This window comes from Marmota monax, unplaced genomic scaffold (assembly GCF_021218885.2).
Source record: "Marmota monax isolate L192 unplaced genomic scaffold, Marmota_monax_Labrador192_F-V1.1 WCK01_AAM20220418_F8-fsc00244, whole genome shotgun sequence".
NCBI lineage: Eukaryota > Metazoa > Chordata > Mammalia > Rodentia > Sciuridae > Marmota > Marmota monax.
In genome coordinates, this window is record NW_026692962.1 from 5809 (window position 1) to 216853 (window position 211045).

Consider the following 211045-nt stretch of genomic DNA (forward strand, 5'->3'; position numbering starts at 1 on the left):
GGAGTTTAAATTAAAGACACAGACTCTAATTACCTTTAAACCAGCTCCAGGAGGGCTTCTCATACTTTCAGCCTCCAGCTACCTATTAAAGTAGCAAGGTTTACTGAAGAGGAGAGAGAGAGAGAGAGAGAGAGAGAGAGAGGAAAGAAGAAGAAGAAGAAGAGGAGGAGGAGGAGGAGGAGGAGGAGGAGGAGAGGGGAAGAGAGGGGAGGGGAGAGGGAGAGGGAGAGGGAGAGGGAAGGAGAGGAGAGGAGAGGGAGAACACGCCAGGGAGTAAACTTTTATTGGGGAACAAAAAATTCTGGGGAAAATCCCATCCAATGAAGATTAAGGGGGGCAGTGTCCCAAGGTCAGGTGAGACGATTGGATCTTCAGGGGCTGTGGCATTTTATCTGGATTGCACCCTGAATGGTTCCTTTTGAGCCATCAGCCCAGTGTTTGGTTTGCAACTTTCAGGCATGGTCTGACTAGGAGTTGCTGGGAAGTCTCTCCCACCATGGACAAGCCCTGGGACCCAAGAAGGGTGGGGAAAGCTCTTAACACAAAGAAGTGTCTGAGCGCCTCTTACCCAGCCAGTGAGGTAACTCAATCACGTGCAAGGATGGCCTCCCACAGTCTGGGGCCCTGGGCCTGGTCCAGCTCTGGGGAGAGTCACAGGAGCCTTGGATCAAGTCAACATACCTGTCCCCTGGATCCCATGCAGACCTCCTCATGCTGAAGTAACTTCCAACCACACACCAATGTTCCCCAGAGCGGGCTGAACTTCCCCATGGTGAGCTGTGGCCCTGGAGAGACTTCCCAACAACTCCTAATCAGACCATGCCTGAAAGCTGCAAACCAAACACTGGGCTAATGGCTCAAAAGGAACTGTGCAGAGTGCAATCCAGATAAAACGCTGCAGGGTACATTCCATATAAAATTGCTGCAGGACTCAGGACACATTTTCCTGGCCAGAGAGATGCAGACTTGCTTGGCTCTTAGGGTTGCCCGCCCACTTTCAGTTGCATTGCCCTCACAAATAGGTTCTTTCCCCTGAAGAACCAACCAGAATGATCCAGATTGGACTAATTTGGTGTCTTAAAACAAGGAACTGGTTTTTCCTGCTCTTGAGCTGTAATATTAACTCAATACTTTTAATAACTATAATGTATATGAACAAAATCTGTGATAAAGCGATTCCTGGAGACCTGAAGCCTAATTCTGTAAGCATTGAATTTTTTTTGTTGTTGTTGTTGTTGTATTTTAACCATTTTGGACAGAAATCCTCTAAAAATGTATATTACCGGGCTGGGATTGTGGCTCAGTGGTAAAGCGCTTGCCTAGCACGGGCGGGACCCAGGTTCGATTCTCAACACCACATAAAAATAAAGGCATTGTGTTGTGTCCATCTACAGCTAAAAATATAATAAATGTTTAAAAAAATGTATATTACCATAGTCCTTTGTTTTCTTTTTTTTTTCCTTTTTCTTTTTTTTAACCTCTGACTTTAAGCCATTGAAGTCCATAAACTCCAGCCTTATCTCTGCCCAAAGATATTGAGACTTTGTGTGCATAATGCTTGCAGTGTCACATGTATTAGATATGATTTGAGCTGGTCCTAGGCAGTATCGAGGCACGGTGGCGCATACCTGTAATTCCAGCGGTATGGGCCTAAGCAACTCAGTGAGACTCTGTCTAATTAAATACAAAATAGGGCTGGGGATGTGGCTCAGTGGCCAAGTGCTCCTGAGTTCAATCCCCAGTATACACACACCCCCACTCCCCCAAAAAAGCAAGCTGTGCCCTGATCTGAGTCACATCACAGAGTGACTCAGATCAATGAATAAAAGTTGTTTAGGGTGCAGTTTTCAGGCTGATCCTGACCCCAAGTTACTCCCTTGATAAAGCAGTAGTTTCTCCAATTTGAGTATAAGTGCTGAGATAAAATGATTGCACCTTGTTTGTACAAGTCAGCAACCACCATCTGAACAGTACAAACTGATAAATAAATTAACCATGCTAATAAAAATAATCACCTGTAAATTTACTGAATTAAATAACTAGTACATGGATGCATGGACATATCAAACTTCTATCAGAAAAACCAGGCCCACTGAAAGAAGCAAACCCTTCACCTGAACCATAAAAGTAGAAGCCTAGGAAAATCGCCAGAACAATGAACCTCTGATCCTCTGTTCCTGGACTTTAGCTCAGCAGTTTCTCCCGCCCATAAAGACTACACATGGCTCACTCCAAGCTGGCATTCTGAAATTGCCATCAGTCTGGATCCTAGCCTAGAATAAGTTTCTTGCCCTGACAGCTCTGCACCCTAAATCACTTTTATTCATTGGTTCTGGTTCACAATCTTATCTGACCAACTGCTTTCTGGGCTCTCTGCCTTCCTTCCCAGTTCAGCCTCCTGAACCCTGTGGCTACCTTAATCCTTTTTTTTTTTTAAGGTGGTGCTGGAAATTGAACCCAGGGCCCTTGTGCAAACACTCTACCAACTGAGCTATATCCCTAGCTCTCTGCTTCCTTTTGAAACCAGAGTTTCAGAAGAAACTTAATTCTGCAGGTGGGTGGGGCCTGCATAAACTGCAGGCCACTGCAGTTGAGAAAGCCCGTTTTTATTGTTGCAGCTAATCAAAGCGAGGGATGCCTGAGGTGTTAGCTCCAAGGGTCCCAGCTGGCAAAGCCAGATTCTTCTCCATTCCTATGAAGTGAAGCAAGAGGGGACATGACAGGGGTTGTCACTTAAATGTACTAGTCTAGGATCTTATATAGCTTCTGGGTAGGGCACTGATCAACACCTTTGCTAATCAAGTATTAGAAAAGTACTAACTTAGCAAGACCCTGAACTACTTAGCAAGACCCTGTCTCAAAAGAACAAAATAAAAAGGCTGGGTATATAACGCAGTTGTAAAGTACCCTGTATGCAATCCCCAGTATCAAAAAACAAACAGCTTGGTGCAGTGACATATGCCTAAAATCCCAGGGGTTGGGGAGGCTGAGTCACTAAGAGAGCGATTCAAAGCCAGCCTCAGCAATTTAGCGAGGTACAAGTTCTCAGGGAGAACTTGTCTCTAAATAAAATATTTTAAAAGGGCTGGGATGTTGCTCAGTGGTTGAATCCCCCTTGGGTTCAATCCCCAGTACCAAAAACAAAACAAAACAAAAAAATAAAAAACTTTGTACTAAATAAGTCAAAGCGATTCTTTGGTCCAGTATCCCAAGTAGTCAACACTGTCCCTCACCTATATTTCTTACGGTTATTGTTACTTTTTTTGGCTTCTGCCAACTTTTCTGAATACTGTACTCATTTCTTGTTTGTCCCCTGTGACAGTGTTTTAAAAATGGGCTTTAAGGGACTGAGGTGTAACTCAGTCAGTGGTAGAGCACTTGCCTACTTTGTACAAAGCCCTCGGATTGATCCCCAGCGTGACAAAGCAAAAAAAAAAAAAAAAGGTATGGACTTTAGACAAGGGTTTGAACCCTAGCTTATCCTTCTGTATTCTGTATTTATGTGTAGTTAAGTAAATTTCTTCATGTTTATAAACCTCAATTTCTTCTGTAAAATACAGGTATTATTGCTTACTTCATACTGCTACTGTGGGAGTTAATAGAAGTGTTATTATCAAAATAGCTTCAGGCCTTGGATACTTTCTTAAGCTATTGCATGTTCAGACTTGCATTTCAGGCTCCCTTAACATTCTTGCCCTGGTGAGCTTTTGTAGTGCCTGGCTTATCTTTGACATCCTTATTAACTAGTTCAGTTCAGTTCAGGAAATATGCATAATGAGTTTCTATGTGTTAGACACTGAATGTGAATAATATCCAAAACTTATTAGGATAGTACTGACCACAAGTAAAGTGTTGGTTTAAGAGGACTATAAACAGAATTGTGATTCTGTTACAGTGAAGTAAGTAAAATTATCTAGATATTCACAGGATGCCTCAACTTGCTATGGGACCAAAGAGAAGTGATTTGGACTTCTCTTTGGAGGAAGGGGGCAAGAAAATGCTTCAAACTGGATACAGTGGCACATTCCTATAATCCAGTTACTTAAGGGGCCAAGATAGGAAAATCACAAGTTCAAGGCCAGCCTTGAACTTAGTTAGAACTTAGTGAGACCCTCAAACTGAGTTGGTGTAACTCAGTGGTAGAACACCCCTGGGTTTAGTCTCCAGGACAAAAACAAAACAAAAAGCAAACAAACTAAACACAAGAGAAAGAAGAAAATGCTTCAAGTTTGGGATGATGATACAATCAACAGTTGAGTGGAACCCATATAAAAACTATGAAATAGCAGAAAAATACTCTACATTTAGTTAAAAGCTTGAGGAAAGGAAAAGGAATAGGTATTATGAATGGTGTATACAGGGAAACATAATAGTTCCACATTAATAGAACACAAATTGTAAACCTAGGGAGTTTATTATGACATGCTTGCTTTTGGTCATCAACTTTAGGACTCATTGTGTGTGTGTCTGTATGTATGTGATGCTGGCAATTGAACACAGGTCCTTGCTCATTCTAGGCAACTGCTTTACCACCACCCCTCATCCCTCTTTTTTTGAGATGGGGTCTTGCTCTGTTGCCAGGATTTCCTGACTTAGAATTGCTGGGCTCAAGTAATCCTCCTGCCTTAGTCTCCGGAGGAGCTGTGACTATAGGTATGCTTCCTATACCAGACAGGACTCATTTCTTTACTTTCTATTCTATTTTCATGGTTGCTTTTGTCTGTATAGATGTTTTTTTATACTGCACTTGATTTATTCATCCATTATTAAAATAATATGCTTTTTCTTGAATATGTTTTGATCACATTTTTTTGTATTATTACATTCTGCTTCTTAAAAAATAGAAAAGTTAATTGAAAAGGAACACTAATGAGCTATCAGGTACTTGCATTTAAATGCTTTTTCTTCTTCTTCTTAGCTTTATCTAAAATAGGCTCAGTGGGAGCACTGAGGCATTTAGTGTAAGTAGCCTACTAGGCACAGCAGGCCTGAACATCTCTTAGATTTCAAAAGATTAACCATAGGGAAATTGAAATGTATAATAGGCTCTGGCAGTGTTCAACAATCCAGTTAAAAGGATATTCTATATTTGATACCATAGATCACAAGACTTTGGTGAATAAAAATTTGCCCACTTACATTTCATTGTCTGTTAGGAAAATGGGTGATGATGGAAAACATGCCATGCTAATGTTTTACTTTGTTACAAATCATTTAACTGGTTTCAGAACCAAATCAGCCATTTCATTTTCTTTACTTGAAGTCAATTTTTTAAAAATATATTTTTAGTTGTTGACAGACCTTTTATTTTTTTATTTATATACAGTGCTAAGAATTGAACCTAGTGTCTCAAACATGCTGGGCAAGTGCTCTACCACTGAGCCACAACCCAGCCCCTTGAGGTTAATTTTTAAAATTTTGAGATATATTAATTACATAGAAATGTAGTGCTCAAACAATAATTCATTACATGGTTAGAAACTCAAATTTAAATTTTAAAGCTGCAGGTTGTTTTTGGACAATGTCAATTTATTTTTTTATGGGCATGTGGGATTCAGCTTTTATTCAGATGCTATTAATTTTTGAGTTATATTATTTAGATTTTGTATCTTGTTAATTTGGTTTAACTTTTTAATGTGTGAACCAGATTTGTTTATTTACTTATTTATTCTTTGTAGTTACACATGATGATAGAGTTTATTATGACATATTTATATAAACATGGCATATATCTTATTCTAATTAGGATCCCAGTCTTGTGTTGTCTGTATAGATTTTTCATCATTTTCACTTTCATGCCTATTCAAGGTGGCAAAGTGTATGTTACTATTTCATGATTACAAGTGTTTCCACTTCTCATTTTTATCATGTTAAAGCTTTCTGAACAAACTGGAACAATACTAAAGAATGTATTTACATTATAAAGCATCTTTTTCTTGCAGGTTTATATTTAAAATATTTTAATATTTCTTTCCCCCTACATCCACACATATTTATTGTGTACCTATTATTTTCTGAATGAATATCTGTATATGTGTACAGAGATAGAGATAGAATAGTGCCTAGCTATTATTATATACCAAGCACATCATAGTTTCAAAAAAATCGGTTGGGGGTATAGCTCAGTGGCAGAGTGCCTGTCTAGCATGCAGAAGGCCATAGGTTGGATTCCAAGCACGGCAAAAAAAAAAAAAAAGAAAGAAAGAAAGAAAGAAAGAAAAATACACATACACACACACATACTTTAAAAAAATTGTAGCAAGGAATGGTGGCCATGTCTGTAATCCCAAAGGCTGGGAAGGCTGAGGCCTTCCTCAAAAATGTAAGTTTGTGGTAAGCTTGGGTGATTTAGTGAGACCCTGTCTCCAAATAAAAAATTAAAATGGATATAGTTCAGCAGTAGAGCATTTCTGGGTCCAATCTGTAGTAGCACAAAAAAAAAAAAAAAGGGATATTCCACCATCTAGAAATTTTCTCAAGATCATATTACACAAAAATTTAAGGTCAATCATTCTACTCTTACAGTTACTTTATTTTTCTGCTCTCCTTCCAACCGTAAGCATAGTTTAAATTATTTACAATATAAGAGGCATAGCTTAATTTATACCAGCATTGTGTTAACTAGAAAGGCATAATATTAATTTCAGCCTGTCCATCACCAGAATAGGCTGCTGTGGAACTCCGGAAAATGAGGCAGTGGGATCACAAGTTCGAGGCAGCCTGAGGAATTTAGTGAGACACTGTCTCAATAATAAATAGATAGATAAATAAACAAATAAATAGATGGGCTTGGATGTAGCATTCCCTCCACCCCAACCCCAAAGTAATGTGTATGAGATCATTGCAGCCAGGAAGTGGTAAATCCCTCATAACTGAGTTCTTCCAGTCCAAGTTCCCCACTTCCCCGCTTTCCCCCCATCTCCTGGTTAATGTCACTAAGGTTCATTGGTTGCACCGTTTTGGGCTCCTCTCAGCCTTAAGGTCTCAGAGTGGAAGCAGGGGTCATTTCCAACTGAACAAGTTTTTTTCCAGAGTACTGGTTGATAAATGACGCCAGTGCTAATAATATTTTCATGTCATCGACATTTTTAGGAGCGGGTTCGCAGCTTCCGAGATCCTTCTCCCCACTCTCTCTCAAGGTCCTTTGCCCTAAAGGACTTTGCCCTTTCTCTAGCAGATTGTCACTGTGGCATTCTCTGCAGCTGGTCAGTCCCGCAGAGGTCTACGGGGAGAAATCATCCCGTTTGACTCGAACCCCCAGGAGGTGTCTAAAAAGAGCCAGTGCTCCCAGCAGTCAAGTGACGGGAAACCGGCACCGGCGTTTCCCAGCAGAGGAGCCCAGGCACGATCTCCTTAGGCGCGAAGCTGACAAGTGCAGAGCTGGAGCCGCCAAAGCCGAGCCGGGAACGGCGTTTGCCCGGGCCGAGGCGGAAGCCGGAGCATTTGGAGGACGGGACCGCGGGAACCCGGAAACGCCTAGGCTGCACCGAGGTGGCACCGACGAAGGCGGTGGGAGCTGGCGGCGCTGCGGGTCAGCAGTCGCGACGGACCCCTAGAGCTCGGCGGCCTTGGGCGCCCGGCGTTGCTGAGCCGCAGGCCCCAGTGCGTGCCGCTGGCAGAGCTGCGCGGGAGGTGAGGCCTGAGCTTTCCTGGGGAGGGGCGGGTCCCGGGAGGACTGCGGCTGCGGGGCGGCTGGGCAGCTCAGAAGCTGTGGGGTCTGTCTGGGTGAAGTGGAAGGTGTCGAGGACCTGAAGTACTAGTTAAGCAGGAGTGGGACCAGATGAAGTGACACGTTGCAATTCCGACCGTCGACGTGTGGAATGTACTGGGTGGAGGAGGAAAAAGATCCTTAGAAGAGGGGTGTGTCAAGCGAATGAAAACGGCCGTGTGCTGTAAGCCTGAGGTGTGCAGAGAAGTGACTAGTCGGCCAGGCTGGCGGTCACTCATTCCCTCAGTGAATGTCCCCTGAGCTCCCGCTCAGTGTGTAACCCTGTGATAGGCACGGATGCAGTAGACCAGGATTTTGCGCTCAAGAAGCCACAGGGACTTCAAGAAATGGAAAGGTTACCATTGGTAAGGTTAATGTGTGGACAAGGAGTGTCTGAGGCTGTGTAAAATTACCCTCAGAACAAGGGTGTGTGTGTGTGTGTTCTGAGTATTGAGGAACAGGATTTTCAGTAACATTGTAATTTAACCAACAAAAAGGACTCTCAATTCAGGAAGATCTAGTTCAAATGAATTGAAGAATAATATTAAATGTAGTGATGGGCCTTGCTTTATAGTAAACCATTTAAATGTCACTATTTTATAATAGAAGCCTGAATCTTTTATTATATTCTATTAAATGCAAAAATGGAACCAGAGTTAAGTCTTTATCAGTATTGGGCTTTGGTAGATAAAGATTAAATTTGATACAGTTTCTTACTTGGTAGGCTTATTCACTGTTTCCTTTAAGGGGATAATAACTTCTAAAAGTTTAGAATTTCTAATTCTGATTTTCCTCCCTAACTCTTCCCTGTTTCATTCCCACTATCGCTGTGCTAAGTGGGCTCCTCTTTGCTCTTTTATTTCCACACTAAACCAATAGGTTCTAAACTGTACTTGCTGATTTCAGCCTGTTCCCCTTCCAGTCACTTTTCCATCATTGCCCTTTGGTTTGTTGGTGGTGCTGGGAATGGAACCCCAAGGTCTTGCACATGCTAGACAAGTGCTCTACCACTGAATTATACCCCCAACTCTCCTCAATTGCTTTTTAAATCCAAAGGTCTTATGCCATTCTTTGGTCATTCTTCTCTTAGGTACTCAGTGACTCTATGTTGGCTCCAGAATGAAGTTTCTTTCTTTTTTTCTTTTTTTCCCCCTGTGGTGCTGTGGATAGAACCCAGTGTCTTATACATGCTAGGCAAATGCTGTACCACTGACCTATACCCCTATCTCCATTATAAATTGTTTATTTAGGGAGGTTCAAAGTCCTTTAAAATTTAAGTCTTTCCAAGACTCAATATGACCCTTTCATTATTTTTTAAAAATACTTTATCCCATTTAATCTATTTTTTAGTCATACTACAGTTAGTTAATTGAATTGGATTTTCTGAACACACTGTATGCCTACCTGCCTTGGTCTTTGCTTATATAACGTCTTTTCCTACAAGGAAGGTCTTTGTAAAAATTCTATTCTTTAATGCCTTATATGCCACCTCTTCCTTATGAAGCTTTCTGAAATCAACCATGTGTCTGAAATATTCTTTTTCTCTTTGTGCTGGGCTTTATAACCCTTATAATGCTTGCTAAATTTATACTGTATTGTGGCTCTTTGAGAATTTTATTATCCCTACTAGAATGTAAGTTCTTTAAGGAAAGTAATTGTACCTTTTAAGTTTTTTAGCACTTTGGTACTTGAGCACAGTATCATGATATTTTATACTCTTAGTAAGGTTTTGTTATGTCTAATAATATATTTAATGAAACAAACTTTTATATTCTGGAGATAAGGATAACTTGTTTTGTGGTATAACCTTATGTCAGAGTTTCATTACTAATCAAATATTCTTATAAGAGATTGCCTTTTTGTTTCACATTTTAGTACCTCATTTGACCCTAGTAGTAAATTGTTGAGGTAGGACAATTTTTAATAGTCCCCATTCTTATTTATAAAAAATGAATATTGAAGGTCAGGTCAGATAATTTGCCCCAGGTCTTATATACACTCCTTAGGCTACTTCAGTTATATTTGAAATGAATATAATTTGTATCCTCAAAGGTGCCTTTTACTTAGTAGGAACTTAGTAAGTTGAATGAAGGAATCCATTCCTTCATTCAACATACTAAGTTCCTACTAAGTAGAATCAATAGAAATAATCTCTCAGTTGAAAGCTCAATCTTATCATTCAGTAGCTAAGAAGTATGACTTTTGAGTTTCTTTTCTCTTTCCTGATTTTTTTTTTTTTTTTTTGTACCAGAGATTGAACTCAGGGGCATTTGACTGCTGAACTACTTCCCCAGACCTATTTTGTATTTTATTTAGAGATAGAGTCTCACTGAGTTGTTTAGGGCTTCCCTAAATTGTTGAGGCTGGCTTTGAACTCAAGGTCCTCCTGCCTCAGTCTCCAGAGCCGCTGGAATATAGGCAGATACAGTGGTGCATGGCTTTTTCTGAAATTTTTAGAGAGGAGTTTCTATTTTAATTTTAATCAACTGTGGGATTTTTTTTCATTTGTGTATGTGTGTGTGAAATTATAGAATTGTCTATAATAGAAATAACTTGAACATCAAACTGGTAGTTAATAACATTCTTGGAAATGAGTTTATTATTAAAGTGCAGATCAATATGAATTGGTAGCTTAACAAAAGCAGATGTATAGTAAGTGTCTTCATCTTAATTCTCCTCATTAATGGAAGAGTGTAGTGCTGTGGTTATTTATTTATTTAGAGATGGGTGGTTTCACTGTGTTTCATAGGCTGGTCTCAAACTCATACCTTAAGTGTTCCTCCCTTCCTTAGTCTCCCTAGTAGCTGAAACTACAGATACAGCACCGTGCCTCGCTTATTATGTATTTTTAGTTATTTTTTTAAAAAATGTGTTTTGGTACTAAATTTGAGAGTATTTGATGTGTAAATGTGAGAATATCTTAGAAGATAGAATGTTACTCAACTTTTCTATGCAGATTATCTGCCCAGAACTCTGTTTACCATCCATATTGGAGATACCTTATCAAATGAAATAAAAAATCAGTTTAAGAGAAATTGCTGTATATTTAGTTATACAAATTTTGATTGAAAAGGAATGGTATGTCAGGCAACATAGTAGAAGTTAGAATTAAGCTGAAACTTTTAGGTTACTTCAGATAAAGTGCTAAGAAATACTTCATTCCACAAAGAAAGCATCTATTTATGATTTTATACCTACTCTGAGTTGGGTTTTTTTTTCTGTAAAAGTTATATAAGAAATTTTTTCCTAAATTCATATGTGCTATAAAAACCAATTTCAAACATTACTAGTAGCATTCATGAGTAGATCTTATAAAGGTATTGAATGAATATTTGTAAAGCATGATAGTATATAATAACCACTTTATCTAATTTATATTCTTTAATCTTTATAGCTACTCTGTGAGGTACATACTGTTATTTAATGTGCTATAGTTATTAAATGGTGGAGTCAGACTGAACTCAGGCAGTTTGAGTCCAGAGGCATACATCTTCATGTATAGTGGTGAGTTATCTGCCAATCCTTAGACATGATTAAACCACAGGCCTTACTGCACAGACCCTGTGCTTTGTTAATAGAGTCCTAAGCCAGAGGCCTGACTGGGGGGATTCCAGCAAATCAGGTCTGGTCACTCACCCCAAAAACCAAATAGAAAAGGTTATAGTAAAAAGCAGGAAAAGAACCTTAGTCAATATGGTTGTATTAGGAAGGAAAGTGAGATTATATGTCCCAGCCTTGTCTTTGGAGTGCTTATATAAGCTTTTGGTTTAAGTAGAGGAAAAATTGGGGAAGGGTGAGATTGCTGAGTCTTGGTCAAATTGTGGTATAGTCAATCATTTTTTCATTTCTGGTTCTGTGAAGTGGTTTTGAAGAATTCTTTATCACTTGAGGGGGTAATTTCTGTTTATTGCTCAGGATGCTTATTCAGATCTGTAATCCTGGAAAGGAGCAATTTAGTTCCCGGGAGATATTTGCTTCTGGTTAGGGAGGCAGTTTCATCCTGGGGTGACTCCTCTGGGTAGGGCAATGACTAGTGACTTCTAAGTGTTACTCCAGGGGTCTGAAACAGGATGCTGCAAATCTTGCCTCAGTCTTGAAGGGAGGGCAAGATAGGTTGGATAGATTTAGGGCTAATAAACCTTGTATTACCAGAATTAGATGAACATTCCATAAATGATTAACAAGTTTACGTGCAGAGTTGAACAGGGACCTGACCCAGTGTTTCAGGTAATAAAGGAGACAGACAAAAGGAAGGCAGAGGGCTGGGGTTGTGGCTCAGTAGTAGAGCGCTTACCCAGCATGTGTGACTGGGTTTGATTCTCAGCACCACATATAAATAAATAAAATAAAGATTCATTGACAACTAAAAAATGTTTTTTGTTTTTTTTTTTTTAAAAAAAAGGCACACAGACATGCCAAGCTTTATCCTGCTTTCAGTTACCTATGGGCATCTGCAGGTCTATGCAAAGAGTCTGCTTTTGGCAAAGGCAGCCTTTCTATACTTTGAGGGAAATCTTGGGTTTATATTTGAGGTCAGACATGTTATATTATGTAAGGCAAATGGTAATCTTAATATCTTAGAACCATACTTTCTTAATCTGTAAAAGAAATAATTCATCCTTTAACATGTTAAATGTTCTTTAAATGAGATAATGCTTGTAAAGCATCTAGCAAGATATCTGACGTATAGTAGATATTCCCGGCTCTTTTATTAATTTAATTTCTCTTATGAAGTATAGTTATTAGAAAACATTTCATGAGAACCAGTTTCAGCCAGCATCTGAATCTTTTATGTGTAAAAAAAAAATATTTAATTCACAAAGAGATCATTCTTTTCTTCTGAAGATTTACATAACAGAGTCAATGCCTAATGTGTGACAGGTGCTGGTAAGGAAATATAGGAAATACAATAATGTCAACAAATTAGTTTGATAAAATTTTGAGTGTTATTATAAAAGATGTACACAGTGGCATGGGAATATATTAGGAAAAGGATTCAGTCTGCTTGGGAAGATTTAGGAAACTTCACTCAGAGACCTATATTAGCTCTATAAGATATATAGAAATTCTGCTAGTAGAAAAAGCAGAGTCATAGTTTTTGCATTGCTGGGTCTCACAATGATAAGCAGGTATTCTACTATTGACCTACACCTTCAACCCTGGAAAGATTTGTTTTGTCACGTTCCCCCCGCCCCCACCCCCAACTACCAGGGATTGAACCCAGGGCCTTGCACATGCTAGGCTATCCTTCTACAGCTGAGCTAGTCCCCACCCCTCTGGAAAGAGTTTTTTTTTTTTTTTTTTTTTTTTTAAGACAAATATTTGCTCAGAAAATGCATGAAGAATACAGGTAATAGTTTATGGCAGGAAATTTAGGCTGGGACCAGATTACAAGGAGCTATTCTATTTGAAGGAGTTTGGACTGTGTCATCCATTTGGTAAGGAGTTGGTTAAACTTTATACACAGGGAAGGAACATAATCAAGCTTACATTTCATTAAGATATCTTCTGTATAGAGGATGGATTAGAGTTGAGTCTGAAGCCTGCCCCATCCATTAGCAAGCAGAGTGACGTGAGACTTGAACAGTAAATACTGAATAAGCGTAATTAATGTACTTCATGTTCTATATGATTTAAGTTCATAAGCCTGTAATATATATAACTATCTAAGAATGTGGATTTACCTGGGAGGGGTTGCAGTTTCATATTTAGAAAAAAATGGTGGTTGAGAAAAAAAGAAACTACACAGCATTTGAATTCTAGTATTGGAATCTTATTTTTAGGGGAGGTGGTAATCTTCCATTAATTATCCAAATATGATTACCAGTTAGGATAAAATCCGGCTCATTCTATATATTCTATTAAGTTTCAGTTAAATTTTTTTACCAAGCACATTTTCCTAAAATTTATTTATTTAATTTTATTCTAATTTCTTATGTATGGCAGCAGAATGCATTACAATTCATATTACACATGTAGAGAACAATTTTTCATATCTCTGGTTGTATACAAAGTATATTCACACCATTCGTGTCTTCATACATGTACTTAGGGTTATGATGTCCATTTCATTCCATACTAAAATTTATTTTTTTTAAAATATTTTTTATTTGTAGATGGACACAGTACCTTTACTTATTTATTTTTATGTGGTGCTAAAGATCGAACCCAGTGCCTCACCTGTGCTGAACAAGTGCTCTACCTCTGAGCCACAACCCCAGCCCTCCTAAAATTTATTATTTATTTATTTATTTATTTATGTATGTATGTACCACGATTGAACTCAGGGCTCTTGGCCACTGAGCTACATCCTCAGCCCTATTTTGTGTTTTATTTGAAGACAGGGTCTCACTGAGTTGCTTAGTACCTTGCTGTTGCTAAGGCTGGCTTTTAACTTGCGAACCACCTGTCTCAGACTCGCAAGCTGCTGGGATTACAGATGTGTTCTACCACACCAGCTTATTGTTTTTGAGTGGTATGAAGAAAATCATTTTAAGGACCCTCACCTTTCAGGCTTATTCTCAGACTCAATTAAATAGATAACATTCTTTTCCATCTCCCTTTCCCACTCCCCGCCCCTCTTTGTGCTAGGGATTGAACCCAGGTTCTTGCTTATGCTAATCATATATTGTACTACTGAGCTATAATCAGAGCCCCCTTTTTCTTTATTACCCTCCTATACTTTAATTCTAAATATGTGAAAAATCTTTGAAAAGTGTTAGAATTTTGTTATTAATGTTAATGCTTAGGGAGCAACATTATCTTATAGAATAATTGTTAAGTTTGGCTTTCTGGATAGAGATAGTTATGTTTCATATCACATTGTTTTGACATAAGTAACATATTCAAAACTGGACAATAAATTAATATTTAAAGGAGTCAACTTGAATACTGTAGTACAGACAGAAAACTTACAATTGGCATTTTTTCTAGTTTATAAACTTTATATCTGATTATATGCTATTAATATTTCAGGTTATAAAAACAAAGATGGTAATAAAAATAGTGACAACCTGGCTCAGTGAAAAAATTTTAAACAGTCTTCCTCCAAAACATTAAATGCTTTCTACCTGAATATACACACAAAATAGAGGACAATTAATTTAAAAAAATACAGACAGGTCCTTGTACTAATTTTTGTGCCTTCTGTAACAAATTTCCACAAATATGGTGGATTAAAACAGCAGCAATTTATTTTCTTTCAGATCTGGAGACCAGAAATCCAAAATCAGTATCACTGGGCTAAAATCAAAATGGCAGCAGGAATTTACTCCTCCAGTGGCTCTAGGGATCCATTTCTTTCCTCTTCTAGCTTCTGAAAACTGCCAATATTCCTTGGCTTGTATCTGCATCATTCCAATTTTCAAGGCCAGCATCTTTAAGTCTCTCTCTGCCCCTTCTTTTTATTGCCTTCTCTTGTGTATCTGTATTCTCTTCTTTAAAAAACCTTTTTTCCTGGTCTGGGAATGTAGCTCAGTGATAGAAGGCTTGCCTGACATGCTCAAGACCCTGAGTTTAGTCCCTAATATCTGACTCCCCCCCCCCCACCACCGCTCTCTCTTTCACACACACACACTTCCCAGATTTACTGAGGTATAATTGACAAGTAAAATTTTTATATCTATATGAAGTGCACAATGCAGTGATTTGATATACCTATACCTTTTGAAACAGTTACTTCAATCAAATTAATTTATATATGGATCACTGTATACCATTTGTGTGTGGAGGGGTGAGAACACTTAAATATACTTCCTCAAGTAAACCATACAGTATCATTCACTGTACATTAGATTTTCATATATTCTCTCTTGTACATCTCTCAATCATTTTTGATGGTATTTAGTGTCTACCCATTTAATTCCTAGAAAATCTTCCCATCATCCCAAGACTCTTTATCTCATTTGCAAAATCCCCTTTTCCAAGGAAGGTAACGTTTTACAGTTTCCAAAGATCAAGACCTGATACTTCTGGGAGCCATTATTGAGCCTACCATAATCCTCAAACATTTCTGTGTGCTAAGATATAGAGATTATAAAAATACATAGAATGTGGGATCATGAGATTCTATCAAATTATAAACTCAAATTGCCTTTTATTTCAGACTACATAAGGATCAGATTTTGGATTTGCTTTTCAGAAATGTCGAGCTTGCTGCTAAATGAGGTGTAATTTTGTTTTAGGGCCATTGTAAGCTTTCTTATTGGTTCTTGGTCTGTGATTTTTAGGGCCTCACATTCATTCTTTTCTTTCTCCAAGAATTCTAGTTAATGTAGAAGCCATCAGTAAAAATATTTATTCTTCTATTTCTAATTAAATATCTGTGTCAGCAACTTTTTATTACCCAAAATCTTATTCTGATTGCAGATATTTATGCACAAGTGAAAGTTGAAGTAACTCTTCTACCTGATGAACTACCAGTGTCTCCTTTACCATTAATCTAGTCAGATTTGAAAATTGATTCCAGATTCCTATCACCTTATGGTTCTATTATCCTGGAACCACATTTGGTACCATAACTATCAGTTAGGGTTCAGTCAGGAAAACAATCCTTCAGTATTATGGGATTAGGGATTTATAATAGGAACAAGACTTTTCACAATTGTGGGGGAGGCAGGGGAAGTAAAGTCAAAAAAGAGGGTATTGGAGGATTACTGTAAAGTCACTAAGCAGCCCTCCTAAACACTGGTGTGGGTAGACAAGTCAGAGCTTCCAGAGGAATACAGGAATCCATCTGTGTCTTGCTGACAGAATAGGACCATAAAATGAAACTGGTGGAAGGGTTTATAGAAAGCTGTCACTTCTGTGTAGCTGTCTTTCTGTGTCCACAGAGTCTGGTGGAGGGCTGTGGCCTTTTGTTGCTCAGCGGGTCAGCAGTTGGAAGGAAGAGCTAATGTAGGGCAAGGCAGAGAAGGAATAAACTGAAACTTATTAGCATCTGTTTTCTCAAACCACATTTAACCCTGACAGTCTTTAGAGAGTGATGGGTCTTGCTTCATTTCTTCTTTCCAACTCTTATGCATATATTGTGTTTAATCAACTAGAATTCAGCACCATGCAGAGAATGGGTTGGGGGCAATGTTGTTGGAGCTTAACCAAGTTGACATAAAACAAGATTATAATTTTCTTGTAATATTTTGTTTTGTGCCTGTTATAGAAATTACACGCAGTATTTTTTTTAATTGTTTGAATAATGTGCCTTCATGCTAGAGAGTAAGCCTCATGAAGAAAGTTTGTCTTGTTCATGATTGCATGCACTCATCATACTAAGTATGTCTTAAATATTTGATGGCTTATTGCCATCTAGAGAATTGTTTGTTATCTCCTTTTTGTTGTTGTTTTTGTTTTTTACTTCTGCTCCTTCTCTTTTAAGTCTTGAACTTTTAGTAATGAGTGGTCTATTCATCTTTTATATTAGTCTCTGTTATCTGTAGAATATCTTTAACTCCTGCCTTTTGTGGGAAATGACCACAGAAGAAAATGGTATAGCAGGATAGCACATAGGTGGGGAAATGGGAGGGAGGGAAGGAGTACATTGTTACTTGGCACACACATTCTGAAGGGGATCTTAGACCTCTGTTTACTAGGTCATTTTGTTTTCAAATCACTGACTTTATTTAAATAGTACAAGAATACAGAATAATTTTTATCTAAAAATTGGAAGACAGATTTTAAATTTGTATAATTGAAGAAATATTTGTATATTGATTTTAATTATATGTAGGTAATGGAAACTCTGCAGTCAGTGAAATAAGTTAAAAATTGACAGCAATGTAATTTACATACAGGTGATATTTGTCTTATATAAACAGACACATGACACCATGAGGAAGAAAGGAAAGGAGAAACAATGAAACATTGTTTAACTTAGTATGTAATAGGAACCTGTAAATGATAAAGAGTTGGTTAAGCTGGGCTAGGGATGTGGCTCAATTACTTTTCTTCATTTCTTTCATTTACACAAAAAAGAAGGTTTTGGATTTTTCCACAATGGATTTCGAGTACAGAATATTATTGCTTTTTTTTTTTTTTTTTTTTTTTTTTTAGTATTATATCTGTAAGCAAAGATAACCCAAATGGTTTCAGCACCATTATGGAAGCACAAATAACTGAGATGGATGCAGACCTCAAATGGATCATCAGGCTTTCCTTTATTCCACAGTGGAGTCAATCAATCAGGCACTGAAGGGCCTTGTTTTCTGGGTAGGAAAATGGCTACCAGTTACAGAGGGGTTTGAATTTTATAGTTAAACCACAATGAGGGTGGTTTAATTATTGGAGACTGAAGCAGAATGAGCTGGTTTGGACAGTCAGGAAAGAAGTTGTAAAAAGCCCATAACTCATTGTCAGTGGGAAAAGCTCTGAACTCAGTTTTCCTCGCTTATCTTCCTCTTCTGGAATGCATTGTTACCCAGAGCTTCACTGTTTGCTTTTCTCCGTTCAGGACTCATTGGCAATGGGAAAGGACCAGCATTTCAGTATACACCTTTCCCCTTTTCAGGACCAATTGTGGTTGGGAAGGGATGCTGGGAATGAAAGCTTGCTTTTTTCCCTCAGGGCCTATCTTTACTGGGAAAGGACTTATGATTGCCTTCTCCCTCCCTCTTCCTCCAGACAATTTGGGGGGGGGGGGTTGTCATTTTCTATATCCTTCAATATCTACTTCTAAGGTAGTTAGAAAAAAATATAAATATTAGTATCAGAAATAAAATCAATCATGATGAATTTTGTCATTATTTAGTGTCCAGCTAGTTTTTAGATTTTAAAGTTTTGGCATCATGGAAGATAATGGACCAAAAAAATGCAAAAAAAAAAAAAAAAAATCTCTGTGTGTTTACTTTTCTGTTCATTTACTTGGAAAAATGTTAAAAGGTTTGTTTTTTACACCAGTCGTTGTTTCTGACTAGTGAAGAATGCAGCCATACTTGGATAACACTTATAACATGTATTTTTATAAATACTGTTATGTCCTTAACCTCTGGTATATTATTATACTATACTAAGGGAGTATATTTCACAATTAGTATTTAGTAAATGTAGTTCACTCTTACAATCAAAACTTAGAAATTTAACCTTTTATTTTTACAATAGAAAGAAAATTGATTTATAAACATATCTTATTATATGCAATAGTCTTAAAAATGTGTGTTTTATTGCAGTTTTAAAACATTGACTAAACATTTAGGGTTTTTTTAATTGTTAATGGCTGGACACAGGTATCAGCAAAATATAGATATTGTCTCAGTAAAATGATAGGCTGCATACACAGACCTAAATATTTTTATTGGCTGTATATTGGTAAGCTACAGGAAGTAAGTTCATAACCATACTGATTTTCAGATTTGTCTAAACAGGATCTATTTTTTTTTTTTTTTTTTAAAGAGAGAGAGAATTTTAGTATTTATTTTTTAGTTTTCGGCGGACATAACATCTTTGTTTGTATGTGGTGCTGAGGATTGAACCCGGGCCGCACGCATGCCAGGCGAGCCACATCCCCAGCCCCTAAACAGGATCTATTTTAACTTTGAAAAGATGAAGAGAAAGTCCATTGTGGTAGTGCATTCCTGTAATCCCAGCTATTTGGGAGGCTGAGGCAGGAGGATCACAAGTTCTAAGGCCAGCCAGTGCAATTTAGCAAAGTTCTGTCTCAAAAATAAAATAAAAAGGACTGAGGTTGTGGGCTGGGGACATAGCTTAATTGGTAGAATGCTTGCCTCATATGCACAAAGCCCTAGGTTCAATCCCCAGCACCATAAAAAAAAAAAAAAGAAAGAAAAGAAAGAAAAAGAAAAAGGACGTAAAAAGGGCTGAGGTTGTACCTTAGTGGTAGAGTGTTTGGCATTTGATATGTGTGAAGCCCTATGTTCAATTTCTAGTATTGCCCCCCCCCCCCGAAAAATAGAAATTATTAATTTATATGTTTTGAAAATTTCAGAAACTTAATATCTGTAATGCTATTAATGGTATATACAACTGATTTCTCAGTAATCCTGATTAATTAAGGGGGAAGGTGGTAGAAATAGTATACATTAATAATATATATATTATGTAATATAATATGTTGCCATTTGTATATTTGTGGTGCTAGGGATTGAAACTCAGGCCTTAATGTATGTTAGGCAAGCATTCTACTACAGAGCTACACCCAGTCCTGAAGTGTGTGTGTGTGTGTGTGTGTGTAATATTTAAAGCAACTCAGAATTGGGTGACTGAACTTTATAAAGCAAGGCTCTTTAGGAGCTACTTTAATTCCTTCTAGTATGTTTGAAAAACCTTTCTTCTCCTCCTTGCCCTCCCCCTTCTATTTTTTTCATTGTTGGGGATGAAACCCAGGTTTTCACACATGCTAGGCAAGTGTTCTGCCACTTGGTTATGTTCCAGAAGCCCCCACACACACACTTTTCAATTAAGACTGTTTAATAATTAGTGAGAATGTCTTTGACCTTGAAATAAGCTTACTAATTTTTTTTGTACAAAATGCAAAAGAACTTTCTAGTGAAGTCATTATCAAACTCAACAAATCCAAATGAATGGAGCTTAGTGAAAGAAATTTTGTACATTTCCTCCCCATGTGTGAATTTTAAAATTACAAGGCTCAGCTTTATGAATAGCAAATTTATCCAATTTCAAATGAAAAGTAGCAATTAGTAAGCAAGGGCAGGATTCATTAGGAAGGACCGGGAATATCGCTTAGTGGTTTGAGCCCTTTCTTAGTTTGTGTGAGGCCCTGGGTGCCATCCTCAGCACCAGGAAAAAGAAAAAGAAAAATATTTATTAGACTAAGATTTATTAGATTTATTAGACTAAAGATTTATTAGATTAAACAAACCTAGAAATATTCTTGTGAGTAAGGAATGGACTTCAGAAGTACTGGAAGGACTTTTGGGACTACTAGCAGTGTAAATCCAGTGTGGTGATGCATGCAGTACATGCCTGTAATCCCAGTGACTCCGGAGGCAAAGGCAGGAGGATCTCAACTTTGAGGCCAGCCAGGGCAACTTAGCTAGACCCTGCCTCAAAAAAAAAAAAACCAAACAACAACAACAATAAAAAAAAAAAAACTGGGAATATAGCTCAGTGGAAGAAGGTTCTGGGTTCAGTCCTCAGTACGGTGGGCAGGGGGAAGGTACTAGCAGTATAATTGCTATATCAATTATATATCAGATCAGTCTAATTTGGGGTTAAGGGTGTAGTAGTGGTAGATCCTGCCCAGAACCTGCAGTTCCCTAAGTTGTAAATTATATAGTAGTTAATTCAAACAAACAAACAAACAAACCTGGGGATCCAACCAAAGGCCTCATGCATTCTAGAAAAGTGCTATACCACTGAACTGTATCCCATTCTGTTGACTGGTGGGTGTTTTGTTTTGTTTGCTTTGTTTGCATACTTGTTTTGTTTTGTTGGTACCAAGGCTTGAACCCAGGGGCACTTTAACTGTTTTTTAACAGCAAATCTTAAAAACATAAAATGGTTGGTCCCCCTCCGCACTTTTGGTACTGTGAGGATTAAATCCAGGGGCATTGTACCATTGAGCTATACCTTATACCTTCAGCCTTTTTTTTTTTTATTTTGAGACATGGTCTTGCCAAATTGCCTAAGTTGGTCTTGAATTTGTAATCCTCCTGCCTCAGCCTCCCAAGTAGCTAGAATCACAGGTGTGTGCCACTGTACCTAACAAAACAAGATTTTTGACAGTAAATCACATGAAGCTATGTATATGAAAGAATCTAGTACTGTTTCTTCTTGATTATTGGTAAGTTTCTTATAGGAAATTTTAATGAAAAAATAATATCCAACAAGCAAACAAATCTAAATATCCCCAAACAAACAAATTCTCTGGAAGCAAGAGGATTAAGAACATCTGGAAGGATAAAAGGGGAATTTGGGGTAAGGGAAAAAAATGTAAAAAGGACTAAAATTAAATCCTAAATGTGAAATTGTTTAAAATTTTCAGTTTTGAAGTGTATGTAGTTTAGATATTCAAATGAAAAAATAATATTCATTTTATAAATCATAGAAATCTTTGTTTTGGCCAGTTTATATTAGTGGTTTGTTATGTATTTGCTTAGTTTTACATATATTGTATTCCCAAACCAAACTATGTTATTTGTATAATCCTATAAATATGACTATTTTGATTATTTTCATTTTGAGTTTATTCTTCCCTTTGGTAGAATGGTAAGTTAAATTGTAATTTTTATAGGGATTCTGATACAAATGATTACTTATTTGCATATGTTCTACTTTCAACTTGTTAAAAAAAATGCTTTATAGCCTGAGCATGGCAGCACATGCCTGTAATCCCAGCTACTCAGGAGGCTGAAGCAGAAGGATCACAAGTTCAAAGCCAGCCTCTGCAATTCAGCAAGGCCCTAAGCAACATAGTGCAACCCTTTCTCAAAAAATAAAAAGGGATGGGGATGTGGCTCAGTGTTAAGCACTCTTGGGTTCAATTCCTGGTACCAAAACAAAACAAAACAAGTACATCATAAGAGATACTGTATTATGATTATGAATATTTATATTGATAATGTGTATGTTTGGAAATGAAAAACAAAATTTAGAAATTATACTCTAGCTTAGAAACTAACCTCTCAAAATTCTATTTGCATAGGAGTTAGGGAATTACTGTTAAAACCAGTACATAATATTATCTTGGTAGCATAGACTAAATAAAAGACTTCCTTGAACAGATTTGAAATCATTGTTTCCAGGAGAATTAGATGCCTTTGCCAAATATAGGTTGCTGGCAACTTACTCTTTCCATTCAGAGATAAAGGAACCAGGATGTCCCTAGAATTTTACAGTTGAATGTAGTGTGAACCAGGGAAGCTAATATTTAACTATATAAGCTGATATTTCTAATCACTTGAACAAGTCTTCTAACTTCACTATTTACTATTTTCTTCCTTTTTAAAATGATGAGATTATATTAAATAATTTCTAAAGCATCTTCCACCTATAAACTGCTATAATTTTATTTCATATTAGATCCTTTGCTATTGCATGTTTACAAAAGTGAGATAAATGTTTGATGAATAAGTCTATGTATTCTTTCCTCTTAACTTTGTCTTTTGTGTAACAAAAAGGTATATTATATAATTTTTGTCTCTGAAATTAAAATCAATATATTTTTTCCAATAATTATGTATGTATATTTAATGGTGAACATATATTTCAACATTAAAAATTTATCCTTATATTCATGGGTGTGACATTGTGATTGAGGCATATGTAGGAGCTGTCAAATTTAGTAGCTAGACTTTATTCCTTTGATAATAGGTTTCTCAGTAGAACAGAGATAATTAAGTGATATAAAGGAAGGGGATGGTGAGCAAGGGAGGAGGGATATGAGAAGGAAAGAAGGAAAGATGGTGGAATGAAACTGACCAAATTTGTACATATATAATATGCCATAGTGAACTTTAATCTTTGTTTTGGTTTTAGAGATTGAATCCAAGGTGCTTAACCACTGATTCACATTCCCAGCACTATTTATTTATTTGTTTATTTATTTAATTATTTATTTTGGTGCTAGGGATTGAACTCAGGGCACTCGATCGACCCCTGAGCCACATCCCCAGCCCTATTTTGTAGATCAACCCCTGAACCACATCCTCAGCCCAATTTTGTATTTTATTTAGAGACAGGGTCTCACTGAGTTGCTTAGTACCTTGCTGTTGCTGAGGCTGCCTTTGAACCTGCAATCCTCCTATCTCAGCCTCCCAAACCGCTGGGATTGCAGGCGTGTGCCACCACACCCGGCTTATTTTTTATTTTGAAAGAGGGTCTCACTAAGTTGCTTTGGGGCTCCCTAAGGGCTGAGGCTAGTCTTGAACTTGTGATCCTCCTGCCTCAATCTCCCAAGTCCCTGGGATTATAGTCATGCACTACTGCACCTGGTAAATTTTACCTTTATGTATATGTATAATGAATTAATTTTTAAAAACTATAAGTAAATAGAACAAAGACCAGTACAGTAGAGGAAAGGGAACAGAGGGAGGGATAAGGAGAGGGAAAAATGACGTACTAGGGACTAATTTGGAGCAAATTATATTCTAGGCATGTATAATTGTCAGAATTAAATCCAATATTATATAAAACTTTAATGCACTAATACAAAAAATTTAAGAATATGTTTCTCTGCAATCATAAGTAGCCTAAAATAATAAAGAAACTAAATGATAATTGTTAAATCTGTTTGAGTATATTATATGCTATTGCAATGTTTAGTAGTTAGGGGAAAAAATGATCATATATCTAGAGCCGTTAATGTGGCTTGATTCTGAGAACTTGGAGATATACACTATTAACAAAGATTGTATTCAAAGAATTTGATGTGGAAGATGGAATCATGGAAAAGATAGTTAGCTGAGGTGAAGAACAGAATGATAGAATGAACCAAAGTTTAGAGGAAAGCATAGTGAGGAATGCTATTATTTATCGTCCTCAATCTTTAGTTTTTTACTCTTTATCATTATTTTTTGACAGTATGGGGAATGAAACCCTGGAGCAGTATACCATTGAGCTTTATCTCCAGCCCTATTATTTTGAGACAGGGTTTCGCTAAGTTGGCCAGGCTGACTTTGAACTTTAAGATCATCCTACATCAGCCTCCTAATATAGCTGGAATTTATAGGTCTCCATACCTGGTTCAATCTTTAATTACTAAAATCACCTTTATTGAGTTTCAATTTATACAGTCAAATGTACCCACTTAAATGTATAATTCAGTGAGTTCTGATAAATTTTAAAAAAGATTTTTAGTTGTAAATGGACACAATACCTTTACTGTATTTATTTAAAATTTTTTTGTAGTTGTAGATGGACAGAATGCCTTTATTTATTTATTTATTTTATTATTATTTTTTTTAATGTGGTGGTGAGGATTGAACCAGTGCCTCATGCATGGTAGGCAAACGCTTTGCCACTGAGCTATAGCTCCAGCCCTTATTTGTTTTTATGTGGTGCTGCAGATCAAACCCAGTGCCCCATGTGTGCCTATGAGCTATACCCCCGATTTCTGATAAATTGATACAGTATATAACTACTATACAGAAAATTTCCATCACCAACAAAAATTTCTTGCTCTCCCTTTGCAGTCAACCATCAACTCCAACCATTGGCTGCAGGTAACCATATGTTTGTATGTATCACTTCATATAAGTTTTACCTTTTGTTTTCTGAAATTTTATTAAAATGAAGTTGTGTAGTATATACAGTTTCATTTGAATTTTTTTAGTATATGTTTGATATTTTTGATACTTTTTATTTTTTTATATTAGTGTGTTGTATTTTCTCCTTTCTTATTGCTGAGTAGTTTATCTTTGTAGAACTATAGCACAGTAAGTTTAATAATTCATCAGCTGGTGGACACTTATTTAATTTCTGGTTATTATAAGCTTCTATCAAGGGGCTGGGGATGTGGCTCAAGCGGTAGCGTGCTCGCCTGGCATGCATGCGGCCCGGGTTCGATCCTCAGCACCACATACAAACAAAGATGTGTCCGCCGAAAACTAAAAAATAAATATTAAAAAAATTCTCTCTCTCTCTCTCTCTCTCTCTCTCTCTCTCTCTCTTTTTAAAAAAAATAAGCTTCTATCAACATTCATGTACAGGTATTTGTGAGGACATATATTTTCAGATTTCTGCATTATTTTTCATCATCATGATTCTAAAATTATTTCAAGATTGTTCATAATTGCTTCTTGCTGAATTTTTATGATAGCATCTTTGAATTCTTTTTTTTGGGGGGGGTACTGGTGATTGAAGCCAGTGCTCTACCACCAAGCTACATCCAGTCCTTCTTTTTTTATTTTACACAGGGTAACTTTTTTTTTTGGTACTGGGGGTTGAACTCGGGGGCACGCAACCATTGAGCCACATCCCCAGTCCTATTTTGTATTTTATTTAGAGGGTCTCTCTGAGTTGCTTAGTGCCTCACCATTGCTGAGGCTGGCTTTGAACTCAGGATCCACCTCCCTCAGCTATCTGAGTAGGTGGGATTACAGATGTGCATCACTGTGCCCAACCTTCTTTGAAATTCTTTTCTGATAATTTCAACGTCTAGGCCACCTCTGCATTATTGTCTATTGATTATCTTTCCTCATTCAAGTTGAGGTTTTTCCTTGTTTGGGGAATGAGTATACTCATTTTGGATTGCATCTTGGACATTTTGAGTATTATGAGACTCTGGTTCCTTCTTCAATCTGTATTAGTAGTAGGACACTGGGCACTGCCTCTTTGCTTATATTCAACTTGTTTATGGTAGAAATGGTTAATAGGGCTCTACTCCATAGTGTCTATGGTTGCAGATTCTTTGGTGGGTAGGAAAGGGTACTACCTCTGCTCCCATTGATCTGAGTGGTGATGATCAACATAGCCTGTGCCAGTTGAACGGGTTTTGTTGTGTTGTCTTAGGACTGTGTTAGATCTGCTGTGTTAGTCTTTTGGTTAGAGGAACTGGGTTTTTCTTGTTACTACTTTGTTGTTATTGTTCTATTCCTGTTAGTAATTCCAGGTTGTGAGTTATTGTGGCACCCAGAGTAGAAAATATAGATGGCAAAAAGTCTCCTAGGAATTTGTTGCTGGGTTATTCCTTGAAATCTTATGTCTTCAGCCAATTTACTTTATTTTCTTCACCTTTCAGAGCCTTCTGATAGTAGTTCCTTTTTGTCTTTAGGTTAAGAAGGAAGAATAGTTGCTTACTTCATCTTGTCTGGAATCAGAAGTCTCATGTTGGATATTTGTTTCTGTATTTTGTAATTTTATTTACTTGCCCTGTCTATTTTGTTTTTCAGGCAAATGAAGATAAAACTATGTCTGCCAACCTAAAATACCTTTCCCTGGGAATTTTGGTCTTTCAGACTACCAGTTTGGTTCTAACCATGCGTTATTCTAGGACTTTAAAAGAGGAAGGACCTCGTTATCTATCTTCTACAGCAGTGGTGGTTGCTGAACTTTTGAAGATAATGGCCTGCCTTTTATTAGTCTACAAAGACAGTAGTAGGTATCTAGGTTTTTTGTTTTTACTTAGTGTAACTAATTTAATTTACGTATAGATGTAAACATATAGGTAACTACATATTTGAACCCTTGCATTGTCTGATTGTCCTAGTATTTAGTTGGGAATAAAGGCATTTTATCCTAATCTATATCATGGTTCATGTCTTCTGATTAACACTATAAATATGAATCATCTTTTCTTACAATTATGGTATAATAATTTGGAAAAAGTAAATTCTATAATTCTGTGACTGTTAGAACTTTTTACTGAAGATTTTTTATTTTATTTGCTGTATTGATTAGTTGGGCATGACTAACTTGATTCAGTTTTCCCTTTATTTATTTGTGGTGTTAGGAATTGAACCCAGGATCTCGTGCATGCTAGGCAAACACTTTACCACAGAGCTACATCCTCAGCCCTTGATACAGGGGTTTTTTTTTTAAGTATATTTTAAGTTTAAATGGACACAATACCTTTATTTTATTTATTTTATTTTTGTGTGGTGCCAGAGATTGAACCCAGTGCCTCATGTGTGGTATGCAAGCACTCTACCACTGAGCCACAACCCTGCCCTTGATTCAGTTTTTAAAAACAGTTTCATTGAGATATAATTCATGAACCATTCAATTCACCCGTTTTTTGTTTGTTTTGTTTTGTTGTTGTTTGCAGTACTAGGGATTGAATCCAGGGGTGGTCTAACACTGAGCTACATTCCCAACTCTTCTTATTTTTATTTTTATTTTGTGACAGGGTGCTGCTAAATTTCTCAGGTTGGCCTTGAACTTGTGCCTCAGTGGGATTACAGGCATGTTTTGTTTTGTTCTTTTTGGAGCTGGGGATTGAACCTGGGGTCTCAAGCATGCTAAGCATATTCTGTATCACTGAGCTACACTCCAGCCCCAAGTCACCTTTTTTTTTGTGTGTACATTATTGAGGATTGAACCCAGGTCCTGGTGCATGTATTCATCAATTTTAAATGTACCATTTGATGGTTTTTGGAGTACTTTGTTATCAATTGTAATAAATGTATGTAACTTAGAATTTGCCATTGTAATGATTTTTTAATGCATAAATCATTGGCATTAACCGCATTTATAGTGTTGTACAAACATGGCCAATTTTCAAAGCTTTTTCATCATCTGAAACAGAAACTCTTGGGTAAAATTCCCCATTGGCCTTTATCGCCATTCCCCAATAATCTCTAATTTACTCTCTCTTTTTCTTGATTCGGGGGATAGAACCCTGAGCCCCAATTATGCTAGGCTAGGCAAGCACTCTACCACTGAGCTACATCCCAGCCCTCTAATTTACTTTCTGTCTGTATGAAATACCTAGTCCAGATATTTCATATAAGTTGAATCATAACGTTTATAATGTTTTCAAGATTTATCTATGTAGTAACATGTATCAGAATTTTATTTATTTAGTTAGTTAGTTCGTTAGTTGTAGATGGACAAATACCTTTATTTATTTTTATGTGGTACTGAGGATTGAACCCAGTGCCTCACATGTGTGAGGCAAGTGCTCTACTGCTCTAAATAAGAACTTTATTTCTTTTTATGGTTGAAAAATATTTCATTGTATATATATACCATGTTTTATTTACTTATTCATATGTTGATGGACACTTGGGTTGTTTCCACCTTTTGGTTATTGTAAATAATGCTGGAATGAACAATGAGAAATGCTGCAGTAGATGTACAAATGTCTGGTTGAGTCCCTTTTATTTCTTTTGAGTGTATATTTATAAGTGCTTCTCAGCCATTTGTATATCTTCTTTTGAACTATATTTGACATGACTTGATAATAGAGTGAAAGCCAGGAAAAGGGAGGAGTCCAGTTTGGATAATGATTTTAGGTTTTTAGATTAAATTCCTGGGTGCTAAAGATTGATATCTAAAAGATTTGGAGGAAATGTAAGGCTTCTCTTTGGGCCATATTAAGTTTGAGACACATATAAAGCATTCAAATTGGTATGTGAAATAGTAGAGTATATGAATATGAAGCTCAGGGATTTGTCAGCTTATAGATTGTTTTAATAAAAGTCAATTGTGGTAAAAAGGAAATTTTTTTTAAGTCAAGGATTGGATAAGATAAGCTATCATATGTACTAGAAGAAAGAAGGGCCAAAGTCTGAACTTTGTTAGCATTCCCAATATTTAGAGGTCTAATTCAGAAGGCAGGATCAGTAAGAGAAGGACTGTAAAGGAGCCATCAGCAAGACATAAAAACATAATAGAAAGGCTGAGAAATGAGTGTTTTTGCTAAGGTCTAGGTGAATACAAGTATACACTACATTTAACATTGTAGAGCCAAAGATATCTTTAGCATAAATGGTTACATTGTGGAGAGATGATAAAACCAAATTTCAGTGAACTAAAGCATGAATAAGCACACTGTGCACAAAAATAAATTCCAAGTGGACAAAATATTGACATTTTAATATAAAACTATTTTAAAAATATTTTTTAGTTGTCAATGGACTTTTATTTTATTTATTGATACTTGATGCTAAGAATCAAACACAGTACCTCACACATGCTAGGCAAGCGCTCTGCCACTGAGCCACAACCCCAGCCCTTAAAAACAAAACTTTATGATCATGGTCTATGAATGATTTAAAACAAGATACAAAACAAAAATAAGCCATAAAGGGAAAAAATAGATAATTTGGGGGTAGATATATTAAAATGAAAAATCCTGTATGTCAAACCAAGTGAGGAGGCTAATCATAGTTTGAGAAAATATATTTTTATTACATGTAACCACCAAAAATTAATAATCAGAATTACAAAGAACTCTGACAATTCAGTAAGAAAAGACAACAGCTCAGTAAAAAAGGGGTCAAAGGATATAAATAGGCAGTTCACAAAGAGGAAACCTGACTGGCCAGTAAATACATAAAAGAGGTCCAGGGCTGAGGGTATAGCTCAGTGGCAGAGTGTCTGCACAGCATGAGCAAGGCTCTGAGTTTGGTCCCTAGTGCTGGAAAAACAAACAAATAAAAACCTGCAATCAGGGAAATTAAAACCAAGAGACATAATGTTATTGCCCTCACGTTGACAAAAATAAAAAGTAACAATACCAGAAATTGGCAGGAATGTGGAGGACAGCCTCCCCTAAAGTACTTGTGAGAAAAGTATATGATAGCATCAATTCTTTAAATTTTTACATTCAGAACGTAAGCTGACATTTTAGATTTTTTCTGATAAAGGAAAAAAATAGTTCAGTTTTTATTTTTGTTAATTTTACTATTTTGGGTTGAGAAAAGGGCAGGTAACAGCAATCTTTAAAATTCTTTCATTTCAAAAAATTTTCATATTAAAGTTTTCCTATTTTATATTAGAGAGAAAATCATTAAAATAAAGCATTAGAGTTCCTTAGAATTTCTCCTTTCTGGAGAGATTCATATGTCAAAGTTCTTTGGACTGTGTGTGTGCATGTGTGTGTGTGTCTGTGTGTGCGTGATTAATACTGTAGGTTGGTTAGCTCAAAGTCTATTTCCAATTCCTTTCTCTGTTTTCTTTTTGTCTTTAATGTGTATAAAATAAAGGAAAAGATGTGATTTCCCAGCTTCCTTATAGCTAGGGGTAGGTAATATAACATATTCCAGAAATGAGAGTAAGATACCTACAAGGCTTTTGTTGTCTCTTCCTTCTTGTTGCATGAAACAAGAACCAGAGGTTCATTAGTCATTTGGTGAACCTGTTGGATATCATGCAGAGACAACTGAAAGTGAAAACTGTGAAAGTATAAAAAGCCAATATATTTATATATTGAGAAGCCTGGTTCACTGAGCTGCTGTAGAATCATTAGATTTGGACTCATGCTATGTAAGTCAAATTGAGCTACTTTTATTTGGGTTTTCCATCCAAACCTACCCCTTTTCATGATTGAAGTTTTCATAATTATTAATTGCACAAATGGCTGATGATAAATGAAATGCACAAAATAAAATTTTTATAATGTTATATAGTAAAGCAAGGATAGTTGGTTAACATGTTAATACTTTGTTGAGCCTTTAGTTATCATAAATGTTTGTGTATGTATGTGTGAATATATGAGCAAATTGGTTACACATCAGAAAGAATGTAAGAATAATGCTCTTCTTAATATGCTACCTGTTAATAATTAACACTTGAAAAATTAGCATCATAAAAGTATATTTTAGACCTGAAAACATCCTAACATGTAGCTGAGTTTTGTTTTTTACAAATGAGGAAATTTAAGGTCTTGAGAGAATGAATGTACAACTTACTTAGAGTTACCTAAATATTGATTTTTCCCATTTCACTTGTTTATTCTAGAATGTAGTCTAAGAGCACTGAATCGAGTACTGCACGATGAAATTCTTAATAAACCTATGGAAACACTTAAACTTGCTATTCCATCAGGGATATATACTCTTCAGAATAATTTACTATATGTGGCACTATCAAATCTAGATGCAGCTACTTATCAGGTACTTGAAATTAATTTGAATTGTCCTTTTAAGTAAGAAACAAACAAGCATTAATAATATTGCTATTTTCTTTTTCAGGTCACATATCAGTTGAAAATTCTTACAACAGCATTATTTTCTGTGTCTATGCTCAGTAAAAAATTGGGTGTATACCAATGGCTCTCCCTAATAATTTTGATGACAGGAGTTGCTTTTGTACAGGTAACTATTCAAGATAAGTATAACTTTCATTTTTACCAGTCTTGAAACCTTATTTAGTTTGCTTGGAGAGCATGGTTCTTTTATTTTTTAAGGCAAATAAATGCTGACATATTTTTTGAGGGCTTCGTTCATGCAAAATGCTACATTGAGATCATCAGTGATTCAAAAAAATAAATAAAAATAAAATTACCTACTTAAAGAAATGAATAATCACAGCTCCTCAGGAGACTCCAAGTTCAAGGTCAACTTGGGCAACTTAGTGAGACCACGTCTCAAAATACAATAAAAAGGACTGGCGATATAAGTCAGTGGCAGAGTACTTGCCTAGCACATATGAGGCTCTGGGTTCAGTCCCCAGCACTACAAAAAAAGGAAAAAGAAGAAATGAATAATTTGGTTAGGGAAATAAGACACTATATAAAAACAGACCTAATTTTTACTGGATATATAGAGTAGTTGAGATTATTAGCTACCTCCTTAATGTCTCTTGGCTTCACTGATATTTTCTTCTCTGATTCTCATCTCTTTGTAATGATTCCTTATTCGTTTCTTTCATGGAGTTCTCTTCTTGATACTCACTTTAGATAATGGGGTGTTTATAGGCTTGTTTTTCTCCTGGGTTATATCCTTATTTGTAGAGATTTCATCTATTCTGCAGATTTTGTGTGTGTGTATGTGTGTGTGCTTTAACACCGATATGCTCATGTCTCCTCAGTTTGTGTCATCAGCTCTGGTTATATAACATCTATAGTTTCAGATTTATATACTGAAAGATCAATTGAGTATCTTCACTTGGTTGCTCAATAGACCACATAAACTCAGCATATCTAAAATTAAACTTTACCTGTTTCCTCACCAACCCTGCTTTTATTTTTATTTTTTCCAATCATTACTCAAGCTACGAACTGTCCTAAATTCTTTCTTCTGCCTGAACATCCAATCACTAAGACCTTATTAATTCTGCTTTCTAAATATTCTTGATTACATCCTTGTTTCCTTTTATCATTTGCCTAGTTTCATACTTTCTCACATGGACTTTACCTAATGCTTTTGTTGTTGTTGTTTGTTTCTTTTTTAACTTCAGTCTAACCCATCTCTCTAAATCCAGCCTCTACTTAGTCACCACTATGATCTGCTTAAAAACAAGTCAAATTGTATCAATTTCCTGCCACCCAGAGGATCCCTATCACTTTCCCCAGAGTGTAATATGTTTATCTTGAATAAAGATCTTCAATAACTTATTTTAAATGGGTATTGTAAAAACTGTATCAAACCCATATTTTTATAGATTTTGCTTAATATAAGCTAAGTAGTTATTGTTTTAAAAAGTGTTTAAAATATCAAGTAATTAATGATTCAAGTGGAAGATGGATGTGGCAGAAACTATGATGATAGGCAAATAACAGAAGTTTCAGGAACACTGACTTACAGGTTAATGTCCAGAATGGTTAGCATGACAAAATAGACCTTCCCTATAACACCTTCCAGTCTAAGCTCATTTCTGCTTCTCCCCATTTCAGACTTAACTTCTACAACTGTTGTGCTTTTTTGTGTATCTGTGCATTGATCCATTCTCTATTGTGCAGTCAATGATTTCCCTCCTTTCTTTGCCTGGCTAACACCTACACGTTTGTTTTTTGCTGGGGATTGAACACATATTAGACAGGCACTATACTACTGAGCTATATCCTCAACACCTTCTGTTCATTTAAAAAGACTCAGTTGAGGTAATAACATCTACCAGAACACCTTCCTAACGTACTAAACTGAGTTTTGTCTCTTTTTGTCTGCTGCATAGTACTTTGTACATATCTTTTTCCTAGTACTTCATATACACTTATGTACATGTGTCTTTACCATTACAACTTAAGTTCCTAGGAAGCAGGAGTTGTGTTTCACTTTCCTTCCATTTCCAGAGCCTAGTTAGCAAGATTTAAATATAGTTTAAGATCAGGGAAAAACTGACATTTGTTTTTACATGATAAGTTTTCAAATGATTTTTATACACTGTAAGTACATACTACTTCTGGGAAAACTTCAGAGATAAAGTTGGATTTAAATTAGATTTTGAAAGATAATTGTTATATTGAAATACATATATTGAATATTTACATGCCAGGCACCTTACTTGATGCTTCCTCTATGTTATGTAATATCTGCTTAAGGTGAATATTCTTTCCAAATTGAGGAAGAAGAGTTGAAGCTCCCAGGGGTTGTTAACTAACTTGCTCAGAATCACCAAACCAGTAGTGGCAAGAACCAGTTTCAGTAGGTCTGAAGCACCAGAAAAGTCATTACAGAAAAAAGGATTTTTTTAAAAAAAGTACAGATAGATAGCTGTGGATAAGCGCAAGATAGGTTAAATAATGGCAATAAACTTACTTGCTTGGAACAAAGGGTTACATAAGATGAGATTACAAAATGCAGATTGGTACCAAATTATATGTGGTCTTTAATATCAGGCTAGGAACTTAGATTTGACCATTTTAGGCTGTTAAGGCTTCACTGGGGATTTGAAAGGGAAATCCTGTAGTCTGCAGGACACATTGGTGGAGAGAAAGTTTGAAGGAATGGAATTGGAATGTCCTATAGCAGAGATGGAAGAGGTATTACGAGGAGCCAAGTGTGGTGGTGCACACCTGTAATCCCAGTGACTCTGGAAGCTAAGACAGGAGGATTGCAAGTTCAAGGCTAGCCTCGGCAACTTAGTGAGGCCCCAAGCAACTTAATGAAACTTTGTCTCAAAATAAAAAATAAAATAGGCTGGGACTGTAGCATAGTGATAAAGCACCCTTGGGTTTAATTTCAGTTTAAAAAAAAAAAAAGAAAAAATTTGTTGTGAGATAAGAATCTGTATGAATTTGAGACTAATAAATATCAGAGGAAATGGAGTTCAAAGAGAGTAAAAGACAGGTTTGAATGGTGGCATTTTTAATAGAAATAAAGTCATCAAAATGTGTTTGTTTTGGAGAAAGAAAGTAAATTGAATTTTAGTCACATTGGCTTTAAGGAGATAACAAGTTTCTGAATAGCAGCAACTGAAATCTTGAACCTGAGGTCAGAAGCGATGTCAGTGCTTCTGTGAATCAATTCTCCAGCTAGGGGAGGTGAGTATAAGCTGTGCTGTATAGCTGTTCTGTCAATATGGTATCAATAAGCCCCACATGGCTATTTAAATTTAATACTTATAACAAAATAAAATTAAAATTTCAGTTCCTCCATCACACTCCCATATACCAAGTACTTAATAGCCACATGTGTATAAAGTTACCCTAATATACAGAAAAGATATAAGAACATTTCCATTCTCACAGGAAGTCTATTGAGTAATGTAGATATAAAGATTGGGAAGAGAGGACCAAGAAAAAAAGCAGGCAGTTTCAAGAGGAAAGGGATTAGTAATCGATATTGTCAGTGCTGCAGTGAAGGCAAGATGATGAACAGTTTTATTATTACAAGTTATATAACATATTGAGAAATCTCTAGTAGCCAAGAAAATAAACGGTGCTGGGGAAACTGAAAATTTATATATGGTAGAATGAAATTTAACCCCTATCTCTCACCCTGCACAAAACTCAAAAGTGGATCTAGGATATAGGCATCAGACCAGAAACCCCGTACCTACTGGAAGAAAATGTTGTCTCCATCATGTTGGCTTAAGAACCAACTTCCTCAACAAGACTCTGAAAGTGCAAGAAGTGAGATCAAGAATCAATAAATGGGAAGATATCACACTAAAAAACTGCTTCACAGCAAAGGAAACGAGAATGTGAAAACAGCCTACATAATGGGAGAAAATCTTTCCCACCTGCACCTCAGATTAATCTCCAGGATACACAAAGAACTCAAAAAACTTAACACCAAAAACAACAACAACAAAAACCCAATCAATAAGTGGGCAAAGGAACTCAACAGATACTTCACAGAAGAAATAACCATCAGTCAACAAATATATGAAAAAATGTTCAGCATCTCTAGCAATTTGAGAAATGCAAATTAAAACTACGCTGAGATTCCATCTTATTCCAGTCAAAATGGCAATTAGCAAGAATACAAGTAACAATAAATGTTGATGAAGATGTAGGGGAAAATGTACACTCGTACATTGCTGGTGGGACTACAAATTGGTGCAACCACTCTGGGAAGCAGTATGGAGATTACTCAAAAAACCTGGAATGGAACCACCATTTGATCTAATTATCCCACTCCTCAGTATATATCCAAAGTACTTAAAATCAGCATACTATAGTGATGCAGCCACATCAATGTTTATAGAGCAGCTCAATTCACAATAGCTAAGTTATGGAACCAGCATAGAAGCCCTTAAACAGATGAATGGATAAAGAAAATGTGGTAGACATACACAATGGAATATTAGCCATAAAGAAGAATGAAATTATGGATTTGCCAGTAAATGAAACTGAAGACTGAATGTTCGTCTGATATGTGAATGCTAACACACAATAAGGCAGGAAGAATAGGAGGGAAGAATAGAAGTACATTGGATTAGACAAAGGGGAATGAAGGGAAGGTAGGTGGGTAGAAATAGAAAGACAGTAGTAATGAATTGGACATAACTTTCCTATGTTCATACATGAATACGTGATCACTGAAACTCCACATCATGTACAACCACAAAAATGGGATCCTAATTAGAATAAATTATTCTCTGTATATGTATAATATGTCAAAATACACTCTACTGTCGTGTATATCTAAAAAGAACAAATTATCCCCATCCCCACAAAAAAGTTAAGTTATAGAAGAATCAGAGGAGTGAAGAAATAGATGTAAGACAAAATTTAACAATAGTTACAAGGTGTCAAATGGTTAGGTTGGGGTCAGAAACATCCAAGCCATAGAGTACCATACCTGATTTATGACATTGGAGTTCCTGTGTTGAAACACATTTCCTTTCTAGTAAACCCAAGTTTTCCTTCATTTTCTGATGGCCCATATTCCCCTGACTGTGTTTGGGGTTCCCCTCCCAACAGCTTCCTGTTATTAAACTTGATTTAGTACATCTCTTTCCAGTTATCTATGCTTTTGCTTTGGTAACAGAGGGCATGTAGGAATCTTATACTTTCATCTACCTATATTTGCAAGGTAGTCTATAAAAAATTAAAGATTTTTGGAGGTGTAGAATACTAGGGATTGAGCCCAGTGCTCTACTACTGAGCTACATCCCAATCTTGTTTACCTTTTATTTGAGGCTGGGTCTTGCTAAATTGCCTTAGTTGGCCTTGAACTTTCAATCTTCCTGCCTCAACTGAGTAGCTGATATTACAAGTATGCACCACTGTGCCCAGGTTAATTTTTTTTTTTAATAAGTGGTGCTGGGGATTGAACCCAGGGTCTTGTGCATGCCAGGCAAGTGCTCTACCACTGAGCTACACCACTCCCCAGCATAAAAAAATTAAATTTTAACAGATTATCTTAAAGTAATAGGTTGGTCTCTATAAAAGATGAAATATAAATACTTGTTTTCCATTAGGGTATTCTTTTGAAATTATAACTTGAAATAGTGATATATTGTTAATGTGGGGGGAAAATCAAATGATTCTAAGAGTGGGCTCTTAATATGTACTTTATAAAGTATTAAAGTACTATAAGAATTAAACTTCAATTTTGTTTTTATTCAGTGGCCCTCAGATTCTCAAGAGATTGATTCTAAGGAACTTTCAGCTGGCTCTCAATTTGTAGGCCTCATGGCAGTTCTAACAGCATGTTTTTCAAGTGGCTTTGCTGGAGTTTATTTTGAGAAAATCTTAAAAGAAACAAAACAATCAGTGTGGATAAGAAACATTCAGCTTGGTAAGTTTTAAGTCTTTTCTAATTTTTTTTTTTCCCTTTGCGGTGCTGGAGATTGAACCCAAGGCCTTGTGAATGTTAGCAAATACTCTATGACTAAGCCATACCTTCATCCCCTTTAGTATTTTAAAAAGTGATTATCTTGTTGGGTGTAATGGTACACACCTGTAATCCCAGTGGCTTGGGATGCTGAGACAGGAGAATCATGAGTTCAAAGCCAGGCTCAGCAACTGTGAGGCCCTAAGCAACTCAGTGAGACCCTGTCTCTAGATAAAATACAAAATAGGCCTTGGGATGTGGCTCAGTGGTTGAGTACCCCTGAGTTCAATCCCTGGTACCCCCCAAAATAAAAAAAAGTTATTATATTGTTTTATTTACAAATTTCTGTACATCTTTTTAAATAAGTTACATAAAATATGCTTTTTATGCAAATATCTGGCAATGTTTTTCCTTTTAGAAAAAATGTATTTTAGGGGCTGGGGTTATGGCTCAGTGGTAGAGCGCTCGCCTCACACGTGCAAGGCTCTGGGTTCAATCCTCAGCACCACATATAAATAAATAAATAAAATAAAGGTATTGTGTACAACTACAAAAAAAATGAATATTTTTTTAAAATTTTAAAAATTAAAGAAATGTATTTTAAAGCTGGGTGTGGTTGGCACATGCCTATAATACCAATGACTCAAGAGGATGAGACAGGATTGCAAGTTTAAGGCTAGCCTTAGCAAATTAGCAGAGGTCCTAAGCAACGTGGTGAGACCCTGTCTCAAAAAAAAAAAAAGTATTTAAATGAATGCCTTTTATTCAAGAATATGGAATTGTAGGTTTGTAACATAACATATAATCTATTCCTGTTCTTATCATTTGTAGCATTAGTAACTTTACCCTTAGTTTTCACTTCTTTCATTTCAAGTGTTGCAAATAACTGTTTTACTCCTGAAAAGGTGGATTTAAGATACTTAAGTGGGGTTGAGGTTGTGGCTCAGTGTAGAGTGCTCACCTAGCATATGCGAGGCCCTGGGTTCGATCCTCAGCATCACATAAAAATAAATAAATAAAATAAAGGTATTGTGTCTAACTACAACTAAAAAATAAATATTAAAAAAAGATACTTAAGTGGAGGAAGTTAGAAATGATGAACTTTTGGTTTTCTAAATATTAACATGCTTTTTTATTTCAAAGTGTTATGTTTTAGCTCTTAAATAATATAGCATTTTTCTAACGGAAGGTAAGTAGCTTAAAAGAAAAAGAATCCCTATGGATTGCCTTTGAGCAAAGATTTAAACTACTTATAGTATTATTATGATTAAATCCTCATACAAGGATTCCAAAAATTAGTATTATTGGCTTATATTCATTTTGGATAGTGCTACTTAGAAAACTGCCATGTGAGAAGCAGCTGCTTTGCAAGTGAACACATTCTATTTTAAGTTTTTGTCCCTGAGAATTTGGGGCTTATTTTTGAAATCACTGTTTTTTTTCCCCAATCCACATCAATTTAATAGATATACATTTCTCTCTTCATCAGCAGTCATATAGGCCTCTTCTGTTTCCTACACAGCAAATTGTTTATACTCCTAATGGCCCATATTGTAAGTCAAACTTCCCAAATTTGATTAGTCATCCTTTCATCTGTTTTCCAATAATGTGGTAACAAAAAACTGAATCTTTATGTTATCAAATAGGATTTATTTATGTTTCTCTGCAAAATGTGTAGAAATGTATCATTTTTTCCCTTTCAGGGTAAATATTTTTAAAGCAAAATTTAATTAGCTTCTTTTTGTTCAGTTTGTTTAGAATATAGTTTCACGGATTTAAAAGCAGTAATCAGTTTAATTTACCATTTCAGAAAAAGTATATCTGTAGCAGAGTGCTTAAGAACACTTAGTTTTAAAGTCATACTCCTCAAATCCTGATTTTATCACTTACTGACTCTGTGACATTTCAGAAGTTATTTTAACATATCTGTGATTCACTTTCATCTATAAAATGTAGTAACTAATTGCTGGCTGTGGTGGTGCATGCCTTTAATTTCAGCTATTTGGGAGGCTGAAGCAGAAGGATCTCAAGTGTGAAGCCAGCCTGGACAACTTAGACTGTCTCAAGATAAAAAAGACTAGCAGGCAGGAAACCCAGGGTTCAGTCCCCAGTACTGTAAAAAAGAAAAAAACAAGAAAGAAAAGTGTACCTAATTACAGTACCCACTCATATACTGCTATGAGTATTAAATGAGATAATACATGTGAAGTATTTAGGAAAAAGTGTCTTGCATATCCATGTAATAAGCACTAAAGTCGTCTATTTATATAAATATGCAAATAGACAAGAAAAAACAAGATATTAAAGAGATCAGCATCCCAATGACCTAAGACCTCCTGGTAGGTCTCACCTCTTTATTTTATTTTATTTTATTTTAATACCAGGAATTGAACCCAGCAGCACTTAACCACCAAACCACATCCTCAGCCCTTTATTATATTTTATTTAGAGACAGGTATTTTGAGTAGCTTAGGGCCTCACTAAGTTACTGAGGCTGGCTTTGAACTCGTGATCCTCCTGCCTCAGTCTCCCAAGCCATTGGGATTACAGGCATACACTACCTTGCCCATCCTCTAGGACCCACCTCTTGAAAGTTCTATCACTTCCCAATAATGCCACAAGCTGGGGACCAAGCCTTTAACACTTGGGCCTTTGGGGGACATTTTAGCTCCAAACTATAGTATATACTATATATGTTTTTAGTTAATTAAAAAGTATTACTTTTATAAATTAAATTTTTAAAATTTTGCTACTTTCAGGAATTTTTGGAATTATATGCTAGCATTAATTTCATGTTCAAAATTAAGGAGAAAGCTGGCATTAAATGAAATTTTAAAGAGTTTTTCATATCCCCTTTAATTCCTTTTGTTATGGAAAGCTGCCTAGTTCTAGCTTTACAAAAAAAAAAAAAAATCATATCCCTGCTACCTCTTTGACTGCATATATTCCAAAGATTGTCCATAGAGGTGGTTCCTATAGACATCCATAGCCTACCAGTGATCCTGGAAATTGCTTAAATCCAGTAGTCATATGATAGGCTCTATTGTTAAGGTGAGGAACTCTGTAATGAATAAGGTATAATTTCTATTTTCACTGAGCTGACTTTCCCCAAAATTGAGATTTCAGCAATACATATAGATTCTAATATTTTTTACCCCTCATTTTTAGTTATTAATTATTATACTTTCAAAACATGAAAAAAGGCTGTTATATGTGCAAGCTTTTATATATGCATGTATTATGTAAAGATATCAAAATTTAGACATAGCAAAAGGAAGATACAAGATATGACATATACTGAAAGCAGGAGATTTTGTAAATATTTGAATGGGGCAGCCATATAATCATATAATTTCTGCAGTTATATTATTTTAGCACTCATTTGATAATCTCTGTTCTTTTTAATATTCCCCATCTTTGACTTTGTCTGTAGTCATGATATAATACTGTGTGTTACTTTGTTAAGTTTATATAAACCAAGTAAAAAATTTAAAAGTAGTCAAATTTCATTTAAAAAAAAAAGTAACTATAAAACTTTTTGGGATATCAACAGAAACATTCTCTCTTCAGAAAAACTAAATGACATGATACAGACTTCTCTCTCTTTTTTTTAGGTTTTTTTGGGAGCATATTTGGATTAATGGGTGTTTACATTTATGATGGAGAATTGGTATCAAAGAATGGTTTTTTTCAGGGATATAACCGACTGACCTGGATAGTAGTAGTTCTTCAGGTAAAGCATGTAAAGTCTTTTATTTAATGCTAAAGAGAATCAAAGTTGCTATGGATATTGGCGGGGAAGACGATGGTGGGGGGGATCCCTCCTGTTAGTTCTTTCATTGTGTCTAATTTATTCAGGGAAGTTAAAAATAGAACTGGTCTTAATGCTCTAATGAAAAACTCACTTTAAAAAGGGTCCTGAGTAAACACTGTGGTATTTAAGTTTAATCATGAAATGCAAGTTTAATAATAAAGCGGCTGAAGCTAAGGACAAATAAAACTTTTGATTTTTCTATAGCTCATATTGTACAGAAAGTGTGTGGTCAGCTCCTGAAGATCAAAGAAACAGATTTAGATATTTCATTCTAGTTTTTTAACTTCATTTTTTAGTTAACATATTGAAACATTCCTGTCAAATTAGGTCAGTTTGTATTTAATTTGAATTTATTCAAGAGTCAAGTAATTAATTTCGTTTTCAAAAAATACTTATTGAGGACTTGGGATATACCTCAGTTGGTAGAGAGCTTGCCTCACATGAACAAAGCCCTGGGTTCAATCCCTAGCACCACCAAAAAACAAAAACAAAAAACTTATTGAGTACTCTACTCTGGAGGACATAAAAATAAAGATACAAGTCACTGCTCTTAGAGCCTTCTATTCTTCTAGAAGTATTTGAAGTTATAAGGAGAAAAGTCCTGGAAGGCTAGTGAAGATGTCAGAGAATAGTTTGGTTTTGACAGCAGGAAGGATATTTCTGTTTTTAAGATACTGAAAGAAAGGAGACACGATGAGAGAAAATTTGAAGTGCAATTAGGGTAAGTCAAGAGAATTTATGTGTGATATAATTTATCCTAGCAAAAAAAGGAAGTCATCTTCCCTTAACTAGGGGCTCAAGACATGAGCAAAATTAAAAAGATCTGGTATAACTGACTGATCTTAGGAATACATAGAAGAATGACAGTGTTGCCTAGAAATAATGGAACTCAAACATTAATTTGTAGTAAACTCAATTGGAATAATTTGTGACTTTCTCTAAATAAAGCTACTATCATTAAAGGTGGAGGGAAAGTTGTTAAGGTGAGTAGTCCAGATTTGGAAACTGATATGAAGTACAGGTTGCATATCCCTTATCCAAAATACTTGAGATCAAAAGTGTTTCAGATTTTTCATTTTGGGGAATGGACTCACACACATGCACATGTGCGTGCATGCACGCACATACACAAACATACACACACCTTTTACTCATAACATATAATATTTTTAATGTACTTGTATTATGACTACCCATTACATGAGGTCAGGTGTGGCATTTTCTGCTTGTGGCATCATGTCAGTGCTCAAATGAAGTTAGGATTTTGGAATACTTTGGATTAGGGATGATCAACCTATACAGTAAAATCACTCTCTTTCCGTTTTTTGGGTTGGGGGATCTCCTTGGTGATTGAACCCAGGACCTTGCATTTGCTAGGTGAGCACTGTAACACTGAGCCACCACCCACCCACAACAACCTCATTTTAAAAATAGCCCCATCTGGAATTTGAGAGATTGGGTAGAAAGTTCTTCATGAATTATTTATTTATTTATTTTTTTAATAGATGGACACAACACAATGCCTTTATTTTTTTTTTTATGTGGTGCTGAGAATCGAACCCAGGTAGAGCACAAAGCTAGTGGGTGGCTTAATGGTAGAGCACTTACCTACCATGTGTGAGACCCTGGATTCAATTTCCAGCACAGCAGAAAGAAAGCTGGGAGGGGAGGGAGTAAGGAGAGAGAGGAAACAAAGGAAGAGAAAGAGATGATTAAAACTAATTTAGCAAGAGTAATCTGATGACAGTGAGTGGTAGATTAGGATGGAGAGAACCTAGAAGAAGAAAGCAAAGTTAGGAGGTTGCTGAAAGGTTAGTGAAAAAAATCTTTTTAATTATTTCATTTTTACTCAAAGATAAAAATATAACACTGTTCACAGTGACCTGTCTTCCCACATTTGTCCAAACAAATGATGTTTAATTAATAATTAGGTGAGGATAGATGTCTTTTCATAATGTGATCATACTCTATTACAGTAAGACTCAGATAATTTTGGTAGTTACTCTAAGAGTTACCTTTTGAAATATGCAGACTAGTGAACAAAACCTGTGAGTGTATTGTTTATGAGATGTTTAATATAAATTGTTTACTATAATGGGATTCGATTCGTAGGACAAAAGCCTAAATCTTCATTGAATAATGAAATTCTCTGCAAAGTAATTCTGTTTTTAAAAATAATCTCTTAAAACTTTTGTAGGCACTTGGAGGCCTTGTAATAGCTGCTGTTATTAAGTATGCAGATAATATTTTAAAAGGATTTGCAACCTCTTTATCCATAATATTATCAACACTGATATCCTATTTTTGGCTACAAGATTTTGTGCCAACCAGGTAATTTATTATTTTCTATTTCTTTAAATCCTTAAAATATATATAAAATTAAGAATTCTTAAAGTAATTTGATATTTTATCCTATTATAACTTTTGAAAAAATATTGAAATATAATTTAAAAATCCATTAATCTATTTTTTAAGAAGATTTCAAACTACTTGAAAGGAAATCTTCCATTGAAAAACTTTTACACACACACACGTGTGTGTGTGTGTGTGTGTGTGTTATAAAGTGATAAACTAAGTCAAATATTGGTGGTATTGGGGATCAAACCCAGAGCTTCATACATGCTAGGCAACTGTTCTACCACTGAGCTACCACCCAGCCCTTTTTATTTTATTTTGAGACAGGTCTCTCCTGCCTACCACCATGTCTAGCTCATAACATTTTTAATGCATAATTTTGGTAGCCAACACCAGGAGAGTTTATGAAATTCTTGAAGAAGTTTATATGGATAAAATGGCTCATCAGAAAACTCAGTTAAGTGGTTATAGGAAGAAGAATTAATTATATTTTTCCTTTATTAGAGCAATGTTTTCGTTTTGTTTTTAGAGCAGGAGAATGACTTTGAACTGTTAATAGAAACTTTAAAAGCAACACTAGTCAAGTTTATATAAAAACTTTTTTAAAATGTACATATAAAAAGTTAAGTTTCATTGTCTAGTTTCCATCCAGTTTGTTCATTACCAAAATAAGGTAGATTATATCTATGTATAAGTAGAATAAAGAGAAAATTAAGAACTTCCTGCATTTAAGCTAATTTATTTTTGTAAATCAGGCCTGAATTTTGGTTATTGTTACCTTGCATTTTAAGCAAAACTTACCTTGGTTTAATATAAAAAATGAATTTTCCTTTTATCTGGTCAAATATTTAAAGAATTGAGACCTTACATTATTGAATGTATTGCGTGCAAAATGCATATTTAGGTAAAATACAGCTAAACATCTTGCTTTGGGAGACACTGTGCAAGAGGTGAGAGTACCAGGTTCAGGAGTCAGAAAAATCTGGACTTGAATCCTGTCTTGTGCTTAAGGTTGTGGGACTTCAGGCAAGTTATTTAAACTTTTAAAACCTATTTCCTCAGGTAAAAAACGAAGATAGTACTCTGATTTCTTAATAGGTTGTTCTGAGAACTAAGTGAGATAAACGTATGTAAAGCATTTAGCCAAATACCTTATGGAAAGTACTCAGTATTTGTTAGCCATGTTATGGCAACATTTTCTTCCCAAATTATAATTGGGTTTATGGTAAAGATATAAAAAGATTTTGTTTTGCTTATAATCTGATTTTCTTTTTTTCATTTTTCCTTCTTGTCATTTAGTGTCTTTTTCCTTGGAGCCATCCTTGTAATAGCAGCTACTTTCTTATATGGTTATGATCCCAAACCTGCAGGAAATCCCATTAAAGCATAGTCATAAACTTTGTTTAACTGGTTTCTCATGATGGTGCACTAGGAATCTCAACGTTAATCTTGCACAGAGGACTTCTACTGATTCTGTGAAGATATCATCATGCTGAATCTGATCATATTGTTCAGGTGGTTTGAAAATATACAGGCTTAAAGATAAAATGTTTGTACTGTATATGTAGCAAAACACATTATGCCTAGAAATCAAAACTTTAAAGTATTTCCAGGGTTTAAAATTAGAGAGAATATTGGAGGAAACTTGAAATCTAATTTTAAAGAGTTTACCTTTTTGATTGCTGCAGAAATGTCCTATGCACTCTTTGCAAGAGCACACAAATATCAATTTTTGCAAATTAGATCTACTTACTCTTATTAGATGTTTTTTACCTTATTCTTTCTGTACAGAAATATCAAATCACATGGAATAGTTGAAGTTTGAAAATTATAATTACCTATTAAAGCTGTGAAAAATAGAAATATTTGAAAAAATTTTTTCACATATCTGAGATTTTTATATTTGTATAAAGATTACTAAACAAAGGATTGCCAAATATTATTTGTTCACTTACAAAAATTTGATAAGGTAATATTCTCAGTCTGATTTGTCAGAAAATAAAATTCATATTTAAATGTAGTGTAAAGAAACATCTATTTCTCCATATACATCCTAAGATTTTTTTTAGTGCTTTGAGACAGCTGAAAGCAATCCAGTTGTTCCTGTGCTAGACTTTACTCTAATGGAGTTTTACCCTTGATCTCTTAATTGACTATCTTTTCTGTAAATCAGATAAATTCTTAATATTACTTTAAATTAAATTTTTGTGTTGTTACTGAAAATTTTAAATGTAATTTAAAGGAATTAAATACCGATTTAATAATTTAAAATAATTATTGTCTAATAGCTCCATTTGGAGAATTTTGAACTATCAAGTTATACTGTATACAAATAGAAAGATTTTAAATTAATATTTTACTTATCTGTAGAAATTTCCTTTAATCAACAACTGTTGACAAAAACAACAACCAAAAATATTAGTTGTATAGGTATCAGTGGACCAAGACCAAAATGACTTTTCTTGGAGACATTCCTGTTGCCATATTACACTATTTTAGATGGCGCCAGAACTTTAAATTCAAGACTGGTCAGAAGAAATGTTTTAGACTTCTCATAAGCCCATTTTCCCCAGGAGTACTGTGATCACATGACTGGGAGATGTAGTTGAATTCAGAGTTCCCTTTCTATGTTCCATGAAAGCTGCTGGGAAGGAGTCACCATTTTGCTTTTAAAATAAAGGGTTTTCTTCCCTATTCAACACTGGAGTTGAGGATGTGAATTTATATGTTATTTAATAAACTGGTTCAAAGGAGAGAGAATATATTAGAAATAGTAAGATGAATTGGTGGGCAAAAATACATTCTATAAGTGATATAGGTTTAATTTAATTATTGACTATATGCAGATTATCTATTAAGTATAAGAAGTATTTTGCTTTATTTTTTCATTTATACTGTATATATTTTTAAAAGTCTGTTCTGATATAAAAACTGTAAAAGAATATTTTTATATAGTCCTAGTGGATTTTGTTAAATAGAATTTGGCTGGAGAATAATGTTATTCCAAACCATTGGATACTCTTGGATAATTTGGACTGGCTGTGCTACCTTGCTAATGCAGTGATCTAATTTGGACTGCAGTGACCATCTTTTAGAGTATTTTGTTTGATAACCACATTTTGTTTTAAGACTGCAACAACATTCAGACTTATATCCTATTACTACTAAGAGAAATCTAAATCTTGCAAACACACAGATTTTAAGACTGAAAATAAAAATATATGTTCAGTTTACAGTGTTGTTTGGGCAATTATGTATTAATGCATTGTGCATTCAACAATTTTTTGTTAACTTAGTTTAGTCTGCCCCTATTCTAACACTTAAGCAATTACACAAGTAAATTATTAGATAATATAGGTATGTTTAATAACATTTTCAGGTGTCCATAATAATATATTTTTGGAGATTTCCAACAAAGATTATAAAATGTAATTAGGAATTGTGAAAATGGAAAATAGTCTAAAGTATATTTTTAAAGCAAACTTTCATTAGCCATAATTTATACTTTGCTTTTCTAATAGGTTTGAAAATGTTATGGAGCTATGTAGTTTTTAATTTTTAATTCAAAGGAAGCAATCATATTGAAGAAGATGGATTTGGGTCCTAGATCATGTCATATATACAGATAATGCTATTTTATGTATTTGTTTTGTGTTTTAATGACCTTCAGAGGTCCTTATTGTATTAAGCTTTTATAAAGATGACACCTGGATAATTTAAATTTCTGTACTTTTTAAAAAAGTGTATTTGTTGTCTCTCATCTAAGTTGTTCCATGTAAGAATGTATTACTTCTTAGGAGAAAAGTGCCAGTTGATAATTAAACTAAAAATTAAGAATGTAGTTATTGTGAGTTAAAGTTTAAAATGCAACAGGTAGGGGTTTCAATATAGCAGTATTACCAATTCTTTAATAAGTGATTTTAGAGAAGTCCTAAGCTACTTTTACGGTAGAATATATAGTACTTAAATATTTACATCTAATGTCACCAAATTTCATAGAAAAGAAAGGCAGTTTGCTATTTAAACTAGATTCTTATAACATGGACTCTAAAAGGAAACTAATTGACATTCTGCTCTGTGCATTTAGTGTAATAATGACTGTTCTTACATATCAAATCATTGGCCTTTAAATGTCATTGTATAGTCATTCAACTTAGTTTTTTTTAAGGATTTAGCATTCCTTATTTTATTTAAACATGCACAGAAAATATTTAATTACTATGGGTATACACTTTACATCAGTTGTTTATGCTCTATTGAAAGTAATCTTAAGAATTTCCAGGATAATTTAATTACAGGGCCAAGGGAAAAGCACCTTTATCAAAATCTGGTCCTATGTGCCTTGCCTTACCAAATACCTGACTTTTCTGAAGAATATTTCTGTAATTTGCAACTTTAGACACATAGGCAAAATTAGAATTTTCCAAGAATAACTATAATTCTGTTTTTGGTTATTTCAGCATTTGCTCTTTAAACCCATTGTCTAATAAAACTGAAATAGATATAACTATAAAAAGCATAGTTAACAGTTCTCATTTAGATAAATTGTGGTACCATTGTATCATCATCATTCAGCTTTTGGGAACTTAACAGTTGTATATAACTGTCATTTTGTTGTCTCATTTCTTATAAGATTTAATTTACTGTAAATTTAAAAAATATTTTTAAATGGTTTGTATCCTGAATTTTTCAATGCCTATATTTTATTTGTTTAGAAAGATTCTTTTGGACTTGGGGATGTGATTTGTATATTTAAATTTTTATGGACAAAAGTTAAAAGGAATATGTAAATTGATCTTTTGTTAAATGATTTTTAATTGGAAAATTTCTCTTGTCATTGATTGGTATCCATTATTATCTATTTAATAGATTGTTGAAATAGATTATTTTCATAAATAACTCTAGATTTTCCTATATTTCCTTATTCATCTCTGTCTGTGGCTGAACCTATGAATTAGTCTCATCATATAAATCAGAAATGAATTGCTGATGTTTACTTTTCTAGTTGACTTTTTATCACATGTGATTGCCCTTCCTTTTTTCTATCCTGTGCTCTAACATAAAAGAATGGGTTTTATTTAAACTAGTTAGAATACATCTGCCTAAAATTATTTTTTTGTAAATAAAATGTCTTTGCTAGCCTTAAGGTTAATTAAGTAATTTGGTACTTACTTTCTCCACAATTTGAATATAATTGCTTCTTTTGTGACTATCAGTTGAAAGCATAGAGATTAAATGTAATAAGCAACATAGAATTTTATTTCCATCTCTAGTACTGAAATAACTTTACACAAATGCTTTAAAAGATCACTAAAAAATAGTCCAGATAATGAAGAAGAATTAACTCATGAGCATGTTAGGAAAATTTTTATTTCTTGCTAAGTTTATAAGAAATATTGACATAAATGAAAAGAACATAAATGTCAGGAAATGCCTTATAATGAGGACTTGATGGAAAACTCAATAAAAATGTCAATTTAAACAGTATTTATAAAATTAATCACAAACGATCTTGAAATGCCATTACCTATGATTTCAAGTTTGACCGTTATTCTAAAAATGTTCTTGATTTTGTCAATAATGAGTTTATGAAGTTGGAAGAAAGTTGTAAACGATCAAAAATGGGTAGGTAGCTTAAAAAGATTCATGACAGGGAACTGTGATTGAAAGTAATGCTGATAAATGGAAGCAGAATGACAACAAGAAAAAGCCAGGTTGATACTTTTCTTATTCCTGACATGGAACTTTTCTTGAGCCAGGTTACCAGGTTAAAAATCAACAATGAGCTAGTCAGACCCGAAAAGAAGCCAACCAAAACATTTTGAAATTACCGAGAGGACTACTTGAACTATGTATTCACATTCACTATGGTTCAGAATAAGCCTTGTCCTAAGTATTTATTGTTATTTTGAGATATTAGCCAATGGCAGTAGCATTGTGTATAATTCATAAATAAATAATTATACACATAAAAACATCACTAAAATAAGAATATCAACATTTAAAAAGATACTTTGGTAACTGCTCATGAATAGCACTAACTGAAAATCTTTAATGTTATTTTTTATTAGAATGCTTCTTTTGTTCAAAATATATCAAAATCTCAAATCTAAGTGCTATGCAAACATATCTCAGAATCATCAATACTACTGCCTTTCAACAGAGTCAGATAGTAACCAGCTAGTCTTTCTTACTGTTCTTACAAAGATAATTCCTTCAAGGCAGGACACTAAGATTACATACTCTAGAAAATATCAAGGAAAACCCAAAAAAATTGCCTTCAATTACCAAAGATTTGAGATTTTTCTAAAGTTGGAGACTATGTCTAGGTGATTGCAAATTCAGGGTTTCCCAAATCCATCCACTGGTTTGATGATTTGCTAGAAAGAACTAACAAAGCTATTATACCCACACTCACATCTATTACAGGGAAAGGAAATATAAATTACAACCAGACAAAGGGAGAGACACATAAGGCAAAGTCTAGGAGGAGTTCAAACTTGGAACTTCCAGTGTCCTCTCCCTGTAGAGTCATGGACAACATTATCTACTTCTGGCCACTATGTGTGACAGTATGCAAAAGGAAGCTCACCCCAGCTGAGCTGTCCAGATTTTTATTTAGTCAGTATGGTTGATTCTTTTGTCTATATGAATAAATTCTCTACAGCCCTAACCTCACCCTGGAGATCTTTCTGACATCAGGCTCCAAGGGCTCACCATAGGTCATGTTTTTAATATAAACTGTCAGTCGTGGTCTGAGGAGCCCAATATGAATAATAAAGACATTCCTATAACTGGGACCTCCCAAAAACTTGGGCCAGAATTTTGTTGAGGCCAAACTCTTTACTACACAGTGACTGAACATCTGTAAATAAAATGCCCCTGAATTGATGGGGATGATAAAGCAGTAACAATTCTTGTTTATAGAGTCTTAATGTATGCACTGCTACTTATAATTTTAGAAATTTTGTGAAATGTTTCTAAACATTTCTAGGGTTGGAAAAATATGTATAATCAGGGGCTGGGGTTTGTGGCTCAGTGGTAGAGTGCTTGCCTAGCATGTGTGAGGCACTGGGTTCTATCCTCGGCACCACATAAAAATAAATAAATAAAATAAAAGTATTGTGTCCAACTACTAAAATATAAATATTAAAAATGTATAATCAGATACTATACTAACTAGCACATATGTATGTATATATATTATAAAGCATACTATTCTCATTTACTTTTCAGTTCTGATGTTTAATGATAGCTTTATTAAATGCTGAAATATTTTAAAAGGCAAATTTGAAATTTGGCTTATAAGGGCCAGACATGGTGAAATGTTTATAGTCCCAACTACTTGGCAGGATGAGGTAGGAGAATCATTTGAGCCCAGAAGTTCAAGTCTAGCAGGATTCACCATAACCAGACACCTCCTCAAAAAAAATTTTTGTTTAGGTTTTATCTAAACTAAATTAATACACAATTATGAACTTATTTTAAATTAGTCACCAGTATAAGGAAAAGCTAATAGACCAGTTACTTTGGTTCACCATTAGGCTTCACTGTTGTTAGGTTTACATTTCCAGTCACTAGGGTTAAGTATCAGCCTTACATTGGACCTAAAGATCAGTTGTTTTTTTTCACTACACATTTATTTTCACTTATTAATTTAGAATTTCTAAAATGCTAAAATGCCTTTTAAAATAATAACATGGTATTCCTTTAGAAATAGAGTTGACCCTAAATGTACACTTTCTTTTAAAGTAGAACTCATTTGGGATAATCTAAAAATGCACTCAAGTGTACTTTAAACATGTAAGAAATTTTAGTTCAATGCTTAAATAAGGTATTTTTAACAAAATTTCTGAGTATGTTTGCTTTTAAAAGACATTGCATACATAAAAGTTACCTATAATTGAGGAGTTATTAATTTTTTTCTTTATGCCAATGATAATGTTTTATCCTACTTGGATTAGTAGATTCAATTTAATGTTATGATGCTAAATGCTTTTCCTAATATAAGCATGCAGCTCAAATAGATCTTTTTGTTTGTTTACTGTTGGTACCAGGGATTGAATCCAGGGATACTTTACCACTGAACCACATTCCAGCCCCTTTTTATATTTTATTTAGAGACAGGGTCTCACTGAGTTGCTTAGGACCCCGTTAAATTGCTGAGGCTGGATTTGGACTTGGAATCCTCCTGCCTCAACCTCCCAAGTTGCTGGGATTACAGGCATGCACCACTGCCAGGCCTCATATAGATCTTAATATAGCAAAGGTATGGTAATATTTTCTGGGAGGCTCATAGGATTACAGAAAATCATGAACCATATGAGCCCCTGTTTTATTTTGTCACTGTTCCAATAGTATTGCTATAAGTTCTAGAATTTTTAAAACTGAAGCATTATTTTTGTATAATATACATAATGCTTCAAATTTTTCATTTCTTTACATTATTTGTATCCATGTTTAGTTTGGTTTTTGTTTTTATATTGTTGCTTTGTTTGGTGTGTGTGTGTGTGTGTGTGTGTGTGTGTGTGGTCATGAGGACTGAACCAGGGCCTTGTACACCCTAGGCAAGTGCCCAACAGGTGCTCTACCACTGAGCAACGTCCTTGGCTCTTGTTATTTTATTTTGAGACAGGGTCTCCCTAAATTACCCAGGCTGGCTTGGAACTTGTGGTTCTTCTGCCTCACCCTCCCAAATAGCTAGGAGTACAGGGGTTTGCCACATTGCCTAGACAACTATTGCCATTTTGATTAATTAGGCTATGTCAAATTAAGCCAGGTGAGCTTTAAAAAATTCATAGTTTATCTCCTCAGTGCACAAAGATGTGATTGTTAAGGAACTTTTTTTCAATTTAAATTTTATCCAGCTTTTTATTTTGAAATATACATAAAAGTTAAGAGAATAGCATATCACCTAAATTCAACAGTTATTAACATTTTGAGAGTTTTGTCTCTATTAGGATATTTGCCCGTAAATACTTAAGCATTCATGTTCTAAAAATGAAGATATCTTCTTACTTAACCTCAATACCATTATCACACAATTCAAATTCTAATTGCATCATCTAAGTTAATTCAAATATTTCCAACTGTCTCAAAAATTACATTTTACAGATTTTTGTTTTTGAATCAGAATACAATTGATGTTTGTGTTTTATATTTGTTTATTTTAGTCTAGAAGACCTCTCTCCTTGCACCCCCATTGTTTTTCCTCAGGATAAAACTTTTGAAGAAAAAGTCACTGGGCTGCTATTTTGGATCTGTCCTTTGTTTGGCTTGTATTTCCTTTGAACTAGAAATCAAGTATATAGATTTAATTAGCTTCAGTTGAACATTTTTAGCAAGAGTATTTCACAAGTTATATAGATTTTATATAACATTCTATTAAAGGGTACATAATTTTAGTACTCTTATTAATTTTGGTAATTATTTGGTTAAAGTGACAACTACTTCATCTCTTCACTGGAAAGTTCATTTATTTCCCCCTTCGTAAACTTTGGAGTAATGTTTTGGCACTGAGAGAATATTGTTTCCCAACAGCTTTTGTTCAGTGGCTATAGCACCAATTAATGATTCTTTTTGTTTGATTGTTTGGAGACAGCATTTGCCATGTTGCTCAGGCGGGCCTTGAACACCTAGGCTCAAACGATCATCATTCTTCTGTCTACCCAGTAGCTGGGACTACAGGCATGCACCACAGTGCCTGGTTCAATTAATGATTCTCAATTGAGTCATTTATTACATTGGAGGGCCAAATGGTGATTTAAAATACTTTTCAAAAAGTTCTCTAATTTTATTCTGCCTTTCTTAGTTTATCTTCTATTATTTATTTATTTACTTATTTATTTTTTGGTACCAGGGATTGAACCCAGGGGTTCTTAACCACTGAACCACATCCCCACCCTTTTTGTTTTATTTTGAGACAGGGTATCGCTAAGTTGCTTATTGCCTCACTGTGTTGCTGAGACTAGCTTTGAGCTCACATCCTCCTGCCTCAGCCTCCCAAGCTGCTGGGATTACAAGCCTGTGCCACCACACCAGGCTTATTATCTTTTTTTTTTTAAATAATATTTTCCTTCCTTTTCCTCCAGTGCCTCTTTTTTCAAATATCACTATGTCTTCATGAATTTTTTAAAAAATTACTCAATGTATTATATTATAGTCAATTAGTTCTTTATATATATGTGTGTGTGTATATATATGTGTGTATATATATGTATATATGTATATATATTTAGTTGTAGATGGATACAATACCTTTATTTTATTTATTTTTATGCAGTGCCTCACACATGCCAGGCAAGCGCTCTACCACTGAGCTACAACCCTAACCCTCAATTAGTTCGGTTTTTGGCAGTGCTGGGGATTGAATGCATGTGAGGCAAGCACTCTACCAACTGAGCTATATCCCCAGCCCTCAATTACTTCTTTTTGATAACACTTTATACTGCAAATGTCACTACAAGCTAGTGACAAATGTCATATTAGCAAGTTCTGCATAGCTTCAGACACAAGGTGTCCCAGGCTTACCTTGTACTTTTGTTATTTCAAACGTGATTATCAGCTCCTTCTCCCAGAAACCCTATTCCTTTAAAGGGGAATGGAATTTGGAATCCATTGTTAGTTACTAAGGTGTCGTGCATCTAGGTCATTTTTGCGCACAAAGCTAGGAAGTATATTTTTAAAACAACATGAATTCCAAATCAGTATTTATGAATTTTAACTTGATACAGTTGTTAATTTTGTATTTTGCTTGTTTTAATAGTGAAAATCTTGGTTCTTGCCAACATTAATAGGCTTACTGATGTCTTATTTTATAGTATATATTTTAAAATTACAATACCAATGTTATAACTTGTGGTAAACATACTGAGTAAAATTTAAGAGTTTTTTTTTTTTTTTTTTACATTTTTATATATCCTTAGAATACAGCCCCCCAAAGAGGTATAGTGGGAGTATATGTTCAAAAGTTAATGGAAGTGGTTCTCTGTGTAGTTACCAGTGTGATTAAAATTAAGTTCATTAGTTTTTACTTACATTCAATTTTGGAAATTACTTTTAATATCATTCTACTATTGAAAATGTGAATCATTTACATGGTTCAAAGGTTAAAACTGAATGTTATACTTAGAAACATCTCATTAGCTCTCATGCCTGTCCTTTCTTTCCATTCATAATCACCTTTATAGGTAACTATTTTTATTAGTTTTTAGTTTGACCTTCCTGTTTCTTTTTTGAAAAGTAAACACCTGTATTGTTATATTTACTGTGTACCTGTGCTTCACTACATGGAGTATGTTCTTTGCTTTGTAAATTTTGATATTTAGAAAGGTTTGTATGTCCATTCTGTTGCTCAACTTTATACTGATAACATTTTACAGTACTTTTGGGGCTCACTTTTTGCTTGTTTGACCTTCTATTTGATTTCCCAATATTTATTATTTATTTTTGGTGGTACTGAGGATTGAACCCAAAGCCTTGAACATGCTAGGCAAGTGCTCTACCACTGAGTTACATCTCTAGTCCTCTTTAAATTTCATTTTGAGACAGAGTCTGACTAAGTTGCCCAGTCAATTGCTGGCTTGAATTTTCAATCTTCTTGCCTTAGTCTTCAAGTAAGTGGGATTACAGTTGTACAACACTGCAGCCATTGATTTGCCAGCTGTTGATTCTTCACATGATTGTCTATGTGACAGTCAATGAAGCTTTTTTAAATAATTTTTTTAATTGTTGATAGACCTTTATTTATTTTTTTATATGTAGTGCTGAGAATCAAACCCAGTGCCTCACACATGCTAGGCAAGCACTCTACCACTGAGCCACAACCCTAGCCCATCAACAAAAGTTTTTTTTTTTAAAATCTTTATTTTTATTTACTTATTTTTATGTTGTGCTGAGGATTAAACCCAGTGCCTCACATGTGCTAGGCCAAGTGTTCTACCACTGAGCCACAAACCCAGCTTCTCAACGAAACTTTTATCCTTTCTCTCCTCTCAGATTTTTAGTTGTCTTACTTCTGTTTCATTAGAACATATAAATAGATTATTTGCACCCTGGTCCCTGCCTTTGTTGTAAAATTATACATTTTAAAAATGTATTTAATACTCTATAGTTTGCTTGAAGTCTCCCCCAGTCTACTCTTTTTAAAAATATTTTTGTTATAGATGGACACAATGCCTTTCTCTTATTTATTGTTATGTGGTGCTGAGAATTAAACCCAGTGCCTCACACATTCTAGGCAAGTGCTCTACCACTGAGCCACAAACCCAGCCTACTCTTGACTGGATAAAGTTCTAATAGAGGGCTTGTAAGTACAAGAGTCTCTGAGTTGTGGCATGATGAAGATTTTCTAGAGCCTTGATACATACAGCTATGCTACATACAAAATCCTACACTGGCATTTATTTGCCTTGAATTCTTTTTAAAAATGATGTGCCATCATTATGTTGTTTGGTTTTTTTCAAGAAGTCTGGTACCACTTGATTTTTTTTCAGTTTTTGGAATTGACATTAATTTTGTTTATGCCCAGAGGCCTAAGTTTGTAGATCTTTGCCTGGAGGGTTAGATTATTTTCTCACTGATCCTTATTATTGCTTTTGTTTTGTTTTGTTTTACTTATTTATGTAGTCCTGAGGATCGAACCCAGTGCCTCACATATGCTAGGCAAAGCCCTCTACCACTGAGCCACAATTCTAATCCCTTATTAACGCTTTTTTTTTTTTTTGTAATGGGGATTGAACTCAGAGCCTTGACCACTAGGCAACATCCCCAGCCCTATTTTGTATTTTAGAGTCTCCTTATTTGCTTAGCACCTCACCTTTGCTGAGGCTAGCTTTGAAATCATGATCCTCCTGCCTCAGCCTCACGACCTGCTGGGATTACAGGTGTGTGCCACTGCACCGGCTTATTATTGCTTTTTTTTTTTTCATTCTTGTAGCTGTTGTAATCTTTTTTCTTAATTTTCGTATCTATTTGTATCTATTCTCTCATGTACCCTGTTAATTTTAGTGTCATTTTTAAAATGATTTTATATTTTCAGTATATTGCCTGACTTTGAATAACTGTCATTCTATATTCTTCCTATTGTTTTAAATTTTTTATTTTTTGTATTCTTTCATTGTCTGAATTGCTTATTAATGATATTTAATTGTTGGAGTATTGTAGTTTTCTTTTGCTTTGTATTTTCTGGAGGGTAGTATTTTCTATTAATTCAGAATCTTACCCCTTCACTCCCACCCCTGCTCCTAGGGCCTCAGGCATGCTAGGCAATGTGTTCTACCACTGAACAAAGTGTGTGGGTTTTTTTGAGATAGGGTCTCAATAATTGTTTAACCTGTTTTCAAACTCTGGGGTTCCAGCAATCCTCCTACTTTCAGCTTCCCAAGCAGCTGGAATACTGGCCTTCTATTGATTAAAAAGCCTCCTTTTTTTTTTTTGGTAGTTATGTATGGACAGAATGCCTTTATTTTGTTTGAACCCAAGGCCTCACACTTGCCAGGCAAGCACTCTGCCACTGCGCCCCAGCCCTCCTACTTTCTTTTTACAGAAACCTTGTATGGATTTTTAGTGGCCTTTCTGTTCATAATAAAATGTGGTATTTTCTTGTATCAACATAATAGGTGATTCTATGAAATAGAGGGAGGAGTAGGGATTTAGGTGACTTACTCAGTTTTGCAGTTAGAGGACTCCTTCTGTTACCATAGTGAAGTGCAGTTTCTTTAGTAAATGGTATATCTGGGGCAAAGGTGGGCTTTGGGTTCTATGATATAGTTTTAATACTTTAGGAATTGTTAGCTTTCAGGACAATTTTTAGGAATTGTTTCCCTTCTTCCAAGGAATCCTTACTTTCCAGTGTTGCCTCGTGAACTGTCCTATGAGTATTCCATACCATGGTTTCTGCCTGTTTTTAAGCCTGATTCTTAGCTTTATTAATTCTGGAAATGCACTAATATCCTTCCAGATCCCTTTTACTTAAGTAAGCCAGTACTAGTTCCTGTTGTTGACTGTTAACCAAAGAACCCTAACTTACAAGTCAACTTTGTTGTTGTTGTTTTGTACCCAGGATTGAACTCAGGCGCACTTAACCACTGAGCCACATCCCTAACCCTTTTTTGTATTTTATTTAGAGATGGGGTCTCACTGAGTTCTTATGGCCTTGCTAAATTGCTGAGGCTAGCTTCAAACTCCCAATCCTCCTGCCTCACCCTCCTGAGCTGCTGAGATTACAGGTATACACTACTGTGTCCAGGTGTATGTCAACTTCTTAACATAAAGCTCATTTGTGGATATTCACAACCCAAATCACATACAGAGTCTTAAGTATATACAGACTACATTGGTTAGAACAGGTCTGATCTTTTTTGTTTACCATTGCAGCCCTTCAAGCCAAAGCAGGTGGTATGTGCTAAATTTCTCTTATTACTATTAACAACTGCACTTACTTCATTTTTCAATTATCTTTTGTTTGTTTTGTAACTCTGCCCCCCCACTAGAATGTAAGCTCCATGCAGATATGCTTAAAACATAGTATCAACCACATATAGGTATTCAATATTTTTGAATGACTGACTAGTAACCATTTCTTAAGAATAAAATTGGTGCTACAGGATGAAGTATGATTTTGAGAAAAGTCAGAGTAACCACAAAAAATTATCTTACCAGCCCTCTACATCTAAAACAAGTTCCTGGGGATTTAATTATAAAATCTATTTCCAGAGCTTCAAATATGACTTCATCTGAAAAGTTTCTATATGAGATTTTTTAAAAACAAAAGCATTATGAGTTTACGTATGTATATAAGATTTTTAAAAATAAGTATTATGAGTTGACTTACTGGGAAGTATATATCAGGCTCAAATGCCTTTCTTCTTCCTTCCAGGGAAATTCATTTCTAGTAAGTATGGAAATAGGAGGTTCAGAAAATTCAGTCAAATTTATTTCTTAACATTTTATTTTGAAATAATTGCAAACTTAGAGAAAAGTTGCAATAACAAGAACTCAAATTTTTACCCTGTACTTTTCCCTTTATCTTGTATTTTAGCTATTTATAGCCACATAACAAATTACCCCAAAAGCCTAGTGACTTAAGACAAATAGTTTTATCTTACACAGTTTCTGAGAATCAGAAATCCCAGAGTGGATAAGCAGGATGGTTCTAGTTCTGAGTCTCTCTTGAAGTTGTGACCAGGATGTTGGTAGAAATTGCCTTCAGCTAAAAGCATAACCAGGATAGACAGATGATTCGCATGGCTTTTGGCAAGACTCAGCTGTAGACAACTGGATGTCTCCATAGCTGCTTGGATATCTTCATGACACAGCATCTCCCAGACTTTGGGGTTCAGAGTCATCCAAAAACAGAGCTAGCAAGAAGTTGCAGTGCCTTTTATGACCTAGCCTTTGAAGTCAGTGCTGTTACTTCTGCTTTAATCTGGGCATCACCAAGTCCAACCAACAGGTGGGAAAAGGGAATTAGACTCTGCGTCTTCTAGAGATATATACCAAATTTGTGAACATATATTAATAAGACCCACCATTACCCAGGTTGACTGGGCTTTTAACATTTTGCCCTTGTACTGTCACTCTTTCCTCCACCTCCTAACCATCTTAAAAATAAAGGGTATATTTAAAGAAAAGATACTCTCATACTATTACTAATACAATAGTTACCAAATCAAAATATTAACAGTGGAAATGCTTTATAGTTCACATTCCTTTTTTTGTCAACTGTTTTTTTTTTAAATCCCCCATCTTATCCCCTGCAAATTGATTTTTAAATAATAAAAAGGTAGTGTGACATAAGTCATGTAAGGTTCACTGGCAGGGAATAAAGAAAAGGTCTTGGGACAAGGGAGCTACTGTAAAAAAAAAAAAAAAAAAAACTCGAGCCAATTGCCTTTTGGTGGGAGCCCCGGAACACCAGAACAACAAAAGACTATTTACCAAAAGTCCATCTTACTTTACCTCTTCGGTTACCCAGCATTTGTAGAAAATGAGTATTTTTTTCACTATTCTCTTCAGTTCCGACTTGGTTAGAACAGCTGGAGATCGAACTAATAGTGTAGGAAGTCTGGTTACAATTCCAGAGCAACCACTTATCAGCTATGAATGGTAACAACCTTTTGAAACTTAAAATTTCTTCATCTATGAAGAGGGTACAGTAATGGCCCCTACTGCCCAGAACTGCTGAGGGAATTAAGCGAGGGGTAAGAAGTAGCACAGAGCTTAGCGGCTCTCAGGAGTCTGCGGATTCCCTCCAGGCCGCCCTCCCTGTGCCGCGCCTGCGAGCGCGCGAGCGGGCTGGCCGGCGTCACGGGGACGGGGCGGGGCGGGGCATGCTCGTCGGCCGATCGCACTTTGTGACGCGCCGCCGGAGGCAGGCCGGGCCCTCAAGATGGCGGCTGGCGCCCCGAGTGGCTCGGCCCGGCAGTAGTGGCGGGACGGCACTCGCCGCTGGGGCTGGCCGCCCCGGGAGTGGCTGCAGCAACGCCAGGAATCGAGGATGGTAAAATGACCCAGGGAAAGAAGAAGAAACGGGCCGCAAACCGCAGTATCATGCTGGCCAAGAAGATCATCATTAAGGACGGAGGCACGGTAAGCCAGGGTTCCGCGCCGGCGAGCGTCCCTGGGGCCCCGGTCTGATCTCTTTCTGCCCCTTCGCTTCCTTTTACAATCGCCCCGAACGCTTCTGGCTTCCCTTTCCCTGTCCACGGGCGCTGGGGTCTGGGCGCCGGACACCCTGCGGCTGTCGCTGGAGTTGCTCTCCCCCGCTCCGGCCTGCGGCCTCCCAGGCCTGTACTGGGAGGAGACCGTCGCCTCCTCTGCACCAGCCGCCCCCAGCTCCTGTCGCCTTTTGAGGCCCTGCGGCCCCGAGCCCCACGTGCGCCTCCGCTGGGAGGAACGTGCCGGCTTCCTGGCTACCCGAGCAGGCCACCGCGCCCTTGCTGCCGCAGCCGCACCTCCGCCGCCAGGCCCCAGCTGCGGTGAAGCCTGCCAAGGGCCCGGGAGCAGTCCCTGCCCTCCCATATGCTGTCAAAGGTGGCATCTGGCGCGGCGTCCGTACTCGGGCCCCTCGTGCGTTCGCTTTCCCCTTCTTGATCGCGGTGGGTCGGAGCTTCAGCTTTTACCTGCTCGCTGCACGGTGAGCCCTCTCAGGGAGTGGGCTTTCCTCTTTTCCTCTCGGAGTCGGAAGCCTGACAGTAGACACCTGGGGTTTATATTTCATTCGGCTAATTTTCCGACAAGTCATCATTCTGTGCCATAAAATAAAAAATACTACGTAGAGCTGATCATGGCCTAGGGATTAGAAGTCTCTTTAAAAGTAAGACAGATTGAGGGCAAGAAAAAAATTTTGCTTTTTGGAAACATTTGTTAACCACAATAAACTTTATGCAGTGTGCCATAATTTACCAGCAGGGGACGCAGGATTTTTAATTGAAGGGGGAACTCACCTATACTTTTTTGTACTGAGATTTCCCTTTTGCTACACTCTCCGATCTTTATTGCATCCTTTGGTATCGCGTTCTGAAATAGAATGGAAAGGTGAAATGTGTTTGTTTACCGAGAAGTGTGCAGACTTGGTTCCTTTAATTCTCTTCCTGTTTGTATTTTAATGGGGAGGCTTGCTCAACCCCTGGTACAGTCCTAAATGTGTAAGTAGGCCACCATGAGGGTTTGCTGAATTCAACTTAAGTAAATGACAAATTTATTTCGACATTTTAGAACATGACCTGGTCTAAATATGCCAAAATTTAGAAAGCTTGAGACATAGGGAATGGTTTCAGAATGTTTTTACTTAACTGTCAAATTTATTAGATGTTGACATTTTTTGAAAAAAGAAAGTTTGAAATTTCTCAGATTCTTTTTACTGTCCATTTTTAATTAAAAATATTACTTTGATCAAATCAATTAAGAGTAGACCTAGCTTGGGCTGCGGGTATAGCTCAGTTGTAAAGTGGTTGCCTCGCGAGCACAGGGCCCTGTGTTCAATCCCCAGCGGCGCCCCCCCCCCCCAAAAAAAAATAATAATAATCCTAGTTCTTTTGACCAAGTCAGTAATAACTATTTGGGGAGAAAAATTCTGTTGCTTTTGTCAACCATAGAAAGAGACCAGATATTAAAATTACTCATAAAAGTCTTCAAAATAGAGACAATGGTGGCAAAGTCTTCAAAATAAATGATATTGAGAATCAGTAATATTTATCTTGCAAAAGGTAAGAATGAAACTAACTCATCAAGAAACACAACTTCCTTTTCCCTATAAAGTTTAGTTTTGTTTTCTCTATGTTTTGGATTTTCGCTTGATTTGCTCTATAGCAGATTCTTTCCAAATCCTGTGAGTTTTTGGAGGAGATTTTAAAAAATCCTTCCTGTTATTTATTATAGTGAATTCATAGCTTGTTTTAGGACACAAAATATGATTTTTATACCACAAAATATGTTTCAAGAGGACACACAGAGTAACTTTCATTGAGGGTTTTGGGCATTAGGGTATTATCATTTCTCATCTTATTGGACTTAATGTTTCACTTTCCATTCTAAGAGCACTGGATACTCCTTTAGAATAGAGACTTTGTTTGCATCTTTGAATCCCATAGCTGGGATAATTTTTAAAATAAAAATACTTTTATTTTTGTATTCGCACACTCTTAAATGAATTTTGTTATACTTTTGTTTATTCCAATGCATCATCAGAAGAATATTTCAATAAATGTCATGAATTTTTTTGCAGGATAGTATTTGCATTTTAAGATGGCATATGCTTTTCTGCCTCTGTGCTTGATTGGAATACTGTTATGATCTTTTGTTGTTGTTGTATTTTTTGCATGGCTGGGGATTTAACCCAGGACTTCACACATGCTAGACAAGTGCTTTATCACTGAGCTATACTATACTCTCAGCATTAGAGCTTTTAAAAAGTTCCATCAATGGGTAGATTCATTCAGACACAGTTCCTTGAGGTTAATATATGCAAGGCTCTGAATATGATTTCATATTCCTGGTCAATGGTACTGATATGATTTGATTTGTACGTAGGGTTTACTAATGTTAATAAAAGTGTTTGCTTTGTCTTTCTGTTGACACATCATTATAAGCCTATTAAACCAATTTTAATATTTATAAAACAAAACTAGTATTATTAATGCCTTATCAAAAAATTAGAGCAGACTTATAGTTTTGAGGAAGTGAGCCTTTCTATGTGAACCAGGTTAATCATACTAATTTCTTTCTTTCTTTCTTTCTTTTTCTTTTTTTGATCTGGGAATCCAACCCAGGGCTTTGCATGTGCTAGACAAGTGTTCTACCACTGAACTATATCTCCAGCCCCTTACTACTAAATTTTCTTTTTCCTTGAATTTGTATTTCAGTCCACTCTAAGGCCAGGATAATATTCTGTCATTTGAATAGTGAACAATTAAGGTCAGTTACAATAAGTTGTGTGAATTTCAGGAGGTCTTAACCTTTGTTTACCTTGAGGCTGTTTTGTAAAAAAAAATTTGAAGAGCAGTTCTGATTGAACAGAGTATAAGTAGCTATAGAGTAAGTGGCATAGTTTAACTTAAGTGTTTAATCATCTACTATATACCATTTCACTGGTGAAAATAATCCTGATACTGGTGAATTTGCTTTTGAAGCATCCTCTGTAGAAATACAGTTTTCAGTTATAAGTTTTAATGTATGTGTATGTAACACTTTGATGTATCTCATTTATTTTAGACCATTTAATTTAAGATAACTGAATTAAATACACATTTTAACATTTTAGAATACTTAGTTTGTTGTTAAAATTATTATCATGTATTGCTAGATTCATTCATGTTAGAGGCTTTGAGCTAAACAGTTATTCACATGAGTTATGTATATTTTTGAAAATTGAAGGATCTTCTGATTTTTAAGTTTGCTTATTTTTTATATGATCTTTATTATTTTGTAAATACAGTTATAGGATTACATCTATGACAAAGTAGAAAATGTGCAGTTCTTTTACAAGTGAAACAGTAAAGTAACTAAACATTCCATAAAAACTAGTTTTACATCAATTATGTTGTTGAAAATACTTTTAAAAGTATAATTAATATATCATTTGCAATAATATGAAATATGCCAGATCTTCCCCCCTGATTTTTTTAAATGTTTATTTTTTAGTTGTACTTGGCTACATTATTATTTTAGTTATCTATTTATTGTGCTGAGGATTGAACCCAGGCCCTCACACGTGCTAGGCAAGCACTTGTTCTGCTGAGCCACAACTCCTGCCCTTCCCCCCTGATTTTCATGAGAATAAATAGAAGTCAGAAAGCTAGACCCAATTTCAGATGTTTTGCATTCATTACCTAGAAGGATGGCTCAAGTAGTTTCAGGAAAGCTTCAAAGAGTATAGGGTCTTTGTAGACCTAAAGAGCTGTTCTGTAGTCTTAGCATGTGTATATATAGTCATCCCTCACTGTCCTCAGAGGTTTCAGGAGTCCCCTTCGCTACCAAAAAATGTGAATGCTTCAGGTCTCTTATATAAAATGGCATATTATTTGCAAATAACCAGTGCAATTCTATATACTTTGAGTATTGTGGAGATTACTTATAATAATACATAATACAGTGTAAATTCTGTTTAATGGTTGTTATATTGTTTAGGAAATAATGACAAGAAGAAAGCCTGTACATGTTCAATAGGGACATTTTTTTTTTTTTCTTGAACTTTTTTTTTTTTTTTTTTTGGTGCTGGCGATTGAACCAGGGCCTTGTGCATGAGAGGTAAGCACTCTACAACTGAGCTGTATCCCCAGCCCCTCCTGAACATTTTTGACGGGCTCCTTGGATACAGAACCTACAGATACTGGAGGGCAGACTTCACTGATTTGGCAAGTTTGTGGCAGGTAGCACCAGGGATAACTTAATTTATTCTCTCTGTCGTTCGTTTGGTTTAGGTTAGTGTGTCTGGACATAAATTAGTAAGCAGTTTTCCCAAATTATGGGGCCAGTTCGTCCTGATTAGTTAGAAGGCCAATTTAGTCATCTCCATAGATATTCTCCTATAGTTTTAGTGTTACTTGTTTGTAGCTACAAAAATTGAAGTTTAAGTTAAAAGAATAACTTTTTTCCTAAGTAATATTCTGAGAAGTATTCATGATTTAAAATTTTCAGTTGTTTAAAAGTGCAAGTTGTCTTTTAGCGTTATTTTGAAATGAAAGTGTCAGTTAAAATAAAAATTGATAGTTTCAGCATTAAACATCAAGAACCCTCAGATTTTGTTTCTTTGATGGCAAGTGTAGTATCTTAATCTTCATAATGTGTTCACTTTCTCAATATATAAAAAGAGTTATAAATTCTACCATGTGTAATATTGTCTTGTTTTAGAACAAGGAGTGATCAGTAATGTTTTCTCATTTAGCTATAGAAACAGAGTATATTGAGAGAACACACTAAGATTAATCCTGAGTTTAGACTATATCCTAGAAATTGATAACAGTTTGATTTTTTTTAAGTAGGGCTTTTTAAATTTTTAGTTTTGTTTTGCTTTTTTTTTTTATTGTTGGTTGTTCTAAACATTACATAGTTCTTTATATATCATCTTTCACACTTTGCTTCAAGTGGGTTATGAACTCCCATTTTTAGCCCATATACAGATTGCAGAATCACATCAATTACACATCCATTGATTTACATATTGCCATACTAGTGACTGTCCTGTTCTGCTACCTTTCCTATCCTCTACTATCCCCCCTCCCCTCCCCTCCCCTCCCCTCTTCTCTCTCTACCCCCTCTACTGACCTTCATTTCTCCCCCTTGTATTATTTTTCCCTTTCCCCTCATTTCCTCTTGTATGTTCTTTTATATAACCCTGAGGGTCTCCTTCCATTTCCATGCAATTTCCCTTTTCTCTCCCTTTCCCTCCCACCTCTCATCTCTGTTTAATGTTAATCTTCTTCTCATGCTCTTCGTCCCTACTCTGTTCTTAGTTACTCTCCTTATATCAAAGAAGACATTTGGCATTTGTTTTTTAGGGATTGGCTAGCTTCACTTAGCATAATCTGCTCTAGTGCCATCCATTTCCCTGCAAATTCTATGATTTTGTCATTTTTTAATGGAGAGTAATACTCCATTGTGTATAAATGCCACATTTTTTTAATCCATTCGTCTATTGAAGGGCGTCTGGGTTGGTTCCACAGTCTTGCAATTGTGAATTGAGCTGCTATGAACATCGATGTAGCAGTGTCCCTGTAGCATGCTCTTTTTAGGTCTTTAGGGAATAGACCGAGAAGGGGAATAGCTGGGTCAAATGGTGGCTCCATTCCCAGCTTTCCAAGAAATCTCCATACTGCTTTCCAGATTGGCTGCACCAATTTGCAGTCCCACCAGCAATGTACAAGTGTACCCTTTTCCCCACATCCTTGCCAGCACTTGTTGTTGTTTGACTTCGTAATGGCTGCCAATCTTACTGGAGTGAGGTGGTATCTTAGGGTGGTTTTGATTTGCATTTCTCTGACTGCTAGAGATGGTGAGCATTTTTTCATGTACTTGTTGATTGATTGTATGTCCTCCTCTGAGAAGTGTCTGTTCAGGCCCTTGGCCCATTTGTTGATTGGGTTGTTTGTTATCTTATTGTCTAATTTTTTGAGTTCTTTGTATACTCTGGATATTAGGGCTCTATCTGAATTGTGAGGAGTAAAGATTTGTTCCCAGGATGTAGGCTCTCTATTTACCTCTCTTATTGTTTCTTTAGCTGAGAAAAAACTTTTTAGTTTGAGTAAGTCCCATTTGTTGATTCTAGTTATTAACTTTTGTGCTATGGGTGTCCTATTGAGGAATTTGGAGCCCGACCCCACAGTATGTAGATCGTAGCCAACTTTTTCTTCTATCAGACGGCGTGTCTCTGATTTGATATCAAGCTCCTTGATCCATTTTGAATTAACTTTTGTGCATGGCGAGAGAAAGGGATTCAGTTTCATTTTGTTGCATATGGATTTCCAGTTTTCCCAGCACCATTTGTTGAAGATGCTATCCTTCCTCCATTGCATGCTTTTAGCCCCTTTATCAAATATAAGATAGTTGTAGTTTTGTGGATTGGTTTCTGTGTCCTCTATTCTGTACCATTGGTCCACCCGCCTGTTTTGGTACCAGTACCATGCTGTTTTTGTTACTATTGCTCTGTAGTATAGTTTGAAGTCTGGTATCGCTATACCGCCTGATTCACACTTCCTGTTTAGCATTGTTTTTGCTATTCTGGGTCTTTTATTTTTCCATATGAATTTCATGATTGCTTTCTCTATTTCTACAAGAAATGCCGTTGGGATTTTGATTGGCATTGCATTAAACCTATAGAGAACTTTTGGTAATATCGCCATTTTGATGATGTTAGTTCTGCCTATCCATGAACAGGGTATATTTTTCCATCTTCTAAGATCTTCTTCTATTTCTCTCTTTAGGGTTCTGTAGTTTTCATTGTATAAGTCTTTCACCTCTTTTGTTAGGTTGATTCCCAAGTATTTTATTTTTTTTGAAGATATTGTGAATGGAGTGGTTGTCCTCATTTCCATTTCAGAGGATTTGTCGCTGATATACAGGAATGCCTTTGATTTATGCGTGTTGATTTTATATCCTGCCACTTTGCTGAATTCATTTATTAGCTCTAATAATTTCTTTGTAGAGCCTTTTGGGTCTGCTAGGTATAGAATCATATCATCTGCAAATAGTGATAATTTAAGTTCTTCTTTTCCTATTTTTATGCCTTTAATTTCTTTCATCTGTCTAATTGCTCTGGCCAGTGTTTCGAGAACTATGTTGAACAGAAGTGGAGAGAGAGGGCATCCCTGTCTTGTTCCAGATTTTAGAGGGAATGCCTTCAATTTTTCTCCATTCAGAATGATGCTAGCCTGAGGCTTAGCATAGATTGCTTTTACAATATTGAGGTATGTTTCTGTTATCCCTAGTTTTTCTAGAGTTTTGAACATAAAGGGATGCTGCACTTTGTCGAATGCTTTTTCCGCATCTATCGAGATGATCATATGGTTCTTATTTTTAAGTCTATTGATGTGGTGAATAACATTTATTGATTTCCGTATATTGAACCAGCCTTGCATCCCAGGGATGAATCCTACTTGATCATGGTGTACAATTTTTTTGATATGTTTTTGTATCCGATTCGCCAGAATTTTATTGAGGATTTTTGCATCTAGGTTCATTAGAGATATTGGTCTGAAGTTTTCTTTCTTTGAAGTGTCTTTGTCTGGTTTAGGTATCAGGGTGATGTTGGCCTCGTAGAATGAATTTGGAAGTTCTCCCTCTTTTTCTATTTCCTGAAGTAGCTTGAAAAGTATTGGTATTAGTTCCTCTTTAAAGGTTTTGTAAAATTCTGCTGTATACCCATCCGGTCCTGGGCTTTTCTTAGTTGGTAGTCTTTTGATGGTTTCTTCTATTTCCTCGATTGATATTGGTCTGTTTAGGTTGTCTATATCCTCCTGACTCAATCTGGGCAGATCATATGACTTCAGAAATTTATTGATGCCTTCACTATCTTCTAATTTATTGGAGTATAAGAATTCAAAATAATTTTAGATTATCTTCTGTTTTTCTGAAGTGTCTGTTGTGATATTGCCTTTTTCATCCCGTATGCTAGTAATTTGAGTTCTCTCTCTTCTTCTCTTCACTAGCATGGCTAAGGGTCTGTCGATTTTGTTTATTTTTTCAAAGAACCAACTTTTAGTTTTGTCAATTTTTTCAATTGTTTCTTTTGTTTCGATTTCATTAATTTCAGCTCTGATTTTAATTATTTCTTGCCTTCTACTTCTTTTGCTGTTGTTTTGCTCTTCTTTTTCTAGGATTTTGAGATGAAGTATGAGATCATTTATTTGTTGTTTTTTTCTTTTTTTAAGGAATGAACTCCATGCAATGAATTTTCCTCTTAGAACTGCTTTCAATGTGTCCCATAGATTCCGATATGTTGTGTCTGTGTTTTAATTAATCTCTAAGAATTTTTTAATTTCCTCCTTGATGTCTTCTATAACCCATTGATCATTCAGTAACCTATTGTTCATTCTCCAAGTGATGTATGCTTTTTCCTTCCTTCTTTTATCGTTGATTTTCAGTTTCATTCCATTATGATCAGATAAGATGCATGGTATTATCTCTACTCCTTTATATTGTCTAAGAGTTGCCCTGTGACATAATATATGATCTATTTTTGAGAAGGATCCATGTGCTGCTGAGAAAAAAGTGTAACTGCTTGATGTTGGGTGGTATATTCTATATATGTCAATTAAGTCTAGGTTATTAATTGTGTTATTGAGTTCTATAGTTTCCTTATTCAACTTTTGTTTGGAAGATCTGTCCAGTGGCGAGAGAGGTGTGTTGAAGTCTCCCATGATTATTGTATGGTGGTCTATTAGACTCTTGAACTTGTGAAGAGTTTGTTTGATGAACATAGCTGCACCATTGTTTGGGGCATATATATTTATGATTGTTATGTCTTGTTGGTGTATGGTTCCCTTAAGCAGTATGTAGTGTCCCTCTTTATCCCTTTTGATTAACTTTGGCTTGAAATCTATTTTATTTGATATGAGTATGGACACTCCTGCTTGTTTCCGAAGTCCATAAGAGTGATATGATTTTTCCCAACCTTTCACCTTCAGCCTATGTATGTCTTTTCCTATCAAATGCGTCTCCTGTAGGCAGCATATTGTTGGGTCTTGTTTTGTGATCCATTCTACTAGCCTGTGTCTCTTAATTGGTGAGTTTAAGCCATTAACATTTAGGGTTATTATTGAGATATGGGTTGTTGTTCCAGCCATATTTGTTTATTTATGTTACTAAACATGGTTTGTTTTCCTCTATGATTATTCCCCCCCCCCTTTACTGTCCTACCTCCCACTGTTGGTTTTCATTGTTATTTTCCATTTCCTCTTCCTGTAATGTTTTGCCAAGGATGTTTTGAAGAGATGGTTTTCTAGCTGCATATTCTTTTAACTTTTGTTTGTCGTGGAAGGTTTTAATTTCATCTTCCATCCTGAAGCTTAATTTCGCTGGATACACAATTCTTGGTTGGAACCCATTTTCTTTCAGTGTTTGAAATATGTTATTCCAGGATCTTCTAGCTTTCAGAGTCTGTGTTGAAGGATCAGCTGTTATCCTGATTGGCTTGCCCCTAAATGTAATCTGCTTCCTTTCTCTTGTAGCTTTTAAAATTCTCTCCTTATTCTGTATGTTGGGCATCTTCATTATAATGTGTCTAGTTGTGGATCTCTTATGATTTTGCACATTCGGCGTCCTGTAGGCTTCTAGAATTTGGGATTCTGTCTCATTCTTCAAGTCTGGGAAGTTTTCTTGTATTATTTCATTGAATAAATTGCTCATTCCTTTGGTATGGAGTTCTATACCTTCCTGTATCCCAATGACTCTTAAGTTTGGTCTCTTAATGTTATCCCATATTTCTTGGATGTTCTGCTCATGGTTTCTTAACAGTCTTGCTGAGCTGTCTATGTTCTTTTCCAGTTGAAATACTTTGTCTTCATTGTCTGATGTTCTATCTTCTAAGTGTTCTACTCTGCTGGTAGTATTCTCCATTGAGTTTTTAAGTTGGTTTATTGCTTCCTGCATTTCTAGGATTTCTGTTTGTTTGTTTTTTATAACCTCTATCTCCCTGTATAGTTGATCCTTTGCTTCCTGGATTTGTTTGTGTAATTCCTTGTCGAAGTGATCTTTCATTGTCTGATTTTGCTGTCTAATGTCTTCCTTGATACTCCAGATCATCTGAAGCATATATATCCTGAATTCTTTATCTGACATTCCATCTGCTGCAGCTGTTACCTCTTCTAAAGTTGAGTTGACCTGCATTGCTTGTAGTCCTTTCTTTCCTTGTCTTTTCATACTGCTTGCGTTTCTTTCTTCTTAGTGAAACTGTTGTGTTTTTGAAATTTTTCCCCCCCTATATATTTATATTGCTCTTGTATAGTTGAAAAGTCTCCCTTGCAGGTGCGGGCGGGGGCTCTGCTCTGCCCCTCTTCCAATTGGTGTGAGGTGTCTACCACGCCCGCGGACCCCTGGGCCTGATCCGCCATTCTGTCGCAGGTCTGCCTACCTTGCAGGTGGGGGCGAAGGCTCTGCCCTGCCCCTCCTACCATGCCCGGGGACCGCTAGGCCTGATCTGCAGGTTGGTCGCCGGTCTGCCCACCTTGCGGGCACGGGTGTCAGTTCCGCTCCGCCCCCACTCCAATTGGGGTCACTTGACCACCACACAGGCGGGCCGCTGGGCCTGATCTGGGCGCGGGCGAAGGCTCTGCTCTGCCCCTACTCCAGTTGGGGTGAAGTGTGTACCACGCTGGCAGGCTGCTGGGCCTGATCCGCCGGTCTGTCGCAGGTCTGCTTACCTTGTCGGCACGGGCAGCGGCTCTGCCCTGCCCCTCCTACCACGCCTGCAGACCGCTGGGCCTGATCTGCAGGTTGGTCGCAGGTCTGCCTACCTTGCGGGCGCGGGCGGTGGCCCCGCTCCTCCCCTCTGGCTCGACGACAAAGCGAGAGAGACTCGGGTATCTGTGACTCACCCTCCCTACCAGGGGACCAACTGTTTCCGTCGCCGCTGGCACCGATGAAGTTCTCTCCTCGGCCGCTCTCCGATGACATCAGATCTCTGCCATGCTGGCATCCCCTGTTCTATGGCTGAATCCCATTTTCTTCTCTTCCAATAGGCGGAGCTGTGCCCTCTGAGCCGAGCTTCTGCCCTCTATGTGCTGACAGAAATCCCTGTAAGGTGGCTCCTGGGAGTCTCTCAATCCTGTTAGTCCAGAGCCCTTTCACTTATCCGGCCCCTCCCCCTGTTCCTCCTCCCAGCCAGCCAGCCAGGTCCTGTTCACCAGAGGCGGTTCCCCAAGGATCTGATTACACTTGCAGCCCCACTGCGTGTCCTATATCCCGAACGATGAACACCCTCTCTGTCATTCATCTAAGCCCCAGTGCTGTGGTGGGGTGATCTGGGAACCAACAGTTTAATTTTTCCGGACCCCTTTGGTGGGCACGCCCCCAGAAACTGGAGGCTAAGATCTTGGGTGTCGCCGCTGGTGTTAAGGGGAGGTGGGGATCTGGAATCCCCTCTGCTTCCCTACAGACACGCCCCCGGAGAGATTCCCGAGGTTTCCTGGCTGCTTGTATCTGGAGGGGGTGGGAGTCATACACCTGCTAACGTGGATTCCGCTGGGAAGGAATTCTGTCGGCGGAACTTTGGTGATGTCACCTCTCTGCTATGGCGGGCGCCAGGCTCCTTGCCGGAGTGTCCGAAGGGAGGGGTGGGACTGGTCTGTCTCTGGTTGGTTTCAGCTCCCGGTTCGCTATTTCATGAAGGCTTGGCGAGAGACCTCTTCCTAGAGTCCCTGCACCGCTCCTGCTGCGCTGCGCCTAGGAGGCTATCCGCCCTGACGCGGGGGCCGGTGCAGGCAGCCTACAGTCGCCGAGTCGCGCGGGCAGCGGCTGGCGGGTCTGGACCTCTGCACTGCGTGGCGGAGATTCACTTGTCTAGTGCAAACTGTCACCTCCAAAAATCCTACCGATTCCCGGCCGGTCTCTCTTTAGTGGAACTTTGCTAGGAGTTTCTCAGCAGGTCGAATCTAAGCGTATCCATGCGTCTCTCTGACCCCGTTGTTGAGGAGGTACTGAAAGCGCTGCCTCCCCTCTCGCCGCCATGTTGGATCCCCGTGTTTTGCTTTTTTAGTAAGTTCAATTTGTAGTCATTTGAACAGTGTGAAAATGATGACTTAACTTGTTTTAACAGTCACATCTTTTCCTAAGAATAGAAAAGGATATATAAGATTGCCACATTTCTTATCTCTTCAAAACTTACCACAAAGCAACGTAATCTTAAGCTGTAGGTCTTTTGTTTTTTAAGAGTAAAACTTGATTCACTAAATTCTTGTTGAGTTTTTCTTTTCTTTTTTTTTTTTTTTGTGGCAGTGGTAGGATTCACATCCTTTTTTTTTTTTTTTGAGTGTTTTAAGGAAGTATTCCATTCTTTTTTTTTTTTAAAGAGTATATTCTTTTTTAATATACATTTTTATTTTTCAATTTATTTTTATGTGGTGCTGAGGATCAAACCCAGGGCCTCGCATGTGCGAGGCAAGCACTCTACCACTGAGCCCCAGCCCCAGCCCCAGTATTCCATTCTTTTTAGGAGCAAGTTAACCATACCTCCTTACTCTGTGAATACACACACACACACACACACACACACACCCCTTTAAAATTGACCCATAACTTGTTTGTAGAATAATTTTTTAAGTCTCACTGCAAATTAAGCCAAAGTGACTCAGTAAGTATAATGGTGGCACTAAGTGTTTTTGGTGATTCATACTTTCAGGAAACTGAGGATCAGTTTTCTTTTTCCTTTGCATATATAGTATGCCTTGCCCTGCTTGATTAAAGTCAGAGAAAACAACAAAAATGCCATGATGCCAGATCCTAGTAGTAAAAGCCTTATGTTTCCTTCAGTTATCACAATGGGTCAGGATCCCATTAAAACTGATTTGTGGTTAATAGTGTTTTCTACAAGAACCTCTTGTTGTTCCCCCATAAAATAGTACACTTATTCCACGCATACATCTAAATTTATTTATGTTTTTTCTTTGTAAAACTTTCTTAGTAAATTTTAATCACCTTAGGCATGTATTGTGTAGGAAAATGCAGTGTTTAAAGATCTTTAAACTCATTCTGGATTGATAACTCGTTAGAGAATTAAATTCTACATTCAAAATTATTTTTCCTTCTACCTTTTTTATTGTTTTTTTTGTCATTTCTTTATTTCCCTAATTTTTATTTTAAATTTTTTACAACAATAGAAAAATTGAAAGACTAACACAATGAATACTCATTTATCCATCACATAGAGTCAGGATTCACTAGTTGTTAATATTTTGCCATATTTGCTATTTCATATATATATATATATATATATATATTACACATACACACACACATATTTACATTTTTTGTTTTTCCTGAACCATTTGAAGAGTCAGTTTTAGACAACATGACATTTGTTTGTAAAATATTTTAGGAGGGGCTGGGGCTGGGGCTCAGCGGTAGCGCATTTCCCTGGCATGTGTGAAGCACTAGGTTCAATTCTCAGCCCTACATATAAATAAATAAAATAAAGGTCTATCAACAACTAAAAAAATATTTTAAAAAATATTTTAGGATATTACACCTAAGAATACAAATATTTTCCTCATAACCTTAATGCAGTCAATACAATTTTTTAAATTAGCATTAATAGAATACTGTTGTACAATAAAGAGTTCATAGTCACATTTTCCCAATTGTCCTAAAAACATACTGCATGTGGATACAGAATTTAATTACTATGTTTAGCTGCCATGTTTCTTCATTTTCTTTTTGCTTACAGAAATTTTTTATCATTTTTTTAAAAAAATTTTTTACATTTAGGTGGACATAATATCTTTATTTTTATGTGGTACCTCATGCATGCTAGGCAAGCACTCTACCATCAGGCCACAATGCCAGTCCTTTGTTGTTTTTATGATCTTGGTATTCTTCTTCTTGTTTTGTTTTTTGTTTGTTTGTTTTTTAATTCCAGGGATAAAACCCAAGGCCTCACACTTGCTCTACCACTGAGCTATATCTCCAGCATTAGCATGTTTTTTATTAATTTATTTTGGTTTTGATTTGTTTTGCCATGCTGGGGTTGAACCCAGGGCCTCACACATGCTAGGCAAGTACTCTACCATTGAATTACATTCACAGCCCCTTGACCTTGAAGAGTCTAAGCCAGTTTTCCAGGATGATCCTCAGTTTGGTTTATACTCACTGTTTCCTTATATAAGATGGTGTGCTATTTAGTAAGTAGAATTACAGTGCATTATAATGGTGGAATGAGTTCTGTTTTCTGTGCAATAATCTATAACTCCCTGGTTCACTGGTAGGAATATAACAGAAGTTATTAAAGTCAATATTTCCTCCATAATAACTGCTGGATTCATAAACATTGATTTGGGCAATCATAGGTTCAGAATTTGAGAGTTAGATGTGGATTTTTTTCTCTTTTTTTAAATATTTTTATTAGTTATTGATGGACTTTTATTTTTTTTAAATTTATATGTGGTGCTGAGACTCGAACCCATGCCTCACACATACTAGCCAAGCACTCTTCCACTGATCCACAATCCCAGCCCCAAGATGTGGATTTAGATAAGATTAATACAGATGTTTCTCAATTTATAATGGGGTTGTACCCCAATAAACCCATTGTAAATTGAAAAATTTGTAAGTTGGAAATTCATTTGTTATGCCTACCAAACATAGCTATGGTATATAGTGCTGCTAAGCTATGTTTGGTAGGCATAACAAATGAATTTTCAACTTACAAAATTTTCAAAGCAGCACTATATACCATAGAGTATTGGTTGTTTCTCCCTTGTGATTGTGTGGCTGAGAGCTGTGGCTTGCTGCCACTGCCCAGCATCACAAAAGAGTATCACACTGCATATCACTAGCACTAGAAAGTTTCTACTGAATGCATGTTGCTTTTGTACTATTGTAAAATAGAAAAATTGTGTGTTGGGAACTATTTGTAGGCTACCCCTTCCTACTCAGGGATAAGTAAGTGGCTTACTTAAGTCACCTAGCACCTCAGTAACTGTCATGATTAGAGCTATAGAATCAGTCCATTGGTAATAAACACCCATTATACATAAAACATGTAGTTTGCCATAGGATACTAAAATGAATGAGACTTGATCCCTGTTTCTAAGAAAGTAATATTCTATGACAGGGAATACAATAGTTAAGATTTGGTCTCTAGAGTTGCTCTGATTGACTCCATTCCATATCTTATTTTGCTCTGTTGGATTATAAAATGAAAGTAATAACCGTATCTAACTTCAGAAGTTATTGGAAAGTGTAAGATTATAAATGTAAATCATTGTAAGTTTTAAGAGACAAGGTCTTGCTATGTTGCCCAACCTGGCCTGAAACTCCAGTCAACTTTCTGTTATTGTAATAAATACCCAAGATAAATCACCTTAAAAACGGAAAGACTTATTTTGACACACAGTTATAGAAGTTTCAGTCCATGATCAATTGGCCCTCTGGCTTTGAATCTGTAGCAACACAGTATATCATGGTGGAGGCGACCTGTTCACTTCATGGATAGGTGCAGTAGAAGGAAGGCACTGGGTTCCCAATATCTTTTCAAGGTCATGAAAGTTAAATCCCAATGATTTAACTTCCTTCTACTGAACCTCACTTCTTAAATGTTCTGCCACATCACAATGAGCTGGGGACAAAGCCTTCAATATGTGGGTCTTTGGGGGCCTTTAAGATCCAAATTATAATATTGTTTAGTCCACATTCAAATTTTCCCAGTTGTCCTGATAATATCTTCATAGCTATTCATTTTTTAAATCCCAGATACAATAAAAAATTATACATTACATACAGTTGGTTTATTAAGTTTAATTTGGAGGAGTTCTCCTGCCTTGTGTGTTTGTGTGTATAGATCTTTCCTGCTACCCTGCTTTTCTATGTATCATTCTAAGCCATTTGTCTTGTAGAAAGTTGCTCAAACAGAATTTACCATTAGTACCTCCTAATTAGACAAAGAGCTAAATATAATTGTTAAGAAAACTATATAAGTAAAGTGACCTTCTTAGGGTGTTATATTCAGAGGTATATGATGCCAGTTAGTCCCAGTTGTTGTTTTTTCCAGTCCTGGGGATCAAACATAGGCTTCATACATGTTAAGCAAATACTATATCACTAAGCTAGACCTCAAACTCCTGACTTAAGAAAAAAAATTTTAAATTATTGTTTTAACTGATAATATAAAAATTAAAACATTGTCAGTTTTAGGGAATATTCATTGGATCTAGGAGTACTATACCCACTGAGTCACTATTCCTTTTTATTTTATGCTTTTGAGTCAGAGTTCCTCAGGTTGGCCTCAGACATGATCTATCTGACTGTGGTGCCACACCCAGCAAGGAATATTCTTTATTATTTTATTTTAATCTAGGCTGTATAATAAATCCATGTAATAAATGATACTATAGTGTATACAATAGAACATCAGGGTATAGAGAAGGGTTCGAATAGGGAATGTGATAAGTTTAGTGAATATATTACATCTTTAACAGTGTCTAATAACTACTGAATACTATAGCGATAGGTAGAAGAAACTTAGGGAGTACAAATATCCTTGGGATAGAGTTATCTTCTGATTAAAGCCATTATAAATCTAAAATATCATAACTTGAAATGCATTTAATATACCTGACTTATTGCATATCATAGTGTAAGCAGCACAGTATACAGTAGAATATTGGCTACTTACCCTTGTGATTGTGTGGCTGACTGGGACCTCCGAGTCTCAGAGAATACTAAGTGTATCTCACTAGCCCTAGAAAAGATCAAAATTTGAAGTACTTTTTCTACTGAAAGCATATCATTTTCATACTACCATAAAGTTGAAAAATTCTAAGTCAAACCATTGCAAATTGGGGACTGTGTAGTTCATTTCATTTACACACATCTTTTCTATGCATTTATCAAGATGATTCAGATCATAGAATAATAAAGCACAGGACTTGCTTCAGGGATCATGATCTTGAAAAAGTTTAGGCCAAATAAAATTAAATAAGTATCTTACATAGCTATATATAACTGTAGAAGTTGCCCAGAGTGACAGGGTAAAAGAATAAATAAGTAGATTTAAAACAAACAATTAAATCCAGACAGAAACCTGCGAGATGTAACTGTGGTCTGTATGAATGTGAGATTCATGAAAATGTATGATTCAATGAAAAGTATGATTTGGGAATTTGGGGATTAAAGGGGGTAGTGTAGAGTTGAGGGTTCAAGGAGATTATTTCTAACTTCTGGTGGAACCATCTCTCATGTCCCCATAAGAGAAGTTATTAAGTTGAGTAACTTTTGGTATAACAATTATGCTTTCTGGTGGCATATCTGGCATTTGGGGTTGAAATATGTATTATTTTCACATTTGTATCCTTCCAGATTTTTCACTGTCTTTTGCAGTTCTCTCTTTTTTTGAAAAAGAAGAAGATTTTTTTTAAAGAGAGAGAGAGAGAGAATTTTTTAATATTTATTTTTTAGTATTTGGCGGACACAACATCTTTGTTTGTATGTGGTGCTGAGGATCGAACCCGGGCGGCACGCATGCCAGGCGAGCGCTACCGCTTGAGCCACATCTCCAGCCCCATTTTACAGTTCTCTTGAACACATCTGCAAATGTCATCTGTTGATAAGATCTCTTTGTGATCTGAACTTTCTAGTCTTGATATTGCGAACTATTATCTAGTCAAATATTTTATTTTCCTTACTTCTTGTCTATCACCTGTCTGGTATTCTACCCAATCCATGATACTTGCTTTCTTTCTGAAATTATCAAAAAATTTTGCTTCTGGATAGGTATTCCATTAAAACCACCAGTAAAACATCCTACCTAGAAACTATTTTTTTTTTTTTTTTAGTTGTAGATGGATACAATACCTTTATTTATTTATTTGTATGTGGTGCTGAGGATTGAACCCTGTACCTTACACTTGCAAGGCAAGTGCTCTACCACTGAGCCACAATCCCAGCCCCCTACCTAGAAATTTTTAAAATTCCAAGTTAGTAAACGATTTTTTATATTAGTTCATTTTATTAAGATATTATGTTGCTTTTGCGTTCATTTAAAATTTTTAAAAAGTGAATATAGTTATACAGGTTGAGTATCCCTTATCTGAAATGCTTGGGACCAAAAATGTTCAGATTTTGGAGTGTGTTGGATTATGACACGTTTGCATAGACTTCTCTGGTTGAGCATCCTAATCTGAAAATCTACTCAAAAAGTTTTGCATTTTGGGTTTGGATTTTCAGATTAAGGATGCTTAATCTATAATACAGCTCTCAAAATAACCAGAAATTTAGAACAAGTAAATATCCCTCCTTCCCCCACATATCCCCATGCCAGTGTTCTAACCCTAATAGTGGACAACACTCCACCACTAAGCTATGTCCCCTTTTCTACACCTTTTTTAAAATGAAAAATAATATATTTTTTCTTACCATTCTGGGAAATATAGAGAGAATGTTCAGGAGGAACGGATGCTATGTGCTGCTTTTTAATTTTTTCCATTTTCATTTTACATAGTTTGTTTGTTTATTTATTTAGTAGTAGATGGACACAATACCTTTATTTTATCTATTTATTTTTATGTGGTGCTGAAGATCGAACCCAGTGCCTTGAACATGCTAGGCAAGTGCTCTACCACTGAGCTACAACCCCAGCCCCACATAGTTTGTTTCTTACATAAGCAAAATGTTTTCCTCTTAAAGTACAAGCATACTTACTAGAAAAGATTTACAAAATTCCAAACAACTCAGTAAATAATATTATACCACTTAAATCATTATTTAAGTATCAATATAACACTATTGATTTTTTTGTCTTTTGTGGTCAAAATTACCCTAAACAATTTTATACCCTACTTTAATTTTTTTAAAGTTTAATATTATCATAAGTAAGCATTTTTACATGTGATTAAAAATTGTCCATAAACAGTTTTTAGCTGTGTATTATTCTGTCTGATTTGCAGGCTATGATTTGAGTACAAGCTGTGTAACAAAGGTTGAATATTTAACTTTTTGTTGTTCTTACTGTAAGTGCTGCTGATGCCATGAACATCTTTGTAGTAGAGCTTTGTCTGAATGCTTGATGATTTACATGGCATAAAATGTCTCTAGATATTTTTTTTAAATATTAGTGTATTCCTTTGTATCTTTTATCACATTTAATGTTTGTTTAGTTTTTTTTTAGTGAATGAATGCTTCATTAGTTAAGATATGAATCTTTTATAATTTCTTAGATAATCTTCTTCATTTTGTTTACTACTTCTTTTATGGTGCTGGGGATCAAACCCAGGGTGCCTTATATGCTAAAGAAATGCTCTACTGCTCCTGGCCCTTGTTCACTTTTTAAATTCATCTAAATTATACATGTTTTCCTCAAATCAGTGGGCCTAAAGTGGAATTAATCTTTTATGCTTTCTCCTTTCCTCATTGTCTAGCTGACTAAGAAACTGAAATCTCTTCATCTTTAGTCTTCCCTTACTCTGCACATCAAGTCAATCTCTGAGTTCTATTGATTGTATCTTCTAAGTGGTTTTTATGTCAGTTCACTTTGCTTTATCCTACTCCCACTGTCTTATTCAGGTTACTGTTACTTCTTTATTTTTTTTAGCTGTAAATGGACTCAGTACCTTTATTTTTATATGGTGCTGAGGGTTGAACCCATTGCCTCACAGTTGCTAGGCACGTACTCTACCACTGAGCTACAACCCCAGTCCCAAGTTACTATTAATTCTTAAACTTGGGTTTCTACAATAACCTGGCTGGTTGTCCTGACTCCTTTCAACCTATTTGCCATATTGCATTGGAAGTTAGTATTCTGTAATTTTATGCTATTCTTTAGCTTAAAATATTATAGTTTTCCTTCAACATTCAGGAAAATGCCTTAATGTGACTATAAGGTCTTTTTTAAATCACATTTCCAGCTTCAACTCTGTTCCCCTCTCAACCTTGACTTTGGTACCACTTTCCTTCTTATGTCACATACTGAAATAAGTTGTGGTGTTTCGTGTCTTCTGGCCTTTGCATATCCTGTTCCCTTTCCCTCAGATACTCTTCCATCATTTTGCCTACCTTTCCTCAGTGTGCTCCAGACAATACTGATTCTTTCCCATTGGATTTTTGAGGTATCAGATCTTACCTACCTCCTGAAAGCCTTCTCTGATATTCCTTGCAACTGATTATGTGGTCTTCATGTGAGAGCCACTTTTAACACATTATTTCCTTCTTCCCCCCTTTGGATGGGTCTCACTAAATTGCCCAGGCTGACCTCAAAGCTGCAATCTTCCTGCCTCAGCCTCTGGGGTAGTTGGGATTACTGGTTCACACTACTTCACCTGGCTCTAACAGTTTTTTCTGCTATTCTTTTGCTCTGCATTTATTTGTATAAAGTTTTACATATTTTGTATGTGAGTGATGCTGGGGAATGAATCCAGGACCTCAAACATACTAAGCATATGCACTACCACTGAGCTACAGCCCTAATATTTTTGTACTTTTTTTTTTTTTTTGGTGGTGTTAGGGTTTGAACCCAGGGCCTTGCGCATGCAAAGCAAGCACTCTGCCAACTGAGGTATATCCCCAGTGGCCCCCTAATATTTTTATCAGCATTTCCCAAAGTCTTTTTCTAAGGAATTCAGGTGTCTATGTGGTATTAAAGACCTTGAGAATTTTACCGGGCTTTCTACTAGTTGCTGAGTATATGTGGTGGTGAACAAAACAGGTTTGGAGCTAATCAAATCCTACGGACATTTTTTACCTTATGTTACTATACTTGCTCTATTTGGTACTGATTTTCACTCTTTCCTGCTCCTTAGTCATCTGTGACATTGTATTCTCTTGATTCTCCTGTTATTTCTTTCATTGTTCCTTTCCTAAAAAATCTTCTTCATGGGTTCCTTTTCTTCTGCTATACTACTTAAATGTTGGTGCTCCTTGGGGTTCTGTTTTAGCCCACTGTTCATTTCATAATTTATATCTTGGGTGATTTGGGTGATTTCACACATCACATTTGCTGTTTACTAATTTTTTTTTTAATTGAGGCTCTGGACAATAGAAAGGTTTCGAGTAAAGGGGGCAATCTCTTAAATAGAACCTAAGATAAATTTGAGGCTCCTTGGGGAGAAAAGTGCTGGGATATTGCCAACTTCTTCTACTAGATAACCACCCTAACATTTGGAAGTCATTCTTAAATCTCCCTCTCACTATTAAAGTTCTGCCAATTTCAGATTTTGAATACTTAAACCCATTCTCTCCCCTCCAGCATCCATACTGCTCCACTGTCTTGGGTCTTTATCATTTCTTGTTTGAACTGATTCAGATAGCCTTCTTTTGCACGTAGTTAGCTCTTTGATTTCATCCTTTAAAAAATCACCAGAATGTTGCATTGGAAAAATGCAGGCCTGATTAGTTCTCTTGCTTGAAACTGTTCAGTGGCTTCCTATATGTGAGATGAGAAACTCTTTAAACAAGTTTGAAGCTACTTCTCCTCCCTCCCTCTTTACTCCAGGACTAGACGTTTATTCCCCAGGAGCTTTAAACTGTCATTGTTCTTGTCTACTTCATTATCGTTTTTTTCCATTGTTATTATGTACCCCACCCTTTTTTTTTTTTTTTTGGTCATACTTCTCCTTGCTTACTAACCTGTGCGTGTCTCTTTATTGTATTTACACATAAGAGATGATGATGATAAGACTTATTCCTATGTAGGCTATGATCTTTATGATCAGGATTTGTGTCTTGTTTTTGTAATCCTAGAACCTCTGGTACATGGCAGGTATTCTGGAATATTTACTGAATGAATGATATCTTGTACAAATTCATGCCCAGCCGCGGTCCTTCAATCACTAACCCCTCCACTCCAACTCCTCAATTGCAGGTTCTACCAAAGTGTTTTCAGGTACCTTAATTCTGTATGTTTGGAGACTCATCTATTATTTTAAATTATAATGATGCATTATGACAATGTTAAAAGTGATGCATCATCATTTCAACATGTAGAGAAACCCAAACATGTACTGGGGATTTACCTCAGTGGTAAAACGCTTGCCTCAAATACATGAGGTGTGGGTTTGATTCTCAGTACCACCAAAAAACAGAACGAAACAAAAAAGAAAATTGGAGGAGAACCCAAACACTATTAATATTCCCACATAAGGCTAATGAATATTTTAAAGCTATAACATTATAATGTTTATTTATTTGCATGTAAATCCTGAACTCAAATTTTAAGTTTACTGAAAAGGCCAAATATATCCCTGTTGCTAAGCAATGCGTAACTGTATGTTCTTGGTAAATATTTACTGATTCTTGTCATCATTGTTGGTGATTCTAGTATACCCTTTTAACTTAAAAAAAAAAAATTTTTTTTTTTGGTAGCCTCAAGGAATAGGTTCTCCTAGTGTTTATCATGCGGTTATCGTCATCTTTTTGGAGTTTTTTGCCTGGGGACTATTGACGGCACCAACCTTGGTGGTAAGTAATTTTCATTTATTTACCACTGATTCTAAAATCTCTTTTTCTGTAGTTTTGGAGGAAAAGATGGCCTTTTTCCTTTCCATGGTTACTCAAACCAGTATTGTCAATTCTGAGGAGTATTCACCTGTGTTTACTGCTTTAGTTGTGTTTTTCAACCTTTATCTTCCTTTCCTTACTTTGAGGGGGCTGGTGGTAGAAATATGTGAATTTGGACATATTCAAGCAGGGGCTCAGTCACCACTCTGTTTGGATGAGGCAAAGGGTTTCTTATGCTGAGTTTAGGAAAGATGATGTCTGTGACCTGCATTTAGTTGGTATGAGAGATTCATTCATAAAATTGCATTTTCCAAATTTCAGAGTTTAGTTTGGTTTTGTCTTTTATTTTTTCCCTTTCATTTTGGACTAAGGATCTAGAAAGACTAAACCTGATTTTTTACCTATACTTCCCTAGGTTTGGAAAGACCCTATCAGACCACTCAGATGAGAACTAGTTGTTTCCTATCAGGGTAGATAGGGGAGTGGAATGAAGGAAGGCATTATCTATGTTAGAAATCTGTAATATCTTGAAAGGAGTAGTTTAAATGTACAGCTTACCAAATCCTAGAAGAACAGAATTCCAAAGCAGTATACTTGCTTGTATGTACATGAGCTTGATCATTATTAAACAAAAAACTTTTTATAAAAAGGTTGTTTATAGAAAAATTGATTAAGTAGAGTGAACTAGTCTAGGAATAATTGCAATTCGTATTTCTTGGCATATTTTTGACTATATAATCATTACTATTTGTACATAAAATAGGGTTTTTTGGTTTTGGGTTTTTTTTTTTTTGCACTGGGGTTGGAATCCAGGCGTGCTTAGACTGAGCCACACCCCCAGCCCTTTTTTTTTGTATTTTATTTAGAGACAGGTTGTAATCCTCACAACCACCTTGATTTACAGAAAAAACTTGATTGCTACTGTGATAGTAAACTATAGTGTTTATTTGAACATAGGCTTGCTTGATTCTGGTGCTCAGTCTTTTGGGGAATGCTGGTAGTAAGTGATTCATACCCATGATTTAGGTAATTGAGGTTATTGGGCAGTCCAACTACTAGCTAGTAAGTTAAGAGGGATTAAAATTTGTTTAAGCTTTTAGCAAGCTGTCACAAAAGCTTTTTGTGATGTTTCCTTATTTGTTATCAGAATTTGAAGTGTATATAGCTACTTAAATTTTGCTTCTGATTTTTATATATATATATATATTAGGTATGTCAACTTTTTGTGTAACTTAGTATAGTTGTTTTTTCTAGTTGGACAAAGGAGATTATTTAAAAACAAGTTATTTAAGCATAAAGGCTTGTTTATTCATTTACATAGGGAAACTAACTTTGTGCTTAGTATATTCTTAATTTTATTTTTGTTAACTAAAATAGTATGGATAGTATCTTTAAGGTTTCTTTTTCTTTTCTTTTTTTCTTTTTTTGATTGGCATTATGGGCTATTGAACCCAAGGGCTTTGCACATGCTAGGCAAGCACTCTCCAACTGAGGTACACCCCCAACCCCTCAGAATGTATTTTCTACTACTTCAGTGACTTATACCTAGAGGTGAATGACAGATTTTGAGGGAGATTAAACCTGTCTTATTAAAACAAGAATCTCAAGGGTGAAACCTAGGCATTTATGTTTTTTAGAAGTGATTGATACATCACTATTTAAGAACAATATATTAACTCAGTGTGAGCTTTTGAAAAGGTTTTGCTTATTTTGAGTCTTTTTTTGCTTATAAATTTTGGGGTGTTTGTTGCCAGTATTTATTATTTTATACTCCTTTTTCCTGCCCGCATGTTGAAGTATGGAGGAAGGTGGGTTTTGGAATAGAAGAAGGCACCAGGTGATAGTGGTACATTTCTGATAATATTTATTTATTTGTTTATTGTGGTACTGGAGATTTAAACCAGGGGTGCTCTACCACTGCTACAACCCAGGGCTTATTTTTATTTTGAGACAGGGTCTCCCTGAGTTCCTAAGGCTGGCCTCAATTTTGTGACCCTCCTGCCTTAGCTCACCTAAGTTGTTGGGATTATAGATGTGTACCACTGTACCCAACCAGTAGTTTGTTTACTTCTAAATATTTCATTTCTGTTTTATGTGTTTTGAAAGTGATTATAAAGGATATCAGTAGAGAGTCAAAATTCTTAACTTTCATTTAAAAAGGGAAAATGAAGATATAATTGAGTTTATTGTTATTTTAAGTCAATATCTTTCTCTTCCTATATGTAGCTTTCAAAAATTACATTATAGTTTGTTTCAGCAATTCATTTTCAATGATATTAATTAATTCAATTGATAACCAATTTTATACTTGTTAATTTTAATAAATGTTTAGTTTTAGATTTATTATAACCTTAATTTCTTATTTTTAAAAAATGACATGATTTTTTTTTTCCATTTCATGTGGTTGAGATTACATCTTTGAGATATAAGTTCATACAGAATAGCCATGACCACATGTATTCTATGTGGTCAGCCTGCCTAGGGGAAGAGATGAAGCCTCCACCATCAAGGGAATTTAAGTTAACTACAAAAAGAATTCTGTACTGACAGATATTTTTAAGGGCTGAAGTTTAACACTTTTGAGAGGTTATGAATATATGGTTAGTTTATAGTGGATGTTAAATGATCAATGATTAAATAAATACTAACTTGATAAAGAGAATTGGTGACAGTAGGTGTAAGAAAATATAATGTGCTATGAATGGCTTTACTCCTTTGACAGACCAATGATTCTAGAAATACTAGGCCAACATTTGGTGGTTCAAACTGCTGAGATGCATAGTACATATTATTAAACCCTCACATCCATCACCATCTCTTCTACCTAATTGATTTCTCATCCTTTGCTTACAGAGAATAGTACTTAGGCATTTAATATGTTAAAGACTACTTTCAAAATCTTTAAAGATCTTAAAAATTTTAAAGACATTAAAATTTCTTGAAACGTATGTATTTTTTTCCTATTCAACTCTAAAGACCAGTGCTAAAGGATCATGACAAATCAAAAATCTTACATTTCATACTTCTTTTTTTTTTTCCTGTTAAAATTTTGTTCAAAATTATATGGCCTTAAAGGAGAAATTGCTTTAGAGAGGAAAATTGTATACAGAGGAACAGTTTGGAAGGTTTAAGGGCTGCCTTTATTTTATTTTTACCAACAACTAGTAAATTTTTGTTAAGTTTGTACCTATTGGCAGAAGAGTAACTGAAGAAAACGAAGCAATCCTAATCCTTGTAAAGGTTCTTGCAAGATGTAAAAAGGTACACTCAGCATAGTGTTTCTTCCTAAAAGGATGACTTGCCCACCTTTCTTCTTAACCCTCACATTGCCATTCTCTCTTTTTTCTTTTACTCCGAGAACATTGCTTTAATAGTAGAAGCATTGTCTTTTAAGTCAAGTAAGAACTCAGTTGTCATATCTGTAAAGTGTTAATGCAAACTAATTCACAATGTTGATAGGATTAAATAAAAGTGTATAAAGTCCCAACACATAGGCTATAAAATCACTAGCTGCCATTTTTTAACTTTTATTTTTCCAGTTTCCTTTCCCTCCAATTGTCTTTTCAGCTAATGAATTCTCAATGGTTCACCCATTGCTCACTAATGATATTGATGCCTTGTGGTTTGAGAATACATCTTGGAAAGTATAGAATATCTTGTTATACATTTTAATAGATTGAGATTTTGTTTTCTTGCTTTAATTTTTCTTAATTTGTGGCAATTAAAAATTCCCTATTTTCCCAGTTTTCTACTCTAGATTATATATACCCATCTGAAAGAGAATACAAGTCAGTTTTATGTGGGAACCAGGATAGTACATAATGTTCAAGTCTGACCCCTCCTGGGTTCAGTTTCAGCTTTCACACTTACTGTGATTTTGAACAAGACATTAAACTTCCATGTATCTGTTATTGATAGATAGGGTTGTTATGAGGAATCAAATGAGATAATATAGAGAGAGCTCTCAATTTAATGTCCTATAATATTGTGAATGCCATATAAATATTTGGTGGCATTAGTATCTACCCATATGCATGCATAGTGTCATACAAATCTGAAAATTTATATGAAATTAGTTTGTATTATGAAGGGATATTTGAAAATGTAAGGTAGAAATTTTATGGATTACAAGGTAGCATGTGATTTTTATTTTGTTTTTTATTCTTCAGGTGTTACATGAAACCTTCCCTAAACATACATTTCTAATGAATGGCCTAATTCAAGGAGTAAAGGTAAGATCAATCCTATATCTATATATAGATATCTATATGCAAGCACATACATGCATATTTATGTACATATAATCTGTCAGTTCTTTGTTAATTGTGTGAACAAACTGCAATTTTTATAACTAGAATATAATTTGGAGCATTATTTAATGCTTTTAGACTAACTGGATTTTAAATATGATTTGACTCAAATATAGCCTCCTGTGCATTATAAATTATACTGTATTTCCTATTTTTTGTTAGCATTTATGTTCCAAAGGTCTCAGTGCTTTTATAAACTAAAAATAATAATATAGTTTGGAGAGGAAAAAAACTATGCCAGAAACCTCACAAATACAAAATTATATTGGTATGATAAAGTATTGGTTATTATGGAGATTCTTTACTCTAGATTCAGTTTGACCAACAGATTTTATAAATAGATTCTTAGCCTACCAATATAAAACCAGGTAATTAGCATGTGATATTCTTTCCAGAATTGGTAATGTAAGTTATTCTGATTGAGAATTCATTAGAGCAATTATATTTAATAGTCAGAGCCCTGCAGATGATTCTAGCATATCTGAGGAAATTTTTAAATTATATATAGATAAGAAATAAGTTAATTTTTATCTAAAGTTTAGCAATTTGTTCATTTAGAAACAAGATTGTTTAAAATCCATTTGTGGTAATAAAATCTATTTTGGGCTCATGGATATACAGGATAATTTTTTTTTAATTTAAGGAAACAAAGTTGTTCAAAATTCTTCTATAGTAGTAAAATTATTTTTGCTCATGGATAGGTAGCATAAATTTTCTTTAAAATTTTTTTTAGGGTTTGTTGTCATTCCTCAGTGCCCCACTTATTGGTGCTCTTTCTGATGTTTGGGGCCGAAAATCCTTCTTGCTGCTAACAGTATTTTTCACATGTGCCCCAATTCCTTTAATGAAGATCAGCCCATGGTAAGTGCATATTCAGATTATTGCAACTAAATATCATTTTCTGTTATTGCTTTCTTAATGTTTTTTTCTTGCCAACTTATCTATGTAGATTTTCATTGTTTTTCTTCTAATATCATTATTCTTTGACACATATAAGAAGGGTTGTGGCTCAGTGGTAGACCGCTTGCCTAGCATGCGTGAGACACTGGGTTCGATCCCGGGAATCACATAGAAATAAGCAAGATACAGGTATTGTGTCCATCTACAACTACAAAAATATTTTTTAGAAAAGAAAAAGCCCCCTCAAAATATAGTACCTAGGTAATAGTTCATAAATAAAGGTTTTAGAAATCAATACTACTATTGGAAAGAGATACTAGTATCTATTTTGGAAATAGATACTACACTATTGGCAAACTTGCTTTTGGATGTCGCAATCCAAACTTCAAAACAGTATTTTAGGGACTGGATAGAGTTGTTAACACTTTATTTTCTTAAGTAGAATATTAAAAACATATTACAAAATTTCTTATTATTGGTACTCATTAGGAATAAGTTATACTATATATCAATAAAGTCCAAAATGGTAGTTGTTTAATATGAAGGAAGGTTATTTCTCTCAATGTAAAAAAAGACTCTGGAGAGATGCTATTGTAATTCCAGTGAACCATCCTTTTTCTGTCTTGCTGCTCTGCCATCCTCAGCTATTACCTCACTGTACAAAATAACTACTCATGAACCAGCTATCAGATCATACTTCAGGCAGCACAAGGGAAGGTATGGCTAAGAAAAGCACATCACTGTCTTTTAAGGAAACTTTATTTAGAGTATTTCCATCCAACCTCTGCTTACATTTCTGTGGTCAGGTATTAGGTATATGATGCTGTTATAAGATGCTGGACTCATAGCAACCCCATTAAAATTAGGATTTTTTTCATTAAAAGGAAATGAGGGAAAACTCACAAAAAAGAAAATGAATGTCCCAAAGTAATAGAGTAGTTGTAGATTTATTCTCTGATGTTCTTACTACACTGAATTTTAATATTGGTTATTTAATTATAGTTAATTAATGAATGGGGTATATTTTCATTGTGTGTCTAGAAGGTCCTAGGGGATAAACAGAGCAGGATTTTTTCTCATATGTTAGATAGAACTCTAAAATCCAAGCCCTTGATAAATGCTCATCATGCAAATTAAATCTTACTGAGGCAATCTAGGGAATAATCATTTTGTTTGGAAAGCAGTGTGTTAGAAAAATTTTAGTAGTTATAATGTCCTGGTGGAATGATGTCTTGAAAGTTTATTATGGTTACACAGGATTTTAAAAAACTACCTCTTTACAATAGAAATTTCCTATTTCTGGCTAGATATTTTGGAATCATCCATAGTAAAATATAGTTTGCATTTCAAGATACTGTTTGTTTCCATTATTAGGAGTTCTAGGCAAGTGTTCTACCACTGAACGGCATCCCTATTGCTTTTTTTTTTTTTTTTTTTTGAGAATGGGTCTCATTAAATTGCTCAGACTGACTTGAACTGACTTGGATTTCCTATCCTTCTGCCTGAGCCTCCTTTTAGATGGGATTACGTGCATGGGCCCCCATGTCCGCTTCTTTGATTCATGCTTTAATAGTTAACTGTTCTGAAACCTGAACACTGCTGTTCAAGTTTCCTCTGTGAAGACTGACTTTGTTATTCTTAACATTTGAAAAGCCATAGATAACTTTTGAAAGACATCTAGTTTCTCTAAATGGCTCAAAGTAAATGTGGAGTAGGTTTTTGTTTTAATGAATTTTGGGGTTTTTTTGTAGTACTATGGTGAAAAACAGTAATGAATGAAATATAGTAATAATAGTGAATGAACTTTAGTTTGTTGCTATAGAAGCAACAAACAAAGGCATAATTCAACAATTGGGTTAAAGATTTACCTGAATATGTTCTCATTTTTAAGTGCTGAATTCCTGCTTAGTAACAATGTTACTATTAAGGAGCCATTTCTAGCCCTTTGTTTTCATAATATCTGCGTCTTAGGATTTAAAGACCTGTTAATTCCTGAACTGCTCTAGAAAGCTGTTGACTAAAATTAGCTAATAGAAATGAAGGAAAGTTCAAGTGATGGTAATTGTTCCAACTATTTCTTGTCAATTATCTTTCATCCTTAGGTGGTACTTTGCTGTTATCTCTGTTTCTGGAGTTTTTGCAGTGACTTTCTCTGTGGTATTTGCATACGTGGCAGATATAACCCAGGAACATGAAAGAAGTATGGCTTATGGATTGGTATGTGTTTTTATCTTATACTTTGCGTCTGCTAAAAAATACCTTGTTAAACTATCCCTTATTATAAGGAATGTAAACCTTTTCATTAAAATATTTTATTTTTTGCAAAAATACATTTCAGAAAAGTTACCCATTAGACTACATTTTAATTTGTTTTCAGTACAAAGCCATGTAAGTTTTCATATTTAACATTCAGGAAATATTTATAGGTCTCATATCAGAATTGCGATTACGGTGTTTCTGCCTTGTGGAATCTTTTTTATAATTTTTATTGGTGCATTGTAATTATATATAATGGATTTGTTGTTCTATATTTGTACATACACACACTGTGATAATATAATTTGGTCAATATCTTTCCCCAGTATTTCTCCTTTCCCCGCCCCTTCTCCCGCCTGCTGGTCCCTTTCTACTACTATAATGGTTTTCCTTTGATTTTCATGAGGATCCCACACACACAAATATTTCCTTTAGCTTTCACATATGAGTGAAAACTTATTTCAGTTAACGTAATGCTCTCAACTTCCATTCATTTTTCTGTATGAGATAATTTATTCTTCTTTATGCCTGAATAAAAATTTTTTGTGGAGTTCTTTTTAACAGAATCCTAAAAATAAGGAAATATTTAACATGTCATGGGTTAAAAAAATTACTCATGGGCTGGGGGTGTGGTTGCGTGGTAGAATGCATTCCCCAGCATCACAAAAAGATAAAAATAAACTAAAGGGAACAAGTTAAATTTAAAAAAAAAAAATTACTTATCCTTTTTGCACAATGGCAGTGCAGTCTGTTTCCATCAAATCTAGGAGTAGAATGGCTCCCATATGCATAATAATGCAGGTCATTATTTAGGTATGCAGAAGTAGGATAGTAATGAGTTTCAACAAATATGTGACAAACATTTTGATAAATAAGGACCAAATATTGTATCATACTGAATCTTAGTTTTGTAAGAGTTTGTGATCTCTTATTTAAAGGTCCCAAAAATAATGAATAATGGAATTAAGATATTGGGGGGGGGGGGAATACCTGTAGGGAGAAGCTTATAAAAAGAACTAATGTTTTCAGTTGTAGGCTTAGAACATCAAATGATATGAAATTGATTGGTAGAATTTACCCCCACCTTTTCAATTTAATTTAATTTTTTGCAATGGGGTCTTGCTATATTTCCCAGGCTGGCCTCTGGAACTCCTGGGCTCAAACAGTGCTCCCACCTCTGTCTCCTGAGTAATTGCAATTATAGGTGTGTGCCATTACACTGGGCTGGATTTTTTAAACCAACTATATTGAGATATAGTTTATATATCAAGAATTCATTTATTTTATGTGTATTGTTCAGTGAATTTTAATAAATTTATAGTTTTGGGGAGTTAGGGTTTTTTAAATTTGTTATATATGACAACAAAATGCATTACAATTCATATTAAACATATAGAGCACAATTTTTCATATCTCTGGTTGTACTTAGAGTCACATCCTTCATGTCTTCATACATGTACAAAGAGTAATGATGACTATCGCATTCCAACCCCTATGCCCCTTCCCTTCCCTCCCCTTTTCCCCTTTACCCTATCTAGAGTTCATTTAATTCCCCCCACCCTACCCTTTCCACTCCCCTTCCCCAGCATATTATGGATTAGCATCTTTAAATCAGAGAAATCATTCGACAGACTGCTTTCTGACTTTGTGGGGTTTTTTGGGGATTGCCTAATTTCTCCAGCTCCAGCCACTTACCTGCAAATGCCATGATTTTATTCTCTTTTATTGCTGAGTAATATTCCATTGTGTATAAATGCCACATTTTTTTTATCCATTCATCTACTGAAGGCATCTAGGTTGGTTCCACAGTTTAGCTATTGTGAATTGTGCTGCTATAAACATTGATGTGGCTGTGTCCCTGTAGTAGGCTGTTTTTAAGTCCTTTGGACATAGACCGAGGAGTGGGATAGCTGGGTCAAATGGTGGTTCCATTCCCAGTTTTTCAAGGATTCTCCATAGTGCTTTCCAGATTGGTTGCACCACTTTGGAGTCCTACCAGCAGTTATGAGTGTGCCTTTTAATTAACACTTTTCAACCCAGAGGCTTTATGTATTAAAAGCATATTCTAGCAAACAGCCACTTAAATCTAGAAATAATGTGGATATAGACAGAGGAGGAAGTGATCTTTGTACCCTGTTTCTGTCTGACCAGAAAGAGAGTGCCTCAAGGTAGAGATAGTTGAGAAGAGGAGAAATGACAAGAAAGCCTGTGATTGGACCTGTGCTTACTACTTTGTACATGTGGTCTCTGAGTGCCCTCAGAAAGCTGACTGTCGCTCACAATGCAAGCTATTGTCTTTTCCCCCACACAAGTACAGAACTCTGCTTAGACTCAGCAATGCTCTTTAAGACCACAACAAGGCACTCATAACAAAATACCACCACAGTCTGGTTTTTAGAACATTCTGACAGCCAAAAGAATATCCTCAGTCCTATTTATTGTCCTTCCTCTGACCATAGGCAATTAACAGACTGCTTTCTGTCTTTGTGGTTTACCTGTTCTTTTTGTACTGGGGATTTGAATCCAGGCCCTCAAGCATGCTGGGCAAGTGCTCCTCCACTGATCTACATCCCTAGCCCTTTTTAATTTTATTTTGAGACAGCATCTCACTTAAGTTTCTCAGGCTAGCCTCAAATTTGTGATCCTCCTGCCTTAGCCTTCTGAGTAACTAGGGTTATAGGTATGTGCCATAATTCCTGGCTTAGATATTTAAAATTATTAGAATTTTATGTATTTGTTCAATTAATTGACCTTCAAAAATTGAAATGCTTGTCTTGAGTAGTTATTAATAAACAGTTACAAAAAAAACACTTTTGTGAAGTTTAAATCCTTGGTCCAAAAGTCACAAATGGTATAGAAACAGAATAAAGTTTAAATGTTAATTCTACTTATCCTGAATAGCATGGTTTTTATTAGGTGTTATTATCTACTTTCACATTTACTGCTGATTTGAAGGCCTTTGGTCCAGTAGGGTGTTAACAGGTTTTCTCTACATATGCTCTTCGTACTTTAATATTTTATCTTTATCAGACATGTCTATACTTCCTCAGAGCTTTAGAGTTCTCAGAGCCTGCTGTAATTTTATTCTTCCTAATTCTGTCACCCCCCAAAAATGACCAGCTTCAGTTCTTTACCAAGGCTTAATGTTTTGTTTTGAGACAACATCTTGCTATGTTGCCCAGGCTAACCTTGAATTCTTTTTCTGTTTTTTTTTTTTTTTTTTTTAAATGTGTTTTACCTTTGACCTTGCCAGTAGGATTTCTTTGTACAAAGGGCTTAAAGACTAAAAGAAAGTTTGAAGCCACTTTCCTGAGAGCCTGTTATGTTTTTTGTGGGGAGGGTACTGGGGATTGAACTCCGGGCACTCAACCACTGAGCCACATCCCTAACCTTATTTTGTATTCTGTTTAGAGACAGAATCTCACTGAGTTGCTCAACTCCTCGCTTTTGCTGAGGCTGGCTTTAAACTCATAATCCTCCTGCCTCAGCCTCTGGAGCTGGAGCCACTGGGATTTCAGGCATGCACCACCACGCCTGGCCTATTGTGTATTTTTTATAGAAGAACTATAATCCTTTTATCTTCCTGCAAAATAGAGAACAAGTGGTGCAGATAGGAGGAGAATGGGAAAGTGTAAAAGCAGCTCTGACATAAAGCAGAATTAAGGGGATGATATGTGGTAAAGTAAAGGAGTCAGGTAATCCTGACTAATCTCTTCTCTGTCCTCATGGTTTCAGGTTTCAGCAACATTTGCTGCAAGTTTAGTCACCAGCCCTGCAATTGGAGCTTACCTTGGACGAGTGTATGGAGACAGCTTAGTGGTGGTTCTAGCTACAGCAATAGCTTTGCTAGATATTTGTTTTATCCTTGTTGCTGTACCAGAGTCATTGCCTGAGAAGATGCGGCCAGCATCATGGGGAGCACCCATTTCCTGGGAACAGGCCGACCCCTTTGCAGTAAGTTTATATTTCTTCCTTCTCTTTGGCAAAAAAGTGGATGCACAATTCAATACATTAACATATATGGCTGTGGATGTTTTTTTGCGGAAAACATCTTAAAGGGTGTGTGTTTGTTTTTTGAAATATTTTTTAGAATAGTAAATTTTATCATCCTTTCTTCAAGTCTTTTCAGTGTGTGTTCAGTGCCAAAAGGAATCTCTTCATATTCTTAAAAATCATCTGTTGTTTTTGATGTGAAATCTTACTTTAGTCTTTCTTTTTCTTGTTTTAGTCCTTAAAAAAAGTGGGCCAAGATTCCATAGTGCTGCTAATCTGCATTACGGTGTTTCTCTCCTACCTACCAGAAGCAGGCCAATATTCCAGCTTTTTTTTATACCTCAGACAGGTATTTAAGTGAACTTTTCTTTCATTGTGTAATGCCATAAGAAAAATGTTAAATCTTGAAAGTGCTAAAATCAGCTGAGAAATTTAAAATGAATACCAATTTTATAAATCAGTTAACTAGACTTAACCTTGTTTTGTGTGTCTGATGTTCCTTATGCATTTCTAAAGAAAGCACTTTGTATAGTGAGATTTGGGGCTTAGGCAACAAGATTGTGTTCCCTTGTCAAGATAGGTAGTCTGAGTTTGCTGTTTTTAGAAGTATGGGATGCTTTAACCATTCACTTCCTCCAGTTTCTTTTTGATGTAGAGCATATGAAAGGAGAGCAGCTAGCCACAATGAGAGCACAGACAAGTTTTTCCTCCTTAAATACCAGTCTTGCTAGACAGAAATCAAACCTTTATCAACACCTGTACAAAGCATAAAACACTGTAATATTCATTTATAAAATATTCTAAATGCTTAATAGTCTACAATTTATTATATCCAAATTAAGGGACCTTTACCATGTATAAATAAGTATTTTTAGTATGTTAAGACTTTTTGGATTTCCTCTGAAGAATTCTTTGCTTATAAATGAATTAAATTTTGAATTAAATATGAGTTATATGTGAATTAAATTGTTTTGTTTATAATTTTTTTGGCCCATTTAATGTTAATGTATAAGTAACTGTGTTAGTGTAGTATTTTTATGCTTTTTTTATTCATCAATTTTACTTGTTCTGGAAACCTTCTAGATAATGAAATTTTCACCAGAAAGTGTCGCAGCATTTATAGCAGTCCTTGGCATTCTTTCCATTATTGCACAGGTGAGTTTCTTTTTTGTTAGAGTGATATCATAGAGGGTTACCCTGGCTGGCTATCCAGATGAGGCCTTAGAGTGATGGCATCTTGATGGAGTCACCAAAGTTAGGAGTGCAAGGTTTTGTAGGTTTAGGAATTCGGTTGTTAGTGTAGCTAGTTTTGATCACATTTTTGAAACTGAGATATGTTAATATGTGATTTAGAAACTAGGTTTTTAAAATATGTATTAGGGAATATAACTGTTGCCCTATTAGTCAAGAAATTTTATATCTGTTAGTCCTTGTTCTATTATTGATTGCCTCATTCAACAAATGTTTATAAATACCTACCATGTATCAGGCTGTAAGGAATGTAGCAATAAAGTTATGCTGTTATAGAATTTACATTATAGTAGGGTAAGACAGAAAATAAGTATGTCCATGGAAGCTCATTAAGTATAATGAGAATAACAGAGAATAGGGGGAAGGAACATACAAAGTGAGACTGGGGGAAAGATGTTATTTTATAACCGGCGATCTAGGAGAAGGTTGGGAAGTCCTTGCCAATGCAAGCAGACATTGGACCAGAATCAGAAGGATGAGGAATGAGCCGTAGGAATATCTGGAGGAAAACTAAGCAGTGGGAACAGAAATAAAAACTTGAGGGGAGACTGTTTTTACATGTATAAGTAAGAGAGCAAGGGGGCCAGTGTGGCTTTAGTGGCATGAACACAGGAAAGAGCACTAGGAAATAAAGTCTAAGAGCTAATGAGGAATCAGCTCCTGTGGAGCCTTGTAGGCTGTGATAAGACTGAAAACCTTTGAATGTTTTGAGCAGAGGAGTGACATGAAAGTACATATCTCGGAAGCCCGGTTGATAAATGATGTTTTTTTGATGAACAAGATATTAATCAACACGGGAATTTGGATTTTCTTAGAAGATATTTTATTCCTGGCCTCCAAACTATCTCTGCTCTACAATAAAATACTGTTCCTCTCTGGTGACCATAATTCCCTCACATAGTTTTTCTTCGTTCTGTGAAAAATATCCACCCCTTTCATGCTATTGGCTTTGCTTTTTCCGGACTCTATATTATCACTTACCCTAATGTAATGCTTTTTCCCTTCATAGATTCAATCTACTAGCTTGCAACTTCTTTGTTTTATTCTATTTTTAAGAAAATGGCAGATAGGATCCTTAATTGGTCTCTTGGAAGGTTCACCTTGTTAGGATTGCTCTCACAGATCTCATCATTGATGAATTTTTGGTGGGTTCAGTGATATAAATTTAAATCCTACAATATATGTATGTCCCTAATGCCTCCACACACAAACATGACATTGAAGAATAATATTAATACTATATCTAACTTTTTTGTTTCATCCAAAAACCTCTTGATCAGGAAAAAGATTGCATTTAAATATTCATGTTGGTTTTGAAAAAGTGCTCTTCAACTTTGGAGGAAAACATATTGTAGCTTATATATAAAAACAGCTTTAAACATTCACACTTAAATTTTTGAAACAGAGTTTTTGAAGCATAGAAGGTAGAGTTTGTTGAATTATAAAAAATTAACCTTGTAATCCTGGGATAAATCCACCCTGTTCATGATTATCTTTTTCATATATTGCTGAATTAGATTTGCTAATATTTTGTTTAAGATTTAGATCAAGACTGGTATGGTGGTGCATGCCTGTAATTGGGAGGTTGAGGTGAAAAGATCACAGTTTCAAGGCCAGCATGGACAACGAAGTAGATGATATCTCAAAAAATAAAAAGGGCTGGAGATGTAGTTCAGTCCCCTGGATTCAATCCCACATTGCAGAAAAAGGAAAAAAGAAAAAAAAAAAGAACAGGCTAATATTTACTATAATGATAATTAAGAGATTGACAGCTGTAAGGTCTTAAGTTATACTTAACTGATCATGGTGGCGGCTATGGCACCTAATAAATTAAGGCAGTAGCACTGTAGGCTCAACGATGAATTGAACCAGATATTTTACAGGAAATTTGTCCTCTGTTCAGCAGATGACACCTGGCATCTGGGATACAAGATAAAAATAGCCTCTGGGAGCTCAGAATCTGGGGGCAGACATGTAAATAAATAAAGGAGAAGAGTATGGTTGGTTTTGTATTATGTAGATTACTGCAACAGCAGTCCTGAAGACAGTAAGGTTAGAAAAGAACCAGCCAACATACAGGCAACCACAGGAATAAGGTCTTTAAATGCCCATTTAGCTTTTCTTGCTTACATGAACACACAGTTTAGGGGATGAAAAATCACATTAAAAGCAGAATCACATTAGCAGTCTTCAGAAACAGGTAAATAAGAATATATGCACTACACTCTGCATATGACTACAATAATAACATTTTTATGTCATGTGGTTTATTGTATTACATACAACCCCAAAGGTAGAAGCATGGTCTTATATTCCCATTTACACAAAGTTATAGTATTGACTTGTTCACTACTGAACTCTCAAATTAGTGTTTTTTTCCCTCCTTTCCACCAGCATGGAGCTGCTTATAGATCCTCCTCTAAGCTTCTTGTTTGTTTAGTTTATTTCTTACCTGTGTGCCTTTGTTTCTCCTATACTTTTCTGCCTTCCTTTCTTTGTGTTCCCACACTAATTTGGGCATATCTCTATCACTGCACAGACATTACATAGTATAGCTTTTACTTGTGTATTTCTGATCATTTTTGCCTTAGTAATTTGTAAGCTCTAATAGAGGTCTGTGTAGATTATGAGGTTAGTGTTGTGTATTTCTGTCACCCAAGTATCCTGCACTGCCTTCAACCCAGCAGGGGCTAAATTGAAGGTCATTGGTTTTTTGCAGTGTTTCAAAAACTTTAAAAATTACTAGTAAGAATTTTTCAAATGCTAGATGTTATAGGTGAAATTATATGTACCTCCTTCCCCAAATTTATTCCATCTGCTAACTGGACAGATCCACCTTCCCACAGGAGTCAAGTAATTGCTATCACCATTGGGGCCTTTTCTCTCTGGTTTGCTTTAGGCCCTATCACTTCTGTGGCACTAGGCATGTGAGTTCCTAACTCACATGCACTAAATAAATGTTTATATAAGGGCACAGTATAGGTGGTTCTACATATTTCTTTTTCTTTGTTCATTCCTATCTAGTTCTCTATTTGTGGTGACTCCTGAATTTATATCTGCAGACCAATTGTCAGTCTCCTATTTGACAAATCTGCTGAGCATCTCAACTTTAACACAGCCAAAGGTGAAATCTGGATTTCTTCCCAGCACCAGTGTTCCTCAAGCTCCTTCAGTGACACCATCACCTCTTGGTTTTTTTTTTGTGTGTGTGTGTGTGCCAGAAACCTTGGCATCATCATTGATTTCTTCTTTTCTCTTTATCCCATATCCAGTCTATCAGATACTTCCTTTCAGCTCCTAAATAGGTCCTGGATAGAAGCATTTCTTATATTCTTCATTACTAGGATCTAGTCTGACCCTTGGCAATGACCTCTTTTTGGTGTCTCTGCTTCCATTCTTGCCTCTTTACTGCTCATTCTCCACTTGGCAGAGTACTTTCTAAAATGAAAATTTATTTTTATCTCTTATGTTAAAGTAAGTCTGAAACTTACTTTCTATCACAACCGGAAACTCATTTTTCGTCTTCACAGTTGAGTATATTTCAATTTAGGGCCTTTGCGTTTGCTGTCACCCCCCTTGGAGTGCCCTTTCCCCTCAGAACTTCCCATAATGATCTTCTTACTCAGCTCTAACCTTAAACATCACCCCCAAAGACCTTCCCTGTCCATCCTAATTCAAGCAGCATGCCCATCACACTGTTTTTGTTTTCTCATAGCAATGACAACCTAGAATTTTCTTATTTGTAAAATAAGTGTGCTCATCTCCCATCTTTCCACCAGTAGACAGAAATCTGCATGCTGACTGATAGTAGTGGTGGATACAGGATATCCATTCACTAAGTAGCCTAGAGGAAGATTTGACATAGTAGGAAATTAGCAAATACTTCTTATTTTCTGACCAAAACTGATTTCAGAGTTAACTGTTAAGCAGCTGTGTCATCTTGGTTAAGTCATTTAAGCTTTGAAACTCAGTTCTCTCATCTTCAAAATGAGTTATATTAAATTAAGGAAACCAATTTTTTTATTCCAACACACTGTATTAATTTGTTCCATTGTTAATCACACATGCTTTCCTTAAGAACTTATAAATGAGAAAAGTCCCTGCTCCTGAGAAGAAAATTGATGTCCCTAGTTAGAATGTCATGAGATAAGTATCAATGTCTTTTTAGGTCTTTGGGTCACAGAGGATGTAGGTAAAGGGGATGAGAGGTGGTTCTTCCAGTAGGGGATCTTCTGCAGTATCTCTGTATGAAGGATGTTAGCCTCACAAAATGGGCACTGACATATCTGAATTTTATTTCCAGTGTTAATGAATCATCCCATGACCTTAATATTTACCTTTTTACTTCAGTGATCATGTCTGTAAAATGGAAATGAGGCTAATAATTGCACTCAGCATTTTTTTTTTTTAATTGGGATTTGGGAATAGCTGCCTACAGAGCTAGCTGGGTTGAATGAAGAACTATGAGATGACTTCATTTTAGAAGAAGTTTTTGGTGGTATTCATGATCTATGCTTGAAAGTTGCCACCTTCTTTAGACCACATTCCTGAAAGAATGCATGCTCCAGAGTATGCATCTGGCCAGTTCAGTCTGTTCCAGAGCTTAGGCTGGCTGGTCTTCCATTTTTACGGCCCCATTTCCAGGCTTAAGAAGCAGCTATTTCATCATTGGTGAATCTCTGTTTTTCAACAGCATGTCCTCTAGGGTTGCATTTAACAATGACAAGAACGATTATTTTATGCCCTCTGAGTTCCTAGAGCCATAAAAAACGAATCATAGCTATTTAGAGGAAAGTGCTGTCTTTGGGATATTCTTGTGGAAAGTTATCAACTTTGCATAATTCCTGTCCCTTCCAGTCATATTGATGCCCTGGAGCTTTGGCTGTATTCAGTTTTATTTTTCACAATTAAAGCCAATATCTGATATAGTCTTTAAATAAAATTTTAAAAAAATACTTGTAACCTAATTATTTTTTAAAAATATTTATTTTGTTTTAGTTGTAGTTAGACATAATACCTTTATTTCACTTATTTATTTTTATGTGGTGCCGAGGATCAAACCCAGGGTCTCACATGTGCAATGCGAGCGCTCTACCGCTTAGCCACAACCCCAGCCCCAACCTAATTATTTCTAATCCTTTTTAGTTTTTGGTTTTTTTTTTTCTAATGTTGGCAAGTATGTTTTTTACTACTTTGAAGGGGAAGTAACAAGTATACCAGTTGTATTTGATTAGAGGAATAAGAGTTAAAAATATTTGCCCACTCATCAGACTGGAAATACTAGTTTTAGAGTGAAAAGGTAACCAAATGTTTCTTTTAGTTGATATCAAATTTTTCTTGGCTAACTCCAGGCTCTGAGTGAGTTCCCTTTAGTGGACTATGGTTGCAAAAGAATATAATCCTACAAGGTAGCCAAACCATGTACATCTCAATCTACACTTTGATTTTCATTGAAAGTCTCAGAGAAGAAAGTATGAGTCCTGATTGTTCAAAAATCCTTAAAAGTATTATTATTTGCTTTTTACTGGCATATTTGTGACCATGTCTAATTAAACTATTAAACGATTATCTCAGTTTAAATTTTTGACATATTTTGTGAGCTTTAGAGTGTCAGCCAGTAATTTCCCGAATTCTTACCTCTTCTAGTTATTCACTTAAACTGTTGTTTAGTAAATGCTTGTTATGTATCAGGCACAAACTAGCATTTTATGTAAATATATCTCATTTCATTCATATAACCAAGTTCTGAAATACATGCTGTTATCCTAATCTTACAACAGACAAAACCTGAGGTTCAGAGTGGTAACTTGCCCAGGGCCATTCATTAAAGACCTTTTGAACTTCTGATTTAATCAGTCAGTCCTCAGTAGAAAATGTACTGAATAAAAAGTTTAACCTTTCACTTTTCTAACTCTGAATTTGGATCTGTATGAACATAGAGACTTTTCATCTGCTTATGAAACCTGAAATAGTAATCTCAGATATATTCAGGGCAATAGTTGCTAAAAAAAAAAAAAAATTGTAGAAAAGTTGTAATGGTCCTATTATATTACAGAGTAGAAGATATCAGCAAATATTCTTTTTCTTTTTTTCCTCTTTTTCTCTCCAGACTATAGTCTTGAGTTTACTTATGAGGTCAATTGGAAATAAGAACACCATTTTATTGGGTCTAGGATTTCAAATATTACAGCTGGCATGGTATGGCTTTGGTTCAGAACCTTGGTATGTATAAATATTTTAGTGTTTGTTTTCTTAATTTTGGTGTTTATCTTTGTTTCCCTTTATTTGCTTTTCAACTAAGGCATAGATTTTAATCTGTCTCTTGCTGTACTTTTCATTCTAAACATAGTTCAGTCTCCCTCTTGTGTACTCAAATACTCTCCTGGAGTGACTTGAAGATACAAAGAGGACATTTCATAATTAAATGGCTGGCTGAATTTTTGCATGAGATTATTGAGCTTTTGAATATCTAAAGAGCATTTAATTAAGATCAGAGATCAGTTTGTCACTAGGGAAAAGCACACAATTCCATAGCAATAAAGCCCTGAAAGTTAGCATAATTTACCTTTTTTTGTTTTTCTGGTAGGAAAAAAAAAAGTGCTGTGTAAAACCAGAGGTAGTCCCTGATGGCACAGGGGAAGTGAACAAAGTCCAGTTGCTTTGATCCTGGTTTCATGTTGTCTCAGCTTTTCCTGCAGTCAGTTTCCTGCAGGAAGCTGATGATGATTTGCACAACTAGCCACCTCATCTCTAGACTTGGGTAGAATTTGTTCTGATGGGCAATTTCTTTTCCAGTCTAGCTTTTACAAAGAGGTGCTAACAACTGATCTGAGACATTGCTTTTAAATATCAAGCCAGAAGCATCCAGGCTACTTTCTTTACAAGTTAAGAATTAGATAAAATCAGTGATGTCTTTATACTGAGTAACAAGTCCATGGGAACTCTGATGAAGACTTGCTCACTTCACACATTTAGAAGCATCTGATGATATTTATTTATCTGTATTATACATTGTCCTCAACATAACTTCTCAAATTCCTGCAGAAATAATGTCTGACACACTTTAGTTTGGAACATGATATCCCAATTTTATTTTAAAACCTTACACTATTTTTGTAAGAGACTATTCTTTTTTTTAGTTGTAGATGGACACAATACCTTTATTTTGATTATTTTTCTTATGTGGTGCTGGGATCGAACCCAGTGCTTCATACATGCTCAGCAAGCGTTCTACCACTGAGTCACAACCCCGGCCCGAGAGATTGTTCTTTTTTGAGACTATATAAACAGGGTTAGACTTTTAAGAGATTTTCTCAGTCACTTAGGAAGGAATAGGATCATTCTTTTCCCTGTACTGACTTGATTTTTAAGTATGTATTTTAATTTTGACAGGTACAGTGGAAAAGACTCACTTTTGTTTTACTGCTTTAATTACAGGATGATGTGGGCTGCTGGAGCAGTAGCAGCCATGTCTAGCATTACATTTCCAGCTGTTAGTGCACTTGTTTCACGAACTGCTGATGCTGATCAACAGGGTGAGTTAATAGGAACCAATGAAAATTATTTAAAAGCAAAGAATATTCTGATCCTGTTTTCTCCCTCACAAAAGTACTGAAACATGAATGTATTTTTTAAGGTACAGAATTTTTACATTGCTATCAGTGGTAAATAGGAAAAGCAGATTCTAGAATATTACCTTGATGAGGATATATATAATCTCTTATCTTTTGCCTTTGAATATATAGCCCTGTCTGTTCTCTTGCTAGAAAATTTAATAAAGAAGTTCACTAAACATTTGTTGTTTGCTATGTTGTGCTAGACACGTTAGGATATGTTCATAGCCCTTTTATCCAATCTTATGGTTTCAGTTACCAAACTATAAACATGAAAGGCTCATGATTTTGTGGTGGGAGCATTTAATTTTGGGACTCCCAAGAGATGAAGGAATAATTCTTTTAAAAGAGTATGTTTTATCTGGTCATAAGAAAAAAAAAATCAAAACAGTGATGTGGCAAAAGAATGGCAGTGGTTACTTGGTGAAATGAGGAAATGTCTGTGGCCAAAGAAAGCTGCAGTTTAAACTGAATAGATTTTAGTAAAATACATATATCTATCTATAAAGGGGTCTTGAATAGCTGCTTGGATACCAAGTTTTAACAGTCTCACTTCTGAACTCATGCATGACTGGTTTTTAACCAAGGATATTTGGAAGGCTATATTCTAGGGAAATAAAGTCGTTTTGCCTAGTTGTTTCTATGTTCATTCTATGTATGGATGCATCTGAGCCCATGTTTGCATAGGATAGCACACCAAATGTACTTTGGCTTCCAAGTTTTTAATGCCATTGCAGTAATTGCTAGTGTTTATTAAATGCCTTGATTTCAGATTGATTTCATATTTGTACTGGTTTTTACAGGAGGAAAAAAATGGGTGGCATACTAAATGATTTCTTTAAACAATGTAGGTGTTGTTCAAGGAATGATAACAGGAATTCGAGGATTGTGCAATGGTCTGGGACCAGCCCTTTATGGATTTATTTTCTACATCTTCCACGTGGAACTTAAAGAACTGCCAATAACAGGAACAGATTTGGGGACAAACACAAGTCCTCAGCACCACTTTGAACAGGTAATTTCTTCTTTCACATATTTATTTGGCCAGAAAAGATTGTATTTTTTGATCATAAAAGCTTTTGAGGGGCTGGAGTCGTGGCTCAGTGGTAGAGTCCTCTCCTAGCATATATGAGGCACCACATTAAAAAATAAATAAAGATATTGTGTCCGTCTACAACTTAAAAAAAAAAAACTTTTGAGATTCTTATAACTTTTGACATTTAAAACTCAAGTCTAAAAGACTGTGTTCTCTTTGTGAAATTATGCAAACCTTCAACTTTTCCTTTGCTTACATTTCTTTTATTGTTTATTACATCACTTCAAATTAATCTTAAATTTTCACTTAAAAAGTTGTAATCAATAATGCATGATACAGTTTTTACATGTGAAAGAGTCACTCTTTACTTTTCCAGGAAAAAAATAACTTAATGCCCACATTTTTTTCTCCTTTGAATTTCCAAGCTTAGTACCTTTTCATGACAAAATTCTTTTTATTGACAGAGTCTATTCAAATATCATTACACGCTTCAGGCCATGATATAAAAATATATCACAACTGCCATTCTCTGTGCATACCTTTTTCAAGAATGAAAAATTATCCTGGTTTGCCAAATCTACATCTAATGGCACATGTTAGTCATTTCTCTACAATGCTGCTATGTTTCCTGAGTCCTCTGTGATATCCCAGTTCCCTGTATTCAGCAGCCTTCTGAACAGAAAGTCAGTTACATGGGTCTTTGTTCATTTGTTTGAGTTTCCTTCCTTACACCTAAAAAACGTGAGAGCCAAGCATCATTGATCATTCTAGCCAATAGAAACGGCTCCCTGGCTTCCTCACAGCATTAACCTTAAAACCAGCCAAGCCTACTTTTTTCTTGTGGGCCACATAAAAGTACAATCAGCAGTGTAAGTTTTTGCTAAGAATAAATGTAATTTGGGGATAATTTAAAATTCTGTTTCTTTTCATGGTAATAGCATTACCTGTGTTTTTCTAACTTTCAGTCATTTGAGCATATAATTACTTTTCTAAAACGAAGAAAATGGTAACTGATTCTACCACTGTAGTTATTAATATTATATGCTACCTAATTGTACTTTTGAGATAATGGTTTTCCAGGACTAACAAATTAAGTGAGGACTCTGGAACCTGTTTCATATTTTGTACTAAAAATTATGGCATTTTTGTATAGGCTTTTTTGCCAGTTGTTATTCCCAGAATCTTATAGTGAGAGTTTAAGTGCCACTTTTCTCTGGAAAACAGAATGCATTTTATAACTGTGGCTTTCATGAAGAATTGAGTCATTGGCTTGTAACTGATAGCAGTTATTACTTAAAAAAAAAAAAAAAAAAAAGCAATTTCTGAAGAACAAGAGTATTTGTACAAAAATCCTAATTGTTCTTTTCTTCCTCAGAATTCCATAATCCCTGGCCCCCCCTTTCTCTTTGGAGCCTGTTCGGTACTGCTGGCTCTGCTTGTTGCCTTGTTTATTCCAGAACATACCAATTTAAGCTTACGGTCCAGCAGTTGGAGAAAGCACTGTGGCAGTCACAGCCATCCTCATAGTACACAAGCGCCAGGAGAGGCCAAAGAACCTTTACTCCAGGACACAAATGTGTGATGACTGAAATCAGGAAGATTTTTCTATCAGCACCCAGGTCTTAGTTTTCACCTGTAGTCCTGGATGTACATTCCATCTCCATCTGCAGTGTACTTTAAGATTGTCTTAAGAAATTATCTGCATGAACTCCATGGGAACTAAAGAAGGAACCGGACAGTTTTCCAAAGATGTTACAATTTCTTTTGAAAAGAAACCTTTTGTTTATTAGCACCAATTTCTTGCCACTAAACTGTTTTATTATACATCCTTTAATTAAAAACTATATATGTAACTTCTTAGATATTAGCATATGTCTCTGCTACCATTTCCTTAAGGTGTTGAGCTTTAACTCTATTTATGCTGACTCTCAGAGTAGATAGTATGGTTGTGGACCTGTTCATTTTAACATTGTAAAATCGAGTCAGATTTTAATATTGTAAAATCTTGGGTCAAATAATTCAAAGCCTTAATGCAGATGCACTAAAATAAAGAAATGATAAATGAACTGTTTGCATTTAAAAAAAAAAACTTAAAATTGTACTAAAATCTGAATCATGTTTCAAGCTTGTTTGCAATAATTTTATTTTAAGCATATTCACTACTGTTTTTGAAGTGAAAAAATATCAGCCATTTAGAATTTAAATTGGGGTGGTTAGAGCCTGTAATTCTAAAAATGCTGGCTCAGATTTGTTCCCCAGCTTCTTCTTATACCACTATTCTTTTAATGTTTGCATAATCATAAAAACCTCAACACTTGAATACATAATCTAAAATTATATAGCAAAGCTGGTAGCCTTGAAAATGTCAATGTGATATCTATATGTAGATAAATATATATAGTGGCCTTTCAGGACTGTCACAGTAACACTTTATTTACAGAGCTAATGTTTGTCCTAAATTTTCAGGACCCTAGAAGAGAGCTTTATACAATTACTGATGTGAATTTCTCTAAAGTGTATATTTTTGTGTCCAGTTATATTATTTAAAAAAGTGTTACTTTGTAAAAATTGTACATAAAGTATTGTATAGTTTACACTGTTTTCATCTTGTGTGTGGTTATTGCCTAATGCTTTTTAAACCTGGAACATTCACTATGGTTAAATAAGGTCTTAAAAATGTAAATATTCTGTTAATAAAATTAAATATTTTAATGATTTTTTTTAAAAAAGTCTTGATCTGTGATACAGCCGGTTTTAGCTTTGTTACCATGATCACTTTTATACTAACAAGTCAAAGATTTAACCTTTCTCTGAATCATTCCTTTTCATTCACTATACAATGCAAGTGTACTTTGATTTTCCAAACAGATCAAATTCTGTTTCTTTTTCTACATGCCTTTTACATATCATACTCCCAAAGTAATTTTATTTTATTATTTTATTTTTACGTAATGCTGAGGATCGAACCCAGTGCCTCACACATGCTAGGCGAGCACTCTACCACTAAGCCACAGTCTCAGCCCTCCCAAAGTAATTTTAATACTTTATTAACAAAGCTCAGTTTTATAGAAATAACATTAAATGTAACCTTTGGATTATTAACACATGTACAATTTTATACTGGAAAAAAATTTCAAATAAAAGAGGTAGAACAAAAAATTAGCACTCAGAAGTCTACATATATACATTTAATACAAACAAGTCTTTAGTAAGTTAATGTCAGAATGATCTCTATCCTATCTTAGAAATTCAATTTCAATTTATGTATATGGAAAAAGACATATTAAAAAACAAACGCTACCTGTGGGTCATATATTCCATCCAAACCCTGTCACAGTGGTTTTTTATATATATTACATAGTATTTACAACAAAGCAGATTCCTATGTTACCAAAAGACTTCTTTCCAGAATAATAAGTGCTTTCAAGTTATTGTAACTTGAGTATTCTTACTAATATAGTATATCTAATAGAGGGAGAAAAAAGTTGCTACCTAATACTAGTTACTCAATATTCTGTTTAGATCCCTGACTTAAAGACAATTGCCAGCAATTTCAAAGTATACGTATTTTTAAAATATTTAGCAACAATACTTATGAACCCAGTGATATAGGTATGTCATTATTTTAAAATGTCTCTTTGCTCAGTTGTGTAAAAAAGAACTTGAAAATAATTTTTAAACTATCACAAGCAATGAGTTTCAAAATTTGCAAACAAATTTAGATTATTTTTGAGAATGTACTCTGTATTGGATGGTTGTCAACAAGAAGATAATGGGCCCTATGATCCTGGGTGAATTTTTTTTAATCACCTAATTTTTTTCCATAGGAATTGTTCTTAACCTGAAACTTTTAGTAATGGGGAAGAGAAGAAAGTTTTAACAGTTTTGTCTACTTTGTCAAGTAAACATTAAAAGGAACCCATGTTTTGGTATTTTAGAAACAAGGACAATGAATATCCATGATGCACTTCTAGTAAAGATTTTGTATGGAGCTATTGAAACCAAATCCCACTGATACAGATTTAACTGCATAACAATAAAACTCCCAATTAAGGAGAAGAATAGGATGGGTATAAACTTACAGAAAACACTAAAATCCTATAAATGTTTCAGCTCCAGCATAAAGCACCATATACTAATTTGGTCATGTAAAAATATTATCCAAATTATTTATTTTTCTAATGTGCTGGGGATTAAACCCAGAGCCTTATGCATAGGCAAGCCTTTTGCCACCAAGCTACTTCCTAGCCCTTTTATTTTTTTTTTGACACAGGGTCTCACCAAATTGCCCATGCTGGCCTCGAACTTGTGATCTTCCTGCCTCAGCCTCCGGAGTAGCTGGGAATGCAGGCATGTGCCACCACACCTGGCCTAATAAGCACATCAAAAGTTATTTAACAGACTTAACTGCTAACTTAAATGTTACAAGAAAAAATACTCATATTTGCTTGCTATGAAGGTTTAATTCATTTCACTCACTCAAGGTAGCTTTAGGACTTTTCCCTTAATGTCAATATCAATAATAGAGATAATCTTAAGAGAAAATCATTTTTCCTCATAATCCTCAGGTGGCAAACTTAAAACATTTTATCAATGAAAACAATAAACTGAATTATTAGCATTCTTTGGTTTCTTTCATAGTATTATTTTCTTGTGCAGGCTGCAATTTACTCAGACCTTCTAAATGATTAGAATATCCTCTATAAGGATCATCTCTCCCCTTAGAACTGAAATCTAATAATTAGTTTAAAATTCATCCTGTTATTTTGTAAAACAACATGTTTACAGACCAAAATATCTTTTACTCAGCATCTTTACCAATCCCTGAATACAAATTTATTTCTTTTTTAACTGTGTGCTGTAAATCCAGTAGTAGAATTAAGGATCTAAATAGTCTAATGGTAGATAGCTCAAGTAAAATCTGAAACTTGCCTGGTTAGGATTTGACTTCTGCCTGTTAGGATATTTTTAAAACACCTGAGTTTCTGAAATGTCAATAGAAAGTAAAAAGACAATGCTAGAATTAACTGTTTGGTAACTGCCCAGGAAAATAGGCTGAAGATGTAGAGGGGAGCACTGCAGGTTTGGAAGATGTCTGCATCACTCCTAGACTGCCATCTTTCTGATGATCTGCAAATGAAACAACAAAGATTATCACTTTAGTCTTTATGTATACACACTACAAAAAATTCAGTCCAGAAATGTCTTTTCTCACCTGAATTACTAAACAGATTCTGGCTTAGTCCACGTAAAGGAATGCTATCTTCTCTTTTCTTCAAGTATTTAGATTCCAATCCTAAATTTTCACCACTTAAAAAAAACATATATTATTTTTTCAAAGTCTGATTTTTTTCTTTATTAGTTAATTTTTAAGGTTTGCCTAATGTATCTACACAAACAAGTTTAGCATCCCTAATCCAAAACTCTGAAGAGTTTCAAAATTTGAAAATTTTTGAGCACTGACATGATGTTACCAATGAAAAATTCTAACTTCCTGTGATGAGTCACAGTCAAAACAGACTAAAAATGCCACATAGAATTACCTTCAGGCCATTATAAATTAAGAAACAATGAATTCTGTATTTACATTGGGTCCTATCCCCAAGATACCTCATTGTGTATAGAAAATATTTCAAAACCCCCAAAATACTGAAATTAGAAAACTTCAGTTTCCAAGCATTTTGGATACTTAGCCTGTACTATATATAACTGGGCTGGGGTTATAGCTCAGTGGTAGAGACTTGCTAGCCTGTGGAAAACCCTGGATTTAATATCTAGCATCACACACACACAAAATGTGTAACTGAGTTGTAATTTATGGCTATGGTTCAAAATACATTCTTTACTGTTTCTTAAAAAATATAATTTGTCTGTATATAATCAAAGTATCCCTGTTCCTAATGAGTAAATTATAATAAACTAAGAGCTGGAATAAGAACTGTGAGCAAAATAAAAATAATCCTAAGAGCACCATAAAATTTTGTAAAAGCACACAAGTGACAGACATTAGAAATAAAATAAATATGTACATGCCTTGAGAATCATTTAATTACTTACTATCTCATGCTATTTAAAATAAATTAAGATTGTGTTTTCCTTTAACCAAAAGCACTTCAAGGCCAGTGGTAGAGAAATTTAAAAAAAAAAAGGGGGGGGGGGGGGTATTTTGGTATTTTGCCCCTTTCTACCATGCATTCCTTCTAAAATTTTGATAGTATTAACAATTGCCCCAGTAGTATACTTTTAGTCAGAATTTAAAGGATCTTACAAAATAATGAATCCTTAAAATTAAATGATGGTCTTTTCCCAATGTGTAGAAAATAAAGTTTTCTAGGTTTATTTTTTCAATTTTAACTTAATTTTTTTCTTTAATACTCATTGCCACTTTTTGTTAGCTGACAACAAATAAAACAACAAACCACTTCTAAACAAAAAAATGAAAATCACTGAAGAGTCTCAATTTTATTGTCAGATGATATTTGATATTGTGAATGACTGTCATGTTTTCTGCTAGTAAAGTTGCTCTCAGTGTAAATGATGAATTAAATATACAAACATTATGGTTTTCTACCATTAATATGAATTCCAGGTGCTCTGCCTTATGAGCAAGTGTAAAATTAGATATAATAAATACATACATTATCAGAAACTCACACAATTCTGATCTTCATTAACTATTTTAATATTCATCCTGGTGACAACTGGGATAAGATCCCTTAGTGAGGTTTGGCGCTATGGCTCAGCGGTAGTGCACTTTGCCTGCCATGTGTGAGGCACTGGATTTGAGTCTCAGCACCACATATAAATAAATAAAATAGAGGTCTATCAACAACTAAAAAAAAATATATTAAAAAAAAAAAGAACCCTTAGTGAACTATGTTAGTAACTGAGTTTGCAATATATTAGAATAGTGGATAGCTCATAGCAGGTTTTACAAACACTAAATCTGAAGTAAATAAAGAACCATAATTATTTTGTTTTAAAAAACAACAAACATGAAGACTATCTAGAGAAAAAAGTATGCATGGAGAGTTGATTAATTAAGCCACACGTCACTGATTCAAAAATGTACTGTGTGAAACCTAAAAAATAAGGAAGGAATCTCTGAGCAGGCAAAACACAAACCACAAACTGGTGCTCAATTTTTTTAGGTAACCTATTGGTCAATCTTACAAACTTTTTTACTTTTATTCACCATGTAATTCTAGTAGATTAACCAGTTAGTTTCTTAGATTATACTAGAAGCAATAAATCAGAACAATGAAGAGCACCCAGGACAAACAAAGCCACACAAGAAAAACAAAAACAACTGACTTTAGAGGAATTAAAGATTCCTGTGTACATGCCCAAGAATACATATGAAAGCAATCTTCCTTTGTGTAAGAAAATCTCTTTTATGTCTATTATATGCCTATCCCACAGCTTGCAAATACATATGAGAAAGCACTTGTCATAGTTCAAAGTGACTCAAGCATCTTAAAAGGCCTCAGATAAAATAGGGGGCATCATTGATTAAAAATTCATTCAAAACTACAAACAATAAATTTTATGTCAATAAATACTTACTTTTCCTTATCAGTTGAGCAAGGCACATTAACAGTTGCTCCTGACTGAACATCTCCTAGTGATATATTTGGTTTTGTAAACTGCAAGTTAAACTGAACCTGTAAAGAGGAAAAACATCTCATATAACTGATTTAGTAAAAACTGAAACAAGGAAGATGGCCGCTGGGTACGGGGGTTGCTGAAGTGCTGAGCGTGGTGCTCAGAGCAGCGGCTTTAATCGAGATTTCGCGCAGCTTGTTAGAGCTCCTTTCACCGTTAATCTGTAGCGGACCACTTGCCAAGCAGCAGGAAGAACAAAGACATCGAAAAAGAGACACTTGGCTGCTCAGAGCCGCGGGCGCTTTGCTCCCATCTGCTTCCTCTTTCACTTCGCTCCGGGCAGAGAAGCTGAATGTGCAATCAGCAGTGGATTGTAAGTACCTGAGGCAAAGAAAGCTCAGTGCGCCCCGCCCTTTTTTTTTTTTTTTTTAATATTTTTTATACAGGGAGAGTTTGTGGATTGGGATTGTTGGCTGGGCTGTGGTTTCTGTGCCGAAAATCCACTACGCGGGAGCCGCCATTTGCTTTCTGCTGGCTGTCTTGATGGCTCTGTCTACATTGTCCGGCAGCCGCATCTAGAGGTTGGAGCTGGGCTGCGTGCCGAGCCCTGTCCTCCGAAGGCTGGACCGCGGCCTCGAGCGCCTTGGTCGCCTGTTCGCCGCTGCACCTTCGGGCAGAGCCAGCTCTGGGGTCGTTCTGCATCCCCCTGCGAAGGGACCCGTGCTCTGGAGGAGGGGGCCGGAGAGCCATGGCGGCAGCCGCTTGGGCCCCAGGGGCCGGGCACCGGGCTGAGGAGCGGTGGAGGCCGCAGCGGCTCCGCTATGGTCGCAGACGAGCGTGGCGCCCGTGAGCGCGGCCCAGAGGCAGAGGCGACGGCGGCAGGGTTTCATTTCTAGAAATCTGGACTGGAAACAGAAGCTGCAGTTTGTATAATCCCAAGAACTTGCTTATGCCAGGAAGCTGTAAGGGTAACATGAATATCATTGAGGAGATCTAACATGGTGGCGGGCGAGGAGAGATCAAGTTTCTGACATCTTCAACTGCGCGGGCATAGGGAGCCATAAACTGTCTAAATGCTGTTTGCTCAGGATCACTAGGCAATGCTGAGCTGACGTGGATCTGGGGCGTACAGTCTGGGCCCCTCAGAACACACACACCGAGCCCGGATCGGCTGCATTCAAGCTCCGGTTCACCTGCTTCTCATGACTCAGCACTAACGATCCCGCTGAAATAACTGGTCGGCCCTTATGAACTTACAGAGGTAAAAGACAACCGAGCCTTCATAGGCAGTGGCCACAGGATTGAAACGGGGATTGGGAGAGACAGTCAGGACCCATCCGTTGCATTGGTCACCGGGCAAAGGGAACGAACGGTCACCATTTGCATGGGATACCACCTTGGCAGAGAACTGACATAACGGGCGGAGGAGATAACTGCATTGAAACCAGCGCGACAGGTGTGTAATCCCCTAGCCATCTCTCTCCACACAGCGGGGAAACCTTAAGGGCCCCTCCCAGCTCTCCTGTGAGCGCAATAGCCAGACCCAGGGAATCAGGAGTGGTGCGGGACTCGCGACGCGCAATTCCCGGCTACCGCTCCAACCAGTGCTGACAACTGAGGTCTCTTGCACCAGCTACCGGGGGCGTGGCTACCGGAGGGCAAGCAAATTCGCTGGGGGTTCTCAGCCCCAAGCTCTGTGTGTAGCCAGTATTGTGGTGAGCGTCACAGGTGAGCGCGGCCTGGCTTCAGGAAACACAAGAGACGGCCCTAGACACTCAGGTTTGGAGACCCGCCCAGTCTGGGAGAAAGAGCTGCTGCACAGTGAATGGTTCCCACCTATTGAGAGGAGAAGCTTGGCCCAGTGGGCACAGCTCCACCTACTGGAAGAGAAGTTAATCGAACTCTAGGACTGCATTTATTATTATTATTATTATTATTATTATTATTATTATCATTTTTTTCTTTTTCTTTTTTTTTTCTTCTTTTTCTTTCATTTTCAATTTTTATTTGTTGTTGTTCTTTAACTTTTTTTTCAATGTTTTTAATTTTTTTTAATTTTTTTATTTTATTATTTTTTTTTAAATTTTAATTTTCATTTTTTATTATCATTATTTTTGTAAAAAAAATTTTTCTTTTCCTTCTTTCTTTATTTTCTAATTTTTTTTTGTTTTTGTCTCTTTTGTCTTTTCATTTCTTTTCAATTTTCTTATTCCCCCTTCCTTGAATTCTACCTGCCTACTCTCATTCTCTTTAGTGACTTCTTCCCTTCCCTTCTAATATCTTTCCTCCCAAGCATCAAATAAATTTATAAGAGTAAACAGTAACTCAGCAGTCAAACAGAACAAGAAGTAACATGAGCAGCATAAAAAAGCAAGGAAGAAAAGGAGTACAAACAATGAAGGACAGCCTAAATATTCAGGAGGACCTAGAGTCAGCAGAAAAATGGTCATATAAAGAACTCAAGGAATACCTTAGACAGATGGAATGGAACCTTAAAGAGGATACGAGACAGCAAATCCAAACAGTGAAAGAACACTTTGAAAATGTGTTCTTAAGCATCTTTATCAGGAGATAGAGATTATAAAAAAAAATCAAACAATAATTCTAGAAATGAAGGAAACGATAAACCAAATTAAAAACTCAATTGAGAGTATCACTAACAGAGTGCAGCAAGTAGAAGCAAGAACGTCAGATAATGAAGACAAAATATATCATCTTGAAAAGAGCCTAGCCAACTCAGAAAGGCTGGTTAAAAATCACGAGAAACACATCCAAGAGATATGGGATAACATAAAAAAACCAAACCTACGAGTCATCGGGATAGAAGAAGGTACAGAGATTCAAACCAAGGGAATGAGTAACCTCCTGAATGAAATAATTACAGAAAACTTTCCAGAAATAAAAAAGGAAATGGATATACAAATTGTAAATGCTTACCGGACACCGAGCACACAAAATCACAGTAGACCAACGCCAAGACACATTGTTATGAAGATATCCAATATACAGAACAAAGAGAAAATATTAAAAGCTACAAGAGAAAGGAGGCAGATTACATTCAGGGGGTAAACCAATAAGGTTAACAACGGATTTTTCATCACAGACGCTGAAAGCGAGAAGATCCTGGAACAACGTATTTCAAACACTGAAAGACAATGGATGCCAACCAAGAATTCTGTATCCAGCAAAATTAAGCTTCAGGTATGACAATGAAATAAAAATCTTTCATGATAAACAAAAGATAAAAGAATTTGCAGCCAGAAAACCAGCATTGCAAAGCATCTTGAGCAAAACACTACACGAGAAAGAAATGAAAAACAATAACCAAAACCATCAGTGGGAAGTGCCTCTATAAAGACCGAGGGCAGGGGGAAAGCTAACCATGGAGAAACAAACTAAATTAAAAAAAAAAAAAGAACATAAATAATCAAACACGGCTGGAAGTACAAACCATATATCAATAGTAACTCTAAACATTAATGGCTTAAACTCTCCAATAAAGCGACATAGACTGGTAACATGGATTAAAAAAACAAATCCAACAATATGCTGCCTCCAGGAGACACATCTGATTGGAAAAGACATACACAGGCTTAAGGTGAAAGGTTGGGAAAAAATATACCACGCACACGGTCCTCGTAAGCAAGCAGGGGTGGCCATCCTCATATCGAATAAAATTGACTTCAAGACTAAGTTAATAAAAAGGGATAAGGAAGGACATTATATACTGTTAAAAGGAACCATTCACCAACAAGACATAACAATTATCAATATTTATGCACCAAATAATGGTGCTGCAACGTTCATAAAACAAATTCTCCTCAAGTTCAAGAATCAAATAGACCACAACACAATAATTATGGGTGACTTAAACACACCTCTCTCACCATTGGACAGATCCTCCAAACAAAAGTTGAATAAAGAAATGATAGAACTCAATATCACAATCAACAACCTAGACTTAACTGACATATATAGAATATATCAACCATCATCAAGTGGATATACTTTTTTCTCAGCAGCACATGGATCTTTCTCAAAAATAGACCATATATTATGCCATAGGGCAACCCTCAGTAAATATACAGGGGTGGAGATAATACCATGCATTTTATCTGATCATAATGGAATGAAACTGGAAATCAATGATAAAAGAAGGAAGGAAAAATCCTACATCACATGGAAAATGAACAATATGTTACTGAATGATCAATGGGTTACAGAAGACATAAAGGAGGAAATCAAAACATTCTTAGAGATAAATGAAAATACAGACACAACATATCGGAATCTATGGGACACAATGAAAGCAGTTTTAAGAGGGAAATTCATCGCCTGGAGGTCATTCCTCAAAAAAAGGAAAAACCAACAAATAAATGAGCTCACACTTCATCTCAAAGCCCTAGAAAAGGAAGAGCAAAACAACAGCAAATGTAGCAGAAGGCAAGAAATAATTAAAATCAGAGCGGAAATCAACGAAATTGAAACAAAAGAAACTATTGAAAAAATTAACAAAACTAAAAGTTGGTTCTTTGAAAAAATAAATAAGATCGACAGACCCTTAGCCATGCTAAAGAAGAGAAGAAGAGAGAGAACTCAAATTACTAGCATACGGGATGAAAAAGGTAATATCACAACAGACGCTACAGAAATACAGAAGACAATTAGAAATTATTTTGAAAACCAATATTCCAATAAAATAGAAGATAGTGAAGACATCGATAAATTCCTTAAGTCATATGATTTGCCCAGACTGAGTCAGGAGGATACTCACAACTTAAACAGACCAATATCAATAGATGAAATAGAAGAAGCAATCAAAAGACTTCCAACCAAGAAAAGCCCAGGACCAGATGGGTATACAGCGGAGTTTTACAAAACCTTTAAGGAAGAATTAATACCAATACTTTTCAAGTTATTTCAGGAAATAGAAAAAGAGGGAGGTCTGCCAAATTCATTCTGTGAGGCCAACATCACCCTGATTCCGAAACCAGACAAAGATACCTCAAAGAAAGAAAACTACAGACCAATATCTCTGATGAACCTAGATGCAAAAATTCTCAATAAAATTCTGGCGAATCGGATACAAAGGCACATCAAAAAAATTGTGCACCATGATCAAGTAGGATTCATCCCTGGGATGCAAGGATGGTTCAATATACGGAAATCAATAAATGTTATTCACCACATCAATAGACTTAAAGAACCATATGATCATCTCAATAGACGCAGAAAAAGCATTCGACAAAGTACAGCATCCCTTTATGTTCAAAACATTAGAAAAACTAGGGATAACAGGAACTTACCTCAACATTGTAAAAGCTATCTATGCTAAGCCTCAGGCTAGCATCATTCTGAATGGAGAAAAATTGAAGGCATTCCTCCTAAAATCTGGAACAAGACAGGGATGCCCTCTTTCACCACTTCTATTCAATATAGTTCTCGAAACACTGGCCAGAGCAATTAGACAGACGAAAGAAATTAAAGGCATAAAAATAGGAAAGGAAGAACTTAAATTATCACTATTTGCAGATGACATGATTCTATACCTAGAAGACCCAAAAGGGTCTACAAAAAAACTACTAGAACTAATAAATGAATTCAGCAAAGTGGCAGGATATAAAATCAACACGCATAAATCAAAGGCATTTCTGTATAACAGCGACAAAACTTCTGAAACGGAAATGAGGAAAAACACTCCATTCACAATATCCTCAAAAAAAAAAAAAAAAATACTTGGGAATCAACCTAACAAAAGAAGTGAAAGATTTATACAATGAAAACTACAAAACCCTAAAAAGAGAAGTAGAAGAAGATCTTAGAAGATGGAAAAATATACCCTGTTCATGGATAGGCAGAACTAACATCATCAAAATGGCGATATTACCAAAAGTTCTCTATAGGTTTAATGCAATGCCAATCAAAATCCCAACAGCATTTCTTGTAGAAATAGATAAAGCAATCATGCAATTCATATGGAAAAATAAAAGACCCAGAATAGCAAAAGCAATTCTAAGCAAGAAGAATGAATCAGGCGGTATAGCGATACCAGATTTAAAACTATATTACAGAGCAATAGTAACAAAAACAGCATGGTACTGGTACCAAAACAGGCGGGTGGACCAATGGTACAGAATAGAGGACACAGAGACTAATCCACAAAGCTACAACTATCTTATATTTGATAAAGGAGCTAAAAGCATGCAATGGAGGAAGGATAGCATCTTCAACAAATGGTGTTGGGAAAACTGGAAATCCATATGCAACAAAATGAAACTGAATCCCCTCCTCTCGCCATGCACAAAAGTTAACTCAAAGTGGATCAAGGAGCTAGATATCAAATCAGAGACTCTGCGTCTGATAGAAGAAAAAGTTGGCTCCGATCTACATATTGTGGGGTCGGGCTCCAAATTCCTTAATAGGACACCCATAGCACAAAAGTTAATAACAAGAATCAACAAATGGGACTTACTTAAACTGAAAAGTTTTCTCTCAGCAAGAGAAACAATAAGAGAGGTAAATAGGGAGCCTACATCCTGGGAACAAATTTTTAATCCTCACACTTCAGATAGAGCCCTAATATCCAGAGTATACAAAGAACTCAAAAAATTAAACAATAAGAAAACAAATAACCCAATCAACAAATGGGCCAAAGACCTGAACAGACACTTCTCAGAGGAGGACATACAATCAATCAACAAGTACATGAAAAAATGCTCACCATCTCTAGCAGTCAGAGAAATGCAAATCAAAACCACCCTAAGATACCATCTCACTCCAGTAAGATTGGCAGCCATTATGAAGTCAAACAACAAGTGCTGGCGAGGATGTGGGGAAAAGGGTACTCTTGTACATTGCTGGTGGGACTGCAAAGTGGTGCGGCCAATTTGGAAAGCAGTATGGAGATTCCTGGGAAAGCTGGGAATGGAACCACCATTTGACCCAGCTATTGCCCTTCTTGGACTATTCCCTGAAGACCTTAAAAGAGCGTACTACAGGGATACTGCCACATCGATGTTCATAGCAGCACAATTCACAATTGCTAGACTGTGGAACCAACCCAGATGCCCTTCAATAGATGAATGGATAAAAAAAAATGTGGCATTTATACACCATGGAGTATTATGCAGCACTAAAAAATGACAAAATCATGGAATTTGCAGGGAAATGGATGGCACTAGAGCAGATTATGCTTAGTGAAGCTAGCCAATCCCTAAAAAACAAATACCAAATGTCTTCTTTGATATAATGAGAGCAACTAAGAACAGAGCAGGGAAGAAGAGCAGGAAGAAAAGATTAACATTAAACAGATACAGGAGGTGGGAGGGAAAGGGAGAGAAAAGGGAAATTGCATGGTAATGGAGGGAGACCCTCATTGTTATACAAAATTACATATAAGAGGGGAATGGGAAAATAAACAAGGAGAGAAATGAATTACAGTAGATGGGGTAGATAGAGAAGATGGGAGGGGAGGGGAGGGGGGATAGTAGATGATAGGAAAGGTAGGAGAATACAACAGTTACTAATAGGGCATTATGTAAAAATGTGGATGTGTAACCGATGTGATTCTGCAATCTGTATTTGGGGTAAAATTGGGAGTTCATAACCAACTTGAATCTAATTATGAAATATGATATGTCAAGAGCTTTGTAATGTTTTGAACAACCAATAAAAAAAAAACTGAAACAAGTTCTATACAGAGATGAGTGATTATACTTTTTCCCTGATAAATCTAGACCATAAAAATACAAGCATTTGTTGTTGTTGTTGTTGTTGTTGTTGTTGTTGTGGCTATCAGCATTCAGAAAAAGATAATCAGTTTTTCCTACATTAATCCACACTTAACAGCATTACAAAAAGACAGGATTTTTTTTAAAAAGACAGATTCTAACATTTCCTATAGAACAATAAATATGTAATAAGAGGGAAAGGATTAAAAAAGGGAACCCAATAGTAATAGATCACACAGCTTCTAGCCACCAACCATAAACTAAAGAACTTAACAAAATAGATGAAAAGAATATTTTCTCATAGACAAACAGTGCTGTGATCTCTGAGTAAAGAATGATCCCTAAAATTGACCCAGCTTTTTAACTTTCCTGGTACAAATGGAGAAGAAGAATAACTGCTAAACTCCGGAGACCAATATCATGAGTTTAGTCGGCTACACAGCTGGAGGTTACAAGACAGAATTCTACTGAAAAGAGCTATACCTAGAATGAGCTCTGGGAATCTGCCAGGGGTTTGCTTGAATCTGCTGAGGATAAGGCTCATGCACAGGGTAAAATTCCACAAGGCTGCCTGCTATGGTTTGAATCTTAATGTTTATTTTTTTAGTTTTCGGCAGACACAACATCTTTGTTTTTGTACGTGATGCTGAGGATTGAACCCGGGCCGCATGCATGCCAGGCGAGCGCGCTACCGCTTGAGCCACATCCCCATCCCTGAATATTTGTATTTGTATTTCTGTTCCTCACTTTTAAAATTTAGCATGATGTCCTCCAGTTCTAACAATTTTCTGCAGATAACTGAATTTGTTGTTGTTTTTTTTGGTGCCGGGGATTAAATGCAGGGGCACTTGACCACTGAGCCACATCCCCAGCCCTATTTTGTATTTTATGGGAGACAGGGTCTCAATGAGTTGCTTAGGCCCTCACTTTTGCTGAGGCTGGCCTTGAACTCGAGATTCTCCTGTCTCAGCCTCCCAAGCCTCTGGGATTACAGGTGTGCACCACTGTGCCTGGCTGATTTCATTCTTCTTGATAGCACTTGCAAAAGAAAAGATTAGTAAACTTTAGGACACAATTATTAGAAGCTATAAAATTAAGCAAATAAAAATGAAATTAAGGGGCAATTTCAATGGGATATCATGTGATCAACCATGTATAACCACAGTACCAAAACAAGAGAGAACAGGAAAAAATAAATAAAAAAGGAATAATGACTAGAATTCCCTAAACTTATAAAAATTATAAACCTACCAACTGAAAAACTTCAAAATATTCTAGGTGAATAATAACATATATGGGCTGGGTGTACCCAGCCACGGAGGCAGCTACCTTCAGGTGCTCCAAACCCACCCTTCAAGCCACTTCAGCTATGCAAGTGGACAGAAGTGAGCTGTTCCCCAAGCCTTGGTGACTGATTCTGGTCACCAGCGCTTGGGTCAGGAGCGAAGCACCGTGTGCGTGCACACCTGTGAGCAGCAGGATGTGCGGTGGCCTTGCTGGGTGAAGCCCTGGCAGAAGCACAGGTCTTTTTCCCAAGGCAAGTCATAGCCTGTGGCCATTCCTAGCCTGGGCAAGCCTGGCCTGCAGACCCCTCGTCACCTGTCACCACAGAGCCCCTAGACTCTTGGATTAGAAGAGACCCAAGGGTCTCGGCACCAGGGTCTCACCTACTTGCAGTTTGGGGCTCCTTGCTGTTCCCCAGGCAGTGTTTGGCCCTGGTTCAGCTCCTCTGCAGCGGAGATCCTCATCACACAACATGACCACAGATCCTGACCAATGTGGTAGCCACTGACCCAGGGTGGCCCTTGGGAACAGCATGTAAGGAGTCCTGGGCCATATACCATTGGATGGGGTCACAAATAGACCCTTTACAGCCTCCCTCCCCCGCCCCCATGGATCTATGATCCGCACACTGGCACCTCAGCCCTGCAGAGCAGCTGCCTGCAGCCCAGGGTAACGACACAAGTGCAGTTGGGTGCAGCTCCACTGTTGCTGAACTTTAAGGCGTCTTAAGTTAGTACACCAAGAAGTAGGTAGGCAGCAATAAAGACCCACAAGGTACAAAGAAGGGACAAATGGTTTTAAAAATCAAGGTTGACAGATCAAGAACAGCTCTTGGTTTCCTGGCAGCCAAGTTAGAAAGGGAAATGTGAAGAAGACCTCACTGTCTGTGGAAACCGGTGTTGGGCCCACTCTTGACTTCAACACCAACATTCCCCTGTCACCTGCTGGAGAAGGGCTCTTTTCTTTCTAAGCCTGTGATCACAGAGTACCAATCTCCACACCACCTCTGGCAGAATGTGCAGAGGGAGATGATCAAGAGATCAGCTGGGACCAAGAAGCTTCCTTGATGCTACTCACAGGTGGCACTCTCTGATGAGACTCCAGGAGGGACCGGTGTGAGTGTCAAGATTGAGCTGTGATGGGCTGGTGCTGTAGCTCAATGGTAGAGCACTTGCCTCGCACATGTGAGGCACTGGGTTCAATCCTCAGCACCACATAAAAATATTTTTAAAAATTTAAAAATAAAAATAATAATAATAATAGGTTCAATCCCCAGCACCACACACACACAAACACACACACAAAAAAATAATAATATACATGTACTACACCAAGACACATCATAATTGTTAAAAATCAATTAAAAAATCTTAAAAGCATTTAGAGACAAAAAAAAATATTCTTTATAGAAAAATGTGATAAAGATGACTCCTGGCACCTTGCCAGGAGTTTTCCACCCAAGCAACAATGGAATAACCTATTTAAAATGCAGAAAAGAAAAAAGAAACTTTTTTCCGAACTAGTATTCAATATTCTGAGAAAATGAAGCAAAAAAAAAGATATTCTGAGACAAAAATAGGAAGAATTAATTACCCGCAGACCTGCACTGTAAGAAATATTAAAGATCAAAGCCTACACTATAGAGCATCCTCAGCAAAATATTCCAGGAGGAGGAAATGAAAAACAACAATGAAAATCAGCAAAAGGGAGGAACTACACTAAAGGAAAAGCCAATCAAAGGAGAAACCAAGTCAAGTTTAAAACCAAAAATAAACCAAAATGTCCGGAAATACAAATCATATTTCAATAATAACCCTGAATGTGAATAGCCTAAACTCATCAATCAAAAAACAGACTGACAGATTGGATTAAAAAAATAAAAAGACCCAACAATATGTTGCCTTCAAGAGAATCATTTCACAGGAAGACATCCACACACTGAAGGTGAAAGGATGGGAAAAAAATATACCACTCACATGGACCATATAAACAAGCAGGGGTTTCCATCCTCATATCAGATAAAGTGGACTTCAAACCAAAGCTAGTGAAAACGGATAAAGAAGGACATTTCATACTGCTTAAGGGAACATACATCAACAATACATAACAATCATAAATATCTATGCCCCACACAATGGGGCATCTATGTATGCCAAACAAACTCTTCTCAAATACAAGAACAAAAAAGACACAACACAATAATACTGGGTGACTTCAATATACCTCTCTCATCACTGGATAGATCTTCCAAACAAAAACTAAACAAAGAAACTATAAAACTCAATAATACAATCAATAACTTGGACATAACCAACATGTATAGATTATTCCATCCATCAAAGAGTGAATAATATACTTTCTTCTCAGCAGCACACATGGATCCTTCTCCAAAATATATCATATGTTATGCCACAAAGCAAGCCTTAGCTAATAGAAAAAAATAGAGATACTACCCTACATTCTAACGGACCATATGGAATAAAATTAGAAATCAATGATAAAAATAAAGAGAGAGGTTACTCCAGTACCTGAAGACTAAACTGTTAGGTGCAGAACAGGCTGAACTATGTTATCTGCAGGGCAGGCTGAACAAATGTTAGCTGCAGGATGGCCCACACACACAAACCCCCCTCTGTCTGGTCCTTTATCACCTGTTTGCATCAAAGGTGAACGTTCAACTCCCACTCAAGGCTGAACACTCAACCCCCCCCTTGTGCCAACAAGGCAGCTTGCAGACTCAGAGACCCCCGTTAGATTTGAGCTATAAAAACTCCCTCCTGCTGGGCCCCTCTCTCTCTTGCTCTCTTGTTCTCTTGCTCTGTCTCTCTCTCTTGATTTCTCTGTCTCCCTTGCACGCATGCTCTTCTCTCTCTCTCTCTCTCTCTCTCTCTCTCTCTCTCTCTCTCTCTCTCTCCTCCTCTGTTGCACTGCTGCAAAAAGATCTCTTGGTCGCTCTGAGTATTGTAGTCACTTTCCTTTCATAAACAATATGCTATTGAACGAACAATGGATTGTAAAAGACATCAAAAAGGAGATTAAAAAATACTTAGAGGTAAACCATAACTCCAATACAACTTATCAAAATCTCTGGAACACTATGAAAGCAGTGCTAAGAGGAAAGTTCATTGCATTAAGCTCATTCATTAAAAAAAGAAAAAAAATCAACAAATAAGCAACCTGACATTACATCTCAAAGCTCTATAAAAAGAACAAACCAACCCCAAAAGTAGTAGAAGACAGGAAATAATTAAAATCAGGGTGGAAATCAATGAAATTGAAACAAAAGATACAATTCAAAAAATTGACAAAACAAAAAGCTGGTTCTTTGAAAAAAATAAATAAAATTGACAAACTCTTAGTCATCCCGACAAAAAGGAGAGAGAAAACTCAAATTTGTGATGAAAACTAAAATTGTGAAGAAAAGGAAATATCACAACAAACACTACTAAAATACAGAAGATAATTAGAAACTGTTTTGAAAATCTATACTCTGGTAAAAGAGAAAACCTCGAAGATACTAGCAAATTTCTAGAGGCATATGATCAACCCAGACTGAATCAAGAGGACATACACAATTTAAACAGATCGATTTCAAGCAAGGAAATAGAAGACACCATCAAAAGTCTACCAAGAAAAGCCTGGGACTAGATGGATTCACAGCTGAGTTCGATAAAACCTGCAAAGAATTAATACCAATACTCCTCAAATTATTTCATGAAATAGAAAAGATAGGAACCCTTCCAAATTCATCCTACGAAGCTAGTATCATCCTGATACCAAAACAAGGCAGAGATACATGAGGGAAAGAAAGTTTCAGACCAATATTCCTGTTGAACATTGATGCAAAAATTCTCAATAAAATTCTGGCAAATCACAAACAAAAACATATTTTAAAAAATAGTGCACCATGACCAAATGGGGTTCATTCCAGTGATGCAAGGTTGGTTCAACATACAGAAATCAATAAATATAATTCTTAACATCAATAGACTTAAGATAGGATTATATCGATTGATGCAGAGAAAGCATTTGACAAAATATAGCATCCTTTCATGTTCAAAACACTAGAAAAACTAGGGATAGTAGGAACATACCTCAACATTGTAAAAGCTTTCTATGCTAAACCCAAGGCCAACATCATTCTAAATGGAGAAAAATTGGAAGCATTCCCTCTAAAAACTGAAAGACAGGGATGCCCTCTTTCACCACTTCTATTCAACAAAGTCCTTGAAATTCTAGCCACAGCAATTAGACGAAAGAAATTAAAGGGATACAAATAGGAAAAGAAGGCCTCAAATTATCATTATTTGCTGACGACATGAGTCTATCTTTAGAGGATCCAAAGAACTCCACCAGAAAACTTCTAGAATTAATGAATTCAGCAAAGTAACAGGATATAAAATCAATACCCATAATCAATTGCATTTCTATACATTGAGTGATGAATCCTTTGAAAGAGAAATTAGAAAATCTACCCCACTTGCAATAGCCTCATAAAATACTTGGGAATTAACAAGACGTGAAAAACCTCTACAATGAAAACTACAGAACACTAAAGAAAGAAACTGAAGAATACTTTAGAAGATGGAAAGATCTCCCATACTCTTGGATAGGCAAAATTAATATTGCCAAAATGGCTATACTATCCAAAGAGCTATACAAATTCAGTGTGATTCCAATTAAAATCCCATCATCATTCCTTATAGAAATAGAATAAATAATCATGAAAGTCATTAGGAAAACCAAGAGACCCAAAATAGCCAAAGCAATCCTTAGCAAGAAGAGTGAAGCAGGAGGAATCATAATACCAGATCTTAAACTATTCTAAAAAGCTACAGTAACAAAATTAGCATGGTATTGGCACCAAAATAGACATGTAGATCAATGGTACATAAAAGAAGACACAGAGACAAACCCACATAAATACAGTTACCTCATACTAGACAAAGGCGCCAAAAACATACATTGGAGAAAGGATAGCATCTTCAACAAAAGACACTGGGAGAACTGGAAATCCAAATGCAGTAAAATGAAAATAAATCCCTATCTCTCACCATGCACAAAACTCAACTCAAAGTGGATCAAGGACCTAGAAATTAGACCAGAGACCCTGCGCCTAATAGAGGAAAAAGTAGGCCCAAATCTTCCTCACATCGAATTAGGCCCCGACTTCCTTAACAAGACTCTTAAAATACAAGAAATAAAATCAAGAATTAATGAGTGGGATGGTTTCAAACTAAAAAGCTTCTTCTCAGCAAAAGAAACAATCTGTGAGGTGAAGAGAGAGCCTACATCCTGGGAGCAAATTTTTGCCACAGGCAGGTCAGATAGAGCACTAATCTTCAGAATATATAAAGAACTTAGAACACTTAACACCAAAAAAACAAACAACCCAATCAATAAATGGGCTAAGTTGCTGAACAGACACTTCTCAGAAGAAGATATACTTTCGATCAACAAATATATGAAAAAATGTTCAACATCTCTAGTAATTAAAGAAATGCAAATCAAAACTACTCTAAGATTTCATCTCATGCCAAAGTGGCAGTTCTTAAGAATACAGACAACAATAAATATTTGCCAGGATGTAGGGGGAAAGGGCATACATGGAATCACACACATTGCTGGTGGGACTGCAAATTGATACAACCAACCTGGAAAGCACTATCGAGATTCCTTAGAAAACTTGGAATGGAACTACCATTTGACCTAGCTATCCCACTCTCAAACGACTTAAAAAACAGCATACTTCAGGGACACAGCCACATCAATGTTTATAGTAGCAAAATTCACAATAGCTAAACTGTGGAACCAACCTAGATGCCCTTCAATAGGTTAACAGATAAAGATTCTGTGGTATATATACAATGGAATATTACTCAGCATTAAAAGAGAATAAAATTATGGCATTTTCAAGTAAAAGATAGAGTTGGAGAATATCATACTAAGTAAAGTAAGCCAATCCCAAAAAACCAAATGCCAAATGTTTTCTCTTAGAAGTAGATGGTGATCCATAATGTGTGTGTTGGGGGGCGGGGGGGGGGGGACACAAGAGAAAAATGGAGGAGCTTTGATGAGGCAAAGGAGAAGGAGGGATGAGAAGGGGGCATGGGGGCAGGAAAGTTGGTGAAATGAGATGCACATAATTACCCTAGGTACATATATGACTGCACATAATGTGTAACGCTATATGATATACAACCAGAGAAATGAAAAGTTGTAGTGTAATTGTGTACAATGAATCAAAATGCATTCTGTTATATATACCTAATTAAAATGAATAAATTAATTAAATAACGAAAGGAATGTTAAAGATCTATAACATAAGAGATCTTTGAGTATTGAAGAGAAAAGAAAATAAAAGCAAATGAAAACGCAGAGCTACATAAAAACTCTATACAAAGACTGTATAAGTGGAGGGGACAGAGCTTAGTGGTAGAGTACTTACCTAACATGAATTAGGTCCTAGGTTCAATCTCTAGTACAAGGGGGAAAAAAGGTCATATGGGTAACATATGTACAAGTAAACCAAGAAGACTTTTCTTCATTGGTTTAATTTCTTTGAAAGAAATTGAGCTGGGTGCTGTGGTGCATGCCTGTAATTCAAGTTACTCGGGAGGCTGAAGGAGCAGTGAAAGTTTGAGGCCAGCCTTGATATTCAATAAGACCCTGTCTCAAAATAAAAAATAAAAAGGGTGGGGGATGTCAGTCAGTGGTAATCACCCCCAGATTAAAGAAAAGAGAAAGCAAAAACAAAATTGAGATTCACAACAAATGGAGAAGTAAAATTTTAGGACAACAGCATAAGCAGAAGGTTGGAAAAGAGAAAATGCAATTACTGTAAAGTTCTTGTTTTATATGGCAAATAGTATATTATTTAAAGGTAGATTATGGTAAGTTAAAAATGTATGTTGAAAACTAAGCAAACAGAAAGAAAATAAAACAAGGTCAACAGTAGATAGAAAATGAAAAAAAATAAAATGCAAATTGGAAAGAGGGCAGCAAAAGTAGGAAAGGGAAACAAGAAATATATGGGACATGTAGAAAACAAATAGCAACATGACAAGACATCATTATATAAAGTAAAATTTAAATTGTCTAAGAATCAGAATGGATAAAAATATAGGAGGCAATTATTGATTATCTAAAAGAAATCCAACTTAAATATAAAGACCCAAACTGGTAAAAGTACACAAAATGTTACTTCATCTAGATAATAACCTTTAGAAAGAGTACACTATTACTATCAAGGTAGATTCTTCTTTCCACTCTGAGTCACGAAAAAGAGACCTCCTAAGGGTCAAGGACAGTGAGGAAAATCTCATTCTTTTCTGTTTTCTCTTGCCCCAGTCGGAAGCAAAAACAACGTAGGTAACGGAAACAGTAGCAGAGTCTGGGCAGACACCTGAAACTCTGAAGGAGGGGAAATCTGATCAAAGGTGTTGAGGTAGCTAGCATACACCTGTAATCCCAGCAACCTGGGAGGCTGAGGCAAGAGGATCACCAAGTTCAAAGCCAATCTCAGAACTTGGTGAGACCCTGTCTCAAAATTAAAACATAAAAAGGGCTAGGGATGTGGCTCAGTGGTTAAGTGCCTCTAGGTTCAATGTTCAATCCCCGTACCAAAATAAAAAGGTACTGTGGTTTCATGAGCTTAAAATAAATCCTCTTACTTTTTTTCTGCTTTTACTTTCAACTGCCTGGAATTAGACATAGATACAAATGCAGAAATGAATGACAGAGGTCAGTCATAGAAACTTAGAGAGACCCTGTCTCAAAATAAAAATTGGAAAAGAAAGGGGATATAGCTCGGTGGTAAAGCACTCCTAGGTTCAATCCCCAGGAAAGACAAGAAAAAGAAAAGCAAGAAGAAAAATGAAAAGGGAAGCCACAGACCAAGAGAAAATACTTACAAATAATACACCTGATAAAGAACATGTGTCCAGAATATATAAAGAAGGTGTAACTAAATAAAAAGGCAAACACGCTTGTTTAAAAATGGACAGGAGATTCTAAAGAAATTTCTCCAAAATAGTTACTCAAATCAAATGAACACATGAAAGGATATTCAATTTCATTAACTTTTAGGCAAATAAAAATTAAAGTCACAATGATATATTTCTATGCAACTACTAGAATGACTAAAATTAAACAACTGAGCATACCAAATATGGGAAGGATACAAAAAAAATCCTGAACTCTCAGATTGTTGGTAGTAAGAGTAAAATCACTTTGGAAAAGTTTGGTAGCTTCTTAAAAATCAAACATACAGGGGCTGGCGTCGTGGCTTAGTGACAGAGCACTTGCTTTGCTCATGTGAGGCACTGGGTTTGATCCTCAGCACCATATAAAAATAAATAAACAAACAACAACAAAAAAAACTTCACATACCATAAGCCATGCCATTGCTGGGTTTTTCTTTCTTTCTTTCTTTCTTTCTTTCTTTCTTTTTTTTTTTAAAGAGAGACAGAGAGAGAGAATTTTTTAATGTTTATTTTTTTAGTTTTCGGCGGACACAACATCTTTGTTTGTATGTGGTGCTGAGGATCAAACCCGGGCCGCATGCATGCATGCCAGGCGAGAGCACTACCGCTTGAGCCACATCCCCAGCCCCCTGGGTTTTTATTTCTAACAAACATAAAAGACTATAAACAAGTGTTCATGGCAGCTTCATTTATAATCCCAAAACTGAAAACACCACAAACATCCATCCATCAACTGATGAATGGATAAACTGTGGTATATCCATATCAAGGAATACCACCTGGCAATTAAACAAAATGAAGTACATTCATAAACTCTGAAACCTGGATGACTCTCAAACATATTACACTAATTGAAAGAGACACTAAAAACCAAATACAAAAAAACAAAAACCCTACAAATTATAAGATTCTATTCACATGGGGAAAAAAAGGCAATTTTTTAGAAATAGAAAGCATATTAGTAGATGCCCAGAGCTGGGGGTGAAAGTGTGGATTAATTGCAAACAGACCCAAAGTAACCCTCTAGGATAATGTCAATGTTCTAAAACAGTACTGAATTGTTTCATAATTCTATAAACAGACTTACATTACTGAACTGCATCTTACATGAGAAACCTACATGGTATGTAAACTATACCTTTAAAAAAGCTTTTTTAAAAATGAAGCATATGAAGAAAATAAACAGACAAACCAAAAATTGGGAAATAGTTAATACATAAAAGCAAGAACAGACTAGTTTCCAGAATATGTAAAGACTACCTACAAAGTCAATTTATAAATGTTAAACATCCCAAGTGGAAAATGAACAAAAGAAATGAACCAGAATTTTATAGAGTAGGAAACAACCCATAAACATGTAAAAACAACTTCCTCACTTTAATAATCAGGGAAATGTTAATATCACAATAAGATTTTATTTGTTACCATAGAGGCAAATATGCTTTCAACCCAGTTACTTCTAAGAATCAATCCTACAAATCTGTTTGTGCAAGGCCACAAATACATATGTACAAAGACAGTACTGGAGAGTAATATATGAATATATAGACTGAAACAGCAGCTCAGGAGGCTGAGGCAGGAGGATCATGAGTTCAAAGACAGTATCAGCAACTTAGTGAGGTCATAAGCAACTCAGTGAGACTGTGTATCTACATAAAACACACACAAAAAAAAGGTTGGGGATGTGGCTCGACATCCAACTAGGCAACTGTCTATTTTCATTTGAAAATATTTTCCTGGAAAGTTGTTTAAAATTTTAAAAAATAAAATAAAAGTCAACTGTGAACTCAATCATAATTCTCAAGTAAAAATAATCCCAAGATGCAACCACACTTGAATACACTGATATTTATTATAGAAACGGCAGTATTCCTTAGAATACACATATCTACATATCTAATTCACCTTAAAAAGCAATGCAAGAAGAGCCAATTATCTAAATACATAATAGTAGTCTAAGCATAAAAACTCAGGTTTAATTCCTATTTCATAGAGAATTCTTAATAGCTCCAAATGATAACCAATAAAGCTATGGCTAAGAAGACATAAAAGCCTAAACAACAGTCAACTTTTTAGAGCAACCCAGGTAATTTGATAGAATCTATAATATCAGTTTGAATATTCTAAACGTATTTTTTTTATACTGGGAATTGAGTCCAGAGCCTTACAAATGCTAGGCAAGCACTGAGCTGTATCTCCAACCCTTTTTAATTTTATTTTGACATAGTCTCATCAAGTTGTCCAGGCTGTTCTACAACTTGCAATCCCCCTGCATTAGCCTCTAGAGTAGTTGGGATTATAGGTGTGTACTACCTCTCTGGGCTCGACTCCTAAGTTCTACAAAATATTCCTGTCATATATGATTTAGGAAAAAAATTAATTTGGACCTGAAGTTAGAAATGAAAATAAAATAAGTGACTAATCTGGTCAGATTAAATTATCATGAAAATAAAATAAAATAATATATATGAAAACAATATATAAATCTAAGACATTAGTTAATCATGTCGTATGACATCCTAAAACAAAGATAAAGAACTACTCAAGTTGGCAGAAAAAAGCTTTAGCAAATAAATAAAGGGTTGGAAGGATTGCTCATCATATACTATTTGAGATAATTTTGCTAGACTACAGAATTTGCTATAAGCCTGCCCTATGAACTCTTAAATTCTAGCAATAGAATCCAGAAATCTTACCACATCCAACATACCAGTAGTATGAGGTCAATAATCCTACTTAGGCTTATAAATTTAAGTAGAAAAATGAATAAAAATAGAAAGATTGAGTAGGTAGTAAGTTTCAGCAGAATTTAACAGATTGATGTAATTTAAAGAGCCAAATTACAGTGGGTTCAAAAAATATACAATGCATTCCTAAGTACATGTATGAAGACACAAATGGTGTGACTCTACTTTGTGTACAACCAGAGGTATAAAAAATTGTGCTCTATATGTGTAATATGAATTGAAATGCATTCTGCTGTCATATATAACAAATTAAAATTAAAAAATAAAAAAACCCATATATATATATATTTCTGGTAATAATACATATTAGTTATTTAGTAATATATTCATCTAATACATTACTTAATTCGCAAATAACCAAACAGTAAGTGAACTTTTAAAAAGGTGAAAGAATTATATGCAAATAAGTTCCTGTTATTTTTGTAAAAAAAAAAAAAAGTAAAGTATTAGTTAATTTGGCTACCTTTGGTCCTGAAACTGGGTGGATGGTATTTTTGGTAGATAACAGATGAGGAAAAGTATTCTGGAATGCAAATGCAGAGGAGACAGGATAAGGAATCCCACAGCTTGGGTAAGTCAGCCTACTATCAACCTAAAAATAAAAACAAGAAAATGATTAAAGATAACAAATAATTCCAAATAGTTTCTCTTATCCAGGAGGCATTACTGTCTGCTAATTAATAGTTAAGAGTACTGTCTTGGGCTGGGGTTGTAGCTCAGTTGGTAGAGCGTTTGCCTTACATGTGTGAGGCACTGGGTTCAATCCTTAGCACCACATAAAAACAAATAAATAAAATAAAGGTATGTCTGTCTACAACTAAAAAAATATTAAAAAAAAAAAAAGAGTGCTATCTCTGAGGCCAATTTTTTTATGACACCATAAAACTCTGCTTCAAACTAAATTAAAACAAAAATCCTACTGGCCAGGCACAGTTGCACATGCCTAAAAATCTCAGCAACTGGAAAGACTAAGGAGGATTGCACGTTTGGGGCCAGCCTCAGCAACTTAGTGAGACCCTCAGCAACTTAATGGACCATCCGGGGATATAGCCCAGTGGTAAAGCGTCCCTGAGTTAAATACCCAGTATCCCCATCATTAAATCCCCACCCCCATCATTCCCCCACAAAAAATAAACCACTGAGTTGAACTATCTTGGATCACTCCAGGTTTCCTGACATGGAAGGTATTAAGAAGGACAGTGAGTCATAAATCAATAGCCCCAATCAGGGATAAAATAATAATTTGCTTCCAAACTGAGTAAAAACAAGATTAATATCCTTAAATAGGGTTAACTGAGGCAATTACTTACTTTCCATTAATCTTCTATATGGTAGCATCACCATTAAACAACAGACACGAGAAAAAAGCTAATTTTTTAAAAGGTCACTTGAAACACAAATCTTGAGAAGCAACTGTGTAGCTCTGTGGGAGAGCATTAACTTAGCATGCTTGAGGCCCTGGGTTCAATTCCATGCAACACACAATAAAAATACTAATCAAAAAGCAACTGTGTACACCAGTGGCTGTACAACATAAACATCCTTCTCACAGTTATTTATCTTCAGTCATTCAGGTTAAGCCTATGAATTTTTTTCAAGTTTGTAATTCAGGTCCAGGTACTTCCTTATGCGCCATTTCCCAATTTAACAGCAATCCTTTTTCTGTTTTAGACGCTAAGTACAATTTATCAGAGTAGATTAAAAATTCAAATAGGTGCCAGGTACAGTGGTACACGCTTGTAATCCCAGCAGCTTGGGAGGCTGAGTCACAAGGATTGGGAAAATGCCAGCCTCAGCAAAAGCGAGACACTAAACAACCCTGTCCCTAAATAAAATACAAAATAGGGCTGTGGTTGTGGCTCAGTGGTACCAAACAATAATAATAATAAATAAAATTCAAATGCTTATTTGAATTTTATGTTTTATGTTTTCTGCCAATGCCCTCCAGTCAGAGAGCACCAGAAAAACACCCAAAGGTATAAAAACTATATTTATAAATTAACTCCTTGAAACGAAGGAAACTGCAGACCTTTAGGAACCATAGGGAGTTTTAGTAACAGTGTGCTAAAAAGGATTTATTTATTGGATCCAGGCACATTGGGCAATTTAAGTGAAAGTTTAGGAAAGTGGAAATTTGCTATGGATTCAATGCTATTAGGAAGTAAGGAAAAATGTATGACTGGATACCTAAATAAATCCCACCTAATAAAGGAGGGGGAATGCGTGATGGCTAAAGCTATAACTGGTTCAAAAAGTAACAGTCATCCATGTTAGCCAGGACTCAACGATGCTTGACCATCTTTGTGGTTTAGCAATGTAGACATTTTAATCTATGTAGACATGATTTACAAAGTATTCTCATTTTGTCTTGATTCATTATGTGTATAGAGTGACCTTGTCTGATGTTGATATTCTGTGAAATTGTGTTCAACAGGAGAGCCTAAGGATTACTTATGAGTATTAGGCAAGTTTCTAGTAGCACCAAGACCTAGCCACATGATAATACTGAGACACCTTTTGTATATAAAGAGCTGCTTTTCTTATTCTCCCCTCTTATTCCTTGCCCAGAAAAAGCAAATGACCCAATTCTGGAAACTAGAAAGCTTATATCTCAAGAGTTTATTCTAGCCTCTAGAGCTGATAACAGAACCTTCTTTTCTCATCCCTGCCCCCACTTTTTTCTTTTGCAGCTAGAATTCAGTTGAGTTTTTTTTCATTGTAGTTGCACACTTGAGCCCAAACCCTGAATTTTTTTCTTCTTAAAGTCATCTAAATGTTTTGAGGGTGTGTCCATGTATACATGTTTTAAAGTTTTTAGCATATCTGGCATTACTTTGGTATGTTCAAAAGTGATTGCTATACCCAGTGAAATCTTACAAAGAAGTGTGCCCTTGAAATACAGCCTCTTTGTTAAGAGCAAGTATGCCTATGTCCCACTTCCAAGGGCAGCTTATGCTGTTCTTCAAGTAGGACTTCAGACTGTATTAGTACCAGTATCTTAAGTCACAGAGACTTCCTAACAAACTGGGAATACTTCTGTTCAGGAAAGTCACTAATACCTTACCACATTCAGGTTAGGAGAAATTCCACTTCTGATTGTGTTGTTGCTGGAATGTGCAGGAGGAGTGGTAGAAGGTCCCAACACATCTTGCTTTCTTACTAGCTGATTTTCATTTAGTTCTTTATTTAACCATGTGATTACTTAGAAAACAAAAAAGTAAAAAAAACTTTTGACAGTTTTTAGTTTTCTAATCATTTTAAATGTTTAAATACCTTAAGCTTTTTAAGTTTTTACAACTGACATCACAGTTGAACAACACTGGTTCATCTAAACTTTTACAATTAGATTCTTATTTTATTCTCTTACTCTAAGAAGCACATATTTCTGCTCCTCTATATTAAGAGGTTTTGCTTCTAAAATGGTATCTTACAGTTTTATTAAAGTTCACAATTTTATGTATGATATCCGGTTCTACCAACTGAGAAAATGCTAATGAAAAAAAAATCTTATAATTCAAATAATTCATGTTACCACTATTAGGTTAACAGCAATTTTTTAAAAAAAAGTAGTGAGGAATCTAAACAATAAATTACAGGCAATATTTTCAACACCATTAGTTTTGGGTCACTGACACATAATACAGTTTTTGTTTTAACAATAATTGTTTTATAGGCACCAGAGAACATAATTTACTACAGCAAAGACATAAGCTTTATTTAAAGTAGAAATTTTCATATAAAGCAAAATCTGAATTTACCTATATTTTAATAAATTCAAATAAAATTTCTAGCTTAAGAATAAAACAAAACTCATTTACATAAAAATATAATATACTTACACTTTTCATTATTTTTTAAAAGCTGTTTGCTTTCCTCAAGTTTTTGAACTGTAGCCTCTAATTGTTCTTGTAATTTGCATACCTGAAACGCCAATCCTCATAGTAAGTCAAACAAAATAAAGGTTAAAATAAAAATTGAAGAAACTATTACTAAACTAAGTGATTACTACTAGTACTATTAAATGAGAATAAAGGAATTAGCTCAACTATGTGATCAAATATTTAGGTGTATGTGTGTATATACATAAACTCACACACATAATGACAACTACCCATATATTCTGATCATAAATGAGCAATTAAGATATCTGAGTTATGATAACTAACTTTTCAAACTGAAATAGGTTATTAACATCTGTTGAATGTAGATGTGTTTTTATGTTTAAGAAAAATAAATGAAATAAGGCCAAAGCCCATTCTCTACTATAACAAAACAGAAATTTTAAAAATAGTATCTGAAGAAGTTTACTATACTTTGTAAACAAAATAGTAACAAAAAAATATTAATTACCTCTTGCTCCTTAACTCGAAGAGACTGTCCAACATCTTGTAGTTCCTTTTGTTCCTTTTGTAATTTTTCCTCCTTCTCAGCCAAGAGTTTTTCTTGCTGAACAGTAACTGTATTCTTCAGTTTCAATTTGCCCATTAGGGTTTTCAAATCCCCCTGTAACTTCTTGATAATTTCATTTGCCTGTAAAAGAGCTCCATATGTAAATCTCTACAATCCAATAAACTATCAACATTCTATTATTTTTTAAAACAAACCTTCAGAAGTTCTGCTGATAATGATTTTATCGTAGTTTCAAGTTTTCCCAGTTGTACCTGATTCTTCTCACCACTTTCTTCTAAAGCCACCTGATTTTTTTTTAAAGACATGAATAATTAGGGCATTTATGTTTCTTGATAAAGCATCACTCTAAATGTGCTCATCAATTTCTTTAGAAAAAAATTTAAAGACCTTTTGTTCCTGGATTGTATCAAATGCTTCTTTTGTTCTTAAAACAAGTTGATCTTTATCCTTGATTTCTTGTTCTAAAACTGCCACTTTTGTTTGTAGCTGATTAATATGCTTTTCTTTCTCATGGCATTCAGCATCTAATGTAGAATTCTCTCTTTGCAAAGAGAGGACTTCTTGCTTAGTTCGTTGCAGCTCCTTAGGGTAGAAAAACAGAAATTACACATTATGACAAAAAGGAAACTGGCTAGTCTGGTAATAATTATGTTTTAATTAAGACATTGAAAATATCAAAAATGTACTTAATAATTTTAAAATTCTAATAGATATTTTCTTTAAAAGACATAAAAATCTCCAATGGTATGTATGAATTATATGATTATAATAAAATACATGAGTAATTCTATAATATCAAAGTAAAAAAAAAATCCCAATTTATAAATAAATTACTACAACTTTTAAAAACATTTAACAAGAGTATTGTGATATCTTCCCAACTCGTTTTAAAAGTAGCCACAGGTGACAGCTATGAGTTAGTATTTTTCTCTGTTGCTTATGGTGCTTTTTCCCCCCCTCCTCAAAAAAACGAAAAAAGCTCATACTGCTCAGTAGTTTTTCTGGTGCCAGGGATTGAATCCAGGGCTTCATGGATGTAAGGCAAGCGCTCTACTATCCAGTCACATCCCCTACTCAGTTTTATGATCTACCTTCTCCCCATATTACAAATATCTTTTCACCTCAATAAATAATGTTTCTGGACTTTCTGTTTGTTCACACTCTAAAACAAAAATAGGCAAATGATAATCATTAGAAATAGATTTTTTTAAAAATCTACAGGCCACTTCTCAATCAGCTAATATCAACCCGATTGTAGCTAGTACACAAAAATCTACTATGTAGTATTCTTAGTTACAGTTTCTAACAAAAATTTTAAAGACTTTTTGTGTGTGTGTGTGTGTGATGCTGTGGATAGAGCACAGGTCTTTGCACATGCCAGGCAAGCACTCTACCGCTGGGCTACACCCCCAGTCCTAAAAGATAATTTTATAGTATTATACTATGATGGTTTTAGGAGCACAAACTTTGACATCAAATCAATTTGAACTCAAACTGGGGATTCCCTATAGTGTGATCTTGGGAATAACTTAACCACCCTAAGTCTCCATTTTCTCATTTATAAAACAGAAATTATAAACAAATGCTTCATAAATTATTTCATTTAATCTTCACAAGAATCCTTATATAAACTGCCTAACATTGACTGGCACAAAGTAGATACTCAGATAGTAGTAATTATTAGTTAAGGGTATTAATATCTAAAAATGTAATTTTAAATAATTAGGTAACTGAATACTCAGAGATTAAAAAAAAAAGTTCCCAAGCCTCATAATTTGTAAGCATTTTGCAAATCTTGGAAGAAATACTTTGTTTGGATCATATTTTAAAAAACAACATAATGAAGACTATTAATATACTATCCAGTTTCAGGACTGAGATAGAAAAAATTATATAGCATTATAATGAAGCAATTAGACTCCCAGTGCACCGTGCATGAAGTATGAAATGTTTTACTAACTAGCATAAAAGGTCGAAGGGTGTAGGTGAAAATAATTGGACATCTATTGTCAAGGCAGAACTCTTATGAGGATCTGATCATAAAATCAGTAAATCTTTAGAGCTTCTTGGCATAACTGACTACTGAAATTAAGTCTGGTTCTCTTTGCTGTTAAATACAATAAACTAAAGATATCTACAAGCCAGGGGCTAGAGATATAGCTCAGTCGGTAGAGTGCTTGCCTTGCATGCACAAGGCCCTGGGTTCAATCCCCAGCACCATATTAAAAAGAAAGAAAAAAAAAGAAATAAGAGGTATCAAAAATATCTACAAGCCAAGCATAGTAGTGTATACCTCAAGCCCTAGCTATTTGGGAAGCTGAGGCCAAAGGATCATTTGAGATAAGACGCTGAAGACCAGCCTGGGAAACATAGTGAGAACCTATCTCAAAAACAACAACAACAACAAAAAAAAAAAAAAAAACCCAAAAAACAACTACATATACTTTCTGATAACTCATGTGATAATAATGTATAATAATGCTAGGTAAGAAACTATCTTCCTTAGGTAAGTTACTTAACCCCTCTGTAACTTATAAAACAGGGATAATAACAGCACCAAAAGAATTTTAAGAATTGAGTGAAGGTACACAAAGCACTCAAGTAGTAACCATCACATATTAAATACTTGGTAAACATTAGCTATTATTACCTTTACCATTATCACTACTATTACGGAACACTAAGCCTCATATAATTGTCTGATATATTATGTAGGCTGAAGGAAAGAATTAGCCCTGTCACACTGAATACCCCATGAGATAACGACACTACTATTAAAAATATACTGAAAAATTGGGGCCGGGGCTGTGGCTCAGTGGTAGAGTACTTGCCTAGCATATATGAAGCACTGGGTTCGATCCCTGGCACCACATAAAAATAAACACAAATAAAATAAAGGTATTTTGTCCATCAACAACTAAAAAAATCTTTTTTAAAAAATATATACTGAAAAATCAGAAAGATGTGCCAAAGAACTAATCCTCTAGTTCCTAACTAAAGATATCCAAGCCTACCTCAATTCTGTCTGAGTTAGCTCTTTTTATCAAATTTCAGTCATTTTGCATTTATCTGAAATGATTATCCTAACACCATAAAAGATCTTTGTGGTACATCCAGAGAACCCCATCCACATAAGTAATATAAGTAACCAAATTAAAATGAAGTGACCAAATTAAAACACTCTTTTAAATTAGGATGCAGGGGTAGAAGCCAACATACCTCTTCAACACCAGAAAGTTTTGCTTTAAGTTCTCTAATATTGGAGTCTCCTTTATATTTCCTTTCAGTTAGGTCTTTATTAAGTGCCTCTAACTCTGACAATCTGTTCTGTAGCTGGTGGATATTTCGTTGATGGAGGATTTCTAAATCTTTTTTCTGTTGTTCATGCTGCTGTTGATATTGAACCTGTACCTATTATTGAATAAAAATAAATGAAAAAAAATCACAAATATATGCAAAGATTTGAAGAAAAATAACCCCAATTTCTTCTTTAAAGTTATTAGGTTTCCTGTTTTTAAAAAGGTCTATTTTCAATTATGGTTTTCCAGAAGGAGAAAGTATACCAATAAAAGCAAATCTACCATTGTGATCTTGTTCATAATCTCTACTTCTCTTAAACTCACATGTTTGGAAGTAATGATCATTAAGTTAAGGGAAGAATGATATATGATTAAGTAAAAAAAGAAAACAAAAAAATGTACATCTAGTATGAACATATTTGCACTAAAGAAAAACTATTGCTTAAAGCACCACAGTATTGTTTCAGTTCTTAACAATCAGTATATATATATATATATATATATATATATATGTTTTATAATGGAAAAATATCTGTAACTGTAAAAATGGCCAGTTTTAATCACTGGTCTAATCTCATAGTCAGTAGTTATATTTTATCAACAATAAAATGTGAACATAGTTGTAATGATGCAATCTCTGATGCCTGTTCCAATCATACCACACTATCTATTAATGAACACTATCAAATTCAAAAATCTTTTTAAAAAGAAAGCATATTTTTTTGATTTTGAAAGATATATACATTCTTAAAGGCACAATGGGTATTACAGATAACATATAATCCTATACAAGGAGTCACTCTTAAATATTTTGGAATATTCCTTTCTTGTCATTTATATATTCATATTAACATCCCACATTTATGCACAATACACATATTCAAATTTATAAAACAAAATCAAGATATGTACACAATTTAACCATGTTTTTTATTCCTGTACAATTTACATGTTCTCCCTTTGTAAATATTTCATGCCATGGCTACTGATAATTCACCTAACCCCTGCTCCAATATAGACATTTTAGTTTCCAGTTTTTCACAATTAGAAGTAAAACTGTATTAATCATAGATCTGAAATCCAAAATCAAAATTAGTTTCTCATAATCAAATTACTGATTGGAGAATATAAACAACAACAAAAAAAAAACCTAATAAAGTTACAAGACTGGCCAGGTGTGGAGGCTCACGAATGTAATCCCCGAGATGCAGGAGGTTAGCAAGTTCAAGGGTAGCCTCAGCAATTTGGCAAGGTCCTAAGCAACTTAGTAACACCTGTCTCAAAAAAATAAAAAGGGCTGAAGATGGAGCTCACTGGTAAAGCACCCATGGGTTCAATCTCGAGTACCAAAATAAAAATAAAAATATTAAAAAATAACATTCCAGAAAACTTGTTCCCATTCAAATTCTTATCAGTAGTGTAGGAGAACTCCTCTTTCATAAAATATTCTGAGACTCTTACAGTTACTACTTTAGGGAGTCCCTCATTTTTGGAGAGAAAGGGCAAATGACATAAAAACCAGAAAGGAGCCCATATAAAAATGAAAATACCATCATGTAAAATACTGAACAAGTAATCATGAAGAAAAAACTAGAATAAGCCTATGAAGACATTAAAGACAATCAATAGAGGACAAGTGCAGTACAAATAATGATTTTATTGCAGTCCTTTTCTAAAGAAAGAAAAAGAATGAGTGATAGGATTACAAAGTATATATATGTTTACTTCTGAATCATTTGAACTTTTTAGAAAAAAAAAAATAAGAAAAATCATTTCCATTCTGGAAGATTAATCTTTGGCAGGATAGCTTCAGGAAAACAATAAAACCCAATGAAAAAGGGATAATTTGTACAGGTAGAAGCATATTTGTCAAAAGAATATCCTATGGGGGGTGAGTAGGGAACAATGGAGTAACTTTGGATTGGACAGAGGGGAGGGAGGGAAGGAAAGCGGGTGGGAAAGATGGTGGAATGAAATGGACATTATTACCCTATATACATGTATGATTACACAACCAGTGTGATTCTGCACCTTGCACAGCCAGAGGAATGAGAAGTTGTGCTCCATTTGTGTACAATGTGTCAAAATGTATTCTGTCATGTATAACTAATTAGAACAAATTAAAAGACTATCCTATATAGTCTTAGGGCACACAGTAGTTTTAGGAGAACATCAGATGCAGAAAAATATTTGCGGGATGGATTTATAAGAATTGAAAAACAAACATTAATAGAAAATTCTATGAAAAAGAAAAGTAAATAAGTAGGATCAAGAAAATAATACAGGACTGGGGCTGTGGCTCAGTGGGTTCAATCCTTAATACCACGTAAAAATAAATAAACAAAATAAAAATATTGTGTCTATGTATAACTAAAAAAATTTTTTTTAAATAATAATAATACATAAAAGAAGGGTGATTCTACTTGTTGCTAGGACTTTCCTCACAGAAAATCTACTATTAATATAAAGAAATTATTGTACAAATAATTAAGACAACTCATATATTGCTTTCTTTTAAATATTTTTTTAGTTGTAGATGGACACAATACCTTTATTTATTTATTTTTATGTGGTGCTGAGGATCAAACCCAATGCCTCACGCATGCCAAACGAATGCACTATCACTGGGCCACAAACCCAACCCAGTATATATTGTTTTTTAAAAGCATGAGAAATAAGTATGAACAGGCAAAACTAACCAATAATGACAGAAGTCAGATAAGTGATGACCTTCTACAAGAGTATTATATAAGTCAGGAAAGCACACAGGGGAACCTAGACGGGTAGTACAATTTTCCAAATCTTAATTTTGGTGAAAGTTACACATAAAAAAAATCATCTGTACCCTCAAGTGCAAACATCTGGTAAAGTGAATAAAAAATTTTAGTATTAAAAAAGCTATAAAACAGGGGCTGGGGATGTGGCTCAAGCAGTAGCGCCTGGCATGCGTGCGGCCCGGGTTCGGTCCTCAGCACCACATACAAACAAAGATGTTGTGTCCGCCGAAAAACTATATTAAAAAAAATTCTCTCTCTCTCTTCTCTCTCTCTTTAAAATAAAATAAAATAAATAAAAAAGCTATAAAACAGAAGAAAGAAGTCACACTACACAGCAATAGAAAATGATAATTACACAACAAAAGGGAACAAAAGATATTAAAAGGTAATCCTCAAAATAAAAATCATCAAAAGTCATGTTAAAGGTTGCTTATATTCCCTCTAAATCTAAGAAATGTAAATCAAAACAAAGTACTACCGTGATACCTATCAGGTTTCAAATAATAAGGTTAATAATAATAATAATAATAATAAGGAAATAATTATCTTAGGGATTATATTTAGTATAACTTTTTTGAGTGGCAAATTTACAGTATCCCTCAATATTTTATATAGCTATATTGCAATCTCAACAAAGAATGTCCACTGCACTATTGTTCGTAATAGCCAAAATATCAAAGCAGTTATATATCCTCCAGTAAGTAGATAACATTATATTCGATGAATACTATGCAGCCACTAAAAAGTAATATCTGAACTGATAGAATTATCTCAGGCAAAGTGAAAAAGGCTATAATCTATATATCTAATAAGACTTCAATAATACAGAACAAAATTAAACTCACCATGTGTGCACATATATCTATAATTATAATTTGCATTAGTATAAATAAACAAATATTTACAAGTCACATATTATTTACACATGCAGAGAAAAGTTCAGAAAAGTCACATCAAAATGTTTATAAATTATCTTTTAGTTTAAGTTTGAAAGATAAACTTTCAATTTTTATATACTTCATAATGCTTGAACAATTTAAAGCAAGCATTTATTACTTTTATAATTAACAAAATCAACAGCAATAAAAATTTATTTTTCCAGTTACTTCTAATATTCTTACCTGTAAAGCCTTTTCCTTCTCATTCGTCAGTTCTTGAGAATGCTTATTTGTCAATGATGCTGTGTGTGATTCCCATTCATTCCGTAACTTTTCTAATTCTTGTATTTTTTCTGATAATGTCTATATTAGAATTTGGTACAAAATATTAAGATAATCTCCCGAATATTTTACACTTCTGAATAACACACGGCAATACTTAAAAGGGTATTAAAGAAAGTGAAATTTCAACTTGTCAAGACATACTCAAACCTTTTTTATATTTTTATATTTGATGTTTTATATTTAAGGGAATCAAGATTAGAATAAAAGGAATTTTAGAGCTCAAATGGCCCAAAATTGAGCTTAATTATCTTTAATTAAACTTTTAATTATATCTAGCACTTAGCCTGGAATGGTGGCACATTCCTGTAAACTCAGCTACTGGGAAAACTTGAAAGAGAAAGACTAAAAGTTCCAGGCCAGACTGGGCAACTTAGCAAACCCTGTCTTAAAATAAAAAGGGCTGGAAATGTAGTTCAGTGGTAGAGTGCCCTTGGGTTTAATCTCCAGAAGCATTCTGGTAAGGCAGCAGAACACAACAGACACTAGTATGGCAATATGTAAATCAATGGATGTGTAACTGATGTGATTCTGCAATCTGTATATGGGGTAAAAATGGGAGCTCATAACCCACTTGAATCAAAGTGTGAAATATGATATATCAAGAACTATGTAATGTTTTGAACAGCCAACAATAAAAATTAAAAAAAAAAAAAAAGAAGTAAAGCAACCTAGGTGGAACACTCAACTCATAAAGAGGAGTTAATTTCTTATACATACAATGCAGTAACATGATCCCCAGTATTTTCTGCCTGAAGCCATGCAGCTTATCAGGTAATTTGGGGAAAATGTGTCAATTTAAAGGACCAATGGCAAAAATGCAGTACCTACAACTGAAATGAGATGAAGCCCAGCAGAGGAATTAATTCTAACCACAAGGGAAGAAAGGTTTAGAACATAGGAACTGAAAAGCCATTTTAAGTCAAAGAAATGAGGTGAATAAAAGGAGAGAAGAGAACTAATATATGATAGAAACTAAATATCTTATTTCATGAAGAATTACAGAAAGCATGTCATATTGGAGATGATAGAAGGTTTTAGTGGAATTAAATAAAGGAGAAAGCATGACATTAAGGAAATTAGTAGGTGAAAGGTAGCAAAAAGCAGGGGAAATTCAATGGTAAAATACTTTGAAAGAAAATACAAAGCATGGACTTAATTCAAGAAGCAATTAAGAATCAATATCTGACTGACTTACAAAGACAAAATGAAATATGAATTACCTTTTGTGTCAAGTTCAGTTGTCTAGTAACATCATCTAGTGATTGTGTCAATGATAATATTTCTTCCTATTTATAAAAATAAAATAGTGCAGTTTATAATTTAATTCAATCATCTGTAGCCTTGCTACTCAAAGTATAGTAAAATAAGCACTGGCATCATCCTAAGAGCTTGTTAGATACACAAAATCTCTGATTTTCTAAATCAGAATCTGCATTTTAACAAGATCCCCATATGATCTATATGCACCATTTACAGTGGAAATGCACTGATGTATAACATTTAACGTAAAAAAATTTCTAAAAACTCTCAAGTGGCAACACTATGATTATTCTTGTGCCATATATCTTATTACACTTTTTAATATTTAAGACACTTTCATATATATAAAATCTCATTAGAGTAGATATTCTCATAGATATATACTAGCTGATGGAATCATGACACAAGTGTTTTAAGTAGCCTGCCTAAGGTTATAGAACACTAGTAAAAATCCTGGGACCTAAGTTTCTCAATTTCTGGTCTAGTTCTATACTTGCTGTACCTCAACTAAATGAAAAACAACAAACTAAGTTCATTACATGCAACAAACCTTTATTCAGAAAACAAAAAATAAGGGCAATCAATGCAGCTCTTTAGTGATTTATCAAAATACTTTGAAAACTAGTTTAAAAGAAAAACTTACCTTACTACATTTCAAACAACCTGCTAGGAATTTCTTTATTTCCACATCATTTCCAGGTAAGAGTTTTAGTGAGAGATGTGTAAGATGCTTAAAAGGATTTGTCTCTATCACATTTAAAAATGCAGGTGAATTATCCAAAATAGCTGCTGGAGAAATTAACTGTAGCAAAAACCTTTAAAAAGAAAATGTCACATTATAACAAACTAATGAAATAATGAAGCTCCTCTTCTTAGAAAGACCAGAAAAGAGAGCACACTGAAATCATAGGGGCTAATGTAAAAGGACTCCCACTGGTAAAAGATAAGTTGGGGTGTTGGGGTGAGAAAGGTTGACAAAACACAGTAAATATATAAAAGTCCTTGAGTTCATAGTGAGAAGGCAGAAAGCAAAACCTAAAACCAAAAATTCATTGAATGCCACAGGAGTAAACAGTTTACGAGTTCCTAACTATGAAAGCTAACAATTTAAAAGTATGAATCAAGCATTTATGTTTTCCTATATGAACTTGCAAAGTCATCAAATAGCCCTGCTTGATAAGGCAAAGTTGATAGAAGAATTATACCAACGTAGAAAGAATGATAGATTTAGAAAAGCATCATTTTGTAGTTCCTATAGAAATAAATGACTGAAAAAAATCATCAATTCATGAAACCAATATAAGGTTGATGGCAAATGGCTTAGGCATTAGCACCCCAGATATGAACATGTACATACAAAATCTTATATTTCTTGTTTTCCAAGATCAGTAAAAAAGCAAATACTTGATGCTATATTTTAGATAACTTCAGTGGTTTTGTCAAAACATGAGAATTAATAGTTAAATATTTCTGATTTTAATCAAGACTCCTTAAAGTTTGAAATTTAGTGGATCCCTACTCCAGTTTTAAAACAAATAGGGTTACTTAGAATTCATGGGAAATATTTTGCCATCAGCTCGTCTTTCAAAGGCGTCTATCTTGTTTAATAATGTAGTATTCTCATGCAACTTACCTTGGAATTTCTTTAACATGTTCTTGAGTACACTGTTGAAGGAGATCTATAAATTTTTGTGGGAAAGCTAAGAAGTCTACCAGAAGACCTTGCTGGAATTTTAAACTATATAAGAAACAGGAAAAGAATTTTTTTAAAAATTTAATTACTATCTTTTATATAATTAATACCCAAAAAGATTTTTTCTTTACTAAACACCTATTATAATCAAGAACTAAGCCAGTGAATTTATATTTTATAGAATTTACTTAATGAGAGAAAAAAGTACAGAAATTTAGTCAAAGCTAGAAATTTCTGAGCTGTTATATGTAGACTTCTGATATTCTATGAATATTTATTTTCAAAGACATTGTTAATCAAGTGTGGGAGGCCGACATAGCATGTAATCAGCATTTGCTTCCCCTCCTGGTCAGCTGAGGCACTGTAGGTCACCCTGTGATCTGGTTGCTTTTAAGTAACTGAAGACGGTAGCCAGATCTTGAAGGTAAAGAAAACACAAATGTGTCTCCCTGCATGGGTGTGCCTTCCTACAGCCCCATGGGTTGAGCTATGCTCACTTGTTCCTTTGTGATATTACCCCTTGCCCTGTTTGGGATAAAATGTTCCTTGGAAACGCCCTTTGTGTGTCCCCTGCCTTTGGGTGTGGCCTTCCTAGATGTCAGTCAGCCTGCTGACAGCAGACATCATGAAGCTAGACTCAGCCCCTTAAAACCTGACCCTTTGCCTCATTTGAATGTCTTCTCCTCAATAAAAGGGGTCAGCACTTGCTTTCTCTCTCTCTCTCCTTCTGCAGACCCTTGAGGTCAAAGGAGCCATCACAGCATCCCCAAAGAAAAAGGTATTTCTGTCTCTTGTGTGGTTATTTCGTGCAGCCCAGTTCCCCTGGAGTGACCCCTGAGTGTTTTAGTGACGTGCAACACAGCAATCAAGTGTACAACAAACAATCCAGTATTCCCAGAATAACTAAAAGTTCTAAATAGGTATGTTTCAAAGAGAATAGTACAAATACATTCATATAACTGAGAAACTTATTCCTAGTTTTAAATATAAGAACAGAAAAAAAATTACTTACCTTTGAAAATCTTCCTCAGATATAATAAGATTATACAGAAAAAATGGATCTGTATCATCAGTCAGACGAATAACCAAATCCTAAAAAGAAGATTTTAAAAAAAAAAAAAAATGTTTTCAGAAAATCTTCCCTCTTGAAAGGAAAATTATCCAGTAAGATCAACATATTACCATGATTACTTCAGTTAACTTTGTTTCCTGGTGCTGTTTATTTTTTATTGTTCTTTAGAGACTTAGAATCTTAAACAGGAGTAGATATTCTGCTACTTGAAAGCCTTAGAGAGGTCTGTAAAAGTAAATTAAATACTAGGAATTGAAAGTTTAGGGATATAATCCTATCAGAGGCATAGGGAAATTTAGATGAGTCTTTGCTGCACTATAGCATAATGGCAAAAATATTCTTTACCACTGAACATACTGCATTCAATTATATTTTGTTTCCCTTAAATTAACTAACCTGGTATTTCATAAGCAATAAGTGTATCAACAGGAGAGGAATAATCATCCATCCAAGAGAAGGAAGGAGCTTCTGGGGCTCAGGTAAAAGATAAGTATCGGGTGACGTACTGCCAGGTATTCTTATTAAGCGTCTATTCTCTCCTACTCCAGCTGGCTAACCCATCTGTCTTCATTTTTCTAACAAAGTGTGTTCCTTTCATAAAGACTACTTCCCAGGTTATCAAATTTACAGTGTGGCAGAGCATTATAGCAGCCAATGCTGACAGAAACAGACATCAAAATTATGTATGCAAGGAAAATATGGTGTAACTACAAGATGAGCAGGGACTAATAAAGCACTAAGCATTCAGGTTATGAATAAGTTTGAAGTAAAATCTACTCATGACTACCAAGGAACTGCTAGGGCCCTAGAAAAATCTAAGCCATTAATAAGTAGAGCTAGGAAAATGAAGAGGTTCAGCAGGTACAAGGAATAATACCAAAAATGCAATCAATAATCTCCACCCTGGAAAATTAATCACTCAGGTATTTGCTCTGCCTTATAATGCCCCATTGTTAAGCAGCTTCCACTGAAGTACTTCTTGAAATTCACTCCAAGATATTATTAAACAAAACAAAAACAAAAGCTACTACTTAGGTCCTTAAATATGTTCAGGGAAACCTATAACAGAGAAAGCAAATGCTGTATTTCTTAGCCCTCTGGTCTATTTCCTTAGCTCTGTTAATGACTCTTACTTTTGAAGATAAGATGGAACCAATGTTCCAAGTGCCTCTCTTCAAAAGGTAAAGATTCAAGAACATCTCTTTAGTACTTCAATTTATTCTGTTCGCACATTTATAGCATGAAATGCCAATTTTTTAAAGCAGCAGAACATATCCTTGCAACTTTTAAATGTTCTGGGCAAACCTAAGGAGATTGTTACCACAACCCCTAATTCTTCTTGTATGATTTAAAAATATATGATATAATTATATTCTAGTTGTCTCAGTAGATTTCACCATCTTAGACTGAAAGTTACAAAGTGGCCCAAAATTAAAAAGCAAGATCTAAAACTGAAGACCTCCCGTTCTTGAAAAAACAAAATAATTATCTATAATATTCAGAAATTATCACATTTTGAAAAACAGTACTAACCTTTCTATGAACTGGATTAGAAACTGATTGCAGTTCAATGCTTACTCTAACATTTATTCTCCTACATGAAAAGACAATGCCAACAGTTAGAAATATTCAGATGAAACAAGTTATCACCATCATAACTACTTTTAAGTCTTAAAAGCCACAAGACTTTTCACAAGACTTTCTACTTATTTTGCTGTGCTGGGGATTAAACCCATTACCTTGCCTTGAGCATGCCAAGCAAGAACTCTACATCCACATCCCCAGCCCAATGAAGAGACTTTCAGAAAGCACACTGGATTTGAAGTTTGTTATTGTTGTTCTTCTACTAGGTAACCTAGTAGCTTTTAAAGCTAAATTTTTCTCACCTATAACCTGGGGGACAGGATAAATGGGATAACAAATACGCCTGGTACCACTCTGGTATATAAACATACTGCCCTGATTCTAAAATACCATCTACTGAAAGACAAACCATCAATTTAGTAAAAACTTTTTTCATTAAGAAAAAAAATAGGATTTCAAGTGATCGAACTGACTTATGACACATTACATTTTAAAAACTTAAAATGTAGCTGGACCGGGTAGTACACACCTATAATCTCAGAGACTCCAAAGGCTGAGGCAGGAGGATCACAAGTAAAAGGCCAAGGCCATCCTCAGCAACTTCGTGACCCTGTCTCTCAAAAAAATAAAGAAAGAACTGGGGACATGGCTCAGTGGTTAAAAAAAAAAAACCCTGGATTAAATCCCCAGTACTGAAAATAAAAAACTTGAAATATGAATATTAGAATGAAGAATATAACATTCTCCCTACTCTTCTGCACACATACATGTTTTTTAGATATACAAACTAAGACTTTTCCACATTCTACTACTTATCTACTACAGAAAAAAAAAGTATAAATATTGAATCGAGTATTAATGGGAAAACTTGGAAACGATTCTCTAAAATTCAACTGCTTAGATATTTTATCCTCTAATTGGTAACTGTATATTCCTTTAAAATGTGTCATTCTTGTTAAGTTTTTTACTGAACATATGAGTAAATGCTAAATATTAGTTTATATGAGGAAGTTAAATGTTACCACACTTAACTGTTATCTGAAAAGTAATAGCAGCACTGATCTTCTACACCACAAAGACAGAAAGAATTACTTTTAAAATGAGAATATGGTATTTCTATTTATCTAGTATTGTAGAGCAATGTATGTGAAACACATCAGAATACCACTTCAATTTCACTTAAATTAAGCTTTCTTGGGAGGAAAAAAACTTCCTAATTTGTAAGACAAGCAAATTCAATCAGATGGTTTGTGAGGATTTTTTTAGTTCTACAATGTCATTATGTCATGTTTGGTTTTCATCTTTCTAAGTTTATTCAAGAACATACTCCCATAGTGATATGAACTGTGACAACTTTTTATGCTTTACAGCTTCAGTTTTAGAATCAATGTCAGACTTCATAATTTATAGGGAAAAAAATTCAAGAAACATCTATTTAATAAAATGTCCTTTATATGATAATTTACCAATCATATAATTATATTCTTGCATATATTCAAAATGCCTATATGTATTAGATGTTGGAAGGAAATGGAGGCAAGATCCATAAATTAAACATTCTCCATGTTTACTTTGATAACACCATAGAAATATCTTGTAGAGAAGACACCAGGGTGCATGCCGGTAATCCCAGCAACTCGAGTGGCTAAGGCAGGAGGATAGTAAGTTAGGGTCTCACTCAGCAACTCAGTGAGACTCTAAGCAGCAGACCCTGTCTCAAAATAAAAGATTAAAAAAAAAAAAGAGGTGTGGCTGTGGTTCAGTAGTAAAGTGCCTCTAGGTTCAATCCCCAATACAAAAAAAAAAAAAAGTAGGAAAATCTGAGCTTTCAGAAATACCTATCTGAAATCACAAATCTTATTTTCTCTATATAATGGTTAATGACAAAAGACCTATATAAAACAAATAAATAAATCTCAATAGAAGGTATTTCTCATCTCAGTATGTGTCCCACTCTGAATACTATGAATCTACATAACATCCTCCAGGTAGTAGATTTGAACAGGTGTTCTTTTATTTAAAAAAGCATTTTAAACTTCAGACACTAGATAAACTGGATTCTTGCCCACTGCTGTCACCCAGTAGCTGTGATCTTAACCTCTCAATTCAAACAAATGAAAGCTACTCTAGCCAGCTACTATGCCTGGTGCTAGGGATACAAACAGAAACAAACATGGTCCATGTTTTCAAATTGAGGTCAGATTAAATCACTTTTCCACAGATTTGCTTCTGATTATATTTTATGAATTCATGAAAAGGGAAAGGTTACCAATACTAACTGAGTACCTGGTGGACAATTTACATATCTTATTTAACAACAATAATCTTATCTACTTTAACAAATAGTTTAAATCATTCTAAAAAAATTTTTATGGAAGAACACAAGACACATTGCAAAGACTAAATTAGAACTCAGATGTCTCACGTATACCATGCTAATAAATGAATAATTACTTTCAACTTGGGCAACTTTAAAAGATCCTTATAATGAAAAAATTTAACATACACCTTGGAGATTATGAAAGAAAAAGCATTGAGGCAGACAAAATAGCAGGAATAAAGTATGGTATAGAGAGAGTATGAGATACATTCAGAAAATAACAATAATTCTTTCATAACTAACATACCAGAGTGGATTTTTTTTTTTTTTTTTTGAGGAAAGAAAACTGGAAAAGCAGGTTGGTAACAAATCATGGACTTCAAAACTTGACATCATTTTCCTCCAGAGTTCCCTGATCATTAATTACCTCTATTCTTAACTGAATTTCTTTCTTCTCTGTGACTTTAATAATCACACTATATCAATAGCTAAAGTTTAATGAATGTTTATTATACTCTAGGCACTATTCTAAGCACCTTAAATGTATTAACTCATTTCATCCTCATAATAATCCCATGAGATAGGTACTATTATCATGAATTTAAAAATGCAACACAGAGAAGTTAAATAAATTGTATGAGATCAGGGCTAGGGGTGTAGTACAATGGTGGAACACAGGCCTAGCATATGTAAGGCCCTAGGTTCACACCCTCAGTACACATACACACAAACGCAAAATATCATAAAAAAGCTTCAAAAAAAATTGTACAAGATCAAACAGTGAATAGTGGCAAAACTAGAATTTAAACCAAGGCAATCTGGCTCCAGAGCCCATACTTGTGCTGTGCTGCCTTTCTAAAGGAAATCTTTTGATTTCCCCAATTGAACTCTTGAGTTTCTTGAGGGCCACAACAATCATTGTTTTTTTGTTTGTTTGTTGAGTGAGTGAAGTAAAAGGGAGCATTTCTATCCTTAGCACCTAGGACAGTTTCTGGTACATAGTAGCCATTTGCATCTATTGGTTGAGTTGACTGGCCTTGAATAATTAAAGAAATCTAAGAGGTTGTTCTTCTATAGGTTAGGATTAGTAAATTATTCTTTTTTTTTTTTTATAAAGAGAGAGAGAGAGAGAGTTTTATTAATATTTATTTTTCAGTTTTCAGGGAACACAACATCTTTGTTTGTATGTGGTGCTGAGGACTGAACCCGGGCCACACGCATGCCAGGCGAGCGCGCTACCACTTGAGCCACATCCCCAGCCCAGTAAATTATTCTGTAAAGTGCCAGAGAGTAAATATTTTAGGCTTTTCAGGTTACAGGGTTTCTGTCTCAATTACACATTTCTTTCTTTCCTTCCCTGCAGTTCCTCCCAGAGCCCCACAAATGCTAGGCAACTGCTCTGCCACTGAGAAATATCTCCAATCATCCCCCTGCAAAAAAAAGACACCATAGTACAATTACTCATTTCTACCCTTGTGCAAAAATCAGCCAGAGACAATTTGTAAGCAAATAAACATGGCTATGTTCAAATAAAGTTTTATTTACAGTGGCCCATCTGTCTCACTATTTAGTTTGCTGAATTTTGCTACAGATCCTAAGACTATATGAAAGATTACTAATAAGAAGAATGAAAAAGCTGAAATTATGTTTTAAGATGATAAACTGAGATAACAATGTACAGAAGGAGAAGAGCTAAGAGTTTCAATGTTGGAATCAGAAATGATGATCCCTTTTTCTTTGTATAATCATTGTAGAACAGTGTTGCCCTATTAGATCTGTGACAATGCAGGTCACAAATATGAGCAATGTATGTAATAATTTAAATTTTCTAGAAACCACATTTTTAAAAAGCTTTAAAAAGCAGGTAAACTAATTTTAAGAAAGCATTTTATCTGGCCAAATATATCTCAAATATTGCCATTTTATCAAAATGAAAACTGAGAAAGTTTACATTCTTTTTTCCCCACACAACATGTTTTCAAAATCCAGTGTGCATTTCACACAGCACATCAGTTTGGATGTGGCTAGTGGATACCATACTAGCAGAACAAAAGAATAAAAAAAAATAGGGGGTGGTGGTGGTTGTTGTCATATAGCTCAATGGTAAAGCATGTGCTTAACATGAGCAAGAGCCCCGGTTCCATTCTCAAAACCAAAAAAGAAGAGGACAAAGAATGACCAAGCCAAATAACAGATCTCCCATATGCACCTTTGGTTTTGGTACCATCTCCTGTCTGGCTTGCCAACTCATTTTAGATTCAATTCTTAATTACATACTACAGTTTAACATTACTGGCAATTCAATAAATCAATGTCATTTTATGCTACACTCTATGCCATTTAGTTTTTTACATACATTTTCCACTTGATCCTCATTAACAACTATGTGGGTAGTATGCTCTATCAATTTCACAGATGAGGAAGCAATGTTCACAGAAGCTAAGAGAGAGTCCATGGGTGAAACGAAGAAAAAAAATTAGATCTCCTGACTTCTAGTCCAGCCTATTTAGGTTCTAGCGGCACCACTACCTTAGTGAACGTTGCAATTTTGCACTTAGTTGAGAGGCTGGCCTGTATTTCCTCTACTGGGCTGTAAACTACACTAAGACCAATGCATGCCCCGTTCTCTGCCAGGTGTTTACAAGGAGGCAACATTTCTTGAGTGAGTTCGCTGAGTTTCCGATTTTCTCATTGTTTTTGATCAATTAAAAGTAATTTTATGAGTAATGTGAATAAGACCACTGAAATTATTTCTTTTTAGTTGAAGTTGAAAAATGTATTCCCAGTATGCTTCAAAGGAGAATGAAAAAAATGGCTGGAGGCTAAAAGGCCCGAGTTCTCATGCTGACCCAGCCACGAGCTCACCGTGAGAGCTGGTGTCAATTAATTTCTCTGGGCCAGAGCTCTTACCTGCCAAAAATAAACATCATCTGCACGGTGCCATTCGGAAGTTAGGATTTTTGACATACTCAAAGTGAGTCGGTTTCCCATTTCCTCATCCCTTTCCTTTCGTCCCCTCTGCAACAGCCGACTCGGGGAAAGACGAAACTAGGAGGTCCCGGCTGAGTGCTAAGTTTCCTAGGGGCCAGCCCGACACCCAACCGCAGGCCGGCGCCCACCGGCCGAAGCCGCCATTTTCCCCATTGGCCCGACCCCAACCGCCACCCGCCGACACTGGGTGACGCGGACCTAACCTTTCCTCGCAGTCTTTGCATTTCATCTGCAGCGGAACTAGTTGCTGGAACAGAACTTGGCTCATGTTGGATCCCTGCCCCGGCCGCTGTACGGAAAAGCCAAACAGGCCGGTCCTCGGTAGTAGCCTGAAAGACGTGCGGGTCCTGACAGAGTTTTGAGTTTGGCGCTCGGCTCCCGCGGAGGAGGCGGGGAGAAACAGAGGGAAAACGAAGGAGGTTTGGACCTCACCAGACACCATCAGTCTCTTCCGGTTTTGCTACGGAAGGGATGAGGGCGGGGTACTGTTTCCGAGGATTACCTGTGTGGCCGGACCCGAGGACGCCATGCTTGTTAAGGGAAAACGACCCAAAGGAAACTGACAACTTTTGCTCTGGGCGCCGGATGCTGGCTACCGAAGCTCACCCAGAATTATGGCGGATTCGGCGCGGACACCGCATGCTACTGGCTTTCCAGCAGAGGGTAGATGCAGTTACTATGTGGAAAAGAAGAAGCGATTCTGTAGAATGGTGGTGGCCGCCGGGAAAAGGTTCTGTGGTGAACACGCTGGAGCCGCGGAGGTCTGGTATCGCCCTAACCTTCTGAGAGTCGACAATAAGTTTACCGGAGCGGTCGGTGCTGGAACCCGACCCCTCCCCTCTTTGACAGGTTTCTGCTTCTGTCCCCTGGATTCTCCAGCTTTTACTTTAATAAACGAAGTTCTGACCTACTTGTGGAGCGATGATGAGCCCTAGTGATGAGCATTGTTTTCTTTTACTAAGTGAAACGCGAGCTGTGACACGTTCATCTTGATCCTAACTCGGGAATGCTAGACTTTAGTTTTGCCCCAAACTGCTGCTCCTTAACTCCGTCCACCCTCCAACTTCCTGATGGGAAGTAGTAGTTTAGAAAAAGTAGCGATTGAAGTTCCCAGAGTTCACTGGTTGTGTTCTTATTGTTGTATCATGAACGATAACCACTTCTTGTAAATGCTCTAAGAGAAACTTCTAAAATTTTTATTTAGGCTTACAATCTCTAGACAGCAACTTACAACTACTTGGCTGGAATGGGGAGGGAATAATTTAAAAATATATAAAAATTGACCTTTTAAAGCTGAAAGTAGAAAGTGTGCAATCTTGTTCGATAATATAATATTCATATAAATATACTATCAACCAATGTATATTTTCTTGTATGCATTATATAAGCATATATATGATATATAAGAATATATAATATATAAGTAATATATAAAATAAGAATATAATATGTAGTATATACTATATATGACATATGTAAGTATATAATATAGAGCATATACTATATATGACATATAAAGTATAAGTATATAATATATATAATAGGAAAATAAAAATAAGAACAAGAGGAGCTGAATCCTGATAGAAAAAGAACATATTCAATAGGATTAGAAAGAACAAACCAAATAGACTAGCATCTGGCTTCATGCCTTCTAAAAGTCCAGTATTATTTGCATTATATTTTTTTTAATATTTTTTTTAAAGATGGATACAATATCTTTGTTTTATTTATTTATTTTTTATGTGGTGCTGAGGATCAACCCAGTACCTCACAAGTGCCGGCCAAGCACTCTACTACTGAGGTATAACCCCAGCCCCTGCCATTATTTTATTTTTGACATTTTATCCTTCTAGTCAAAAATACAGTGCAGATGAGTCCGTTTGTGTAAGACTACATTTCATAGCCACAGCCTACTTCCTGTTTTGGGTTGGTAACATTTACCTAAAGGGAAGCATACTGAAACAAGAACTTTCTTGTTTTGGAATATGGGAAATGTGACTTATTGTGGAAACTACTTGTGAAGTCCTCCTGTAATTTTATTGGCTGATTTTAGGGGGCCGGCAAACACCCTTGGTTGAAGAATGAAATTTATCAGAGCACAAAGATTTTGTTCCCACTCTGTATCCAGACATCTGTAAAGTAATGAAGATGGTAATAGTATTAGAATGTGGCTAAATCTACAAGGTGATTGCTATTCTTAGAAAGGAACTACATGTAGTTATTAGTTCCTTGGAGAAAGACTGCAAAATACCAGGGGAAACACTTTCCAAACACTGGGTTTTGAATTGTTAACCATTCTCCTGAATCTGTAGTTCATGATGTAATTGGAATATTATGTTTTCCTCTTCATCTTTTTTTAAAAGTGACATTGATGACATTACTTAAACCCATTTTTAGCCAGTGATTCTCAACTGGGGATGATTTTGTTCCCCAGAAGACACTTGGCAATGACAGAAAACATTTTGGTTGTCACAACTGGGAAGTATAACTGGCATCTAATGGGTAGAGTCCAGAGACACTGCTAAACCTACAAATCACTAGAAAGCCCCCTTCCAAAAAACAAATTATCCAAGCCAAAATGTCAATAGTGCTGAGGTTCGAGAAACCCCGTTTCTAAATCCAAACAACAAGTTTTAAAAGGTGCTTTTATTCTTCACTCTATGATTGGACTTTGGAAGTTAGAATAGAGGCTTTTCCTACATGGAAGTTAAGTTTTGTTGTTTCTTTTGTTTTTTTGACAGGGATCTTAATTAACCAGGCTGGTCTCAAACTGGTCTTAATGATTTTCCCACCTTACCCTTCCAAGTTGTGGGGACTGTAGACAAGCCCATGGAGGAAATTAAGTTTTAAGTTAACAAATAAGGAATAAAAGTATTTTCAAAAATTTTTCCCATAAAGTTCAGTGTGCATAGTTTTCATGAACATGCTAAGAGGCACATCAGAACTAAAATAAATTGAGAAAAAAAGTCCACAAGAATGAACACTAGCCAGGCTGAAGCAGGAGGATCCCAAATTCAAGACCCATCTGGGCAACTTAGTGACACTCAAAATTTAAATCTAACTGGGAATGTAGCTCAGTGTTAAGGCCTAATATATTCAAGTCCTTGAGCAGAATCCTCAGTACCACACACACAAAAAAAGAGTAAGCCCTTGGTCAGCGTTTATTCTATGGCTAGCACTATGCTAAGCAGCTTTATCCCTTTTGTTAAAATACAAAAAACTAATAGCTCACTAATTTTCACCAACCTTAGTAGGTAAGATATTATTGTTTTGTATGAGGAAATAAGCCTACTTAGGTTATGTAGCTGGTAGCTGATAGAACTGGAAATATATCTCAGTAGTCCTGAACTGGTCTGTGGTTTAACTACTGTTTATGCTGTTCATACAGATTCATATGGAATGTGGAGTAGAATTGCCAAGATTATTAATTTTCCATTTTTCACAGTGCATATAGTTAAATCTGTGTAACTTAAAGTGAAAGGATATAACTGCTATACTGAAAAGTTGAAGTCAGTAGAATATGGCACATACCTAATTGTTAAAATACTGTGTTTCATTGTTTCTAAAATAATTATTTTCAGATTTTTACAACTTAGAGATCAAAACGGTTCTTAAAATCAGTGATATGTCATAATTTAAATGGGTAGTATTTTCCACAGGAATGATAAATGAGATAATACATATGTTAATTAGTTCAATTTACCCATTCCGCAAGGTAAACATATTTCAGTGCATCATGTTGTATATGATAAACATAAAATTTTTGTCAGTTTTTAGTTAAATGGTTAACATTTTTTTCTTTCTTGGTGGTACATAAAATAATAGTGCATATTATAGTAGATGTTATCTTGGATTCAAATTTCTGTGCATATATAGGCCTTTATTATAACCTATTTGAAGCCATAGACACTTGTTTGTCCAAAGCAGTTTTTATTCATATATAGATGTTAGCTACATTGGATATTTTGTTTTTGTTAAACCCTATGACCTGATTTTGCCAATTTTTCGTTATGTCCTTTTAAACTTTTCTTACCTTTTTTTTGACAGTGCAGATACACAAAAGTTATATCTAGTATCTATAAGTAGTAAAACTGATATTTTACTTAACTAAATATATCCCTTTTAACACATTAGGAAGAAAATGCTCGGAAAAGAATCCTGTGTCCTTTAGATCCAAAACAGTAAGTATGGATCAAATAAGGGGTTTTCTCTGGTAGAAACAATAATTGTCAGAAGTCTCATTTTATATTTTCTTTTCAAATTTAGCACAGTATATGAAGATCAACTAGCAAAACATTTGAAAAAATGTAATTCAAGGGAGAAGCCAAAACCTGTAAGTGTTTGCTCAGTAAAACTGAATGGTAAAATGTGTACTATGTTATATACAGTACTTAATATATTACTAATGTGAATATTTAACAAGACTGTTGCCTTGGTCAGTGTCTTTTAAGTTTATATGTATAACATATGAGATTATAAATTCATTCATGGTCTTAATTCAGAGAACAGAATTTTATGGAACCTGAATGTTGTTCAGAGAATAAGTTCACTATTTAAAAACATTTACTTAGTGCCTACTAAAATTATTTCAGTAAAATATTATCTCAGTCTTCAAGGAGCTTGAGACTGGAAAGTAAACTTGTAAATAAAGAATATTGTTCAGTAAGGTCAAATGAAAGGAGCAAGCATAGTATGATGAGAACACATCCTGGCATCAAAATTAAGAACAAATATAAAGGGTTGAGAAAGGTTTCTCAGAGGGAGTAATAGTGGAATTGAGTCTTGATGTGGAAAAGAAAAGGAAGAAGGGTCCTTTTCAGCACAAAGGACAACATGTGCAAAGGCATGGAGCTGAGAAATCACATGATACTTTCAAGAAACTGGAACTTTATTCTGAAAGATATGGAAAACCACTGAAAGATTTTAAGCTTGGGAATGGCATGGCCAAATTTTCCTGTTAAAAAACCTTCTTGGCACTGGGGTTATAGCTCAGTGACAGCACTTGCTTAGCATGTGTGAGGCACTGGGTTCGATTCTCAGCACCACATATAAATAAAATAAAGGTCCACTGACAATTAAAAGAATTTAAAAAACAAAAAATAAAACTTTCTTTAATAGTAATGTGGTAAGACAGCTTGGACTCAGTAGGACTAATTAGAAAGCTATTGTTGACATCCAATTGGGATGTGGTAAGAGACTGATAATTAAAGAATATGGGAAGGGTATAATAGTTATTTAGGTAGCAGAATCAATAAAACTTGGTGTCGGTAAATTCGAGTTGGGTATATGACTGAAATTCAGTAGAGAGCTTGGACAAATAATCAAAAATTGGAAGTCAAATACATACAGGTTATAGGTAAAACTTTGGATTTTTAAGGTACCCAAGGATAAGTGATTTAGGAAAAAGAAAGGGATTTATTTTTCAATAGATATTAAGTGAGCACATATGCCAAATATTGTACCAAGCACCTTGCCTAGAAGAACATAACAATGTAGTGAGGGACATAGAAAATGCAATATTATGTGCTAAACGTGATTAAGTACAGGATGCTAAGGGAGAATAAAGAAGGAGGGCCTAACCCTTTTTTGGAGAATATAGGGCATGAGAGAAATGGGGGAATGAATCATGGAGACATCTCTGAAGGAAGTATCATAAAAGATGAGAGCTAAATGTCAAGGGAGAATCAGCCCTCTGAGGAGGAAAATATATGCAAAGGCTGTGAGAATAAATTCCTTTCTCAGGGACTGAAAATCTCACATAACTAGAATATAAAATAAAAGGAGAGCAAAATAAAAGATGAGACCTGAGAGTAGCCAGGAGTAAATCATGAGATCAAGGACAGAACTCTAGGCAACATTGACATTGAAGGGTGAGCTGCTAAAAAGAACCATAGAAAAAAATTGAGACTGGTGGCTGGAAAGGGAGGAAAAAGAAAAACTGGAAGAGCATGATGTATCAGGAGCCCCAGAAAGACAAACCTCAAAAAGAAAAGAGTGATCAAGAGTTTCTTTTTTTAAAATTTATTCTTAATTTTTAGGTGGACACACAATATCTTTATTTTACATTTATGTGGTGCTGAGGATTGAACCCAATGCCTTGTGCATGCTAGGCGAGCACTCTACCACTGAGCTACAACCCTAGCCTGTGATCAGGAGTTTTTATCATCACAGAGGAATCAAATAAGGATGGAGAAGAAAACATTAGATTGACAATAAAGTGATTGTTAATGATCAGCAAAATTCGTATTAAATAGTGTGGGGAGAGAAAAAATCAGACTAGATATGTGAATAAAAGACAGATAAAGCAGTAAAAACCACAAGCAACAAACTTGGCTTTGAGTGGAACTTGAAAGTCAGAATGGCTCTTAAAATGGGGGAAATTTTATTTATTTATAAGCTCAGAGTGAAGAGCCAGTAGAAAGGAAGAAATAGAAACCAGAAGAGAGCATAATTAATGGTAGAATGTTTCTCAGAAAGCATTGAGGGATAGAAGACAAAATAGAAGTAGAAGGCATCAATAGGGGGAAGAATAATGCTTCCAGTGAAATAGATAGGAAGTAGTAGATGAATATTATTAGTTCAGGCAAATTTAACCAAAAAAGGAATATTAATTGAGAAAGTTCTTTTTGATAGCTGCACTTTTGCTAATCTCTACAATTAAGAGACAAGGTGATTAAAGGGTATGATGCTTATGAAGAATAATTGCTGGGTGTCTTTGGGAATCAGACTGAGTGTAGAGATAATGAATTTGAACTGGCACCTATACAAATGCTTAGGTGGTTTTACTTCAGCAGTATTCAGCAGACCATATTTTGGGATTAAAAGTCACATTAACTTATGATCACACTTATTTATAACTAAGGAGTACATAATACCATAATAACAATTTATCACTCAACAAGGGCTAAAAATTCAGTTCTCTGTTCAGTAACACAATAGGGAAAAAAGTAGCTATATGAGATGACAAGTATGAATTTGCTTCAATATAGTAAGCACTTTACTCTCTGTATGTATTTCAAAACATCATGTTATATACAAAACTCATATACAGAATAAAATTTATTTTTAAAAAGAATAGAATAGAAAAATATATTCACAAAAGTGGAATGTTGAATACATAGTAATGATTTGACAGTCAACCATCAAGACCATCAGCAAACTATAGGTATACATATGTATGTATGTATGTATATATATATACATATATATATGTGTGTGTGTATATATATATGTATATGTGTGTGTGTGTGTGTGTGTGTGTGTATATGGTATGGGGATGTAATTCAGTAGTAGAGTGCCCCTGGAGTCAACCCCTAGTACCACAAAAGAAAAGAAAAAGTCAATAAAGGTATTTAAAAGTGAGATAATATGATTAGGAACAAAAGAATCACTGTGCTTTTTACTAGCATATTACAGAATTGTGGTCAGTTGAAGATTTTAGAAGTTATATGGTTCATAGCAATGACAGTCTAGAGGTCCTTGGAAGTACTTTATTGACATGTACTTTTTGCTTGACTTTGTGAAACTTCATCAGTTTGTAAATATTTTGCATAGTAAATGAAAGTAGGTTGATGGTAAATTTCTCCAACATAAATAATTTTACCTGAATTTGGAGTTCTATTGGACAATATTTATCTAAATATTTACCTAAAAAGTTAAAGCAGAACCGTTCCATTGGGTGACTTTAAAGAATCATTTTGGCTGGATTTTGAAATATAAAATACAATTTGTTTTCAAAATCCTAGTAGATGTCAGACAATGACCTACAGATGAATAGTTGACAACCTCAGGAGATTCAGACAATGATTTAAGAGACTGGTATTTCTCACTGGGCCCTTTGGTAATTTTGATGAGACAGTCATAGCATGTGCATTTCAAAGTATTCCTGTACTTCCCAAAGTACCCATCGTAGCTCCTGAGCAGCAAATGGCAAGTACTGAGAAGGTTCTGAAATTTCATTATATTTCATCATATTTTCAAACTAACTAACAAACTAACCACAGATTTGTGGATGCTGGTAGAAGATAAGTGTTTCCTGGATCAGAGACCAAGTACTTTTTTTTTTTTTTTTTTTGATGCTGGAGTGCATGCTAACCATGTACCCTACCACTGATTTTTACACACATTATTCATTCCTCACAGGAAGCAACAGGAGCTTGTTATTTACATGAATTCTTCTTGTTTCCCAAAGCCTATGGACTCACCACAGAGGGGCCTAGATGAATTCTGCAAATAAAGTGGACTTGGATCATAATTGAAGAACTCCAAATTCAGGAACTATAAATCCTTTTAAACTGGGCAATAAGCAAAGCTGCCTAAACTGTGTCTCATAAGTAGACATTTTTCTGATTTATACTGTATAATAATTAAGCCTACTATGTGACCTAGAAGACACCATTTCTATTTTCCAAGGATATTTGGTATAAAGCATCTTTGAAAAGATAGTCTGAAATAAATTTAGTCAGTGACTGCTTGGAAGACTTATAGAAGATTGAAAGACCCATAGGAAAATTATCTTCTGATAGCACTTGTTCTCAGTCATTTTGACAACAAAATATCCTCATACATTGCCAAATGCCTCCCAGTAGAGAACTACTAGGCTAGATGCTATAAGCTTAGAAGAAAATATTTTAACATTAAGGTACTATAGAAGAAAAATGATGACCATCCACCTCCCCCTTATCTTTTAGCCACTTTAGTAAAAAGAGAAAATAAGGTTTTACTTGGAAATTTCTTCCTTGCCTAATGCCAGGTTTCCATTAAAGCAAGCAAATGCAATGTGTGTTCTGTGAAAAGTTTGAGAGAATGTATGAATTTATTTAAAATGGAATACTTTGGGATGGGTTTCATGCATACCATGGCAAGGAAAGGGAAGAACACAATGGGATGATGAGATGGGGGGAAAAAATACCAAGCAATCTTTATCTGGTACACTATAATATGAAACTTGGAAACTAGGTAGATTCATATCACTGTTTTGCTTGACTTTGTGAAACTTCATCAGTTTGTAAACATTTTGCATAGTAAATGAAAGTAGGTTGGTGGTAAATTTCTCCAACATAAATAATTTTCACATATGAAAGTCTAATCCACAATACAATTTACCTAGAACATTCATTGCAACCATTTTAAAAAATTTAGGAGTATATCAAATTATAATAGGTATAGCTAATTTTCTATTATAGTTTTGTCAATCATCCAACAAACCTTTGTACATGCAGTTTTCACCCATTCCACTCAATTACAGGTTTTCATTTTTAAACATATAAGAAAAGCAAGCAGCACATACTCAGGACGTTAGCCTTCTGCCATCTGTGTAACAGAAGTCTACTACTATGTATAATGAATTGTCTCTGGGAGTTGTTTTCACTTTTAAAGAAAGGATTTGTAGAAACACTATTATTTCATTCATGTAGATCGACACTGTCCAATATGACAGCCACTGTCCATATAAAACTGTTTGAATTTGAATTGAATGAAATTGAAAGTCCAATTTCTCAGTTACACTAGCCATATTTCACTGCTGGTTGCTGCCATGTTGGTTAAGGCAAATATACAGCCTTTCCATCATTGCAGAGAATACTATTGGACAATATTTATCTAAATATTTACCTAGAATTCATATTTCTACAGATGGAATAAGTAGCATAGTGTCACAGTACACTTCTACTTTCAATTTTTAATTAGTATTTTATTTTTTTTCATAATCATCCTTATTTTTGTATTATAATTCTTAATACACCATTATATCATAATTTATCATATCTCTGATTATATATAAGGTATGTTGACACCAAATTCACATCTTCATACATGTATTTTGTATAGTAATGAGGGTCTCCTTTCACCATCCATGCTATTCCCCTTCTCCCTCCCTTTCCCTCCCACCCCTATTCCCTATCTAGAGGTAATCTTCCTTCCTTGCTCTCCCTCCCAACCCCATTTTGAGTCACCCCCTTTATATAAGAGAAGACATTCTGCATTTGTTTTTTGGGGATTGGCTAACTTCACTTAGCATAATCTTCTCTAATGCCATCCATTTACCTGCAAATGCCATGATCTTATTCTTTTTTATTGCTGAGTAATATTCCATTGTGTATAAATGCCACATTTTTTTTTATCCATTCATCCACTGAAGGACATCTAGGTTGGCTCCACAGTTTAGCTACTGTGAATTGTGCTGCTATAAACATTGAAGTGGCTGTGTCCCTGTAATATGCTGTTTTTAGGTCCTTTGGGTATAGTCCGAGAAGAGGAATAGCTGGGTCAAATGGTGGTTCCATTCCCAGTTTTCCAAGGAATCTCCATATTGCTTTCCAAATTGGCTGCACCAATTTGCAGTCCCACCAGCAGTGTATGAGTGACCTTTTTCCCCCTCATCCTCACCAGCATTTGTTGTGGTTCGTCTTCATAATGGTTGCCACTCTTACTGGAGTGTGATGATATCTTGGAGAAGTTTTAATTTGCATTTCTCTGATTGCTAGAGATGATGAGCACTTTTTCGTATATTTGTTAATCGATTGTATATCCTCTTCTGAGAAGTGTCTGTTCAGGTCCTTGGTCCATTTATTGATCAGATTATTTGTTTTGTTTTGTTTTTTTTTTTTTTTTGGTGCTTGTCTTATTAAGCTCGTTATATACCCTAGAGATTAGAGCTCTATCTGATGTGTGAGGGGTAAAATTTTTTTCCTAGGATGTAGGCACCACATACAAACAAAGATGTTGTGTCCCCCAAGAACTAAAAAATTAATATTAAAAAATTCTCTCTCTCTCTCTCTCTCTCTCTCTCTCTCTCTCTCTCTCTCTCTAAAAAAAAAAAAAAAAAAAAAAAAAAAAGTTGGGGCCTAGCCCCACATAATGGAGTTTAGGGCCTACAGAACAATAGTAACAAAAACAGCATGGTACTGGCACCAAAACAGGCTAGTAGACCAATGGTACAGAATAGAGGACACAGAGACTAACCCACAAATATACATGATAAAGGTGCCAAAAGCATGCACTGGAAAAAAGATAGCATCTTCAACAAATGGTGCTGGGAAAACTGGAAATCCATATGCAACAAAATGAAATTGAATCCCTGTCTCTCGCCATGCACAAAAGTTAACTCAAAATGGATCAAGGATCTAGGGATTAAACCAGAGACTGCGTCTAATAGAAGAAAAAGTAGACCCTAATTAGTATTTTAAAGTAGGAAAAAGTCAGACTTACACCATTATAATATCGTTATTTCATTTTGGTCATGCTGCCTGTCTGAAGAAAGTATGTACTCGTTTTTGCCATTACACCATAAAGCAAAATTGGCATAGTCCTTAGTTTATGCTGTAACCAGGTAAAAAATTAAAATTATTAATGAATTTTTAGACTATAAGTTATTCCAATTAATTACCTCTCTAGAATATATGATCGATGAACACAGTTTTTTCTCTTCTCTTATCTACTATGGTGAATCCTTAAAATCTAAAGCAAACCAGGCACCAGAGTAGGTACTCACAAATTATTTAATGACTGAATGGGAGGAAGGGAGGATGGCAGAAACAGAGTTTGGGATAAAGGGGAGTTGCAGTTTTTCAGCTTAATTTTTGTGAACTTCATATTAATTTTTTACGGTTTTGTTTTTTTCAAGGATTTCTTTATTCAGGATATTAATGCAGGCTTGAAAGATGAAACAGAAATACCTGAACAATTAGTAAGTACATAATATTCAATATTAAAAGGTATTTGTAACCTATCTCCATATTGTATAGAAGCCATGTTTCAATTTTTATTTGGTATAAATCTGTTGTTTTCAATTTAGAATGCATTTTCTTATTGAGTCAGTGTTATTAGTGATGGTTAGTTCCCAGACTAGCCTGTGCTCCATAATAAGCTACAGTATGGCTTGAGTCTCCTTTGATTCTTCTGAGCTTAAGAACTTCTTGACCCTAAGGAGGTTAGGGAAATTAAAGCAACAGAGTAGAGACAGAGGAAACATAGGAGTTGAGCAATTCTGGTGGCAGCTTAAGGAAGGGGTTTTATCAGAAAGAAGAGCCTGGGTTGGCCATGGAATTTGCCCAACTATTAATCCTCTGTCATGGTACTTTAAAGCAATTTTTTGCTAAATTATTTATTTTATTTTTGTTTACAGGTTCCAATTTCTTCTCTACCTGAAGACCAGTTGGAAAACTTAATTAAGAAACTGAGAAAAGCAAGTGAAGGTAAGTCTGCCTGAAGTTGTAAGTTAAATTATTTTAGAGTAATTAAAGGGGTATATGAGTTGATTCTGATTTACAAAATGTTACCACCCTTGTTCTGAGTCCTGTAGTTTCATATTTGGTTGGTTAAGCTATTGTATTTACATTTGGCACAGGTTTGAATTCTACACTTAAAGATCACATTATGTCCCATCCAGCATTATATGATGCCCTTAATGACCCTAAAAATGGTGATTCCGCAACCAAGCACCTGAAACAGCAGGTTTGTTTAGACCACAATAATTCTACCTTTCTTCATGTGTTTAAAACTAATCTTCTTTTCTTTCTCAATATAGTTACTAATGAGATTTTGTTTATCTTTTAGGATACAAAATTTTCCAATTTCAAAAATATGTATAAACATAAAAAATTGGCACAGAAATAGTTCTCAGTAGATTATTACATATTAAAAAATGAGAAAAAACTTAAAGCCAAACAAATTATTAGTGCAAACATACTACCTTATACAGAGATTGACTTGCTGTTTTCCCATTTGAGCTAACTATGTTTGCTCTAGTTTATAAAATAATCTTGTGAAGTTTGCAGGCTTCTATTTTAGGTAACATTGAAAAATTAAAGTTACTTGGTCCAAGAAGATGCTTTGTTGAGTTTGGAGCAGGAAAGGGAAAATTATCTCATTGGGTTGATATTGCCTTAAAAGATGCTGAAAAAGTTCACTTCATCCTGGTAGAAAAAGTGACCACAAGATTCAAAGTAAGTGAAATCATTGTAGTATATTAGTAACCTTTTTTTTTTTTTTTTTTCCGTTTTTCAGCTTCAGAAAAAAATGATGGTCAGAAGGATTCTCTTAAAACAAACTTCCTTTATTATATATTTATTTATAGCTCTTTATCAATTCTAATTATATTGGTAACTTAACTGGAAGGTGAATTTTTTAAATCTAAGTTTGGATAATTCCATGTTCTGAGTTCTTAAAAATCATTTGCAGAGACAGGAAAATATGTAGAAAGAGCCAGGCTCAAGCTAGAAGTTACAAGTCTTACTCTACTCTTCCTCCTGCCTTTCGCTCAATACTTGCTGACTACTCATTTATAAATATTTATTGAGCATACTCAATGTGGTAGGCCTTTGGTACATTTAAGTTTAGTAAGACAAAACCCCTGTGCTCTATTATTTATATTTAGAAAGGAGAGAGAGGCAAATAAATAAATAATTGTCATAAAGTATTAAAATATAGTAAATGCAGAAAAGTGAAAAAAATCTGCACATAGTGTAGATTCAAAAGATGGAGTGACAAGTTTTATTTCAGAGAAGGGATGGAGAATAATTATACAGAAAAGGTGATGCTTGAGCTAAATCTTAAAAGATGAATTAATGTTTGCTAGCTGAGAGTTTGAGAAGCATTCTAGGAAGCAAAACAGCATAACCAAATGCCTGAACGATAGGGAAACATGGAAACTCTGCTATGTGATAGGAGGGCATCATGTGAAGTTCAGCAATGATGAAACTGGAAAGAGAGTTATCTAGGGAAGACCTCATGTTGAATACTGAGAAAAAAAATTGACTTTATTCTACTATGTGCTCAAAAACAGTTGAAAAGATTTGGTTCTTGCTTTTAAGAAGCTTACATCTAGTGGGGCAGATACACAAGTATCTTGTTTCCATATGCTAAGTATGTTGTGATAATAATAAATACCGGATATTATGGGAGCATAAAGATAAGAGAATAACCTCAGTTTAGTGTGGGTTGTCATGGAAGATTTCACAGAGAAAGTGACAGTTGAGAGATTGGAAGAATTCATAAGCATTGGTGAAGCAAAAAAAAAAAAAAACTTTTTAAAAAATTTAGCTTAGCGGGTTGGGGATATGGCTCAAGCGGTAGTGCGCTCGCCTGGCATGCATGTGACCAGGTTTCATCCTCAGCACCACATACAAACAAAGATGTTGTGTGCGCTGAAAACTAAAAAATAAACAAATATTAAAATTCTCTCTCTCTCTCTTTAAAAAAAAATTAGCTTAGCATAAGTGAAACTAATTATAAGAGTCTGAGACTTGAATTAGGAAAATTGATAATAAGATTATTTTAAAACAATAATCCAATGAAGAATTGGGCCAGAAAGCTAAGGCAGTTGCAGTAGGATATAGGAGAGGGGAAGAATATGAAAAATGTTAAAAGTGTTGGAAGCCACAAGACTTAGTTATTTAATGTGAAAATATAATAATAATAAAATAATCAGTGATTTATTATTCATTGACAATGAGAGAGGAGTAATTTGGGATAATGTTTTTATGGCTTAAGTAAGTGGTGCTCTTCCTGAGATAAAGGAATATAGGAGGAGGCAGAGGAAGTATAAGTTTGGAGGAAAAAGTAATGAATTCAATTCTGAATGTGTATAGTTTTCTGTTGAAGTAGAATTTTCTAGTTGAGGATTGGATATGCATCTGAGGGGCTGAGGGTGTAGCTCAGCGGTAAAGCTCTAGCCTAACATTTGTGAAGTCTTGGGTTTGATCACTAGCACCACAAAAAAACAAAACTTTACTGGGGATGTATCTCGGTGGTAGAAAGCTCGCCTAACATGTACAACAACCTACCAACCCTACCAAAAAAAATTTTTTTGAAGTGGACATGTGTCTTGATACTCATCAGAGAGGTCTGGGCCACAATGTAGAACTGTATGTTGTAGGCATTTACAAAGATAGACTAAAATGGATGTAATCTTTCAGAGAAAGTAAGAAAAGAAGCAAAATGAAAATAGATTGCCACCAGTAACAAAGATAAAAGAGCTGGCAAATAATCTTAGCTTACTTAATATCTATGAACCCTAGTTCTTTGTGAGTGAATTGAGAATTATTAAAGAAAATAATGTGTATATAATAATTGGTAAAATTTTCAAATCTTATAAAAATGTGATACTACTTTAGAGTTTTCATCAAAAATACACAATCTTAAAATTTTTAATTCATTCCGTTTTTTCAATAATAAGAAAAACAAGATGGAAACATTTACTCTGAATTTTGAAAACAAATCTTTTCATTTTCATAAAACTGCTTTTTTAGCACAAAGAGTCATTGTTACAATACTGTTCTGTTTGTGCAGGTAGATGGTAAACACAGAAAGAAAAATTCAGTGTTTGAAAGACTTCAAATTGATATTCAACATTTGTGCTTGAGTAAGTTGCCTAACTTTCCATTGCTCTATCATAAATCAGAGATGTTTCAAACTTTAAGGATTGCTTAGAAATTCAATCATTAGAACACTGCTTCAGGAAAAACAAAGGAAAATTAGTTCAATATTAATAGAGAATATTATATTTAACACTCAAGTAAACGTAAATTGAATTAGGATTGAAAACAATATTTTCAGTATTAACTAAAAATGAAGTGTTATATTCAGAAAAAGTTAAAAAAATTTTTTTTTTTTTTTTGGACCTGGGGATTCAATATTTTATTTTGAGACAGGGTCTTGCTAAGTTGCTTAAGGCCTCACTAAGTTGCTAAGGCTGGCCTCAAACTTGGCCTCCTGCCTCAGCCTCTCAAGTCACTGGGATTATAGGCAAGCACTATCATGCCAAGGCAAGAGTTTAAAATTTGAAAATGCATCCTTATTTGCTTCTTTGTCCTGTTTAAATTAATCTTGAATGTGTTCATATCCTAAACTAGCCTTCTGCCTGTAATTAACATGATTTACCAAAACCATTAAAGAAAATGAAATAGTTCCTCTGCCTAGCTAATAATGTATAAAATATTCTGTCTAGATTTTTAAATATATTACTTTTCTAATGTTGATAAACAGCTTCTCAGGTTATATGTTGAATTCTATAAAGTGAGAATTTTTTTGTTTGAGTCTCTAGGTTTAGCCCTAAAATTCAGGCATTTTAATTAATTCTAATTTTATCTCTTAAAAAAAAAAAAACACATATACTCTGGCTGGGATTGTGGCTCAGTGGCAGAGCACTTGCCTTTCACATATATATGAGGCACTGGGTTCGATACTCAGCAGCACATAAAAATGAATTAAAAAAGAAAACTCCACATATACTTATCTCATAAGAGAACTTATTTAATGCTTTCTTTCATTTCAGACAAGATTCCTGTACTGAGAGAAGGGAAACTACCTGTGGTAGGAATTGGAAAGCATCTGTGTGGTGTGGCAACAGGTAGGTAAACACACTGATAATATCTAAATTAATACATTAAATCTTAATTTAAATTGCCTAGTGGTTTCTTTTGAGTTGTTAAGATTTCTTATACTTGCAGCTTATCAGTCTTAAAGGGGAATGAAGGGAAGGGAATGGAGAAAGGAATAGGAAAGACAGGAGAATAATTCTGACATAACTTCCCTATGTGTATATATGAGTCCACCATAGTGAATATCTACATCATAGACAACCACAAGACTGGGATCCTAATTAGAATAAGATGTACTCTGTGTATAAATAAGTCAAATTATACTCTACTGTCATGTTTAACTACAAAGAACAAAAATATATAAAAAAAATTTTAAACTTATTCTAGTTACAAAAAAAACAGTCTTCATAAGCAACACTGGCCCTATGTTGTATCAAATGCAGGGCTTTCCTAGATATCTGCTCATTTTGGCCATTTTGCAGGATGAATCAAGAGTGTTATGTATAAATAATATGTCATATGGAACCTTAAAATTCTTTGGGTTATATTACAACTAAACAGGGAAACAAATTGTTGTGGAAACTGTAGTATTTCACCCCAGAAGGTACTTAGAGAAACTTTTTTAGAGGAACTTATAAGATCACTGTGTGTCAGGATTCTGAGGAAAAATTTTTAAAATTTCATACCAGAAAAATCTAAGATGTCTTAGCACTTCTGTTCATCAGATCTAGCATTGTAGAATGGAAACAGCATACATTGGGACTCGGATAGTTTCATTGTCAGTTCTGCTGTGTAATTTTGGCAAGTTATTTAACCTTCCTGAGCTTTGGTTACCTCATTGGTAAAATAGGGGTAATAATACCATTTACCAGTTTCCACATAAAATTCTGGCATATATTAATGCTCACTATGTTAGCTATCATTATATCTTCCTGGATCCTGCTAGTTTCATCATCTATTCATTTGGGGAACTTGGAGCCTTCATAAGACATTATTCAAATTGGCTGAATATGAGTACTGTATATTGTGTTGTTCTTCAAAGTTTTTAGATGACTTCCATATATCTTAATTAACCCTTAAATAAAAGCCTTTTGAAGTAAACCAGTTGCATCCAATTTCATCCTAGGGAAGGGGGAAGGTATACACCTTTGACTCTTCCCATCTAATCCATATTTCTCAAAAGTATAACCTACAGTGGCCAGTTCTCATATTCCATGCATTTTCTCCACTTTGGTTCACTCTGTTTGAATTCCCCTTTCATCTCTTGCAGTTAATTATCCTTTTTGAATTTCTATTTCATTGTCTTTTCTGACACTTCTTTCCCAGTTCTTTCCTTTCATCAGTGCATTTCTTCTGTTTCTTTCATGGTTTCCTTCCACAGGGTTCTTTAAATATTAATATTTAGGTCCATCTGCTACATTCCTAGTGTATCCTTCCCCTTTTTAAACTCTTCAGCAGTTCTTTGCTACTCTGTTTCTAGCTTTACTGTTCACCAACATCAAGCTTGTATATTTTTCCATATACTATTCTGTTCCTACCATTTCTGGAATTCCACTGTCACCCAAACAAAAAGACTGGTCAATATCTATTCATCCTGCAGCTCAGTTATCACCTCTTTTTTTTTTTTGGGGGGGGGGGTCTCCTTAAATAAGATCTGCCTCCTTAGTATTATCACAATACCCTCTTTTGTTTGTTTGTTTTTGGTTTTTTGGAGAGGCTACCAGGGATTGAACTCAGGGGTACTCAAACACTGAGCCACATCCTTAGCCCTATTTTGTATTATTTAGAGATAGAGTCTCAGTGAGTTGCCTAGCACTTCACCATTGCTGAGACTGGCTTTGAACTCGTGATCCTCCTGCCTCAGCCTTCCGAGCTGCTTGGATTACAGGCATGTGCTACTGAGCCCTGCCTCTGTGGTATCTTTACCTGATTATATTTCACTTATGTCTGTTTATTTAATTCTGCCAGAATCCTATGAATTTTCTGAAAATAAGGCATATGCTAATACAATGCTCAATATATAACAGAAACTTAGTGAATTTGAATGAATGAATAATCTTGGCCACTAATTTGCTGTGTTTCTTTGTCCTTTTTTGGGTATACAGCTTTATCCCTTTAGATCTCTATAAAAAAAGAGGTTGAGCTAGACTGATAAAGATCCTTTTAATTCTGAAATTATTTAATTCTTTTAATAATTTTTCTGATTATTCTCATTTCTGAAAATCATTTACTTAAGTTAAATATAAATAAAATAGTGACTGAATATATTTTGTTAGAAAATAATAGTTTATGGAGCCAGGCACAATGGCACAACTATTCAGGAGACTAAAGCAGGCGCATTACTTGAGCTAAGCAACAGCAAAATCCCTGCCTCAAAAATAAAAAGAGAGAAAGAAAGAAAATTGTATTAGCATTTTAGTAGCATAGTATATGCCTTAGTCTCAAAAAATTCATAGCATCTGCAAGAATTAGATGTATAAACAGACAAGTAAAATATAATAAGGTAAAGATATGCAGAGGGAATTGTGATAAAACTGTTTAAGAAATAATAGATTACAGAGTATTAACATTATTTTGTGAAGATTGGTGTTTGTATTAAAACTGTTGTGCCCTTATACCATAAATAAATAAATAAATAAATAAAATAATAGATTGACTATCACCTTATCCAAATAATAGGTTTCCAATAATGTTTGTTGACTTAAATTCATATATTGAGCTAAATTTACTAGCAAATAGCAGATCATTTAATATTGTGACATCTTAGGGCAATAAAATTTTTAAATATACATTTGTTTTTAATTGAGCAGACACAATATAACAATCTAATAAGAAAATATGGGTTTTACAGTATATAATTATGGTCTTTCCAATATTGTCAACAGTATAGTAGTTCTCAGTGGAAAATATCCATACTCATCAAAAATCTTTGGGTTTTTTTGTTTGTTTTTTAGTTTTCAAATGTACTAAAATGTTTTCATTTTAATATAGCATACATAATCCTCTAAGTTTGGGTATATTGCATCCTCAATGTTTTACACATGAAAGGCATTCAGAAAATATTTGCAGAATGAATGCATAAACACAGTAAGACTACTCAGAGAGGCCTACTTTCCATGTTCTGATCCCCTGTTCTCTACTCTTCAATTCATTGCTATTTGCTGTGATTATCTTCTAACTCAAAATTAGCATCATTATGTTAAGCAAAATTGCCTTTGTTCTTTACTTCTTACTTTGAGTTTCTTAAGCTCAAGTTTCTTAATCTGGAATGCAAGTATAGGTAAATAGATGTTTCTATACAAATCATTTCCTCAGCCAGGGTAGGGGAAATGGGAGACAATTCAAATAGTTAGACAAAAGGTTTTTTTTAATTGTAGACCTTAAATTTGGATAGTTTTATTGGGAAATAGATTTTATGCAAAATTAGTCACTAGAAAAAATAAGAAGATAGAAAAAAGCAGATTTGAACAAAGTTGATACTTTATGATAGGATTATTACATATATAAAGCTAAGTAGATTTTTGTTGTTGGGTTTTTAAAAACCATACTGTTTAAGAAATATAAAAAAATATTTATTTTAAAGATGATGGTTTGGGGGGGGCGACATAATTGTGTTTGCAGATCTTGCATTACGATGTTTGGTTGAAACCTATGCTGCCAGTTTTGAGGAAAGGAATGAAGAACCTTTAGCCAAACGCATAAAGAATGATAAAACAGAAAAAGAAATTAACACTTTGGCCAAGGAAGGAAATGAAAAAAATGTCCCAGAGAAGTGGACCCCTGTGGCTGGCATTGTTATTGCACTCTGTTGTCACCACAGGTGTGATTGGAGACATTATGTGGGCAAAGAATATTTCAGGGCCCTAGGCCTTGGAGCAGTAGAATTCCACTATTTCCAGCGAATGAGTAGTTGGGCGACTTGTGGGATGCAGAAAACATCTTTCAAAGCCTCAAATATTACCACAAAGAGAAACGATAATCAAAACAATGATAGCGAAGAGCATGATGAAGGAGGATACAGAGTCACAGATGACAGCTCTGAGAGTTTGCCTGGGTAAGTGACTACTTTGTAATGCTGAACACTAAAGGGGAAATATTTTATTATTGCTATACGGTTGTCCCCCACTTATCCATGGGGCATACATTCTAAGACCCCCAGTGGATGCCTGAAACCACAGATAGGATACAAGCTCTGTATCTGATGACAGAAATGGCTACTAAACACCTATCTGATGGTCAGGTAATATATACAGTGTGGATTTGCTGGACAAAGGGATCATCATATCCCAGGTGGGAAGGAGTGGGAGGGCAAAAGATTTCATCATGTTATTCAGAACATCACTTCTTTAAAACTTATAAATTATTGAAAGGAATTTTCCATTTAATATTTTCAGATCACAATTAACAGAAACTACAGAAAATGAAACTGTGGATAAGTGGGGACTACTTTCTTCTTAGATGACTATTACCAACAGTTTATTCCTAAGAACATACAGTGTAATTTTAGAGTAACTTAAAATACATGCATTTTTATTAAGGTTATAAGGTAAATGTGCCTTGGAAGATGGAATATAGTACTCAGTATAATGTGGGCTATTTAACAGTTTTTCAATAATTACAAGTGACTAAAAGTTTTTTAAAAGTTTACAAAGTGTTAATTTTGTGTGTTCCATTTAGGCTTCTTACTGTTGAAGAAAAGAAGAAAATAGGGCATCTTTGTAAATTGCTGATTGACCAAGGTCGAATCCAGTATTTACAGCAGAAGGGATTCAATCCTGCTTTACAATACTATACAGACCCTTTGGTATCTTTGGAAAATGTATTGTTAACTGCTTTACCAATTCATGCTTCGCCAGAAACAACTGCTTAATAGGAAAGAAATTTGAACATCATCTGTCTTCCACCAAAAAAATTTTTTAATTATATTTTTATATTCACAAAAATATAATTTAAATAGCAGATAATGTGAACTTTAAAACTACTGTGGCCTCATTAAACTTTGGCAATAATTGTTTTTTACTTCAGAGGTCCAAATAATTCATCAAATTCCCAAAGTAATCCTCTTCGGCAGGGCATTTTGAATTACATTATTCATCAGTATTTATAGAAGTTGGTGAAGTAATCAAACAATTGACTTCATCATCTGAAACACACATAGTACATCAACATATTAATTAACATGTTAAATTTCTATTTCTATTTGCATTTATTTGGGAAATATATTTTTCCTTTGATTATATTTAATATTTTTTGTGTCTCAAGTTCAAAACATAATGACCAATTGTCAATCTGTAACAAGGGCCAACCTGAGAATTTGGCAATGTGAGGACTTTTTTTCTATGCAGATCTGGAGATGATAATCAACTGTACTTTTTCTCAAATGCAAACAGATTCAGAGATGTTCACAGTCAGTAAATACAATCACTTTCAGACTACCAGAGCCATACCTATATTTATATACTATTAGAATTTGTCCAGGACAAACACCAAAACTGAAGAAATATTATTAAGTAAAAAAAAGTTTCACTTCATTTTTGTGCTGTTGGATAATTATAACTAGATTATCTAGTTATACACGCATAAACCAAAAATTAAATTTGAAATTTGCAAATAATTTATCAAGTTAACTTGGTAGCTTATATCTTTTACCAGGAGTTTTTTTTACATATGTAAGTTCAAACATTAAGTATGATCTCTGTTTTTTGGAGAAAATAATTTGAACTAAAACAGAAATCAGATGATGAAACCAAAACCTTCTCACACTTAGGCCTTATTTAACTGATAAGTGGTTTTTATGCAGAAGCAAATATTAAACCAAACATATAGTAGGAATGTTACTCTCACATTTTATCCTTGATTTGTTTATGCATTTATTTGTAAACATTTTCTTAATTGTTGATCATATGCCAAGACAAAGATCCAGAATTATTAATTTTAGATATTATGAGATTCTGAAATAGCTATATGTATCCTGTAGAATTGTAAATAATTGAAAAATTGTAGCCCATTTTTCATTCCAACCTTTCTACTTATGTCTTGTCAAATCCCAATCCTACCACCTCTTACTGTGTGACCTTGGGTAAGCTACTTAATCTCTTTGTGCCTCAGTTTTCTCCTCTTAATGGGGATGGCAGTAATAATAATAATAATAAAACCTACCTCACAAGGTTGTTGTGTGCATCAAGTAAGCCAACACAAATAAAATGCTTAGAATGGTTCCAAGCACAAACTTAAGTACTCAAATATTAATTACTAGTAGTAGTAATCATGGATCTATTTTTAACAACATTAATAGGAGGGCTTTTATTTTATCTCCTCTTTGTTTAAATTGTTACTTTTTTTTTTTTTCTCTCTTCTTGTATGTTTTAGGCCAAATCTTATTAAAGTAAGATAGTGTGATAATTTTTTTAGTTACTCATTTCCCCAGTCAAAAGAACAAGATATACATCCTTCAATAGTTAACCTCATTTTATTATTAGAAATATTCATTTGTATCATAAGGTTTATTTTGTATCATTAAACAATTTATGCCCACAAATAAAAGATATTCAACAACTAATATAATCTGTTATGTTTCATATGTTTCATAAGACATACATACATATCCAAAAATTATCATACTGATGCAGTTCAGTTTCCTACTTGTCTTTAATTTATCCTTTCTACTTTCTAAAACTAGACCCCACAGTATTAGAACTTTTTTGTTTTCCTCCCAACCTGTATCCATGCTATTGCTTCTGTGGCCTTGCTTCAGGAGACCTAAACATTAACCCTCCACTCCCACCCCTCTGGTACTGGGGATTGGACCCAGGGGTGCTCTACCACTGAGCCCTTTTTATTTTTTTTATTTTGAGACAGGGGCTCACTAAATTGCTGAGTCTGGCTTTAAACTTAAGATCCTTCTGCCTCAGCTTCCCCAGTCACTGGATTACAGGAAGAATACCACCATGCCCTGTTTCTAATGACTACTTCAACATTCCATTGAGTTGAACTAAAATCTATTGAGTTAAAAAGTCTTCAAACTTCACATTTTAGTATATTATAAAGCCATGATTTATTTATTTCTTTTTTTCCTCCCCGAGTACTGGGGATTGGACCCAGGGCTTCAGGTATGCTAGGCATCTATTCTTACACTGAACCATATTCACAGCTCTTTTTAAATTTTAAATAGCGGTATGCACAAAACAACAGTGCCTTGCTAAATTGCCTAGGCTGGTATTAAACTTGGAACCCTGCCTCAGCCTCCTGAGGAGCTGGGATTATGCAACTGGGCCCGGCATGATTTCTATTACTATGCTATCATTTCATTGCTTTTTATGGGAATTGAATCCAGGGGTGCTTTACCACTGATCTCCATCCCTGTCCCTTTTTATTTTTTTATTTTGAAACAGGGTCTTAATAAATTACTGAGACTGGCCTTGAATTTAATTGTCCTGCTTCAGCCTCCAGAGTTACTGGGATTTCAGTTGTATGCCACCACACCTGATTCATTGCTTTTATTAACAGAGAATTCAGCTCTTTGCCCTATTCCCCTAATCTTGACTTAATATAAAGGCTTTCATAATTTTAAAAAAGTTTCATTCTAAATTATAAGAGACCTAATCAATTGAAATCTGTATATCAAAACCTCACATTCATTCTGTCAAAATTTGTTCTCTTTTAATATTTTTCACTAGAAGTAAAATAGTATTTTGCTATTTGTGGATTCTAGAAAAAGAAATACAGATGTTCAAAATGACAGATATGGCAAGCTGGTAGAAAAAGGTAGTAAAGTCCTAGGAATAGTGTCTTCATTCACTTGTTTGTGCTTCAGGTACTTGGCCAAAGAATTTATTTCCTGACTCCATTTGAAATATTTTGAATTTTTTTGGGGGGTGGGGTACCAGGGATTGAACTCAGAGGCACTCAACCGCTGAGCCCCATCCCCAGTCCTATTTTGTATTTAGAGACAGGGTCTCACTGAGTTGCTTAGCACTCGCTTTTGCTGAGACTGGCATTGAACTTGTGATCCTTCTGTCTCAGCTTCCTGAGCCACTGGGATTACATGTGTGCGCCACCATGCCCAGCTTTTTGAATCTTTTTACAACTTTTCTCCTAATCCTTATCAGAATTATAAACAGAGTGGAATCTTACTTTCTTTTCCTCTTACGATATTGGCCAAAAGACCAGAATTTGGTAGAAAAGGCAAGATGGAATGAGAAATCCATCAAAGAACTCAGAAAGTTAGGAGCAAATTATATACACATTTCCTTACCAAAAAGAATACTTGATCTATGTTATATACAAATCTCCTACCTGCTTTTCTCCGTGATTCCTGTATGTATGTGTGCATAAACTGAAGGCCAAATAATTCCCGTTCCTCCTCTTCATCTACGCTTTCACTGGGAGGAAGTGTTACTTCCAGTTTCAGTGGGTTGTCTCTGAAGTTGACAAACCTAGCAGTTCACCAAAAAAACAGTATTTTTATAGGTGCCATGGAAGTGTACATTTATTTTCCTGGAGAAAGATCAAATGACAATATACTAAATTACTCTTTTTTTTTAACTGGTTTCAATAACTGAACATCTGGGTGAGATGTGATATATCCCAAGAATCTTTTAAGTTTCTTTCCTAGAAGAAAAAAATATTAGCTTTGAACAACTTATTTTCTAAGCTTAGTAAAAGAAGTATTATTTCATAGCATATATTTAATGTGATACAGTTTAACTTTAAAGAGCACTTCTAATGCATCTTAAATAAATAATGCTATGAATTTAGTTTCTGCCTATTTTATAGATCTGTTTTATACAGATCTATAAAATAGATCTGTCCATCCCTGTCCCTTTTTATTTTTTTATTTATAGATCTGTTTTATACAGATCTATAAATGTGTTTTTGCCATCTAGCACAAGGCCTTTAGTTGCTGAATAAGTGAATGAAGAATGATTTGTACCAGTTTTTGGATTTAATGTCTATTATTTTGTCAGAAAATTAAATTTTGAAAAAAAACATGATGGAGTTCTGATAAAACTAATAAAAATTATATCTGTTTTCATGGAGTCCTGATAATAACTAATAAAAATTATATCTGTTTTTTATTGGTAAGAGTTTTCTGTCCATTTGTAATTAAGAGGAAAATAATCACTATTTTATTGGTGAAAACTTTTAGTTTTTATGTTGCTGATGAGAATTGCTAGCAGTATGAAGATAATTTTTGGGAAAATGCCACCAACATAAGACATTTCTTAAAAATGATCAATCTCAGTACTTAGTTTCAAGTATCTTTCTTGAATAATTTATTCCAGTATTATATGAATCCAAAGCATCAAATTATAGAATTTTAACATTGACAAAGATTTTTTAAAATATATCCATTCTTACAAGTAAGGATCCAATTATATTAATATAAACAACGTATGTTACTTGTTCTGTGGCCAGAAATGAACATGTCATTTTGTATCTTACAATTTTTACCTCAGATTTTCCATTTCTCCCATGCATAGTGGAATATCTTGCAGTTTATTGTTGCTGAGAACAATGGTGCCCAGGTTTTTCATATTGCTGATTGTTTCTGGCAAGCATGTTATTTGATTCCGTTGTAGCCATAATGTATGCAGACTTTTCATTCTGAAGAAATAAAAGAGATTTCTGTGATTAGTCACACATAATATGAAATACTAGGTTCTTATTACTTTAAAAATCAAATGTCCTCTTTTGTAATATGTCTTTTTTTGTTGTTTTATTTTATTTAATTAATTAATTAATTAATTTGTTTATATGTGGTACTGAGGATCGAACCCAGTGCCTCACACATACTAGGCAAGTGTGCTACCACTGAGCCACAATCCCAGCCCTGTAATATATCTTTTTTTTGGGGGGAAGGCAGTACCAAGGATTGAACTCGGGGACACTTGGCCACATCCTCAACCCCATTTTGTATTTTATTTAGAGACAGGGTCTCACTGAGTTGCTTAGTGCCTTGCTGTTGCTGAGGCTGGCTTTGAATTCCCAATCCTTTCTCAGCCTCCTGAGCTGCTGGGATTACAGGCATGCACCACCACACCTGGCTCCTATAATATGTCTTTTAACCAACACACTTTTCTTTTTCTTTTTCTTTTTTGTTTTGTTTTGTTTTTTAATGCTGGCGATTGAACCCAGGGGCCCTTTTACTACTAAACTATGTCCCAATTCCTTTTTATTTTGAGAAAGGGTCTTGCTAAGTTGCTAAGGCTGACCTTGAACTTGTGTTCTCCTGCCTCAGTCTCCATAGTCTCTGGTTATAGTCATGTGCCACCACACCCAGCTACTTAGATTAATGACTTTAGATTACCTGATTATTAGAGAAACTACATGTGGAATTAATCTCTACCGTATAGCTCTCATATCATATGGTAGTAAAAATGAAACAAAAATATTTTAGTTTTCTTCATTTTTCTTAGTTTCTACTGTTATTGGACTCTTAAGAGAAAAATCAGAAAATATTAACATGCTTCTTCAGAAGAAGGCATTAATGCATAATGGTTAACAGCATGGAATGGGCCAGCATGCCTGGGTTCCAATCCTAACAAATTAGATGATTATTAACTAACCTTAGGCTAGTTTGCTAACATCTCTGTGCTTGGTTTTCTCATTCTTTCGTAAATCACACAATACCTTGCATTCACTAAGCAATGTTGTTCTCACTATGGTATATTCTGTTAATGTCTTGAAGTCAGATAGCCAGATTTTCCATCCCAAATTCCTCACTTATTTAGAATCAATGAAATAATTCTGTTTAAAGACAGCATATTTCAAACTAAATGGATCTGTTCTGGTTGATTATATTTGGCATCTCCTTTGTCTTGTTAGTTCCTATTTTTCACAGATGGTTTTAAGGCATTTGTCAGTAGCATAAAAAGTTACTCATTTTACCTTTCTATGGCATCAGGAAGTTGTTCAAGTCTGTTGCTTCCCATGTCCAGCCACTCAAGAGCAGGCATGTTCAACACAGCAGGAGGGATTGTAGTAAATTGGTTCATACTCAAATCAAGGTGAGTAAGTTTTAACAGACTGCTGAGCTGAAGAGGAAAGCAAGGTTTTTCAAAATAAATGTCTACAATGTAAATTCCTAGAAGACTCACATTGGTAAAGGAGATACATCATATCAATGAACATTTGTATTGCACTTGGGCTTTAAAAAATTTAAGCACAGTAGGCCAGAACAAACTAAAAATAAAAATAAAGCTGAATAAACAAACTCCAGTGATATGAAAAACTCTCAAAGAAATTGTTCCTATTTGGGACTAGGGATATAATTCCACACAGTGGTAGAGTGTGTTCTGGGCATATACAAGGCTCTGGATTCAATCCCCAGGTCCAAATAAAGGAGAAAAGAAGAAAGAAATTGCATCTACTCAAAGAAAATTTATCTTCCACAATAATCTAGTTCCAGAGTTAACAGGGCCTGTGTGGTAAAAGTTTTTCCCCCCTGTGAGAGTAACTATTTTTTTTTTTTTAATTTTTTATTGTGGGTTGTTCAAAACATTACAAATTTCTTGACATATCATATTCCACACTTTGATTCAAGTGGGTTATGAACTCCCACCTTCACCCCATACACAGATTGCAGAATCACATCAGTTACACATCCATTGATTTACATATTGCCATGCTAGTGTCTGTTGTGCTCCGCTGCCTTTCCCATCCTCCACCCGCCCCCCTCCCCACCTCTCCCCTCCCCTCCCCTCCTCTCTCTCTACCCCCTCCACTGTATAACCCTGAGGGTCTCCTTCCATTACCATGCAATTTCCCTTCTATCTCCCTTTCCCTCCCACCTCTCATCCCTGTTTACTGTTAATCTTCTTCTCCTGCTCTTCGTCCCTACTCTGATCTTAGTTACTCTCCTTATATCAAAGAAGACATTTGGCATTTGTTTTTTAGGGATTGGCTAGCTTCACTTAGCATAATCTGCTCTAGTGCCATCCATTTCCCTGTAAATTCTATGATTTTGTCATTTTTTAATGCAGAGTAATACTCCATTGTGTATAAATGCCACATTTTTTTTATCCATTCGTCTATTGAAGGGCATCTAGGTTGGTTCCACAGTCTTGCTATTCTGAACTGTGCTGCTATGAACATCGATGTAGCAGTATCCGTGTAGCATGCTCTTTTTAGGTCTTTAGGGAATAGACCAAGAAGGGGAATAGCTGGGTCAAATGGTGGCTCCATTCCCAGCTTTCCAAGAAATCTCCATACTGCTTTCCAAATTGGCTGCACCAATCTGCAGTCCCACCAGCAATGTACAGGTGTACCCTTTTCCCCACATCCTCACCAGCACTTGTTGTTGTTTGACTTCATAATGGCTGCCAATCTAACTGGAGTGAGATGGTATCTTAGGGTGGTTTTGATTTGCATTTCTCTGACAGCTAGAGATGTTGAGCATTTTTTCATGTACTTGTTGATTGACTGTATGTCCTCCTCTGAGAAGTGTCTGTTCAGGTCCTTGGCCCATTTGTTGATTGGGTTGTTTGTTCTCTTATTGTCTAATTTTTTGAGTTCTTTGTATACTCTGGATATTAGGGCTCTATCTGAAGTGTGAGGAGTAAAGATTTGTTCCCAGGGTGTAGGCTCCCTATTTACCTCTCTTATTGTTTCTTTTGCTGAGAAAACTTTTTAGTTTGAGTAAGTCCCATTTGTTGATTCTAGTTATTAACTTTTGTGCTATGGGTGTCCTATTGAGGAATTTGGAGCCCGACCCCACCGACTGTAGATCGTAGCCAAATTTTTCTTCTATCAGACGGCGCGTCTCTGATTTGATATCAAGCTCCTTGATCCATTTTGAATTCACTTTTGTGCATGGCGAGAGAAAGGGATTCAGTTTCATTTTGTTGCATATGGATTTCCAGTTTTCCCAGCACCATTTGTTGAAGATGCTATCCTTCCTCCATTGCATGCTTTTAGCCCCTTTATCAAATATAAGATAGTTGTAGTTTTGTGGATTGGTTTCTGTGTCCTCTATTCTGTACCATTGGTCCACCCGCCTGTTTTGGTACCAGTACCATGCTGTTTTTGTTACTATTGCTCTGTAGTATAGTTTGAAGTCTGGTATCGCTATACCGCCTGATTCACACTTCCTGCTTAGCATTGTTTTTGCTATTCTGGGTCTTTTATTTTTCCATATGAATTTCATGATAGCTTTCTCTATTTCTACAAGAAATGCCGTTGGGATTTTGATTGGCATTGCATTAAACCTATAGAGAACTTTTGGTAATATCGCCATTTTGATGATGTTAGTTCTGCCTATCCATGAACAGGGTATATTTTTCCATCTTCTAAGATCTTCTTCTATTTCTCTCTTTAGGGTTCTGTAGTTTTCATTGTATAACTCTTTCACCTCTTTTGTTAGGTTGATTCCCAAGTATTTTATTTTTTTTGAAGATATTGTGAATGGAGTGGTTGTCCTCATTTCCATTTCAGATGATTTGTCGCTGATATACAGGAATGCCTTTGATTTATGCGTGTTGATTTTATATCCTGCCACTTTGCTGAATTCATTTATTAGCTCTAATAATTTCTTTGTAGAGCCTTTTGGGTCTGCTAGGTATAGAATCATATCATCTGCAAATAGTGATAATTTAAGTTCTTCTTTTCCTATTTTTATGCCTTTAATTTCTTTCGTCTGTCTAATTGCTCTGGCCAGTGTTTCGAGAACTATGTTGAACAGAAGTGGAGAGAGAGGGCATCCCTGTCTTGTTCCAGATTTTAGAGGGAATGCCTTCAATTTTTCTCCATTCAGAATGATGCTAGCCTGAGGCTTAGCATAGATTGCTTTTACAATATTGAGGTATGTTTCTGTTATCCCTAGTTTTTCTAGAGTTTTGAACATAAAGGGATGCTGCACTTTGTCGAATGCTTTTTCCGCATCTATCGAGATGATCATATGGTTCTTATTTTTAAGTCTATTGATGTGGTGAATAACATTTATTGATTTCCGTATATTGAACCAGCCTTGCATCCCAGGGATGAATCCTACTTGATCATGGTGCACAATTTTTTTGATGTGTTTTTGTATCCGATTCGCCAGAATTTTATTGAGGATTTTTGCATCTAGGTTCATTAGAGATATTGGTCTGAAGTTTTCTTTCTTTGAAGTGTCTTTGTCTGGTTTAGGTATCAGGGTGATGTTGGCCTCATAGAATGAATTTGGAAGTTCTCCCTCCTTTTCTATTTCCTGAAGTAGCTTGAAAAGTATTGGTATTAGTTCCTCTTTAAAGGTTTTGTAAAATTCTGCTGTATACCCATCCGGTCCTGGGCTTTTCTTAGTTGGTAGTCTTTCGATGGTTTCTTCTATTTCCTCGATTGATATTGGTCTGTTTTGGTTTTCTATATCCTCCTGACTCAATCTGGGCAGATCATATGACTTAAGAAATTTATCTATGCCTTCACTATCTTCTAATTTATTGGAGTATAAGGATTCAAAATAGTTTTTGATTATCTTCTGTATTTCTGAAGTGTCTGTTGTGATATTGCCTTTTTCATCTCGTATGCTAGTAATTTGAGTTCTCTCTCTTCTTCTCTTCGCTAGCATCGCTAAGGGTCTGTCGATTTTGTTTATTTTTTCAAAGAACCAACTTTTAGTTTTGTCAATTTTTTCAATTGTTTCTTTTCTTTCGATTTCATTAATTTCAGCTCTGATTTTAATTATTTTTTGCCTTCTACTTCTTTTGCTGTTATTTTGCTCTTCTTTTTCAAGGATTTTGAGATGAAGTATGAGATCATTTATTTGTTGTTTTTTTCTTCTTTTAAGGAATGAACTCCAAGCAATGAATTTTCCTCTTAGAACTGCTTTCAATGTGTCCCATAGATTCCAATATGTTGTGTCTGTGTTTTCATTTATCTCTAAGAATTTTTTAATTTCCTCCTTGAAGTCTTCTATAACCCATTGATCATTCAGTAACCTATTGTTCATTCTCCAAGTGATATATGCTTTTTCCTTCCTTCTTTTATCGTTGATTTTCAGTTTCATTCCATTATGATCAGATAAGATGCATGGTATTATCTCTACTCCTTTATATTGTCTAAGAGTTGCCCTGTGACATAATATATGATCTATTTTTGAGAAGGATCCATGTGCTGCTGAGAAAAAAGTGTAACTGCTTGATGTTGGGTGGTATACTCTATATATGTCAATTAGGTCTAGGTTATTAATAGTGTTATTGAGTTCTATAGTTTCCTTATTCAACTTTTGTTTGGAAGATCTGTCCAGTGGCGAGAGAGGTGTGTTGAAGTCTCCCATGATTATGGTATGGTGGTCTATTAGACTCTTGAACTTGAGAAGAGTTTGTTTGATGAACATAGCTGCACCATTGTTTGGGGCATAAATATTTATGATTGTTATGTCTTGTTGGTATATGGTTCCCTTAAGCAGTATGTAGTGTCCCTCTTTATCCCTTTTGATTAACTTTGGCTTGAAATCTATTTTATTTGATATGAGTATGGACACTCCTGCTTGTTTCCGAAGTCCATATGAGTGATATGATTTTTCCCAACCTTTCACCTTCAGCCTATGTATGTCTTTTCCTATCAAATGCGTCTCCTGTAGGCAGCATATTGTTGGGTCTTGTTTTGTGATCCATTCTACTAGCCTGTGTCTCTTAATTGGTGAGTTTAAGCCATTAACATTTAGGGTTATTATTGAGATATGGGTTGTTGTTCCAGCCATATTTGTTTATTTCTGTTACTAAACATGGTTTGTTTTCCTCTTTGATTATTTCCCCCCCCCTTTACTGTCCTACCTCCCACTGTTGGTTTTCATTGTTATTTTCCATTTCCTCTTCCTGTAATGCTTTGGCGAGGATGTTTTGAAGAGATGGTTTTCTAGCTGCGAATTCTTTAAACTTTTGTTTATCGTGGAAGGTTTTAATTTCATCTTCCATCCTGAAGCTTAATTTCGCTGGATACACAATTCTTGGTTGGAACACATTTTCTTTCAGTGTTTGAAATATGTTATTCCAGGATCTTCTAGCTTTCAGAGTCTGTGTTGAAAGATCAGCTGTTATCCTGATTGGCTTACCCCTAAATTTAATCTGCTTCCTTTCTCTTGTAGCTTTTAAAATTCTCTCCTTATTCTGTATGTTGGGCATCTTCATTATAATGTGTCTAGGTGTGGATCTCTTATGATTTTGCACATTAGGCATCCTGTAGGCTTCTAGAATTTGGGATTCTGTCTCATTCTTCAAGTCAGGGAAGTTTTCTCGTATTATTTCATTGAATAGACTGCTCATTCCTTTGGTTTGGAGCTCTGTACCTTCCTGTATCCCAATGACTCTTAAGTTTGGTCTCTTAATGTTATCCCATATTTCTTGGATGTTCTGCTTATGGTTTCTTAACAGTCTTGCTGAGCTGTCTATGTTCTTTTCCAGTTGAAATACTTTGTCTTCATTGTCTGATGTTCTATCTTCTAAGTGTTCTACTCTGCTGGTAGTATTCTCCATTGAGTTTTTAAGTTGGTTTATTGCTTCCTGCATTTCTAGGATTTCTGTTTGTTTGTTTTTTATAACCTCTATCTCCCTGTATAGTTGATCCTTTGCTTCCTGGATTTGTTTGCGTAATTCATTGTCGAAGTGATCTTTCATTGTCTGATTTTGCTGTTTAATGTCTTCCTTGATACTCCAGATCATCTGAAGCATGTATATCCTGAATTCTTTATCTGACATTCCATCTGCTGCAGCTGTTACCTCTTCTAAAGTTGCGTTGACCTGCATTGCTTGTGGTCCTTTCTTTCCTTGTCTTTTCATACTGCTTTCGTATCTTTCCTGCAGGCGCGGGCGGCGGCTCTGCTCTCTCCTTATTCCAATTGGGGTGTCGTGGCTACCACGCCGGCAGGTCACTGGGCCTGTTCTGGGAGCTGGTGGTGGCTCTGTTCTGCCCCTACTCCAATTGGGGTGACGAGTGTACCACGCTGGCAGGCCACCGGGCCTGATCCGCCGGTCGGTTGCAGGTTTGCCTACCCTGCAGGCGCGGGCGGCGGCTCTACTCTGCCCCTACTCCAAATGGGGTGATGTGTCTGTCGTACCGGCAGGCCACTGGGCCTGTCCCGCTGGTCGGTCGCAGATCTGCCCACCTTTCGGGCACCGGTGGAGGCTCTGCTCTGCCCCTACTCCAATTGGGGTGTCATGACTACCCCGCCTGCAGGACGCTGGGCCTGTTCCTGGCACGGGCGGCGACTCTGCTCTGCCCCTACTCCAATTAGGGTGGTGTGTGTACCATGCCGGCAGGCTCCTGGGCCTGATCCGCCGGTCTGTTGCAGGTCTGCCTACCTTGGAGGCGCGGGCGGCGGATCTGCCCTGCCCCTCCTACCACGCCTGCGGACCCCTGGGCCTAATCTGCAGGTTGGTCACAGGTCTGCTCACCCTGCGGGCACGGGTGGCAGTTCCGCTCCGCCCCCACTCCAATTGGGTCACGTGACCACCACACCGGCAGGGCCTGATCCGGGCGTGGGAGAAGGATCTGCTCTGCCCCTACTCCAGTTGGGGTGACGTGTGTACCACACTGGCAGGCCACTGGGCCTGACCCGCCAGGCTGTCACAGGTCTGTTTACCTTGCAAGCGCGAACGGCGGCTCTGCCCTGCCCCTCCTACCACGCCCATGTACCACTGGGTCGTGGGTCTGCCCACCTTGCGGGTGCAGGTGGCGGCTCCGCTCCGCCCCCTCTCCAATTGGGGTCACGCGGTCACCACTCTGGCGAGCCGCTGGGCCTGCTCCGGGCGCTGGTGGCGGCCCGGCTCCTCCCCTCTGGCTCGACGACAAATTGAGGAGACTCGGGTGTCTGTGCCTCACCCCCCCTACCAGGAGACCAACTGTTTATGTCGCCGCTGGTATTGATGAAGTTCTCTCCTCCGCCGCTTTCTGATGATATCAGATCTCTGCCATGTTGGTATCCTATGCGTATGGCAGCATTACGTTCCCCTTGCCAGGCAACCAAAGCAACGGGTGAGTCCTGACCGGCCCTCAGCAGGACCCGGACAGAGAAGCAGTTTCCGCGGGCTCCTAGCCCCGGGCCAGGGAAGTTCCGGGAGCCGGAACTCGGCCGCTCCGTGCTCAGTGTAAGCTCCTATAAGTGTAGGCTCCAAGAAGCAGTCCCCGCGGGCTCAGTTCCGGGAGCCGGAATTCGGCCGCTTAGTGCTTGGTGTATGCTCTGATAGGAGCAGGGTCCAAGAAGCAGCCTCTGCAGGCTCCGCAGCCCTGGGCCAGGGCGGTTCCGGGACGGTTCCAGGAGCCGGAACTCGGCGGCCCCGCACTCGGTGTTCGCTCCGATAAGATCAGGTTCTAAGAAGCACCCAGGCACTGAACCCTAGCAATCTGTCTGCAAGCCGCAGGCGAATTGCAGCCTGAAATTACCTGTTCTATGGCTGAATGAGCTGCGGTCAGTCGAAAACAGGGATGGTGACGTCAGCTTTCCAACATGGTGGCTGCTGGCCTCCTCTGTGGTCTGACCGGTGTGGAGAACCGAGATGGACCGCTTCCTTCCCCCGTCTCGAACCCAGAATTCAGCCCTGAGTACGGTGCTTGCACGGCTGGCAGAAACTGCAGCGCTGTATCCCTGCGTCGCTATCTCCTCGTTTCCCAGTGCGCGCTGCAGACTCTAGCCGGGGGCGGTTTGCTGAATAAGCAGTGTTACCCTCCGTGCGACAAACCTCTCGCGTTTCAGTCCCCGTAGCCGATCCTCGTGCGATGGAAATCCTTCCTCCAGGTTCCGGAGTACCCCACTATTGCTGGAAATTCCTAACAAGATATCCTATAGCCGTCCTGACTTGTCATACTCCCACACAGTGAAGCAGCATGCGGGGGCAATGCACTCCCCTCTCCGCCATCTTCCTTCCGAGAGTAACTATTTAGTATCATGTTTTCATTTCATTCAGTAGTTGAGAATTATATGGGGAAACTTAGTCTTCAAAACAACAGTTTTCTTTGTTGAAAGTTTGTGTCTAATGATTTATATATTTATATATTTATTTATGTCAAATATCAAATTGGATTACAGGCATGTGCCATGACACCGAGCCTACCACTGTACCCAGAGGCACTTAACTACTGAGCCCTTTTTTTTTTCCAATTTATCTTACAGTAGAATGCATTTTGACATATAGTACACAAATGGAGCACAACTTCTCATTCCTCTGGTTGTACATGGTTCAGAGTCACTCTACTAGTGTAATCATACATGTATATAGGGTAAAAATGCCCAGCTCCTTTTTTTAAAATAAATATTTATTTTTTAGTTGTAGTTGGACAAAGTACCTTTATTTATTTATTTTTATGTGGTGCTGAGGATTGAACCCAAGGCCTCGCATGTGCTAGGTGAGCACTCTACTGCTGAGCCACAACCCCGGCCCACGCTCAGCCCTTTTTAATATTTTATTTAAAGAAGGCGTCTCCCTGAGTTCCTTAGAACCTCACTAAATTGCTGAGGCTAGCTTTGAACTCACGCCTCCTGCCTCAGCCTCCTGAGGTCCTAGGATTACAGGCATACACCCCCAGCAACAAGTGACTAATTCTGACATCAACCAAACGATGTGAATGTCCATTTAGTTTGGGCTTCATTATGAATCAAATGTCTCAAACAGGTCATATAACTAGGAGTGATAGATCTATGAAGAGAACTCAAGATTTTATGGAATTAAAAACCACACAATTTCTTCCTCTTTTTACATTCTAGTGGAAGTTTCAATATGCAAGAATTTCATTGACTTTTACAAAAATATTATCCATTTGTGGGAAGTGGCTATGTTTTATTTTTTCTTGAGGCATGTTCATTTCTTCTGCAATATCTGTACCACAACAAAAAGTACACAAATACAATGTTTTGTAAATTGTACAAAAACCCAGGAGGTTCTGTCTAGTAGGTGATGATGTTTCTCCAGATTTAGAATTCAAGTCCCAAATAAACATTTTCAAAATCTGTCATCACATTTCATAAATTTCCAAATGGTTCAAATAGCATATAAAAAGATTGTTTTAACATTAGCATTTACATATTTATATGTAAACAGTGTGTAAATCATAGGACAGGGCTGGGATTGTGGCTCAGTGGTAGAGCGCTCGCCTAACATGTGCGAGGCCCTGGGTTTGATCTTCAGCACCACATAAAAATAAATAAAAGTAAAGGTATTGTGTCCAACTACAACTAAAAAGTATTAAAAAAAATAGGACAGATGAGTTCAATTGCTGATTTTTCAGTAGTAATAAAATGTTGACTTTAGATGATTGAAAAGATAATAAAGTAATGATAATATGACAATTCTAATTTTGCATATGTGAAAACTGAGATCTAAAGTGTAAAGTGTATCCAAGGACACAGAGTTACTTAAAGGCTACACTTTGGAATGGAACAATCCCAGCTCAATATTTTTATTCCTATATAACCAGTCTCCTAAAGGGAAGAAACTAAGATAAACTGGTTTATAGACATGCATAAATTCACACAGCTTGTTAGTGACAGCCAATTCTAGAAACAAAGTCACAAGGATTAGAAAAAAAGATTTACTGATCTTTCTGTGTGGGTAAAGAAATTTTCCATGTGATAATTTTCATCATATGGAAGGGCATATGTTTCATTAAATGCAACTATTATATTATGAAACATATATACTGTGTTTTACTTGCAAGAGAAGTTATTATTGGCTACATGTTCCACTCTTGATATGCTCTCAAGATAAATGGGAAAAGGGAATAGATTTTTAGTTTGGGCTTCATTATTTTTCTTAGCTATTATTTTATAAAATAATAGCTAAGACATTGGACATTTCCATGGCTGATTCTAAGAGCATTAATATATAGAAAGTAATGCAAATGTCTTTATATTTATATGATCAGTTTGGTTTAAGCAATGACATCATGCCAAATCAAAGTTTGAAGAGCCTAGGAAGCTAGCAAGAAATAGATTTCCTAGAATTCACGCCTTACACTTCAACTCTGTTGCAAAAAACAACTAGTAAAAAGTTTTTCTATCACCACATTTTCTGTGCTTTATAATAATCATTCATTCTAAAAAGCATTTATTAAGTAACCACAATAACCTAGGATTGCCCTCAATTCTAGGAATTTATTTTTTTAAATATTTATTTTTTAGTTACAGGTGGACACAATATTTTATTTTTATGTGATGCTAAGGATCGAACCCAGTGCCTCACACATGCTTAGCAAGCGCTCTACCTCTGAGCCACAGCCCCAACCCAATTCTAGGAATTTAAATAAATAAAACTCTTATTCTGGCCTTCAAGGAGATGACAGTCTAGTCAAAAAACAACCTCAGTACTGTCATACATGATTCCACCCTATGCTTTAAATATAAACCTTGTTGCTTGACCACTAGTGGCTTCTTTTTAAACTAATATATTTTTCCCCTCCCTTTTCTCCCTCTTTCTTCCCTAACCCTGAGGAAGCAAGAGTGACATTCTTCCTGTCCTAAGCCACTGCTATCAATCTTTCTGCTTCATTCCCGAAACAATAAAGAAATGCCAGTCCGGAACCTGGAAAAACAGCTTTCTCAAAGAATATAAGTTGAACAACTAATTATATCTATTCCTAATGATACTTAGGGGAAAAAAAGCCCTTGTATCCCCCTTTTTAGAGTCCTTTGTTCCCCTGGCAGTTAGAATCACAGTCTCTAAGATGTGTGTCCACTATATTTTATCATTTGCCAGCAAATCAATAAAACCTTTTTCTTTTTTCTCAAAAATCTTGTCCTTGTTATAGGAGTAGCTTCAGGGACAAGGACCAAGCTTTCAGTATCACTGTGACAATAACAGAAGTATAAGTTATGCTAAATAGATTTTTCTCTAATTAAAAACCTGCTTTATAATAATAGGAAATAATCTTCACTAAATATTTTTCTGAAATAAAATTTGTAGCATTTTCTTTTTAGTTTCACTTTTAACAATCACATAATTGAAAAGCAAAGTTCCAGTAGAGGGAAAATAACATCTTAGGCATTTTGAGTTTTCTGACCTCTTGAGGAAGATCACATATATCTCTGTTAACAGCCAGTTCTAGTTTCTCCAAGCTGGAACAATTACTTAATTCCTTGGGGACAGTCTTGATTTTGTTGTAGCTCAGAATCAGTTCCTGAAGTCTAGTGAGCAGTCCTACAAAAAAAAAAAAAAAAAAAACAGTACACAATAGAAAGAAGATGGACATAAAGTACTGTTTTCCTTACTGAGTAATTACAGCAGAAATTATTTGTGTATTGGCAAATTCTTATATTCTTCCCTGTTCCCAGTCTGTATCCTGCCTCTTCTTTAAACAATGGACAGGTATATCAGTGCCATGGGGGGAAAAAAAAAACTTATTTTCATTCTGTTTTATGTACATCCTGGGCTGGGGTGTAGCTCAGTGGTAAGGGGCTTGCCTAGCATGCACAAGGGCCTGGATTGTATCCCCAGCACTGCAAACAATAATGACAATAAAAACAAAGAAACTACATCCTAAACAATTTTCCATGTGAGAATTTTGCTCTCTATTTGACAAATCTGTTTTTCTTTATTGCTTCCAAACTGTCTGAGGAATAGCTAAACCAGTAATATTGTTTTCAAAATCTATAGAACAATATTTTTAAAGATATTTTGCTCACATTGAAATCTCATCTTGAATCACCTCAGTAAATCCAGTAGCTTGGATCCCCTAGAAGCTTCAATTTAGACTAAATGTTTAAAAATTTTCTTACAATTCAGATATATAAAGATATATTTATTCCATGTTATTAAAAACTCAATAAAACAAGCACATCTTCAAGAAGATAAAACAGCACAGGAATAAAAGTAATCTTTACCAATTCCTCGAGGTATTTCTGAAATTATGTTTCGAGATAAATCTAACACAATAAGGTTCTGGAATCTTCCAATGAATTCTGGAATTTTCAACAAACCAGTTCTATGAATTTGCCATTCCTGTAGCTGATTCAGCTTCAGTAAAGAAGAAGGGAGACTCTAAAGTAAAAGAAATAATGGAGACATATTACTTAAACTATTTTAGTATTATACCATCCTGAAGTGTGATTTTATTTAATTTGTGAAAACATTTAGAAATGTTTCTTTCTCTTAATGGGTTATATTTCCAAGTATTTTGTGTTACTGAGTTTTAAGATCTTTATGCTTTTTAATTTTTTAACTAAAAATTCCAACCTCAATTAAATGCAATAAACAGAAATAACACATTTTGGTCAGTTATGCACATACATTGAAGTCTATCCTAAAGATCATGTTATATCTGGCTTTCCTAGACTACATATGCTATTGAAAATGAGACTATCCAGAAAACATCTTCGTTCATAATTTAAACGTCCCTTTCACTTCTATTTTGAAGTATTTCATAAAAATTTTATAGAATTTTTTTAAGTGAGGAATTTTAAGAATTTGAACTATTCTGAGTTTTATGCCTTTTCTATTTCAGTGTAAAATAGAAAAGAAAACAAAGGAGCTAACCACATAGTTAAGTATACCTATATTGGGGCTGGGGCTGTTGCTCAGCAGTAGCACAATTGTCTGGCATGTGTGAATCACTGGGTTCAATCCTCAGCACCACATATAAGTGAATAAATAAAATGAAGTTCTCTCAACAACTAAGAAAATAGTAAAATATATATCATTTTTACAAGGGCTTCTAACCCTTCAGTAAGCATTTGTTTTCATGGAGATATATAACAATGACAATAAAAACAAACACTGAAGGGTTAGAAGCCCTTGAAAAAATTAAAGTATATCTAACATAATGAAGCCACTGTATATCTGTATGCACTACATTCAAGGGAGGGAAAAAAGCATATGAACTGGAAGATACACCTAACAGATAAATTGATATTCATTTCCACTTTGAGAAGTTTTAACTGAGCATTTTTTTTTTTTTGGAAAAGCTACATAATTTTCATTAGGTAGATAGTCATCCATTCATGGCAAATGAGAAACTGCTGATTAGTATTAGAAGAAGAAATATCACATGTGACTTAAATTTAGGCAAGATTAAAGCAAATTGAATTTTTGCAAAAAAAAAAAAATGTGATGTTTCCTTTCTATTGTTTATGTTGTCCAGATTCATTTGGTGTATTATTAATATTAGAATTGTGGGCTGGGGATATCGCTCAGTTGGTAGAGTGCTTGCTTAGCATGCACAAGGCCCTGGGTTCAATCTCAAGGTAGAAGGAGAAGGAGAAGGAGAAGAGTAGGGGGAAGAGAGAGAGGAGGGGGAGGAAAAGAAGGAGGAGGAGGAGGGGGAGGAATTTTCGATTATTCCTGTATTAATTACACAGTTTCAGATTCATTTTCAACTCTTCCACAAAATGCAAAAAGTAGAAAAATAAAATATTACTTCTATAAAGCTTACCTTCCATTCTTCTTTTTCTATCTTCAAAATGACCCTTCCATCTTCCCTGGTGACCTTTTCTTTGAGCTTAGTTAAACTTACTCTCTCTTCCCAGATCCGCACTAGCCTAGGAGATCAGGTAATCATTTTGACTTATAGATAATGACAAAGGTAGTGTTCATTTTCATATAAATAAAATAAAATAACTCATCAAAAACAACTTGGGAAGGTAGGTGCAGTAATCCTGTAATCCCAGCTACTCCAGAGACTGAGTCAGGAGGATCAGAAATTGGAGGACAGCCTGGGCAATTTAGCAAGACCCTGTCTCAAAAAATAATGGATGGGGATATAGCTTAGTGGTAAAGCACCTCTGGGTTCAATCCTTAATACCCAAATAAACCAAAATAAAAAACCATTGGTTCAATGGTATCTGGAAACAGGATGAGATTTTATTTAGCAAAAGTTATACATATGATTAGTACCACAAATGCCTTATTTTAACTGTGGCTGATCCTTTAGAAGTTGTCCTTTGTAGAGATACTTCCCCTCCACTTGCCTTGAATTCTAAATTCTAAAAAAAAAAAAAAAAAAAAAAAGCATCTAAATTATTATCTTTCTTTTTAGATTTTCAGAACCCAGAATATCTGGTGACCTTGGGATAACATTAGAATGTATAATACCCCATTCTTAAGTCCTGTGCATCAACTAACATAAAACATCAATTTTTACAAAATTTAACTTGCAGAAAAGTTATGTTTATCTAAATAATTATAGGAACTAGGGCTGGGGCTGGGGCTTAGTGGTAGAACGTTTGCCTAGCATGTGTGAGCCTCTGGGTTTGAATCTCAGCACCACATATAAATAAACAAACAAACAAATAAATAAAAGTCCATCAACAGCTAATAAAATAGATATTTTTAAAAAATTATAGGAACTAGCCTTAGGAAGCCAAGGCCAATTGCAGTGTTCTAGTTGGGGTTGGGGAGAAAGGAGACACTTGCCCTTGATGATCAAGACCCAGCCCAGCAAGTACCTACCCACTGCCCCCTGAACATCCTTTCCCTCTCTACAAAGGTCTTTTTGCATACATGAGTTCCCTAAGATGGTCTTTTATGAGGAGGATGGGGGCTGATAGCCCTCTCCATCTTCCATTTTGTTAGCTCTTGAATAAACCTGATTTCTTTCACCCCATCTCCTGATCTCTCAAGTATTGGCTTTTGAGTGGTGAGTAGATGAACTTAGGTCCAGTAGAACTATATTTTTGTTGTTGTTGTTTTGGTGTTAGAGATTGAGCCAAGAGTTTTTTTTTTGTTTTTTTTTTTTTTGTTTTTTTTTGCATTCTAAATGCATGCCCTACCTCTGAGATATACTTCCAGTGCTAAGTTTTTGATAAGGACCATAATTCTTCATAAATTTTATTTATAATAGTTTTATTGAGATATAATTCACATAGCACAAAATGCATCATTTAAAGTATACAGTTCAGTAGGTTTTAGTATATTCACAACATTATACAACCATCACCATTATCTAAATCCAAAATACTTTACCATTAAACAAAAAATTTCCTTATCCATACCCCTTCCCTATTCCCTCGGAATTACTAATAGCCTATTCTGCACATTTCATATAAATAGGATCATACAATGTGTGTCTTTGTGTTTGACATCTTTCACTTAGTATATTTTTATTCAAAGCTCATTCATGCTGTAACATGTATCAGTACTTCATTTCTTTTTATGGCAGAATGATTTCATCAGATGAGTTTATCATGTTTGTTCATTCAACAGTTGATTAGTATTTGGATAATTCTATTCTTTGGCTATTATGAATAATGTTACTACAAATGTATGTGTATAAGTTTTTGTGTGAACTATTAAAATTTTGGGGAGGTTATTAGGCTATTATTATTATATTGGGAAATGAATCCAGGGATGCTCTACCACTAAGCTACATCCCCAGTCCTTGTTATTTAATTGTTATATTGGGTCTTGCTAGGTTGCAGAGGCTGACTTTGAACTTGCAATTCTCCTGCCTCAGCTTCCTAATTAGCTAGAATTACAGTCATCATGCCCAGATATGAGGCCATTATTTTGGATTAAGCTCCAAAAAACCAGAATAAAAATCAAAATAAAGTCACACATGCTAAGGTTCCAATTCACAAAGCAGAAACTAAGTTGTTAATCTGACCATGCCAAGAAATCAGAAGAGAAAGTTATCAGCCAACTTTCCATTCAGTTTCCTAGAATGGCAATGAAGTTCTCTCTGCCTTCCTCCTTGTACAAAGAAGGTAACTTGAAATAATCCAATGTTAGCCAATTAATTTTCTATTGTTCTATCTTCCTTTTCCTGTCTTACAGAGAAAACAACTTAGAAACAAAGTTTGAAAGTAACTTTGTTTTTGCTTTTTTCAGTCCTTTTCTTTCTATAAAAGTAACTTCTTCTGTTCAGTCCCTCAGAACACAGAATTTCATGGAAATGTTGCCTAATTCTAGAATTAAAAAGAAAGCCAATTAAGATCTTTGAATTGTAATTTTTTCCTTTGACAGATTATCTTGGGTATATCTTTAGGAGCATAATTTCTGGGTCATATGGTAGCTTTATGTTTAGTCTTTTTAGGAACTGCCAAACTGAAACTAAATTCCAAATTGGCTATACCATTTTACACCCCCCACCATCTGTATATCAGAGTTCTAATCTCCCCACACCCTCACCAATACTTGTTATTGCCCACTTTTTATTATATCCATCTAGTGGTTGTAAATGGTATCACATTGTGGGTTTGATGTGCTTTTTCCTGCTGACTAATCCTTAGATACTTAATGTTTTGTTTGTCACCTTACTGGGGGTCAAACCCAGGCCTCACACATTCAAGGCAAGCACTATACCAAATAAAGTTTATCCATTGAGAACATATATAAGAATAATGTGCATATACTATGCTGACTATAAAGATAGTGAGCAAAAAGATGCAAAAATTTTTCTATTTGTATCCTAGAAATTGTTTTAATATTTACTTTTTAGTTACAGGTGGATACAATATCTTCATTTTATATTTATGAGTGCTGAGGACTGAACCCAGTGCCTCATGCATGCTAAGGGAGCACTCTACCCCTAGAAATTTTTTCACATATGAAAAAGCAAAGGAATCAAATTTAGAATCAAGTTTAGAATCAAATTTAGCCTATTAAAAAGTACATAATTTTTAAAAAGCAGTCATCAAAAAATAAGGTTTAATTAATTTGTATATTTATTTGCCAAAAATATCTTGACATCTGAGAATTTTTGAAGTTTTGTGTGTTAACTGATTTTCAGTGAGGGTTTTAAAGAATAGAAAACAAAACAAAAACCCTGCAAGTATAATGTTTGTTGTCTTTATATGTTTAGGTTTGCAAAATACTTCTAATAAAGTCTGTTTGTTCTAATCTCTCAGTTGCATGAAATTTCTAATTAGTTAACAAGTGCATTGTGATAGTGGGGTTCCCGTGGCCTTCTAATATGAATAGCTCATCTTCCTATGAGCTATTCAGAACTTAATGAAGGTTCTGAATAGCTCATAGGAAGATAGGTGTGGCAAGTTGAGACAAATTGCGTAATGCTAGCTATTCAATTACATCATTTTTATATTATTTACTATGAGGAAATGGGCTATTTCTGAAACATTAGCAGAGTATTTTCAAGACAACCAATTAGAAAAGTAGGTAAGATATCAAGGAGGCAGAGGAAATGAGAGCCATACTATTTAAAGATAGCCCCAATCAAGGAATTAGATGATCCTGCTGGAACTCACAGCCACTCAAGTAGGTGGGAATGAGTAGTACCTTCTACTGCCAGATGTTTTTTAAAATCCTAAAAGATTAATGCTGTACAAAACAAGCCTAACAATTAGACCAAGTGATACTAATCAAACCTTAATTAATGCTAAACAGAGTCCTATGAGGGCACAGTATAACTACTATTCTCACACACAGATATTATTTTTGTAACTCTTACATAGGCAGAATTTAATTGAGTCAGGTATTTAAGTATATTTTAAACATTCTGTAAATAAAAATCTCTATAAAATTCAACAATGAGGCACTTCATAAGTGATTTTTATAATGATGAGATTATGAATTTTCACTAATCCAAAATAATAAATATAGTAAGTACTTGTGTTGAAATTCCTTCTCTCGTTTCAGATCTTCATTGTGTTTCTTTATTCGTTTTTCCCACACTTCTTTTACAGCATTAACAGCCCCAGTACAAACCACATTTTCTGTCATGATTTCTCCACATTGTCATAGAATCATCAGCTTCATTAAGTTCTGAACTGCTGAATCACAGATGCCATCTCAGAAAGGACCTAATTGGATCATAAAAAAATAAAAAAGCAATGTGTTTCAAATGTTCATTGATGTGGGTATGGTGGCTCACATCTGTAATTCCAATTCCTCTGGAGACTGAGGCAGAAGGATTGCAAGTTTGAGACCAGCTTGGGAAACTAAGTGAGGCCGTGTCTGAAAATAAAATAAAAAGGGCTGGTGACGTGGTTTAGTGGTAGATAGCATGCATGAGACCCTGGGTTCAATCCCCAGTACTGGAAAAATAATGTAATAATCATAATACCTAATATTTACTGGACACTTTCTAGTTCCCAAAACTAGTATACTAGTCCATATTCCTTTTGTTTTTTAACAGGATCTTGCTGTGTTGCCCAAGCTGGCCTTAAAATTCTGGACTCAAGAAATCCTTCTGTCTCAGTCTTCTGAATGCTGGTACTATAGATGTGGGCCATTGAGCCCAGCTGCAAAGCAGATATTAACTTTTTAAAGATACCATTTTATATAGTGCAAAAAACCAAGTTCTCAAGAATAAACAGACTGGGTACAACCTCTACACAGTAAACTAAAAAATATAATGAAATTAAAGAAGACCTAAATAAGAGTTCTACATCATATTTATGATTCAATATTGTAAGAACATCAGATATTTCCAAATTGAGCTATAAACAGTCTCAAAAAACCCCATCTGGAAACGAAGAGGGCTACCTTGACTCTCATATTCTAATATTAATAACAATTCTAAACATACAAAATAGCCAAAATACTCATGACAAAGAAAACTAGAGTGGGAGGATTTATTCTATCAGGACCTCTTTTAAAGCTTTAGTAGTAGAGAGTGTTGTATTGGTTCAGTGCACTAACAGATCAATGTAATTCAATAAGAAACCCAAGAAACAGATCACATACATAAATGAGCATTGCAGAATACTGCCAGAATGATTTTTTTGGACAGTTTAAAATATATATATAACCAAATTTAATTCCAGATGTATTATAGCTCTATAAGTGATAGTGCAAGTCTCCCAAAACATAAAGGTTTGGGGAGAAAATATAAGATATATGTCCTTAAAGTAGGGAATACTTTTTTTTTCCAGGTGCTGGGATTGAACCTAAGGCCTCATACAAGCTAGGCAAGTGCTCTACATCCCACTCTAGGGAACACTTCCTAAAATGGAATACAAAGAATATCCTTAAAGGAACAGATTGATAGATCTGATAGATCGGACTATATTAATTATGAACTTTATTAAAAGATGTCACTTAGAAAATAAAAGGAATACCATGTAGTGGGGAAGATATTGGTGGCACATGTCACCACAAATGAGCTCTATCTACAATAGATAAAGAATTCCTAAAAATCAACTTAAAAAGACAACAGGGCTGGGGGCAGAACTCAGTGGTAGAGTGCATGTTTAACATGAATAAGGCTCTGGATTTGATCTCCAGCATCAAAAGGGGGAAAAAAGTCAACAATTTAACAGTTAATTCAAAAGATGAAATCTAAATGGCAGAAATTGCCCCCGCAAAAAAAAAAAAAACATGAAATTCTGTTCAACCTTGTGAAAGTGAATTAAAAACATAATAAAATACCAAAACACATCTATCAGAGTAATCAAATTTAAAAAGACTGGGGCTGGGGTTGTGGTTCAGCAGTAGAGCACTTGCCTAGCTCATGCAAGGCACTGGGTTTGATTCTCAGCACCACATAGAAATAAATAAATAAAATAAAAGTATTGTGTCCAAGTATAACTAAAAACTAAAACTAAAAACAAACAAACAAAAAACCTGGCTACACCAAATGCTAGTGGAAATTTGAGTCATGTAAATTCGTATACATTCTTAATCACTCTGGAGTAGAATATGCAATTTATAATCCAGCAGTTCCACTCACTGGCAGTCCCTACTGGGGAAGGGTATGTCACCACTAGGAAACATGAACAAGAATGTTCTAAGCAGTGTTTTTTCAAAATAGTAAAAATAAAGAGGAAAAAAGCATGCCTCCTAGAATTTTATATTTCCCTTAGTAGCCTCACTGAGTTGACAGATCCAGGGTGTATGGCTAACTCTGTAGTCAGACCATTGTGTTCCTGGTGGCTCTTTTCCCACACTGTCCTTGGTGACAGGTGCCATACCAAATTGTAATAAAGTGAAGAAAATCATGAGGCATTTTCAGCAACTGGAACTGTGACGTTAATATACATAAACTGAACCAGGGATGTCTAGATGCTGACAATGAGAATTAAAAGCTGTCAACACCACCAGTCCTCTAGAAAGGAATTAGAAGTGTTTTTTTTCTAAGCTATGAGGGGAAAGGGGGTCTCTTGCTGGATTTCAAGACTAAAAATGAAATTAAAACACGTCATTTTTAACTTGACTGTTTCCACTAGAGGCCTTTGATTTGAAAATTATAGTACATGTTTGTCAGCTATAGATATGTTAAAATGGAACAAATATGTTCTGTAAGATTTATAGGTATTCACGTTGAGGCTTCTAAAAAGAAGAGACATCATTTTAGAAATGAATATTAGTGTTCTAAAATCTGCTTGTAAAACTCTTGTCTCCTTTTACATTGATATTAAAACATTTTAAAGCCATCTTGGTCACACATGCTTGTAGTTCTGGCTTCCCAGGAGGCAGAGGTAGGAGGGTGGCTTGAGCCCAGGAGTTCAGGGCCAACCTGGACAATATAGTGAGACCCTGTCTCATAAAAAACTAAACAATCAAAATTTACAGTAAGAAAAAGGAATCAAGAAAGACACTAAAAACATCACATTATGGGGTATAAAGGAACTTAATCACCATCTCATAATAAAGCTCCATAGATAATGCCTGAAATAATAAGAAATAGCATGTATCTAACTTCAAAAAAGGAAATTTGCAAATAATCCCTGAAAATTAAATCCCAAAATGGTTACAATGTTTACTTCTAGGGAACAGGATGGTAATGGTGAGAAATGGGGTAAACAATGTTGCTTTTCACTGTTAATCTTTTCTAAATTATTGATTTTTTATGGGGAATTGAACCTAGGAGTGCTATATCACGGAGCTACATTGCCATCTCTTTTTATTTTTTTAAATTTTGAGACAGGGTCTCACTAACTTGCCCAAGCTAGCCTTCAACTTGCAATCCTCCTGCCTCAGCCTCCAGAGTTGTGGGCATTGCAGGCATGCACCATCATAACTGGTTCTAAATTACTGATATTTTTAAACTAAAATTATGCAGTGTGTGTGAGAGACACACACAGAAAGATAGAGAGAGAGAGAGAGAGAGAGAGAGAGAGAGAGAGAGAGAGAGAGAGAGAGAAGGACTGTATTGCAGAAGAAAAAAGCCAGGATTGCTATGTAATTAACAGTATTCAGAAAATTATTAGGAGAGTCCCCATTTCTAAGCAATATAAGGAACAGACTGCAAGAACATTTTGTCATCAAGAAATCTTTTTGGTGGGGCTGGGTTGTGGCTCAGCAGTAGAGGGCTTGCCTAGCACATGCCAGGTGCTGGGTTCGATCCTCAGCACCACATGAAAATAAATAAATAAAATAAAGGTATTGTGTCCAATTACAACTAAAAAAACTTAACAAGAAAGAAAGAAAGAAATCTTTTTAGTAATTCAGCTATCTGGTCATATCACCTATAATTTGTTGTCTCACATTTTAAAGTATTTGGTAAATACTTTAAATAATATCAAATATTAAAAATATTTTAAAATCCCAGCTATCTGCATGTATGTAGGAATTTTACTACACACATATCACTGTTTAGTCATTTGCTAATTCATTTCCTCTTTGGCTGTTAAATTTTGGTCATTTGATTTTCATCTAATGACCAATTTCCCTTAAAGGAAAACAAGTCATTGATAATGCTTGCATTTCTGCCTCTAACACAAAACAGTGGTCTCTACCTTGGTTATTCCTGGAACAGAACAGCATGGCAGTGAGATAAGGATGGCAATGACATGATGGAGGGTCGGCTTGTCAAAGTCAAAAGAAATACCATCCTAGAAGAGATGCTTCCAGCTTGTAGGGGAATCTATCTTCCAGAGGAGGACAATTGTATAAGTGATTATGGACCCAAAAAATACTTAAATTCAATCCCAAGCAGCAATTACAGACACAAAGTCATCATCAGCACTCTATTGAGATAGAATAAAGAATGGAGAAGAAATGTTTTTTGGAAAATGGAAAAATACTTACCATCATTGGTGGACACTGAAGCTGTCATGCCCAAAGTTAGTGATTATCATTGAAGAATAGATTATGGGGTGAATTTTTTCCGTGTGGTTCCAAATGACTAAAATCCACCGTCAGGCTGTAACTAAGTGAAGTGTAATGTCAGCCTAGTTCTAATTTTAGTTCATGGACAAAGCTGAGAATAGCAAGAATCACATGGGGCTTCTGTGCAGAGGATCAACTGATAATGTGAGTATGTTCAGGAAACTGCACAATGCTCTACTCCAACATTGTAAAACTACCAGGCACAACTATTTCTAAGCTCCTAAGAATAATTTCTATTGAAATCTCTCCACTTTTCATTAGCTACACATCTTAAGTATTTAATAGAACTTAATAAATCTGTTTCAAGAAGAGAAACTTGGAAATACACAGGTGTGTGGCATAACAAAAATCCTACCTACTAACAATAGCTCTGTAAATATTTTAATTAAAGATGCAGATGCTGTGCTTAAGAAAAAAGAAAAATCAATGTGTGGATGAGCCTGCATAACAGAGGACCCCCAAACTTCTGCTGGGTCAGGCTTTACTCATTTTAGGTTGGATGAGATGATGGGAATTCAACCCAGCATGCTAAGTATCCCCTCGACCTCTGAGCTCTAACTCCAACCCCTAGGTTTCAAATTCAATTACCTCTCAACTTTTATCTCTTAGTATTCATAGAGAAGACTTAATTCTAGTTTCTGAAAAATTATATATTTTTGATTTAATTATATATGCACATGGAACAAAATTCAAAAGATAATGAATCTTCCCCCAATATTTTTTCTTTCTGACATATAATTTGCTTTATACTTTCTTTCACTGGTCTTCCCACTTTACCCTCTTCTAGATTTCTTTTTCTTTTCTTTTTTTTTTTTAATTTGTTATAATTAGTTATACATGCTGGCAGATGCTGCAAATACTAGTAGGATAATAGGGATTATAAATGATAGAGAAAAGTGAAAGTTCATTCTTCCCTAGCCTCCCCCCATTTTGGATCAGCATCCACATATCAAAGAAGACATTTGGCCTTTGGTTTTGGGGACTGGCTTATTTCGCTTAACATGATGTTCTCCAGCTCCATCCATTTACCTGCAAATGCCCTAATTTCATTCCTCTGTGTGAAGGGCACCTAGGTAATAATACCCTGCATTCTGTCAGATCATAATGGAATGGACTAGAAATCAATGATAAAATAAAAAAATAGAAGCTACTCTAACACATAAAGATTACATAATACACTACTGAATGATGAATGGATAGCAGAAGAAATAGGGATGATATAAAAAAAATACTTAGTGGTAAATGAGAACCCTGATACAAAATATCAAAATCTCTGGAACACTATGAAGGCAGTGCTAAGAGGAAAGTTCATTGCATTGAGCTCATTCATTAAAAGAATAGAAAGTTAGTAAATAAATGACCTACCATCACATCTCAAAGCCCTAGAAAAAGAAAACAAATCAACACCAAAAGCAGTAAATTTGTTTTCTTTTCTTAACATAAGTATTGCTGTTGTACTGGTTCAGACCCATGGATTCTGCAGAAGCCCAAACCTCAGGGTCTTTAGAATGAAAATCTGGGCACCCACCAGATGGCAGACACACAATGACGGAGGAGAAGGAAGATAATTTGTGCAACATATTAAAGTGAGTTGCCCACTTTGTGTCAAGAATGAAGCCACTTGTGATGAGCTAGGCTACCTCCCCTCCACAGCAAAGTCATCTCATCCGTAAATTGGTCTTACTCTGAAAAGCAAACCTTAATAAGGCCTCATTAAGTCTCTTCCTATGATCACATGGCAGTAGCACCCATGCCCACCTTGTTTCTTGGCTGTACTCTGGGAGGGTAGAAATAGTAACTAACACTTACTGAGTAATTTACTATATTCAGGCAGTATCCAAACTCTGATATACACTAACTCATTTAATCCTCACAAAAGCCCATGAAAATCTCTTATTTTTATTTCTATTTTGCCAATGAGGGACTGAGGCACAAAAAGATGAGGTAATTTGTTCAAAGTGCACAGTGGGAACTGGGATATTCAAGTTTACATTTAGGCTGGGTGTGGTGGCGCATGCCTGTAATCCCAGCAGTTTTGGAGACTGAGGCAGCACGATCACAAGTTCAAAGTCAGCCTTACAATTAGTAAGGCCCTAAGCAACTCAGTGAGACCCCTGTCTCTAAGGGCTAGGGATATGGCTCAGTAGTCGAGTGCCCCTGAGTTCAATCCCCAGCACCCCCAAAAAGAAAAAAAGGATACTCAAGTGTACATTTACTGACAAGTACACAGAAATGTAAGCAAATAAGAATACAGTTAACTCAAGAGAAAACAAGAAGTATAAATTAGGAATATAATCATTCCCATTATCTGATTCAGTTATAAATTGAATAACAATGCTATTCTTTCCTCCCTTCCCCACAAATTTATCCTGTTACACTTTTAAAAAAATATTTTTTAGTTGTAGTTGGACACAAAACCTTTATTTTTATTTGTTTTTATTTTTATGTGGTGCTGAGGATTGAACCCAGTGCCTCGCACATGCTAGGCGAGTGCTCTACCACTGAGCCACACCTCAGCCCCTCTGTTACACTTTTAAAGATCAGAAATCTCAAATCAGTCCTTCCTGGGGTCAGAGGGCTAATTTCTTCTGATGGTTCTCAGGACAATATTTTTCCTTATCTTTTCCAGCATCTGCAGGCTGCCTACATTCTGGCTTGTGGCTCCTTCTTCCACCTCCCAATCACCTCTCTCTAAGCTCTGCTTCCATTATGACTCTCTTCTCTGATTCTAACTCTCCTGGTACCCTCTTTTTCTGTCCATTTTTAAACTTGTGGTAAAATATAGATAACATAAAATGAATCATCTCAACCTTTTTAATTGTACAGTTTATTGGTGTTAGAGACATCCATAATAGCCAGAATGATGGTACATATCTGTAATCCCAAAGATTTTGGAGGCTAAAGCAAGAGGATCAAGACTAGCCTGGACAACTTAGTGAGGCCCTGTCTCAAAATAAAAAATAAAAAGGAGTAGAGATGTGGGTTGGTGGTAGAGCACCCCTGGATTTAATCTCTAGTACCTCTCTCTCTCTCTCTCTCTCTCACACACACACACACACACACACACACACACAATTTCCATAATAATGTGCAACCATTCTGTTTATGTGGTGCATTGCATTTATAGATTTGCTTATGTTGAACCATGACTGCATCTCTGGGATACACTGGGTAATACCTAAACAATGGAATTCATTGCTTACAGTTTTGGATGCTGAGAAATCCAAGATCAAGGTGCTAGCGGATTTGGGGTGTGGTGAGGATCTATTCCTCACAGATGGTGCTTTCTTGCTATGTCCTCACAAGCCAGATAAGGAGAATAAGCACCCTCAAGCCTCTTTTGTAAGAGTTCAAGGGCAGAGCCCTCATGACCTGATCACCTCCCAGCCCCCTATACCCCATCCTTAATATCATTATCTTGGTGGTTAGGTTTCAACATATGAATTTGCCAGGGGAGGCAAAAACATTCAAACTATAGCAAGCTCTGCTTGCGTGTGAATATGTAGTGTTCCCAGCACCATTTGTCAAAAAGACTATCCTTTCCCCATTCAATGGTCTTGGCACATTGGCCAAAAATTAATTAGCCCATCTATGCAAGGGTTATTTCTGTGTTCTTTATTCTATTCCATTGGTCTATATGCCTTTCTGCCACTATCACACTGTTTTGGCCACAATTCTTTTCTGTGGAAATCTTCAGGTAAAGTTGGGTGGATGGGTATTTTTTAGTGCATTCACACACACGTGCATGTAAGGGAAACTCCTAAATAGCAGACTGTACCCTTTGCCAAATAGAGGCGTGACATATCTCCGTGTCTTGAGACTTACATTAGAAAATTATAGATACATAATAATTTGTATCACTTAGTCTGACAAACTAGGGAAACCATTCCTGAGGAGATGGTAGTCAATGCTGGTGTACACCAAACACCTTTCTCTGGAGCTGGAGCTTTCAGACTCCAAGCAGTTTTGTGACTTCTGTTGCATTTCTCCAGAGTTTCAATCTTTTAATAACTCAAATATCTAAGTTACTGCAACAACTAATAAAATAGTTTAAGTGCTAATTATTCTTTTCTCTTTTTCTATTATTAAATATATATTTGCTTTGTGTTAATAAAATTAATGTAACTGATGTGATTCTGCAATCTGTATATGGGGTAAAAATGGGAGTTCATAACCCACTTGAATCAAAGTGTGAAATATGATATATCAAGAACTATGTAATGTTTTGAACAACCAACAATAAAAAATTAAAAAAATAATAAAATTAATGTATTTAAGAATTCAAATGTACCTCTGACCTTTAGATTTTGTGTTGGTTGTCATTCCCCCAGCCCCCAACATGGTAAGTGTCACCAAGGCTGATCTCAAACTCATGGGCTCAATTGACCTTCCTGCCTTTGCCTCTCCTCAGTAGCTGGGTCTATAGGTGCACACCACTGCACCCAGACTGTTGTCATTTTGACACATACCCTGTCACCATCACCATCACCATCACCACTTACATAAACCAATCAAAGATGGAGACACAAAACACTATTATATGAAAACCATTTATTCCATAGCTTACTGGGAATTGACCAGAAATTAGAAGGTCATTGGAAGTGATTTTAAAATCTTCATTTAAGAAAAACATTCTGTAAGTATAAATAATCAATGTCAGCAAGCAAGCAAAATGCAAGTGAACAAAACATAATTTCTTTAATGAATGAAGTGGTTGCCATAGTTTTTCTCCTTATGTAAAGATAGTTCTTATATGAAGTATGGCATCTAAGCAATGATCATCAGAATATTATGCAAACTTCCCAGAGCAATTTAAACCTAAACTCAGATGGCTAGAATAAAACATATAGTCTTTTTTCAAAAGGAAAAAAACAATATCCCTTTCACACCCAGCAAATAATAACATAGAAATGATACTGGTTTCCAATATTTTGAATGAGATTTTTTTGTTGTTGTTGTTCAATCCCCATTGAACCCCGGGACATTTAGCCACTGAGCTTCATCTGCAACCCTTTTTGAGACAGGGTCTTGCTAATTTGCTGAGGCTGGCTTTAAACTCACAATCTTCCTGTTTCAGCTTCTGGATTCACTACCATTACAGACTGACTTGAATGAGGTTATTTTTGACTGCACAGCAAATTAAAAAGATACTCTCCTTCTGCTCTTATTTTTATGCACTAATTTCCATTACAGAAATAAAAACTATACTAATTTAAAACCTTTTTTGCAGATTATTCCATGTAAATTACATTATCCTTTGTTTCTAGAATATCGACCTAACTTTTGAGTATATTTTATATACATTTGAAAAGGTAACTGCAATAATATTTTACACATTTCCAAAAATACTATACAGAATCTTATTATCTAGTAAAGGTGGAAGCTGCAATGTTTTAAAGATTTAATAAATATTACAACCTGAAAGTAAGTATCTTACAGAAATAATTCCATTCAATTGAAATTGGAATTACTCCTTTTAGATTTTTTTTAGGATGGGGTCTCATTATGTTGCACAGATGTTCTTGAACTACTGGGCTCAAGCAATCCTCCTGCCTCAGCCTTCCCAATAATGGGGACTACAAGCTAGGCTCTTACCATCATTCTCACACAAAAAACTATTAGAGGAGCTAGAGCAGTAGAGGAAAATGGCAGTTTTTCAAAATGACACTGTAGCAGTTTGTGCAGCTCTGTCCAAGCAACATTTGAACCAACAGGGCCCTTCTAATGAGGTGCCAGCAACATAATGGACCAAGGCCAGGTTCTTGTGCAATTTGTGAAAGCTTTGATATGCAGAGTTATTAGTATGGCATTTCACCTCATGGAATCTGAGTATTTGATTATATAATTTTCAGACTGTGAGTCATTTCCATTTTATAGTACTCCCTTCAGTTTCCCTTAACTTCATTACAGCTGCCATCAATTTAGTCCAAAGTCTTTGTGACTCCATTTTGAACACCACCTGATTTTTTTCAACAATTCAAATTGCTCAGCTTTTACGACCAACTGCATGCACTACTGTAATTTCTGTACAGATTTCATCATCTTTGTCTTTTTTGGACTTTGCTTTTTACCACATTTTTAGAACTATGGTGAGTTTCTTGCAGCAACTTCAAGTTAAACAACTTTTCACAAATTTATCAAAGCCTGACTGCTCCTCTGGGGGTGTGGATGGATGGAGCCACTTTTGCTGCCTGCTGGATGGCCTCCTGCTCAGCCAAGTGTGAGTGTGAACCCCTTTCTTTGTCCCAGCTTTCCCCCATATCAAACCTAAATGCTTGATCTCCACCTGTCCTCATTTCTTTTCTCCTGTCTCTTATTAACACCCACAAACAGCTGTTCCCCATGCTTTGCATTTTAACATTCCTCATGGTACTTAGTAAAAGCCTGATATAGATGACCTCTTTATAACAGAGCTGCATTTATTCTTGTCGTGCTTTAGTTGTTTTTGTGGCTGTTTTCTGGACTATCTCCAAATTTTCCTGCTAGGTTTTAGCAAGCTAAGACCCAGAGCTTGATGTTTGCTCACAAAGGTCTGACTAGCACACGTATATAATTGTGGTTTAAGGCCCTTGCACTCAGTACTGGGACTGCCTCAGAATGGATTAATTTTAATTTCTGCATTATCCTAAACTTGCAAACATCCAGTGATCTATGCTTCTGTAACATAAAAGAGACTGTGGTTGTGGGTTTTTTTTTTTTTTTTAATGGACTATGAACCATATCTGGTTTGGTGTAAATAGTTCATATTTGACCCGACCTGTCTGAGGAGACATCACTGAACCAATTATTGACCTTGAGATGCTGACAAGGGGAATATGGAATGCCTGGAGCTCAGGGGAGAGAGGGTCCAGAAGAGAGAATTATTTAAGAGATACCCATGTGAGAGATGTGGCCAAAGCTTTTGCCAACAGTGTGATTACAGGTGAATAGTGGGGACAGTGAGGTAGGAATTAAAGTGTCCATTTCGGAGCAAGACTGGAAATTCATTTGTGTAGTGCAAAGTAGAGGTAACAATGTGAGAAGAGTGTTATTTTGAGCCTTCTTTTAGGCAATCGTGAAGAGAAGGAGAGAGGAAATAGGGAAGGAAAGAGGAAGCAGGGGGAAAGAGTAAGGGCACAAATATTGTGTCAAAGGAGAGCTAAAGGACTTTTGCGTAGGTTTTTACCCCATGGAATTGAGAGTGGAAGAAAAGCCTCAACGAAGGCACGTTTAAAAAAAAAAAAAAAAAAAAACCTAAAATGAAAAGCTCCAGGGAAGAGTTCATTGTGATGAGCGTTTAGGACAACAAAGAGGTGAGTGTCTGCCAAAACCCAAATCCTGTGCTTACCACTTAAAGGACTAAGGAAAATATTAAGACCTTCCTGACTCCTGTGCCTGCGGTGACCTCCACACATCCTTAATGGAACATTTAAAGAATGTTGGCTTGGCTCAGAACCACCCCCTGTGTCAAGGCTCTCACTCCCTTCTGGGATCTGCCGAGCCCTTGGTGCGTGTGATGAAGTGTCCTTGAGGGGATCACTAGGTCACCTTGAGCTTTCTTTGTTCTAACTTGCATTTCAGAAGCCCATGGGGAATAGGACTTAAGTCCTTGTCAGGATCCTGAAAAGCTGCCCTGTAACTCCCCAGATGTATGACTTCGGGTGTTGGTGTTTCCCCAATATACTGATGTATTTTCTTCTCTTTCTCTTTTGGCTTTCATATTACTACTAGAATAAATGCTATCTCATATAAAGAGAGTGTCTTTATGGTCTGTCCGGTACAGCCTGCTGAATTCAGTAGCTGCACACATATGTAATGCCTTAATGTTACACCTCTTTAGTTTTTGAGTGTTTGTAGGAAGGGGAAACCAGCATCTAAGAAGATAAGGCATAGACTACAAGAATTCAGGACCTGATCCTTTCCCCTTGAAAGCCTCAGAATGTTCCTTTAGTCATTGCCTGGAGTTTG

At 35.6% G+C, this 211045-nt stretch overlaps 5 protein-coding genes and 1 non-coding gene across 14 annotated transcripts; 3 read left to right on the top strand and 3 right to left on the bottom strand.

The window, feature by feature from the left end:
* Nucleotides 1-7317: 7317 nt before the first annotated feature.
* Slc35a3 (solute carrier family 35 member A3) lies at nucleotides 7318-48883 on the top strand. 4 transcript variants are annotated; one of them, XM_058581968.1, is made up of 9 exons: nucleotides 7318-7632; nucleotides 24811-24840; nucleotides 26509-26713; nucleotides 31022-31176; nucleotides 31255-31377; nucleotides 37020-37191; nucleotides 40842-40960; nucleotides 43239-43372; nucleotides 44696-48883. In XM_058581968.1, the coding sequence occupies exons 3-9, from the start codon at nucleotides 26527-26529 to the stop codon at nucleotides 44784-44786; spliced, it is 981 nt and encodes a 326-aa protein (XP_058437951.1). In that variant the 5' UTR covers nucleotides 7318-7632; nucleotides 24811-24840; nucleotides 26509-26526; the 3' UTR covers nucleotides 44787-48883. The 4 variants fall into 4 exon arrangements, with proteins under 4 accessions (XP_058437951.1, XP_046308295.1, XP_046308296.1 ...); XM_046452339.2 differs by lacking the exon at nucleotides 24811-24840 and having other exon boundaries at nucleotides 7502-7632; XM_046452338.2 differs by lacking the exons at nucleotides 7318-7632; nucleotides 24811-24840 and adding an exon at nucleotides 7700-8073.
* Nucleotides 36706-36777, bottom strand: Trnaa-ggc (transfer RNA alanine (anticodon GGC)). The gene has a single exon. It is a non-coding gene; the product is annotated as a tRNA-Ala (tRNA).
* A 10863-nt stretch (nucleotides 48884-59746) lies between the features above and the next one.
* Nucleotides 59747-108511, top strand: Mfsd14a (major facilitator superfamily domain containing 14A). Of its 2 annotated transcripts, none has more exons than XM_058581969.1 (12): nucleotides 59747-59986; nucleotides 82397-82492; nucleotides 86701-86763; nucleotides 87575-87702; nucleotides 89844-89958; nucleotides 93733-93951; nucleotides 94226-94339; nucleotides 95074-95145; nucleotides 101351-101463; nucleotides 102679-102776; nucleotides 103706-103869; nucleotides 108164-108511. In XM_058581969.1, the coding sequence occupies exons 1-12, from the start codon at nucleotides 59903-59905 to the stop codon at nucleotides 108200-108202; spliced, it is 1305 nt and encodes a 434-aa protein (XP_058437952.1). In that variant the 5' UTR covers nucleotides 59747-59902; the 3' UTR covers nucleotides 108203-108511. The 2 variants fall into 2 exon arrangements, with proteins under 2 accessions (XP_058437952.1, XP_046308263.1); XM_046452307.2 differs by lacking the exon at nucleotides 108164-108511 and adding an exon at nucleotides 105266-106484 and having other exon boundaries at nucleotides 59749-59986.
* Sass6 (SAS-6 centriolar assembly protein) lies at nucleotides 107064-154315 on the bottom strand. Of its 2 annotated transcripts, none has more exons than XM_046452305.2 (17): nucleotides 154074-154315; nucleotides 148509-148569; nucleotides 146916-146995; nucleotides 145844-145948; nucleotides 144854-145025; nucleotides 144171-144236; nucleotides 142849-142968; nucleotides 138871-139062; nucleotides 136039-136233; nucleotides 135846-135935; nucleotides 135592-135771; nucleotides 135081-135162; nucleotides 134306-134442; nucleotides 131705-131833; nucleotides 111457-111554; nucleotides 109106-109200; nucleotides 107064-109020 (listed from the first exon to the last, which is right to left on the bottom strand). In XM_046452305.2, the coding sequence occupies exons 1-17, from the start codon at nucleotides 154310-154312 to the stop codon at nucleotides 108914-108916; spliced, it is 2148 nt and encodes a 715-aa protein (XP_046308261.2). In that variant the 5' UTR covers nucleotides 154313-154315; the 3' UTR covers nucleotides 107064-108913. The 2 variants fall into 2 exon arrangements, with proteins under 2 accessions (XP_046308261.2, XP_046308262.1); XM_046452306.2 differs by lacking the exon at nucleotides 154074-154315 and adding an exon at nucleotides 153790-154020.
* Nucleotides 154316-154347: 32 nt separating this feature from the next.
* On the top strand, nucleotides 154348-176418 carry Trmt13 (tRNA methyltransferase 13 homolog). 4 transcript variants are annotated; one of them, XM_046452313.2, is made up of 11 exons: nucleotides 154350-154631; nucleotides 158005-158051; nucleotides 158137-158203; nucleotides 165494-165556; nucleotides 165995-166064; nucleotides 166217-166323; nucleotides 166647-166814; nucleotides 169159-169231; nucleotides 170144-170218; nucleotides 173811-174243; nucleotides 174867-176418. In XM_046452313.2, the coding sequence occupies exons 1-11, from the start codon at nucleotides 154485-154487 to the stop codon at nucleotides 175057-175059; spliced, it is 1443 nt and encodes a 480-aa protein (XP_046308269.1). In that variant the 5' UTR covers nucleotides 154350-154484; the 3' UTR covers nucleotides 175060-176418. The 4 variants fall into 4 exon arrangements, with proteins under 4 accessions (XP_046308272.1, XP_046308271.1, XP_046308269.1 ...); XM_046452316.2 differs by lacking the exon at nucleotides 173811-174243 and having other exon boundaries at nucleotides 154348-154631; nucleotides 174867-175039; XM_046452315.2 differs by lacking the exon at nucleotides 174867-176418 and having other exon boundaries at nucleotides 154349-154631; nucleotides 174010-174191.
* Nucleotides 175088-198794, bottom strand: Lrrc39 (leucine rich repeat containing 39). The gene is made up of 8 exons (XM_046452319.2): nucleotides 198654-198794; nucleotides 194523-194628; nucleotides 192976-193132; nucleotides 192156-192292; nucleotides 181080-181225; nucleotides 179643-179795; nucleotides 178485-178624; nucleotides 175088-175332 (listed from the first exon to the last, which is right to left on the bottom strand). The coding sequence occupies exons 1-8, from the start codon at nucleotides 198764-198766 to the stop codon at nucleotides 175277-175279; spliced, it is 1008 nt and encodes a 335-aa protein (XP_046308275.1). The 5' UTR covers nucleotides 198767-198794; the 3' UTR covers nucleotides 175088-175276.
* Between the last annotated feature and the right edge of the window lie 12251 nt (nucleotides 198795-211045).

Excerpts from the sequence above, each read along its gene's own strand:
- Lrrc39 (XM_046452319.2), bottom strand. The coding sequence starts at position 198,766 with ATGACAGAAAATGTGGTTTGTACTGGGGCTGTTAATGCTGTAAAAGAA. Across the intron at positions 194,629-198,653 it reads GAGAAGGAATTTCAACACAA|GCTAGTGCGGATCTGGGAAG; the intron begins GTACTTACTATA and ends CTGATCTCCTAG. Across the intron at positions 175,333-178,484 it reads GGAATCACGGAGAAAAGCAG|ATGATGAAGTCAATTGTTTG; the intron begins GTAGGAGATTTG and ends TGTGTGTTTCAG.
- Mfsd14a (XM_046452307.2), top strand. The coding sequence starts at position 59,903 with ATGACCCAGGGAAAGAAGAAGAAACGGGCCGCAAACCGCAGTATCATG. Across the intron at positions 89,959-93,732 it reads GAAGTATGGCTTATGGATTG|GTTTCAGCAACATTTGCTGC; the intron begins GTATGTGTTTTT and ends TCATGGTTTCAG. Across the intron at positions 95,146-101,350 it reads TTCTTTCCATTATTGCACAG|ACTATAGTCTTGAGTTTACT; the intron begins GTGAGTTTCTTT and ends TTTTCTCTCCAG.
- Trmt13 (XM_046452313.2), top strand. The coding sequence starts at position 154,485 with ATGGCGGATTCGGCGCGGACACCGCATGCTACTGGCTTTCCAGCAGAG. Across the intron at positions 154,632-158,004 it reads AACACGCTGGAGCCGCGGAG|GAAGAAAATGCTCGGAAAAG; the intron begins GTCTGGTATCGC and ends TTAACACATTAG. Across the intron at positions 165,557-165,994 it reads CAGAAATACCTGAACAATTA|GTTCCAATTTCTTCTCTACC; the intron begins GTAAGTACATAA and ends TTTTGTTTACAG.
- Slc35a3 (XM_046452338.2), top strand. Across the intron at positions 26,714-31,021 it reads ATTAGTCTACAAAGACAGTA|AATGTAGTCTAAGAGCACTG; the intron begins GTAGGTATCTAG and ends TGTTTATTCTAG. Across the intron at positions 31,378-37,019 it reads CAGGAGTTGCTTTTGTACAG|TGGCCCTCAGATTCTCAAGA; the intron begins GTAACTATTCAA and ends GTTTTTATTCAG.
- Sass6 (XM_046452305.2), bottom strand. The coding sequence starts at position 154,312 with ATGGTGTCTGGTGAGGTCCAAACCTCCTTCGTTTTCCCTCTGTTTCTC. Across the intron at positions 111,555-131,704 it reads ACCCAGTTTCAGGACCAAAG|GTTCAGTTTAACTTGCAGTT; the intron begins GTAGCCAAATTA and ends TCCTCTTTACAG. Across the intron at positions 109,021-109,105 it reads GAATCTGTTTAGTAATTCAG|ATCATCAGAAAGATGGCAGT; the intron begins GTGAGAAAAGAC and ends TTTCATTTGCAG.